Here is a 259,624-nt window from a genome sequence, read left to right as displayed (position 1 = left end):
TTGTTTGTTTGTTTGTTTGTTTGTTTTTTACCCCTCAAAATGCATTTCAGATTTCAATAGAACTGGAAAGTTTCAAAATGAATTTTTGTCCAACTCCTAATTTATTTATTTTTTTAAACATGTCTCCCATTCCAAAAATAACTAAAAATTCCACAGGAACTTAGATTAAAATTAAATGAGGCTTAGATGTGTATCTGAACTGATTTTTATTCTGTGGCTGGTTAATCTCTGGGGTTTTAGGAATTCTTGTGTCCCAGTTATTTAAGGCAATTCAAAGTCCCCAAATCTGACAGGATCCAAGACTTGAAAATACCACTGTACACTACTAATGTACTTCACTGAACATGAGCAACACAAATCAACTAAGCATTCTCAGCCTCGTGGGTACATACAGATTGAAAGTTACTGCTGCCTGGATATTTTGGCATCCCAACAGGGATAGGTTATCCCATGGACTAACAGCCAAAGCAACACAGGAAGGAATTATTCACACAAAAGTAAACGCAAACACTGCAGGTTACTGCTGGCCTTTTCTTCTCCTATTCTCCTTCTTGACCATTTGATTTGTTCTCAATAGCAACAATCAGACTTCTTTTCCTCTGTCATCTGTAGGTTTATAGGCAATGTGTATCGGACTCTTCAGTCTTGTTTATTCAACACACATAGCATGCAGCTAGGTGCATCCATTTTCTTCACCTCTCTAGCTTCTGGCCTTATGCATCTGCCTCCAGCAGATTACACAAGATCTGTAGCAACTCCAGATATACTCCTCAGGCAGGTGATATTAGATTATTATACTGGTTGATGCCAACTTCAGCTGAGCTGACCTGAGAAATGATTTCAACAGACACACAGGGAGTTTCCCTGAAACACAGCTGCATTAAAGACAGCTAAACCCCAGTTCCTCCTTGTACTGCTAAGAGAGGATTATCTGTTGAGATTCCACATGCAACAATACTCCCCGGCTCTCCACTGCACAACAGCCAACTAGTTCTGGAGGTCATCCAGGATACTCTGCCTCCTTAAGGCCTTGCTGCTCCCACAGACAACTGCAACTTTCAAGCTGTCCCCAGTGTTTAGGAAGGACTCTGGGCCATCGTCTGTGCAGATGAGTAAAGGTAGGTTACAAAGCCGCACGTAGGTGTTGTCATGCCTCATCACTGGGACACAAAACAGATATATTCTTGCTTCCAAAATACAGTCTGTTCATGTGTTTGTCCTTCAAACATCAAAGCTGAGTTGCTGCAGAGATGCTCTGGTAGCCAGATAGCAAAACAAGGAAAATTTTAAGGTCTCTTAAGAAACTCTTAAGAAACATAAGAAACTCTTATGATTTTAATGACCCTTAAGAATCCATATTGCAAGTGTGCTATTATTTGGAGAAAATGAAAGGAAATCCACAAAACATAAAATTCATTTGGCCTTGTTCTTGTGTTACTAAAGTTGACACATTAATGTTGTATTTAGAACCTGAAGCTTTGAATCTCCTAACAGCAACACTCACACCAGAGAAAATAATAAATAAAAAACAAAAATCCTGACCAGTATCCTACTTTATAAACCTCCTGGTTAAAGGATTCAGCATCTAAAGTGACAGTAACCCCAAAGCACTTCTTTTACTTTATTTTTAAATCACTGATGTTTTCCTTTGTCTTTCTTTTTCCTTATGTCAAGCTATGCCAAGCTATTAAAACTATCTTTCTAGGACAAGAGCCTACAGGAAAATAGTTTGTAACATATGAGCAATGTGGGCTGATACAAATTTTATTTCTCTTACTTAACGTCTTGGTGATTCACATTAAATCACCTTCTAAATCTATTGGCTGATAGACTAAAAACAAAAACTAACAAAACACCTGAAAAGAGTCTGCTAGTCACACACCTAAAAATGAAAATAAGAGCATGCAGGGGTTTTCAGGATGTTTAATTCCTTTTCTTTCTTTCTTTTTCTTTTTTTTTTAACTTCTATAAAAACAAACAAACAAACAAACAAACACTTTCAGAAATCAAGTTCTTCCTTCATTTGGCTTCAGCATTTCGTTTCTAATTAGAAATGATGAAGAGTCATGAATGGAAGGTTTACTACTTAGAGCTTCTGGACTCATACAAATTAGGATCCTGTATAATTCTCAAACTTATTTTGTGGTTCCAAGTGGTTCAGCAGAAGCTTTGAACTTTGGCACGTTTTTTAAGCTGAATCCCTAGACCTTTGATGAAATTTTCAGTGTATTAATTACAGAGATGTTTAAACAAAACTGCCATTTTAAGAATTGAACCTAATATTACAAGTACCTTAGAATTTGATCTTCCCAAACATCTCCCCTAATAAATCCCTCCCAAGCCTCCAAGCTGTGATTCAGAAAAAGAATAGTTCAGGGGCAGCAGTATGTTGAAGCCTTGAGTCACGCACACTTTGCGAAAAGAGTTGGTGTATCATTAAGTAATAGAGGAGGAAAGAATAATTGATATGAGCCTAGTCAGCCAAGAGAGGACAAAGCCTGCATTTTTGATGTGTGACTCAATGTGCTCTTCAGCAGCAGCATTGCAGACAAACAGCTCTCTGCGGGTCCAAAAGAAGCGAGGTTTTTTGAGAGGAGAACATGGAACTTTTCTTGGGTAACTTCCTACAGCATCTCATTGCTCACATGTAAATATGAGTTGCAGTTATAGAAGAGAATTCAAAAACAACCACAGCCTGCTTGTTACTTTTGATGTACTATATATACACTAAAAACCAGAACTATATCAATGAAAAGATTCTCATGGAAATAAAAGAAACGTATTTTAAGTGTCACTCACGAAGAAAACAGAACTTAGTAACTTCATTTGCCATCTCAACTGTTATTTTTGCTGCAGAATTTCATCTGCTTCACTACATCCCTGCTCATACAGGATTCCTTCAAACAGTGGTCACATAACACAGCAATAGAAGTGCCAGCATAATAGCTGTTCTTTTTAATTCGACAGTAACACAGATGGGAAATACTCATTGACATTCTGAGGAAGAAAATTGGTTACCATAAATGCCAGGGAGAAACAGAGCAGAGCAGGGAAAAAGCAGGTGACTCTACCAACATTTTCCATCTCCTTTCAGCTTCCTGTATATCAGGCACAAGTATGAGAGCTCAATTAAGTAGCTCCTGCACAATCAAGCAGCCTAAAATGAGAAATATACTTCTTTCAATTCATTCCCCTACCAGTATAGAATAATTTCTTACATGATTGGTGTTATTCCTTCAACAAGTCTAATTTGAAATATCCTGACAAAACCACTTCCACATCTACTTTGGGAAATTACTGGGGTTTAGCATGAAGTTTTTCATTAAATTTCCCATTATTTTTAAATTAATTAATTTATTTATTGACCCCCTTCAGATCATCCCACATTCCTCTCCTTCGTGCTCTTTCCATGTTTCAAATATTTATAATTAAATACCACAGTTCTTTGGAATGGTCACTCATTAGCCATACAACTTAGTTTTCAGATATGGACAGATGCAAGACAGTATTGTAATACATGGATTAGCAAGTGTGATTCATTATCGTTGTTCACATTTGATAGTTTACAACCTGGTATCTGAACCTACAGAGGTAGCACTTAGACCAATAAACCTCACTTTTGTACCACTTCTGCTTTCAGCTGAGGATGTTGTATAAGCTAGGGACCTATGGCAGTAGGATGTGAAAACTGGATTTTGGTGAGATACAGAACAAGAAAATATATTTGTGAAGTGTGTGATAAATAGCAGGGATAAGACTGTGTTGTATTTATGCAAGCATCTTGATGCACAGACAACGTATTAGCGTTCACTAGCCTGCCTTCTTCCTGCTTGAATACAGGCCTTATTTTCCCAAATACTGTATAAATGGTTACAATGATTAATGGAGCATGATTTCCTTGTGTATGTGTGCACACAAAATAGATGTATACCTACATATATATCTGCATCTACATAATTAATGATGTTAAAACAATGCAGCTATATAAATTTTCTGCTGAGGCGTTTGAGTATAGAATTTATCCAGACCCCTACAGTATAAGACCTTCAATGCAAGCAAATTCATAGCCTTCAGGTGTCACTTAGTGATTTTTGTATTGTCATTAATACCTCTGTAAAATGGAAGTTTGCTCTAACCTCCAGCAGAGGTGGTCCAAATTAAGAATAAATAAATAAAAGTGAGATGAAAAGTTGGCCAAAAATGTTTTCACTATTTTCTATATTTTCATTTGGAGTAAGGAAAAGTAGATTTTTCTCTGCTTCTACTTAATATCTCAGAAAGATTTGCTTGTTTTCAAATACACAAACTGTTCTATTTCCTTCAGCATTTTGAGTGAAAATGCTTTATGTTTTCCAGTAGGCATCATTCTGACAAGGTGTAACATTCTCAGTAGGAGTAAGGTAATTTCCAATAAGCTGTACATTATTTCAGTAACCTGAAGAGTAGAAAGGGACAGGATTTAGATAGGGGAAAGACAGAAGCTGAGAAGAAATACTTGAGCTTGTGGTAAGCAGCAACTGAAAGACACTACCATATGAAAGCTGATCTTTGTAATGAAGTGTTTATCTTTTCAGTCTACTACTAAAGATTTCAGCATCAATAAAGACCTTACAGTGGCAATTAGCACCATTTCAAACAAATTACATGACTTTGCAATTCATTGCTTAATTGATACTTCACTCAACAGAAGGTATTTAACACTCACATAAACCAGAATTTTATTAGAAATGTGGTGAATGTTTTATTTTATAGACAAAGTAGCATGCTAATAAAGATCAAGCTAGAAATATAATCCTATTTTGAGACTATGCTGATGCAATGACAATTTTGCCACAGAAACTATATTGTAACTATATTAATAAATGCTTTGGTTTCAGTCAGTTCTCTATATGCTTGCCACTCAAAAGATGTGACATATTTATAAGTGTTTATAAATATGTAAATCTGAAGATATTTATAATCGCTTTTCCCTGGTCATAAGTGACTGAAAACTAGGACTATAATTTAATTTAAAAGATTAAAGAGTGCAACATAAGCCACCTCTTTTGCCCTAAACTAACACTGGAAGGTGAGGAAATTTTAAGGTACTGTATTTGGTATTTCAATTTAGTTGGGAGTTTTGGTGTTCAGCATTTCTCCAAAGCCAAGCAGGTTATGAAATATGGATTTCAGCATTTAACTTTTAGCATCCATACTAGAACATCCCAGTTTAATTGACTTGCTGCTGGCCAGCAAGAAGGCAGGAACTGAACTAGGAACCAAGCCCAGAGCCCTGCCTGGTTGGCATCTTATCCTCTGGCCACTGCTGCCTGGTTAGCACCTAACTTGCTTTAAGGTTGATCAATATGCAACTTCACAGCAATTACACGGTACTCTGCAATACTGTATTCCCAATTCAGGTCTTTGAAATGTCAAGTAACCAGTTAACTGTGTAGCACAGATGAAGTACATAATTTTTCTGCTAACTCCAGCTCTGTGGAATAAACTGTACCACTTTTAGGAATGGCTTGCTTTTCTATAGGTTTTTTCTTTTACCAAGAACCACACTTCTCTTTTGATAAGAGGATGGGACTCATTATAATGTACTAGTAATATATGTGGCAGATGGATTGTTATTAATGGGAAGACACAGGCAAGTTTATATAGGCAGGGAAACCATAACTCTATTTTTAAATACAGACATAATTCAATTAAATAATGATACCTTGAGCTTTACAGAAAACAGACTGTTGAAACAGGTGATAACACTGTTATTTTTAAGCCTTGGGAAAGCTTAAATAAAGAAAATAAGATATAATTAATGAAACATGTTTTGTTCTCTGCCAAGATTATAAAAGAAAGCAATAGGATATTTTTGCAAGAACATATTAAGCCCACTCATGAACTAATCTTGAAGGAAAGGAATCTTTCCCAAAACAGCTGCTTAGGTTAAAAGGAAGGAAATTATTAAACTGAATCATATATCTGTAGGGCTCATGTTCATATCAAAAAGTAAAATAATATGACTCCGTGTCTTCTGTGGTTGCTACTGCTTTTTTTTTTTTAATTTTATTCCTTTTATTTATTTATATGTTCTTTAAGGAAACTAATCATGCAAAATTAAATTCTCCTATTAACGAGAACATGTTGATTCTTGTGAAAAAAAAAAAAGGGCAAAAAAAGGCAACTTGTCTTCATGGCTGTTCATTTCTACTAATTTTCATTTATTACATAGGCCTGAACATCCTGAAAAATCAACTGAATATCCAACAAAAACAATCTAAAAAGATTTTAAATAAGTTTAAGCTTTCGAACATTTTTAATTCTTTGGTGAGTGAAGCTTGCTAAGAAATAAACATTCCCTTTTCTAATTTATTGTTCACAAAATGCATTTTTGTGTTTAGTAAGAATCGTTGTAGCCAGCTACACACAGACAACAAATTTTATTTCATTAAACCCACCCACAGTGTTGGGCTGCACTTGAACATGAGCACCTACTAATCTGCCCCTCTGGCTGTAAACAGCACTGAATATAATAAAAGTGCACCTAGAGATGTCAGGAAAACATTTACCTTCATTTATAATTTGAGCAGAGAGAGAGAAAAAGTAGGACTTTCTCACAAGTCCCTTTCAAAACCCTGTGTTGGCTGTGACAAAGTTTTCTATTTGTTTCCCTACTGATAACTCAAACCAGGAACAACGAACAAAATATCCAGCAGAGTTTGACTCCTGTTTTGCAGCAAACTCACAGAATCAGGTGAGAACACAGAAGGAGGCTGGTGCCCCATCCCACCTGCTCACCCAGCCTTGCCTTGCAGGACAGTTTCATGCCCTCTGCTTCTACTGGTGCTGGTGATCTGCAAGCGCCAGTCATTTCTGAACAAAATGCACAACTCATCTTGTGCATTATTCGAACTCTCTGACCGCTCACTCTCCAAACACAGAAGGCAATCTGCGTCGGCCTCATGAAAGGAGCGCTTGAGAACAAATACACCTGTTTGCACAGCAACTTGAACTGCTGCAGGAGCTCAGAAGAGCGGCTCCCCCAGCAGCTGTGTCAGCAAAGGACACCCGTGGTGACAAGTGAGTGGAGAAGGCGAGAACATTTGGGTGAGCACTGCGGTTACAGAGAGCCTGCAATGCAGAAAAGAGAGGTGACAGAAACACTAAGTAAAATACCTTAAATAATTTATGAAACTATTAAGTAATATGCTCATTTCTGCATGTAGGCACACACACTTCAGAAGCTCTTGGTTGAACATCAGAAAGAATTTCCTATGTGAATTTAATTAGATTCTGAATATTTTTATACACATCCTGATTATTTGGAACATTTCCAAAATATTAGGATTATAATTAAATGCATACATAACATTTTGGCCATTTCTGTAACCAGGATTTACATCTTAGCTTTCGTGCATAGTGGGCTTTGTCATGGCCCACTGGCTGAACAGCTTCAGGTGAGGAGCCGTACCATTCATTTACTGTTGCAACTTGTGCAGCTCATTCTATTGGTAAAAACCACTGAAGATGAGCTTTCAACCATCCATAACCCTATGTATTTTTTAAGCCAGAGGCTAAATCCTTTCCAGAAATGTTGATACATCTTAGGGATCTGTACTTTGTCCCTTAGAAACAGCTTTTTAATTAACTTATTTATTTATTGATGAGAGTAGATGATAGGAAAGAAGCAAGGGTAATAAAGAAATCATACATTCCCAGCCTATTAACCTCTGCTATGCAATAACACACAAAAAATCTCTTAACTTGCTTTTTTTTTCCCCTCTCTCTAGATAGATAAGGCAACATGTTTTACATTCTGCACAGAGAAGTAAACATCCTTGCCAGCTACATTTCTGCAGAAAATGAGCCCTGGATCAATAGATTTGTGTATTTACAGACATCTGCCACAGATGATGAATCCTCCTGTAGATTAAACTCAGAAAAAATGACAAATAGTTGTTGGCATGCTGCTGGAGATTGGTTATGTTGCCATTTCCCATGAAGGAGTTCAGGATTCTAACAATCTTTAACCTCCTTGGATGAAAAACAAAACAAAACACTACACTATTTGCCAAAACTGTACTTGTCAACTTTTTTTTTCTGATTTAATTTAATATTGCTTGTGTGCTCCCCTGCTGCTCATCACTAGCTATTTAAAATAATTCTAGAGAGAAGGATAATATAAAAAAAATGTTATAGAAAGAATCACAGACATTGCAGAGAAAACAGTTAAAGACAGAACAAGAGATAGTATTTAACGACACTTTAACATGCTTTTATGTCACCTGACATAGCATTAGATAGAATATCATAGATAAAAAGCCAAGCTGTTACAGAGTTAAGTTAGTATGTTCAAGAAAAGGATAGCATGATAGACATAGTTACTTTGTCCTAAATGCAACATAGTCATTTTAACACACTGTCAGGCTAATTAATTTTGCTCAACAAGGATTAACAGTTCTGGTTTAACTATCCTGCTTTTCTTACCAGGACTAACATGTCATCTGCATAGGTTTAACTAAACTAGTTATTAAAAACAATTCATATTAAGTGATTATAGCCTGCGTTTAAGATAACTATTCAAAATGAAGGTACAGCAAGGTCCCAATTCTCTTTTGATGCAAATCCTGTGCTTCTCATGCAGCATTTAGTCATCTAACAACTCTTCATGCCTGCATACACCTTATCTAAGCATTTTGCAGAGACAAAGGAAAATTAAGTTTTTATGCTGTTACCACTTCTTGCTACAAATGGCTGGTATAGCATGAACTGGGGACGCAACCAGTCAACCACAATTCCCTTCTCCCTCTTTCCCCACTGGGCTTTGGGAAAACAGCAGTAGTGGTGGTGAATACTAATAGAGCTAATAATTATTATTAAAGGCAGCATCCAGTAGCACACCGGGTACTAGTCACACATGCTAATGCTTCTCAAGTTTTCTCACGACACTTTAAATCCTGAGAGCTTTTCGGGCTGTTGGATTTAACATTGGGTCAGACCCCATATATTTGCTAACTTCCTACCAGTGTAGCATAATCTGGGGTAAAAATGAAAACATGACTCGGGCAATTTACATTCTACCTATAATTTAATCACTGAAAGTGATAATCCTGAAGAACTCTCTTTGAAATTAGAAGACGCAATCCTCCGATGTAACCTGCCCAAGAACAGTCATATGCAGTATTTGTCTCCTTGAGAACGATAAAATTCATGAAAAAATAGTGATTCTCCACTAATAACCCTCAATCTTTATCATACCTAAGGCAACTTTAAATTACACAATCACCAATTATGTTGTATACTGATACAGGTATTCCTCAGTCTCTCAATATCGCTGAACAATCCTTGTAGACTTCAGTCTACAGTCAGTCACATTCAAACTTCCTATTGCTTTGTCACTCAGGATTGCTTTAGAGGGTCTTGGAATTTTTATTTGAAATCAGTTAAGGTAAAATATAATTAATCTTGTATTTGGTGCAAGGAAAAAAAAAGTTTATTTTATGCACATAATTTAAGGAAATACAGAATTCATATTACACTGCTTCAAAATACTCAGTAAGGTTCATTCTTCCCTCTATATCCACAGACTTTTGAACTATTAGCTAGTCAGTATGACCAGAGAGTTTAATGTGGCCTGAAAAAGAAAGACTGGGTGGCAGCTCTCTCACAAAAGGGAAATGACTGAAATTATAACTTTTTCTTTGAAACTGAAACAAACTGGATATCTCATTCTTCAACACAAAATAAGTGTGTGTGTCTTCCAACTCAACATGACAGAAAGAACAACGATCAAGATAATCTGAAGTAGTCCACATAAGGCTTTAAGATGAAGCTATGGTTTATAGTTTTCCTTATTTTAACATTCACAAAAACATTTTCCTTTAGTCTCTCATCTTCATCTTCTGTGCTTTTTGATTGGAGTCCACTAAGTTGAGGTAGCTGTGAAGATGGGGCCTTAAATTGTGTGGTAGCAAGACCTTCTGTTTTAACAGAAATTTGGCAGCTTTCATAAATGAACAAAATGTTACACTTTCCAAACACAAATTTTATTAATTTCAAATTTTCATTTTGAAAAAGTTGAGGTAGATTGGTTTAAAAAGATGCTGGAAATGACACTATGGTCATGAAAGAGCAACTAATAGCCTACAAACCTCAAAGCTCTGGCTCCCTGAACCATTCACGCTCATGTTCAGGGAAGTACCTTGTATATCTCAGGAAGTTCTGTTGGAAATGTACTGGCTCTGGCTATCAAGAATAACGAAATTCCTCATTGGAAAGACTGCATTTACAAAGTTCTACTTATAAACATTTTCTTTTATGAATTTCATTCAACTATCTGTCACCTTACAGGGATGTGAAGCAAAAGGAATGCTTTTAAGGAGCTATTTGTAAAGATAAAATTTAACAGGTTTTTACTCTTTTGAGAGTGTAAAAATTTGTGTAATTGAAGATTACCTGACTAGCTGATAAATCACGCATAAGCCTCCTTTTCTTCCCCTCCAAACCAGTGCCATAGAGTATTCTTTTGTCATGGTTGGGATTTGTAAATACTAAAGATACACAACAACTAATACTAAAACTTTGGCTCAGATTTCAGTTTGGAGAACATTTAGGAGAAGCCCTAAATATCATCTCATGTTCTCAAAGTCTGTGCATTAATTGAAAAACACAGACATGTGATCCCTGCCTATTGTCCTCACTAGACAGAAGCTAGAATTGTAGCTATACAGCTGGCAGTGGATAACAAAAAAGCCAGATAATTGTGTGAGCAAATGAAAAGCCAAGAGGATCTCAAATGGTTGAGGGGCAATAATCTATGAAGGTAGCATGCATTCAAAAAGTATTTAGGAGAATAATGGCATACCCAGATGATTTCTGTGTATTTGCTTAACTACATGATTCCATAGCAATTCCTTGTAAACTGATAATGAACAGCATCCTCCAGTAACATACATGTCAGTACCATGAAAGAATGATGGCATGCAAGCAAGGTGACAAGTACAGAACCATTCCTGTACACTCTTCCACACTTCACTACACACACACCTTCGACAGTGGCAAACAGAGGGGTGAAAGCGAAAGAGCAGAGCTGAAAATAGCTAAATACCCAGGTAAAACAGGAATCCCCAAATAATTAATCTTTTTTGTTGTTGTTGTTGTTTTTTAATCTCTATGATGATCAAACCAAATTGTTAAAAAAAATGGAAGTAAGGCTCCAAAAATGATAAGGCAATCCTTAAAAAAATGGACTACATTAAGTTATCATAGATTCATATAGAAAAGAGATGGAGTTCCAATTCAAGTGGTTTTCTCTGCAGACATGAAAGCTGGAAATCAACTTTAATGTTTCAGGAAAGCTGAGACTCTTGTGCCCATGGGAAAACTTGGAATGCTACTGATGACAGAAGTAATAAGTGCTGTCAACAGTGAATCTGATGCAGTGATTTGAACATTTTTATATGCAAAAATAAATAAGATTACTAGTTTTAATAAAATTAAAATTAGTAATAAAATTACTGGATTTCACTTATAGAAAAGAAAACCTAACCTGAACATAGGCACTTTATAGCCTTGTTATTAAATGAAGAGGAACAAAAGGAGAATGTGTGCTGAGAAGCACCTGTTATTCTGCAGGCTACAGGATGTGATTGGAAATCAGAGCAGTTAATGCGATACACTGCGTAAGAGGGAGCATGACAGCCAATTGCTCTGCTCAGTAGCCAACCTTAATGTTTTACTCCTAATACAAACAATGACTTCAAAGGAGAAATAATGAAATGATGGCAGAAGTGATTAGATCTGTATTTCCTCAACAAAGTTAAAAACTAGAAAATAAACACAAAAAAGCAACGTTTTCTTAGTATAAGAATATATTTGAACAAAGGAATCAATCCTCTTTTTTTTTCAAAAAAAAAAAAACAAACTTGATAATTTTTTTTTTTTTGCAAAGCCTACTCAAATGAAGCAGAAACCTGAAAACTAAACTAAGACCTGGATAGGCTGCATAAAATATTTGCCAACTATAACTAAGGAAGTTGCTAAACTACAAAAGAGTATTTTTCAATATGTTGCTGAATTACTGGACTATTGGGGAATGTGGTATTTATGGAGGACTTTGCTTCCATTGGGATATAATTGGATCTAATAGTCACTGTAATTAATGTCATTAATTATTTTTTTGTCACAGAAAAATGTAATCTGTTGCTGGTTCCAGGAAAGTTTCACCGAATTTTAAAAGAAAAACAAGGTAGCTTGTCCTGGGTCTTTGTTGGGGAAAAAATACATACACATAAATCACCAAATTCAAGCAGCAAACAGAAAATACCCCCACGACCAGTTGTTTTCCAAAATAACTATAGCTCTATTAATGAAGCATGAGCTAATATGTCATTGCTCTAAAAAGCAACATATTGTAACATTTTAAGGGAAGGTTCAGATTTTAATCTAGGCATCAGTCACCATGCCATATCAGCTACAGAAGTGCTTCCACCCAGTTGTGGAGGGTGCAGCCCAATACCAATGTGTTTACCTACACAAGAAAAAATGGCAGGGTCCTGGCGTGAAGGCTAGTGTGACACATCCCTAATCATCTTAATTACTTTAGTTTTAAAATTCTATTAAGTGCAGTACAGCTATAGAGCATGGTATTTGCCAAGCACATTTAATTAATCTACTGATTTATAATTTTGCATCACCTGCTAGCTTTTAATAGATGGGTTAATAGTCTGTACTGCAGTTAGTGATTGATAACTACAATATGGGCACAGTTTAGGTCTTGACCCCGCATGTTTGAAATGAGGGCAAGTTTTTTATTACCTTTAATAGGGGCAGCAGCAGTAGGGACTGAACCCCCCTTTCCTCTCAAACAATATTTCTGTCACCCCCCTGCTTTTTCCAAGATGCACAGTAAAACCTTATATACCAGCTTCAATTTCAAGGATTTTTTTTTTCTTCTTAATCTGAAACCCACTGCCACCACTACTAAGCCTTGTGAAATGCAATGTAAGATACACCAGTGGAACTGCCTCTGCATCAAAAACTTTGTTAATTCATCATTATCGTATTCAGTTATCATTGCGTTAATCCCGACAGCTAGCCCAGACTGTCCCATACTCAGTGGACCCTGTTTTGTGAGTATTAAGCCTTTTCAGCTTCCAAAGAAGCTCACCCACTAGTCTGTTGGATTCATCTCTGCACTGACATCTCTCATTGCCTAGCCCAAGATTTCAACTCTCATTCCTATGACAACTTCGAGAAACAGGACATTTAGAAATAATGTATGCTTTTAACAAAAATATTCCCATAAGTAAAGGTTCCAAGAATAGGCTCTCGGATTGTGTATGTATTAACAAGCACGTATGTGTCATTATTCTTGAAAATACTTATTTTGCACTGTATTACAAAAAAGTTTTTATGATATACTCATTTTCAGATACTTATCAGCCAGGACTGTCATTAATCCTTATTTTGGTTCTTTGTAAAGTCTATGAGAGAGATATTCTTAAGCATGAAATTACTTTTGATTAAAAGGAGAAAAATAAATAAAATGCAGGAAGGGTGTGCAGAAACAGGCATAAAATACAGTTTGAAATTAAAAAATAGCTTTTCTAGCCTGAATTGCTTGTGACTAAGTTGTTATTAAGTATTTCACACATTTTGGTATACAAGTTACAGCACTGTGCTTCAAGATATTTTTATATATATATTTATTTTATAATTAGTGACTTGTGATATATAACCTTGTTAACGTTCTTAATATAATTATAGTTAAAATATGATGATGCTGAGATCATAAACCTAGCAGTGACTTATTCTGAGCTTTACTATATGTTCAGTGAAAATATGAACAACAAACACCCTAAACCTGAAGCAGTATACATTCTCTTTGCCAGAATCACATCCACATATTCAAACTAACTTGACAAGTAAGCAAATGACAATGGGGTACAATAAAACCTAAGTTTTCACTCAGGTGTTATAGCATGTATGAATTCTAAGATGTGATTTATATAACATCATTTATTTTCATTTCACTATCTGTTGTAACCCCTAATGTTTTACTGTCTATGTAGATTTTTCCACCAACACAGAAAATGTTTCTTTCATGAATGTCAACAAAAACATGAGGTACATTTGCCACTGCTACCTCTGTAGAAATTGTATGGGCACTAAAAACATCTAGAATTTTTGTTCACGTGTTTTATTCTAATGATAATTTGAATGTTTGAGAATAATTTTTTTTTCTGCCCTTTGAATTAGGCATCTTGATTGAAGTATTTTCAGATAAGCAAATAACTCACTGTTTGACAGCCTTTATTATTTTAAAATTGCAGTTAGTGTAATTTAAAACAACTACTTACCTGTAAGAAAGAGTTATCCACATCTTTTTGTCTTGCATCTCCATGTTGACAATAAACACGCTGTTACTATAATCATTTGCAGGTGCACTCCGAAGAAAACAAAGCATAGGTATTCCCAGGACAGACAGAGGGAGCTGTATCTCCAGTTTTACTCTTTAAAGATAGCTATAAACAAAATGTCAAGTTTAAATTTGCAAACATAGTAAAAATACATTTTAAAAAATCTCCAGCTTGTTTTTGACTGAATATTACAACCAAACAAATTAGGCTTTAAAAGCATCAGCCGAAATATAATTTTCCTAAAGATTAAGGTACAATGAAAACATTTTATTTCTTATAGCTACATCTGCACAGTAAGAAATTCAGGCAGCCAAACACTTGATTTTTTTTTTTTTTTTTTTTTTTTTAGCTTAGACTTCCCCATGAACGAATATTTGCCCCTCTTCCTGTTCTAGTGATGTAGAAGTACTGGAAAACATGGTATGTCATCAGCAAAGTATGTATAAAAGTATTAAATATGATGTTTAATAAAGTTGGATGGACAAGTATTACAGTGTTCTGAAAAAAGAAAAGCCCTTCCCTCTCATTTATCCTAGGATTCACAAAACCACACAATTCTAACTGCAGAGGAGAAGAGATAACATACAGAGCTGGATTTACTAGCACATATGCCTTCCCTCTATTACTTTTGATTATGCACTAGAAACCGTGCTCTGCAACCATGTAGAGAGAATGAGCTATCTCACCATTGCTGCTTATCCTACATCACGTACAATTAGGCAGTGAACAAAAAAAGTAACAAAATACTGCATATATATGAAATTTTATCAAAAAATTGATGTTAATTTATTTAACCTTACCATAAAATGGATTTTTTTTAAGGCGTTGAACTTTGCAGCTTATTTATTACAGTTTGATTAAACACATTTGTTTCTTCTATCCTTTCATGGGGTCTGCGAAAAGGTGAAGGGCAGAACTTGTTCTACTTTCATTTAAATTATTTGTCACGTTCAATAGAGCATTGCAGTTTTAATTAATCCACAAAATCCTGCATAATTCTACTACATGTCAGGTGTAAAAAGGCCTCCACATTTGGTTATAATTCTGAAAGACTTATAAGAGCACATTATTCCAAGCTAACCATTGACATAAAAAACTGCTATATGAAAAAAATAATAATAATAAATGCATGGATATATAAAGACAGAATCCCCCAGTCCACCCAACAGCATTTGTGATCCTGGTGCAAACAGCCCTAATTCTACTGAAGAGCCTTCCCTGGAGAGATTTTGGCTGCACAAGAAAAGCAGATACGAACTCTTTATTACTTTTGCTAGAGATAAAGACGTTAGGTAGAATGGACAGCAACAAATTGGCTTATGAGTTCATTATTTCGCTGTTTATTCAAGTTCTTCTAATTTTTCACAAGTACTTTTGTACTCTACACAATCATAGCTAATATCCAAGTTATTTTTAAATGTAAATTAATCAAATAAAATCACCAATAAGCTGCATCTCAGACTGCTTGTTGCAACCATCCTATGCCTGCATGTCTCCTTTCCTCAGGGCATAAGTCCTCATGTTTCCACCCTCATGGCACTGTTATACTCTTTAGAGCATAAACACTCTAATTAATACCATGTCTCCTCCAATATAAAGAGCAATATCATAGCAATTATTGTATGAATCATTAATAATAGTAGAAATGCTACTCTAGAAAGCAGAATGCAAAGCCTTATACAACACTTGCTACTAAAGGATAGCCATTTGATAATAGTGGGTATATTGAAATAACTATTTTCTCCATTCACACTACATTAAGACCCTTCTCCTTCAAAAATCTGTCAAATACCACAAAATGTATACAAAAACTGACATTTCCAACATGCATCTTTCCCAGTCAGTTGCCAATCTCAGTAGATGCAACTATAAAAGACTACTGAGAAATTACTCAACTACAGGAGATGTAAAAAGAAAATTAATTCCTTATATTACTTGAAAACAGTATGATTAACCCTTCATATTCTTAAACAATAAAAATTATAATCATTCTTAGGAAACAATACTGAAATAATAATTGTCAGAGGGCCCTCATGCAGCTACACAGGCTTTAAATGCAGCTAATTTCTTAAACTTGATGCTTTTAAAAAGTACAGTATTTGTACTATAAAAACCTTACAGCATAACTGTGTCTGGTTTTAAAGACATTATTCTACACAAATCTCTTCTTTCAGTAGGTACTTTAGACTGCATATCAACTTTTTACATTCTCTTGAGTAACCCATTAAATCAGATTTTTAAAATAATTTCAATATAAAGTACTTTTACAACGCACAGGAATAGTCTCGTAGTTGGTTTTTGATCTTTTATTTTTTTCCCACACACCTCTGAGTCCTAACAAGAAAAGAGATATTCTAGCAATATGCTCCGCACATACATATTGCTTGGCAACACCACCATCTTTCCACAACTACTACTTGATATTCTCTACAAATATTGAACATATTGGTCATTTCTGATCTTCCCATCATGTACAATATTATGGTATTGCCACATTCTCTGTAAACATAGGCTACAGTATTTTGTTTGATTGGTTTCAGATATATGATCTTGCATTTGACTGATCTAAAATTAATATTGCTAAGGTTTAATGGCATTTCTTAGAAATGATATATAATTTGTATCTTGATGGCATGATTTAGCTTTCATTGAGACTGTAATTTTCTACCAGATACCATCTCCTTCATACAAAAAATGTTTTTGGTTATGGTAAAAAAAAAAAGTTTAGTTCTCCTAACATGTGCAACATACCACATTAGGAAAGTTTAACATATGTTGGAAAAAAAAAAAAGGCCTAATACCCTTCACATAACAGAACTTCACCTACTAAACAGAAATGAAATGCCTAAAGATACAAGAATACTTTGTCTAAAAATAAAAAGAAGTTTTTTTCCATGGGAAAAAAAAATAAAATTCTGTTTTCAGTGAAACAGAAATTAAATTCAAGGACTCTCCATATCTCAAGGCTGAAAGTGAGAAGACCCTGAGAAGAATGAAACAGAGAAGAGCTCACTGATTGATGCACTTCCATGGCTGTGCAACTCCAACCTAAAAGGATTTGCAACCTTCATCATCAAAGGTAAGGTCAGGTCTCCTACTCTTGAAGCAGAAAATGAAGAAGTGCATTTACAACAACTGGTATACAGTAGTTTATCATGAGAGTCTGTGTCTTTGAAATTAGATGTGGGAAGCATGTTTTTTAAATATAGTTTTAAGCATAAGAAATTTTAACGTCTTCACATAGTTTCTGCAGATATTTACTTCTACAACTGGATGTTCTTGTCCTCACACATGTTCCTTAACAGCACATAGCACTGCATTATAACTCTTCTAAGCCTATGGTTGAAGCACAATTTTTCCAACCTACTATTGGAGTACATTTCAATATGGAATCTTAACTAAAAATAACTTTTGATATTTATATTTAATACTTGAATGAAAAAATATCTATTAAAGGTACGGGTTGTTGTCTCTACGATGTCAGCAAATAATATTATTTGAAGTGGAATGTTGTATTTAATATTTAATAACACACATAATGAAAGTGGGGAGAATACTGAAATTTCAGAGATGCCCATCATTCAACTGGTATTTCAGATCAGTGATCTATGTTATCATGATTTAGCTTTACCAAGGAATTAAGTAACAGTCAGGTACCAATATACTGTATATTATAGATGGTGAATTTAAATTTCAATTGTTTGTGTCAATATAATCCCAAACACTCCAGTGAAATAATCAACATGAAGAGGATGCTTGATGAAAATCAAGTCTGGAATGATCCAATCAGTGTTGTTTCAAAAGCTAGTGAAGTAATCATTTAGTTCAAAGTCAGAAGTTATATTTTCTAATTCTATCAGCCAAGCTTCCAGTTAATCACAAATGAAGTCCTGCTACAGATCTGATTGTCCAAATAAGAACTTTTTTTTATTTCCTTAAGAGGTAAGTCAGAGGTCAAAGAAGATAAAACTTATGGTATTACCTGATCATCATTAACATACAAAAATAGCAAAACAATGGTCTTTTAAGACCTAAAGCTAAATCCAATTCATATTAACTTATATAACAAATACATTACAAAAGTAAATTACAAATTTTACTGGCTAGGATGGCATCCAAATAGGAAACTGGTGTTAGTAGGCTACTTATTTTATAGGTTACTACGTAGCACCTCTTAGTAAAATTTCATCAGCAAAGGAGAATACCACAGAAGTCTCACAGTATCCTGTTTGATGGGTTCATAGTAATTCCATCAACACACAGAAGTTGTACTGCATGGATGCACAGAAGCACAGGTTGCAGGAAGAAATCCAAATTATCTAGTACAAATCTTCATGGTGCTTGCTCACTGCTTATAATGTCTAAATGCAATACAGTGGCCTTTTAAGTAGCTTTTTTTCCGAAGACCAATTCATTACTTCAAATCCATAAACATTAAATTACCAGGCTATCACTCAGATGTAAATATTTACTTATTAACAAAGGTAAGAGCTCATTCATAAATTCCTGGATTAGACATTACATAATGATAGCAGTTTATTTAAGATCTAGCTCCTAGCTACAAACATTCATGCAACAAATCAACAGACACAGAAATTTAAATATCATGAATTCTTAGGCTAGTTAAAAAACTTACTGTAGACTAAACCAGTAATCTGACTTAGTTTTGTGAAACCAACCCCCATAAAAACATGTCTTTCTTGTCTTTCTCAATCAGCAATCAGAATTTAGTCTGTCAGAGTTCTGAATTTAATCTAGAAGGAATATTTTAATTACATCAAAACCATAGTTAAAAAAAATAGTTTTTATGTTCTTTTTAAAAAGATGTCTTTTTGTTATAATTCGTGACATCCACTCATCTAACTTATTTTACCATTTGATGTTCTATATTACATCCCAATTAAAAAGAAGCACAATGATAAGAAAAATGTTTTCTAACAGTCTTTTCCATTTTATTTTTTATTTTGATATTATCTGTCTAGGTAGCTTTCTGGAAAATGAAATTTTAGGAAATTATACAATTATATAATGATAAATTGTGTTTTAGAGTTTAATAGCAGCTCTTAGCTTGGCTGACCTCCCTCTTGGGTTTGTTTGAATATCTTTGGCCTGAGGGGTGATAACTTTTTTCTGTATAAAAGTCCACTTTGAGTTGGGTTTTCCATGGGGAAATTCTTGTGAGTCATCTTCTTTGGAGGAATTTTTCAGAGCTCGTCTTATCTTCTGCCGTGAGCCAAGATTGTACTTTTCCTTCATGCCTATTCCATGAAGAAAACGTTTGATGATACGATCTTCTAGAGAATGAAACGAGAGGGCTACTAGGCGACCTCCAGGTTTTAGAAACTTCTCAGCTGTCTTCAGCCCTATAAAGAGCTCATGAAGCTCATCATTTACAAATATTCGCAGGCCTTGGAAAGTTTTAGTAGCAACATGCGTAGGTCTCTGAAGCAAGTCTTTTCGTGCATACAATGCTGATGCTGGAAAAGCACCTGTAATACATTTGAAAAGGTATATGTTAGTATTTCGTTATTTCTACACTGCTAATCTGACATTAATCCACTCATGCATGATGAATTGAAAGGAAAGCATACTTACAACAGAACCCTGAGTAGTGAGCTTCCTTCTTTAAAAGATATATTTCCTGCTTTGAATCACCTTTAAAACCCTATTAAACTGAGCTGGCTTGCAGTTGAGTGTTGTTTTTTCCTATAGGAACTGCTTCCTGAAATGCTTCACAAAGTTAAAATGCAAAATGATAGCTGAAACCAAAACAGGGAAAAATGAAGATGGGCTAGATAAATCCTATACCTTACAACTCAGTATAATCAATGCCAATTAATCGTTTGAGGTGGTTTGTTTTATGCTTTTAAGGCAAGAAAAAAAAAAGGTGGACACAAAATTTTAACTTTTGCCTTCTACATTATTATGCACTTATTCACATGCAGAGATAAAATGAATGTTTTACGTTCATTTACATAGAAAATACAATGTTTATCTAGTGGTAATTATCTTTCAATTAATTACTGAAAGCTTAAAATAGACGTCTTATTTTGGAGATAATTCTTGACCATTACACCTGTGTTCCTTGAAATGATCACAGAAGCACCTTGAAAAATTTAGAAAATGCAACCGATATTGTTGATTTTTCACGTGTTTGTATAGCAGAATGTGTCAAGGTACGAGTTTTTTGAAGAAAAATCACCACCTTAAATAATTTTGACTGGTGGCGCAAAATTCCCTCCTCCTCTTTCCCCAAAGTTCCTACGAGTTATGCAAGTCTCTTTAGAGACTGAAATTTTCATGTAAACTTTAATATAGCATTATTTTATGTATTTTATGCTTGAATCTTCATTATCGGAGTACAGAGCAAAGAAGAGATTTGATGAATCAAAGGGACTAAAGTGCAAGAGCCTTACAAGATCTGTGAAACCCGAATAAACTTGTAATCTATTATGTAAGTGAATGCAGGCATTTTATAGTGGCATGGAAATAATTATTTTTTCAAAGAAGAGAACCCATTAGAGATAAGGCAATTCATCTGGTATATGTGTATTAAAATGCCTTAATACTATGCCAGTGCTAAACTACAACATAATAAGGCAATGGTTTGAAAGAAATGCAGTTCAAAATCAAGTAATTGATATTCTGCATAGTGAAGTAAAAGAAAGGAGCATGATGCCTCTGAAATAAGTTGATTAAATTCACATTTACAAAAGTGATTGAAAAAAAACAATAGAAATATCAAAGTTTTTCTATATTTTTGCCAGTATGCTGGCACAAAATATTGTATTGGTGGAATTCTTCAGAATTTTAAAGGTGAGATTCTACTTATGTCAGAAAACATATGTTCAACATCACAAACACAAGTGATCATCACTGTTAAGCAAAGGGAGAAGCCACTAATGATATATAAAATTGAATCATTATTAACAAAGTTATTATCATGTATGCGATGCATCCAAGGTGCATTTCTGCATATTCTATTTTCCCAACTGCATTCCTTCTCCTCTGACTCTAATGACAAAAATGCCTGAATTAATTGAAAAACCCCACCGTAGCTGTTCCTTCTTACTGCTGTCTGAGTCCTTCTAAACAGAAGTGGCAGCAGGATGCACTTCTCTCAATGCACATTACTGCACAGGGATGTGTGGCTTAAACTCTGCTTCACAATTAAAATAGATTTAATCTCTGGGAACTTGGCTCCTCTATCAGGTGCGGACTCTAGGAAAAGTTACATTAGCTACCTACTGTCTTTGAGACCACCGTGTTTTGTAACTTATATAAATCATAAAGGAATACTTACTGATGCCCTAGGAAACCAGCTGAAACACCAAGTTTGTGCTACCTAGCACAATATCCATTTCCATATTTTTCGTACATCTAAAAACAGGCTCTGATTTGAAAATGAAACGCTTCAAACAGCCACTGACTACCATTTATGTGTGAAGAAAATTGTCTCTTCATGCATAATATAATGGCATGCTGTGTGCTGAGCAAAATAAACAATTTTCTTTATACACTTAACCAACACCTACAAATACAAGTAATTTGCTCAGAACAGCCGTGTTTAAAATTAGTATGTAATGTATCAAAAGAATACCACAGGACATGCATATTTCCATAGCATTCACTAAGTGACTAAATCTACATAGCTTCATATTCTCCTTAAGCCCCGTCTTAGGTTTCATTTAGAATCAAATTTTTCTTCAGGAGAATTTCAAGTGGACATATCAGATACTTGGGTATCATTTGGATCCAACTACAAAAGCCATGGATTCTTGACTAAAAATGACAGTTTGTGAAAACAATACCACACGAGTCTCTTTCTTCTTCCAAGCATATGTTTTCAAAAAATGAAAACATACCTCTCTCTCCTTCCCCCCTTCCAAAACCAAGCCTATTGCCATCACGTTTACTCTACTGAAAATAGCTGTAACTGGAATGAAAAAACACTGTTTCCATACAAAATATTTCCTACTAACAAGCTAGTGGGTTAGAAAGCAGTATGGTGGTTGTTTTGTTTTTTTCCCCCTCCACTTCAACTGGTATTGTTCTACCAGCTTTATGCAGAACCTCCTTTCTCTTGCCACCTGCTGCAACATTTACAGTTGTGATGTCAAGAACACCAGTTTTACACTTTCAGTTTTGGGCTGTTACTATCGGGAGCTGGTGTTCACCTCTCAAAGCAGATCCACAGAGTTTTTAACTTATTAAAAATTCATATTTTAGCAGCCTAAGCATTTAAGCAGCCTAAGTACTTTCTAAAAAATACCGCTGGTTTTCCGTGGATAAGCTATTTCTGATATTCTAAGAGTATTCCAGCTTCCAAAAGTATCACAGATACAAATGAAGCCAACCCACAAGAGTACAGCATGAAATCTGGGTACAAAACCGACTGTGCTTATTTATTGATTGGAAACCTAGAATGAGAACCATTATTTAAATTTCCACGGCCAATCTCACTGGAACTTTAGTAAAATACTGAGTTTTATGTTGTATGTCATCAGAATATCTTTTACTAATCTGAATGGAGTTGATATAAATATCTGTTCTATTTCCAAAATGGTTTTGTAAAACTTAAATGCTAGTACTGGTCAGATTTTTAGCAGTTCTGATCACACTGATATTTTGCAATTGAAATACTGAGTAAATAAACTAAAGAAATTAGATACTCAGGCTACCAGCATGACTAGGACAGTGGCAAGTCTTAAGAAAGTTCTTTCAGGTGTCCTGCCATGGATGTTGAATGTAAAGTCTTTCTCCAATACTCTTCTATGGCAATTAACTGTGCTTTGAAATATCTATAAAGTAAATTGGAAAAGTGAGTCCTTGTAATACACATTTATGACAAACTCTGAAGAGAATTAAATAAAAACCCTAATATATTCTGCAAGTACAATAAAACCTTACACGCCTCAGGTGAATGTGAGAAAACAGCACAGGAGAACATATATAATGGTACCGAATACTGGTAAAGGATACCTTACCACTGGTAAAGGATACACCAGGAAACTGGTGTAGAAATACAGACACTGCAGTTTTATGCAACCAAAAAGACTAACTAAAACCAAAACATCTTCAAGTTCAATGGCCTATTGGCCTGTCTTTAGATACTGCTATTGACTAATAAATGTAATTTGTGATAGGGATTTCTGTCATACGAGCCTTCATCTTTTTATTAAAGTCAGTAGATACAACCTATGTGACAGGGGTGAAAAATATTTCTACCCCACTCTCAGCCCTCTGGTATAGTTAAATAGAAACCTACTTGTGCTTACTGATGAGGCACAAAATCTATCACCCAGCCCCCTCCAATTGTTGCAACAGTAAAAGAAAATCTTTACTGGTAACAGGCTGTACAATGCACAAAAACATATATATGAAAATCTGCATGGGAAGCTTGTAAAATGAATTTCATTCATAAAAACACCATGCTTCCAGCTAGATGACTGGTTTGAAATCCCAGAGAGAGAAATTATCATTTTTAGTTTTGGGATGCCCTTATGCTACTTACACTTTTAAAAATCTAATAGATTCACAAGTTAAAATGTATTGAAATTCTTAAGCTTGTGAATGAAATTAGCAACGTGCTGTGCCTGTCAATATGAACTGTTAAAGTCTCCAGAGTGTTCAAGAGTGGGAGAGTTTAAAAATTAATTCAGATCGTGCACCTGTTTGCAGGAATCCGTCTGTTGAATTAGCATTGCATTTAATAAGTTTCTGTGACGCATCTAATGTCCTTTTGTCTGGGCTCCCTCAGTACAGTGTTAATTCACACCCATCTGAATTTCAGGCAATATTACAAATTCCAAACTGATAATTAAAGTATATCGGTGTGGAACAATCTGAACAAGACTGACTTTACCCATTAAAGTTTTTTAAATTTTTCACAATTCTTTAGTATCTCACCATCAATTCCTTTCAAGTTAAGTCCAAATGACTACATAATCTCAAAATGACCTGTTAATAGATAACATATTTCAATGCCATTGAAAAAAATAAAACTGTGAAAACAAATGAATAGATAACAAGGTATATTACCCACTAAAAGGAAAAATTGAGCAGTAGTACAGAAAAAAAACATATTAAAATTACAGTCTAAAGAATTTCACTATTTCTAACCAGTTTTCCTGCACATCCAGTTAATACTATCATTTCACAACAGAACTCAAGGAGCTTCAGCAATAGCCATCAGGAAGTACTTCTTAATTGACTTCTACACATCTATTCACAGATCTTCAGTAGAGAACCACTGATCTTTAGTATTTACACAGTGTTCATCATTACAGATAGCTGTGTGAAAATTGTAAACAGTGCGTAGAGTTTGATTGAGCTACAGGAAGAGACAATATTCGCATCAGTGAATTTAAAAAAAAATTTAGAAAATCCTCCTTTCCCCCTGCGTAAATTGTAGAATTCACAGCTTACTCAGAGAGCTTCTTATTTAAATGGCTCAAAAGCATTTTAGAAAACATTTAGAAAAAAATAAGCCAAACCTTTTTTTTAAATTTAATTTTATTTTGTAGGACTTTATTCAATGGCACGGTAAATTCAGAGATGACTTTCAGGCTTTATGCCAAGAGTTAGAAGGAATTCTTTCATTGAATTGGAACAAAAGACTGTTCTGTTTAACTAAGAAATCACTTGGATACCTGAGTTAGCCCTAAGCTGTTGTAGGCAATCTTGACATACTAATCTATTTATAATTTTTTCAAGCTGTACCTTAAAACTTTTAACTCTCTCCAGTACAAACTTTAGAAATGTCTGAATGATCTGTGGCTGTTGTAGAGCCTTTTGTTTTACTTAGTTTTGTTATACTTCATTCTTATCTCCCAATCAATTAACAGCAGCAATACACCTTCTAACTCCCTTTATTGTTTGTTTGTTTCCTGGATAGCATTTCCCTTTTCCATTCCAGGCTAGTCCAAATCTAACCAGGATTCATTGGGATTCTGGTTATCAGCTGGAACTTAGCACAAAAGTTTAGAGTTCTGGAAAATCTTAAGCCATAGTAAACCATAAGATTTTAGAGAAATATGGATAATATGTGAATTTTCAGATACTCACATCAGTAAAGAAAAAGATACAGATACCCAGCCTCATTGGCTAGATTGTTTACATGTTTTCTAGCTATCTAGCCACAGGCAAAAAAAAAAAGATCCTGTTCTGGAGAAAAAATTATGATCATATAGAGTCTGTAAAGTCTAAAATGCAAGATTTTATTTTTTCTAATGAATATATATACATGTATATATATATATTTTAAGGACTTGACATTTAAGTAATAGGTCATAGAGTTTACTCTGCTTAAGTCTTGAATTAGTCAGGACTTTTTTGTGCTGTCCTATCAAGAGGATTCTGTAGCTGTGATCTCTGGCCCTGTAGCTATGACTTACCTCAATAACTTCATGGATGTAAGTTTGTAGTAGAATATATACTGATGATAAATTGAACAAAATCTATTATAGTTACCAGAAATTTTCTTAACATATTATCTGTTCAAAAACTAGCAAGGATCCACCCTTGGGCTCCTTTACAGAGAAATCAGATTAAAATTGTAAGAAGTTCCACCCAAACAGGGATAAGTATAATAGTCCTAAAATTGTTTTAACTACTTGCATACTTCAAGAAGTACACAAAATACATATTTACTGTCTTAGCAGATATATGTTGGATTCATTTTCTTTGGCATGCGTCTTATCTGATGCATTCCTGATTCACATATCAAGCTGCTCTTCTAATACATCAGAGTTTAAAGTGAGAACAAAAATCCCCTGTTGTTTTCACAGAAAGTGACCGTTAGGTGATGACTCACATGCAACCCATTAAACGTGAAGGGATCTTTGATCAATCTCTTTTATACACTAATAATTTTATTTTTTGAATTCAAGCTAGTTGGCAGAATTATTTTTGAGGTTAGCATACTGCTTGTTTACAGCATGCAACACATCTTTAGCATAGCAATATGGCTGCTTTAATCTCAATAATGGTATATTTTTAATCAATAGTTGTTTCAAAGAGCATGAGATACATCTGACAACACTAAATTATTACTTTATAAAGTTGATGATAATGATCATTTTAGAAATGCAAATTTTTAGGTTTTATTAAAGACTCATATATTCTTTAATATTATTTATTCCCCACATTCATTATCCCTACTACACATTTACAACAGGGGCTTATAATAGCTAGAAGTGTCTTCAGGTCCTGTAATCGTATCAGCTAGACTTTGGGCCTGGTTTAAAGTGGACATTTTGCTCAAGTATCCTGGTTTGTACAACTCAAAGCCTTTTAATTTCTTTGTGATCCTAAAGCCATTAAAAGTAAGTCCCTATTAAACTTCTTAAGCTCACTAAGGTAGGCAATAAGATATATTAATCACTAATTATCACAATTATTAATCACTATTCTATTAGTTATCACTAATTATATATATATATTTTAAATAAAGTTACAGTTTAAGTAGAATTGAATAGAATAGTTTAGTTGGAAGTGCCCTACAAAGATCATCTAGTCCAACTGCTTGACCAATTCAGCGCTAACCAAAAGTTAAGGCATATTGTTAAGGGCATTATCCAAATGCCTCTTGAACGCTGACAGGCACGGCACATCAACCACTTGACTAGGAAGCCTTTTCCAGTGTTTGACCACCCTCACGGTAAAGACATTTTTCCTAATGTTCAGTTTGAAGCTCCCCTGTAGCAGCTTTCGTTGTTCTTGTGCTTCCTGTCATCGATCACCAGGGAGAAGAGATCGGCACCTCCCTCTCCATTTTCTCTTCTCAGGAAGAATACACAGTTTTATGAAAACAATATATTTTTAAAGCCTTCAGGATACAGATAAAACTTGTAACACTAATCTTTACTAAATGTTAAATTTGGATAGCCATCTTAAAGGTCTATAGTTAAAGGAGTCAACAATTTAGGGTATTTCGTGACAAGACCCAGTCATTTTCATTTCTTGGTTAAATTAAAAATAAATAAACAAACAAATAAATAAATAAATAAATACAGCCTTATATTTTAGATTGTTAAGGCACAGTATAAGTATCTTATATTTTTGCTTGAAAATTTTCACTCGAGAACACAAATGTGAAGGTTCTCGATGTGAGCACAGCTCCTGTCTAACTAGATTTTGTTCAAGTTGTTTACAGTGAAGAGCAAGTAAGATGAAGTGTTTCAATAGGCGCTTCAGGCTGATCTAGTTGACATTCACAAGGTGAAGCAAGCTACGTATTGCTTTACTTTTTGCTTCCTCATTCTTTAAGCAGAGAGAATGAATCTAATTTCATTCATAACTGGAAACTGCCATAGTACTTCCCCTCAAAATATTAAAATGTAGAAATTTAAAACAAAGAGATGCATATGACGTATCTATTTGAATGCTTATCAATAGCTGGGACAAAGAATTCCCTAGGCTGCTGTCATTCTGTGTTTCAACTTCGTTGACAAAATGATAAATCACTTCATGTAAAATCTATTATTAAACTAATTGGTGAAATACAGTATAAGAAGTGGGATCTTACGGGGGAAAAAAAGGAGAGCTGACATCAGAGCAGAATAAGCAGGATTAGATCCTGCATGATTTCAAGTACAAATAGATCCCTCTGGGACTTTGGGGATTAATATTTTTTCTCTCTCAGCCACTGTGAAGAATTAATGAGGCTACCTGCAACAATGCTTGCAAGCTGCTGAGTTCTGGTGATGGGATATATGCTGCGTGCCTGAACGATGGCTGAAGCGATTTTCTTGGCGTGCCTCTCCTCCCCGTATGTTCTCAGGATGGACGCAAGTGCCTGTTGATCTAAAGCATTCACAACATCAGCAGCAGTGGGCATGTCAGGGTACCTACGCACAAGAAGAGCCAATTAGTTCACTGACGTCAGTTTTCATTGACAAGAGGTGAAGCTTCATAGCATTGAGACATAAAGTCAAACACACACACTGCATACAAGTGCCTTTGAGGTTTTCAAGTAAGAGACAGCAACCCTATGAAAACAGATCTTGTTTGTACCTTTTAAATGCTATTTTTTGCTACTTTAAATAGTTTGTTCCTTAACATCAATTAAAACAGCTGAAACTTCTAAGTACAATCATAAACTATGCCTAATGAGTTTACAGGAATAAATACATTTCAGTATCATGTTAAAATGGAAATGCTGTGTGACTGTTCCTATTTAGACATCTTTAGAATATAAACTTGTCCCTTCTGGGTTCATTTAGTCACCTTGCATTATATGTTGTTTTTTATTTGGAACTGATCTCAAAGATATTTTCTTTCACATCTCCTGCTATGAAAACAACTGCTTATGAAAACAGTTTAACTTTACTTTTCACGAAAAGGTGTAAGAATTTATATCCAAACATTGTTTTGAGAGAATTCAAATGAGATAATACTGCAAATGAAAGGAACTGTTAGAATTGAAATGGTATAAGTCGTACATATTTATTTATTTTTAAATTGTGTCACTATGCTATTGAAACAGTTCAAAGTATTTTATGAAGATCACAGAAGTGTTTACTAATGTGGAGAAAACATATAACCTACTTAATAAATTCTCTTCTAAAAAGACACTAACATGCAGAATATTTTTCAGGCATTCATTACTCTCCTGCAGTATCTTATAAAATATAACAAAACTTAGAAATCAGAGGCAAGGAGTACCATAGCAACAACTGTAGTGGAAGGTTTTTGTTACACCACAAGTAGCCTTTGTTCTTATATACTGTTATACATATGTATCCTCATGATGCAAATACAAGCCCCAAATTCAGACTTTTGAAATCAGAGGGCTAAGTCCCAGTAGGATCACGTGAGCTTTTTATACAAAACTGGAAAAAGACAGCATCATGAAATTTGCTGTGTTAAGACTTAAATGTTAATGTGTTAAGACAATTGCTTAGAAACAGAGGCTTCCATAGTCTTCACATAGGCTCTATGTGAACAATGAAAGACCAAATGACATTTTGTAAGACTACAGGTTCATCAAAACACAAGGCAAAGAAATGTTCATACTCTTAGTAATGCATTATACAATTACTGCCATCATCTATAAAACACAGGTCTTTGTCTTTTCACATGAAAACCACAATGCTATATTAGGCATATATTAGGCTGTTAGAAGATGAAAACTGCTGCATAAGTAGAAAATAACATTATGCCATTGAAATTCGTGCTCTTCAATGAACTCAACACCAATTCTGATCATTTAAATAGAGATTGTTTATTTAGCAATTGATAACTTCACAATTAAGTAAGCCTGATGTGCCTCCTACACAACGTGAAAGGAAACCTCCAAGACTACTAAGGCAAGCTTGTAATACCTAACGGATTTTAATTGGCAGCTGTCATGAATGGGATTTCTGGTTGCTTTTTAGTTTTGTTTTGATTTTTTTTAAAGTTACTTTATATTCCTTTTGCAGAGAAGTAACTGGGTCAGATGGCCATTGCAGAAAGGAGGGAAGTTGCTTCTTCCCTGACAGAGCAACCGAACATGGTCAAGCAGACATTCCACAAACAGAAAGTGTAGCAAAAAAGGAAAGTGATTGCAGTAAAGAATTGTGAGCCTGCAGATCACATAGTCAGAGAAACTGCAGAAATAGAAGGAAGACAACAGGCCTCAACTTAAAAAAAGCATGGAAGGCTTCATAGGAACCATGCAGACCATACTGGTCTTGAGGCAACCCAGCCAGACATCGAAGAGAGAAAAAATATATTTAACAGTCTGCCTTTTGCACTCACTTCCCAATTAAGGGAAACAAAATTTTAATTAATATTCTAATTTATTTTTTTTTAAGCCTCCGATCTTCCTTGTGAAATTCAATACCGAAAGAGAACTAGGAAATATACCTCAAGGCTCTAGGTAACTCGGTGTCCTGTCAACATATTTGGCAGCTTTTTTTGCTCTCCACAATGTTATCAGAAATCTATGTCTTACAGTAAAAGCGGTGCCTGTAACTGTATACCATACACACCAAAAATGTAAAATTTTAGCGATAGAGTTAAGAAAACATTATTGGTTTAATTAGTTTAATCATCACTGTAACATTCCTCTTATCTAAAGAAGAAAAAGAACATAACCAGGATTTTAAGTATTAAGACTGAAAAAAAGCTTTGTGGCATAATATATACAGTATATTTGTGCAAAATTAGATGTGGTTTTATGATGGCCATTCTCTAGCTTAAAAGGAAATGACATGCACATGTACCTGTCACCATCCATCCTCATGTCCAGAGGTCCGTCCTTCTGCAGGGAAAAACCTCTTTCAGGTGTATCAAATTGCATAGAAGAACAGCCAGCATCCAAGAGAACTCCATCTAGAGTCCCTGGCTCAACTCCAGATGAGATTAGCAAAGCCTCTGACTGGCTAAACTGTCCTAGAAGAGCTCGAATCTGTTTCCTGCAAGAAAATCACAAATAAAAAGCCTCAATTTTAACAGCGCAGTGCTCTCCTCTTGTATAGCAGGAATTAGATAGTAATGCTCACTTGTCTCTTAAGCAATGGGACTATTTCCAAAGTAATAGTTTAGGTACATTTCATATGCCAGCATGCAGAACTGATCCAACCCACTCATCAGTAGCTACTTAAGTTTGTCTTCCTTCCTGCTTAACCTCAAAGTACTCCAAATGCTCACAAAAAAATCAGAAACCTGACTTCAATTTCATTTCTCAACATGGGGGAAATCAAAGTGACGTCTTCAACATTTGATGGGAATGCCCTGACCACCAGGGAATCTCCTGCTCTGGGCATGACTCTTAGTTAAGTGCAGAAAAGAAGGTACGTTTCTTGGACCTACAGGAAACGCTGACAAGACGGAATATGACTGCCCAGCCTTGTGGTTAATACTTATTTGCTAGGAAAAAAATCCCTGGTTCTTGCTGTGGGACAAACACTTGTTTTTAGGGAATATGTTGATTCAAAAATAGTTAGGCAAAATTAGGTGCACTGGATCATAAGCAGATAAAGCATTTCAGTGTAGGCACCTGAACACTGGTTAGAGCAGAGTTTTATACATGTTTTTGTGCTTTGCATTCTTCTTTCTTAACCTTTAAGGTGTTTCTTGCTTAATATTTCTGTACTGGAGAGAGAAAGTAAAAAAAAAAAAAAAAACATCTCTGAGGCACCCATCTCTTTCTTGCAAGTGTGTCCAAGCATGTGCTTTTGATTCTGGTCTATTATAAGGTGACCTACAATTAAACCACTTATTTACTCATACTTTGTCAAAAAAACAATTTCACAAAGATTTAAGAATGTTAACCAGTATACTGCTGCACTTTTAATCAGTACCAGGAAAAAAAAAAAAAAAGGGAAAAAAAAACAAACCAACCAACCCACTGACCAAATACATTTCTGCCCCTAAAAAGAAGCCACTGACTCCGCATCAGAGTTTTGGTAATAGTTTGAGGACCTGGAGCTCCTCAGCCCCATGGACTAGTGTTCCAATTATTACAAGGCCAGCTAAGTTAACTCACATCATTGTCAGAGTTCCATGGGCAGCAGAACGGATGGAGAGCGCAATTCTTTGCTACAAAAGAACAGCTGCCTCTATCTCTTTTGAGATGTCAACATTACTGTTATTTTGGAAAACAAACAAACAAACAAACAAAAAACAACCAACACACTTTTTCAAAAAATCAGCTTCAGTCTAATCCTTCTTTCAGGTCAGTTTAAGATCCACACAACTGGCGTTATGACAACCTAGTTGACTCCAGAGACTACCGTTTTAAGAGAGTGCATGAACAGAGAATCAGAAGTACTTCTGCACACATCCAATTGGAGTAAGTAAGAATATGCTATGAAGGAAAAAAGAGAAAACATTCAATTCAAAGGAAGAAGCTATGAGCACACAACCATATGGAGGAACATTTAGGTATATAGTGGTATCCTCGTTAGAGTAGAAGGAATCAACTTAACATAGCACAGAAACTGGGAAATACCTTGAGTGAATGAATTTCATGAGGGATATCATGATCACACATGCAAATGTCTGAATTGACTACTGCCCAGTACATAATTACATGCAACTATTCAGCTTAATAAGAACTGACAGTTCCTAAAAAGCACTATTATCTACTTAACATAGTTTAATTTTAGCTAAATAGTTACAGCTTTGAGACTACATTTCCCTTCAATACAATACAAGGAATTTTCTTGGAAATCTGCACTTTGTCCAACAAGGCAGCGTTTCTAACTTTATAACTTGAATGAAGGAATGAACTTTACAATTCTGTATGTGGGAGATGAAAATGAATGAGATCTGGAAAAAAATATAAATTGCCATTGTCTAGTTCCTCTGACAGTAGTCCATATTGGTGGCTATGAAACAGTGCTGTATTGTGCTACTAATCATTCTGAAAAATTATTTTGAACTACATTCATATCTTGCTAGAAATTTGGTTATATTTCTTTAAAGAAATCATGCATATGTGGACTGCCAATCCTTTGTGATTACGAAAAGGTAATTAAACGGGCATATTTGATTTAAGTTGAAATTTACAATTTGGGAGATAGATGCTTCATCTGGAAAATGTTTTGGTGTTCACAAATAAAGACAGGAAAAAAAAAAAAAAGATTGACATTTTGATGTCAGCCTTCAGCTGCATGAAAATATACCCTCCTGTTTGTTATACACTTCATTTTGTATCAATAGTGGATACAGGTCTCTTGGTCAATTTAAATCTTTACTAAAAGCAGATGCCTTTCATGACATTATAATGACTATATTAAAACAACAGGTCAGTTCTCTGAATTCCTCTTACTTTGTGAATCCAAAGAAACAACTTTAAACACCTTGGGTATCTCAAAATATTTTAATTAATCGAACCAAGTACACGGGTATGAGCAATCATTTATTACCTTATGAAAACAAATACAGATACCAACTCTTTTTTTTCCATAGGATGGTAACAATGATGATAGTAATGATAAGGACTAATCTATTAGATGATGAGCAAGACATTTATTTAAAGAACAGTATTTCATCAAGCACTGAGAAGCATTTATTAGAACATAATAAAGCTCTTCCCTCATCTACCATGCCTCTGTTCAAATCATAACTACCTGCTATGCACAATTTTCTCCAAAACGTTTGATTTTGTCGATTCCTTCTACCTTCAGATTTTTGTTTACATACCCCGTAAGTTTTATTTCCAAAATAGCCTCAAATAAATATTCAAACAAATAAAACTGCATACACTACTCTGAAAAGTGTTTCCTACAGTCACAGGCCTTTGGCTCTCCCAAGGAATGAAGAAATTCTTTACACTTTTTTTTTTTTCCAGTGGTCCAATGTTTAGTTTGTGCATTAGTGGATTTATGTTCCATGACCACACTTACCTAGAGTGCAAATCTGTCCATTATCCCCTTTGTCTTAATATACTGCAAAAACAGTGCTTACTGGAAATAGCAGGAAAGGTAAAGTAAGGAACATCCCTAAATATTAGATAAAATAGCCAAGTTCATGGTTAAGAAGCCTGAGAAAAGTACGCATATCCAAATATTACAGACCAAGACTGAATGGAGTGGGGGAGATTGCAGGTAGTCTTGGGGATAATAAAAAAAGCTGTCAAGACAACAAGGATCACAAAGAGAACATTTTAAGCATTGTAAGTGATCTTAGAAGGTTACTGTCTAACCAAAACCAATTGTCTCTTGCTTAAGAGAAAAATATTTAAACTTGGTACTTGAACACCACTTTACATATTCCAAGTATTTTAGAAACATAAAACCACTATGAAGAGCTTGTAGCCCCAACCTACGAATGGAGAAATAAGATGTAAAAGGTTTAACACTGAGTGACTTGAATATAGTTAGAAAGCAAAGACAATTAGATTGTGGTCTGAGGATGTAAAAAGCAGACAATACTCATCATTTTATTTTTTTTTTTAACATCATTGTAAATTTTGGTAGATTTCCAACTGTTGCCATCAAGCAGTCTTCTCAAAATATTCAGCATGCTCATTCTCCAAGAATGTAAAGGAACACTGGGGACACGTGGACAACCTAAGTCAATTTTAAAAATAATAAAAAGTTATTTCGTCTGCTATGTAAGTTCTTGGGGGCCCTAATGGATTTTATTGCATAACAACCTCAAGAGCTTTCAGATTTCTTGTACTGTTTGCAGTAGTTTAAAAATAAGACACAACCTCAGGTTCAAGACCCTTTGTTCAGATCATAACACAGTATTTTATTATTATTTATACTATGACACATAGCATTGTAATTCTGACAGATGGCTGGATTCACAGTTCTCATTTCTATGAAAGAACCAAATCAGAAAGAGAGAAGAGTTCAAAGAATAACGTATTTCAGGCTCTTCCGCTTTCAGTTAATCTCTGGCATTTTACAATGCTTTATAAAAATATTTCTTATTTCACTCAACTGAGAGGGATGTATGCAGAAGAAAAAGTAAAGCATGAATATAACTTTTACAAAATAAACAGAGAAAATCTTTTCTCATATCTAGTTTCTCTGAGTTGTCACAGAGGTTGCTGTGACATCAATCATAAGTAATTTCACAGAAAACCGTGATTACGCTTTCATGGTGCTTCATTAGTTTTTTATGTGCATATAACAATACCTGCTCTTGATCTTTCACCACTGCTACCCTTACAAATTCTACATATGAATACACACAATGGCAGGAAGTGATGAACCCTTGCCAGCAGCAAAAGCTACTGTCTACTCAACCAGAGTAAATGGTTTCTTTGAGAGCACTGAAAATAAATAAATAAACAAATAAATAAACTTTTCAGCTAACTCTTGCCAATGCACAACAATTGAGGAGACCAGTCCGGTACTTCGATTTACTAACTCCACTGAGACTGCCAACAGGGGTACCAATTAGCACCAGCTGTAATGAGGACATTGGTACAGACCTGGTTTGATAGCATTGACTCACTTCACCTAGGTCACTCAACAGCTGTCAGACAACTGTGAGTGACTTCTACTCATTGCTGCTCTGAACAAGACACTTAGAAGCAAAAGACGAAGCACACCATTTGTAAATCCCTGGAACTTTCACCATCCCACCTAGGAATTGTTGAGTGTTACTCTGCTTCAGTGCAACCCCCCTCTCTGTATATGTGTCTCTATATTCTCTAAAAAAACTTTATATTACCTTTGGCAAATGGAAGTTGACACAGTGTTCATGTTTGCAAACAAAAAACAGTAATTAAAAAATTACATATAGCAACTTATAAAGGAACCTTGTCATTACATTTCCAGCTTTATTGTATATCTATTTGAGAACTAACAGTTCAGTCTAGGTTGGGTTTTGTATTACAAAATTAAAAAAACAAATCACCACCACTGATCTAACAAAGACCTGAAAATGGGAAGAAGCATGTGTGAAAAACAACTTGCATAGAACCAAGGAAGTTCATATTTTCAAATTTCAGGGAGATAATCACAATTTTGTTGTGCATGTGGTGATCACAGAAATGTCACTTTTAAGTTTTCAACAGTTGGTGAACATTTATGTACCATTTGCTCTGACTTAAGATTTGGGAAAAATTAAAGGATATATGTACATTGTAGAAGTTAAATACTTCTTTCCATATACATTGAAGACATCACACAGACAAAAGCAAACAAAAACCCCTTTTATGTTAACCTGCAGAACACTCAGTATCTTACGCTGTCAAAACTAGTACGCCAAAGATGATTACACTTGCTTTTCTCTTTCTTCATGTCAGTTGCCCTTCTTCCACCTCTCATACAGCCTCCTATTCAATCCATTATGAAACTAGTTATTTGCTGCTTTAATTGCTCTCCTATAGCTTCCAACAAACCTTCTCTCCTTCATATCTAACCAACAGATTCCATAAAATGATGTTATCTTGGCTCCTCACGTCTCATTTAATCCAGACACCAAAAATTGTGTCTAATGTCCTCTCAGACATACCCGTAAGAAATTTCAGGATGCCTGAAAACAGATTGCTCGTTATTTTAAGGTTCATTTTTACTTTTATCTAAAGTATCCATTCCACTATTGTGTCCAGCAACACATTTTTAGTCAAAAATACTGCCCAATATTGAAGGAACCATAAATACTGCTTTAAACAAAAGAAAATATAAACGTATTTAAACAAAAGTATATCAAAGATGATTTCCATACAATACATCAGAAATCTTACCATAGTAGACTTTTTTTTTTTTAAATGAAAGATGATTATATTCAAACCAGTCAAAATAAAATATAAAAAAGTAAATTACTAATGAACAATGTTAATCTCTGGCTAAATTAAAGATTAAGGAAGTAATTTCTTTCAGGGCAAATGGAAAACTAATAGAATAAGACTGGTGATTATTGAAGCAAATTTCAAAATTATAAGCCTCACCAAAATTTGAGAAAAATATTTTTATGTTTCTTAAGCAACACAAAGTTTTGCTGAGTAATAGGAGAAAATTATACTATTTTATGCAATTTGCAGCTAGCCAGAGGTAAAATCTTTGTTATAAGATATGTAACTTTTTGTTATGCATGCCACCTTTATTACATAATATACATAAAATATGTAATATGTTGTCATCTTTCAGATGTGCCAAGGAAACCAAACCATTAGAACAATTTGCCTTTCATTCATGGGACCTGACAGTTCAAAGAATAAACTACCAGCCATCAGAAGAATCATAAATCTTTCTCTGACTTTACATTGCACTACCTGGGGGATTTTATTTTGAATATACTTCAGGTTACCATTCACATCAATCAGCCTAGTTTACAAGGTTCACTGGACATAATGTAAAACCAGTTGAATACCTCTATCATCATCTCGGATCTACCAAACACTCATTGTGACCCTCAGCTTCATTAACGCTGACTTTAAAGCTAACCAGCTTTCTTTACACTTCTGCTGCATTTTGTACTAGTCTTCATTCCCCCTCCTGTTTGCCTCACATAACCTCCGTGGAACACAGTGCAGCACAAATAAAGAAAAAGACAGAACATGGACTTGAAGTTAGAAACCACTGGCTGGGCAAAACAGTGAATCAGGTGGCCAAAATACCAGATGAACTTTCAAAAATGCTCAACCACCATGGTTCTACTTCCATTCCAGCACAAGTATAAAGCATAATTCTGAAATAAGACAAGACTTACGATAATAATTTTAATAGCCAACAAAACCACACCAGCCCATCAGATCCAATAAGTATTTATTACATAAAACAGTCAAGCTGACTCTTATTTCAGATCTCCTGATAACTATAATTACTTTAATAATTACTCCAAGAAGATTTGATGGTCTTGCAGCATTTCTACTAGCAGTTTACACAATCACTTTTAAAGGGCGAATTCTCATCTCATTACTCAGTTCTATTTCTAAGAGCATTTTTCACTTAAAAAAAAAAGGTAGTAAAGTAACATTTGAATTAATAAATCTTACACATTATTTCCCCATTCACTAGAACCTTAGAAAGATATTTTTATAAAATTCTCCTGTCTAGCCCCACAAACCCACACAAAAATTCATGCTTTCATTAAAGACACAATACTACTACACTGAACCGAAACAAATTTTGCTACTGGCCTTAGAATGAAGAAAAGTTACATTTAATTCAGTTGCCAAAATCCTGTAGAACATGGAAAGAATTTCTGCAAGTATTCCAGAATATCCTGTATTCTGGATAGGGTGATAGGTACAAATCGACCTTAGAAACGTTAGAGCTGTGTAGAAACATTTTTTAGCTCATTAATATAAGAATATTTAAAACTGTAGCAAGAATAACTGTAGATACATTTTTTTCAAAATGCATGGAATGAGCAGATCGTATCAACTAGGATTCCCAGTGCTAATGCCCTATCTCAGTGGAATCTGAACCTATATTCAAGGTTTGAGACTAGGGACAAGGGACAGAAACAGTTTTATCATTCAGCGAGGTTTACTGATCAATTACTTACTGATCAGTTGGGATCAACTAAGGATAATGACCAAAATACCATATATTAAATGTTATGGCTTTAAACAACAAGAACTTCTCTATGTTAAACAAATTCTTCAGAAGTGTACTTTCCCTACTAACTGCTTTGCCTCCATGCAATATTTTGGTTTGTGCTGTCTAAATATATTTCTACCTTACCTTACAGTAACTAACTGTTCTCTGCATAAAACGGATATTAATGAACAAGGCATTTTTACACATAATAGAATATGAGATCAAGTTATTTTTTCTAGCAAAGAAAATTAAATCATTAGTGTTCAGTGCTTTCTCCTCATAATGTGCTCATAATTTCAGAAATATATAGTAATCTGTTCATAAACAAAAGATTATAGAGAAAGTGCAGAATAATTGTGTAGTCAGTTTATAAGATTAGAATATAGCTATCCAGCTTCCAAGAATATTCATTCATTAGTTGAACAAAAGGTTTTATTTTTTGACATTTATCTGCATATAAAACATGAACTTGAAGTTAACAGGATGTACACTGATGATTTAAAAAGCAACATCCAATGAACTGTCAAAAAGGCTACTCCTACCTACACCCACGCATTCAATTGTTTTAAAATGACTCCTATTACAATTCGATTTACATTTTGTGACTGTTATAAAAACAGAGACATACAGCATGTAAAAAGTATCTCTTTATCCTCCCTGCAGAACCAAATCATAAATGTAACTATTGTTAAATTTTCTTTAGCTAACAAAGCAAATTTACACAAAATCTTTCCACATCATAAATTCTGGCATTCATGGAGAGAGCTTGCTCAAGATTGTGCATAATTGTTGCTTTGACAGACCTGCTGCTACTGATACTTGGAATATATTTGCATAGCCTTTGCCTTGTTAACAAAATATGAGTCTAGACCTTGAGACTCCATGGTAATACTATGATATAATAAATGGAAAAACAATCTGAGCCACAGAAACTTTTTATTTTATTTTTCTTAATTGTTCAGCAGCTGACAGTATTGGAGCGGCCTGATAAAGCCTTACAGAATTTTTATTTCTTTTGACAAACTATTTCTTTGTTTGACATGGTAGTTTAAACCCTAGAACACTAACGGTGAATACATCTGGCATCAAGAACTGATTACAAATGAAACAAGTAACTTTTTCTTCCCACCTGTCAGTCTTATCTAAGCTATCTCATATAAAAGCATGTCTGCATTCCTAATTGACTCCCTCCTTAAGCATTAAACTGTCTGCGCATCATCCAAGCACTTGGACAGTGACTGTCACATCTCCCCACTATATATGCCTAATTGTGGCAAGGAGAAATATGAGGAGCATAACCCAAGAAGAATGCAAATAAAGACAGAAGTGAAGCAGGGGCATCATTCAACTGGGAATCACAGAAGTCACAAAGCCTTGCTCTTCCATATCTTTGCATGCACCAGACCTTAATCTTTTTGAGACAGGGGAACTACAATTGTGCTTAAGAATAAAAATACAATCATATGATTAAAATGCTGTCTTAAAATACAGCTTGGCAGCAGTTCGTTTTCCCAGAAACTCAACCTTTTCCCTCAATTTAAGAATTTCAACTGAAGAATGTGATCATAAAAATATAACTAGTTTGTTTAGGAACTTAAGACCTTATTGCTCTGAAGATAACACTTGGCTAGCATCCATGTAGAATCTTAACAACAATTCTGTGTTAAATTCTAATTCTGTTGTGTCATGTAGGAAATATCTTGTAAAAAATCTGGCAAATTCAACTAGTGCATTTCGCTAGTGACAATCTTGTCTGGCAATTGCTGTTCCGTGTATTGACATTTTCCCTTCACAAAAGTCATGAGATTCTGCATTCAAATGGACTTCCCTCCTACACAATGAAGAACCAGAAATTCTGTAAATTATCTTTTAATTGAATATAGGAAATAAGAATACCTCATGTTTTTGGTGAAATTTCATAGTTCCAACCACTTTTTATGTATAGGAACTACATGCACAGTCTAGCTACTCACGGCTTCAGATGACAACACAAAGTCTAAAGTTGTGAGTATTTGGAGAAATATGAGAATATTCAAACTGAATAATATTTAGTCCTGAAAGTATATGTGCAATTTTAAATTACTGCTCAGTTTCTCCTTAATGGGAAAATATATGCAGTTGAGTGGTTTTTTTTAATAAAAAAATTGCACCATTTGTGAAACAAAAGACATACAGAGGTAAATGAAAGCAGGGTATCACACCAAGTGTAACAAGGTAACTAAACAATTACACAATCAACAAAGATTTTTTAAGCAGCCAAAATTTATAGCTTAAGTTTAAAAAGTACTACAGAAAAGAACCTGATGTGGAATTATACAAATGTGGTGGCCAGAAGCTGTTGCATAAATCCATTTATACTATCATGAAATATGGTCCTTAAAAATGAATAACCAAAGAAGTATTTTTAGTCAAGTTTCAATTAACCTAGAAATACTATATCAACTTAATTAAATTCACTATAAGTATCCCAGTAAAGGATGACCAAGTTCATAGGGAAACAACCAAAGAGAAATGGATGAGTTGAACAGAGTAGCATGCGAAACCATGTACTGAAGTGACAGAAGAGAAAACTTGTATGAGCTGAAGCTTGTCATCTGGGCATGACCATGAGGACAAGGAATGTGAAGTTTTATTTGACCATAAAATGAACAGTAAACAGCAGTGCGAACATAACCATAAAAAGGGAAACAAGAACGTACAAGTCAAAAGTACCTTCACTAGAAATAGAAAAGTATTAGCTGTAAGACTTCATCTGGAGTACTGAATGCCATTACGGGAGCCTTACCAAAAAGAGAGCAACTCAAAGTGGAACTGGCACAGAGAAGCTCTTATAGGATGAGTAGAATGAATGAGAGCTATGATTATAAGATGAAACTTAAAAAAATAAATAAATTTTTGTATGCAAAACAAGTCTAGAAGGCCAAGAATAGACGTTAATATTTTCCATTGAGTATTTTAAGTGCCAGGGAGAGAAAAGAACTAATAGATATTAATCAACTATTAGTTAATTTTATTTAACTAAAATTAAATTAGGTAACTACTATAACCGGAAATTTAAAGAAAGTTTCATATCATGAAATATTAGACTCTGGAATAGCTGAAGCACTGCATATAGAACTCCTAATTACATTTTAGGATAGAGCACAGTGAAGGAGATTAAATTATGCAGTGGCTTGTAATACCAAGCAATTGGATTCATTGATCTAGGAGTCTCTTACAGCATGTTTATATTTGAACAGTTATTGTAATTTTCCATTGTAAAGTTCATCCCAAAAGTGTTTAAGATTATCAGAACACATACACATCACATTTTACATGTGTACAAACATACTCCAACATAACAATAAAGCACCACTTAGGCATAAACTTCTCATTTTATATTTAGAGAAATGCATAAATACGACACTGACAGTGAAAAGGCTTCTTTCTATTTATTTTTCCCAATCAAAGTGATGACCAGGGATTTTTGAACAAAGCATAAAGTAGATATTCACTGGAAACTTCTATTTTCTGATAACAAACTCAAAAATACACTGATTCCAGATAAAATGATTTTCAGTGTTTTTAAATTCAGAAAAGAAAGCAACTCCCAGAGCCCTCTGTTGCTAAAAAGGATGATTAAAACCCCAAGGTCACCCACTTCTGTTCATTACTGAAGGAAAACCTCAGTATCTATTTCTCGATAGAGAGCAATAAAATAGTTTAAAGGAATTAACTTAACAAGATATAAAAAGAAAATTCTGCAATACTCAAAACCAACAACAACAAAAATAATACCCCAAAGCAAACAAAAAGAAGCACCAAAACAAAACCACCTTACTCCAGAAGTAGTTTAATTAGATTTCTTTCCAACTAGAATTAAGGAGGATTGGCTGATCTATAAAAGAACACTTGGAGCTTCAGTTTGATGGCTTGATATTTTGTAGGCCATACTTCTCTATGTTTTTAAATACATCTCCATGTATTTCATGTAGTCGCCTGTTCTCCAATTTGACTAATTTTCTTTTGCACTACTAGCTTTATTAGAGGCTAAGATCTTAAAGGTAAAATGATTACTGGTAATTTCCATGTGAAACAGAACGCCCTTTGAGACTGCCAGAAAACAAACAGCATGATCTTGGCAGGCTTCATAAAACAAGTACAGCCTACTTTGGTATTTATTTAAACTGAAGCATTTCAAAACTGGAATTACGTAAGAATTCATTTCATACGCAGATGTTCAGACTGTTATGGAGAACTTTTTTCGAGGGTGTCATTGTTTTACCTGAGAACCACAGAATCTGAGAGTGATATGTCAGAAGAGACCTCCAGATGCCATCTAGTCCAATCCCCTGCTCAAAGCAGTCTAATCAGATAGGATTGCTTAAGGACATGTTCACTTGGGCCTTGAACACTGCCAAAGACAGAGATTCCACAACCTCTTTGGGCAACTTGCTCCACTACTGCCACCCTTATGGCATTTTTTTTCCCTAATAACTAATGGGAACTTCCTGCCTTTTAACTTGTGTCCCAGAAACTCTAAAGGACTCCAGCTACATGGTGGCCTTTCAGGCAGGTGAAAAGATTTAATGCATATTGTGCATAAAGTTGGTAAAGGGACTTAAATTATTTAAGTCTTCGAGAACACTATAGATCACTGATCCTGTTTTGTGCATATTTTTCTCAGATATTTACAGATAAACTCAGAATTAAGATAAAGCAATCTTTAGCATCTTTAGTCCAATTATAAAGTGTAGTTTGATGCATCCTCTGGAACACTAATTGTTAGCTTTGTTTTGTCACTCACACAGCTGAAAAGCTAGTCCTGAATCATTTACATGTACCTTTCAAGCAGGTCTTTTTCTGTATCTGTGTACTAACTAACAGAAGAGTTTTTGATGTGGAATTCTTGTCAGGATATTGCTCATCATTACCTGAGGACATGAAAATATTAAGAATCAAACTGTACAAGGTCTTACAACCTGTAATTTTGCATATTCTCAAAATAACTGAATTTTACTTAGATGGCTTATCTTTGGAAGTTTCAGTAAATGGAGTTTCATTGCTCTCCATGTGCTACAATACTCTTTTAGCGGAAAATCTGTTGCCAGGTAGCACATTTCCCACTGGGAAAAAAAAAATTCATTTTTGGTATTATACAAACATATTTCTGTTCCTGTTCACAAGCTGAGCTACTGACTCCAATATAACTACAAATACCTGCACTTCAAGGGAAAAAATACACACACACACCCTTTTTTTTTTTTTGAATAAATTTATCTTTGCCTTGGCAAAACCATGGGTAATCCATTCCGTTCTTTAAACGACACTAGATGGCTCCACTGGTGTTCCTACAGTGTGCTCTGGTACAGTTCCAAATACCCCTTAGGAAATGCTGAATACCTTACTATTTTGTTTCTGCAGTATAATGTATTACTTATTCTCCCCTGAGGTTACATACCATAACATTAAGTATAGCTCTATTTGAAAAACTTCCACAAAAGAAACTTAAAAGACACGGTATTTCCAATAATGAAACATCAAAGGAAACTAAACAAAATTTAACCGAATCATCAAGCAGATTTCTTGAACATTAGGACAAGCATACCTCTGATTTTACTCTACGAAAGTCATAAACTTGGCATCGTAAATTCCATCCCCACCACATATGTTCTGCAATATCAATGACTTTTGTGTTATATTTACATTATGGATATTAGATTTGTTATGAAGCTTATAGTTTCATTTGATTTATAAAAGTACCCCCCAAGCAATCTAGAAGCTATTGTTCCGTCTTACAAAAGATTACAAAAAATGTTGCCCAAAGAATTTCCTCTGCAAGGCCGCTTGCTCAGCACTCATGTATGTGGACAGACTTTCTACATAAGCGGTGCTGATGCCATGCTGCTTTTGTCCATAAAACCAATGAGTTATCTGAAAGATGGATTAATAACACATCACTATGAAAGATGCTGTCTTGTGAAATGCAGCTAGGAGGAAATTCTTCACTCAGAAAGCGGTGAGGCACTGCCCAGATACAGGCTGCCCAGAGAAGCTGTGGATGCCCCATTCCTGGAGGTGTTCAGAACCACGTCGGACAAAGCCCTGGGCAACCTGATCTAGTGGGTGGCATCCCTGGGGGTTGGAGCTAGATGATCTTGAAGGACTCTTCCAACCCAACCTGTTCTATGATTCTGTGATTCTATCAGATGGATAGGTAAAACACATGCACATTTTGTTACAATTTTTTTAACCATTCTTCTTATACAGGAGGAGCCAGGAAAGCATATTATGCCAGACAATGGCTTAAATCATGTCAAAAATGTCTTGGGGTTTTCCCAAAATAAGCTCCTTTACCATTTATCTTTATTGCCTGTTTGCCTGATACCACCTGTTTGTGGATAACTCAGAGGAATATTAAGATCTTTTCTAAAGTTAAGTGAAGAAAAGAACAGTAGAATGATACTCCGCACAGTAAGAATCTGGCACATCTTCAATATATATGTATCTTTTATATGCTATATTAACTGACTGTTTTGTTTTGTTTTGTGAAAAGATGGTCTTTTGAATGAAATGGGAAGGTTTCTGCTGATGAAGTCAGGGATCTGAACCGGATTTCTCTCATAGCTAGTGTTGTGGTTTAGCCCGGCTGGCAGTCAAACACCACACAGCCGTTCGCTCACCCTCCCCCCTCCCTCTCCGGGATGGGGGAGAGAAATGGGAAAGTGAAGCCTGTGAGTTGAGATAAAGACAGTTTATTAAGACAGGGAAAAGAATAACAACAATAATAATAATAATAATAGTATTAATAGTAATAATGTGTACGAAATAAGTGATGCACAATGCAATTGCTCACCACCCGTTGACCGATGCCCAGCCTATCCCCGAGCAGCCGGCCACACCTCCACCCCGGCTAGCCACCCCTATATATTGTTCAGCATGACATCAGATGGTATGGAATACCCCTTTGGCCAGTTTGGGTCAGCTGTCCTGGGTCTGTCCCCTCCCAGCTTCTGCTGCATCCCTAGCCTGCTCGCTAGCAGGACAGAGAGAGGCTGAAAAGTCCTTGGCTTGGTGTAAGCACTGCTCTACAACAATTAAAACATCAGCATGTTATCAGCGCTTTTCTCATCCTAATCCAAAACATAGCACCCTGCCAGCTACTAGGAGGAAAATTAACTCTGTCCTAACTGAAACCAGGACAGATATCCACCCCTTATTCCATACCATTTATGTCATGCTCAGGTTACACTCTTTCCAATACTTTCTAATTAATCACCATTTTCATCTATGATATATAGCAACCATGGTAGCGATGACATACAGTGTTATATGATAATTAACATATTATAATTCAACTCATGGGCTATTCTCACCCAGTATTAGGTCCCCTTGAGGTACACACCGGACCTCCCCATTCTCTTGCATTACCCACCAAGTGCATCCAGGTCCCCGAGCAAAAGCAATCCCACGAATGGGCTTGCCTTTTCCTGAGGCGGGAGTAGCCCAGACTGTCTTACCCAGCATGTTTCTTACGTGCACTACAGGAACTTTATCCCCTTCTACAGTGCGTAACAGGTTTGATTGGGCAGGTCCAGCTCGGTTGGCAGATCCTCTAGTATTGACTAACCAGGTGGCCTTTGCCAGATGTGTTTCCCAATTTTTGAATGTCCCAGCACCCATTGCTTTCAGTGTAGTCTTTAACAGTCCATTGTATCGTTCAACTTTCCCGGAGGCTGGTGCATGATAAGGGATGTGATACACCCACTCAATACCATGTTCTTTGGCCCAAGTGTCTATAAGGTTGTTTCGGAAATGAGTCCCATTGTCTGACTCAATTCTTTCTGGGGTGCCATGTCGCCATAGGACTTGCTTTTCAAGGCCCAGGATAGTGTTCCGGGCGGTGGCATGGGGCACAGGATATGTTTCCAGCCATCCGGTGGTTGCTTCCACCATTGTAAGTACGTGGCGCTTGCCGTTGCGGGTTTGGGGGAGTGTGATGTAATCAATCTGCCAGGCCTCTCCATATTTGTATTTCAGCCATCGTCCTCCATACCAGAGAGGCTTTGACCGTTTGGCTTGTTTAATTGCAGCACATGTTTCACAATCATGAATAACCTGTGCTATAGTGTCCATGGTCAGGTCCACCCCTCGGTCACGAGCCCATCTGTATGTTGCATCTCTACCTTGATGGCCTGAGGTGTCATGGGCCCATCGGGCTATAAATAATTCACCTTTATGTTGCCAGTCCAGGTCCACCTGAGCCACTTCAATCTTAGCAGCCTGATCCACCTGCTGGTTGTTTTGATGTTCTTCAGTAGCCCGATTCTTGGGCACATGAGCATCTACATGGCGTACCTTTACAACCAGGTTCTCTACCCGGGCAGCAATATCTTGCCACAATGCAGCAGCCCAGATGGGTTTGCCCCGGCGTTCCCAGTTGTTCTGCTTCCATTGTTGTAGCCACCCCCACAGGGCATTTGCTACCATCCATGAATCAGTATAGAGATAGAGAACTGGCCACTTTTCTCGTTCAGCAATATCTAAGGCCAGCTGAACGGCTTTCACTTCTGCAAACTGACTCGATTCACCTTCTCCCTCAGCAGCTTCTGCAACTCGTCGTGTAGGACTCCATACAGCAGCTTTCCATCTCCGATGCTTTCCCACAATACGACAGGACCCATCAGTGAACAGGGCATATTTCTTCTCATTTTCTGGTAGCTTGTTGTACAGTGGGGCTTCTTCAGCACGGACTACCTCCTCCTCTGACGATATCCCAAAGTACTTGCCTTCTGGCCAGTCCATAATCACTTCCAGGATTCCTGGGCGACTGGGGTTTCCTATTCGAGCCCGCTGAGTAATCAGTGCAACCCACTTGCTCCATGTAGCATCAGTTGCATGATGTGTAGAGGGGACCCTTCCTCTGAACATCCAACCCAGTACCGGCAGTCGGGGTGCCAGGAGGAGCTGCGCTTCAGTACCGACCACTTCCGAAGCAGATCGAACTCCCTCATATGCTGCCAATATCTCCTTTTCGGTTGGAGTATAGCGGGCCTCAGATCCTCTGTATCCCCGACTCCAAAACCCCAGGGGTCGACCTCGAGTTTCCCCAGGTTCTTTCTGCCAGAGGCTCCAGGTGGGGCCATTCTCCCCGGCTGCGGTGTAGAGCACATTCTTTACATCTGGTCCTGTTCGGACTGGCCCAAGGGCTACTACATGAACTATTTCTTGTTTAATTTGTTCAAAGGCTTGTCGTTGCTCAGGGCCCCATTCAAAAGCATTCTTCTTACGAGTTACTTGGTAGAGCGGGTTTACAATCAGACTGTAATTTGGAATATGCATTCTCCAAAACCCCACGACACCTAGGAAAGTTTGTGTTTCCTTCTTGCTAGTTGGTGGAGACATAGCTGTTATTTTGTTGATCACATCCATTGGAATTTGACGACGTCCATCTTGCCATTTTATTCCTAAAAACTGGATCTCTCATGCAGGTCCTTTAACTTTATTTTGTTTTATGGCAAAACCGGCCTTCAGAAGGATTTGGACTATTTTCTTCCCTTTCTCGAAAACTTCCTCTGCAGTGTCACCCCACACAATGATGTCATCGATGTACTGCAGGTGTTCAGGAGCCTCCCCCTGCTCCAGCGCAGACTGGATCAGACCATGGCAAATGGTAGGGCTATGTTTCCACCCCTGGGGCAGCCGATTCCAAGTATATTGGACTCCCCTCCAAGTGAAAGCAAACTGTGGCCTGCACTCTGCTGCTAGAGGGATGGAGAAAAATGCATTAGCAATATCAATTGTGGCATACCACTTGGCTGCCTTTGATTCCAGTTCGTACTGGAGTTCTAGCATGTCCGGCACTGCAGCACTCAGTGGTGGCGTGACTTCGTTCAGGCCACGATAGTCCACTGTTAGTCTCCACTCACCATTGGACTTTCGCACTGGCCATATGGGACTATTAAAAGGTGAATGGGTCTTGCTGATCACTCCTTGGCTCTCCAGTTGACGAATTAGCTTGTGGATGGGAATCAGGGAGTCTCGGTTGGTGCGATATTGCCGCCGGTGCACAGTTGTGGTAGCGATTGGCACTTGCTGTTCTTCAACCCTCAGCAACCCCACAACAGAAGGGTCCTCTGAGAGACCGGGCAAGGTAGACAACTGTTTAATGTCCTCTGTCTCTAAGGCAGCTATGCCAAAAGCCCAGCGGAACCCTTTTGGGTCCTTGAAATATCCTCTTCTAAGATAGTCTATGCCAAGGATGCACGGAGCATCCGGGCCAGTCACAATACGGTGCTTTTGCCACTCATTTCCGGTTAGACTCACTTCAGCTTCCAATACAGTTAACTGCTGGGATCCCCCTGTCACGCCATAAATACAGATGGGCTCTGGCCCTTTACAGCTGGATGGCATTAGAGTACATTGTGCACCGGTGTCTACTAGAGCCTTATACTTCTGTGCGTCAGACGTGCCAGGCCATCGAATCCACACAGTCCAATAAACTCGGTTGTCCCTTTCCTCCCCCTGGCTGGAGGCAGGGCCCCTCTAGTCCTGGTCAGAATCTTCATTTCTGTGTTTAAAAGACTGCCTGCTAGAAGTTGGAGCAGCAAACTTTTCAGAGAACCCCTTTCTCCCGATTGTTTTCTTTTGCAACTCACGTACCCGTGCCTCTAGGGTCTCAGTAGATTTTCCATCCCATTTTCTCATGTCCTCTCCATGGTCACGTAGGTAAAACCACAGGGTGGTGCGGGGTGTGTACCCACCATATTGTCTTCTTTGCACGGATGCACGTTTACCCCTAATAGCTGAGACGCTGGTTTGTACAGGTGGGGAAGAAAATACACTCTCTTTAAGTTGCTGGACCTCTTCAAAAAGTTTCTCCAAAGTATTCTCTTTTAGTTGGTGGCCACTGGTTTGTTCAGGTGGGGGGGAAGATAAATTCTCTTTAAGTTGGTGGAACTCTTCAGAGAGTTTCTCCACAGCCGAGACGCAGGCCTGTAGGGAAGAGGAGAGATTTCCTTCGTACTCCCGGAGTTGTTTAGCCATGTCACCCACTGTGGGATCTTCACCGTTTTTCCAGGTTATTATTGCCAATGTGCTGGCCCATGTTGATGGTGCATTCCGTACAAACTTCCGCCATATGGGTCGAGTACACTGGACTTCATCTGGATCTGTGGATGTTTGTGCATCGTTTAAGTCCTTATAAATTACTTCCCGTACGGCTAATTCCCTCAGGTACTGAATTCCCTTCTCCATGGTGGTCCACTTGACTGGTACACATACAAGTTCTTCCTTGTAGGGATACCTTCCCTTCACAGCTAACAGGAGACGCCTCCAGAGGCTGTGAGATCGTGCTCCATCTCCAATTGCTTTGTCAATGCTTGCATCTCTAGCAAGGGATCCCAACCGCTTGGCTTCCCTGCCCTCTAATTTCACACCATTGGCTCCAGTGTCCCAGCACCGGAGCAGCCAGGTGACAAGCTGTTCACCTATACAGCGACCAAAATCTTTTCGCACATCTCGTAGCTCACGCTGGTATAGGGTTCGGGTAGTTACTGTTGACTTACTGACATCCTCATCCTCATCTTCATCCTCCTGCACACTTGATGGCCCAGCCTCGTCTTCTCCAGACCCAGACTTAGCAGAAGACTTTCTGCGTTCTAAACGACCTGCGTCTCTATACCACTTTTTCACCTTTTCTACAGGGGCAACTTGCACTGCTACAGCTCGCCTCTCCGACCCAGCCACAGGGTCTGCCACAGGGATTGGAATACCCTCTGCAGGGTCAACTTGCACTGCTACAGTTCGTTTCTCCGACCCAGCCACAGGGTCTGCCACAGGGGTTGGAGTACCCTCTGCAGGGGCAACTTGCACTGCTACAGTTCGTTTCTCTGACCCAGCCACAGGGTCTGCTACAGGGGTTGGAGTACCCTCTGCAGGGGCAACTTGCACTGCTACAGTTCGTTTCTCTGACCCAGCCACAGGAGTGGGAATGGCTGCGGGAGCTGGAGCCGGAATGGCTGCGGGAGCTGGAGCCGGAACGGCTGCGGGAGCTGGAACGGCTGCGGGAGCTGGAGCCGGGACAGCTGCGGGAGCTGGAGCCGGAACGGCTGCGGGAGCTGGAGCCGGGACGGCTGCGGGAGCTGGAACGGCTGCGGGAGCTGGAATGGCTGCGGGAGCTGGAGCCGGGACAGCTGCGGGAGCTGGAGCCGGAACGGCTGCGGGAGCTGGAGCCGGGACGGCTGCGGGAGCTGGAATGGCTGCGGGAGCTGGAACGGCTGCGGGAGCTGGAGCCGGGACAGCTGCGGGAGCTGGAGCTGGAACGGCTGCGGGAGCTGGAGCCGGAACGGCTGCGGGAGCTGGAGCCGGAACGGCTGCGGGAGCTGGAACGGCTGCGGGAGCTGGAACGGCTGCGGGAGCTGGAGCCGGGACAGCTGCGGGAGCTGGAGCCGGAACGGCTGCGGGAGCTGGAGCCGGAACGGCTGCGGGAGCTGGAGCTGGGACGGCTGCGGGAGCTGGAGCTGGAGTGGCTGCAGGAGCCGGGACTGGAACGGCCGCAGGGTCTGTCACTAGGTTGATAGTAGCATCAATTGCAGCTCGATAGGCACAAGCCAGACCCCAGCACGCCACAGTGATTTGTGTCACTTTGGAACTGCCAGAGTCATGACACCTTTTTTTCAAGCATTCTACCAGTTTTTTAGGATTTTGCAGTTGTTCAGGGGTGAATGTCCAAAACACTGGAGGTGCCCACTGCCCTAGAAACCTGCCCATATCCTCCCACACTCCCTGCCACTCGCAAATATCCCGCCTCAAGACAGATCTCTGGATGAGATTCCTAAGTAGTTGTTTAACCTTAAACAAAACCTGAAGCGCATTCAGGAGACATAACAACAAGAACATGCTGGTCTGAGTATCCCAAGGATATTCAACATCTTGGAGAGCTACCGTAACTAGCTCGGGGGATAAGAGGGTGGTGAAGGAGGAAGGGAGAGTGAACAGGTAGGAAAAAATATCTTCCCCTGTCCCCTCCAGAGACTGACTCCCTGATGAAAAAAGGCAATAGGTGTAATTGCTAATAGTTTCTGAGATATGGTTTCCGAAGTATAGAGTCGACGACAGTGCTGAGTACAAATACCAGGTTAGAGTCATGACCAGATACTTCATCATTTCATAAGCCATCGTTACACCACACAGTACCATAACAATCTTAAACCAGGGCCCGGAAAGGGTAAACAGCACGACAGGGAGCACATACAGAAAGTAACTTGCTATAAAACTCAATTTGGGAAACAGGCACAGCAGACTTGAGATTAAGGCAATCAACATTGTGACTAGCAACTATTAAGCAGGTCGAATGCTTATACCAATTTTAGTTTAACACACTCTGGTCAAATCTGTCGATATCTCAACCCTTCGGGCCCCACGTTGGGCGCCAAATGGGCTGTTGTGGTTTAGCCCGGCTGGCAGTCAAACACCACACAGCCGTTCGCTCACCCTCCCCCCTCCCTCTCCGGGATGGGGGAGAGAAACGGGAAAGTGAAGCCTGTGAGTTGAGATAAAGACAGTTTATTAAGACAGGGAAAAGAATAACAACAATAATAATAATAATAATAGTATTAATAGTAATAATGTGTACGAAATAAGTGATGCACAATGCAATTGCTCACCACCCGTTGACCGATGCCCAGCCTATCCCCGAGCAGCCGGCCACACCTCCACCCCGGCTAGCCACCCCTATATATTGTTCAGCATGACATCAGATGGTATGGAATACCCCTTTGGCCAGTTTGGGTCAGCTGTCCTGGGTCTGTCCCCTCCCAGCTTCTGCTGCATCCCTAGCCTGCTCGCTAGCAGGACAGAGAGAGGCTGAAAAGTCCTTGGCTTGGTGTAAGCACTGCTCTACAACAATTAAAACATCAGCATGTTATCAGCGCTTTTCTCATCCTAATCCAAAACATAGCACCCTGCCAGCTACTAGGAGGAAAATTAACTCTGTCCTAACTGAAACCAGGACAGCTAGGAAGCTGTTACTCCAAGCCCCCTTATCAGGGGCATATGCATGTGGCAGTTACACACAAGTGTTTTAGACAGGAAAGAAATGATCCTTTTAGACAATCATCTGATCACCTTCACTTACTGGACTTTGGTTTGCATCACAGAATGGTTTCAGAGCACATGATTTGAATTCCTGTCCAAAGACATGAAGATGAGTGCTTGATATGCTCTGAGCACTAAGGAGCATACAGTACTAATCATAAAAGTATTTGACAGCAAAGATTGTGAAATGAACAAAGTCTGGATAACAGCTTGAAAGCGCCTCCAGTGCTGTTGTATCACAACACAGCTAACACAGACATGGCTTACCCATCTCTGAAATGTGGATCTGGGAAATCATATGAATAAAGATGTCACCATCAAAAAGATGGTGATAATCTAAGACTTGAGTTTCCAATAGTACCTGGCTCACTTTATGAAACACCTCAAGAAAAGGACATTTTGAGAGTCCATCCTTAATGCTTCCTTGAAGTATACCAATGTATAAGGACCAAAAAAATAACAAAGATATGTACATAGGAACTTTGCTAGAAAAAGTCTTATGAAGCCTGTATTTTGACTAAGAGATTTTTTTCTTTTTATTTTTGACAAAATTCATAGACTCTAAGTGTTGGATATACAGCATAATCAGTGTTAGACCTTGACTATTCTACTGAACTATATAACAAACTAGGAAATTATGGAGATAATTTCTGTAAGCTGCACAAATGGTTTAAGAAACATCAAACCAGTCTGTAGCCAAACTAGACAGTAACCCAACAGGATTTTTACAGGCACCAATCCTGGGCCTGATACAACGGAATCTCTTGTACTTATGAAACTGTAATTCTATTTTATTTTTTTTAAGTTCCAGGTGGCTCTGTTCAACAGGATACCCTACATTAGAACATGCTGCTGTTAGGAAAAAGTATTTCACAATATAATGAACAAAAGTCAGATAAGCAAAATGAAGAGCCAATTATTCACGCTATGCAGAACTAATTTGGTCTCACCTGAAGTGCTGGGCTAAGCTTCACAGTGGTTTAAAAAAAAAAAAAAAAAGTATTACACAAACTGACAAAGATCCAGAGACCAATGCAAAGGTGGTTAGAAAACATGACTCACATGGAAACACTGAACGTGGTACTTTGTTTTTTTCTTTCTATAAAAAGAAAGCTGGAGGGGATCAGGATACTTATCCCTATAAGAAGTTGTTAAAAAAGATGGCAGTATTCAGTCATTCTGCACGCCAGAGTGAGACCAAGTCAAGGAATACTTCGCAAAAACTGGCAGGAAAGCAACTCTGAACTAGATATCAGGATAAATTCTTCATGTGTAAAACACGCAAAATCACCATTACTGATTATTTATGCAATTCCTGTTACTTTAAGAAGATTTCTAAGAAAGGGAAAGGAAAACATCATTTTAGGAATTCCATCAATATATTTGATTTTGCTTTATGTCAAGAAAATCAACTAGATATTTTCTAAACATTGTTTCAAACCCATGTTTTTAACATTTATCATTTATGTGCTCCAACTTTCTTTTTGGACATCACTCAGGGTTCAAGTTGTTTCATTTCTCTGTTTGCTTAGGAAACCTGCATTTAAATTTAAAATAGGTAACATCTGTCTTCATGTCTTAGAAAAAATGACTGATCAAATTTTTGCCTATATCATTCCATTCTCTTTTCTGTCTTATTTCCTGATACTTCTGTTCAGAGTGCATCAGGGGGGTCTTTCTTTTGATTTATATTTGTACAGAGAAATCTGGGATAAGTCCCCCATCTCCTATCCCTGCAGTCAACAAGTATGATTTGTAAAAGGCAGAGATCACACTGCCCATTCTTTTCAGTCTATGTATTAATGAAGTGGTACTTTGCATTAATAAACTGGATTTTGGATATATAGAAAATCTTCTGCTCAAGTCTATAAAGTCGTCTTTGACTCTCCTTTCTTCAGTCTCATGAATGCCAAAGTATTCTTGGTTGCTCTAATAAACTACAGTTTATATAAAACATATATATAAAACCACCTCAGGAAATCACAAGGAATATTAAATAATTATTTAATCTTGGTTTTCATTTTTAAAGAGCTGTAACTTATAGAACCCATATTTCTTTTTTTGAGAGTGTTATTTCATTACTTATCACAAAACTACTTCCTGAGAAGCAGTTATCCCAAGTTACTCCAAGTCATTACCCACAGGACTAAACATCCTTGTTTCTTTTCTTGTGTGCACACAAAGCGGCACGGGACTTTTTTTCAGAAAATCTTGTCTGGTCAAATACAACCAGAAGTGTTACACAAGTTCCTGTGAATGAAAACAGTGGTATGAAAATCTTTAATGTTATCAGACATAGGCAACTATTTCTCATTTCAAATGAGAAACTAAAAACTTAATCTCAAAGCTGGACACAGATGTTACCAAAAACAAACACACACCCCTCTCTCAGATCCCCCCCCAAATAAAAGGGTGGCTCATTTGCAGGAGACTCCAGCCTGTACAGAAGAGCCAAGGCTGAAGTGAATTGCGTATGCTGAGAAGTGTTTTCAGTGATCGATTTCATGCTGAAGCGGACAAAGAGGTGTAAAGCGACAGTACTTTCCATGGCAACTGTAAGAGATGGCACATACATTTTGCTGTAGAGCAAAAAATGAAGCAAGACAGAAATGCACTATCATGGAAACAATTTTCTTTTTTTTTTTCCCTCTCTAAAAAACAAACAAACTTATCTTTCACTCAATATTTCCACCCAGAACTAGATATCCTGCAGATATATCCTGTGGGCTCTCTAAAGCATCTTCTTGGCTATCTCCTACTTCCCCACAAATTTTAGCTAGTGATGTTGAATGGTCAATCAATATTTAACTTCTGTTCTTTGCCATTTTGCCTGTCACGTTCCACATTTATATCTTTTCCATTAATTTCACCTCTGACTCATATTACTCCTCCTAAAAATGTCCTACCCCCTTCAATCATGAATTATTCAACACACTTGAGTTTCAGTATACTTATGACTTGGCATTTTTCTCAGCAAACCTTGCACACAGTTTTTGTCTTCTAGACTTCCTTTTCATTCTTTGATTGCTATATTTTTTCAATTGTCCTTATATTCATTATTTTCCTGCTCTATGTCATTTTCTTCCCCAGTTGATCCTTGTATCAATACAAGCCTATAGGTATTCTCTAGAAATCGCAACTTCTGTGTTCCCTGAACAAGGAATGGATGTTTACCACAGAAAAAAATCACTTCAAAAGCCTTTCGAATTTTCTAAGGGAAGGAAGTCTCTTTTAGGACCCACTTCTTGACTTCATTTCTCATTTACTAAGAGATATAAACCAAAGAGTTATGAACCATACTTCTTTTCCAGTACATCATTACAGATAGAGACTAAATGAAACACTGTCATGTTCAGTACACACATATTCCATTTAGGTAATATGAAATCAGCACAGTTTCACAATTCTGCACAAATGAAGATCAACAGATGAAACTAATTACCCTTAAATTACAGTTTTCTCAAACTGCAATTGAAGTTAGAGGGCTGAAATACTGAATTGTGGATATGACTCAGTTCTTCACAAAAAGCTACCACAACAATGCCTCTCCAATCAGACTTTAAATAAATAATCATTTATGTACCTTGCTTCTGTAGTCAATCAAATTCATGATGAAACTGTGAATGTTAAGAAAACAAAAACTGAAATTAATTTGTGGATCCTGAATATTCTTCTGTTACCTACTTTGTTCATTTCTGTGACAATCTGAAGACTATACTGTGACTGAATTACAGACATTCAGTTACAAAGGCTAATGTAAGTGAATATTCTCAAGCAGACTGATCTAAAATTCTAATGTACCTGATGTTTTTTGCAAATGGAATACTGAGAAAAAAGGAATTACAACTGTAGTGAAACTTTGCAGCTGTCGCCTGTATTATAACAGCACCTGAGCAAGGAACACAAATATATATATTACAGATAGGGCAATTTCTTTGTGGATTTTTTTTTTATTGAAGAACTTTATTCCATAATTAATAAAAACCTGCATATCAGGGATATCCACCTTGCAGGCATCTAAATTTAGTGGGTTGTAACAGCCTAAATATGAATTTATTTTCAAAAGTTAAACAAAGTTACATTAGTACTTTTCAAAACATTACTCTAATTTCCTTATTCACTGGAAGTTCTCAAATGGACAATCTTGTTCCTGAATCTCACACGTGAAAGTAGAAATTCTACAATCACTATTCAAAAGTGACTGTTTCAAATATCATTTAAATTGAAATATTTGTAAATTACTAGCACTCAGAAAAGAGCATTTTGTTGTAATTTTAAAGCTGGATTAACATTACAGTGTAATTCTTAAATTTGAAATTTGAAGTAGTTTTTCATCTTGTAAAAGAAGTCAACTGAAGTCAACTTGCTACATAGTGAAGATGGGATTGCAATTAGTGTATCTACTTATTCTCATGAACTTTTTTTTTTAAGCAGACTAAGGCTGCAAATCTTTCTTTTAAAGCTAAGTGCTCACATTTATAGTTATCCCTCTGAACAGAAACGACTAGCTATCAAATGGCTTCAAAATGCATATAGCCCAAAGATAGTAAGACTTAACCACCTTCATGAAGCACACAAGCATGAACAAGTGACCTGTCCACCACAAAAATTCTTAGAAGAAAAAAACCTGAAAGGATTGTAAAGGAAAACAACCGTGTTCTTTGATGGTTCTCATTCAATCTTCAAAGTGTGGATTCTGTTATTTCATGTCAGAGTGTGCACAGTTCATAGAAAACATTCAGACAGATGCAAACAACACGCACACAGGAGTAGCCAAGAAGGCTGTTCATTTTCTGGCAGACTTAATGTCTGCTTTATACAGCTGCCTGGGCAATAAAACCCTTTCTCCCTCTGTAATTGCCTGCTTGCCTTCCCCAAAGTAACTGGAAACATCTCATGTAGCTTGCTTTCTCTTCCAGCCTCTAGTGTAGCTTTTATCCTTTTTGCATTGATGGCCTCCAAATCCCTCCACCTCTTAGGCAGTCTTTTTGTCCAGCCCCTTGGGCAAACAAACCACTTCTTTGTCAGTCCTCACAACTACTTTCTTCTAGCCTGTATGTTTCAATGATTTTCTCAGTCACTACACTGAAACAAGGTTTGTCTCCATTAACTTAATAAGGTCACTAAAGTGGAGACTGATACAAGACAGCAGAGCCTCTGACATGCTGCCTGCTCTCCGGCTGCACAGCACCCAGGACACCCACCCAAGACACAGCAGACAGCAGGCAGGCCTGTCAGCAGCTCCACGCCTGGCCAGTACAACAACTGCAAGCAGAACTTGCAAAATACTCTTTTTCCCCATGGCTGCTCCTGAGATGGCAGTTCATCCACAATATTGCCCACATTGCAAGCAGAAAATGCCTGATACTTTAAGATAAAGCAACCTCAACTCACTTGGAAAACTGGGATGTAGCTGCTGAAGTTATGGAACTTGAGTTTGCAACCACAAGCACTTATCCAACATATTAAAATTGGTCTTTTAAAAATAAAAAGCTTCAGGTAAGTATTTTTACAGGGAACTTACAACAGAAGCACACAATATTTCTACTACTGATCTAAAGAATACAAGATCATTAATAAAGTGCAACAGCAATTTCTTATATAAAAGAGCATTCTCTTCAAAATTTACAAACGTACAGTGCACTAGTAAAGCAGCACATACAAACAGGTGTTTCTTAACTCTTGTGGACAGGTGACTTCAACATACAAACACCCAGTGCACATTACCAAGCCCTAGGAGATCACCACCAAATACGACACAGCAAGACAACTTGTCTGCTGTAGATGACGTTTGGACACAATGCCATTTCCTACTTCTGAACACGGACAGGGATACTAACAACCAACAAGGAATATGATGAGATCCTGTAACACCCTCTTACCCAGTTGTGCCATGACACTGTATGTAGTCCATGCAAGCACCCTGAAGTCTATTATTGCCAAACTTCGATTTTTTGGGAAAAAAGCCAGCAACAGAAGCCTCGACTGAAATTTCTCTATTACTTTTTTTTTTTTGGTGCCCTCCTCCCTCAATTTTCTTCCATTCCCCCTGCATCTCCCTAATTTTCTCTACCTTAAGTTTTCAGCCCCTTTTCACATCCTGCTGAAGCTGCCAGAAGGACCTGCAAGCATGACTCAGCTGTAATTGCATTAAATTCTAATAAAGGCTCACACATTTGACAAGGCAGCCTAGCTTAACCCCTGACTCTGAAATACACGTACAGCAAGCAGTCAATCTGAAGTGTGGCTCAATAGTATGTTTTGTGAACTCTGAATGCAGTAATTCATATTTTTATGCTGTTGTTTTTAGAAAGCTACATTTAGTAAGATATAAAAAAGATATCTTCCCTTATTTCTATATTGAGAAAGAATCCTAATTGGCCAGAACCAGTCATAAAAATTTAACCATGTTTCTGAAAACACGAGTGCCAAAGGGTAATGCATTGCTAATGGTTGCCAGTGGAATAAATAGCAGTTCTGACGTCAAAACTTTGTTACACTCCAATAACTGGCTCACTTGGGGTTTCAGGTACAGCAAGTTACATGCCAGTTTTAAATAAAGTTATAAAAATAGAATACATGGTGAACCATATTGTCACTATGCAACCCAAAACTACATGATTTATGTCTAATAAAATGTTAACAAGGGTGATAGATGGCATAAAAATAGTATTTTCTGCCTCATAATATCCTCTTACTTCGATATGAGAGGGCAAAACAAGGCAGATGTTATTTCTCTTGCGTTCTTCAAATGTATGGCCAAAACCAGAGCACGCAATTTCAAGTGAAAGTGACATTTTTTAAACATTTACAGTACCTTTACCCAAAAGACAGTCTAGTAAAACTCAAGTTGTAAAAACCCACACTACAATAGATCTTTGTATTCCTTCTCTAATAACCACACTAAGTAGCAAGTGGCTTTTCCTTGCCTTTCAACTCCTTCTATAGAGCAATTACTTAATAAAATACCTTCTCTACGTTTAATTTTGTAAAAGATACAAATCATGGGTCACACTAGTACTACTAATGGTTTACAGATTCAGTGATACAGCCACCTACATGAGGGACAAGACCACGGTGCACACGCAGAGCTTAACTGAATGAACAGAAGCTGGAGTTTGCAAACTATGGTTGCATTCACAGACTGGAATGGATAACATGCTTAAAGCGACACACAAGGCTAGAGATGGAAAGACTGACCTGAGAGCAGGTTCCCCAAACTTCTACCTGGGGTCCCACATACATAAGGCTAGCCCAGCCTGATAGGCTAGCCTTAAACATGCCTCATCTTTTCCTTTCTAAACCAAAGTCTGATCATACAACCTTGCTAAAATATAACCATAAATGACAACATTTTTCTTTTTAGCTGAAATGCTTTGAGGGACTTCCCCAAAAGACATCTATCATATCCAAAAGTAGTTTGAAGAAATATGCCATTTTACCAAAAACTTAAGGATCATCTAATGGAGCACATCCAGCAGTTGACAGTTCTGGAGCTGGAACTAGATGTGTGATGACAGTTTTGATGACTACTTGGAAGGAGGTAAAAGCTGTCCAGCAATTAAAATCTGGATACAAAACGAATGCTATCCTGAATTCTGCTAGGAGGCCTTCAGCCTCACCTAGAGGGAACCTGCAGTTTCCCTCTTGTGGACATGGTTCAGTTGTGGCTTACAGACTTAAACTGGAGGGACAGGGCTGTATGATCTTCCCCGAACATACTCTGAACTAGAAGTGGAAAGGATTTTTTCTGCCATTATTCCTCATGGGTGTTGGCGGTCGGTCCATGGTCCCATCCAAATGAACAAGGAGGCTGGTCATCAAGAACCACTGACGTGGTGCCTCCCCTGTTCCTGTCTGGCAAAACCCCGTCAGCTGTTCATCTAGTCACAAGTAATTGTTTTCACGAGAGCAGCAAGTTTTGTTCTTCCTATCTTTTAAAGGAAAAGCTACTCTATGCTACTTCTTTTTCTATGCTACTAGGTACTCTATGTACTCTGCGCTTCTTTGCTACTTCTATTTTCCCTCAGAAAATTTTGGCAACCAATCTTTTATTATAAGGTTTAGGAAACAGAGTTTTAAACTCAGGATATGCAATCATTTGAACATTAATTTAGATGATAGCAAATAAAAATTGATAACCATGTTAGCATTTAACTCCTGTTCCATGTGAAAACAAAACACATTAGGACAGTTAGTGTTAATCTGAAAAAAGAAACCTGCAAAAAACCTGCCAAAGGGAATCCTTACATATTGATTATCATGAGCACCCAAGGGGTGGCAAAAATAGCTTACTACATATACTTGAACATTTTCACTGCTCAGTTGTCTAATCCATTTTCAGTACTTGATCCCGAGTGGAAGAAAGCTACTGAGAGCAAAAATCATCTCCAAGTACCTTTTAAATAGTAAATGGTATCCTATTTATATATCTCAAACATCTTTTTTTCAACTGCAAAATAGTCCTAATTTTCCAGTAAGTTTTTCCCCTCCAGTAAGTAGAAGCAAATGATAAAGAGAAAATGAACAAAAAGCAACAACTATCAAAGTACAATGGACTACAAACACTAAATTTCTTTTGTTAAGATAGGGCAGCTGTTAATCTTTCCAATAAAGTTCATCATTTTACTTGCCTTATTTATCTAAATTGCAGCACACAGGACTTTCTAACCTTATTTTATTTTCTGACACAGCAGAATAACCATTACATTTTAAACACAGCATTGTCCAAAACCAGGGACCTAATGTTTTTTCTTTGTTTTTATAAAATCAGCTGGTGCACCTGTCTAGGCTGGCAAAACAAAATTCATCTCGGGGGAACAAGCGTGTTTCAGCCACCAGTTTTTGTGAAGAATAAACAGCCAGGCTGGTGACACAGTCATCTAAGATTTAGCTTGCCAGGGGCAATGATGAAGCAATGCACATTTGCTGCCTTGGCCAGGTCCCCATTTCTATCTGTATCTTTAATCTTGTGTTGCATTGAGATTTCTACTTTTTTTCTTCTCACTGGGGAAATACATGTTTAAATTCCTTTCTTATATGGCAGAAGTGGCAAAATATCCTGTCACTATGAATGACATGGCAAATACTTCATCTGGTTAAAAGCTACTACACAATTACCATAGAGAGAGCAGAGGAAAGGGAGCTCTGGAGAAGCACATGGGCAGGAAAGGGAAGGCGCGAGTGGCAGCCCTGCATGACACGTCCTTCCACTGCCTAGTTTTCTGCATCTTTTATGCCACAGTGTGATGCCATCATGTGATGCCCTCTTGCCATCATCTGACGCAGCCCAGCAAGCACTTCTTGCAAGCAACACGGGGCTCAAAAGTAGGAGATTGGCGGTTTCAATCAATGCTTTCAACTCCCCCCAAGTACTTTCCAAGAAGAGACAAAGAAAATGTGTAACAACTTGGGACACTCACTCCTTGATTCATTCATGTAAGACAAATACTTACAACTGAAAATAAAAGTGTATCTTAAAACTCAAAGTGACTCCACAAATTAGACCTTACACAGAAATAAGCAGTATAAAAGTTGACAGAACATCAACATGCTGAAAAAAGGAACAGTCCTCTTCCAAGCTGCTCCACTTCAGTCTGAATTCAAGTAAAGATCTTATGCAAGTAGTCCGTATCCTGTACAGTACATAAAATTCTATAAAAAAAAGAGGTTTATTTCTGATATATTAAACAAGAACATCCGACCAGTAGTGTCTGCAGAAGGTTACAAGAAGGTTACAAGATTTTGTGGACAACTTCCAGACTTTTGCAACTTTTCCACATGCTATAACCTTCTATCACAAATGTAGTTTGTTCACAACAGTGTATTGTCCCAGATTTATAATATCTTTTAACTATAATTAGCAACTACAGATTCTGTGGATGGGAAATAGTCCTCCCACAATTTCTTTCACATTCTTTGTGAACATTTTACTGACAAAAACAGAATACAAACACCACTCATGTATATATATAATTTTCATTTTATATCTTAGAGAACTTTCACAAGGTAGGAAAAAAAAAACATTAATTTTGTTAATAAGATATCAACATTTCATTATCTTAGCATGTTAGCTTTAAGTCAAACATTCTTACATTTTACAAAGCACATCCTGCATCAAGAATTCCCAAAAAGTTTCTTTTTTTTTTTTTCCTGGTAAAAAAATCCCTTAAAAAAATATTGACCAAGTTTTCAATACTTCAATACCTTGTCAATGTAAACATTTACTTATAAAGGTATTCTAAGCTAAACAGAATTTAGTTTTTTTGTATGTATGTATTCTATTTTAGAGGCCCTACTTTAGGATAAAACAGGAAAAACATTATTTGTATACTCTACTCCCAAAATCTGTTAATACATAAAAATATTAAGTGTAGCCCACATCTCTGTAATATTTGAGGACAGATGACCATGGAAGTTGATATGCTTAATTCCAGCACTTTCCTTAGATTCCCCCACACCCCCCCTCCAGTGTTATAACCCAATAAATTTCTGTACATCTTTATATAACATCTTTTAATGCTATACTAAGAGGAGAAAGATGTCTGAGCAATTAGAAGTATGATGTAGGCACGACAGTACGAAGGATAAAGGGTAATTGACTCATCTCTTGCTTCCTCACTGGGAAAATATTTAAAGAGACACAGGACATTAAAAGATAATATGAAAAGTTATAAAAGATTGCCTCTAAAATTAACAGTGACTTGAAATCCACATCCATCCAGGCAACCTATTTCATGTTTCAATGCCATTATTATTTTGAGAGGTCTTTATGTGATCCTCTGAGCAAAAATAGCATTACACAATCTTAATTAAATGGTTGTAAGATAATTATTTTTCCAAGTGTAGAATTTATGACATTTTACCACTGTGTCTGCACAAGGCCTTAAAAAGAAAAAAAAAAAAGTCTGAAATGAAAACAGACTTATTATAACATGCAAAGTGTTTTTAAAAGCAGGAAACACTAGGGAAAATGGAGAATTTTCTGCTTTACAATTCTGAATGCCAGTATAACAAGAATCATGAGCAATTCCTTAAAGTGCAAACAAGAAGATGAACCAGAACATGGTAAAGAAAAGAAGACTTAGCACTCTCTCCTGGAACTGTTTTCATGGCTCACACAGCAAGGATGGAGAACTTGAACAACAAATTAAGAGATGAAGTTTACAAAAACTGAGGATGGCTAACATCAGATTCAGATGAAGAAATTAAGTGACTGAACTCAAAAGATAAACTCAGATAAAGGCAATAAAGGAAGATCTTGATTAATAAATTTAACATAAAATTCAGTTTTCTGCATTGTGCTTTTCTTTGGTAACTACTTGTGCTGTTGGAAAACTCCGTTATGACTCTGATGTTAATATGACAAAATAATGTGTTTACTTTAAAATCCAATCAAGTAATGCAACTAATTTTCTGAGGGAGGTGAAGTCTTGCTGTTCCATTTCTAAGGGGCAAACTTAAGTGTCTTGCAGTTATTTTTCCATCAACAGTCCTCCCATACAAGTGTAGGCCCTCAAGGTCTGAAGTTATGATTTGAGTCTGCTAATATAAGTGCTGGGTTAACGAAAAGAATGGCTTCTTGGCAAGCAACAGGAAAATAGGGAAAGATTCTCTCAATTTGTTGAACCTACAAGACTCCTAAAACTCTTGAGCAAAATCCATGATTGACAACATTGTTCTTCTGCACAATAGCATAAATAACCATAATTTTGCTCATGCTGAAGAGTGAATTTTCACTCTTTTCACTCTGGTGAAAATTTCACTCTGGTGAAAATTCCAGGACCAATGAATCCACATAAATACACAGTAATAAGCCTATGTTTAATGCACCTTTCCCAATCTTTAATAAAATGTAAAATGGAACATAATGATCTATTACACCAGTTTATCTGTGATGGATAAAGATGATTCATCAATGAAAGTTACCTGAGCAAAGTGCTGAGAAGCATTCATTTTACAGTGATGAGCCATAGCATAAGTAAAGAGCAGAAGAAACCTTGCAAACAGAGCTCACAGGGTGAGCCAATCCAGCTAAGAAATGGGAACTCCTTTAACTCCTAACTGTATTCAACATTTTAGCATGACACCAGAATGAAGAATAAGAAATTACTTTGCTATGCATTCACTTGACACAAAAACAAATCATTCAACATATTGAAAATAAAAAATTTGAAATGTATTTTTTTCTGGAAAATCACACAGTGTATGATCATGATACATTTGGAAGATGATGTGAAATCATAATATATACTGCATACACAAAACCATTTGAGTACTACTCACTGCATGCAAACTTTATTAGACAGTTCCCATTTGCTTAGTATAGCATGCATCACATTAACAATGTATGCATTTTCTATTAGAGCCACAAGAGCAATTTTTGAAAAACAATGATTGCAATCAGAGGACATTTAACTGCTATACTTTCAACTTCTGTCCTTCTCCTAACTGAGAAAAAAAAAACCAAAATACCCACTGGTCTAGCATTTCAATCATCGAGACTTGCAACAAGTATAGCCTTCAGAGCACTTTAAGATCAATCAGCATGAGGATATGCCTTTCCAGTGTGACAAAATCACATCAACTTGAACCTACTTTAGGAATAATGATAGTTGTCATTTTGACCTGTAGGCTATCCAAAGTTTAGTTCAAGAATATTAAGACATTCATACTATTACATACATCTCCCAAAGCAAAAGAAATTCTGCCGCCTTGCAGCACTGTAGATTAAGGCTCACATAACATACATGAAGACTTCACCCTTGTAAGAGGCTGGTGAAAGGCTTAAAAGACACCTACACTGCATTTAAACTTCCAGCAGAAAACACTTAAGCAGTATAGGAGCCTGTAAAAGCATGGGAGAAAACTCAGCACCAACTGCAAAAATCAATATTTATAATCAAATTATATAAGTAACACTATAGGAAATCTGTGAGAAAATTTTGTAGTAAGAAAAATATTTGTCAAAGTTTTGTTCAGGAAAACAGGAATTGCCTATGTGTAGGGGCATTCTTGGGGAAGGGGGGGGAGGAGGGGTGGTGAAATGATGAAAATAATGAAAATATATCCCATCATTTCATAATCATCATCATTTTGCCTGTTTAAAAGGTTTTAGCTATTACAGTTAAAAGGTTAAAAAAATAATCTTCTTGGTAAGGATCCTGAGGTTTAAAAGGAACATAACAAGAACACAAGATATTATACTCTTCAGACAGAAACCTTCAACATGGCCACAGAAATTGTGTTGCTTTATTGCTCTTCTAGTTTTTACAGTATTTGAAGATACAGTGCCTTCCTGCTCTGATGACATCCTTCAAAGAGACTTATAACAGAAAGAAAAAAAAAATATATTAGGACTGATAACCACTTTAGTGTATGGTCTTGAGAAAAAGTCATACAGCAACATTTGATAAATTGAGTAATCACTGCATTATATAAAGAGGTAAGTTTAGGTTCTACATAAAATTGCAACAGAAAAATCATTATTCGAATTGGCTCTTTGTATTCCTTACAATAAAACAAATTTGTATAGTATCAAGTGCAACCAATAAAATAATACTTATTTTGACTTCTATAATTTATTTTTGTTCATCAACATCAATTACACTACAGGCTCCTGCTGTTTATTGTCCTGGTCGATTTTAAGCCCTTAGGTGACTTGTTAGCAAATGATTTGGAAATAAAAAGTGACGCAAAAAGCTGTGTAAATCCTTATTAATCGTTAACTCACTCTACCTTCAAGCCACCTGCAGTACCTCTTAAAGTTGATTATGGGATAGAAAGACGTCAGAAAGCCAAAACAGTGAGAACATTCTGGTTCTAGTTAAAGGGTGCACATTTTTTCATATAAAGCTCTATTGAAATTGTTGTTCAAGCTTAAAATATTCAAAGAGTTTGGCTGAAGCGCTTTAGAGATGTGTTAAATCTGTAACACACTGTGACTGAAATGAGCATTGCAACAGGGAAGAACAAGCAAAATATCTTATAAAAGATTTTGTTAAATGCAAAAATGATAAAGAAGCACTAGTCTAATAACTTTCTTCCCCTCCATCCTGAATATCATTCACTAAGGGTATGACCTAAAGCAACCAAGGTCTACTTGACTTTTTTCTTTAAATCACGTAATTCTAAAATAAAGTAAAACTTAAATATCCAGTCCTCTCTTACTCACACAGCAAACTATCCAAAACCACGTGCTACTTTAGACAGGGACTTCACTTCCCAATACAGCACTGATTACCAAGAAGCACTGAACCTTGAACCACTATTTTTTTTTTCTCTGAATCCTGCAAAAAACTTGAAGAAAAAATCTCTCAGAATTTGCTGTTTGAAAAAAAAAATTAACTTATAATAATGTCGTTTAATATTTAAGGATGAGGATTTTGTTTGTTTTGTTTTTAAACAAAGACACATTCAAAACCACTTCGAATCTGTCATAGTCATTTGAGGATTTGCTATCATTTAAGACCATAATGCAGCCAACATTTTTTAAAGAAATAGAGTAATTCCAGAGTCCAATGCCAACAAAAACAAGTATAATGCTTACTGTTGAGTTAAAGCAAAGTTGTCAAGACACAGTTGACTTTAATTAAACTTAATAGATCATTTCAGTAGCTGATATGTTATGCAGGTCACACCGTTTCTCCTCAGCAACAGCTTTTAAAGACAAAAATATAAACTACAACTCAGATTTCTCAAAGGCAATTTAAATGTTTCAGTTTTAACTATCAGAAATTACCTCAGGCTACTGGTACAATAGATCAACATGTGACTTGCACCTCAAAGTCTGGCGACTTTTTCTCCGGTTGCACTGGAGCTTCCTGTCAGAGGGAAAGCTCTGCTTGACCCACCAAAGGAATGGGCTGACAGAAGTCTGGTCAAAGATAAATACAAAGTCCTGGACCTGGGATGGGACAATGCCATGTGTTGGTACCACTCATTCCAGATTTGAGGAATGACTGTTTAGGTGGCAACTCTTCAGAAGAGGACCGAGGGCCTTGGTGGACAATAATGTAAACATGGGTAAGCAATGAATCCTGGCAACATTAAAGACTACTGGGCTGCGTTGTGAAGGCAGGCTGAAGAAGTGATTATTTCCCTCTCTTTACTCAACGCTTGTGGAAGCCACATCTGGAATATAGTGTAGAGCACTAGACTCCTAATTGCACAAGAATGAAATGGGACAAAGCCCAGCAATGGCCAAAAGATGGGTCTGTAATGACCCACGTGAGATGAACCTATGGGAATCACGTTTTGTTAGTAAACAAAAGAAAAAGCTGAGGGAGTATCTAAATGTAGTCATAAGAAGTTGCCCTTTATATTCTTGGAGCCATTATCCATGATGTTCCCCCAGTTCTCTCTAACTGAAACAAGCTTTCTTGCAGTGCAGTTTCACAAAGTGACAACACACTTTTTTTTTGGTCTTGCTAGTTGGAAAAACTTCACATACAATTCTGTTGTGACACTTTTTTTTTTTTCCCCCGCCCTCCGGAACATTAAAAGGTACTAGCATAATTTTGTACATTATTAGTTTTTGGATTAAATATTATTCAAATTACCAGAGGGTCACATTTTAATACAGAGCTCCTCAAGTGCTAACATCCACTTCTTGTGTCAGACTGCTGAACTGGGGTAAGCGTGCTCTTCTGTTCCATACTGGGAAGGTCAAACATTGCTCCCCCTTACTTAAGCTGTACTGCAAAGGGTCAAAACTCATTCTGATGCTCAGTCAAGTAAGTTAAATTTTTCTCTTGACTATAATGGCAAATTATTGTTCATCAGGAACAGCCTGCAGTCATGAATAAGTTGAAGGATGATGAGTTACCACCTCAAACAAGCAGAAAATATGGTAACATGCAGCAAATCTTAGGAAAGGGTGCGAATAGACAATGGAGAAATGGATTAGGCTTTCCCTGGTAACAGAAAAGATTTTTAATGACTACTCCCTCTGTTTCACAGGAAATAGGTTTCTAGTTTCTTATGAGGGGCGTAGGTACAGGTTTTCAGGTTCCTATGTAACCACTGGAATTTAAAAATAATAATAATAATAATTAAATAAAATAAAGCTTTCCCAGAGATAAAAAAATAATGGTTTAGGGAAAAGGAGTGCTTCTTCTCCTCTTCTTTCCTTCCCCAGCCTGCTTCAAGCCAAGCGTCGGTAGTAGTAGGTAGGCACTGACCACCTTGAAAATTAATGACTAACAGGATTGTCATTATCCGAAAGAATTTGGTTCTGTTTTCTGACTCAATTTTAAAAATTTAAGATTCAGAAGCCTCTTAACTTTCTGAGAGAAATCAATGAAATAATGTATAGTAAACAATACTAATATTATAGATAGCTTCTGCTGTCAAGACATGACATTTATAATAGTTCTTAGAAATCTGTGTGCATCAAGAATTAAAGCCATTTAGCAGTCAGTGTTGGTCTCAAACATTTGCACCGTTCGGTGGTGACAAGGCCACAGGTAAACTGCATCTTATGTTTTTTTCAACAAGATTTTTAACAGAAATTCTGAAATCTCTCTATCAAAATCTTTACTGCTTGATCAAGCTAAGTTGCTGTATTTTTCAGGCAACCAAACACAAAGCCAGCAATTAAATGTCTGATTTTACTTTCAGGCCTTTGAATATTCTGCACAACACTTGGCACAGCTGAGTCACAAAGGCCAAAATCAAATTAAGATGCAAATTATGTTTATGATTATGACAAGAAAAAAGTAGAAGTACGTAGTCAATCTCAAAAGTAATTTGTTTTAATGGTCTATGTCACTTATATGCATGATCCTAATCTAAGGTAAAAATAATAGTATTTAAAGTACTATGACTCAAACAGAAAAATAATCCCAAGTACAAATAATTTCTCCACATGTATTTCATATTTGGTTAACTGTAGACCTCAATACTTATACAAAAATGTATTTTCACTTAGTTACACATTTTCCTTTTTCTTTATTAAATTAGAAGAAAAAATCATGAATTCCAGACTATCAGTTCTGTTGTTGTTGCTGTCATTACTTAATAAATGATATGTTTAGCTTAAATATCAAGAGAAAGACAAGACTGATTACTGACAAGAATCTTTTTGTCCATACATGTCCATCTCCAGCTTTATAAGAAAGCGCTGGAATCTTCTGCTCTCAAAAATTATTATCTACCAATATAATTTTTTGTTTTGTCATCTGATACAAAAAGAAGTATGTCAATACAGTTTGTGTCCTCTAGTTTTATAGAAGTGCCTCAAGGCTTCCTATTTTAAATATCAAGAAAACCAAGATAATTATACAGCTCTTGACAATTAGCAAGCTAAAATACTGCTGCTGATAAATCTGAAGATACCATCGTCTCAATAGGATGAAAAGATCTGTAGACAACTAATTACCAAGTGCACAAAACTTCAGATCAGAATCTATGTTCTCTTCCCTTCCTATCACTCGTTAAAAAATAGAGAGAATCTGGAGTTTGCTGTTATAAAGAACAAAATAGTTAATTAAAAATTAATGGAATACTCATACTATCACTTTCCTTTTTGAGAAACTATTTTAATAAACACCAAACTGGCTTGTTACTCTAAAGAAAACATGCCTGACACAGAACTGCTCAGCTAAAATGCTTTAAATGTTTATAAAAGGTATTTCTAAATATATTTGCTTTGACGCACAGTTCAAAATGTTGAAATGAGAATTTAAGTTCAGCAAACAGAAAATGTTTTACATGTATTTTAGTAATGCACTCATTACAAAAATAATAGAAAGTTACCCTAAGCCATCTAAACATCTATCAGAAACTTTCTCATCAAAACCAAGAAGACAGAAAACTGGCTGAAAGGAAAAGTCGATGCCTACTTCATAGATCACGTAAACTCAAAATTTATTTCAGCATCATAATGATTTACTTAAAATACATATATATATGCATACATTTGTTCCTTTCAGAAAAAAAAACTACAACCCAAATAAAGCTGCACAGAACTGTCCTCAGAAACACTCTAAGCATAAGAGCTGTAACATTAAACTTTAAAGATGTCTGAGCACTTTTATATCACACTGATATAAATGAATTAAGAAGAACAATATAACGTACATCTGAAACTACTGCTGGTTAAAGTAACAACTGGCATTGTACTCTATATGAAGTTGAGCTAGCAGATAGATATAATGTCCATAAAAAATAAATATATGCATATTTGTACTGCAAAGAAATGCAATTTACTCACATCCAGCTCTGTATCCTTAACTAATACATATATACATGTGTTTTGTGTTTTTTTTTTCCTCAAAAGCTTCTTATCCCTCTTAACCTAAGAAATAAAGACCCTTTCCCTCTGTAAGAACACTTAGCATTTAATAGTATTCCTAGAAACACTGATGAAAAACTGTGATGGAAGAAAACCTACATTCAACAGAATGTCTCTTGGTTTCTTGATCACTATCTGTGGTCCAGGAACTGTTGTTCCTCTGGCCAGAAGCAGAGTCTGCTTGGCCTATACTTGCGCTGTCTAACAATGTCTAACATGATTCAGATTCATCTGCAAGCAATCATATTGACTGCCCTGAGCACAGAGTACCTAGAGCACAGAGTATGAAAACTGATAAAGGGAAGCAGGAATGAATCACCAGAACAGAATCCTTTCCAGTACATTTTGGACGAGGATCCATCATCAAGAACTTTGAGGGAGATGACAAGATGATGCATCTCTCAATTTTAATTTAAATTCTGTGAACAAAAAAATTATTTTAAATTCTGTGAACCAACATAAAACACTATTTTATGGGATGTGACATCATGAACTACCTTTGAATACTCACTACTGCCCACTACTTGGTCGGCACACAGATTTTTCGTTTACTATTACAACACCATAGAAAAATAGAATCAGAAACTGAATGTATTTCAGAATCCTACTGTGCCTTAGAAATATTCAAGACCACCCACTCACATCAGATTACAATCTACAATCTAAAAATTCTTTCTATCAACTCTGCCTGAAGCAGGAGGCAGAACTAGATGACCTTCTAAGATCCCTTACAATCGCAATGATTTTGACATTGTGCAAAAAATTGCCTGAACCAAAACTGCCATCCAAATTGGTAATTATCAATTATTCAAAAAACTCTAATTTCTGCTTAATATTGAAATGCAAAATGATTCAATAATAGTATCAGGGAAGAAAAAAAATTGAGAATAAAGGAGTTCATCATTTTAAACCTGATGCTTGGAAACTTTCTTTCAAAGCTTCAAATTAGCCAACATCTCTTATAACATTTTCCTACTAAATTAATACAAAGATTCTGCTTCTCTCAAGATTACTCAGATTAAAGTGGCATCAACTTGTTCTAAACTAGGAAGATATAAAAGGACTGTCCTGACTTATTTGACTGGAAGTCACAAAGTCTAGCACTGGCACATCAGATGTTAAAGATCAAAGACAAAAACCCAAGTTTATTAAATGACGTTGAAAATCGTATTAATAATTAATATAAACACCAGATAATTTTGCCAGGCTAAAAGAAATAAGCATATATAGTACAAAAAGGATTAATAGAATGTAGTAAATAGAATGAACATTTTCGAGTCATGCTCAACCTCTCCTATGAAGAAACGCTGAGAGAGCTGGGGATGTTCAGCCTGGAGAAGGCCCTGGGGAGACCTCATTGCAGCCTTTCAATATTTAAAGGGGGCTTATAAAAAAAATGGAGAGTGACTTTTTGCTTGGAAGGGTAGTGATAGGACAAGGGGTAATGGTTATAAACTAAAAGAGGAGAGATTTAAATTAGATGTTAGGAGGAAATTCTTCACTCAGAGGGCGGTGAGGCCTTGGAACATGTTGACCAGAGAAGACGTGGATGCCCCAGCCCTGGAGGTGTTCAAGGCCAGGTTGGATGGGGCCCTGGGCAACCTGATCTACTGGGTGGCATCCCTGCCCATGGCAGGGGGTTGGGACTGGGTGATCTTTAAGGTAGGGACCCAAGCTGTTCTATGATTCTATGGTTCTCCGAATGTTTCTATTGCTAAATATATGCTTCAGAGGAAATACCAATGTAACTACAGGCCTCAAAAGAGTGCCATTTTACATAAACATAAAGGTAGCACTTGGACATAGTTACATTCTTAAAAGACACCTTACTACTTTTAAGATTTCAACAGTGCAAATAAGGACTTCGCTTATATAACCAGTATGTGAAATTTAAACTCAACTACTAATGTTGGAAATGGCCCGTAGCCATCCCACCTCAATGTGAGACAGATCTTGCAAATTAAGTAAGAGTCAGGTCATGACAGTATTTGGTTGCAACTGAAGCAGAAAAAAAATAGAGCTCTGAAGTGATTTTGGTAAAATTTATAGTGTTTAAATCCAGCAGATAGAGAGCATTTCCTGTCATTCAGCATTAAAAATCTTGTATGATACAGTGCTAAAAGAATTCTGTTATATATAGATGTGAAATGTTGGTACATTCACCAGTTCATCAGTCCTTAACATCCTATACCTTGAGCATAAAAAGCTCTGCTACAGCCTTCCAAACATACATATTACCTGTTTCAGTCAATATGTCCTGCCCTCACTGACAGTTTAAGGAAGAGCTGTTTTCTGGCTTCCTGTGCATAAAACAGTTAACAACTCCTCCTATTGCAGCTAAATACCAGTTCTGTTACTGACCTACATGGACAATACTGGCACACAGCAAAAAAATAATTAAAAAAAAAAACAGTTTAGCACCCTGTTCTGGTATTCCCCGAATGATGCAGTGGCAACTCGCACTTTCACACGTGACCACTCTGTAAGTTTCAGCGTATGAGCTTACCTCTTCTGAGGAAAAGGATAAACATGCTGGAAACTGAATCTGGCCAAAGAGATGCATTAAAACATCACCACAGCAAAAGTATGCTTACTACAACCTGCTGGACAAGGACACGTTCTAGAAGGAAAACTATCTAAAGTTTTCTCACTTACATTTGCTTACTCTAGAAACAATTTTTCCTTACATCAGAAAACTCATGAACTTGCTTTCCCTTAGGCTTTCCATTCCCCTCATAAAAACAACACTTTTATATTTTAAAGACTATGGATAAATACACTTTTGGCTGAGTAACACAAAGACACCACTGAAATGGCAGGGAGAAGATATTAAAGCATTTAGATAAACTATTGCATCCAACTCATTCAATCTTCTCAAGCTTCAGGTTGACACCATCTTGTCTGCTAAACCAGTACAGACAAAAAGATTTGTCATCATTTTATGTTACCATCTTCATTGCCTTTTCCTAGTTATGTCTTCCTAAACTTCTAAAACTGAGCTACATGTTTTTAAAGAAACACATGAATTTCTGTGCTGTTTCTCTTCCACCTCCTTTTCTAAAGAGGTTCTCTTTGCCTACCTGGTTTCAAATCACACTACATTTTGAGGGTGCTTGGGAAGTTTGCATGTAAGTTGATGTACGACACTTTTCAAAATGAAATGTATTGTTCTGTTTAAGCCAACTATATGTATTCTGCTTATGTGAACAGACATACAGACCCAACAGGTGAAAGGTATTCTTCAGAATGCACCCTATTTTATTTTCTTAGGTGACAATCTCACTTATATTTCAGTTTTTCAAATATCCTTTATATAAAAACCATCAACAAAACACAAAAGGAAAAAAAAACCTGATTATACAACACAAAAAACCATTGTACTACTCAGTGACCAAACTTCAATCTCTACCTTTATTCCTTGAGCAAAAAAATCTGTTGTGCATGTTCCCAAGGACAGTAACTTCCTGTATCCACACAACACATCACAAAAACTTCTGCTGCCCATAGGATACTAGGAATTACATAGGACCAGGCTATGTAACTATAGCTTGTAAATAACAACACAAATTGTTTCTATCTTATTAATAGGAGTTTCTCAAATGAATTGACTTTTCCTGAGCCACTCAACAATGTGTAAACAGACTAACTGTGGCTGAGGATTCACTAACCCTGCCTCTCCTCTCCTCTCCCATATATACTCTACACTGCACTTCCTCTCTACAAAAACACATTTAACTTTTTTTTTCCCCAGAAGTAAATATACTCTACCATACTTCTGTATTGTAATGCTCATGTTTTCTGCTGTATGTTTTTACACTATAATTTGGATTTCCCATCTTTTTGCTGTTGTCTCAATTAACATATATAAGAAGAGTTGACAGTAACTGAGGGCAGTGGTATGAGCATGCCAGCACCTTCAGTTACTCAGTGTATATTTACACGCATGCGTATTGTTTTTAATATAAAATTTCAGATACACATTTTTAGAAGTTTTATAAACTATTTATATTCACAGCAAACAACAAATTATTCTGTTAAAAGACTAATTAAGAACATGGTCTTGGTGAAGAAGCATCAGCATTTGTTCCATTATCTCTTGATCTAGCCAGGAAAAAACCAACAAAGTATTAATGAACTGGTCTTATCATTGCACGGCATGTTAGTCACTCCATCTCAGCTCCCTGATCTAAGATCCCTAATGAAAACAAACTTGTATTTCACAATTCCTTGGCTGAGGTGTATTACTGTTCACTGTGAGCATGATTGCAATAACAATTCAGAGTATTACCACAGGAATGTTAAGTAAATTAAGAAAACAATCCAGTAACATCTAGTATAGCTAGTTAACACTTTCAGTTACGTAAGAACTTGATGCTGAGCATAAAATACAGAAACACACATACACACATACACACATTGTGATGAACATTTAAAATCAACACTGAACGTTGTACTCTGTGTTTCTTATGGAAATGGTTGTAAAAAAAAATCCAAAATTTACCAAATTTTATATATATATATACACCAAATACCTGTATAAATAGATACATATATATATATGGTGTGTATATATATATACATATATATATATATATATATATTTGGTATACATATACCTGTATATATATATATATATACACACCTGTATATATATATATACACCAAATACATACATAAACATATATATATATATATACACACCAAATACCTGTATACCAAAGCTGCCAGGAAAAGAGTTCCCCGCTTTTCTTTTTTTGTATTATTTACTACTGAGTATTGTATACTCTAAAAAGAAGAGATACTGTCCTTGTTAAGCTTACAAGGAACAGACTCAGATACATTAACTAACAAGTTGCTTCAATGGGAGAAAAAGAAAGATTTCCCTTCACTACAAGAAATTTACCTTAAAGTCAGGCAACCTGTTTTCCTCCTTTGCTCGATTTTAGGGAATATTTACAGGAAGAGGGAAAAGTGGCACTTCTCTTAAGAAATGGGATTCCACTATTCTGGCTCAGCTGGCTTCTTCTGTCAGCTTGGTTTTATTTTTGCCACAGTACAACCCGATGCCATTGGCCAGTTTTGGATACTGGGTTTGAGATGCATAGCATTAATTTTCTGCTGGGACCACTGAGAAGGAGTTTATCTGTGACAGCAGTACTTGCTCTTACGTAACAAAGACTTTATGAACTATCTGATCAGACCACAGTCCGTACCTGGTAAAGATTTTGGAGACCATACAATGATTTAAAGCACCATCATGTCTACAAGGCAAGAAAAATTAGGAAGTGCACACACAAAAGATTTACTTGCAGTGATGTGATGTTGGTAGTAAAGTATCTATAATTACACTACATGAGAAAAGACTTACACTCAACCTGACAAGAAAGCCCTAAAAAGCCAAGTTTTAAAAGACTGCAAAGAATAAAAAGGGGGGTGGGGGGTGGAACTGTTAAAAGAAGACTGCTCCAAGTGATTTTATATGTCAGGGTAACTTTGAATTGGGCCCAAACTTAAACCAAGAACTCAATGTATTGAAGGATCAGAACACAGGTATGAAAGCAAAGGTCATTCTGAAACCTGGGCAGCTTGAGCTTCAGCAACAAGAAAAGGAATTTTTATTCCTTGTGCTTTTGCAAGGAAATGTATGTGTTATCCAAACCAACCTTTTAGGGAACAAGCTAAATGACAAAAATGCACTATTCAAATGCAACAGGATCTAAAGGTCTTTTTAGCTCTCTCAGTGACATTTCTCCATCTCCTACTTCAGACAACTCATTTATCTCCATTGCCTGCGTTTGAGAGGCAGCCACATGTTGACATACATGAAGAAATCTTTAGAAAAAATTACAGCTATATATAGCTTTTTCTTGCTTACATACAGTTAAGGCATAGTTATAATGAATATGCCTTGATTGCACACTTAATTGTATTCCTCTGATGCACCACAAAGTAAAATAGTAACCTATAAAAATAATATGTATTATACACTCAGTTACAATTCACAAGCACTTAAATAAGTTTATTGCAACTAAAGAAAGTTCTATTTTCCCTAGAACTTAATGAAATCAATTCTATTTTTCCCAGAACAAAGATACAGTTGATGATGCTATCCCACTTTATCTGTAAACTTAGTGTAACCCTGAAAGCAAAACCCATAAGCACCAATTCAAAATTACTTTAGAACTACAGTAAAATATATTACAGTTTAATTATATAAGATTATTTTATTTTATGATTTATACCTACTTATGGGACATGATTGCTTATTCTGTGCAGAGAATTACAAAGAGCATATCATCTCCTCTGTGTAGGCTTTGCGTAGGTTTCTCATACTTAAAAGCTTGCAATGATATTGGTTAATTGCTAGATTTCAGCCACTTCTCTAACCTCTGCCTTTCAGTGGGTGTGAAAGGGTTTACTTGTAATATATATTGCTACTGACTGAATTTTATCTTGTTCTCCTGGATTCTCAGCAGCAATTCCCAAGTTAGAGGCTTCCCCAGAAAGCACGTCAAAGGATTCCCACCCACACACTGAATATCTAACAGGCCCTGACCTATTTTCTCCGTATTAAAGCAGCACTACATGCTTTAAAAAATAAAAATAATAAACAGAGAAGCTAAATGAATGCAAGAATTGCAGTGGGATCCTCTTTGGATTTTAGTTCTATCTATATCCTCTTTGGATTTTAGTTCTGACAAAATCACTACCAAGAAGCAAAGAGACATTTAAAATACAAACATCAAATATATTTTTCCAGTGTTCTCATTCAGTGATTTATTACTCCAACTGGCTTTCAGCGAAGTACAAGGGGGACTTCATTTATTAGTTACAAACATAGAAAAATCTTCTAATTTAGCTATAGTTATGTTTTCCAGCCATTTCTCTGGGCATATTTCTTGCAACTTGAGCTTTAATAATCTTGTAACTCAGTGACATAAGACATAGGATATTTAAAAAAAATTAAGCCCCAAAGAGAGTAATAGTTGAAACTATACAATTTTACTGAGATTCATGATATTGCCTAACCAGAGTAAGCAACGGCAATTATTTCTGTATATTTATAATTAAAGGTTTTTATTTTTCTTTAAGTAGGATGGACTATAGTAAATGCTACAGGACCGAAGATAGATCATGTAGTTGATATATTGGAATATATTAACATCCTCAAAAGATCAAACAAGTATGATACTGTATTTGAAGTAGTAACAAAATGACAACAGAAAATTCAATTGATGCACAACTTTCAAATTGCCCACTGCACTCACAATTTCAGTCATATTGGAAATCTGATTTTACTGGTTACAGTTGCATAACAGCCTTTTTTTTTTTTCCTCTTGTGCTGTCAGCTCCAAAGGAAGTGAAGCACTTGAGTAAGTCAAATAACCTCTCCCAAAACAGAACTGTTAAACAGAGACTAAAAACAACCCTAGATAAGACAAACAATGGAGAAGCTTATGCTTCTGTGCTGCAGGTCTTCAGTCAGTTATATCTTTGGCTGTGCTTCTTACAAAAGGGACAGCCCTACTTTTCTCTCAGCTTGCAGCTGCATGCAGCCATTACCATCTTCACGATAGCAAAACTATTTTTGTGTCTGCCTGGTAAACCAAATGAGGGAACTATTTTAACTGATAGTAAACCTGACCAGATAAAGATTTCATTTGGATGAATTACCTGACCCTTGGTGCCAACACAGACTTGAATTAATCCTCTTATCAGAATTTTATCAATTTCTAAAATAGTGCAAAAAATACACAATAAAAAAAGAAAAAGATTAACCATCATTTAATGAATACCAAAAATCAACTTATGAAAGCTCTGAATCTTGTAATATAATCACAATTGATTTGTTAGTACACCCTAACTTAAAACTCTTATTTGTTACCAGTATACTCATTCCTGCTCCTGCTCTCTTTAAACTTTTTATGCAATTGATATCTCAGGGAAAGCAAATTAATAATGAGAACATATTTCAGATAGAACCATTCTTTTATCTTAAGATGATTAATTTAACTTTCAACATTAGTTATCATAAGAAAGATATATTTACCTTTTGAAAATCAACCCACCTGTTCTTTCCAGTGGGAAAGATGCAAGATGATGGAAAACAAGAATACAGCTCTGTATCTTACAAGACACATTCAAGTAGCACTGATTCATCTTTCAGTCATTAAAATTTTTCTCTAACAACAATTTAACTCTCATTTAAGAATCCACTACCTTTTAAGGTTAACTTGCAATGTAATCTGTAAAGGCAGATAACATTTATATGTTTGTAGTCGAAATGACCATGTTTAACACGAGTGTACGAATAAAAGCAGGAACTTGAAGAACTACTTTGTTTATAACACCATAGTAAGTTATGTCAACTGTAATAATATGTCAATTAAAGCTCATTTTGCAAGTAGAGAATTTACAATGCCAGTCACTGGCAGAAAAATATCCAACGTGAAAAATCTTCATCTGTCTGGAAAATATACTTCCTTCATATCAGGTTTGCATAGGACACTTTACAAATACATATATAGAGAGACAGGGAACTGTTCAATATTGTATTATGTTGCGTGGATGTTTCTGAAAATTTTTACATACAATATTAGCTTTAATCTGGATTCTTACTTTTATTTTTCTGTGACAAAATGAAAAAGGAGGCTTATTAGAGAAGATGTTACAATTTCAATGGCATCCAGTGGAATCTATTTGCAGGCTTAGTTTAAAAAAAAAAATTGACTTTTTCTTGCGTATAATCTCCACACAAATCTGTCAAAAACAGCATTCTCCTGTAATGGGGAAAGAGGGATCCCACAAATGTATAAGTAAAAGCTATATGTCACTTCAGCCCACAAAGAATTGAAAATTTGGAGAAATATATTTAAGTGGTCTTACAAAGTCAGATGACTATAAAACTATCTATGCTTTCTTGTCACATGCTTGAATTTCTCCCACTGGGCCTCTGACAATGACACGTGAAGAAAGGAATGCACAGTTAAACCATTCTTAAGAGAAAGTAAAAAACACCTTCTACATTGCTTAAATAGTATTTCTGCCTTAGAACTCCTTTTCATGCAGGGAGACATGACTAACCATGTGTTTCTTTATCCACCTCTTTCACTTTTCTTCTTATTGGAAAGATTTCCCTCGCCTTACGAAAAATCTCTTTTGATATAAATACTCTCGTTACTACTCTCCCTAAACTTAAGTATTAATTCTTCTATATCATTTAGTTTTGTATCTACATATTTTTATTTCTTGGTGAAATTTAAGCCATAGAACTTCCTGAAAAGTATATTAATCTCTACATATAGCATAATTGTACATAAATGCACTCATGCTCCGACTGGGTTGTTTCTTGAACAAAATAAAGAAACAAGACCTTTGTATAGCTAAAAACTGGAATTTAGTCATTGTTCATTTAGCACATTCAGCACTATTTAACAAGAAGCATGAACTAAAGTCTTTATACAGAAACAGTGGCTTATTAAGTTGGTTAGTAGCTTTTGAACTCAGTAGCACAATTGACACAATATTCAGCAGACCTAAAACTGAATTGTCGTTTAAAAAAAATTAATATTCATAGTGATCTATATAGAAATTAAAACATTAACTAATTTTAAAGTATATTATTCCCTCTGTTGTGAAATATTTATTTATTGGCAAAATAATGAAGTATATGTTTTTGCACAATTTTGCCATCAGAATAATCTCAAAGGAAGCAGAACATATGAATTCTTTTTAAAATATAAATTTTATATTTAAATTGGCTACTAGAACCACAGTTAAAATTAACAGAGTATAAAATATGCATTTAACTCCAAAAAACTCAGAAAGACTTGCATACAAACATTCATAAATAAATTCAACTGGATCTCCTCTTTAATGAGGTATATACAGACATAATGTTATGATACAATAAGGGGTTACGAACTATATATTAAAGCTGTAAGAATATTGTATATATGACAACACCATAAGTGTCAAGCTTATCTCAACCATATTTAAGGCAGGAAAGACAACTTACGGGTAAGATTCTGAAAGCTGCTGAGCTATTTTATAAGCTGTGGGGTCCCTGTCTAGTGCATACACTGTAATGTTGCTGGCTTTCTCTAGAAGAGCTGTTGTATGACCTCCGGCTCCAAACGTCATATCAAGGAAACACTGTGGAATACAAAAGACAACACCATTACCTTAGAAGAGAACCATAATAAACTGATGATTTAAAGCTTCTTTTATTCATCTTTCTCATATGCTTGAGGAAAATATACCTTTCAATAGTCCCAAAATGTCTTTTTGGAAATACTTGCAATTCTGCTCAAAATATGAAATCATTTCAAAATAACCTTTCTGGTTGGTTGGGACCCCCCCTATCCAACCATAACAGAAGGACAATAATTTGGTACAACCAACTACAACTTCATGCTCTTTGCACTTCTTTCCAGTCTGAATTAAGAGGAAAGCTGCTTATTTCAATGCTTCATTGAACTTGCTCATACTGAAGCATGTAAAGCTAGGTAAGACATGGGGCTATAGGAAGCAATCAGCACCATCTGCTTTGTAAGTCTATCTGAAAAGAGGACTTATGGATTTGCGTATCAATAAAAAGAAATTACAATACCATAGTCTTATGCCACAGATTAAAGTGTGATGGCAGTACAGGCGCACATATATCCTGACTGGGACTGACGTGACCAGTGCAGAAAATATAAGTTTTGAAGGCAGGAAGATTTCAGGTTCACTGTGCAAGGACAGGGCTATGTATTTAGGTTACCAAAATACGCTGAAGCCCCAACCTGCTTTAACTTGACTACCATCATGACATGCGTTAACTAAACACAGAGTAGTACGGGAATGCTTTCCTGAACAGCAACCACATTTCAATTGTCAGATGTGAAATACTCTGAGGGCTTAAGTTACACCTTTTGATAAACAATGTCCATTACTGTATTTCTGAGGAATAACTATCCTATACCATACTCTTTTTTTTTTTTTTTGAACTTTGACTGTGCTCAGACAAAACAATGCACATGTACAGAGAGTCCCAAGTTCCCAGAGAGAAATACAAATTTCATATTCCCACCATCAAAATTTGACGAAAACCAGCAACAAGAGACTTGGTCTCATATTTGAGAAGGGTGATGCTGTCATCAAATCTCACACAGAGATAAGATGACTTCAAAGAACTGGCTGACCCTCAGCCACACTCACGGAAGAGAACATCTGGAGAAAATCATTTTGCTTGCAAGGAAGGGAGACTGCCCTACAGTTTCTGTAGACTCACTCCAGATAGGTTCTTAAAGTCAGAGTCCATTTGACCACTAGGCTGACCAGGAGGCTTTGCAAGCTGGGACACGGCTAGCCACCTTGTAGCAAGGCAGGCTGGGCTATCGGACCCTGCCGAGTGAGAAATACAAGAAAGCAAGCTAGAATTCAATGGTGTTTTAAGTTTTTTTGATCTGTAAAACAGCAGTACTGTTTTTAGCAGCTGCCCCATATGCTTTACTCCTTTAGGCTGACAACACTGCTACTTATCTACTTAGAAGTCTTTTTAGAAAAGTACTATTTTGTTGACAGAAATAGCTGGCTCTTCACTTAGCAATTCAGAGGTTATATGACTGCACTTCCATTTCAGATGTATTTATTTCCTTTCTAAATTACTAGGAAAGTATCTATAATTCTATAGTCTAGGGAAAACATACTGGAGTTTAGAAGAGAAAAAGATTTTTATCATTTTATAACGGTGTATTTTAACCCAAGTAAAAATGAGAATAAAAACATCTTCCCTGGCTTCTCCATCTCTGAATTCCCATAACTGCCTCCTCTCAGTTGATTTAACTGACCTCTGCTGAAAGGGGCAGAAATCCGACTCCATGCAACTGAACTAAACTAGAATAGATTCTCCATCTCCTCCAATACGAATTATGGATTTTTTCACCTCAAATTATTTTTGAATACAAAACAGTTTTTAAAACTACTTGTCGAGCAAAATCTTATTAAATTAAATTAAATTAAATTATTAAATTAAACAGAATTCATGTTAACTAAACTTATTTACAAAAATTACACACTCCAAAGCCTTTAAGGGAAATTTTGTATCCTCTCATAACAATATTCAACCACAAAGTCCCTTTGGATAAAAGGGGAAATTCAAAGGCAATGAAGACCAGAATGAGGAAAAGCACAAACATTTTTCCAGAAACATTTTTTAGAAAACATATATAAAAGCTTTGTTTAAGGAAATCCCTTGATCTTTTTTATGGAAATCCCATAATAATAAAATTAACTATTTATGAAATTGTATATTTATGAAACTAACGACCGATATTAAATTGCATCATTCATATGAAGAACCAAAGAACTGACACAGAATATCTTTTTTTTTTTTGTGAGCAGTATGTATAAGACAGTTCTGTTGCTCAAGCACATCATTTAATCCCTAAATTTATTGCCACAAGAACTTCAAAATCTGCCTTTAAATGTTGCTCCATTCGAAATAAGAGTAACGGGTTAAAAAATATATCTATTAAAGCACTAAAAACACACAGACAAAAAAAAAAAACAGTCAAAAAAGCCTTCAACATGATATGCACACCCAACCTCCAGTAACTTCAGGAGCAGGGTATCACCTCTGAATTTTTAATCAACTCTGACTTTGCATTACACCAAAACTATTCTATCAAAGGCAAGCACCATGGTATTAACAAAGTCCATTCCTTTCCAGAGGCACTCAAAAAATTTGTCACAAACAACTTCTTGACGTCGTTACTCTGGCACCCAGTTCAGGAATAGTCTGACCCCAATTCTCTCTCCCCTCAGCTGTGACTAAGGATTACTGCTGCCTTTGCACAGTTTCCAAAGTCTTTGCATGCAAAAAAATCCCAGTGGCGTGCAACAAATTTTTCGAGCACAAATATGTGCTATAACCCAGAGAGGTTGTGGATGCCCCGTCCCTGGAGGTGTTCAAGACCGGATTAGATGAGGCCCTGACCAACCTGATCTAGTGGGTGACATCCCTGCCTATGGCAGAAGAGGAAGAGAAAGAAGAAATACTCTTATTTGAAATCATAAGCTAGAAGTTTACCACACAAGTTTCTGAAAACCTCAGCATTGCCTTCCTGAAAGGGAATTACAGTGCTGTCAAGGAAGGCATAGGAAGCGATAAAAGCAAGTAGATATTTATGTCTTCTTTAAAAAAAAAGTCTGGAACAACAGTTTTATTCCACTCAAAGTCACAAGTAAGGTGAAGTTCGAAAACATACTCTTTCATATTCGTTTCACTGATGGGCTTACCAGTTTGCTTATTGTTTGCACATCTGTTCTTTTTCCAAATATCAAACTGTTCTTTGGTGAACTCTAGAAAGTATTATATCAGTTTGATCCTTTGTGTCTTTTCTCTCACTAGCACGTCTCAAGGTCCATTATTTTATCAAGTTTGAATAGCAGAAAGCATGACAAGTTGGAGCTGGGGGCATTTCTGGCAACTATATATCGAGACAACTTAAATATTCCCCCAAATGAATTTTTGAAGATCTTGTGGATCTTGTGCCAATTAAGAATACTTATCTTTATTTTTGCTTAACAATCTCACCTTTCCTCACCAACATCTGCCTCTGCTTTCACTAATTCTAAATTTGACTAACTTTAAGCTCAGTAAACCCCTTACACATGCTGAATATTAATGAACCATACAGAAGGTCTTATGCAGAAACAGAAAATGAATACTGGGAGTGCAAAGGATAAGAAAAGAGAGGATACGGACTGTTGTACAATGACACAGTGACAAGCTTTCAATATTGTGACAGCATCTAAAAGCTTTAGTTAAGAATTCCTGCAAGCATTCACTGCGAACAAACACATGCTCAAATTATATTGCCCTTTCTTAAAAAAAAAAAAAAAAAAAAAAAAAAAAAAAGAATATGGAAAGAAAACCAAAAACAAAGAAAAAAAGAGAAGAAAAAAGAGATGGGAGAGGCAAAGGGAGACAAAACACAAACATTTTAGAGGCAACAGCTGAAAACAGTAACAATCTTTAAACTGAGATCAGGACATTAAAAAGGAAACAGCTCTGATTCAAGTGGAAGTGACTGCAGGACTGAATACACAATGCTAGATAAAACACTGCATCACCAGCATTAATAGAATAGTCTCAAGAATTTTTGGCATCCCAGCAAACCTAGCTAAGGCTAAATTAAGTACAGCTTGGCATAACTTTTCAAGGTAAATAAAGACCTTCTATGGATAATCTTTGAACGGTGACATATATACCTACACTAGCAAGCTAGAACTCATGAAAATGCCTCAGTCTAGTTGTTCCACTCAAAAGCAACATTTTGCATCTAGAAACTAAAAAAAAAAAATCACATTAAATAATCAAATAAATTAGTTTTACTAGTAACGCAAATATTTTGGAGCATTGATCAGATTTTAAAGTAATCACTACAGTATACTGCTTGATAATTATTTTTAAATATATTTCAGCCATCTTTCATGCCTGAGACAGAAGAAAAATGCTTCATTTTTTTCTTCTCCTTTCTCACCTAGTAGTTTTTAATCAAATAAAATTAAATGACATTTTATCCTCATGGTCCTATAAATACCAGAAAAGATTATTACATGAATTCCTCCAGCGGTGACTCACCATTCCATTGTTAAGTTATGATAGCCCCATCAGAGTTCCCCTTGGGAATTTTATAATCAGTTTGTGACTGTACATTTTAGAAACCATTCGGCTCCTCCATGACACACAGATAACAACAAACAAAAACTTTATAGCCCTCATTTTACAACTAGCTAGCTCGCTCTTGGATAGTTACATAAATACAAGAAATTCATCTTTCTTATTTTTCATACAAAACTTTTCACTGACAAGCTATCTCCTAATAAATATCTTTTAAGCACTTCATTTTCCTATGACTGAAGTCATCTGCAATTGTACTTCTGATTATGTACTGATTCTAAAAAAATGTACTCCGTTACATCTGATAGCCTTTCCAACTACTTTTCCTGTGCAACAAAATGAGACTGGAAAAATATTAGGAAATGTAAACTCAAACATGACATTCATAAATTGAAACTACATGAGACTTCCCTTAAGAATATGTAAAATACTGGAACTAGTGAGAAAGCTTGTAACTTTTAGTCTGTTTTCTGTTTTTTTTAAGGGAAAGAGCTTTGTCATGTTCTAAAAGTTGTCTGATCCTTTAGATATATAATTTGTATTTACTGATAACAACCTTAATTCTTTCAGGCAGTTCATGGTGATGCTGATCTTTCAAAAAATGTTTTGTTTTGTTTTTCTTTCTCTTCCAAAACTGAAAGGATTTCAAAGGGACTTGGGCAAATTGTACAAAATATCCAAGATGAGTTGGAATATGGTACAGGAAGTACTATGTCAAGCAGTCTTCTATCCCAGGTATGAGCTCTTCATTAGCAATCTCTCTCTTTTTCACCGACATGGCAGACCAGCCATTTGCCTTTCAGCCCACGCTCTCTCAACTTGTCAGTTGACGTGTAGATACCACAGCAAAAAGCTACAATTAACTGGTACACACATTACTGTTTCCAACAGATAACACGAGTTTCTTCTAAAAACTGGAAGCCCATTATTCCCAAAAGAATGATCTTGCAATGCATAATTTTTTCTTTAACCCTCCAGCCCTGTTTATCCACTTTTTTTTAATCTAAAAAACATCTCTGTCCCCTAATGACAAGGGACCATTCTCTCTGCCATCAGCAAGTGTTATTACTTGAACATCTTAATGCCAAGATCACCAATAATAAACTTCCAATCTCAAATCTCAAATTTTTAAGTGGCAGTCATTCAGATAGAGCACGATAAGGTGCTTAGCAGAGCATTTCATAGAATCTTAGAATGCTTTGGGTTGGAAGGGACCTTAAAGACCACCCAATTCCAACCCCCATAGGCAGGGACACCTGCCACCAGACCAGGTTCCTCAAAGCCCCATCCAGCCTGGCCTTGAACACATCCAGGGATGGGGCACCCACAGCTTCTCTGGACAAACTGTTCCAGAGCCTCCCCACCTTCACAGGAAATAATTTCTTCCTTATATCTCAACTAAACCTACCTTCTTATGGTAAAGCCATTCCCCTTGTCCTGTCGCCACACTCCCTGACAGAGTTCCTGCCCAGTTTCCTGTAGGCCCCCTTGAGGTACCGGAAGGCCACTATGAGGTCTCCCTGGAGCATTTCAGAGTACATGTGTTGTAGTACCCACCTCACAAATTAAATGCTCTTAAAACTCAAACACAGCTTCAGCATATCACTTGGAAGATAGTGAAGAAAGCTATCATGTCAATAAGAAAGGTAGGCCATGCATGGAAAGACATGCTGCTATTACATGTTATTACTGTGCATGACCGCTATACAATACAGAACCCACTCAACTTTGCCATTTGCATTGCACATACCACAGATGGTACAGAGGCAGTTCTAAAGGGAAAATGCTACTCACTGGTAATCCAAAAGAAGGCAAAAGAATCCCACGTAAGTCAACTCTTTAAGCTAACAGAAGAATATACTTCCTGATTTGTAAAAAAGCAAGCCGAGACTACCTGTTTTCAGAATAGAAAACAAGATGAAAACAAGTTTTAAAATATGACCAGAAGAAGAAATAACTTGGAAGTGATACATACTTTACAGGTTCGTATCAATGCTATATATGAATATAATAGTTTAACAGTGATACAAGTCTGCCGTAGGACTTAGCACCCAAAACTGAGCTTCTCAAACAATAAACAAAAATCACAGAAGTTACCTGTGGAAGGTACAGAAGTGAAATAGATCCATAGTTCCTACTGCCGCAGCTGGGACCATAGCCCTAGCCATAACAGTCCCTCACCCATCACACTCTACATCCAGAAGAAAGAATAACAGTTACCAAATGAACATCATTTTAGTGCTTACACAACATGTTTGTTCTGAAAGTAAATGGCACTCTCTCCACTTCTTACAGTCTTGAAACAAACAGATACCACAAAAAATACCAGAGTACTGATTTATTTGAAATAAACTACGCAAAGAAAAAGAGAAGAACAACTGTCTAGCATCCAAACTATGCTACCTGACTTTTCAGACAAAAAGAAAATGCCTGGTATCTATGGGTGAAGGAAGAAAAATAAAATGAATGAAGGCTTACATGCAATTGAGACATCAAATGTCAAAATCTCAATAATTTTTCTTGACATATTGTTATACTAGCTGTTATAACAAAAGTAAGTTCACAAGAACAAATGGTTATCTGACAAGAGCAGTGACATTTGTCCGATACGAAGGGCACCATTCACTAGTATGTTCCAAACCAGTCATGACTGGGTCACAACACCTCTCTTGGCTTCCACCCATCTTCCCCCGAGGGATGACAAGCCAGCATTTGTCACAATAATACAGTTTCTATATTTGAAATGAATGCTAGTGTTTTCCTTTAAATAAGAAAAAAAGGTCAAGCTCCTAGTATGCTTGTATTTTGAACCGAGATGCTTGTTATGCCTAACAATAAATATTCAATTTATTATTGCATTGGCAGGCACTGTTAGCAGGTATCTAAGTAAGCACCTACTCTTCTTTTATTTGCATCTACCCGATCACTTTATGAAAAAAAAATCCCAAGAAAAGTAATAACATAAACAAAATAACCACCACATTGCAAGACACTTTTGCCTATTCATTCTCCTGGTATTTCTATGATGAGTCATGTTGTCTAAACTTGTAGTTTTCTGAATTTACCTGTTATTCACAATAGAAATCGTTCATTGTCACAACGCAACTTGTTTTCCACTCTGCTTTATTTTTCAAATATCAACCCTAAGTACATTAAAGTACAAATATATCTGACCTCTTGTTCAAACATCTTGAATTTGCCACAGCTTACAATTTTAATACACTGTCAGAATACAAGAACTATTTCATATACATGTAAGGAGAAAAAAGTGAGGAGCAATGAGAAGGAAAACTACAGGTATGTCTTGTTCTAGCAGGATTTTTTTTAAAGGAATAGCTGATCTATTGTATGCTTTCATTACATTTTTTAAAACTAATCACTGTAAAAGTATGATTAATTTAAATATATTAAAAATAATCTCTGGAGTAAATGCTTCTTGATATAAAGCATATAGACAACTGTTTGGGCACATGCTGTAAGGAACATGGTGCGACAAGGAAGACGCTTTTCTCAGTTCCTTAATCTTTTCCTTCCCTTCCACAAAGGTCAAAATCCACCCCAACAAATCCAGCTCAAAATTGAGAATTGCGTCTCAGATCTGATGTTTGTTAATAGCAAACTCGTTGAACCTGCAGTTGCAATAAACACAGAAAGAAAATGATTCAGAAATACAAATCTACAAAACGATGCTTAAAGGAAGGAAAAGATATATCCAAACTTTACTGTATTCTTTTCCAAGCCTCTAAAAGGAAGGATTCTGTGAAACTACAGCAGAACTTAATCATCCTGGGGAAAAGGACGGAGACACATCATAGAGATACAAGCAGGCTGGATTGAGAGGATGCAAAATCCTCAGTGGGCTTCTGGCAGGAGCCTGTGGCAAATGCTGCTTTTAGAAGGTAGCCTTCCCAAAATGACAGCTCACTCTATATCCAGCCTCTACTTATATAGAATTAGAACAAGTTGTAATGCTGGCACGGAGAATGAATGGGAACCTCTGGCTGTGAAAGTATCTGTCCTGACTACAACAGGACAGCTGGAGCACACTCACACATAAATACACATACGTATACATATCTCTAATAGCAGGAGTAAGTACCATTTAAAAATTACACTGTTTAATGAAACAACTTAAACACATTCATCTTAAAACTATTCTGCTTTGTAACTTCCTTCTTCCAAGCTAGAAGTATTAGCTGATCTGAACAAACAAATACAGCCAATCCAATACCAAATAATTTTCTGATTGTTAATTAAAGACCAATTAAAACTTCAGTGAATGGGCATACATTTTCAATTGCAAAATGCAGCTGGTCAGTATTTCAGAACATGGGAGAAAAGGCTCTCTTGCTTTCAAATCTTTAATACTTACTGAAATTATGGATCAAACACTTCACTCAGACCTTTTTTAAAAGCTATTGACACATTCTTTGAGATACAATAAAAAAAATCATCACTTGTAAATTGTTGAGGTTTTTCTTTGATTCTAGTTCATTACTGCATGATTTCTTCTATGCAACATGTAATTACTGTGCACCTTCAAAACCCAGTAATTTATGGGTATGTTCAAGTGCCTTAATTTCAAGGCAACTGTCCAACTGGATCAAGAAACAAAAATGTATTCAGAAAATATATAAAATCTATCCTAATTGAAATAAACCTCTCATGTTACAACATGCAGAAAAATACTGCACGGTAATTCCAGGAACGGAAATATATTATGACTTTCCCATCCAGCCAACACCGTTTCCTAGAAACATGTACACACAGCAATGAACTATTGAAAAGATACAGTTAAATAATTTTATGTAAAGTTATTACAGTAATGATAAAACTAGCCTTCTGAGTCAATAAAGAACAATTAATCCATTCTATCCAAATTAATTTACAATCATCTCCAAAAATTGAAGTTAACAGTCTTCTCCCATGAACATGCCCACTCTTTACTGTATACATATATATATTCTACACTGTACAAAGAGAATTAATTCATGCAGCCAAAGCAGTATCATGGAGTGCCTTAACATGGCAAGGAGTTAGTTTCATAGGCAACAGTTGAGCTGTTTCTGGGACCAACACAATTCAAAGTATTCCCACACTGTCAGAACCACGTATTTGTTACGGAATGTGATTTTTAATCAACAAAAAATATAATTACTCCGACACAGCATTATGCTCAAATTCAGATGTTTTTGTAAGAAACCCAGTGAAAGGGGAAAAAAGCTGTTCCATGCAGCAGGACATTTTAGAAGAGGATAAAAAAGTTTTATTTTCTCTCTCACAGCAGTGTCTGACCTGAATCTTAATGGCTACTGAAATGAAACTGTTCATCAACAGAACATAATCAGTACAATTCTCCTACCCTCTTTCTCCATGTCACCACCTAAGCACATACAACACAGGTCTATCATAAAGATTTCCACAAACCATTAATATTGAATGAAATTATGTCCGTAAACAACCATGCTAAAAAATTTGTTTTGATACACTGACTGCAGTAACTCAAAAGGCAAGCCAGCCATGTTTTTATATTCTCCTTTGTATTTTTTTTTTTTTTTACATTACAGAAGGAAACACCTCTCCTAAACATTTGTCACGTGTTCAACATTTGCATGTTTTACAGCACCTACCTTTAAACCACTAAATATCTGCTGATTATTTTTTTTATACTAAAGCAGACAATCATCATGTCATCTTCTTTCCCATGTGGGCTGTGACATCTCTCAAACAAATTTTAAAATTATTTTCTGTGAAGTACAACAAAAGTTTGAACATGAACCTTAAAAAATGTTATTTGAGGTATATGCAGAAAATCTTTGCTCTGCAACTCATCGATTTTGAAGCTCGATGTCAACATCTGTTTGAGTAGTTTTGATAAGATTGTGTTTACTACCAAATATAATGGAAAAGCAAAATGAAATTTAGGACTGTCCTTTCCTAATACACATTCTGAACAACAGTCTAAAAAATGGTAATAAACACCAGGAAGCTGAACTTTTGAATAATTTAAAAGGCACTATTGAGGTATAAGATTGTAGTTGACAACAAAGAAGGAATTTCAAATCTCTTCATATAGAGTTTATCGCAAGTAGTTTTTGGCATTTTAATTTATTCTTACAATTATGTCTGAAAAAGTTATGATGATCAATATGTGAAAGAAATAAGAAAATATCGCTCAAATGAACTTTGACCTACTCCCCTTAATTCACTATGAAAATGTGAATTAAAACAAAACATGTTTCTTTAAAAACTTATTAAAATTGACATGTACGAACAGGAAAAAAGAACTATTAATAGCAGTGCGATTGCACATTTACCAGTCATACATAGGTAAAGTCACTTACACCAGCTCAGTTACACAAAACAATCCAAAATGTCGGTGTTGACTTTGGAACATCTTATTATGGTAACAATCTATTTAAAAGAGACTAATGGAAGACAGATCACTTTTCAACTGAAAGACATACGGAGTCTCTTTCCTGTCAACTGAAGTTCATGGCAGGACTCAATTTACAACTCCGTTTGGAGTAACATGCTTAAAAACATGCAGCATGTAGACATCTCACAGATGATCTCCTATCATTAGATAATAGATATGTAGCTTTGTAACACTATAAATAACAAGCATTGGTAACAGTCCTTCTATTAAATTATACCATTACATCAAAGTAGCTTAATGTAAATACGTACTCAACTTGATGGTACTACAACAGTCAATATCAAAAAAACACACCATGGTATTCTCAAGGAAAAAAACGTATATTGAAAAATGAAGTATTTATTCCCTCATCTTAGGTGGAAGTGTAAATATTAGATCATGAATTGTACACAGCTACCAATTCAACTAAGAAAATGTTTTTTATTTTCATTAGTATTTCATTCAGTATTATTTCATGTACTATTCCCTACCGATTAAGTAATGGATACTTCAAAAGAAATTATACCTTTTCAAATCCATTTCAAACGCGTATTATTTTCTGTAAGAGGAATTCAAAAGGCAGTGATCTGAGCATAATCTCCCATTTGTTTTTAACATTATTCATGCAGTAAGCTCATTAACAATTTTGCCAATAACCAACTCAGAAAGTTCTCTGCTCTCCCTCTATGAACTATTGCTTAATTCCATCTGTTGTGGCTCGTATCTGAGCGTATTAAAATCAGGTTTCTGAAATTCGGTACTGAAAGCTTTATGTTACATAAGCAGAAACCCTAGTAACACAGCATTTGCAATCTCCTAAGGATGGTTAGCCCCCAACTCCATGAAACACTGTTTTCTACAATGCATATCACTAAAAGTCCATTTGATAAGAAAAGCTTAAAAACAAAACACCTGTGTTCCATATACTCCCTGTCCAGAGAAATCCACCATACTGTGGTATTAGGAAAGTATCTAAACTGCAACCATGCAAAGCACATTTAAACACTCTGAACAAACCTATCATGAAATTGAAGTCTTAGAGTATGCATTCTGGATAGACTACATTGTTTGTCCTGCCACCTTGATGCTTTCGTTTTCCCATTTCCAATGATTTCATGTGCATAAACTTCAAACTCCTTAGGGTGTTTTTAATTTTTAAAATGCACGCACACACGATGGAATTGGGGAAAAGGAAATCAATATGAGTCACAATTAATTCTGGTCCTCAGGATAGTGAAGCTCAGCTGACTTGCAAATGAAACATTATATACTCTGTGGCTATTTTTCTTCGCTTGTTAAAAAATTACACAGTTTGTCCAGCAAACTCAAACTATTCATCATACTTCTTACTCCACAGGCACCTTAACAACACCACCTGTGTCCTTCAGCTCTACCCTGTTACCTGTCCTTCATTTTTAGCAGAGCAGTGCTCTAGAACTGTGAGCACTTGCAATAAAGCGTGACACATTATCAGCTTTCTTTTTGTTGTTAGTGAGCAAAGGCACAGGGGTTCCAGCTTTAGGATCAGTATTTCCTTGAAAAGGTCACACCTGTAGACTTCTTGCTTCCTGCACAGGGTATGTACTGTTCAGTACTGCGCCACGCTGGGATACAGCACACGGAGGTGCCCAAGGTGGCCTCTAATAGTAGATGCTTCTCTACTTGGAGCTGTTTGGGTTGATGATTTGAAGGGATCATTAGATGCAGTATTTGAGCCATTGTACAACACATGCATACCCTCCCCACGCCAGCTCATGTTAACCTACCAAGCAGCATTTGCTCCCCTTCCAGACTTGTTGAAAACTGAGTTCATGCTGCCCACTTGAGATCATGCAAGTAGGTGGATGAAGTGTTATGACAAGAGATGTTCTACCAAGATACACAGACCGCTGCAGAGGCTGCATTGTCCAGGGATGGGCTCTAGCAATAACAAGCTAGTGTAGACTGGCGTGCCCTAAGAGCCAAAGCAGTGCTGGTATCTCCAGACAGTAGTTGATGCTCTGCATCTTTCCACTGGATGCTAATTATGTCTGCTAATATTGTGACTTAGTAAAAGTTTTGTTATGCCATTATGGTAAACTATTTCTGCACGTCATTTTTGTACCATGTTGGTCAACCACACCATGTTTTGGTCAACCACTCCATGTTTTGGCCATGTGAAGATCTACCAGTATCCACAAATAGATATCTGAGTAGAGAATTAAAATATCATGAGAAGTCATATTCCATCAATTCAACCATCAGCATTACTTACAATGCTTTCAGAAAGAGAGGAAACTGTGCTGCCTCAAATTACTACTTTATATCACAGCAATATTTGCAGTATGGCAGCAAGAGTGCTAATAAGGTTCATCATTTAGCTGTCACCGCTGAACAGCAGTGAGTTTTTGTACACCTAAGACGTACATCTGGCAACCTAACCCCGGTAAAAGATACTTTCTGAAAACATCTTGTAGAATTTCTACAAATTTTACAGCATTTTTAGCAGAAATAATCTGCCTGAAGAGAGAAAAGGTAAGTTGGAAGTGGCAATGGAAGAACAGAGAATGCTGGTTGATTTATGATTGAATGCTGGTTACATTAGTGATCTTTTCATGACAGCAATACAGTATTTTTTGGAACCAGAGTAGAATTCAGGTGTATTTATGAACTACAAAAATATTCTCAAGTTATTATAATGTTTGATTTTGTATTAAAACATCTCAATTCTTTGCAATGATAGGCTTTAAAAACACTTGTCATTTTATGTATATTTTATGGCAATTGCATTCCATACTTTCAAAATCCCTGTGGAGTTGCTTACAAAGCTAGAGATTGTCTTTCTGTAGCTGAACACAGCCACTCTAAAACAAGCAGCACAAACATAGTACATTTTTCAAGTAATTAGAAATGCAGTGCTACTAAACTTCATAGAGCAGAGAAGATTTAATGACCTCCAATACAACGTAACTTGAGATGCTCACATTCTCATCTACTATGCAGGTACAATACTCTAATACATAATTAAAGAACAGGCAGTTACTGATTTATATTTATGTGAGATCAGCTTTACAAAAAGGAACATACTTCAAATTCATGGGCAATTAAAACCAGATTAATTTCCTACCACAAATATGAGTTCAAATTCCTAGAGAGAATAGTATGACTTACCATTTACTTTAATGCTCTTTACTACATTAACACAGCAATCAAAACACGATACAGATGCTGAGAAAATTTCTGTCATTCTCCACTGGCAAAAATAATGAGTTTAAAAACCTTGTACAAATATACCAATTTCATACAATCCATTGATTATTCATACAATCCATTGATTACAGAAGGCACCTACTCTGCTCTTCAGAGCACATAATCGAACACCAGGAACTTCCAATGTTCTGTTGCAACTCTGCAGCTGGTTCAATACTAGTAAGAGTCTTAATCAGCAACATGTAACTACAGTAATAAAACATGCTTCAAGTGTTTGCAGCATTGACATCAGTCACTGAAAAAGAACATGTATCCATAATTCGTGTTCTGAATAACCATCACTTCCTTTTTTAATGCAAAAAGCACTCTCGATTGTATTACTGAGTTATTTTAACATAACACGCAATGCTGGAAAACACAGCATACAATGTCATAACTAAGCTAGGCAGATTTGTTTTAGTTTTTTCTTTTTTAGAAAAGACTTTCAGATGTTGATTACAAAAAGAATAAACAAGAACATTAAGTATAAACTGTATTTTACGTTAAAGTTGTTAAACTAATTGCTTGCTTTTCAACATGACAGTATAGATACTATCACAAGTTCTTGCCAAAAGCTGGAAAGAAGAGAGGCAACATACCAGACTTCACATCCTGACAGAACTGTATGAGCTAAGTACTACCTGTGCTAGCATGTTACAAGAGTAGGAGCTGATTTGTCTCACCTCTGTTGGTTCTTTTTGACTGAATCACAACACATAGAGTGACTCCATCTAATTTAATTAGCTCTAACACAGTATTAGTTCAAAACACACAAAAAAAAAGTAGTGCTACTTAACATGCCATTATCTATTTTTTTTTAAAAAAGACCTAAAACACACACAGGAAATAAAATGAATTTCATCACTAACAGAGTGTAAATACAGAAGACTTTATTGCTCCCCCCTTGTCTATGGTGGCCTGCAAACAAATAGTTTTACTCTGTTTGGGTGTAACGATGCTTGCATACCATGATCATGTATTAGAGGCCAAAGGAATAACCTTTATCAAAACTTCTTTGTTTTACAAACTTTACACACACAGAGTTCTTTTCAAAAAAAAAAAGAAAATCACACCTTATTATGAAGTTAAGACAAGATCAAACAAATGAGTGTGACAGACAAAGTAGCAAAGACCATACAGTAACAGCAATAATTTCATGTAATTACACAGATTAGTAGTCATCTCCCTCAGAGCAAAGCAATTAAACACGTTTATCTCTAGTTTCATTGACCTCCAAAAGACTACTCATGGGTTTAATGACAGAATCACAGACTGTTTAGGCTTGGAAGGGACCTCTGGAGGCCATCTGCTCCAACCCTCTTGTCTTGGCACTGGGTACCACTGAAAGGAGTCTGGCTCTGTCTTCTTGGCATCCTCCCTTCAGGAATTTATCCACAGTGATGAGATCCCCTTGAGCCTCCTCTTCTTCAGGCTGACCAGTCCCAGCTCTCTCACCACCTCATAGGAGAGGTGCTCCAGGCCATTGATCATCTTGGTAGTCCCTCTGCTGGACTCTCTGCGGTATGTCCAGGTCTCTTTTGTACTGGGGGGGGGCAGAACTGGGAACAGTATTCCAAGCACACCTTCACCAATGCTGAGTACTACTTCATTGTCCAGACTGTTAATGAAAATGTTAAACAGGACTAGACTCAGCATTGACCCAGTACTAATGTTATCAGCATGCCAGGAGTGCTCAGCTGTCTCAGAATCCACATGCACAACTAGATGGTTCTCTAAGTTTGACAGTTGTTAGTTTTACCACGCATTCCTATCAAAAAGTTAGCTGCACAAGAAAAATAGTAAAGCAATTATTTTGAATCCTCTCTTCCACAAGCACGATTTGAGCCACCAAAGCCTCTTTCTGGATCTTGCCAAAGGAAAGAACTCATTCTTTTATACAGAATATCCTGCTAGCCCTCACTTGTTTTGTTCCTTATGCAGAAAGGCACCAAACGTGTATACTCTGAACACAATACCAAAGAAAGATGGAGTCAGTTCCTATATCATGTAACACACAGGTCAGGATAACGTAGTCAAGACTGGACAGAAGCAGAAACGTCTAGAAATCCTGACTGTCACGTGAGAGACTTTTCCAGCAATAATCAAATGCTCAGCATTCAGGCTATGAATACAGCAACAATAGGTGAAGACAAAGCATGCTGCTGAAGCAACTGGATGATTTTCAAAACTCCAGTTATTTTCTCCAGTGTTTATCGGCATTGCAATTTTCTTAACATGACTGATCAATGCACTTAGCGTGGTCCAATTTGCACCAAACATTCAATCACTCAAACAGAAACAGAAGTAAAAATAAATTATGTTACTGATGCAATTTATTTTTTCCAAATACCCTCTATATGAAATCTTATGTAATTCTTCAAGCTATTAAGCTTATTTTAAACAGGGAGAATTCTTCTCGTTTAAAAATGCACTATATTTAGCCACATACCATCTTAATCCAGGCTGATACACCCCATTACTGTATTGCCATACAAACCCCAAAATACAAATGAGAGCACACTAAGCAGCATAGCAGGCCAACCTAAGTCTTCCATTTTTTTCCAAAGAATGGAATCATTGAAGAATTGTGGTAGCTCCTCTAAATACCATAGCTATGTCATCACGCTAAAAATCTTTATATGGAAGAGTTCAACACCTTAATGCAAACCTCAGCCCAGTTACTTCCTTTCTGTCCAATGCTATGACAAATCATTCACGCTACCTTGTATGCCTTATTCAGTAGCAACTAGTAAGATCACAATGCATCAGGGATATTGGTGAGGTCAATTGTACAACAGGAGATTAGAAACACCTCAGAAGTTGTACCGAAAGTTATCAAAAAAAAAAAAAAAGCAAGTGCTATTGGGAAATAGAAGGGGACTATAGCAGATTACAAGATCAAGTAAATACATTTATCCAAATGTAAAGGCAAAGGATAACTCCTACAGGTCCATTGACTATGTCGAACTCCTAATACCTCTGTGTGTGAGCTTTTCTAAAAAGCAACGCAAAAAATAAAGATGCTTTTGTCACTACAGCACAGTCATGACTGTCAGTTTACAGGAAACTTTGGCCATATAAATAATTTATATGCCCATTTTTCCTAGCAATATAACATTTATATAACATTTCTACACACTTTGAGCACGGTTTATTTAAGAAAGCTGGAGAATAACCCAGTTCTTAAACACTGAGGAGCGGTATTATGCGCACAAGTGTTTGAAGAGTATACTTCATTGAGTCCTTTTTGACACAAACTCTTACATTTCTGGGACTTCTGATGACTGCATTAATCAGTGTTTTGATACAAGCATGCATTTGGCAAAACTTTATCACTGTGCAAGATTTTATATTCCACTAATAAGTAGCACACTTCAAAAAAAAAAAAAGCGTATTTTTTTTTCCATTTACCAATCCCAGTTTGCTTCCTAAAAATCTGAAACACAAATCTAGCAACAGAAAAGTTTGAAAAAAAAATGAAAATTTTATTATGATGCCTGCATCATTGATGTTTAGACCAGAAAGCATTAAATAATATTTTAGTTAAAAGGTAGTGGACTGCAGGACCTATTTCCTGTTGCAAAGCAAAACAGCCCTCAGGTTTAAAATATGGCAATGTACAGGATATCAAGTAAGAAAACTGGATAAAGACTATCAGAATTCTGTACAGAACACAGCATGGAAGGGAAGTAGCTTGTCAATGTCACATGGATGTCATGACATTGTACACATGACTATAAAGGATTATTACTGGTAATAATTCTTCAGAAGTCATGTCACACTACCAGAAAGAATCCACATCCCGTATCACCCCAAACTCTGCAAGTGATTTTTGACAGCATCAGCCATCAGAAATTTTATTCTTAACTACCTGTTTGAAAGCAGCTCAGTGACAACAGAATGGAGACAATACAATTTCACCCTACTCTATTCAACAGATATTACACTGCTGCTACGAAAGTACTGAGTTCTGTGCCACAATGCAGGATAAGAAGCAGTAGAGACCACCTAGAAAATCCAAGCAATTTGATACAACTTCTGTTTAAGAAATCAGGGAAAATTTTAAAGCTATTAGGTAACAACAAAGACTTAAGATCTCCATACTTAAGTAATACAGAAAATGTGCCTTGCTTTGATGAAGAAATAGGATGTACAGGCACTGCAACTTTAAATATCTTCCTTGGGTGGGACAGACTGGTACACTCCCTTAACTGGTAGATAAGCACAAATACCTTCTTCAAGTCTTATGGTCAAGATGTGCAGACTTTTAAGCTAAGTATATAAATAGCAATATGCAGTCAGAAAGGAACATCTCTAAACAAACTAAGTCTGTCAAACTCCTAAAATATCACTGCATATAATATCCTTTCAAAAAAGGATAAAAAAAGAACAAAAAACCTCTGAAACAACTAGTAACAAAATTCAGGAAAGTGCAGAATGCAATGGGTAAATATTTACACCAAAACTTGTCAGCCAAAGAACTTATTCTATGTCACCGATAAAATTAAGAAACTGAAAGGCATTTACAAAGTAAATTTGTTTGAAAAGGAACATTATTTTTAGTCTTGCTACTCTTTCAACATTAAGATTTGCTCTAATTTCAACACAGACACCAAAATTTAGTCGTTTTTACACGTAAGATATAATGGTTGCTTCCAATAGCAAGGAAAACGGACAGCATGTTCTCACACGTGTCTGGTGATAGACATCTCTGGTTTTGATGTTCAGACCTGGGTGCCTCAAGTACTGTAGAGAGAGTCTGACCAAAAAACAATTGCCATTACCATCATTTATAATTATTTATATTCTTTTACCCAATTTTTTTTTGTCATCAAAAATATCCTATAAACATCTTAAGTGTAGTTTGGCATGGTAACTAGTAACTACAACCTCCAACTTCTAAAATGACATGGATATACATTTATTGTGATAATAATAATCACTGTTCTACAAAATTCTTAATACTTGCTTTGAATAACTGGATGGTTGATTTTTCTAACTTGTGCCTTGCATTCCACTACCTTGCTGTTAACACATTTTAATATACTATTCCAATCAACGGAACCTATTGCAAACCATCTGACTGAGCTAGGAAACCTCTTTACAAAACCATAAAGACCACGGGGCTGAAAGCATGTTTCCAAGTGTACTTACTGAACTGTTTGTTATATTATTTTAGCTACTATAGCCTCCAAAATTATTCTAAAATTGGTACCTTGATTGTTTGTTTCATGCCTCAGTAGGTGTTAAATTTAATCTTCTGGATTTTCTAAATGCCGGCTCTACCAGGTTCTGAGCACTTACTCTTGCCCACTCAATATAGTCAGGAGAACAAGAGAGAACTTTTGCATAACATTTGCTGAAATGATATCTTAATTCTCCAAATATACTCTACCAGCAGCCAAGAGATTAACAAATACTTCAAGACTGGTGTTTCTGATGCCATTTAATGATTTTTTATTTTTGCCTGCCTGGAAAAATTAAGTTTTCTGGAAGAACATTTTTACAACGGTTGTAAAGAATAGCCTTAACCTTAATCTATCATAGCAAGACAAAACCTTCAGCTGTAGCATGCAACATGCCAATGCATGCAGAAGAAAATGTTACATGCATGCCAATGCATGCAGAAGAAAATCCACAAATATTTCACTTCCAAGTTATGAAGGAAGCATTGTGTCCTACATTAAAAAAAGGCATGACTTTATATTAAATAGCATATGAAAATATTCCTGAATATTTTCTCTACCGAAAGCAAATCAAATCCCCGCTACTGGTACAATGTTCTGGACTTCTGCACTGAGAAGCAGAAGTCCCATTAACAGGTCACAAATCTCATGTCTTCACCTCCACTACATCAAGTTTAGAATAGAGAGATTTTGACCAGCAATATTCTAGCCCAAAGTCTGAGTAACTAAAAACCAAAAACATTAGTACATTTGTATATACAAACAGCGTGTGGGAAACAGGAAGAGAATAAATTGGAAACTATCACCACCTTTAACTCTATAGCCAAGACTGTATGAAGACCAATGCACTTGTCCAAGAACAAGCCATTAACATTTAACAGATATCACATCACACACCTTTGTCACTGAAGATGCTGCTACCGCTGTTAATATACAAAGAGTATGGTAATTCCCAAGTTAATGAGTTTAAAATCCAAGCTACGAGACTCCACAACAGAAAACTTTTCCCAAGTCTTCTGCATGGTGCACTCAACAAACAAAAGCTCAAGCAAAACCAAATCAGTAGATACTTAGGCACAGATTAAGAGTACAACTTGGGGAACAGGAAGAGCTGCTAGACAGGGAGCAGAACTGGATAAAATCAAGGTAAAGAAAGCCAAGAAATGAAGGAAGGAAGAAATCCTTAAAAAAAAAATGAAGACAGCTGAGAATGACCTGCATCAGTAAGCCTTGCACTCCGAGGAGAAAGTTGATGCAAGGGAAATTTACAACACAGAAAAAGAAGAAAATAACAGTCAAAGAACAAATTTCAGAGCTAACTGTATGATCATTTCAGAAGAGAACAGAACACCTTCAGTTGCTGTCGCTTCATAAGAAACTGGGCTTACATGAGGACAAGAAGATAGGAAATGAGCAAAAGGAGTCCCTTAGGACACATCTCTCCGGACCAATACGACATCCAAAGGCTGCAGCTATTTTCTGTGGAGGACTATTAACATTGCTTTTATACAGCTGTAGCAGATGGTGTGATTCACTTATCTCAAAATACAAGAGCTCAGGGAACCTGATGATATTATCAGGCATCAAGTTAGAACAAATAAAAAAGTGCTTTTCATGCAAATATTGGAACTATGGGTATAATGTTGAAGGGAGAGGGGTAAAATTTAACACTTTTTTTTAAAAAAAGATCTAACATGGGAAAAAGACTTTGCCAGTGATATTACATGAGTGCAACCCTCAACTTTTCTCTTCCCCCATGGAACTCCTTAAACTGCTGTCAAAAGCTAAAAGGTGCAGGGTGGGAAAAATTATTTGTTACTGTGCCTTTCTGTAAGACTTGCATTAGCACCTCCTGTTGAACACTGCATAGCTGGCAGGTCTACTTTGGAGTTGAACCAGTACTGTACTACTGACAGTCTTGTGGTTTAGCAAGACCTTCAAATCTAAAGATGTTAAGAGATAGGAAAAACTGGTCAAGATAAAAAGAACTAATATGAAATCAAAACATCTTCTACCTCCTCCTCTCGTCTCTAGAAATAAATTTCTTCACCATCCTAGCTTTTTTTAAGAACAGTTTTAAGAACAAACTCAGTTGCACTGATTGCCACAATTCATTCAAGTTTTCCCTCCACAGTTCTCAGCTGGAGAAAGCTGGAGTCGTGCAGAAAAACAGCAACATTTTATATTTTAACAGCGCAAATGATGAAAAATAATATGAAATAAAAAATAAAATCTGCTTTTCTCCCAAGACTCTGAGCTTTTTTTCCCTTAATGAAAAACAGCTTCAGGACACCACCCCTCTCCCCCCAACAAAGCTCTTTCCATGACGCTCATCAAAGAGGCAAAGCAACTGAAGGAGGGAGAAAGGCTCCAGTGATCATCTGGGGGTGATGGCAGGCACTGGGATAGAGAAGCCAATTTTTGTTACAAAGGAGGGTACAACAGAAGATCAACATTAGAAATTAAAACTATCAAAATTGAATATAAAATCTGCTAGTCAACACAAAAATAGTACCTTTTAAAAATTTTTTGCATCATGCTTACAAAAGTTTGAGAAGAGGAAAAGTGAGAAAAAATATTCATCTGTGCTAATTTGACAGTTCTTAATGATGAAAACTCAAAAAAACTCAAAGGACTCTAAACATCTGTAAATTCACAGGCATGATAAAGAGCATAATTACTGAATATGTGACCTAACAAAAGAAAAAAACCCTTAAAGTTGGTAGTATACAAACCATAAAGAGCATGGATGCTAACAGCAATGGCAGGTCTATTCAACAGAAACAAGATCTTAAAACACCCAAATTTTAACAGCAGAGAACAATTAATGTAAGTTGCCAAACACAAAATACTTTACCAGGATGTCAATCAGTAACACAGAGCTGACAACTGTGCTTTAATTAAATTTGAGACTGTTACCAATTAGTTAGTCTAGAGCACTACAGGCTTCATGCTGCCTATGACTCAGTGCACTGAGTCATCCAGTAAAACTTTTCTTACACAAGAACTATCCAGGCACCCACAAGGATGCAAGATCAAAAGCAAAGTAGTTTCATTGACCTTCTTAGAGTAAGTCTTGTTTTAAATTTAGATGACCGAAGGATATACTGACACAACTGTTCAATAAGTTTACCGATGAAAGAATTTCAGGACTAGCGTTTTAATTCCATTTTGAATGAACAGCTCAAAAATCAAACTACAATAAATGCTTTGTACAGGTTGAAGCTGAAGCAGCAGATTTTAAATTTGCTTTTTTATAAGCTCCTCTAGTAGCATTATTTATTATTCATAAAATATCTATCATTTTTCATTGAAAGATCCTGTTTTCTGCCACATGAAAGTCCTGAACAGTAGGAGGCTGAATTTTTTCCGATGTCAGAAGTAATGTCTTCAGTCAATGGGGGATGGGAGAGGGGGTCACAAGAAGTCCTCAGCCAATTCCCTGGGTAGGGAAGAAACAGGATTGTTCAGATTTTGAAACTCCTACAGGAGTTCTGCCATTGCACTAAGTAGTGCTGGTATTTTCCAGTTCTAAATGAAAAAAAAAAAAAGTAAACTAAGGGAGGATAATCCTAGGAGAAAGTCTACTCTATTGCTATTCTTGTGAACATCCAAAAAATTAAGCTAGATTTAAAAACAAGACTTCCCGATGGTTCTTTCTGAAATCTTAGCTACAATGTCCAAGCTGCTAAGCCCAGAGCCTCGGAAAAGACCAGCTCTCTTGCTCTCTCGCTCTCTCAGATCACACTCGAATAGCATTAATACAGAGGGAGCAATCAGTTTGTGCATGCTGAAGAGCAGATGAGAAGTGTCCTGAACCAATGCATGCAACTTGCTGACAAGCCCTAGAGTACATTTCTATAAACAGACTGACAAGCCTATCGCTGTTTGTGAACACAACATGCCGTTCACTATCATCTCCAGCTGTAGCTGCACGTTCCTGACACCGTCTTTGCATTGGCCCTATTGTCATAGGCTGTATCAGCTCACTTATTCACCTGAAAACCACTTACAAGTGAAATAAGTTTTGGTGTCAGCACACTCCGTGGCTGCACAATCAGCAGAGCAAGAGAGGAAGTGAGACCATACAGCCAGCAGCAAGCAATGCATGGCCATTTGAGGTCTGCCAAGCCATAAGAAAGGCAGCACCAGACAAAGGTTAGATTTTTAGGACTGGAACACAGGCTGAAAAAAGTATGGTCGGAGGGTTAGAACAATCATGATTCTTGCAATTCAGTAGAAGAGAATCTTAAAGCATGTTTTCCCCAGAACCTACACTAGGATCTAGAAGTCCTAAGACTGAACATGAATTTTTACCTACTGGAAAAGGCTCTAACTCCATGGGGAACAGGCACACTTCATCTCCTTCTCCCAGTTAAATCAGAATGACAACCTACTGAAGATCTGTATTAAGGTATGGTTTCACAGGACACTAAGCACCAGGGTCAGTGGGAAAGAGTTCTACAGTAATTTCTCATAAGTAAGTCTTTGTGCCGCTAGTGCATTTCTCCCAGAATTGGTGCTTACATCCATAAGCCAATTTAACTTAACAGCACAGCACAGAAAAATAACTCAGAAGAAATGCTGTGTTGTTTTATGCCATGTCACTGTCAAAAGCGGGACAGGAACACGCAGAGAGATGGGGATGCATGTGGAACAAGGCAAGACTTGAGTGGCAGCAAGCCATTTTGGGTGGCTTACTCCTTTGTGCAACCATGACCTAGACAGCCTGGCTCTTCCAGCAAATCCTGTAGCAATCGACTCCCTCGATTTGAAGTTTATTTTCAAAAGCTAAGTGACACTGGAAACTGCAATACTAATACCAGTATTTAAGGCCTGCACTCGGCTGACAGATGAGCACTGGAACCTCTACCACACAGTTCCTGTACAACGCTCAAGAGGTCACTGCACCAAGCAGACAGGGCACGTTACTGGCTCTCATTTTTCTTGCTGTCCAACACATACTAAATCTGCTTTCCAGACATGCTGTGGCTTAACAACTGTATGTGGATGTGACTCCAAAGCAATAAACCAAATACTGAAATTGAGAAGTTAACCTCTTTGAAAAAGCAGCAAAGGGGCACTTTTGCTTGGGCACCGAAAGATCCTTGCATAATTTTGACATTGATGCTTCAGTAACTAAGTTCTTACAGGAGAAGTAATAATACTCTTACTTTAAAGGAAGCTATAAAAATAAATCCTCAGTAATGAATTTGAATAAATATATCATCGAAGATATATGCAATGACTATCTATGAGGAACTCAAATATTGCAGGGACATAATTCACAAAGCAAAACAAAACTCTGCATTCAAAGCAGCTTTTGAAGAGTGAACAGCAAATAAAGACATGTGGCCTTGTGCAAGAACAGAACATAAATAGCTTATTCATTCAGCATCCTCTGGCCATGCCTACTTTAGCAGGCCACTAGAAGATTCTCAAATGGCAAAACAACTCTTTTGTCTGAGATGCTACACACATGCCAATGCAATTTATTTCAGATCAAATCTACTTTGGTTCTTTAGGCTGAACATTTTAATAGTTGGAGAATGAGGTGCCCCCCTGGAATACATCTTCCGGCTTCGTCTGAAAGAAACAGTTTATATACTACCATGTGAACCAAACTACTTCAAACAGAAAGAATCAATACACTCTCTCAAAAACAGATACTTTATTAAAGAACTAAAATGGTAATGCAGGTAGACCCTAGTGCTAAAAAAAAATTACCTGTAATATTACTATATATGAATTCAGACATAGCAACCCTCAGTATCAGTTGACTTCAAGTATTTTCTAAGGGGATCACACAAAATATAGAAACAACTGATGCAACCTGGAAAACCTCTCGATGCCATAATTACAACTGACAAAAATTAAAGTTAATTATCCTCTATTGCATTATTTAAACCCTACAGATGGGAAAAAACAGATTCAGAAAGAAAGACAATTTCATTCCCAGATTCAAACTTTGCTCACATTTAGAATTAAATTAAGACAAAACGTGCCTGTAATTCCCCTTAAAAAAAAAAAAAAAAGATTCATGAAACAGTGCAGAGGATTGTATATACTAATTCTTGACAAAGCACATTGCAGAGTTATCACCACTCTTAAAGGAACTATTTGTTCAGCAGATTCTCTGACAACTTTTGCAAAGTCAATCATTTGGAAAATTGTCATGGAAGTATCTGCTTTTCAGTATACCTATCCCAAGTCAACCAGACTCAATTCCTTGAAACTCCTTCACCAGTATCAAACATGTATGCTTAATCATTTAGAGAATGCTTTACATATATTTGATCCATCTCAAACGATCAGCAGCTTTTCTGTGCTATTATTACTGCTGTCAACTCACGACAGATTATTTTTTTTCAGACTACAATTTTTCTTTTTTTTTTTTCTTAATATAGGGTACTCTGATATAGATAAGTCAGAGGACATAAATAATATCTTTTGTGATAAGATAATTTTTTCATATACTTAGTTTAATATGTCTTTTGTAATACTTGTAGTACAGTCATGACAGTATGACTCTGTAACTCTGGTCAACTTTGTGTTTCTTGAAAGAGTTAAAATCAGAAATAAAATACAGGCCAATGTGTAATTCAACTTTTTTTTTCCTTTAAGTCTGCATCTGTACAAATAATACCTATTCGGCTGGAAACCAACGGTTAGACCAGCAGTTGTATAAATATAAAATATATCCCTGATTTTTTAAAAAAAGTTTTTTTTCTTTTTTTACACATTTGCTTGAAAAGATATACTTTATATCCCAGTATACCAACTACAGAAATCCCAAAATACTGAAAAAAGTCACCTTATTAAGCACTGTGCTTTTCTATAGGCCAAGAAAACTCAAAGTAGTTTATCAACCTAGTGCACTGTTTATGTTTTTATTGTACTAGATCAAATCTGTCTGCAATCCGTAACAATAACTATACTAAAGCCAAGCTCAAAACCGATGAAGAAATTCATAAAGAAAATTATTTATGAAAAATAAGGTAAACTTTTTAATATCTCTCACCAAGAAGTAATTAAAGTACAGCAGAACTTAATTATCTGACAGCGTTTGCAAAATTCCTCAAGACGCGAAATTCAACCTGATCATGTCACCACAATAAAATAATCTAGATGAGCCTGAAAAAATTTTATACTGCCTTAAAACACTACAATGAATCACATCTTGGACATCACCCCTAAACGATCTGTGCAACATGAAGGAATCCCACTAGTGTTATTAAAAATGTGTTTATTAGAAAGCTCTCTAAAAAGGACTATAATATTCAGAAAGAATAAAAACTAATTAAGTGGGAGTTCTGACCAAGTAGGAGTTTAGTACTTCAGAAAAAAGTGGTTTACATTCTACTAATAAGAGCTTTTCAATAAGATACAATTTCCCACTTAAAAGAGTTCACTTCGTCATCTGCATACCTTCCCTTGAAAACTGCCTGCTTACAAATTCAAGGCCAGTAAAGAGGTCTGCATTCAGTCCTGTTGAACAGTTACTCATCTGCAAAATTCTTTATTGAAAATAAACATTCTCTACTCAAACAAAATATACACCATCTCCCCCCATTTCATAACTTTCCTGATTTCAGAGAATGATATCTTAAAATTAAAAAAGTGTTTAATCAGATCATATTTCTAGAACTACCAGAAATTTAGAGCTATTTTTGGTTAAAAAATCAATAAAAAGGATTTATCAATTTGAGATCATTTTTTTCTCAATGACATTAGCAGTTCAGTCACCAAAATACTAGCAGGTAGCAATTACCCATGAGAAAACAGAAGACTTGTATGAATCTTTCCCCTCTTCTCCTGTCAGTGGGTACACCTGCTGCTAGAAAGAGTGACATCTGTTATAAGAACATACCTCATATAAGCAGAAAGATATACAGCATCTCAAAGCAAGAACTTCAGATGAAACTTCAAATGTGAAGTACCAAAGTCTAGTTGCCTACCCGTGACTAATCCCAAAGCAAATATCTATAAACTTTATGTGTTTTTTTCAGTTCTGTTGAAAAAACTACTCTTCAGTTGATTCAAGTTTTAGCTTAAGATGGATAAGGCTCTTCCATCTTCCTAATTTACCCTAAATTTGTTTACTTCACCTACCACTAACACACACATAGCAAGGATTATCTGGTTTTACACAATGACCTAAGAACTTACGTCTTCAATTCCTGTTAAATATACAAAAATTAAAGAGGCATACTTGTTTTATATGACTGCCAAAAGGCAGGGCTTTTAACATTATTTTAAATAAAATGGATTGTTAAAAAAATGTTGGCACAGTGAGACATGCTATAAAAGTTGGTTACTCATGGGATCATAAAGATTTGTTAGTAGAGAAATTTACTTTTAAAGAAATGCTAGAAGGGTTTTAGTATTTCTCTAAACAAATTAAGAGAATGCACATGCTTAAAATCACAGCTGAAAAAAAATTATTAAAACATACATTTCCCTGTTATCCACATGCAAATAAGAAAAATTACCCTAGAACTAAGGAAATGAGAGGTCAAAGATACTCCTGCATTTTTATCAGGATCTTTTTATACCACTGCAATTTACTGGGAAGTATTATTTAATCTTTAGCATATTAATAATCTTTCCTTCATCTTTTGAGAATATAAAACATTTCACAAAGATATTCTGTTTCATAAGGTAAATCAGCTGTTTTTAACCTAGACAGCATATATTTTGATTCTTAATTTTTGTTTCAAAACCTGCATTGCCATACATAAGGGAAAACACTATTACAAAGGTAGAGAACCACACAAAACATAGACACCTAGATAATCTGAAGGCCTTAGCCCCAGTCTTGAAAAAGCTGCACTTTGCATTTGCATTCTGTTACTCCTATGGGGAACTCTAAGAATGAAACATGACTTAGTACTTGAGTTCTAATATCATCTCATCTTCAATAAGAAAAAAAAAAAGCTGTCGTCTTTATATAAAGTTATTCAACAAAAAGTGAGAAAAAAGAGCTTCTGAAAAATAAAAATACGTGGCAAAAAGTGGTCAAGGTCACCCTCTAGAGTAAAGCAGTCAATTCCAATTTTCCCTGCAGCTGCAGTTCAAAATGTTGAAAACGTGCAATATAAACCAAGTTCTCCAAACCTTTGCATGCACTACCATGAAAGTGATGTTGATGACACTGATATGAAATGTATGTGCAGCTACCTTCTATACACTACACTAAGCCACAGATCAGCAGAGGCGCAATTTCCACTTCAGCCAAATCTTGCTCAAGTACAGAAGAGCTGAACTTGACAGTGAAAGTAATATAGAGGGTATAAAAGGTTTTATGCCTTATAGCATCACCCGTTGAAAAATAAAGATGACCAAAAAAATCTTAGTGTTCTATAATCTTGCAAATGGCAATATACTGTACCATACACACTATTTTTTCAGTATCTACTGGGGAGAGGAGAAAGAAGCAAATAAAGTACACAGCAAACACCAATTTTAGTTGCTAGCAAGAAACAACTATCATTTCTACCTAGCACAAGTCTTTCATCTACGTACAACGTTACAAGTAACTTCAAAAGCGTAAGAACTGATACAACTGGACTGCAATTTTCTTTTTTCCAAAACCACATTCTATGACGGCACCTATGAGAAAACGTAGGAAATTATAAAAAGTGGTTTATACTGCAGATCTAGCAATTTACACTACAAAAAGAAATCCAAATAAATACTTGGCATGTTGTAGGAAAACAACGTTCTCACATAATACATCTTATTAACTGCAATATAAAATGATTTTCCAGTACCGGTCTATTCAACAACTCAACACAATGCTGCCATTACTAGCCATTTTTTAAATTAATCTGTTTGGTACATTAACTACTAAGCTGTACTAGTATACAATTGAAACACCTGCAAGAACACAGACTAGGTCTACATATTCAAGCACAACAGTAACTTGCACTTTCTATCAACAACATTCCAACTACATCATTCCACACGGAAAGGAAAAAACAGTATTACAAGTACGGTATTTTGAAGCACTCAATCAATCAATCATTCAATATCCTCAAAAATAATTTCAAATATATTTTCTTTGTAAGGGTCCAATCGTAAGGGATTGCTAAATAGGAAACAGCAATTTCATAGGCAAGACAATCCCTTCTTCACTTATGAACATGTTATGTATTAAAACAAGAAAAGGCAGTTTACCTCCTCTTGGTTATTGTTTAACCTTCTTTACTAATTTTTAAGACTCCATACCTTTACTTCTGATCTCGATTCTACAGAACATACCAGAATATTCCACTCGCAAATATCAGCAATTTATCTTACAATACGTTATGGCTTTCACAGTCAGCAGCCACAAGTCCTTTGTAGAAGACCAACAAGTGTCCGTTAATTGGTAAACCATGCTGATCCTCGGAGGTCGAGAAGCAAAGAGAGCTGTGCTGCAGACCCTCTGTTGCACACCAAGTGGCATTCCTTGCACAGTGCGAAACCTGACAGCCAAATGCTATGTTTCATGTAACTGAGTCAAACATCCAGCAAGCCACCAGATCTAGTGGAAGGTGTCCTTGGCTTTGGTTGGAACTAGACAGTCTTGAAGGTCCCTTCCAACCCAAGCCATTCTGTGATTCTGTTACTGGCAGGATTTTTTTTTCCCCCAATGTTGGAAAAAAAAAAAAAAAGAGCCCTTCCCCCTTAAATTGGAGGTAAACCAAGCAAACACAAACCACCACCACCTGCCTTTGTCACCTGCTTTTAGAGAGCTCAACTAGGCCTCACTTCAGTATGCATTATTTACTTTACTCGTTTTCCTAAGAGTAATGCTGTCTGGAATGAGATTTAATGACATTATGACTCAAGCACACCATTATTAACATTTCCATATGAAATTAAAATTTGAATCTCTGAATGACTTCAGCTAATCACTAGACTTAGCAAGGCAGAGTTGATTTCCTCAGCTATTTTGGAAAAAAACTTCTTTCCTCAATTATAACAAAGGAGATATTTAAGATGCAATGAAAATTTTACAACTGCTCAACTGCAAATCTAATCTGTTCTTTAATATTTATGGTCAGTGAATCCAAAAAAGTCATGTAGATGTTTTGGATACATCTTGGCTCCAAGGTGCCCATGGCAATTCTACCATAGATAATATTAGATAACACAACTTGTTATAAAGAGGGACCCTGGAGCAATATTAGTTGATTTCAGTGTTTTTAAGTATACACTTTTAAAAATACTTTTTAAAGTATTCTTCCAAGGTGCTGAGTACCAGCAAACACCACTTGAATAAATAGAGATGTGCTCAAACTCTGGGAAGAAAAAAATAGTAAGAAACAAACCACACATTCAGATGATTTCAGATACCCATTAATTTTACACATCAAATTTGGTAGTTTAACCTTTGAATTATTTCTTTATGCCGAACAAGCCCGCACAAACCTAATCAAAACAGAATTATCTTAAATAGAAATACAAGAGAAAAAAACTGCAGATCTTTCCCATACTACAATTATGATCTTAAACCCCTAGTAATATTTTATGGTAGAAAGTCTGTATTCCTGTTTGCAAACCAGAATTCAAATGTTTAATAAGAAAGCTTAGCCAAAAGGCTGACTAAATAAGGCACACAGTACTAGATGGGGAGGAAATGAGTAGCTACATATATTAATTATCACCCTTTCTGGGATCACAGGCTCACTCAAGTTAAAATTTAAAGGGCTTAGATTACTTTCTGGTGAATTTTATTAGTTTTCCCCAAGAGGTGCAAAGACTAATGCTGTCACAACAGAAAAGGAGAGCACACCCAGCGTCATTACAAGCTGAGTCACCCCAAAGCATTGAATCTTGCTTTATTATAACACAGACTCTTAAATAGTCTCCTGAAACACTATCATTCATTATGCGATAGAGTGATAACAGCAAGCTAACTCAGTATTACAATAAAATGAAATCTGGCGCATCTGTGGAGTTGATCTCAGTAGGCAGACCAAGTTCCCTTGCTGGTCTCTTTGGAGACAGCAGCTGCAGGCTTCCCTTCCCCTCCTGCAATAGAGAAAGATGCACAACAAAGTTGGTGAGAACTGTCTTTTTGTTGTTGCTGATGATAACATTTAGATTTGCCTGCTGAGAGCCATGCTGCAGGTGGGAAGAAGAGGTGGTTGGGCAGACATCCAAGAATTATAACCAAAAGACTCTTCCCTGTGCAGCTGTAGCCATCAACCTACTCTTCCCACCCTACCTCCCTCAAGTTTTTGAATTAGTTTCTCTCTGCAGTGCAAAATCTTCAAGTCCTATAGAAACTAAACTCTGAGGGGACTTCTTGATTGTGCCTTGTTCACACCTTGCCATTTTTCAGCCCCAGTACAGGAGTACTTTTCACTTCCTGATATTAAGGGTCTAAGCACACAGCAGTACCAGCTTCAAAATAGAACAGATGTGCAGCCCTCTCAAATAAATCATGTGTTTTAATTTGCCTGTCATTAGGCAAGTTATGATCCCTGTATTTTTTCAGGATCCACTACAGAAGACAGCAAAGCAAGGAACTCCAGATAATTAAGGGTATGACTGGATTTTCTCCACCTCCTCAACTAACAAGTTGCTCATAAATACCATCTCCCAACTTGTTTTCTTCCCTGTCCCCATTTTTCCTCTCAGGATGGAACTCACTCAGATCCAGATACTGCAAAACTTGTATGATATCAGCTGCCACTAGATTTTTAATATTCCTTCCATTGTCTTACTGCCTTCTTTAAACTGCTCTTCACAGCAGTGTGAAGCACACTTGCATCAGTTAAACTTATGCAAATGAGGTCTGTTATTTCAAATCCTTCTGTAAACACTAGCTCTATAAGAACAGGCATTATTATTACACAATAACAGGTATTTGGAGAGACTACCTTGTGCATATCTTAGTAGAAATTCTTGGAAACTATTTTCCATTTTCATACACTACCTTCAAAAGTGGTGTTTTTTTTGGTGAAAGGAATGTTTTTGGTGAAAAGAATATTTTCAAGTATTTTTTTACTTCTTGAAGTATAATTTTAGTCAAATATTTTCAACAGTACTCTCAACCCGATATAGAGATTCATTTAGCAAGTTTCCTATTACACATCGCAGAAAATGTTTCACAAACATACGCGCTCTACACACTTTTTATCACACATTTCCTTACACAGCTCTGATCCAAAACCTGGCTAGTCTTTTTCATAAATTCACAATAAACACAACCAGGAAATCAGGCAAGATAAGAGTGACTGAAATGGTAGATGGTACACAGAACTACACGATCTGCTGAAGTAAATCTCAATACCCACAGTAACACTGAAGGACCACAGAAAAAGCAGTCTGTAATTTTAAGAATATTTTCAGAATATCTCAACATTACATTCCTTGTCTTTTGCAAATTTCAGTGCCTTTTTTCCTGTTTTACAGAAACTTGTCTATATAATCACTATATACATCATCGTGCTGTTGCCACAGAAAAATTAACCATACAATTTGCATGTGGCAAGATATTTTCAGCATGCTTCCCATGAAAAAGATAAAGTAGGTCTACTGCTTTTTGTCAGTAGACCTACGTTCATTTCACAATTCAAGGGAAAAATGGGTTTAAATGATAGAAACAGTTACTTAGTACATGGAATGTTGTGCTTTTCCAAAACAAGCATTTCAGCATCTATCTCATGATGTAATGAATACTTTATGCCAAGCTTGGTATTTTGGCTGCACCCTACAAAATGCCTCATACAGCTTGAGAACTCGGAATTCATTTTTCCAGGTCCCTTTTCAAAGTCCTATTTATCTTGGAGGCACTGTGAAACACTTGAATTTTGGGAGCCTTTACTGTAAATGCATTGTTCCAGCCAAATCATTTGCAGATGGCTTTGGAAGTACTACGATAAGTACGCTGGCCACCAACATAGCCACAGAACTATTTATACACCGTGACACTTGGAAACCCTCCGAACAAAACAGAAGGCCACACTGCAGGGTGCTGTACAGAGGAAGGTTCTTTTTTGTCCTTAAGAGCTTATATTCAGTATAAGGCAAAAAAAGAAAAGGAATTTTGTCATACGGACATGGATATAAAGAAACTAAGACGACAACTTCAGAAGAATAGATTCTGCTTTTGCACACCAGCAGTCCATCTCACCTTCATCTGATTGACTGTCACCCATTATTTGGCTAACTAGCTCCACGCATTAGGAAGGAAACAACGATGCTCTGGGTCAGCAACATCCAACAGTGGCAACAGAACTTCAGAAAGTGATAGACTACTGTCTTCAAACCAATTACAGAGCTCAAACAACACTTCAGAGATAAAAGATCAATATGAGACTGTCAGCAGTATTTGATATTTCCTTCTTTACTTTAGAAGGCCATGCTCACACACGTTCTCAGTTGAAAAAATATTTTGACATTTGGATGCATGAAAATAGTAGCTGTCACAAGAACAATGAAATATAGACCTGAAAGACTGAAAGGAAAGCTCATGGCAAAGCTGGATGTTTAAGAAATATCTGTCGTTTTCTAGAAGCTAGATGTTCCTAATACATTATTTCAACAACAACAAAAAGATAGCTCTTCCACGCAAGCTGGGTAGTAAAAACGTAAAAGTCAAAGAGGGTACCTTAAGAAGATGCAAGCCAAGATCTGTTTGAGGAATAACAACTTTTTTTTTTTTTTTTTTAAGGTAAAAACAGCATAATATGCTAAAAAGATCATCTAATATTAACTGTTTCTGGTGAGTCACTGAAAGACTGGAGAAAAGGGAACAGGCTCATTCGTTTTTTCTCACCACCAGTTTGATCACCTACCATTTCATTTACAGACATAAAAAGGAAACACTTCCAGAATTGTCATAACTTAAATGATACTCCTAGAGCTTACCATATCTCCGTTCTAGACTATTCTATACAATTATATTTAATGTAACACCATAGATGTCACCAGATTACAAGTTCTGCCATTAAATCTAAGTAGGGTACAATATTTAGTTTTGTTCTAGCTGAAGTTTAAATATTATACATAGTGGGGTGTTTGTGCTGGACTACCAAAATAGTTTCCTAGAGTTTTGCAGTTCGTAAGAACCCTTGTTAGAAGACACTCATAAGGATGATTAAAATTTTGAAGTTTCATACTAAAACTCACTACTGTTGAAATCGTCTTACCGCTACAGCTTTATGACGTTAAAGACAGTAGCTAGCGACTGTTGCAAAAGAAAAAATAGGAAAAAGTAAGGTGAAAATGAGAAAAACATACTTGCAGATGTCCTAAGATGTTCATTTTGAAAAGGTACGTTCAGTTCTTTGCTACTTTTAAAGCTCAAGAGAACAGGGAAAACTCAATCTGCCCCAAGAACTGCAAGACCTGTGGTCAAGTACGTGTAAAGAATGCTAACAGACTGAGAAGGCTAAAATGTAGTTTAGTCAATAAAGTAAGCTTAAGAGGGAAATTACTGGTGTCTGGATTTAGTGCAACAGACTTTTCATTGAGAAGTAAGGTAGATCAGTAAAAACTAATTTGTATAATGTGTTTCCAAGAAAGGACTACCAAACGGACTTTGTAGAAACAAGATCTAAAGCAGTAAAAGGAGACACAAAGCTAAGTGGAACTACTATTGCTTAAATCCCTGACAAACAGATTCCACAAAGATGTCAGTCAACAGGAATATTCAGTAGGAGGGTACTATCTTGATCTCACTTGTGACTCACTCTTAAAGTAACATTTACTTTCTTAGCAATCCCGTAACTAAAATGAAAAACCCATTCACTGATCAAAAGCATAGGGAGAATGTTATCTTTCTAACTGGACTTTTTATCTATTGGCAACTCCTTGCCTTAGGACATTACAAGAAATAAAGGCCCAAATCAACTTCTTCTCATAACAAAGAATATAACTGTCTTAAAACTGAGTAAAGGAAACCTTTGTGTACGTAGGAGAGAAGGTAGAAAAGTAAAATCCAGGATATGAACATTATGTTCCCTGCTCAAAACAGCAAAAACACATTCATGGCCTTCCTAGTCATGACTTCAACTGTAAAACATAAATTGATGCAACAGTCACAGTTCTACACCCATGTTAACGTAAATTGTACCACCATTCGTGCAATGAAAAGCAGTCTCCATCTTTGTTTAGAATTGCTCCAATGATGCTTGCTTTAGCAAAACTCAGTTGACACACTGTGCCCTTTTGCACACTACTTATTTTCAAGATTTCACTCTTCATAAAGTGCTACAAATACATCATTTAGTGTCTTTTTTTAGAAAGAGAAAAATTGAAGTTAGGTGTTCATTTTCAATTATGCTAAAAAGGTTAGTCATATTATAAATATATCTGTTCAAGATAACACACTGGTGTTCTCATGTCTGGCATTAGTGGTTAACCACTAGCACAGGAATCTCTGCAAAGCAACATATATACACGTGAAAAAATCCCACCCCAATAATAAGGTATTTTACATTCATAAATATTTAAACACTCAAAAAGCCTTCAGAGACCAGTGCTCTCTAGAGTTTATAAACAGGAATAGTTTCTATTGTAAGTTCAACTAAAAAAAAAAAAACCTGTTTCTGTATCAACAACCAAAGTTGAATAAATAGTCCCTCCATTAGCCTTAATTCTTATTTTAGTACAAACTTACACAATTGAGAAACCTTTACATGTAACGTCACAATTTATACGTTCCTTGTGTGAAAATTTCATCATCGTTCCAAAGTTTAGTGATGGGGCGTGATTAGTCAGTTTGGTTCTTGGATTCAATGATCTTGATGGTCTCTATTCCAACCTAAATGATTCTATCATGATTTTTTTTAATATCTACATACTTTCTATATCTCTTATACAAAAAGAAGAGAGCTCTTCACAAAGTGATGATATAAGAATTCCCTGCTACTGTTAGTAATTAACGCAACCCTCGAAATGCACAAAAACAATTTAGAAAGATTGCTTATTTGGCCCTATTGGTTAAATTCAGGCATACAGATTTCTATTATTTTAAACAGAAAAACATCATTCAAATTGCAAAACAATTTAGACACTTCAAAAGGTGGAACGGAGTCTTAAAGAGCACCCCTTTATTTCTCTAAACAAGTTATCACTATACTGCACAGATCTTTCTGCTGGATAACTACTGAATCATGGATGCTAATCAATTATTTAACTCACCTGGCCTGACTGGGGGGATAAACAATTAACAACCTCCTCCAGCATCACTGGTATGTGTAATCTTCCAAAATTTTTGCTTTCTGTACTTTGAGACAATCCTTCAGTTTCATTTTTTTGTACGGCTTGGTCCTTTAACTCACAGTCTGAAAAACGTTCTGCTGAAGAATGGATCCTTCTGGTCAAAGTAGCTACCTTTACTGAATTCGCTTTTACATTGCACAGAAACAAACATCTGTAAACTTGGCACAGACGCTGGGATAACATTTTGGAGTTGATCAACCTAGAAAAACAGTAGACGTTGGGAGTTACTTTCAAACAAATATTTAAAACAGGAGGTTTGTTTTTATTAAAAAAAAAAAAAAAAAAAAAAAGGAATGCTACAATTAAGGCATTACACATCCCAAAATAGGTGGCTTTGCAGAAGTATCATGCCAGCAAAGAGTCTTGAGAATCCCTCACTTCAACTTTTATCAGAATTTTGAAGCTCATCTGCCAATCCATCATATCTGAGCAACAATGGTTTTCTTTCCATAAGGAGCCCCTCCTTTTCCCTGACATTGCTAGGACTCTAACGGTGTTCAAATGCCTCAGAGACGCTCGCATTAAACGACTAACCACATCTGAGCGCAACCAAAACTGTGACTTAGCTGTCATATTGTTCCCAGCTCTAGCAGGCACAGTGAGACACCTGCTCTGCAGGAGCACTCTGGTTGCTAAGTTCAATGCATTTGTAGTTAGAACAGGCACAAAGGAATCAAAGAGCAGTATTTCAAGTAGTGTTTTAGTTACTGCTACAATCCACGCACGCAGTAAATAATAAACTATGAATTGAAACACATTAAGAATCAGTTGAAAGTGGAACATAGGTAACAATAAAGCTTTATTTACAAAACATCACCTTTGCTAACACTGCCTGCAGTAACATATTTCATGCCCTCACTTGCTGGGCAGAACAACTCCAAACTTTGACGTGAGAAACTTAAAAAAAAAAAAAAAAAAACACACCTGCGGCCCTGTATTTATACCATTAATATTGTAACCAGAGACACGCCACAGTGTAACCTTGAAGAGACGACTTAGGAGCCCTTGGGTTTTACAGCCGCTCTAGAGAACCGACTGCATGGACGGCGAGAAGCCCAGCAAGGATCCCCTCACGCCACCTAGGGCTGCTAAGGCCCACAGAAGCGTTACCCACACGGAGGGTACACTCGGCTCCCACCCGCTGCTCTACGCAGCCAGGGGAGTCCCCGGAACTCCCCTTCCCCCCTGCCTGCGGGCACGGCCCGCATCAGCGGCCCACAGCGCGCGGCCGCGGGGAGGAGCCGGAGCCGGAGCCAGCCCCGCGCACCGTGCGCGCACCCGCCACGCACTTACCGTTAGCGCTGTCGCCCCGCTGGCGTCACGGCGGCGGCGGCCAATGAGCAGGCGGGGGGTGGCGGGCCGCTCGGGTTTGAATTCGGCGGCCGGGCCGGGCGGCCGTTGGCGCGGGCTGGAGGTGAGGGGCGGCTGGTGGGGACGGGCTGGGCTGGGCTGGGCTGGGCTGGTGGCGGCGGCGGCCGCCGCCAGCGGGCCTCAGGGCAACGCTGCCCGCGCAGGGGGCAGGCTGGAAGCCGGGGTGCCGGTCCCTCGGCTGGCTCCGGGTACTTCCGCGGTCTCGCCTCGTTCCCGTGTGTATATTTCAACTACCAGACCTTTACTAGATTTGTCAATTACAGGAAAGATTCAGCTGCTTGGTCTGAGGGAGTCCTGGAAGCAAAGTGGGAGAAAGAAAGGACCGTTGTTATGTCTGCTGCGAAGGAGGAAGATGTCTGTAATCACGTGAAAGTGGTAGTTCGCGTCCGCCCGGAGTCGCAAAAGGAAAAAGATGGCAACTTCAGCAAAGTTGTTCATGTCGTTGACCGACATATGCTGGTCTTTGATCCCAAGGAAGAAGAAGTTGGCTTTTTTCACAGGAAGAAACTGGTCCATAGGGACATTAACAAAAGAGCAAAGAAAGATCTTAAATTTGTGTTTGATGCTGTTTTTGCTGAAAGCTCATCCCAGCTGGAAGTCTTTGAGCATACTACTAAAAGTGTCCTTGATGGCTTCCTAAATGGCTATAACTGTACAGGTAACTTTGCTATTTATCTCTTTCAATTCAAAAATTCACTGTGTTCTTTGAAGTTTCTACTGTTGTATCCATCTGCTGCAGAGGCCTTAAAAAGACTGACATTTAAATAAAGTATTTTGTTTTAATTAGTAGATAGGAGAGGTTGACCCTGCTTATGGAAGTTAAGATAGCTATGCTCTCTTTTGAGAAAGTGTTCTTGTTAGGGTTATAACAGACTTCAGAACTAAATCTGAAATAAGCGTGCTTACGAGAGGACTCTTCAGGAAAGAGTTATTTAACCAGAAACTGTTTAATTGTTTTACTGAAGGTGTTCACCTGTTTTATGAACTTTTCTTTTCAAGAGCTTGTCTTCTTAATTAGCAATAAAACATTGTAAGGGAAACGCAATAGGTACCTGCAGTAAGTTCATGGTTTAGTGTTAAGAGAGTAAAAAATTAATATTTGTCATCTAAGTTGCCTGTGATTGAACTTTGAACTGAAAATGAAAAAAGAAATGACATTGGAATAGTTTTCTGACTATAGAATCATTAAGGTTGGAAAAGACCTCCAAGATCATTTGGCCCAACCATTCTCCTACCACCAGTACAATAGCTGTAAAAGGCAAAGCCTAAGTGAGAGATTTGATTGGCTTATGAAAACAGCTGTACAATATGATAGATATGTGAATGTTCATTTGAAGTTTGTGTTCCTGATTGGCTTGACTTACTGGTACAAAGTATGTGTTTTTCTCTTAAAATTCAGTGCTTGCGTATGGTGCAACAGGAGCTGGAAAGACTCACACGATGCTAGGTTCTCCTGAAGATCCTGGAGTCATGTATTTAACCATGATGGCACTTTATAATTGCATGGACCAAATAAAAGAAGATAAAATATGCAATGTTGCTGTGTCTTATTTAGAGGTAAGCCAGCTCCTGGATTTGGTATGTTGCATTTAATAAGGTGTATTTTTGTAAATAAGACTTTTTTTTCTTCCCTTACTCCCTTCACCCTTCTTATAAACTGTATTGGAACTTCACAAAATCTGTCCCTGATAGGCCAGGTAATAAACTGCGCTCTGCACATTAGATGTCATTTGTAGGTACCTGTTACTGTCTTACAGGAGCCTTCCCAAAAAGGCTAGTCTCTTCTAGCATACTAATTAAACCGTAATGATTCCTGTCTTGCTGATAAGTTGAGTTTCTTTGAGCCTCTGTTAATGTGTACAAAGAAAATTTTGTCAGGGCTATATTTCAGGACTTAAAGATAAAATCCTGTAGACGCTGAAATTGTGCAAGTAAATAATATCTAATACTTTTTCAATAACGTTAATTTCTATAAAGATTTCAGTTTTGCTGTATCCCATATGAATGAAATTTTTCAATTAGATCTGCTATGCTACTGTTTAGCTTTCTACAAATATTCCTGTTGTTATTTGCTGTTGGCTTTTCCTTTCCTGTCTCAATCTTTTTTGCATCGCAGTTCTGTTCTTACAAGCAGCTGTCTTGGCAGTGCTATAAAGCAGCAGTAGCAAAATTATTCCTATATTCTAGCCCCCACAAAGTCGTAGTGGAGGAGTAGTTAGTAATGGGGGGGAGGGAGGGTGGGAAAAAATGTGCTATTTCAAGTGCTTCCACAGACTAAGAATTAAAGCAATTAAGTACTTTAACAGAACTATTTTTGGATTAAGTCTCACTGAAGTATATAATGAAGTGTAGTAGGTGATAATCAATGCTTCATATTCACACTTGGTGCAAAAGCATTTTTTGTAAGAAAAAACTTTTTTTGCGAATAAAAACTAAAGATTATTTACTAAGAAAGACTCCAACTTCAATGGCCAAAAAAAATTCATGGGAATTAAATAAACAGAATATTCCAAGCTCAACGCAGGAAAGGTGTTTAGCGATAATTCTACAGAACTGATGTTACTTGATCTTAAAGATGTATTAAAAAATATGATTTCTGTTCCAACTTAATCCTGGCAATTAGAGCAGGGTAGTTTTTAAAATATTTTAAATTCCTTTCTAAAGGTCTACAATGAACAGATCCGCGATCTCCTGGTGAACTCAGGACCTCTAGCTGTTCGTGAAGATACCCAGAAAGGGGTGGTAGTTCAAGGGCTAACGTTACATCAGGTATGTAAATAGATACTGAAACTCTGGAAGCCTCGTAATATGTGAAGTGAAATAATGAAGTTGTTGTGGAATGAAAGCTGTATGAAACTTAGCAACTTTCTTGTTTTGTTTTGTTTTTTTTAATTTTCTGTGGCGGTAATCACTAGTAACTAGTAACTTCACCTGCAAACGTAATAAATGAATTATTCAAAATCATGTTGTTAAAAAGCTACTTGGATCAATTTCTTGGATAGAAAATATTTTTCAAAATCATGGCTTTATCAAACAGGCACTGTTGATTTGATGTTTATCTTCAGGTTTTGGAGCGCATGTTGTTTGATTAATACATCTTAGTATTTCTTAAAGGATGTCACCATCTTCAGTGCTGTCTGAGTACTCAACGCCTCAGAAAACCTTGTGCCTCTCAGGATTTTTCTGTTTTTTAAATAATGTACATAATTCATTTCCTTTTTTTTCCAGGCAAGCACAGCGTTTTATTTTTTTTGGCAAAGTTAGTGACACAACTTAGTTGATCGATCTGTTAACTAACTCGTGCGGGCTTTTCCTCTTGCGGGTGTTTGGTGCCCGTTACATGTGCTGTAGCTTTCTAGCTTTCGCGTGTGTAGATTAATGATTTGAGAAGCAAGCAGTCATATTAGTTTGGCTCATTCTTGGAAAGCTTTCTTTTGAAAAGCTTGGGTCTTTGGAAAAAGAATACTATGTTGCTGTTTGATGCAAGTACAAGAAAGATTAAAGCCTTCTTAAGACTTTTTTTTGCTAACTGCAGAGAACACTTGCTGGTTTGTTTAAATCATTGTGTTTTTTGGGGGGGAAAAAAGTTATTTAAATTTCTAAAGCCATTAGGTAGTTGCTTTTCATGACTTACTGTTTTTAGCGGAGTGTTTGAAGAGCTTCAATTCTAAAACAAGAATTTCCAAGTAACTATACCTTTGAGTACCTCTGGTTTTGGTTGTCGTTTTTAGTGTTGGTTTTTAAGGTACATGTTGATATATCTTAAAATTGCTACGAAATCTTGTATAGTTAAGATAAATATACTTTTCTCTTTTTCACTGTGCTCTACCCTTAAAGCCTAAATCAGCAGAGGAAATCCTTCAAATGTTGGATTATGGAAATAAAAATAGAACACAGCATCCCACAGATGTAAATGCCTCCTCTTCTCGGTCCCATGCTGTATTTCAGGTAAGATGATATAGCAGATGTACACAGGTATTACTATAAGCTTTACTTATTGTCAAAACTTGAATAAAGCAGAAGCTTTTTTTCTGAAACTGTATCAAACCTTAATTTTGACACACAGAGCTAAGTGTCCCAGTTAACTGTTCTTGTTGAATTCTTATCCCATGTAAATGTTCCAGAGTAATTAAATTTTGAAAAAGTAAATTCAATGAAAAACTCTCTAATTGCAATAGTTCAAACTGCAGACCTTGAAAAAATACCTTTTCTCGAAAACTGTTGTTTTGAGCCTTGAATATACTTCCCTATTATAGTTTTATACATCAAAAAGCCATCTCTATCCTTCTTTGCTCAGTATTTTTACACAGAGAATATTTTACAGAATATCACTATACATCTGACTATAAACTGAGTGTCTCAAGCAGTACTTAGCAATCTTGCTTATTTTGGTTAATGGTGATTTTTTCATACTACAAGATTTCTTAATGTTTTGGTCTGCATCAAGTTTTAGAACAAAGTCATTTTTATACACAAAATACTTGAGTGACATATTCTTGGACCATCAAAATCAAATGCATGTTTTGTTGAATTCTGTAGATGAGGGTTTTGCAGGTGTTCTACGGATGTGCTAGAATTGAAGATTTCTCCAAATATTGCTGTTTGCAGACCATCACCTTGTCATTTTGACTTGTCTTAAATGCAAGCCATTGTATAATAATGCTTTAGAAATGGGTCCTGTTAGCTAAAAGTTCTTGATCCTTTGATCCTTTTGATTACTGCAAAATACGCTATCATCTATCATTTATATGTTGCTCTTCTGGGTTGCATAATATTATAAGCAAATTTGAGATCTGGTACTTGCATTACAGCTCAAATATAATTTAACTGTTAGGCAGGTCCTAACCATACCTGGAGAATGAGGCAATGTGTAGTAACTATAGTCAAAAGTTTATCTTTTGATGTAGAAGACAGTAATGCAAATATCTGTAAAATAAGTACTCCAGAGCTTTTGTGTCAATACTAATGGGGGAAAAAAAAAAGAAGTTAGTAAGAGCCAGTAAATGTTCTACGTAGTTTGGAATTAATGCAGCAAAAGTAATTACCACTCTAAAAGCTTCTGTTTTCCTATATATGTTAGATTTCTGTTTGAAATTGTCCTTTCTGTTTTTAATTTCCTCAGAGGTCTTGCCCGTGGTCATAAATTTAAGGCAATGACTTCTCACCAAGTTTAGGTCAATAGCTGCGTTGCCACCTGCGTGTGCCGTCTTTAATAAGGCACAAAGTGCAGTGCCACAGAAAGAGATCAGAGCATGAACTGCTGATTTTGTTTCTTCGCTTTAGGCTGAAGTGTCTTGCCTCTCTCACCTTTGCTTGGCAGCAGACAGTTGATTGTTGTATCTGGCAGGATTTGGATTCTTCTCAGTTTGTTTCTAAAAATGGCAGGCAATTAAGTAAAGTAGATGTTGGACCTTAGCTGTATTTTAACAAGAAGGCAAGCAATTAAGTGAATAGGGATTGTTGAAGAATTCATCTTCTCCAGCCTACATTCTGTTTACCCTGGCAAATAAATCTCAGCGTAGATATATTTACTTGCTAGCAAAAATTGCTTATTCACCAAATAAAACAAACTATATCGACAGAATTAGTATATTTGTATTTTACCACAAGTTTGTTTGAAAGTATGACAAAAAAAATGCATTGGTATGCTTAAGCAGACTTTTTTTTAATTTCATTCTTACAAACTAATTCTGGCTTAGAGAGCAGATATAAAGAAGAAATAAAGGCTTGCAGATGAATGGATTGTTTACTGGTTGGCAATAAAAGTCAAAACATAATCAAAACAAAGATCCTGTCATATCTAGATATTGTAGGAACAGCAAATATTTATGTGTATGTATACATAAAAAAATATTTAGCAAGTAGCTTCTTTGTAATGCATTGAACAAAAGTGGCGTGTTCATTGAATTTTTTGTAATACCATTCAGAAGCTCTGAAGTAACTTCAATTTTTTGTGTGTAATAAATACACTATAAGCTGATGTGGTACACCAGAGAACAAATAATTCTTTGAATGTTTACAAAATACTGTTAGAGTAAGTATCTGAGTAGTGGTAGTGGCTAGAAGAGTAGGCTTGATTGCATGAGCTGTACTGATTGTCTCTTAATCAGCCTCCATATGCAACTGCAGTCACTTAGATGGCGTGAACTTGATATTCATGGATCGATACCTGGATATTCAAATTCTGTCATGAAGTAAAAGATGTTTCATCATAAAAAATTTGTATTGCCATGGCTTTGAGGAGCATATTCTCCCATGTACTCAGCATTCATCACTGAAGCACAGTTCATTCACAAAAACATTCGTACTGATTTTGTTCAAGGCTGGCATCAACAGATTAGTGTAGCTAGCAGAAACTTTCTTTGGTGTTCACAGCTGTATTTCTTATCCAATTAATTATTGTAATGAGATAATCCTGAATGCTTGTTTTGTTTATTCTGCCATTTGAGATGGTCTAGCTGTCAACAAAGGTATTTAATTGTTTTCACTTAAATGTTCCTTTCTGTCAAGTGATTAAGTTATTGCTAGAAGTCATGATTTCTTTTGTTAGGTAATTATATCCTAAATGTATGATTTATGTAAATATCTACTAATAATGTGAGTCTTCAAAGTAAAAAAATAAGCTGGTGCAACCTTTGAGTAACAGCTAACTTAACAATGAATGGGCTTTAAGCCTTTTTCACAGAAGTGACTTTGTGCTTGGGGTGAAGGGAGAGGCAGTATGTCACTTATAGGAATTCCTGTGTAAAAATGCTTAATATAAATACTTGGAAGTGCTTCATGTAGATATAGTAATAACTTCTGGAAACTATATTGGTCCGATGAATGTGACTGGAAGTCTCACGTTTTAATTTGTGTACTGATTTAAGCTATGCAAATTCACAACCATACGCTCTTTTTTTCAAAGTGGGATCTCAGATAGGCTATCTACTTGAGGCACTTACTAAGTGTTGACATCTCTAAGAAATGATAAACTAGTCCACTAGTACTACAAGTAATTGCTTATGTTAGTTTGTTGCATCTATCTCCATCGTTTACATAAATCCATTATATTCTGAAAAGGTCTTAGCTGCTTATTCCTTACTTCCTCTTTGGTTCAACAGATGTAAATGAAGATAAATCCTTATTGCTGTCTTGGTTCCTCTTCATTTTTAAAATTTACCTTACTTTTAAGGGTTGCTTTTGTTTGTAGAAATCAGATTGTCTTTTACAATGGCTTTGTTTTTTGTTGTTAACTTTAGTGGTGCAGGATGTTTTCTGGAACTGAATGAAAAAGTAGTGAAGTCTTGGCCCAGGACATTCTAAGCTGATTTTAGAGATGCAAGTTTTATCTTATTGTACTGTCTGTCTCATGTTTGAAATCTTCATCTAGGTCAGGCAGTTACCACATCTAGAAGTAAAATCGCAATTGCCACACTGGTCTATTGAAAGTGTTCTGCAGATGGACAAAGAAATAAAAAAGGTTATGCTTTGGGGCGTTTCCTGTATACCTTGAGTTTTTATAAAAGCTTGAATCATACAACATATGTCACTCCACCTTTTTGTATGTCACTTGACTTTTCCCTTCACATTACTGGATTTTGGTCAAGTGCTACTTGGCTAAGAGTTCCTTGATCAAGATAAATAAAGGGAAGTGGTTTTCCTCTTTTTTCCCTCTTTTGTTTTGTACGTTTGCCCCACTAGAAATAGTACAACAGGGCTTTCTTTTATTGTTTGATGTAGGAACATAGCTATTTGGTATAGACATAACTTGTGTATATGTCTTAAGAATTTTATTCTCATTAATTGGCTTCAGTCCCAATACTTGTCATTTTTTTCTATTAGAAATTGATGTGATGACTTTGTTTTGCATGAGCAAAGCTTAAAGGTACTGAACTGTTGAGATATTGTCTTTATTAGGCAATTACCTTATGTATGGCAACACTTTGCCAATTCAGTCTGAAAGTGCATTTATGGAAGTGTCAGAAACTGTCAGCCTTACGAATGGCAAGGTACTCAATGTGAAAGAGCAAGTACAGAGAGAACTGTGGAAAAGTAAAAGCTATAGCTATCAAAGGACAACTAATTCTTAGCAACTGCATAATCATCCTCTGCCTATATGATCAGAAAACTGAACAAGAACACCTTCACTAGCACAAGGAGGCAAAAGTATTTGGTTTCTTGTGTATTTCTTGTATGTTTTCCTTGAAAATTTCTATCAAGAAAGAATGAGGGGGAGCACAAGACTGCGGGGGTCATAGCTCTCCAGAAGACCCTGGAGTGGTATAAATTTCCACAGTAGTGGATGAGTATTACGCTCCTATTAATGATAGCTTAAAATAAATTCAGTCTAAATTTCTGAAAATCCAGCCTTTTTCCTGTATAACTTATCCCTATATGCATCTTTTCGACCTATTCTTAAAGGTGCCTTTAAAAAATGAACACCTTTCAGAGTTGAAAGCGTAATAGTGTGGTACATCTGAAGTGCCAAAGAAACAGGCTGTTTTAGTTACCAAATTAATTTGAAGCTCACCAATCTGCCACTGTTGTAAGGCTACAGCCAGTCATTTGCTTATTCCCCCACAGTGGAATATGGGAGGTAATCAGAAGGGCAAAGGTGTGTGGGGCAGGTCACCTTGTGGTTTGAAATAAAGTCATTTAGGTAACAGAGATGCAAAAAGCAAAGTAAAAGCAGTCAGGTTCCACCAACAGACCGATGTCCAGGTACTCTTCAAGCAATTACTATTTTGGAGAAACACACTGTTTAATCACTGGAGTGATGTTGTATGGCACGGAATATCTTGCTGGTCAGTTCAGGTTGGCTGTCCTGGCTACGTTCCCTTCCAGGTTCTTGAACACCCCAAACCAACTTGCAGGGCTGTGCAGACAGAGAAGGCCTTGCTGTTGCTGAACAAAACATGGGTGCCTTAGCAACACTGTTACAGTTGATCAGCTTTCCCAGATTTGAAAGAAAGTAATGCATGGTCTGCTGTGAAGAAAATTAAGTATGTCCCAGCCAAACCCAGTGCAACCACACTCAGCTTCTTCTTTTCCTACTAGTACCTGAAGCAGATGAACGTGAGGTAAGTCTTAAAAATAGTTTTGCTATGTTTTGTTAGGCCAAACTGCCAGTTGCTGAGTACAGAAAGGTTTAACTTACATTCTTAAAAGTATTTCAGGGACTATTTCTGAAGACGGTTGTTAGACTGTAAAATTAACTTACTGTTTAGAGTACTAAGAGACTGGTTAGTGGTTACTTCTTAATTTGATCTTTTTTTCCCCCTTGTAGATTTATCTAAGGCAGCAAGACAAAACAGCTAGTATTAGTCAAAATGTTCGCATTGCCAAAATGTCCCTCATTGACCTCGCAGGATCTGAACGTGCCAGTGCTACAAATGCCAAGGGGGCTCGTTTTAGAGAAGGAGCAAATATTAACCGCTCCCTCCTAGCTCTCGGAAATGTCATTAATGCCTTGGCTGATCCAAAGGTATGTACCGATTATCCTGTGCAGTCTTTACCTCCTAGTGTTGTGAAAACCCTTAATGCTTACTATGTTTAAAAATGTGACATTCTTTGTGGTATCTTTTTTGACTCTTACTGTATCTTTAGAATTTCTGTAGTAGGATATCCTCATGAAATATATCAGGAAATGTACGTGTAAGGTATATATTAAGGTCTTTCTAGTTGTAAGAATCTGTAGAGTTGGGGGGTGGGGAGGTTACATACAATACACACAGAAGTGCCTTTAAATGCATAGTTGCTGAATCACATGATTCAACTTAACTTTTGTTCCAGTAGTTCCAATGCCAACAGTAACTTTCACTTGAAAGAGAAGCAATGTGTTCTAAGTATCCTTATGTATTTTCCTTCTGCTGATATTGATGGTTGGAACAAGCATACCCTTAATTAATGGATAATTGATAAGTCAGAGGCTTATTTAGTTAAATTACAGGGAGATTTTTCTTTTTCATGGATAAGAATACGGGAAAATGTCTTGGTTTTTGTTGCTTACACTCAGAACAGAAATACTAAGGCTTTACATAAACTTAACTGTTGTGGATTCTGCCTATTGGGGGCTAGTCATTCTGGTGAATAAGGTTTTTTGTTTCTGTTCTATAGTCAGTAAGCCTAGAATTTGTATGGCTATAATTAGAAAGGTACATGACCTCCAGTTATCTTAATGCTACTCCTGCAGATTAACAAAAACATTTTATGCAGTTAATGAAGGTTTTTCTTTTAGTCATTTAATAAAATGTACTTTTCTCACTTCCTGCAACAACTAAAACTATATTTCCTGCAACTATAATACTAGAGCTAACGTACAGTATTGAAAATGATGATCTTTATATGATTTTCCTTTCAAACTCTCCTTGTTGTCAACAAAGTGTCAGGGCATTTTGTCTGCAACTGACAGGGTGAATTGACATCCTACCACCAATTGAGGTTGTACTGCTGTAAATAGTTACTTCAGTATCTTATAATCTAGTCTAGCAAAATTCTTCAGTTTATCAATTTGTTTCAAGAATATTTAACATCTTAAGATAACTCCAGAATATGCATTGCTCATTTATGAAATAGAACCCTTCTAAAGACTGAAATCCAGGGAAGCTCTCCTTGAATATCAGGGATTACGTGGTTGACAGTTCTCACTTCATCATTTTCCTTTAAGGTTTCCTTGTGGATTTTCAACATCATCTTCTGGATAGCTGAATGAAAGAAAGCCCTGGTGGGAAAGGGTTCTCAAAAATAGTTTTCTTAAGATAGTTGAACGCACCTGCTTTCCTTACCCACGTTTTCCAAAATCTAGTATGTGTAGAGAAGCTTGCGTAAGTAAATCCTGGAAAACAGATTTTCCACAGGCTTATGCGCTTAGTTTTAGGGCAATCTGCTGTGTCGGTGAAATTTAGCGTTATGTTGTGATCACCAAAATTTGTTTCATGCAGTGTTTTTGCTCGCTTACTGGCAATTTGAACAAAAGATCTCTTTGGTTTCTTGTTTAACTTCTCTTACCTCTTAATTCTTTCTGTTATGTAAAACACAATTTACATGATAATATGAATTAATGGTTAGCTTCCGAAGCAATTTTTTAACATACTGCTGATTCATTTGAGGATTGACTTTGTAAACTTGGCAGAAGGGAGGTATGTTTTGTGTATGGGTGTCAACGTATTAACTTCCAACTTTTAACATAAAATAATCAAAAGTATCCTTGGGATAAAGTATCCTTTTGGGAAAACTTCCTTCTTTTTCCTCACTTCTATTTATAATTAAAGACTTTCTCTGACTTAATGTGCATTTTACTGTCAACAGCATGAGAAATGAAAAACTGAAATGTTGAGAGGTAGTTGTCAAATGTTTCTATTGAGATGCACAAATGCCAGGAAGAGGCTTCATGGACATACTTGCTTTCCTGTTGCTCCAGTAGTTACTCACTTTTGTCGTTCTGTATACTTGGATTACTGTAAGCAGTTTCTCCTATTTGTCTTAGGATTGGTTCCCTACAGTATATTTTAATACTGCTGCTAACGTTCTTACTTGTCAAAGTATGCCTTTCTTTCCAGTGTTCTCATCTTATCCTCATATACTTCTGTACTTTTTTGTACCTTGTGTACTCTTTCCTCTGTTATTAGGGAAAGCCTTGAGTTTTCTTTACTTGTTCTGTAGAATATGCTATGTTCTTTTCATCTTCATTTGCCTTTTTAGTTGCTTCTGGTTGTGAACTGACCTGCAAGGAGTCCACGCTGAATCTTTATATTTCCTTTTGTCTTCCTAAAGAATTTTCTGTCTTCAAAAAGCAACTTTTTAAGTGTCCTTATTGTAATATCCTTTTGGGCAGGATCTGGGAAGTACAAGTCATTATTTTAAGCTGAAGAAAAGCAACATGCAAACAAAAAATATACAGAATGTTACTTGTTCAGTACAAAAAATTATAGGCATTCAATAAAATATTTAAAGATAGTGATAAGGGTATCTTAGCGGAATTAAAACGAAAATGGTTAAGATGGATGCTAAAATAAGTTATTTAACTGGTTCCGGTTGCTTTCCTTTTTTGTCATTCAGGCCAAGAAAACAAGAAATGGAGGGTGTGTATTACTGTTGGGGCTAGGGAACAAATCTGCTGTCTAGCCAACTGGACAGGAATCTTCCAGATAAACTGCCTTCATTTCTTCCCTAAAATGCATTCCTTTATCAAAATTTTGTTGTATGTACAGGAAAGCTTTCTTTGCTATTGTGGAATGGTTTCCAAAGGTATGGGTCATACTGTACACCAAGCTGTAAGTTAATAGAGGGGTTTCAAGAGAACTTCCTTGTTCTATTGTCTGTTGGATTAGTTAAATGTGAGAACTGTTAGCAGAGGTATGAAGAGCAGAGTAGGATGTCCCTTTAGGTGATAGTGAGCTGTTAAATCAACTCACTTTCAAAACCTCCTCAACAGTGCAGTCCAGTCAAAGGGGTAGTCCTATCAGGTCTTCCTGCCTTCAGATAGTTCTTAGCACTTCCTTGCTGGCGTTAGCAGTCATGAAGCCATGCAATTAAATTAGGAAATGACGTCTTTGTTTTCAGTTCAGTTTGTTGGTGTTTATTTCGAAGGGGTAGAGGAGGTATTCACTATAGATTTGATTTTTGTGTTCTTCTACCTGCTTTGTCTGTGGTAGTGAATTAGACTCCTGATCTGGCTCGCCAGCTCAAGGGAAAGAGTGGGAATAATTGTGTGGGAGGATGACGAAACATCCTGAACTTTTACCAAACTCAAGTTCAGTGTTCACAGCTTACACCCCTTGGTCAGCTAGCAATTTCTGCTTTCAAATATGCCAGGGAAAATGATCAAAGCTTTTATTTCCCTTACTGCTGCCAGGAAAAGCTGAAGATTCTCCTCACTGCCCTGTTGGAGTGGGAGGCAGAATTTAGAGCCTGTACCACTGGCGTAAAGATGGCATGTTGACTTAGTTGGTGTAAGTGGCTGGTCCTTACCAGCCTTTGCACTGTGAGATGGTTATTCTGTAAATGTGACTTCAAAAAAAAGTTTTATAAGGCAAACTTTGGGTTGCCTGGAGAGGTTGTAGATTATCTACAAGGATAGAGAATCAAAACCTAACTGGGCATAGACCTTGGCAGCTTGCTCTAGCTGATCCTACTTTGAGCAGTGGGATCTTGAAAGGTCCTTCCAACCTCAATCATTGTGAAATGAAATTACGTGAACTGAAAATAGTTTATCATAGCCTTTTAGCGTAGCCCACCTTTTCTGTTGGTTTCTCACATCACAGAAACTGTTGTTATGTATCCAGATATCAGAAAGTAACCTGGCTAATACTTGTGTTATAAAGGTATTAAACAGGAGATAACGCTCAAACAATCCACTTTAAAGGTAATTTTGAGGAAGATGACTTATGTAAAAGAAAAGTTCCAAGGTTGTTTGTCGTATTTAATGGTGTTGATGAAATTCTAAACAAACATTTGAACAGATTGATGTGTAACATACAATTGCTTAATCCATAAAAAATCGTTTCTTTCTAGAGCAAAAACCAGCATATTCCTTATCGAAACAGCAAGCTCACACGTTTATTGAAAGATTCCCTTGGAGGAAATTGCCGAACAATAATGATAGCTGCTGTTAGTCCATCTTCTATGTTCTATGATGATACTTATAATACTCTTAAGTATGCAAACCGAGCAAAAGATATTAAGTCTTCTGTGAGTATATTGATATTCATTGATCTTATTTCAAAGTATTATATATTCTTGAGGGAGGGAGAGTTATTTCTTTCAAAAAGTGATTTTAATTGACTTCATTTGTCTCAATTTTGTTGTTAGCTCGTTGCTGCAGTCTACTCTTCATTATCTGGGTGCTCGTTACTGAGGCAGCTGCTAGTTTGCGAGATCTTGTCTTGTGAGCCTCAAACCTAAAAATAATATTCATATGGTAAAGTTCACAGCCAATTTCAGTATCTTACTATTATGTTCTTGGAGAACTGTAAAGCACATGCAAGATGTGCTAGCAGTTGTACAAGAGCCAGTCCAGTTTTTACCACAACTAGAATTCAGCTGGAGCTAAGAAGCTCAATGAGATAGTATTGATAAATGAAAAACTGCTGCAGCATCCTGTCTTCTCAGTATAGTACTCAGACTATTTTGACTTTTTTCATAATTCCTTGTATTGTAACACCTGAATTTCCTTTACATAATATAGTCTTGATTGCAGTTTCCATTTATTTCATCTCTTCTACATTTTGTTGCATGATAATGTAAAGATAACTTGTATAATAAAATCCACAAGGCATTTATCAAATAGTAAAACTAGTCTAAATAAATGCAAAATACACTTGCATCTGTAAATGTAATTATTACTGCTGTTCTGAGGAAAATTGCTGCCATGGGTATGCAGCCAATTACTGCAAAAGCTAAGAGGCTCATAGTTGTCTTGAGCAAGTCAGGAATGTTTTCATCCCTTTTCTCATAGTATAGTACAAATATAATTATGTAGTATTTAAACATAGTGTATTTATTTTACAGGGAAGCATGAAGGCACCTTCATAAATTCTAATTTTTTCCTTTCTTTCCCAGTTGAAGAGCAACGTTGTTAGTTTTGACAGCCACATAAGCCAATATGTTAAAATTTGCAATGAACAGAAGAAAGAGGTATGTCAAAATTTATTCTTAAAAGGTTGAAATACTAATTATTATGAATTGGAATTAAAAATAAAAAAAAGAATTGTCGTGGTTTTAAACATATAAGGTAAGTATTGTCCTAATGTTCCTGTTTAGGCTTTTGAAGTAAAGGATGTTCTGTTTTTCAAAAAGAATAAAACTTAATGCTATTTATGAAGTATTTCAAGACAAATGTGTAGAAAGATGGTTTAAAAAAAATCAAAAGAAATTCTAACTAAAAGGTACCTTTTTTGTTTAAGATCATAATGTTGAAAGAGAAACTGAGAGCATATGAAGAGAAGAAAGCAAGTGTTCTTGAAAATTATGATGGTGCAGTACTTTCAAACCATCAGCAAGAGGAAATAAAAAGGTAAGCTGATCACATTAAGATCACTTTAAAACTGGAGTTGGCATGATTTATAAAACTATTTGTAGAATAAATGTTTAAGTCTTACCCTATTTCGAGTCAATACTTATCAATATTACTATGAAATGATTTTAAGTTATCTTGAGCTCAGATCTAATTTCTGCTGTTTTTCTTGCATTTTTGGAAGGACCCTCATCTGGAAGTACTATCTTTCTAAAAGAGAACTAATTAAAACTGAATTGTGTATGTGTGCACATATGTTTGCGCATGCACATGATTGTGTCCTACTAGAGAAAATTTAGTGTTTGGGAAAGTTTTGGTAGCAAAAATATTAAGGGTGAATCTTGTCTGTATCTGTGGGCGATTTGCATATCCTTAAATTCAGAGTAGTTGAAAAATTTTATTAAAGCATAGTAAGCAGTAAAACTGTATGATGAGGATTTTATTGTTAAGCCAAACGAAATTCTAAAATAATTAAGATAGCGTTTTGTCAAGTATTGATATCGTATCAATTTGGGGCAGGGCAGGAAGAGACTGAAGTCAGTTTTCTTCTGTGTGTCAGGAGACTTGGTTTCCCAGCAGTTCCCTTCTGGGCAAAAGGCTTTCTAACTGAGGTTAGTACTACACGCACTCCAAGGTGTCAAATGTCTCATTCAGGTTCTGTAAACTGCATTCTCAAAAGAACTAAGTTTCAAAGTCAGGTTGATACTTCTGACAGGTTTTCTGCATATTTTTGTATAGTGTAAGTCTTTAAGGTTAATTTAATTTCTGGTGATTTGTCCTTTATTTCATCCTATGTGAGATGAGAAATAGTTACGGGCAAGGTCTCAACAATGTTTCTTGAATGTTCTGGATATATTCCATGCCAAGATATGTTGCTAAGTGGATATTCCAAAAATTACAAAAATCAGAGACACATGCAAGAAATTGCAATGAAGTGGATTGTATGCTTTTTTCCTCATAAGGATCTTTTCACGCTTATCCTACTCAGAGTGTGAATGATCAATTGATTACCCCACATTGATTTACAGGTTTTGATAGTATTCTACTTTCTCCCTTCTGTTTGGCACAGAGTAGAAAGACTTACTGCAGCTTAGTGTTTTGGTACGTCTTTCTATGACTTCTGCTTCCAGTGTGATCTGGACAAGGTTCGCTGATTAGTTGCTTCTCCAAACCCAGATGTCTTTCCCGCTCCCCCTGAGGAAAGCTTGGAGATTTGTTGTCTGCCAGACCTCCAAGTCTTGAGTCTGTTGAGGTAGGCAATGCACACTGGCTTTGGAGCTGCCACCTACAGGCCCGTGATCTCTCTGAAACTAGGTAGTCTAGAGATGTACTCATACCCTGGATGTTCTTACAGGATCATTCTGTCACTTTTAGGTGAAGAAGGGGAAAGGTGACTTCATGAAAATTATGATTATTGAGAAAGTGAATCCAGCTCAAGGCAGGAGTTTTGCAAAGGCTTCTGTACTTGGTACTTTATGTGGGACACAAGGAGTTTATTTACTGGTAACAGTTCTTAACAATGACAGAGTATGGATTGAGAGCCTATTCTGCGGCCTCTCTTAAATTATGCCTAGGGTTTTACTGTGATGGAAATAGAGGATTTACCATCACTTCTCAATTACTGTGTTTCCCAAGCAGATGGGAGCAACCATGTTTCTATGGATACTATAGAGGGAAAAAATTCTCCAGCCACTTGTGCAAGGATTCACTCACAGGGTGAATGCTTGTATAGATAGTAAAATTGTAGGGTAAGAACTCTGTAATTCTCTGCACCAAGAATATTTTAGTCCTTAAAGAAATTAAAATTCACTGCATGTATGTGTAAGTGTGTGTTGGTACAGATCTTTTTTTATGCCAATACAATAGCATTCTCTGGACACTTTAGGGCAAAACTATTAGTTTTCTGAAACGATAGAGAATAATGATTTTTTTAAAATGCAAGCAATAAAATACCAGAATAAAACACCTGGGGTTATTCAGACATTTTATTAGGAAATAAATTGCTACTTCAGAAACACATTGGCAAGAAGTTAAGTATATGGTAAGAATGTATCTTCAACTTGCTTTCTACTTGAGTCTGTGCTGTTTTATGGTATTTGTACAGTATTTTATGGTATTTCATACTAAATGCTGCGTAACAATCTTGAAGTTTGCACATCTTGAGAACATATGTATGTTAAGTGGTGCCTTCTTATGTAAGAATTCTTAGTGTCATTTCTGAGGCATACGGTATCTTTTTGGACTATTCTGGACTGCACTTTCAGTATTCAGGAGTAAAGCAAAAAAGTACCACTGCTGAAACTAACATTACAATATGGTAATGATTTCTTAAACATCAGTCTCCTTGGAATATCTAACTACCATCTTTAACTTTTCCCCCTATTAGCCTAGTAAATGTTAAAATATGATGCGTGTTCTGAATTTTGTTGTCCTTTTGTGATTAAAATTGTACAATGGAACTTGGGAAAAACTGAGCAAATGAAGATCCTGTGTGGTTTTTTTTGAGAGTAGGGTGGTTTTTTTGAAGGAGATCTTAGGTGTCTATGGCAACCGTAGTCTAATCTGTTTAATAAATCACTATACAAAGTAGAGAACGCAGCTTTTTTTGTATCCTTTGGAGGTAGAGCTAATACTTGTGTGAAGAGGTTGGAGAAGTCTTTGTTTTGAATCCCAGTGTTGTCTTCATAAATAAGGTTTATTTTTTAGTGACCCCCTTATACGTTTCACAGCACGGTTCTAGCTTGAGTATATGAAACGCTTACTGAAGCACTGAAACTCTTTAGTGCTATAACAAACTTTGATTTGTGTTCTTTATTTTCTTTATATTTTATTAGCTAGGACTTGCAACTTTACATCCAATGTAGAGGATGGTCTTTAAAAAAAAAAAAAAAGTCTAAGCAGCTAATTGGATATTCTTCATTGTGATATTTATTTATCTAACAGATACCAAGAAATCCTTAAAAATGTGTTTGCAAACCGTGAAGAAATCAGAAAAGAATACCTAAAGCTGGAAATGCAACTGAAAGTAAACACACTGAAAACACATTACCAGAAACAATGTCATGAACAAATCCAACTAATGTGCTCTGAAGAAAGAGTAGAAAAGGTGAGTTGTTTGCATCTTTGGTTTTGCTATACTAATATATGAATTTTGCTGAAGTATTTATATAACTTAGTGCTTCTCTATACTATTGAAATGGGACACATGGGTAATCACTTGGAAAACATTTTGAACATTAATACAGAAAGTGTATTCGTGTCAGGTATACTTTTTTCCCCTCCATACCACGCAAAAAATGTTGATGTGCTTTTCACTGTTAATTGTGAAAACTCTTTTCAACTTAGCCTTATTTAGATTTGTCATAGCTACTTGGTACCTGACTTGGGAGACTCATCATGCTTGTGTCGAAAACCAGTGTGTTAATGTGTGGATGGCATAGCCACAGAAGCTGTTATCAAGTTAAGAAATAGATTTTGTCGTGACTGATCCTTTCCATAAGGAAAAACATAAACCTCGTGCTAAACAAGGCAGGTCCTTATCGTTGGTGTTTTCAGTAGTCACCATGAAGTTTTTTGGCTGTCTGCTTGAGGGCATGTGAACCAAAATCATGTTTCATTGCCTTGAAAAGAATTTGGAACTAAGTATTAACTATTGCTGTTGTAAAGCATTGAATGCTCATGTATTTCTCGAAGATGAAGGTATATATAGTATCTTAATTTTTCTGCTGCAATGTGGAACGTATGTTTTATGTAGGTATGAATTTGAGGGTGGGGCTGATTTTGCTTAGTCATAGTAACAGTCTGCATTTGGCTGAAAATGATGGTTTGCCGTATGATTATTTTTTTCCTTGGTGATTCACATGGAATTTGGTCCTTAGATAAAATGTCAAAGTGAAAATATGTCACATTTTTCGCTTGTCATTAATGAAGATATTTCAAGTGACTAATGTGTTCTAGAACTCTACTTTCAGAGTTTCTGTGGCATAAAATGTTTTTTGTCTGTGCTGCATTAAGTGCTGCTTACAATGCAGCACAGTTATATATTCGTTAGGAGGGTTATGCCTTCACACTTAAATACAAATGTTTCTTATGAGCTGATTAAACTAGTGCTGAATGCTAGCGTGCTACACTGAAATGTTGTTGGTTTTGCCATGGGTTAGCTTATAGATGTGATTTACTAAGAGTCAAGTGTCACTGTACAATGCATAAATTATTAACAAGAGTAAGTCGCTGTAATGGTAAAACTTGATGTCCTTTTGAGACTACTTTGGTTGGAACAAATTGGATTTTAATTTGGAATTCAGTCATTTGATTATCAGAGTGACTGCTCATGTTTCCCTTGTGCACTATAATGCTTCTGTTCTTCCATGCATTTTTACACATTTGCTGTTTTCCTAAATGTCTCTGGGCTTTCTTTCTAAAATACACTGAGGCTACAGGGGTATTTCTCAAATACTAATTTGTAAAGGACAAATTTTACTTCTAAAGCATTCTGAAGTTTACACTGAATGGTTTGTGCTCAGTAACTAGATATAATAATGATAGGCAAATCTATAATAATGATAAGCAAGTCAACACAAAGCAAATGTTTTCTTTCTTATACTTGAAAACATCAATTTGAATATTTTAAATGATAATTTTAGAAAGAAGGAAAAAATAATGTATGAGTTCAGGTTACCTTCGTCTCTGTTCTTCCAAATGCTTTTTGATACAAAAAGTTGGTTACAACTTGCATTGTGAAGTTCAATCCTGCACCAATAATGGATGACTGTTCCATTTCGCGCATAACTGCACCTAGTTACAGCTTTTTTGGAACTTGGGCACTGAGTATTCAAAACACTGTTTACGTATTCCTGTCTAATTCCTGTTCCTCCACTCTGTTGCCTTTTCCTGTGTCTGTTGTCTTTCTGTTCCCTGCTAGGTGTATGGTAGTGTTGTCCAGAAAACCTTTGTACCAGTAGCAGAATATGCAATCCCTCTTAGTACGTAAACATATAAAGCTGTGCCTCTGTGTTTTAACTACTTGACTGAGTTTAAGCAGCTTTTTACTTAGTTTTGACTTAGTTTATCTTGATACTTTCTGCATTGGTCTTGCAATCTGGTTTTTTTCTAGTCTTTCTTTATAAAGGCATGGCAAAAACTGCTACTGTGAGAGGCTTTAAAAAAGAATAGATTTAAAATCACTTCTGACGCTATCATGATTTTAACTGTCATGAACAGGAACGTATTCCTGGAAAGCAGTCAGTCTGTCCTGATTTCCATTTTTCTGCTCGCTGCAGTTGTGCATGCTGAACCTAAAACTACTTGTTGAATATGTCCCAATTCTTCAGTCTGGGAGAGAAAATTTCTTCTCTCGTGTGACTTAGGCAATTGTAAAACTGAGTAAGAGCCAAGTGTCTGGGCCAGGAGAATGTGTTTTAGAGGCTGTGCTCTGGCTCAGATACAGCTAATATGCTTAACCATTTTTTTCTATTTCAGCAGAGTAATATAACGTCCTTTATTGACGAGAACCTATTGGAAGGGTTCATCAAATGGTGGGATATTGTCAATACCACCTTCAGTCATAATACCTCTCCTGCACCACGTAAAAGCTGAAGACAAGTATGCAAAACAATGCATTTGGATTTCTCTTTTTGACTGGTCCTGAAAGCTTTCTGCTGGCCTTGCTGGACAGAGGGAACTGTCCAGTGGTCATTGGCAACTTTAGCCTGGCACTTAACTCTTCTTCCTGGTACCTTCCCTAAAGGAGCTGACCCCTTACTAAGTGACTTCATCTTGTTTGGGTCCTCTGTTGTCTTTGTTTTTTTTCTTTAGACTGTCTTGTCTTCTAAATGAAATTCTGGCCAGAGTCTAGTCTTGGTCCTGGTGTTCACACATAGTTCAGGTATCTTTGCCATGCTGGTTCTGTTGTTGGCACACCAGCTGTTGAAGTAAGCATTTTGAAAAGTTAGCTTGGGAAATGCATTCTGCATCTCCCCATGGATTTTTGCTGTTTTCTACAGTATGTTCAGAAGGACATCAGATTAATTGATGTTTTGTGCAACATTAGGAAGTTATGTTCATACTTTTCTGACACCTACGATGGAACCAGTTTGACCTGCTATTGTAAATAAGTAGATTTATTCTGGTCAATGAAGTTAGCGCTTACAGACTTAATTTTGGAAACGTATGGTTGCAGATACATAGCTTATATAGCTTTTTAAAAAAAACTAATTGGCTTTTGTATATTCATTTTCATTCAGTGTAGCAAATTTACTTTAAAAGCGTTTTTAACTGAAGTTTAGTTACAGTTGAACTCTGAACGCTACCTGAGGTGGTTGTTCTCTATGACTAGCTGAGTTAAAGTGACCTAATTTAGAAAGTATACCAGAAATTAAAGCTGTCCTCAGAAATTAGAATGATTCTTCTGTCGTGTTTAGGAGTTAATTCATATCCAGACTGCTTTTCCTGTTCCTGTACCTTTCTGTTGGCAGGTTTCAGAGAAGCATCAGAACAATTCAGATGCTCAAAGATAGAGGGTTTTCCATTTGCCAAGTATTTTATCTTTTGGTGGGCTTCTTTTAGATCATATTGCATTAGGAAAACAAAGCAGATAAAATTCCTTCATCATATTGATGCTTGAGTTACTAAAAATTATTAGATTATCTTGTTTCTAGAATTGTGTTTATGTGCATGTGCAGTTTTTCCAGTCTCCCCGGTTTGAGATAAATATGGCCTAGAACAGATATTGATGAAAAACCATGTATTACTCTTGAAAGGAATAATCAAATAACTGTACTCTATATTCTCAGGGTTTTCAGGGAGGAAAAAAGTGTGGAAACTTTTAAACATAATTAATTAAAGCCCATAAGGAGAATGTGCTATTTCACTTGTACTAAACAGGCCAAATATGTAACATGTTTATGGACCGTTAAGTATGAATGTATGGAAATGGTTTTTATGTATAGAGATGTTACAGAAGATCATTTGAAAGCTGCTGCCATAAACATCGTTTTTATTCATTTTTAGGCCACTTGTAAGCGGGATCATAGGCTTGCAAGGCTTAGAACCTACTGCGCACACATGCAGAAGAAGAAACAGGAGGAGATTGAACGCTTTGAGGAAAATTCCAATTGGCTGCATCGAGTTGAAAACGAAATGCGCTTCCTGGGTCAAGATGGGAGCATTCCGAAGGTAAAATGCCTTCACTTTAAGAGCAGATCACATGCGTTGTAGTGAACATCTGACTTGAGCTAATAATTTTTTGAACTTTTTTTCTTCTCTCTCCATCACATTTATGACTTTGACTTCAGTGCCAAGGAAGCTCATGGAGCAGATTATCTTGAATGTCATCACACAGCACTTGCAGGGCAACCAGGCGCTCAGGCCCAGTCAGCATGGGTTTATGAAAGGCAGGTCCTGCTTAACGAACCTGATCTTTTTCCGTGACAAAGTGATGCGCTTAGTGGATGAGGGAAAGGCTGTGGATGCAGTCTGCCTTGACTTCAGTAAGGCTTTTGACACCGTTTCCCACAGCATTCTCCTCAAGAAACTGGCTGCTCATGGATTGGACTGGCATACGCTTCGTTGGGTTAAAAACTGGTTGGTTAGCCGGGCCCAAAGAGTCGTGGTGAATGGAGTTAAATCCAGTTGGAGGCCGGTCACTAGTGGAGTCCCCCAGGGCTCAGTACTAGGGCCAGTTCTCTTTAATATCTTTATCGATGACCTGGATGAGGGCATTGAGTGCACCCTCAGTAAGTTTGCAGATGATACCAAGTTAGGTGCGTATGTTGATCTGCTCGAGGGTAGAAAGGCTTTGCAGGAGGATCTGGATAGGCTGGACCGATGGGCTGAGGCCAACTGTATGAGGTTCAACAAGGCCAAGTGCCGGGTCCTGCACCTGGGGCACAACAACCCCAAGCAGCGCTACTGGATGGGAGATGAGTGGTTGGAAAGCTGCCTGGCTGAGAAGGACCTGGGAGTATTGGTTGGTAGTCGGCTGAATATGAGCCAGCAGTGTGCTCAGGTGGCCAAGAAGGCCAACAGCATCCTGGCTTGCATAAGAAGCAGTGTGGCCAGCAGGACTAGGGAAGTGATTGTCCCCCTGTACTCGGCTCTGGTGAGGCCTCACGTCGAGTACTGTGTTCAGTTTTGGGCCCCTCGCTACAAGAGGTGCACATCGAGGTGCTCGAGAGAGTCCAGAGAAGGGCAACGAAGCTGGTGAGGGGTCTGGAGAACAAGTTGTACGAGGAGCAGCTGAGGGAGCTGGGGTTGTTCAGCCTGGAGAAGAGGAGGCTCAGGGGAGACCTCATCACTCTCTATAGGTACCTTAAAGAAGGCTGTAGCGAGGTGGGGGTTGGTCTGTTCTCCCACGTGCCTGGTGACAGGACGAGGGGGAATGGGCTAAAGTTGCGCCAGGGGAGGTTTAGGTTGGATATTAGGAAGAACTTCTTTACCGAAAGGGTTGTTAGGCATTGGAATGGGCTGCCCAGGGAAGTGGTTGAGTCACCATCCCTGGAGGTCTTTAAAAGACATTTAGATGTAGTCCTTAGTGATATGGTTTAGTGAAGGACTTGTTAGTGTTAGGTAAGAGGTTGGACTAGATGATCTTGGAGGTATCTTCCAACCTAGATGGTGCTGTAATTCTGTGACTAATTCTGTGACTTTAATTCTTACACGGTGGTTTCAAGTTCTAGTGTTAACTGGTTTAGTTCTTTACTAAAAGTACTTTGTTGTTCATACAAACGTTCCTTGTTCATCAAAGTGTACGATTACCTACGAAAATGCATGTTAAAGGTAAATAGGTATGATATGGCAGAGTGTTTCAGACAGCTGCTACAAAGTTGATTCTGCTTCTGGCCCTGCAGTTCTATTCTTAGCTCCTGATGCTGTGTAAGCATGTGACAACCTAATTTTTAGCCTGGCCAGAAAAGGTTGTGGTTGTTTTTTTTTGTTTTTGTTTAGGGTGCTAGGTGGGAAGGGAGAAAAGTGCGAAGCCGTGTTACGTTCTGCCAGGTTTTAGTAAGTAGAGAGTCAGTTTGGTGCAGCCTCACATGAGCACCAGAGCTGGTAGAAGGGAAGGGTTGTAAGCATGTGCAGGAAGAAAGAGAAGAGGCAAAGAAAGGCGGGGGTTGTTCCTCCCTACATTTTGGTTTCAGTTGTCAAGTACATTGGCTCAAATGGTGGTGTGCAATGAACACTTTGAGTCATATAATGGAGCATATATATATATATATATATATACACATTAATGCCTGTAATTAATTTGGAAACACTAAAATATGTCGGTACCTTAAAAGAAGTGAACTTGTAAGGTATTTCAAACAAGATACTGGCATCTCAGAAAGCTAACTGAATACAGTAAAGACTTGTTCCAGGCAACATCACTGAAATATCTATATGCAGCAAGTACACAGGAAAAGAGGCAAGCCTGTCTTTGTCAACGCACACATAAATAAACATATATGCCTGTTGGATTCTTAAAGGTAATTACAGTACGCCCATTGATTTGTCAAAGGAAACCTTCAAAGCAATACTAATGTATGTAAATAAAAATCAAACAATTTGTACTTGATACCATAAAAATAAATAATAATATTGATCTATCATTACTTTTCAATATAGGAACTTCAATGTGATTATTTGTAGGTAAAATTTGAGTTTCTCACTTTCAATTTGATATCTAGTTGTTTATTGTTTATTTCTTGCTAATTTCCTAAGGAACTATGTAAAGATCTTCAGTGTTGCCATTTAAACCTAGAAGCTAAGGACTTGAAAGCACAAATTGAGCACATGATATCACTAGTGTCCCTTCAAGATCAGCATTATAAGCAGACAGAAAAGTAAGTATGGTTTCACAGCAGTCCTGGTAAAACTTGTAGTTTGACATTTGTAACCTTTGAATATGTATCTCACGAACTTAGTTTTAGTTAGAAGCAGACTTTTTCTCAAACTTTTCTCTCTGGGTTAGCGTAGTATTTTTTTATAGAAAGATACAGAAAACAATGACTTGATAAATCTTGGGTTCTGTCCACTCTTGTTTAACAGAAGCTATAGCTCTTCTTCTTCACTTAGTATTTCTACTTCATTTCTTTCTCTGCGTAGTTTTTACAAATTGTTAATAGGCCAGGTGTCTTATTTTCCACTTCTGTGTTGAAAAGTATTCCTTTTTTGTGTTTTTATTCATTTTAATTCTCTGCATTATAGACATTAATTACTTTTACTTATATTGTTTACTATGTTTACTATTAAACTGGTGTATAGGTAGTAAGACTGAAAAAAACAAATTGGCAGGTAAACATCAGCTCTGTTTCTATCAGTCTCTTCAAACTACCTGAGCCTGCCTTCCAGGGTGCAAGTTAAGGAATGGGAAACAATCACATATGTTGAGTAAATACATATATTAAATTTATAACAATCATTACAAAATGAAACAACCAGCTTTTAGTCATAGTTGGGACAAAAGGCTGTTACCATAAACATTACAAAAACAAATACACAAACCTGCAAAATTGAAAACAAAACTTTGATAACCCCATGTTGTTTGTAATCACTAAGTTGCTTTGTTTTTTTTGTACATAGACATCCCCTTGGCTAGAGTTTGAACCTACAGTTTAGTCTTGTAACGGAGTCCACAGTTAACAAATTCCCGTGCTCAGATTAGAATTCCTAAACTTTTGCCAGTTTAGGTCTGCAGTTGTGCATGGATCTTAATGCATTGTGTTCTTTAAATAAAGATCCAAGTGTCTAAATTTATTTTGACTGGACTTGCAATAAGGTTTTTTGCACACTCAGTTAAGATACTCTTGGTTTAAACTCTGTTATTCGGTTGATATTCTTCATTTATCTGATACTGAATTTGTGAAGTCAGAACTAGAACTCCATGAAGATGTACTGACTGTGTTTTTGTATTGTTTGAGGTATCTTAAACACTATGAGGAAGAAACTGAAGATCTTGGACACTGATGGAAAACTATACTTAGTAAATGCTTAGAGTGAAATACAGGATTTTGCTGAAGAGAAAAATTGGTCTACCTAGTCAGGAATATCTCCTCTTAGTGTTACAGTATGCCCCAAAAGTAAACTACACAGCAGAACCTGGGGGCAGGGGAGCACAGTAAAAACATTTGTATTACTAATAGTGGAAGCAGTGCTAGTAAAGATCAGATGAGTTGGATTTATTCACATTTGTCTTGCCTCTTGTTGTTTTATAGAGTACTAAATACTTTGCTTCCAGTTCTTCGCAAGCAATATCTGATTTTGAAAGAAGCTGGGTTGTCAAATGTTTTAATTGAGACAGAATATGAGGAGGTTGAGCAACTGATTCAAAGGCAAAAATCAGTAGTTTGGGCTGACCAGACTGGGGAAGAGGAACACAATCAAAACCATGAGCTAGAAGTGTCAACTATTTTTGCATTCCCACAACTTGTGAACAAACCAAACACCCCATGCTGTAAGTATATAATTTGTTCTCTTTTGGAAATATTTTTAAGTATGTTCTGAAAAAGCTGCATGCCATTCTTAGACAAGGTGGATGCAAATTTTTGCAAATATTCAAGACAAATGTAAAATTGAAATTCAGGCATGCTTTTATATAAAATATATACCATTCTTCATTGGGTGTGGGGAACAAGTTTACTTTTTCAAAGGCTGGATATTTTTCAATACCTAGACTCTAACAGAAAACTCCTTTATTCTCTTTTTGTAACCTGCCGCATACATCAATGTTCCTAGATCCTGTAAGTGTTATTAATTATTTTTGAATCTTTCACGTGACTCAGATGGAAAAGGAATCATAGTGTCAACAGCATTACAATTCTGTCAAAGTGATTCGAAAAGTTGAGCACCTACCACAGTTTCTCAGTTCAAAGTAATAGCTTTGAGGGGAGTGAGTTTTCCTGAAAACTATGAGTTGACCTAGAATCAACTCAGTACAGTATTTGTTAAGTTTATTTTTCAAAGAAATAAAGGATTGAGTGTTTTGATCATGGAGTTGACTCTGCTGTATCACGATGACCCCATGACTTTTCTATAACTCTATGTAGCTGTCTTACCTTGTTTAGATTTTCCTACTAGCACTCAACATGCTGGTGCTTTCTGATTACTGGTAATAATCCATAACAATGAAAGAGTACCATAGGTAACAAATGAAAAGCATACTAATATTTCAGTTCCTCAAAAGCTGGTTGTAATGGAAGAGCAGTGACCCTGGAGCACTGTGCAACTAGCTTCCTGTTTTCTTTAGCGTTCTTCCTATACACATCTTGCTCAGGGGTTGGGAATTACTCTGCCAAAACTTTTTTTTTACTTTGAGTTCTCATTAAACGTCTACATGATTTTGCCAAGTATTTGTACCACTGATCATACCCAGGGAATTGGCCTGGCATATTTAACTGTCTACAATGTGAAGTCAGATAGTGTTGTGTGGGCTGTCTTTCTCAGGTGTGGAGTATTGTTTGTTTCCTCACTTTGTGAGAAAGAAAGGAAAGAGTTGGCATATTTACATGCTATACTTCCTGTTTGTATGCTATACTTCCCACTCTGCCAATGCTAGTCAGAGGTTCATCAGGGTATTATCGTAGATTGTTGGCAAATTTCTGGAAAACAATGGTGTAGTGATGAATGGTAGTATCTGCATTTTTGTGGTATTGTGTTTGTTAGGAGTCACAACGCATCTATGATGCCATACTAATGGAAAAATATTCTGCAAAGCTTTATGAAAGGCTTTAAAATAAAGAGTACTGATTTTCTTCCTTGTATCTGTTTATAAACAAAAAATTCTTAAGGTTAGTTTTCTAGCCTGTTTATTCTGCCAGGGCAAAGCAGATTATATTAGCGAAGGGTATAGAGGTGTTTTGTTGGTTTTTCATTGTCATAACTCCTCTGAAAATTGAACTACTGTAAAATCTTGTTTTCGGTGCTAGAACACTGGAATTTCAAGTGCTAGCAGTTCTGCTTACAAAAAAACACCCTACTTCAAATCATCCTTTTGTGTGCATTTATATATTTTTCTATAGACAGAGCAAGAGATATTTTCATCTATAATTTTGATTGTGATTATCTGCCTGAAACTTGCAGGTTTTATAGGACATCAAAACAAACAAAGAGCATTTAAGATGTTAATAGTGGGTTTATAGAACTGTAAGTCGGCAGAAGGAAAGAAATACAGTTTTCTTTAAACCACTTGTAAAATAAGAACTCAAGACTTGCATGCAGTGAGTTTTCTTTTGGATATCTCTCTTGTAAGTGTGCAAGACAAACGTGAAATGGTGATCTTAGCTGGCATTTACATCGTAGGCATATTTTTGATATACTAAGGTCCAAGACTGACAAATGTGTGGCTCTTCTGTTGGGGGTTGGGGTGTGATTTGTGGCAAAATATAGGGGTATCTAAATATGGATCGGGTGAACTTGATAATACAATATGCAACTAAATACTGACTGTAGAGATGGTATATTGTCCTATGTGGGATATGGTTGTCATAAATTTTAATTCTGCAGCTTGCTGACCCTAGTAAGATTTGTTAGTTTTTACTTGATCTACTTCTGTACCACCTTTCTTCAAATGCTGTACTATAAGAGGCCAGATCTGTTCTTACTAGGAAATGCTAAAATGATAAAATCACTGCATCAATTTTACAGGAACTTTTAAGGCATTAGCATTTCACCGTGTTAAAATTAGTGGATTTTAAATTGAAGGGTGTCTTGTAGATCTCAAGTAGAGAGTTTTCTAGTTCTAAATATTATTGAACTGTATATTTACCTAAGTAAAGGGATGCTGTATTTTACAGTTAAGACTGATTTTTCTTCTCAGCTGCAGATGGTGTCTTTGCCTAAAGATGTTCATAGAAATCTTGGGTTGTATTTTTATTTTTGTTATCCTGTGAGAAAGGACATGCGAAATTTTCCTTCCCTTCCTGCTCTTATTGGAAGCAGGAGAAAATAGAAATAACTGTCCTTCAAATGGAAGTTCTGTAAGCTTTACAGGAAAAGTTATGGTAACTTATGAAAAGATACATCTCAATTTCGTTTGTTCCCTTCATCTGCTTGTGTGCTCTTTCCATTTGCTTTTGACTAGCTGTATAAATGTATTATGGTGCTACTTAAGATTTTTTCCCTACTGAAACTCCCACTGAAGTTTTTGAATTATCATGAAGAATCAATCTTGCTCTCCTTTTCTCATTGGCAGCTTAAGGTGCTGAGCTAACTTGAAATAAGTTTTAACAGCTTTTTTCCCTCAACGCTGCTAATTAGTGTAAGACTTTCTGATCAGCAAGTATCTGTTCTACAAAAATATCTAGACATAAGTAATAGTAAAGAATAAGACACGTTCCAACCAACTACTAGTGTTCTGAGAACGTGTTTGAAGTTGAGGTGGGATTGAATTGACAGTTGACTTTGCATACTGGAAGAATTTCAAAAAATGAAGTTCTAAAAAGGATTAATTGGGATTGGGCATTCAATTATTTAATTCTAAGGGTGATATAGCAATTAAATAAAAACAGTAATAGCTCTGCTAGGAAAAAAAGAAATGCTGTTTAAACAATATTTTTACATCATCATTTTAAGCTTGATGCATTCTTTCCTAAAATATTACTGATGTTGGCACAATAATTCCTACGTGTTGGGACGTGGGGGTGGAAAAAAGTAATCCATTTACCTGCGGGAAAGAAAGGATTTTATTTTTTTTCAATAGAGCACAAAAGATATGTAATGAAATAGCTGTTGAATTTTGTTTGAATTCACTTTTAAAATATTTTGAGCTATTAGTTGATATGCTATGAAGAAATATTTCTCTTGTGCAGAATGTAACAAAACTAGGAAAAAAACACCATTAAGTAGGAAAAAAATACATTAGCATGGGGAAAATGTGAAGTAGTAGAAGGGCAACATCCCAATCAGAAGTAGGAAGGATGTAGTAATTTCTTTTTTCTTTTAAAGATGAAATAAATTATTCAGGAATCCAATTCCTTCTCCCTAAAGTCATCTCAGAAGTATGCTTGGCAAATGTTAGCGAGAGCTGACCTAAGATCTTAGTGAACAAATAAAAAGGAAGACTTATACGGATCCTCTCACACCTTTAGCATGTTGACATTTTATTTTCTATAATTTGTTCAAGATGTTGGGAAGTAATGTTTTGCACCAAGACCAAACAAAATAGTGCTACACAGTGGTCACTTTTCTCTTGTATAAAAACTAGTATTTCACATACAGCGATTGCATTGGACTTCAGGTTGTCAGCAGGAAAGAGCAAAACTTTCCTGTTATTTCTTGTGATTTTATTCTTTTCACATAAGTTGAGAGCAGTGATTTTTTTTGTCTTCTGTTCTGTGTAATTGTGTTACCCTGTGACAAAAGTTTGTTTTCCATATAATTTTGGGGAGAAGGGGTGAAAAGTTACTAGGCGTCAATGAAATTATTCATTCTTACGAGTCACGAGTCTAGAGGGTTTAACAGGAAGTGCTGTGTACTAGGTCAGATAGTAACAAAACTGATGAATTGCTCTCGAACTTATGTTGAGACATTGGCTATTTGCTAGAATATATCTAGAGATTTTTTTTTCCTGTATGAATGAGATGCTACTCACAGAAATAAGTACATTCTACAGAATGAGATATATGGGGACAATATCAATTCTTCAGTGTAAACTTAGTCCATTATATAACTCTTTTTCAAGTATCTAAGGATGTATGTAAGATCCATTCAAATAGATTTGCAAAATACAAATATGCACAAACATCAGCACTTGAAGGAAACTATTAAATGGTGCATGTCACGAAAGGTGAGGCACTAATTGCAGGAACTCATGCTTTTAGTGATACAGTAACTTTTTGCTGGCAATTTTTAGATTAAATCATGACATTGTTCAAATGCAAGTTAACTGTTACTGAGTGTTTTTGCATAAAAATCAGAATGCTTTAGGTCAAATAACTAACTTTTCCACTTGTAAGCGCTGTGTCCAGAAGTCCAAAGGAGTTGAATCATTTTGGTAGATGAAGAAAAGCTATGAAAGCAGAACCTGAACTTTTTATGGGTTACCTCATTAACTACATTCTGTTAATTGATCCTGAAGAAGGCACTCAAGCAAGTAAGTGACTTAAAAAGACTCTAAAAAGAATAAAGGTCACAGTAGGGATTTTTATTCCAGATCTTGTTGAAAATCTCTCACGGAAATGAGTCTTGAAAAATAAATTCAAAATTTGGTTACTTAATGAATAATTTTAATGTTTAATTAACACTTTAACCTGTTTTTGAGATTATCTTATAAGACCCTTTTCTCTATCAGGAGTTTGAAATTACTGTAGAATTTGAGCTGAATTTGAGTGATGCAAGAATGTTTTTCTAAAAGACTTTCTTACGTGGAAAAGCTCTCGGGTGTATTAAATACTATAAAGTAGTAGTGGGAGAGAAAAAGATTGAGACTGTCTGACCATTCATTCAAAACTGTTTCTGTGGTCAGATTAGCAAGATGGTCAATTTTTGTGCTTTAAAAAAAAAAAAAAGATCTTTTAGAGAATACTAGTTAAAGCTTGTAAGTTTTGCCCAGGTCTACGGAGCTTTTCATTCCAACATACTGTATATCTTTAAGGAATGTTTTGTAAAACATGCAAGAAACAACCTGAATCCTAAATATCTGATTACCCTTATCTGTTTTTTTCTTCCTCCACCCCAGGATTTTAGGAAATAAAACAAGATGAAATACCCTCAAATTTGATCTCATGTGAAACATTTGAATTATCTTAAATTTCAGTTTGTTCAATTTTAATAATTTAATAATACTGAAAAATATTTATCCCACTGAATTTACTTGTGTTATATATTGCTTTGTAGTTATGCATCCTTGGTAGTTTAACTTCTTTCTTATGTAAAAAAAAAAAAACCTCATTCTTACACCATGACTGAAAACTTGGCAATTTCAGAATGTCTCCTCTTGCTTAGTTTCATTATGAAGCCTTAATGTGAAGTTTCAGTAATATTTAAACAACACTTTGTACTCTAATAGATATTTTTCTGAACAGTTTTGTGAATATATATTCCTATTTATGTTTACCCATACTATCTTTATAACCTTAATTATATGTTAGAAATGTTGTTTTGCACCTAAAAAGTGCAACCTTGTGAACAACTCAACCATCAAATGAAGCACAAGTTATGAAAACAACATAAGTTAATTTAAAACCAGGTTTAGGCCCATTTTTGGGGTGTTGCTCAATTGAGAGCCGTACAGGATTCAGAAAGCATGGACTGTTAGGTGGAAAGATATGACTGCTCTTTGTGAGTATTTCTGTGAATGGGAGAGTTCTTGGCATTGTTTCAGGCATCCCATTTCCGGAAGCCTTACTGTGCATTAGCATTGAGAGAATGGAATTGATTTACAGGAAGAAAGGGGGGGGGAGGCATCCATCACTTTCTGTAGTGACAAACATCTGAAAGTAAAGTCAATTTATTTTGAATGGCAGGAAAAATTGGGGTGTAGTTCTATGTAGCAGATGACTTGATTAATAATAGGAAAAGTGTGCTCCTTGTATATAGGAAAGATTCGTCACATGTTGAACTGCTTTTTCACACTGTACTGTATAACTGAGTGTTTTTTCTCATGCTGTATAAAATAGTACTGACCACTGGGACCCACTGGAATGCAGACTATATTTTAACCTTTTTCAGTTGACAGTTCCTTTTTGCAAAACTGTTGTTAAACGCACCTTCACGGGGTGTGAAGGTTCATATTCACCTTCATAGTGAATATGAAATAAATGAAAAGGATTCACTAGGCCTCATTTGTAATGTGGAATTCCATGAGTCAGATGTTAGAATAAAAATATGCGATTAGTAATGGGATTAATCGCTGGTCACCCAAAAATGTTGATTGAAACGAGCATGGACCATTTAGCGCTGTTTCTAGAAATAATCCCCTTATACATGTATTAACATCAGTTCTAGAAGACAAGTCTTAGCTGTTATCAGTTGTCTCGTCATGAACTCTTCTCTGTGGCTCATGCCAATGCTGCTTTTCCTGTTAACTCTCATTGCTGTAAATATCTGATATTGCAGTTTCTCTTATGATAAATCTTCTGAGTACTCCTTTGGAACAGGTAATAAAACAAACCTCATACTGTTTGGGTGGTTGTTGCTCAGTAGAGGATGACTTCAGTTTTTGAATTGAGTGGATCTGGTAAGAAAAAATGATAGCTAAGAAAATCTCTGTCAATTATCTATTATAATAATCATCCTGAAATTAAAGATCATTAAATATGTATGTGATCTGTTCTCTAAAATATATTGGGAATTGTCCTTACTTTTTGTAGTTGTAACTGAAAGTGCTAGCTAAGGAAATACAACTTCTAAATTTATCTTTTACGCTAATTCATGAGGTTAACTACAGGTTTTTCTGCAAAGTACATAGTAATTTGCTTTTGGATAAGAAGTGAGTGAACTTAGTATCAGTGAATCATGAGGATCATCTGATGGAAAATATTGAACTGGCCATAAAATTTGAAGCAAATACAAACCATGAACATAACCACCCTGTGTTATTATGAAGTAGGTTTGGAGATTTTCTTTGGAGGTCAAAAGTGTTGTTTTAAGACAGGTTATTTTTGTCCGCTTGCAGTACTAAATTTTCTTAATAAGAATTTTTATGTCCATAAATCTTAACATATGCCTCAGAATATCACTCTTTAATAATATTGAATGAACTTTGAAGGTATTAGAAAGTGGAATCTCACAAAATGCTGAAAGTGTTTTTTTTAAAGGCGAAACGTCTGTTGAAATGACTATTTGAAGTAGTCTAAAATCTATAGGATTGTTGTGTTTGTAGCATCTATTGTTGTCAGATGCCATTTCATTTAAACTTCTCAATGGCAGGTATTTAAGTATCCCCCTAAAATTAGTCCCTAGCTTCAGTATTGCCTTTACTTATTAAGGCAGAAATTGAAACACTGCTGTTTCTTTATTCTGTGGGTTTTAACATTTATTTATTTTTTTCTTGCTATAATCATATTTACTTTAGATAGCAATTGCTTGAATCTATGCACTGTAAAACAGTGAGCTAGGAAAGGAGCTTTTTTTTAAACACTAATGACACACTTATGGGTTTAAGTGGAACTAAGTTAAATATGATGTTGCTGGTGATGTCTTCGTTTACTTGTTTACTGTGTTAGGAACAACCTAATGCTTTCACAGAAAGCTTTGAGAAGGGACATTTCTTGAATATTTTATATGCTTTCCACTACTTAACTGGAAGGAAAAGCTAGCAGGTTTTTTTTTTTTTGAACTTGTTCTTAAGAGTTTCATTCCAGAAATAAGATTTTTGAAATAGGTCTGGGTTTTTACTAACAGCTTATGTTTGCCCTACATAGAACTGTTGCAATTGTCTTTTTATAAATGCTATGTGTATTACAGTATGAAATGCAGCTCATTATGATGAAATTCAACAAATTATTAATGTTGGCAATACTTTTATGTTCTTTACCTATCTCATTCATGGTTTAAATGCTTGCATTTACAGTTAATTTAAAAATGCTTCCAGTATTTGGTCCTGGAGAAGCTTCTAAAACTTGGCACTCTCACCAAAATGTTTCTCCATCAGACTTCCTTCTTAGTAACTTCAGGACATTAGCAAAACCTCAGTGTCTTACAGTAAGCAAACTCTGAAACTGGAAGCTCCTTGTCATAATGCAACAACAAATAGAATTCTAACTGTTATTTTTCCCGAAACACACACTTTCAAATGCATATAAGCAGAAGGAAAACGGAATAAATTAATATTTTAAAGTGTCTTAAAATGTTTAATGGATAGTTATTTCATTGACTAGATTAGAATCATTAGATAAAGCTTTTTATTTTATTTAAGAATATAAAGTGTTATACAAGAAAGCTGTGGTCTCGATTGTTGCTGGTGATGACAATTTTTTTTAAAGAAATGTATGTTCACCTTTTACATAGGAGAAGAATATTGTACTCTCTCAGAAAACCAAAATTAAAGAGTGAGCAAAATAATGAAGCTTAGCATTGTTGATAGTGTAACAGGAGTACGTATTGAAAATAGTTCATAAATGAGTTTCTTGCTTGTTTCCAACAAATCCTGCTGAGTCTTGGAGGGAAAACAGAGTTATCAGCATAAATTTATAGCATTCCAGGTAGTTGCTAGTTATTTGAGGAATGTGTAGGTTCTGTCCATGTAAGAGCGACATTCTGTAGCTGTGGAATGAAACGTAACTGCATTCTACTCTAGCAATTCACTACGACCCTTTTTTTTTTTTTACTGCTCGTGAATATTCTGAAATAGGTTAATGCACATAATACGAGAAGCTAATGTCTCAACGTTTTGCTGCACTTCATCTGGTGAAGGTTGACTGTGAATTTGACTGAGATGAGTTAGAATTTAGGAAAAAAAAGTGTTTTGTGTCTTAACAAAAAAATCCCTTAAATAGTTTGTATATAACAAAATGAAATGTATGTGGATGCACACGTGCATATACGCACGCATGGTTTGGTTGTTTCTTGTCAGTGTCAGGAAGTCTTCTGAGGCTTGAATTTTCCTTGCTTGTTTCGCAAAGCTGAAAGCAATTTAACAGAACCATAACTGTTTGTGTAACTGTCTATGCATATTTTCCCATAAGGACTTAAGCTTAACTTAACCTGCTTTTGTTGTTTGTTCATTGTTGGATAAGATAGTGTTGTGTATTTGTTGATCTGTAGTAGTATAAATGCTTTATCTGAGACTGACCCCTTGCGTGTGGGATGTTTATTTTTCCATGATTGCACTACAGAATAAAGCTAAGGTGATATACAGTACATTTATGCCCTATACGCAAGTATCTAACTTACTTGCTGCTTTTACACACTTTGATACTATCCATTCTATCTTCCCGGAACAGATCTAAGTTTCATGGTAGTACTTAGATCCTTCTGTATCTCCTCACAACTCTAATTTATATCTTCTATTGGGTATCATCTCCTTTGCCTGGTCACAAGGAGTCCATCATATGGTATGTGTAGTGATTTGGCCAGGAGAAGATGTAAGGTGGGGAGGGGGGCGGGGGTGTCTTCCTTCCTTTGAATGCTTTTCTTCAGTGAGCCTCTTATTTGGTTTTTTGCTACAGCATATGATGTGGCACCAGTTAGAAAATTGTCATTCTTAAGTCTTCTTGTCTATAGCAAATGATGTTGTAACTAGGCAATGAGGTCAAAAATAAACCAGTAACCAGTGCTGAGAAGTTGTAACGGGTCAGAGAAAGCATAAAATCATTTGAGCATTTACTTTTGTAAGAAATCGAGCTCAAGCAAGGGGGGTGCAATACTTTTAAGGATACTCTTAATACTTCTAATACTTGGGGGGGGGGGGAGAGTGCAATACTTCCAAGGTTTTTTCTTCTTTAAAGAATTCTTACGGATCTGGTAAAATACCACATTAGGTGAATGACAGAACTAAAGTTGAGCATTCTGAGGAGTTAATTTTAACTTTTTCCTTCTGGAGCAAAAGTAGTATGGAATTAAAGAAGAAATAATTACTTATTGACACTGTTATATGAATTACCATAGTTAATTCCTGAGTAACTTTCAGCATAGTAAAAGCATGAGTTCTTTTTACAATGTAGTTGCTCTTAAGAATGTAAGCAGTAGGCAATGCAGAAAGTGGAACTATGATACTGTGGCTATAGGCTGAAAGGGGGCCAGTCCATAGAAATGTTTAAGGATACTAGCCTTTTTCTTATTCTCTTCGTTTGCAAAGCAAGTTGAATATAGAAGCGCTATGGATTTTGACAGACTTCAACCTTGATTTGTTTGTGATAACTCCATCTCCCTCCCTCCCTTAATTTTTTTGCATTAAACTACTGGTGGTTGACTTAAGTCACCACTAGCCTACCCATTTGAACAGTGGTCTGTGATTTCAAGATTACTCTCTTGAAATCTGAAAGCCTGAATGTAAAGGACCTTTTCTCTCTCACTTTGCAGATTGCTTTTTATTGCCACCTACTTAAAAATAAAAATGACGCATCAAGATAAAACATAAATCAGGATGAATTGTGGCAATGGCCAATTGCTGCTGTATTGCATGGCTTATTTTTAGAATGTTTTGGGTTTTTTTAAGCATATAGTTTTGTTTTCCATAGTTGATGTATCAAGATTAACATGATCCAGGCAACTGCTGCCTTCCCATTTTGTAAGACAGTGTCTCCTTTGCACTGTCAAAGGATTTTTATTTTTCTCTTCTGAACTTATTCAGTCTTCTGTAACAGTCTCTCTTTCTCCTGTGTGTTACTTGCTAGGAAAAAAAATGGACATGATGAGGAGACAGCTGTAGATTACTGTGGTGGTACCATCTTAATTTAAGAGTTGTCATGATAATGTGATCATTTTCAATATTCTTACTCTTCCATTCCCTGTTGTAATATCTCATATCTTAGTTGTGATGACTTATAATATCTCTGGGATTAACTATATCAGTCTATGCATATTTATAATATTCTGAGTGCCACAGAACAAATACTGCCATCTGGACAATGCTGCAAAAGAAATAATATAAGTTATATGATCAAATTAATGTGTAAATGAACAGAATCATAGAATCATTCAGGTTGGAAAAGACCTGTAAGATCATCTAGTTAGTCCAACCTTTAATAAACAGTATTTTCAATAACATGTTCATATCTAATAAATGTATTTCAGAAGCGAACAGGAGGGAAAAAGCAGGATTTAGGTAGTAAACATAGGTAAATGTGCTAACCACTGTTGACTGTGTTGCACAGGTACAACTTCTGGTACACCATCACAAGAAATAAAGGAAAATACACAACTGGTGGAACTTGAAGTACTGCAACAGAAGAGAACTAGGCGGAAGCTAATGGACTCTCCGGTCACAACTCCAAGTCCTGCCGCATCCAAGCGCTACAGCCTCCCTCATCTGGAGGATTCTCTAAGCAAGGAGGTTCGCCCCATCATCTATACACCAGAATCTTGCAGAAGACCAGTACAAAGCTGCAGTATGCAGACTGTGGTAAAACAAGATTTACACCTTTCAAGCCAGCAGGAAGCAAATGAATGCGATACAAATATGCAGCTGAAAAAGGCCAGTGTTACGGACTTGACATGTGATGTTATCCCAGAGTGTGATGAAGCTGACGTGGACTCAACAGTAATTCTCTATGAAAGGACAGGTGAAACAAACGAAGCTTCTGTTGACTCATCTGTAAAGCAGTTACAGCCATGCAGCAGTAGCATTCTGCAAAGGTATTTTCCATTGATGTGGGAAAGGACTGTTACCCAGTCTTGTCCCATTTTTATTTTCCGAACACTTTAATTCTGTTTATTTTCAAAGAGGTAGTTTTTGTCATTGATGTTAATTGAACCTGTAACACCTACTAATATCTTGAAAATCAAACCTTGAACTATAACAGGTATCAGATTCAGTTCTGCCATTACTTGAAATCAATGTTATTGATGACAGTTTTTTTCTTTAAAAAAAAAAAAAAAAAGAGGCAATTTTATCTGACTTAGGTCCATAACAGATTTTACTAAATATAATCATTTGATTTCAGATTTGGTCTCTCTTCCTTGAAAAGCAAAAATCCTACCTCAGTACTTGAGAAGCCCTCATATATGGCAATGACTTCTGCTGCTGAGAGAAAGCGAAAGGTATTAAGGTAAGGGTAAACTAACTGTGCCAATCCCATGTAATTCAGTTTGTATTCATTTCTCATGTTCTTACTTCAGTTTTATGTTTCAAATCTGAAAATTTGTTACACAAGTCACCTGAACCGACATACAAGATATTTTGACTCATATGTTCAGCAATTCAGATGCTTCTTTTCTTCTTGGCAAGCTGAGTAGAATGTCGTATGCTTTGTTTTGGTTTAGGGGCTCTGTTATTGTAATTGGACAAGTACAAACGAACATTGTCTTCCATATTTACTGCCTATTCGGCATGGGAAGATGTCATACAATTCTGAAAAAGAAATTCCGTTATCAACTAAAGATGTAACTTGAAAATGTTAGGCTTTTGATGGAAGGCATTTGACTACCAAAACATAAAGAACAGAAAATGTTTGACAACATTTGTGTAGCCAGTGCCTTTATTTTTCTGATAATTCATTAGCAGTCCCAGTTATTATGACTTCTCTTTTGTGATGTGCTCTTAGAAAAATTCCCATTTTGTCACTTCTCTATTTAGATCCTGAAAGACCTGAACGGCATTTGTAAGGAGCAGTAGAAAAGCTAGAACTGAGTAGACATTAAATGGAGTTGTACTACTTTTTGGTTGTTTGTTGTTGTGTTTTTAATTAGTTTTGACTTTGTTAGTGTATTCGAGGGTAAGCTATCAGGTCAGTACTGATGAAAGAGGTCCTTTTTTGGTTTCAAAATCAAAAATAGATACCTCTTTTTTAAATAAATCATAGTACAACTCACATGTTGTTGCTTAGTGAGTGGAGCTGCCCCATAATAGGTCTTGTAAAAAATGTTTTAAGACTATTAGAAACAAGTAGCATAGGTATGTCACAGGCCATGGAAGAAACGTCAATTCTTGGTGGCTTTGTATCACTGTTTATGAGGAAGTAAGAGGGAATGAAAGTTCCTTACTTGTGAAGGAGAAAAAGATGCTTGTGACTTTACAGAGGATGCCTTCTTTCACTTCCTGTTCTTTACTTTTCTTACCCCGTGGGTCTTTGGTGCTTTCCTTGTTTTAAAGTAGTTCACTCCAGGCATTCATCTCCTACTAATGTTAAAATAAAAATATAAATATCGGACACTTTGTATACTGTAAATATAATTGGATATGGTCCTACTGTTAGGAGAGAGGAGACAGTCTGTCATCATACAGAGTCTGCTTTTACCAAATAGCATTATATTCTTATAAGCATAAGTTCTCTTCAAAAAAGCATCGAAGACTGTATTTTAGGATTCATACAAGACAGGCATGTCTTTGCTGCTTGCTATGTATTTTTGGTTAGGTGGAAAACTAGAAGAAGTTAAAGGACTGCAAAGTGAGATAATAGAATATATTAGGGGGATGGGAAAAGCATAGAAACTTGGACATAAATAGAATTAGCTTGTTTATGAGGCTTACTCCCAGAGTGAAACGAGGGAAGTAAGCAAGGGAGGTGCATAAGGCTGAGATGACTGATGGGTTCATATTTTTCAGTGCAGATCATCAGTGCGTCACATGAAAGGATATAAAATACAAAGATGTTTTTCTTAGTGATTTTGAAGCTATAACAACTTTTTGCAACTTAGCTGAAAAGTATCGTCTGCTGTGAAGCCACCCAGTCCAACTCTGTTGGAACCTGTAGAAAAATACTGTAGTGATTTAAAAAAAAAAAAAAGACTTTTTTGATGAAACCAACTTGGTCATTTCAAGGATTACATATATACGTAAGTTAGTGTGCAATGACCATCAAACTGTCTTCTGCAGTCTTCCAAAAAAGAAGGGGTGGGATGGAGAATAGCATCCATATATATATACATCATAGAGAAATGAGTTTATTCATTGCTTTCTGTTGAGAATGACTAATACTGGCTAATATAATTTGATGTATTTTGCATATTGCAACATCTACATTTCTGTGGTATTGCTGATCACTTGACTGATGTCAAACTTTTTTTTCTGGCTATTTTTCAAGTTCTACGTCAAACACTGGGTTAGGTAGCCTGAAAGAAGAAGTTCCTGCAAAAAGTGTTCGACAGGAAATTGTGTTAAGCAGTCGAGTTTTGCGAGTACCCAAAATGGCAGGTAAGTGTCAAAATTTGAATATGTGACCCTGTGTTGGCAATTATGTTTGTACAGGAGGTCCAAAATTCGGGTTAATGCTAATGGTTTGGGCAATTTAACAGCATTGTTCCTCTGATCAGGATCAGTACACTAAACCATTGGTTTGAATAGTATATCCGTTCACTTAAAATAAAATTCTGAATATGATCTAATCAATTATCTGGATAGCACCTAATCAAAATTCAGTATTATTACAAGCTTGGTGAGGAACACCTTGTCCCAGGAATTGAGGACTTGGAGCAAAATTGTGTGCTTGTTGAGATATTTATCTGGTACCAATTTTCTTTGCCAATTGTAATTTATCAAGAAACAAAACCCTTTAAATGTTTTCATACCTGTTTTCAACTGTTTGCTTCTTTTTATAACACAGCATGGATTTGGTTTTAAAGAGACTTGTGGGTCTTTTTCAGAGATTTACTCAGTATACTTTAACACTACTTTGGGTCAACACAGTATTTGAAGAAAAAAATAAAGCAATATTTCAGAATTACTTCTGAACTTGTTTGGAAGTATCAGATGATATTCTGTGGAAATTTATAACAATTGTGTGACTATAAGTACATGACTCGTGCTTGAGGTATATAAATGTACTGTAACAATTTTTTAAAAAACACCAACTTTTCAGCTAAGGGGTGCAAAGCTTTTCAAAACTTGAAAAAGTTTGTGCCTTTCAGAGTTCTTGATGCTATCTTGATGCTAAGTTGCTTGGCACCTGCAGTAGACCAATCACGTGACTTTTCTCACTGATAGTACACCAGTTTTACAGTACATATGTGCTTTTGTGTAAGAACCAATGTGAGAGGAAAAAGTATAGATGAATATGTACTAGTGTTGATTCATGAAAAATTGTCACCGTATTAGAGTAACGTTTGTAAAAAGTGTAAATCTGATGCTAAGCTTTGCCTAACCAATAGTTACTTATTTGGCAAAGTATATTCACGGTTATATTAGTATCAATTTCTTCTACTAAAGATTGGGTTATAAGCTTAGCAAAATTGCTCTCTACACTGGTACTATTAAAAAAAACATGTAGTGACATACCAAATTCTAAAATAGAGAATAGATCTTTAATTTTTGAAGTTTAACTGATCATAAAATACATCTTATTTTCAAAAGTATACATTATAGGAGAAGAGTGAAACATAAAATCCCGAAGAGGAAGAGTGACATTCAAATTGAATTAAAAAAGTTTCTTCAATGATGTAATGTTCATTTTTTGGTAGTGCTCTGTACATAATCAGGATTAATAAAACTTTAATATATCTCTACATTTTTAGATAGACTGCTGTGCCATTTTTATAACATCTCGTGTCAGTTGAGTCCTATTGTTGGACTTCATAGGTAATTAGCACACTGCATTACTGAGCTGAGAGTGATTACACTTCTCATATCAAAAATAGGCTTTAAATAAGGGCAAGAAATGTGTGCAAAAGTTTAGGCATGCTCTGAAGAAGAGATCAAGGTATGAGACATTCATCCAATGAACATGAGCACAATTTGACCTATTTGTAATAACATTTTCTTCACTAGGAATTGGAAGGAGGAGTTGGAAGGAAGAACGGGATGTGTCAAAAAACCTTGCTAGAAGCCTTTCTGAAGGAAATGTAGCACTTGGTGCTAAATCAAGGACATCAAAAAATCTTCTACTTCATGTTTGCAAGAAAAAAAATAGGATTTAGGTTCATCCGTAATTCATGCAGGATCAATGTAAGGCAAGTGAGAACAGAGTGACTTTGCTTTCCCTCTTGTGAATTATTTTGTGTTAAAGATGTCTCAGTAATAAAGAACTTTAAAAAAATCCAGTTATTGGAAATAGGAGGATTTTGTTGGATTCTAAAACACAATAAATTAATTTGTCTCCTGTTTGAAAGCTTACAAATATTCTCAGTATATTAACAAATGAATATGAAATTTTATTTCAAGTTGTGAATGGAGAAGTGCATGGGATATCTTACACCGTAGCCTTTGAGCTTTTCCCTGTGTGTATGACTAATAGAATAATACTTCATACAGTGCAAGTCTTAAAGGCAATCAGAGGTACTGTAACTTTTTGAAACGACTCTACATTGCTCACCTATACTCAGTCTTAATTTTGCAATAATTTTGTCATACAAAACTAGAAAAATTCTTTGGACCCGCTAAATTTTCATTGCAGTTTCATAGTGTTACCATGGTTTTTCATTTGGAAGCATGTGAAAGACATCAATATTGAAGTGTATTCATGTTGAGCATTAGGATGCTATTTTACTCTTAGGTAACATTTTTATTGTGGATAGGTAATACCAGTGTAGTGCCAGGAGACAGAAAAATCTTTACAAAAAGGGTTTTAATGATGTATTATGTCTTAAAGTTTAGCCTGTGTTTCTAACGTTTTACTTGGTTGTAAATGTTCCTGTTTTGTATTTCAGTTTTGAATTCATTTGTAAATAGGATAATTATGTTAATAACTTGGAATAAATTGAGTTATAACTAAAAGCATTACATGAATTGAAAAATGTACTACTTCGTGAGTCAGAATTAATTTTGACAAATATTACTTCATGCTGTATGTTTTGATAAATGATTACTCTTCAAAGACAAGTAGGTTTATAGTTACATTGTAACCCTGACAGCCTGCCCACCCTTAGCAACATCTTTCTGGTGTATTTGGTCTATATAAGTGTAGGTGTATACGTAAACTTCCCCAAGCTGATTGGAACTAGAGGAAGAAGTCCAGTTACAGTGGAGTTAAACATCTGTCTGAATTCAGCAAGCATCTTGCAATCCAGTACGTTAAGCAGCATGAAGTATGCTGCGGAAGAAGGTTCTGGCTTTCAGCAATAGTAATGGGCTTAAAAGAGCTTCACAGGTGGTGGTTGTTGCTGTTTAATCACAAGTTTTCCTTTGATAGCAGAGAACTGGGTTATGGGATCTAAAAGCTTTTATCAAATTCGTTCCTAAAAATATTTCAGTATTACCACAAGTTTATGGTTTTATACATGTATTTTTGCTCTCTGTAGTCTTTGATATTTAGGCAAACTAATACAAACCTTCTTCTCAGTTAGATCTCTCCTTAGCTGTTATGTGTTGACATGGTTATTGTTGGAGCATTTTCAGAAGACTTGAGAAGAAGGAAATGGTAACTGCGTGTATAAACTTTCAGGACCACTTGTGGGAGGAGCAGACAACATTGCAGAGGCTTTCTTCATCAGGAAAGCTCAAAGAAAGAGTAATTCCTTGAAACAGCATTGCTAGTTAAAAACAGAGGTGAGAAATTAAATCCTCTTATATTTGCATTCTGAAAGGATATATAGGTAAGATCATTGTGGTGAGCACAGGTTCATACTGATTGCATAATGAGAACTGAGGAAATATTGGCTGTTTAAAAGGTTGTTAGGACATTGTTCATAAACATAAGATAAGCAGTAAAACAAAGAGTTTGGGACTTGACCACATCCCAGCCAGATGATGTAATAAATTTCAGTAGAATGAAGGGGGTGGTGAGGAAGTCATTTTAATACTTCTCTACCATGATGAACAACAAGATTTTGGGATTAATTTAAACTTATGGTTCTGGCACCAGGCACAGCTAGAATTGTGGAAACTGATATGTTTTTGATTTGAGTTTTTTTTCCCAAGTTGTGTTTAATACAAAATGTGCATGGGAGCTCTTATTCACACTGCTTCACATCTGCAACAGGCATGTTGGGCTTTGCTTATAAATACAGTTGTAATGCATGTTGCTTTTATGACATGTAAGGCTCAAAATAGACATTTTGAAAGGTTTTTAGACAAGCTTGTTCATGCAACATCTTGATGCTCACTCAAAACATACAACTGATGAGATCTTGCTTGTTGGTTGTGTGGTTGGTGGTTTTTTGCATACTCCTGAGTGGAATTGATTTGATCAACTTGCAATGCTTTCAGAGACCTTTTTAAAAAATAAATAAATAAATAAGGTGTTGAGAAAATTAGCACACAGATGTGAGTTGACTCCTGTTCCTGCTCAGGAGTAAGTAGTCAACATATCAACTAGATATGTTGACTACAAGTTCATTAGCTGGGTATGCATTTATAGTTTATAACTAACAAAATGGTTTCCAGCAATTAGAAGATTGAAGCAGGATTTTTATTGTTCAGATGGCTGTTGATTACACATCTGCATTATTAGTCATACAATTATGTCGTTACATACTGTAAACACATCCAGACTTCGTGAGCAGAAGGTGCTTAAGAGTACATTCCACATAAATTGCTGGTACAGGACTTCTCAGTGCTTAAGTTTTTTTTGTAAGACTGCCAACTTTTTCTTAAGTACAAAGCAAAGAGTATTTGGGGAGCAGAGAAGCTAGCACATAACTCATTTTATTTCCTTGCCTATCCACATTGCTTGTTACCTCTTAGCTTGCCTTTACAAACTAAATAGAGTAATAGTTCTTTAGGTGACATTTATTTGAAGTATACATTTAATTGATTTCGTTCTGTACCATGCATTGTTAAATCATGCCAGATGGGACATAAAGGAATATTGTGCAACATAGCATGACCCAGGCTGAATCAAAATTCAAATTACTTAAGTCAATTTAATCTTGTTTAGTGTTAAATAAATAAATAAATAAAAGTAGTTTAACATAAGTTCACTGGAAAATGTGCTCCTGACATCTTAGATACCTAATGCACCACAGGTAACGAGTGAATCACCTTACTTGCTGTGAGATAAATGAGAACTTCTGTATGTTTGGACACACATACACAGCAATACTAGCGCTGATCTTGGATAATCTTGTTTTCTTATTTAACACCAATACTTAGTATACTTCAAGATGTTTTTACTCAGGCTAATGTAAAATCTAAAATTCATGGTTCTGTCTTATTTAATGGATCCTTCATGAGTTCAGTGTAGCAAATCATTGTGTATGAAGGACCACTTTCTACAAATGTCTTGTTCTAGTGGTTTCTAGAAGTTCATGTGATGAATGAAAGATAAGACTTAGAAAATCTGTAGATATACTATATTCCACATCATTGCAATTTATTTTGGGGAAGGGCAAGAACAAAAATATTATACCACTAGTTATTTGTAGAAGGTTTTCTCTTAAATATTTGAGGTTACAATCCACACCTCAAGTGTATTTTGAAAATAAGTACATACGTCATTACCATCACACCCTCTGTGTGTGTAATTGGTGGTGAATAGTATAGACTCTAATATGGTAGTCTTCACACTAGTTCTATAAATGCTCTTGCATAGCTCCAAAATGAGTACCAAAATAGTGTGCTTATAAAATATTCAGTATTAAAATAATCATTGGTCTTCCCATCAAACTAAAGCACTAATGAAGCATTCAAAATGCCTGAGAAGATTACTATGCACCCAAAAGTATATTGCTGAGGCTTTCTTAACAGAAAAAGTTTCCTTCTGTGGTCTACACTGGGAATATGTGATCCTACAGGGTTTATTTTTTTTCCTTCCTGAATATGATTGCAATCAACAGGAAACAATGTTTTACATCTAGCCACTGCTTGTTGTTAGTTTAGTCCCTGCTAGTACAAGCTGGGAGCCCTAGTGACTCATTTTGGGGCACTGTCCAGGCTTTTAGGACATCTTGCTATTGCTGGTTTTGCAATGAGGTTATTTTTGAAAACTATTTTATCAAGAGGTGAAGACGTCCCATGGCAACAGGGCTGAGACGTTTATGGAAATCAATTTGTTGCAAATGTGAAAAGGAAGTTTAAGATCTGGTCCCATCACAAAATTCTTAGAAAAAAATACAAAGGCTGTAGTGTATAGTTTGTATTGTGACTCATTTACTTATTTATTGTTGTTGCAGGAAAGTAAACTTAGAGGAGGTATCTGAAGCATAGCAAGATGCTTGCTAACCAGGCTATGAATATTTGTTACTGGATGGAGTTGGTTACAGGCGAAAGAAATGCACAGAAGAATGAGAACAATATGGTTAGTGGGGCTATAGAGACTGCTGAGCCATTTATAATGGACTCGTTACATCTTTATACACACTTTGCAAAACAGTTTCCATAACATTCAAACTGTTTTCATAACATTCTACACAGGTAGTAAATTTAGTGTAAATTTAGTCTTTCTTTTCTAGTAACTACCTTTAATCTTCACAATGCTGCAGTGTATTTGTGCCAAGTGCCCAGGCATTTTGAAAGGTAATCATGTCCATTGATTTTGTAGAACTTTAACAAGGTTTGTTACCCTTTATAGTAAACCAAGAGTTATGTAAACTTATATCCAGACACACCTGTAGATTTTTAAAGGTTATTTGAAGAAGACTATCTCCCTCTTACACCAAAACCAAAACAAAATCTGCTGTCCTGTCAATTTGGCAAAGCTCAAAAACATGCTTGGGTTATTAGGAAAAGTCACTTTTGCAGGAGTGGTGGAAGTTTCTGCATGAGCCTGAAGCTGGGTGAAGAGATGTACTCACTGGAACAAATATTTAGTGAGTTAGTCCTACATTTAAAGACTGGTTATCCTCTGCTGAAGAAAGGCTCTTTCACCTGCAAGTTTCAGTACTCTGACTGCAGAAGATAACAGGTAGAACAGGTAGTACTGGGGAGCCCGACAGCGTAATGTAAAAATCAAGATTTAAGTTAGCAGAGTGGTCCATCTTGAAAATCATTTGGACTTGAACGTAGTTGTATTTCACTTGGATTAGCTTTTTTAAAATGTCTGTAAATAGACATGAGAAAAATAATTTTAACAACTTCGACAAAATAAACGTTCCTAGAAAATTTATCTGCTGGAACTGTAAAATGTGTTCTCTTCAGGAATTTGTAAAAGCCTTCTTAATAGAGAGCGGATGTGTAATGGTAAATGGCCCATTTTATTTCTCTGCTGTGTAGTGCTCTTGGGAAAATTATTCCTGATTTCCCTATTGCATTAAGTTTAATTGTGCTATACATATTAGGTATTAAGGTTTTATGTAGCATGACTATAGTACATAGAAGTACTATAAGGGAGCAAATTAAATATACATATAATTCAATATTAGAAGCTACAGTAGGGCAAATCAAGTTTTAAAAACCCACAGACAATAGAGTGGTTTGGGTTGGAAGGCACCTTAAAGATCATGTAATTCCAACCCCCTGCCCTGGCTAAGGACACCTCCCACTACATGTGCAAAGACCCATCAAGACTGGTCTTAAATCTCTCCAGGGACAGGGCATCCACAGCTTCCCAGAAGTAAAGAATTTCTACTTAATACCTAAACTAAATCACCCCTCTTGTTGAAACCATTCCCCCTTGTTTTATCACCCTCACAAAGAGTCCCTCCCCAACTTTCCTGTAGGCCCCATTTAGGTACTGGAAGGCTGTTGTATAAGGCCTTTCTGGAGCCTTCTCTATGCTGAACAATCCCAACTCCGTAGCAGAGGTGCTCCAGCCCCATGATCATCCTTCTGGCTTCCTCTGGACTCTCTAAATAGGTCCATGTCCTTTTTGTTCTGGGGCCCCCAGAGCTGAATGCAGTGTTCCAGGTGGGGTCTCAGCAGAGCAAAGGAAGGACAATCACCTCCCTCACCCTCCTGGACTCTGCTTTTGATGCAGCCCAGGCTGTGGTTGGCTTCCTAGGCTACCAGTGCACATTGCTGGCTAATATTGAGCTTCGCAACAACCACCATCCCCAGGTTATTCATTATTCACCTCAGGGCTGCTCTCAATTCATTCTCCACCTAGCTTGCGTTTGGGATTCCCCCATCCCAGATTCAGGACTTTGCCCTTGGCCTTGTTGAGCTTCACGAGGTTTGCGTGGGCCCACCTCCCCAACCTCTCACAGTCCCTGTGGATGCCATCCCTTCCCTCCAGTGTGTTGACTGCGCCACACAGCTTTATTTCATCAGCAAACTTGTGGAGGGTGCACTCAATCCCACTGTCCATGTTGCTGACAGAGATGTTATTAAATAGTACCAGTCCTACTACCAACCCCTGAGGAACACCACTTGTCACTGGTCTCTTCCTGGACACTGGACCTTTGACTGTCTGTAGCCCTTTGAGTGTGACTATCCAGCCTCTTCCTTATCCCCTGTGTGGTCCATCTGTCAAATCCATGTTGTGCAGGACAGCGTCAAACACGTGAAATTGCAGGCTGCAGCTGTCTGCCTTCCTCAATTGATTCATTCTACCTCACTAGTAATCTATAGTGAAATATAGTGAAAATCTGATACCCTTAAAATAGAAGACAAATTTTTTTCTGAATTTCAGTTTTCTGAAATCTGTGACACCTATGCATTGTTTTCTGATGGTGAAGGAGTCACAATAAATATGGAAATAGTAACCTTTGTATCTTTTGTCAGAATACTAGGAATCTTTTCTGTTCTCCCTTCTGTCCAAATGGGAATGATTACAACTAGAATGTTTCCACTTTGTGCCTTTTCCAGATGTGGATGTCAGAGGATGAAAGTCTGACTAAATCAATTTTCACTTTGTGGTTGAAATTTTGGAATGCCAGCAATGGTGGCATTGTTTAAAACTGAATACCTGCAGTTAAATTTTACAGAGTATTATAATAAATTAGATGATGAAAACACTATTTTCACAGCTATCTAGCAAATGCATTTACAGGCTACCCTACTGTGGGTTTTGTTGAGGCAGTTGGCTCATTTGCTTAAAGATATGTTAAAAAAAAGAAAAGACATTCAGATAGACTAACTGGTGTTCTAGCTGTTTCTGTGTAGAGTCATTATCCAGAGCTGGGTGCTGAAAGAATTGAAAACTCCTAGTGAATGAGTTAAGCGTATGATTAACATGGAATATATTTACATTGAAATTCCATAGCTAACTTCCTATTGTTCATCCAATCTTTATTATGACATTGACGTAAGAGAGAACAGCCTGTAAGGAGCAGAGAATGCGATGGGCATTAGACTTGATGCTCTCTTACCTACCTGTGGTTAAGAGGGACCGTGGTGCAGATTACACTTTAAGATGCTAAAAACAACACTTACCCAAGGACTCAGCAGCTGTGCTGAGGTGTTACCTCATAGGTGTTACCTCAAAGTTTATCTATCACTCTGTAATATGCTCACATGGAGCATCCTTAGTAAGAGAAAAAATCCCAGAATAGTCACTATGCTATTTAACTAGGTAAGGGAACGCTAGAGCTGAAGTACATCTGTTAGAAATAAACTGTAAAAGATGCAGGTAAATGGTGAAGCTGTTCATCTCAGGCAACTGTCAAAGCAGCTTTGGAGAGGCGGGAGAGAAAAAGCAGAAATACTTAAAAGACCAAATAAAGGAGGCAATTAAAAATGAAAATACATGCATTTCACTTCTGGAAGTAAAAGTATGGAAGCTATGTTTAGATGAGGAAAAAGAAACTGAATTTTAAAAACAGAAGTTTTAGAATAACTTGCTGAAGGTTGGTATTTAATACTTTTCATATCTCTTCCCCAGTTTTTCAGTAAAAAGAGCAGACAAATAAGAAAAGGCCACAGTGGAGTTGTTAAAGGAGCTCCTGAGGTAGGTTCTGTGACACTTGTTTGTTGGAGTTTTTTTTTGATATGGTGAATTGTCATTTGAGGTGGAAGAGATTCAAGGCACCTGTTAAGTTTGCACAGGCCACGAAGCTGTGGGAGGTGCAGTTGATAGGCTTGAGGGCAGGGCTGCCTTTCAGACCAACAGGAACCTTTGGGGCCAGTGTGGCGGGGCTGGAGTGCAAGAGTACAGGCCGAAGCAGTAGAGCTTGCTTTTAGCTCGACAAAGAGAAGGCCCGATGGCAGCCTTGCAGTGTGTCAGAGGAAGTTACTGAGAAGACAGGGCAAGGCACTCCAATGAGGTGCATGGTAGAAGGACAAGAAACAGCAGTCATAAATTAAAGGTGTTTCTAAGGGTAAGGATAGCTAAGTGCTGGTATAGGTTGTCCTGTTGGCTGTGCAGTCTCCGTCCTTAGAGGTTTTAAAAACTGATGGACAAAGTCCTGACCAACTTAGTCTGAAATCAGTGTTGACCCTGTTATGAACAAGTGGCTGGAGAAGATGACCTTCCAAGCTCCTTTCCAAGCTGAATGATCCTACATGGGAATAAGTACGTGGGAATAAGATGAATTGTCTCAAACTGAAGAGCCAATAGAAGATATGTTATAAGCAAGTATTTAAAAGAGTACTAGATCTATATTGCTAGCTGGAAACACTGAGGGTCAAATATGGAGCAGCTGAATGCGTGACGTGAGATCTATCACTTCAGTTGTCTTTACTATCAATGACTTGGAAAGATACGAATGTAACTTTTTTTTTTAGCTCAGGGGATCTACCCAAAAGTTTAATGAATGTAAAAAGCAATTTGTCATACCATAATACAGTCAAAATGTGGAATAGCTAGACCTATGGGCGGATATAATGCCAATATCTTTCTGTAGAGGAAAGTCATGTCTCATAGATCCATTAGATTACTTTACGAACTCCGAGCTTATGATGAAGATAGCATTGTTTGGTGTAGTCCACTTCCAAAAGGCTGTTAGCAGCTACCTCCTGGAAAGCTATTAAAGTAACAAAGTTTACTTTGGACAAAGGACTTCTTCTGGGGGGTTGATAAGTGTTTAAATGTCACAAAACAAAGGGCAGGAATAAATGGTCAGTTTTCAGAATAGAAGATTACTGGTATAATTGCACTAGTTCCATACGGTTTAATAAATTCACGAATAATTTAAACAAGAGCACAGTAAACTGACAAAATTATTGATACTAAATTATTCAGAAAGTTAAAACAAAGCCTAGGTATAAAGACTTGCAGGAGCATCTCAGTTACTGAGAGTTAGGGCAATAAAATAACAGATGAAATTGAATGTCAATGAATGCAAAATAATGCACAAGAAGGAAAACAACCCAAACTGTACATACATGGCAATGGGTTCTCGTAATAGATACTATGACTCAGGGAAGGGACCTTGGAGTTAGGGTAAAAATACCATGAAGACATCAGCTTTCTGGTGAAAATAGCAAGAAAAGGAATAGTGAACAAATCATTGTGTAAATCCTTGGCATGCCTGTATATTATGAACTGTTGTCCCATAAGTTTCAAATAAACATAGAACTACAAAAAGTATGAAAAGGATGAGAGGAGTGATTAAAGTGCTGAACAACCTGAATGCAAGGAATGATTAAATACTTTGGGATACTTCAGCCAAAAAGATAGCTGATTGAGGAGTTATGATAAAGACGTATGAAATTGAGTCATGGAAAAAAGTACTGGGCAACAACTATTCACTCTTTTTTTTTATTGTACAAGAATTTAAGTGCAGGTTTAAGACATTAAAGTTCTTAACTACATAGCATATTTTATGATAGCACATCCTGTAATTTAAAACTGGTGGATGCCAAAAGTTTTGAGTTCAAAGCAGTTGGGCAATCCAATGAAAGAAAGGGTTACCAGGACCTATTGAACACAGACTGTTTCAGCAGATAGAAAGGTAGGAGGGCAAGTATAGTGTCCTTAGCGTGTTTGGTTCTGGTATTTCCATTAGTGTCTGCTAAAGGCACTACCAGAAAGAAGAAATTGGGCTCACTGGACTTGTAACTTTAATGAGACTGTTCTGAGTTATTTTTCCTATCATAGGTGTTCTTCAATGCAAAGAGGCTAGGTTTTCCCTATGTAGTCAACAGAGGCCTAAAGAGGGAGGAAGAGACATCCAGAATGGGAACGAAATTTCAAGTCCTTTGGCAACACATTCGCCTGGTAGGCAAGTCTTGTTCCCTAAGGACCTTCAAGTTTGTCACTAAGTATCTCTCTTCTTCCAAGTTTATATTTACTCTACAGACACTGCATAAATTAAGATTGCACACCAATGAAGAAAAGAGATAATGAGGTTTTCAATCTTTTGCCTCAGTTTTCAATAGTCTCTTGAAAAGTTGAAGTCTTTTGTGAGAGTCTACCCTGGCAAAGACAGAGGTCTAGGAACTATATTGGCCACCAATTGACCTAATATGTAACCTCAGCACTGCAATGACTTAATATAAATCAGGATTTCCCAATGGGGGGTGGGAAGAGAGAAGGAGCGTGGGTTTGGGGGGATGGGAATGCAGACTGCAGTGAAGAATCCACATATCCGCATGCCAAAAAATGCAACAAAGCTCGGAAATAGTCATTTTCACACAACCATATTGCATACTCTGGCTTTTTTTTTTTTTTTGGGGGGGGGGGTCTGGTTCTGAGTTCTTCCTCCTGTTGACCTTAAATCTATGCATTTCTTATTCTTAGTATTTTGTGACAATTTGACTCTTGTTCACATATTAGGGAAAACTGAGATGTAAAAGTGTATGTTGGACATTGTGAAAGATACAGAGAGATTGACTTTGTAATTGGTTTATGATATTTAATCTGAGACTCAGTGAGATGTTTAAGATTTAAGAATGAATTATGTAGCAAGTACTTTGAAACACTGAAAATTCCACTGGGAAGTAAAAAGATTTTTTTTTGCCTCCTCGCAGTTTTTACATCCAGAGATGGGGGGGGTACTATGGAAGTTACGTATTGCATATGATGAAATGGTAAAATATTTTATTGATAAAAACAACTCCAATGTACAATGTACTGTTTTGCTCCTAGATGGGAAAAGTATTGTCTCTTTAAATAAGTCTTAAACACATGGAGGATTGTTTTATTGGAATATTTCCCACAGCTTCATACTTTTTCTATCTTCTTGAAAAGGATCATTTCTACAGGGTCTTACATTTGCTTGACAATCTGTTTAAAGACATTTCAGTCACCTTGGCTATGTTTAAATTCATGATCTGTTTTCTTCTGTTAGTTATTTCCTGAATCTTTTTTTCTCTTCACCCCACTTATCCTTCTGCTAATAACAGCTCCGCACCACCATGTTTGTTCAATTCTTCATTAGGAATTGCAGAAGCTTAAGGAATCAACACTGGAAGCAAGATGTCATCATTTCAAATCAATACAGTACTCCCTACTAAATCTTAAAATGAGCAAAAATGCTTTGTCAGGATCAATAGAAGCTTGACAAGCTGAGTTTGTCAGAATAACATGATATTGTTAAAAGCTTTTTAACTGTCTCCTACTTTGCTGTATGCAGTAAATTTAGCTTAAAATACAGAATAGTCCATTTAGTTCTTCTTTCTCGTGTATTAACCTGTCTTGCAGTGTGTGTATGACACCTTTCCAGTGGGTGGGTTTATGTTTAAAAACCAAAGTGACATGTGTCAGTATGTTCTAAAAATCTTGTAACTTAGCATTGTTACTTTGTACTCTGGATATGGTCATCTTAGGACTGTATACAAAGCAGAAAATAAACTTGGTTGGGTAAATAAACCTAAGTGAAAGAAACAGTCATTTTCAAAGTTATCCTCTAAATCTTTGGTTGAAATCTTTGGTTGAACAGCACTGGTAGTCAGATTCCTTAGTTCCTCTTGTGTTCTGGTAGTAGGAATTGGGCTACTTTAAAACCCTGTTGAATTGCTATGTAAAGAAGAATTTTATAAAAATAGAAACTATGCAAGAATTAAAGTATTAATTTGATTTCTCTTGCACAGCATTACTCTTCTGTGTAAACTCCCTGAATGCATGCATGTTGCGTTGCTTAGAGATGGTTCTTACAGGTTCCTTTTGCACAGTCACGATGCACCTGTGAAGAATGTAAATTAGCTCTCCCCTCTGCTGCCTAATCAGATTTGCTTTTCTCCCCTGGTCAAGTTCAGCTCTTCATTTTACATTTGCTAGTGAAACAGGGTGGGGTCATGGCAGCCAATATGAGTCCTTTTGATAATGTAGCTTGCTACTACGATGAAGGTACAGTCTTTCTTGTTCGGTTGGTTTTGGTTGTTTTGTAGCAATTTATTGGAAAATAAACATTGGGTCTGTTTGAGATGACTAAGCTTGGGCTTGGATTTAAGATTGTGTCCTGGTTTTAGCTAGGATAGAGTTAATTTTCCTCCTAGTAGCTGGTAGGGTGCTATGTTTTGGATTAGGATGAGAAGAGCACTGATAACATGCTGATGTTTTAATTGTTGTAGAGCAGTGCTTACACCAAGCCAAGGACTTTTCAGCTTCTTGCTCTGTCCTGCCAGCGGGCAGGCTAGGGATGCAGCAGGAGCTGGGAGGGGGCAGACCCAGGACAGCTGACCCAAACTGGCCAAAGGGGTATTCCATACCATCTGATGTCATGCTGAACAATATATAGGGGTGGCTAGCCGGGGGGGGGGGGGGGGAGGGCGGCTGCTCGGGCATAGGCTGGGCATCGGTCAGCAGGTGGTGAGCAATTGCATTGTGCATCACTTGTTTTGTACTTATTATTTTTTTTTTCTGTCCTAATAAACTCTCTCTATCTCAACCCACAGGCTTCAGTTTTCTTGTTTCTCTCCCCCACCCCAGAGAGGGAGGGGGGAGGGTGAGTGAACAGCTGTGTGGTGTTCAGCTTCCGGCCAGGTTAAAACCACAACAGATTGATAGCAGTTATAGCTAAAAGACAAAGTAAAACTTGCAAATCTGAACTAAACATAAAACTGTACACTTTGATAGAGGAGGGAGAGACTGAATGTGAAGTATTTCTTGTTATATCTCAAAAAAAAGAAATTGATAAAGACCAAATTGTCCAGTTTAATGGTTTTTGGTGTTTGTTTTTTTTTGGGGGGGTGGGTTGGGGAGGAAGAAGCAGAAGAAAACACTTGTCTTAGCTTGAATAAAATAAATGCTCTTCAACTTAGTTTAGCCAATGAATGAAAAGTTGTTTGAAATTCCTTTGATTTCTGCATATTACTAAATTCATATCCTGGACTAATACAGAACTCAATATTTTGTAGGGATGAATACCAACATCTTTCCACTTATAGATAGGAAAAATCATGCCGAGACAAGTGAGGTAACGTGTGAAGCAAATCATCATTTTGGTGACAGGCCAAAGTTTAGAACTAAACTTTCCAGGCTCTCCCCTTTGTGTTTTTATCTGCTAGGCATCTTAGAGCAGTATATGCCTGACTGAGTTGTGAATAGAAAAATCTATTGTGACATTTCTTGAGGAATCCAGCTGTTCAGGACAGTGAATCTGATGCTCCATTGTCTCATAGTCGGAGGGAAATAGCTTGTGAACTGCTTGCTATACCTCATGTTAAAAGAAAAAAAAAAGTTACTTTAGATTGAAAACATCAGTTTTAGGTTCTTTATATCAAGGTTATTAAACAAATATTTTTAAATATTTAACAATTTCCCAGCCATAGAATTTTCTCTTGGTACCTTATCCAGAAGGCTTACTCTCTGAGTAAGGTATTTATAAGGGAAGATGTAATAGTTCAGCAGATTTGAAAACAGGATTTCAGGGAAACTTTCAACAAGGAGAATTCGGGCAGCTTGCCTCCAGGAAGCTGACAGGGAAAGCTGAGGAGTGGTTGGTATGACCCGCTTTGGATGCTGTTTCCATCACTGCCATAGGGCAGAAGAGATTTACGTGTGGAGGATGAGCTGGAAGCTGCACTGGAGGAGAAAAATCAGCAAATACAGAAACTTCACTGTCTTTATTCTCATTTGTTACTGCACATATAATGTGAATTCAAGTGGAAATCCAGGACCTACAGGCAGGCAATAGAAAAACCCTCGTGTATTTCACGGGGATCGAAGGTTTTTTAGTCTGTGTTTTCAGGTGACAGCTTTTTCCTTTAGGAGCATCATTCTGGTTTCATGCTTTAGTAAACAAGTCTATTAGCCATTGCTGATTATTATGATCTGCCATAGAGAACTATGCCAGAAGTTCCTTTTTACTTGGTCCTGGCAGATGTGTTTTACTTTTTTTGTGCATTGTACGTGCCTCTCCAGGAGCTGCATGAGCGTGGTATAACATTTTACTTCCTCTTTGGTTTCTTCTTCGCATCATAGCCCAGTTTCCTTCAGTGAGACCTGTGAAGGCATTAGTGACAAAACACCAAAATGACAACTGAAACGAGACCTAGAAAGTTAACTTGCAGAAAGATCAATGAACTTCCCTTTAAATATTTTTAAATAAAAGTTCTTTAGGAATTGCATTGCAAGACTGTCTGAAAATGTAGCCTGATTTTCTGAAGTTCCCTGTAATTTCTTCCCTCTGCATCTGAGAACGTATGAGATGCGTACGGTTCTCATACAATATACAGAAAGGCAATAGCAATATTGTTGCTGTGTATAATGATTTTGATGCTTGTATTCATGTAGGTAACAGCACGTACATATCTAAGTGGATAAAGCTCCTTTGTTCAATCTTGTACGCATAAGAACTTGCCAGATGAGAATCGAATTACTAAGTTTGAAATTTAGGCATTGGGGAAGTCTCATGCAATGGAATAGCTTTCCAAATTTAGTTATAATGAAATAATTTCGGGGGAAGAAGATCAGTATATTTGCAATTAAACTGTAATTCTGTCTCGTGGCTTCTCTCTGATGCTGACATGTCTGTATGTTTTCCTCAGTCCTTGCTCTAAGACTTTTTAGTGATAAACACATGTTAACACGTGTTAATTCGTGCCACTACAGCTCTTAAGACTTGCACACAATCATCTCATGTAGTTTTCAGTTGAAACAAATCATATATATTTTTTTCTTCAACTTCTAGCTCTTTTGGACTTGATTTAGTCATGAGTCACTCATGGAAGACAGTAGAGCTCTACAGGAAATTCATTTCTTATGTAAGGTGGAAGTGATATTGTGAATGACACAAAGGAATATAAAGAATACTTTTGTGATTTTGGCATAAGAGAAATATGGACTTTAAGCCACAGGGTTACTTTAAGGCAATAGGCAACTCATTCAAAACAAACTTTTCCAAGTCGCTTCATTTTCTGAGTTCTCCATTTGAGACAACTGATGTTTGATCTTAAAGTGTTGAACATGTCCAACATTTTGTGTTCATAGCACTAACTGATGTAACCAGGGTCTTCACTCTGAACATATAAAAAGGCTTTAAAAAAATCTTAGCTATTGGAAAACTCAGGTCCTAGGCTTTCAAAATCAGCAAGCAAAACTAGCTGAAACTTCTGAATGTTTTGGCTTTTATCTTAAATATCCCATTCCCCTTGTGTAAAATGATGATAAAAATATCCTCGTACTTCAAAAGGGTGTTGAGAGGACCAGTTCATTAATGTTTTCAAAGAACTCAGATACCGTAGTGAAAGCACCATACAAAATCCCATAAGGAAATTAATAATTTTGTACTCATTGTAGGCTTTGGGTGATAAGTCAGTGAGACATGAGATTATATACTTTAGTAGAAGTACAAGAAGTATAAGAAGCAAGAATGGTAGTAGTCGTCCATTCAGTGAATGCTGTCTGCTCAAGACAGTGTGCTAGGAACTGTGCTAAGTGTTGAACCTGTGGAGGAAAAGAGTCCATGTCATAGGGAACGGGCGATGAATTTATGGAGATGAATTTATGGTGCGCAGGCAGCCATAGGAATGCAAGTTCTTACCTTTTGAGAGTTGACCTTCAAGTGTTCCCTTAGTATAAAATTTAGTTAATGCTGGTAATGTGAATTGTCAAGCAATTGAAATAGAGCTGTTTAATGATGCAGTGAGAGGATCAATAGGATTCTCTCAGGGACTCTAGATCCCTCTATGGTCTTAAGAGCAGTGCTATGTTTTTTGAACTGAACACATTGCATTTCCGATACCTGCCAGAGAGAGCTTTACACAGTGCGCAACAATTGGAAAAAAAAAAAAAAAATGGAAGCTGGAAAACAATGAGAGGTTCAGGTATTGCTGTGTGTTTGTGAACACTGGGAGGCATCAGAAAAAAGAAGAGATGATCTTGGGTGGATGATGCCATGTCATGGGCAGAACAAATGGATTTTTCATCTGTAAGGAGCTGAGGATTGTGAAGTGATATTTGCACCTGTAAAATTTCAATAATTGAGAAGTCCAAAAAAAGAAAAGGAACTTGAAACTAAGGGAAGCTTTTTGATGTTGCAATATTTATTTTTTAATAGTTAGGCAGCTTCTAATAAACACTGTTTACCTATAAACTGTACGTTCAGCAAGAAAAATAGATACATAATGCATCCTTGCCAAAAAACACCATTGGGTATAGGTTTGAATGAGTAAATTTTTTTTAATTTAAATTCCTTGTTGGGGGCTTCAATTTTTATTTTAATAAGTTAATTTTTACCAAACTGTCTTAGAAAATGCCTAGAAAAAAAAAAAAAGCTCTCCATGTTTGTTTGTTTGTTCTTTTATTACAAAAGGGAATCCAGGGACAAAAAAAGGAACGCTTTCACTCACTGTAACAAAGAGAATTAAATCATGTAAGACTCTGCTCCTACAGACTTACTTATTCCTGAGTTATCTCTTTGCTATCATCGTCGTCATTTAAAAACTTTTTTGTACACTAGATGATTTCTTAGTTACTCAGACTATTTTTAAGATAGCCTTTACATCAAGTAATTCACATAAAGACACATTAAATAACAAATAAGCACCCACTATAACACCCAATAAATTCACTTTTAAAAGTTCATGAAATTGGTAGTAAAATATGATCATAGTAAAAAAAGTTTAAAATTATGTGCAAGAAGTTAGTGGATATCCATAGCTAAGCACTACTGAAAATGTTTAGGTATAACCTTAAGAGTAGACTTGGAATGATGAAAATCTGCTACTGAAATTCATAGAGGAAAAAAAATATATATATGTATCATTACTTGATACAATTATATCCATGAGGTAATGAAGCAAGACATTAAAAAGACTACCAGGCTGTCACTATTTTTTTTCAACGCATAATTTACGAAAAGGATGGGTGGTAAAACAAAGAAATAATGCAAGCAGTTGGATGGGGCTGCTGGGAAGAGTTGTGGTGATAAACTGCACAACTGTTCCTACAGCCCACAGCTACACTGAAAGGAACAATGCTACTGCTGTTGACGGATACCATTCAAAGATGGTTTTAATACTTTCAGACATAAGCTAAGCTATTAATCCATGCTTCTTCCTTTTTTTTTTTTTTCCTTTAGAAATTCACAGGAAACTCTCTGGCATGTTATGGCAGCAGAATCTACTTTCTTATTTAATTAAACTCATTGTTTGTTTGAAAACAAACTAATTGTTACTGGGGGAACACATCTTAGATTCCTGTTCTTGCTAATAAATCAAAGACATACTGTCAAACTTAGTTTTGGTCTCTGGGAGGAAATTTCTTCATGCAAGCAATTAGGAATCCTTGGCTTCTCTGCAGTTCGGTTGATTTTTCTCTGTAAATACAAGTTAACAAAGGTTAGTTAAGGCCACTGTGGCTTTTTGCTTGCTGCTGTCGCAGCATGTGTTGGACCATGAGCAATGCTGTATTCTGATCTCTCTTACGTCTAGACAGATATTCATAATGAAATAGATGTCTGGATAATGAAGTAGAGTTTCACAGTCCTAATGGGATTGAAGCCTACAAAGGATGGAAAAAGAGCAACTTGCATTGCACACTCCAGGGCCACTGAATTTCACAGGTAAGATGAGCATGGGCAGTCAGACTGGTTTTGCCTTTAGCCTCGCATTCTCCCCACGTGCTCAGCCCCACTTGACCTGACTTGTACTCTCAAGGCTCAGCTTTTGTAGGGCTGCACAAGCACATTGACTGAGACAATAAAAAGAAGCTTTTACAATGCTTAGTCTAGTTCCAAATTCTCTGAAGTATAGGGCTTTTTCAAAATCTAATTTCAGGCTTTAGATATTGTGCACAGCCGTGATCTTCCAGTGAATGATGAAGCATGTTTTACTGGTATATTTTTATGCTTCTTAGCACGTGGAAATCATTTCCAACCAAAATAAGTGACTGTAACTCCCAAGGCTTGTTCTTTTACATATCAAGAGTTTCTTGAAATAGTAAATCAGATTGGAAGATGCTCATGTGATTGCTAGTAGAGGTAAGAAGTGGTGGGAGACACAGACAATTGTTTTATGTTCTTAATAAAGTTTTACAGCTAAAGAAAACATTACACTGATGTCATAAACAAGCTACTAGGCATCTGTTGTCTTTGAGCTTCAGAGTATGGCAAAGTTGCTACAGAACCAAATTCCAGTGAGAGAGCAGAAGTCATGGGCTTTGACCTTCTTTCTCATTTATGTGTAAAATTTTTATTTTGTTCCTTGCATTTGAAGAGATCCTTAAAGCTTTAGGAGGTAGAAAAATATTAAAAGAATTACAGAAAACTTTAAGCATTTCCTTAGTGGTCTCACAAAGAGGTAGCTTTGAGGTACCTGGGTTTTATTTTCACTGAATCATCCTGAGCAGAGCGCAGACACAGACTGTGCGTAACTCCGCAAGTGCCAAATGCGACCTCCAAGTAACTCCACAAAGTCAAATAATGTTCGTAGGTCTCTCATTCAAAGTTTCATGGCTCAGTGTTGCCCAACTAGCTACTCTGTATGAGCGTAGTAAACTTGCATATGTATTCAGCAACCATCCATTATGCACTTTCCTTTGTTACTGATGACCTTTCATAACATACCTGTGTGTTGGGCATTCATCAGTTGTAATGTGATCTATAACTCATGTAAATGTATCTCTACAAAGCCCATTAAATAATATATGGACCTATTCAAAAAAGTACAACAAAAGGAGGGGGTACAGATTAATGGTCTCTTCCTTCATTTTGATAAAGGTAAAAATCTAATTTGTCAACATTTCAAACATTCATTTCTAAAATTATTTTTGAAAGGAAAAGTTGATAGTATTAATTTGCTAAAAAGTACACTTCTAATGTGTTTTCATTAAAAGTATTTTTAACATTTACAAATATGGCTTTAGCTTTAAAAAAAAATGGAGGCAACAACAGAATAGAATGCAGACATCTCAGATGCCTTGAATTTAAATGATAATAATAATAATTCAAAAATTAATCAGCATCCACATGTAAAGAAATATGCATTGCCCACAGCATTTACCATAAGCATGTGCGTAAAGACAGGAACCTTTTGAAATCTTCAGCTTTACTAATAGCATTTCAGTCAATAGAACTGTTTACACTAGCTGAAATATACTCTGTGATTAATAGGGCATACAGTGACATGAATTTTCTGATAAGATATATCACTAAAAATCATATGAAATAATATTTACATTTTAGGATACTTTTAGAGGCAAGAAAATATGTCATCTTGGACAGGTAGGCATGAATTACATACATTTGGCTTTAGAAAAGAATGCAGAAGTGAAACTTAGGAATTTGTATTAACTGTGATTTAGTCCTTTACTCTGAGTTGCTCCTTGGTATGCAGATAGAATAACTGTTCTGAGCTTTTACAGTCTGCTTTTTCTGAAATTGTGTAGGTGTTGTTACAGTATACTTGTATAATAAACTGAATGATATGTATTTAGGCTTTAGTAACATGTAATTTGTTCCAAGATATAATGCTCATGTAAAATTTTTGAATGAGCATTCTGCCAAGAATGTTATCATAGAAGTTATTAAAAGCAGGAATGCATTTAGTTCATTTTGGGAGAATAAAAGGAACCTTAAGGAAGTCTAGAAATTCAAACTTCTATTTCTTTTTAAATTCAGAAACATGCTTTGTAATGCATGAGAGAAGGACATGGCTAGGCTAAGCAGGAAGCATAACCTATAGAACAACACCATATATTAAGTAATGTTTAGGGGGCAAATATGTACAGATGGAAACTGGCTGAATGAAGTGCTGATTTATGTTCATCTCTAACCAGACTGAAGTTTGCAGCTGCCATTATGGCAAGAGTAGTTGTTTGTGTTAACGGTATTTATGCATCTGCAATGAGGTCTACAGGCCTACTTTTCTGTAAACTAACAGTATTTAATACTAATAATTTAATTGTGGCTCAATGGTCTATCCTACTCCATTGAAATTTCTAAGGCCTTATTCGTCTCATTAATTTAACTAGAGCAAATTGGATCCATACCCAACTATGCCAGTTACTTTAGTTTTGTGGGAATCTTACAGTGCTTTGGTATGCATATAAATGACTGATAGGGTGTAAGTACACTGCTTCTGGTCTAATAGCATTTATCACCTATTTTAATCAGAATGTTTGATAATCATCAATAAATTCTTGATAACGTGTCAGTAAAATAAACACCTTACTGTATCTGTATCCTAACATTCTTATGGATAAACAACTTTTAACAGTGTTACTGGGTCATCCTTGGGTATTTTTAACTTTGAGGGGAGTTGAAGAACGAATTCAAGCTGAAAAAGGGATTTTACAGTAGCTGTTGTTTACAGATGGGAGATGGGCAATTTATGCAGTTGCTCCAAAGTCCTATGCAATAAAACCCTTTCTTCCCGTTGGAAGGATACAGCTCATACACTTTTTACTGTGTAACTTTGTTGAAATTAGTGCATAACAGCTATACGCTACAAACTGTAATGGTTATGCAAAAGCCGCTGTGATGTTAAAGGATGTTTCTGTTTCCTTCTTATGAGGAACAAGTTTCAAAATATTGAATTTTTAAATAACTGAAAGATTGAATCTCTTTTCTCAGTGGACAGAGCAGCAGCTGTGAACTCGCCTGATGGGATTTCTCCTCCTGGTGGTTCTTCCAGACTATGTGATTCTGGGGCAAAAATCACAAGCTTCCTTAATGACCCCCCTGTTTTGGGTTATTTTGTTGATGTGTTTGATTTTGGTTTTGAGAGGAAGAAAACATGTAACTTAGGCTGATATATTCTACCTGAATCACAATGTATATTAAGTTCTACAAGCCTCTTAAAAAAATAAAATAAGTTTGTTTCCCTTATGTGGATTCCATGTTAATGTAAGTAAAACAAGATATGAATGCTGTTATTTTTGGAGGTGAAACATGCCATAGAAAAGCTACAGAAATTATGTAAGAAACAGAACATGTAATGTATCACCTATGCATTTTTGGAGTTTATTTAGAGGGGAAAAAATGAGAATTATTATTCTGATCCTTTTAGCTGTAATTACAGATCTATCATCTATTTGACAAACGCTGAACAGTTGCTGTGCACTTACTGGTATTTTCTTGTGGTTAGTTAGTTATGTTATGGCCTATGCAAGAAACCTACATAAGTGCCTACCAGCAGCAGGAACAGCACCATAGGAAAGAAGCACTGTAGCATTTGTTTACAAATGGCCAAATACAGGTAGGGTTTCTGTTGCCTTTTGTAAGGCCAAGGTAGGAATATGGGATATGCTAGGGGAAAAGAGATACTTGATAGAAATTGAAGTGTGCAACAAAGATACCTGCTGTTACCAAAGTTATTAGGAATTCCCCTAGGAGGAAAAGACTTTCTCTACAATGCATTTATTGTTCCTTTTACTGTTGTAATTTCTTGTACTGTATTAAACAAGAAATTACAATTATTATTTCTTGTAATTTACTTGTATTAAACCTTAGGATACATTTCAGAATAGCAAATGTATAAATTCTCTTTTTAAACAATCTGTTATTTGTAAACAGTGCCAACTGTAGTGGACAGATACCCGACTTAGCTTTCAGTAAACCGTACTGGGCATCTTCACAGTTTGGTGTTCATCATAATTCAACTTAGTATTCTGTAGGCTTCTAGGTATTCTAGGCTTCTGTTTAAAAAAAAAAAAAAAAAGCCTAGGAAAAAAATCATATCTGATGTTCTTACTAGGCAAATATTTTACATAAGTAGTAACAGCATGTATTGCTTTTGAGAATAAAAATAAAAATCAGTGTGTTCCTAAATTGATAAGGACTTTAAAAAAAAAAAAAAAAAAAGGAGAGAAATGTCTGAGCGGAAGAAAACTTGCTCTTTTCTCCTACAATGTCTTTTTAATGCTGGGAAAGGTATACTTAGCTTTGGTTTTGGACATGAAATATAATTTCAGTCTTTCTAACCTGTGTAAGAGAGGTCAGATAGGCCTTATCCTGAAATTTATCATGCATCTTACAGAGCTGTTTAAAACCCTGATCTTTGTCTCAAGCAGTATGCGTAGAAGCATGATGCAGGAGAATCTCATTTCTAGTATCCCAATTAATAATTAAATAACTTGCTGAATGGCTAATCCAGTATATTATGTGTTTACTGTTAAGTTAGATTCAGTGGCTAAAAAAAGACTCGTTCCCACTTGAAGGAAGATGTCTCAGCTCCCTCATTTGGAGGCCAAGTTTCCCGAATGCTGGAGCATTTTACCTGTTACCATTAAAGGGCAAAAGAAGGACAATTGCAGCATTTGAAGCTTTTTGCTCACTGGCAGAGTGGCCTTAGGAAATTAAAAGTCACTAAAAAAAAAAAAAAAAAAAACTAAGATGCATTTTAAAGGAATTTTATTGGAATTTTATTCCTTTTTTTTTTCCGAGAGAGTCTAGTAAGCATAAGTTTCAATTAAACCTCAAATAATAATCACAGTTTAATGTGCAACTCATATACCAATTGAAGCCATGCACAAGTAATCAACTTAATCTATCAGAGAAAAGCAAAGGCATAATGATTAGTAAAATAAATCCTTTGTGGCTTTCAATTACTATATGCATTCCTGCTAAAGTTTAATCAATGCAAACCATTCCAGTTAGCATTTCTATCAATAAGTGTCATCTTTTGATAAGCCATTTACTTAGCTGCTTTCTCTGTGTAAGATGTCACTCCGTAATAAGTAGACACAACTGAGGACTTGTTATTTTTATTTTTATTTTATTTTGCAATTGAAATTCCTGGACTGGCCATGTGCTATTGCAGAAAAAGAGAAAAAAAAACTTTTTTTTTTTTTTTAATTTGACTTTTCATAAGGCCTGATCTCCACTTGAGGACCTGCTTTTCTCATTGCCTCAGGATTGCATGTGGTCATTTCTTCTCTGGGTCATGCCAGTTATATTTAATTATTCAAACTGTCACAAGTTGAGATTTTTAATATTGCATGAAAGCTGCAATAGGTCACTATTTATACCTGAATGTCTGTCCTTAACTATTTGAACAGACATTAACAATGTCGGTCTTTTCAGTGTACAGTTATGTTTTAAGGTAGAAATCTGTTCTTTCTACAACTCTCTTGATATTTTTAATGACATACTATTATGCCTAAATGATGGCAGTGGCATGCCATGTGCAAAATCTTTGTGGTCTTTATCTAACGTAGTTCAGTGATTCAGTGGCCACCAGACTTGCCTCTTCATCTCCTGCCAGGATACTTAGTGCTGTCTAATTTTCCTGTTACTCAGAGAAGGAGGAAGAGAGTAAAGAAAAAAGCTGTGACTGCTGAGTTGGCAGAGGTCTGCATACTCTGAACTTAAACCTGAGCTACAATCTATCTGCTTTTTTATGGTGATTGCAAATGAATTGGGTAGCACTTGATCCGTGAGCAGGAATTCTGGTTTATATGGCAGTTCTTTTCTGGTTCAGAAAGCTATGAAGGTGGGAGAGGGACAAATGATTTTCAGCCCAGGGCAGAGCAGGCCGAGGGGAGGCCTCATGGTGGCCTGCAGCTCTCTCACAGGGGAGGCCTCATGGCAGCCTGCAGCTCCCTCACAAGGGGAGCGGAGGGGCAGGCGCTGCGCTCTGCTCTCTGGGGACAGTGACAGGACCCAAGGGAACAGCATGGAGCTGGGACAGGGGAGGGTCAGGCAGGGGGTTAGGGAAAGGTTCTGCACCCAGAGGGTGGTTGGGCACTGGGACAGGCTGCCCAGGGCAGTGGGCACGGCACTGAGCCTACCACATTTCTAGAGGTGTTTGGACAGCAGTGTCAGACACAGGATTTCATTTTTGGGTGGTCCTGTGCAGGGCCAGGAGTTGGACTCAGTGGTGCTTGTGGGTCCCTTCCAACACAGGATATTCTAACATTTCCAGCAAGGACCTAACAGCTAAACTTGTGGAGTCAGCTTTAGGACATCTGAGATAGTGTTAGTGGTTTTTGTTCTGCATTGGAAGCCTCCCTCTTGCTTTTATTTTTGTCTTTTTGGAGAGGTAGGCAGGGGAGGGACAGCCTATCTGCAGATTTTACAGGGGTTTCTTCCCTACTTCTGTTGAAAAAGATTTTTTGCGTCTCAGAGGTCATTGCACCTCAGAGCTTTTCCCCCAAAGAATGAGAAACTTTCCTGCTTTAATACAGTGCTTTATTATTTCTTTTAAAGATGAGGAAACTGATGCACAGTGAAAAGCTGAAGTATTATCTGACTTGTCTAAAATCTCCAAGTCAATCTGGCAGCATGCAAAATATTACACGTTGAAAACATAAAACCTTGTTTCTAATGCTACATCATCTTCCTCAGTTTTCTAATGTTCTGGTATGGATTATGAAAGCATGCTCCTTGAAGGTGAGGGCGGGTTGTACAGTCTTGCTAGAGTGTATACGTATCTATGGGATATGTATCTATCTCTCTCTGAAATCACCCAAGCTTTTGCCTTAATCTGCAAATATTTATTTTACAAAGCCATTATGCTGAGAGCAGTGGCTGATGTCTCTTGCTTTTTGTTAATTCATATTGAAAAATAATTGATCAGATTCAGGTTAGTGGATTTAGTTTCACTCTCATCAAATGACAGGTATTGGTTGCTAGTTACAACACCTTAGCATCTGATACTCTCGAGGTGGTTAAAGAGGCACTATCTCATTTCTTTTCGGATTAGCATTCAACAACAAATCTATTTCTGTTTCAATACAGAAGATGGTACATTAACCTCCTAGCAATATTTAATAAGATACTGGAGCCAAGGCTGAATCTCTAGAAAGTGGTGGGAGAAATAAAACTTTTGTGTTACCATAATGGAAGTATTATGCTCTAAACCTCAGATAAACACTTGGTGATTGCCCTTCCCTAGCCTTATTCTAGCCTGTGAAGACCAGTTTTGCAGTGCCAACAGACTGGCTCTCTGCTGGTGTCAGACCAGCATCTTGATGCCACTGCACAATTGACTGGCCTCAAGAAAGATGGCCTTCTTTGTGACCTAACAGAGGACCCTTATTCTCAATTTTCCAGTACATGAAGTGCAAGTGTGTCCGTCCTGGTTATCCTTATTCTCTTGAAGGAAAACCAAGAACAGCACTGGGATAGTCCTGATTAGGGGGTGTGCTTGTGGGGAAGCACAGACTTTGGTGCAGCTTTGACTTTTGGATGGGGTTCTGCCCACTGTGGACTGGCAGAGCCCTTGCACCACCTTGCACGCCCTTGCACAGATGAGAGGAGAGTTTGTCATTGACACTAAATAACTCCTGTGCAAGGCTGTTCTTTAAAAATGTCTTCTTTTTTTTTTTTTTTATCATGACACCTGATCCCTATGTCAAAGATTTGGCTTTCAGCACTGATATGTAATAGCAGAACATCACTGTGTAGGAGTCTGTAAAGCAATTCTTTGAAATAAAAAACAAACAGAGGACCAGTATTTCTCAATGCTAGACTCTTGTCTATATGAGACATTGAGTTCATGAAATACTTTCAAGTGACCTGTAACCTGTACATCTGCTTCACGCTCTGAAAATCCCCGTTCTCCCCCCTGCCTCCCATTTCTGAGCTCAAATGTGTCTGTAATTGGAGCAGACACCAAGACAGAAGTGTTTCCAGGCTATCTGTGTTGACCTTGGTGGTGCATGGAACCTGCATGTTTGGTTGTGTGATAGCTTTGCTTACCAGCTTTCAGATGTCACCCTCATCCAGTAAGGGGAAATTGAGCCAAGATCTCCATTATTGGGAAGAGGCTCTGATTATCTATACAATGGCAGGCATGGCTACTTCTTGGTGTACTGTTTCAAAACAGCAAATGCTTTTTTGTTGCTCTCAAGCACAGTTCATTTCAGTGATATGTGTGCTCCAAATGCTCCCGTGATCCTTTTTCTTTGCACTGTATTCTGAAACAATAAATCTGTCAGACAGGAGGGATGTGTTTATACTACACCTGCTGTTATACTTGCAGGACTGATAGCATGACAACATAACACTGTATTAAGGTAGCTGTATGTTACCCTTTCCTGTGCTACCAAGAAAAGTCCTGCCTAGACTGTAATAAGCTACAGTTCTGCTGCGATTGTACCATTTGTCATGGCTCCATAATTACAGGATATCAAAGGAATAATGAAACATGATCCATTTTCTGCTAGCACCTTTCTGGCACTCTCCTCGAGTCCTTTGTGGATGAGTCTGAAGGGACATTATAATGAGGTGGGCCTCAGATTAGGTGCTACTAATATCTTCATTCAGCTTCAGGCCCTGGATTCCTCAAGCAGATTTTATGTTTGTTTGTTTGTTTTTTTTTCCCTGCAGGTTGAACCTTTGTAAATAATGAAAGTGAGAGAAACCTAATCTGGTAAACTAATAATTTAATAAGTTAGTTAATTTAACATGAAAGAAGCAATAAGAGACAAAGATTCCTTGTACAGCTCAATTGTTAGGTGGTCTTCTACAGCAAATTGTGCATCCAGAAATGTTTCAAGGTAGGCTTATGATCTCAAAAGTACTGCAAAGGGCTGTTTGGATGGTCTGCACCATGATTTGATGTGCGCCCAATGAGGTGAGGCACTGAATAAATTTCTTGCAAGGTATTTTATCCTCTAAGTGATCCCTAAAACCGTGATAGGGAAAGTGAGGGACTACGATGACACGAACATTTATTCTCAGAAAGTATGGAGAGCCTCTGCAAGTCTTGTGTGTGCAGAGAAAAAGGTCTCTGGCTAAGCAGAACTATGGAGGAAACTATATATGACAAAAGAGAAAAACAGTTATGGCTGTATCCCTTCAACAGTGCAAATACAATCTCTCTGGAAATTCAGATGAAAAGACTTGGTTTGATTAAAACAGCTTCCTCTTCTCATTTAAAAATGCAACTCTATAGGCTAGATGGAAATTGGAGCATAATTGCATATAAATGTAAGGGCTGAGTATCTGCATATGTGCGCATATGTCTGCACATGGGGAAAGAGAGGAATGTAAATAAAACACATGAGGAATTATAATGATTGCTACAATTCTGATCTTTATTTCCATTTCTGATAAGTCACTTAATGCTCTGTATCTGCACAGAATATTCATTTAAAGACCCATTTGCAGTTAATGACCATTATAGACATGAGTTGTGAATTTCAGTCAAGATACTGAGAATCAGTTATGATATGTACGGTTATGTGTCTGTTGTTCCAGCATTTCTGAGTTTGACGTTCTTAGAAACTTCTGTGGCTTATTTCCAGGTGTGGGATTAATTTTGGTTCCTCAGCTGTAGGAGAGTATGGCTACATGCTGGCTACCTTTGTCAGAAATGTGATTGTCTCTTGTTTATCAGGAGTTGTGGTCTTATGCTGGCTTTCTCTCTAACATGCCTGATGGAGCTGGAAGGTACTGGTCAGGATTGCGTTTTGTTTGCTGCATAACAGGCAGGCACTGGAGTGTTCCTCATTTGTGTATGAGTGTAACTCATTTGTAGGGTTTCCCCACTCAGATGCTGAGTGCGCTTGTGATGCCTCCATCCTCTCCTTACAGTCTTCTCAAGCAGCCAGGATTTCCCCAAGCCCACGTACTCCAGGTTTCTGTCACATTGCACGGCGGATGCAGCCTCCTAGCACTCCCAATTTATATCCACAAAGATTCCTAAAATCTGCTCTCACATTAATGAGTAGGAGGAATTGGTTTCATACAGGCAAGTATGCGTAGTTGACACTTCTGCTCCATGAAATGAGTAAAGGCTATAGTTTTCTTACCTTAGCTCCAACACACAGCATGGCATTTTACCTGAGTATGTGGAGGAGGTAATGGCACATCCATAAAGACCAACCAAAGATTAGCAAACACACACTTTTAACAGGTGCTTCATTTAACTGTTCAGTGCCTCAAGCAGATTACTTGACTTAACATTCAAGTACAGCTCTCTCCTTACAAGTTGCATTTTCCCTAGCTGGATTTGAATAAAGCATCATCTCAATATCAGCATCATAGCATTGTTCGAGTTCCCATTTGGCAAGGCAGAGGAAGGCAGCTCCACAAAAATCCCATCCTAAAGGAAATTACAATCCCATGTAAATATATTTCAAATGGAAATCGTTTTCAGCTTAATACTCTGCAGAATCTTAGCTCAAACTATAATCCCTGAGTTCAAATATCTGAGATATAATGGTGAATGTTTGAAACCCTAAATGGAAGCCAAGAAGCTGAAGATGAGCTTGACTGCTCTGAGTCTTAAGAACTTTGTAGCTTCAGCCTCTGCTTTTTGTAGCTTTGTGTGCTTCTAATTGATCTTTTTATAATGAACCTTTGAAACAAGAGTCAATTTTATGAGCTTCCTACTTCCCTAGTAGGACGAGTGCATTTAAGTCTGAAGGATTTTGCTGCAATTTAGATAGTTAAAGTTTTGGTGCCTGTTACTTCTGTTCCAATCACACGCACACACAAAAAATTCACTTCTCTACCAATGTGACTTTATTTTTTAATTATTTATTTATTTTACTTTTACAAATACTGTTTAAGAAAAAGATTTGTGAGGAAAAACTTATCAGACACAACAGGTATATTGCAAGCATTAGAGCTTATGTGATAAATAGTTAAAATCATTTAACATCAAACCTCTCAAAAGATTTGTAGCAGCCATTATAATTTTTAAAATACTATGTTTATTCCTTTTGGCAAATTAGTATGTGGTGAACAGAAACTACAGCTATGCAGACTTTGGCTACATTTCAGATGCATGCATTTCTCTGGGAGAAGGCTGCTCAGTATATTCTGATCTGGCATCCTAAACTGGTTGGGTATTTCTAGACATAAAGGCACAGAATTAGTGATTGTCATCTGGTGTTTGTTTTTAATAAGCACCAAATTTTGTGCTTTACAGAATGCCTCTCTACAGGGATTTTAGGAGATTTACAAGCATTACTGCATAAAACTACTTATACTCAATCTACATTAGAGCGTTAGTATCAGAATCACTTTCTGTGCGAGTCTACAGTAAATGATAGAGCGTTACCTATTATCACATTACTGCATCAGTTTGTATTCTGGAAGTCTCCAGTTACTTAACAGTAGACTCCCTTAAATTATTTATTGTTATTACATGTATTTTCTATGATAGAAGCTCCTAGGATCTTTAAACATGGATGTAGACCTAAAACATTTGTGTGTGTGCGTGTGTATGCACACACAACAGAGGAAGCCCCTGCCCCCAAATACTTGCAAATTAAGATGGTATGATACGTATACAAAGAAATGAGACAGTATTGGGCAGTGTAGCCTGCAGAGGTTATGCACGTCAGCTGCCTACCTTCTGTTTTTGTATGCACAGTGAAAAAGAATATACCTCATGGTAAATGGCAGCAGATATGTCTTAAGTAAATGAAAGCTGATAAGTGAATAGAGGGGTCTTTAGAGCTGAAAGTGAGTAGTTTAGGTTTGATGCAATGGGTGGAGGTAAGAGGAGCAGCTAGCACGACTCATGCAAAGGTGAAGTGACATAGGCAGTCAGGTCAGGAAAATTATCTTGGTAGAGCATTCAGGGTAGAGATGAGTGGGGCACAGCTGCACTTGTGAAGGTGCAAGAGTAGGATGTTGCCGTATTCAAGACGGTAACATTTTGGATAAGAGCTTTGGCTGTGTGAACATGTAGTAAAACTCCAATTTCAGAGATCTTATACAAAAATGATAGATATTAGGTCATAATCCAGACATGAGAATTTAGAATGAGTCTGCCTTTACGTTTGGGAAGGAGGGGGAGGGACCATTAACCTTATTTGATTTTTTTTTTTTTTTTTCCTTTTCCAGCCCCAGCTTGGGAAAGCATGAATCTAGAGTGTTAAGGTACTCCGATTGGAATGACAAGAGTCAGCTTTGTGGCACATCTCAGAATTCCGTTGTTTCAAGTTCCAAATGAGGTGCCAGTTCAAGGAATTTCAAAAGACTATCAGTTATACTTTAAATTTAAAAAAAAAAAAAAAAAAAAAAAAGACAAAACTTTGGGCAGCCAGGCTTTCAGTGAGTTGAAAAACCTTACTGAAATGTACAGAAAATTAGAAGTGAATTAGAAGGAACTGTGTATTCTTATTTGATAAAACTCTTAAACTTTTAGGTGACTTCTTTCATTTCTTTTGCTGTCTAGATATTTCTGAATACTCAAGACTGACACTGTTCACATTGAACATGTTTTTGTGGCCCTGATAGCTGCAGTTGCTTTTTTGTTGATAATGTGTCTTGTCACAAGGCCATAGTTTTGAGTTTTATATTGCTCAGCATACTAGTATCAGTGTTTTGTAGCTAATCATTTTATCACAACTTGATGCTACTCCTAGCTACAGATTCCCAAATGAATGTTTGGCATCTTCATGGCTGTGCCAGATGGCTACAAGTGGTAGTAGGAGCATCTTCTACTTCTCTCTATACTTAACAAATGTAGTCTGTTTCACAATAGACAGCATTTTTGCTGCTTTAAATCTGAATAAATGCTTTAACTGGAAGTTATGGCACCTTAATCTGTAATGAAAAATCAAGCTGTAAATGACATGGTCTCACACTGAACTGATAACAGAACTGAAAATAAAGCATATGTTTTTCCAGATCCAGCTTCATGCAAAACTCATTTACTTGTATGGGCACTTGAAGCTGATTAAGAATATCTGCCTCATTCTCCAGAGTTTAAATAAGAAGAAGCTTAATACTTGTACACATTCCTGCAGGGAAAAGCTGTGGTTTTTTTGTTTGTTTTTTTTTGGTTTTTTAATTTCAGCTAGACAATGTACTGACAGTGAAGCACGTTGTAATTTTTGTGTGATTTACCAGGTCAAGTCAAAACCTCACTGCAAAGGAAATTTCACTTCAGTCTAGTGATTCAGCAGGAAAACTACGGTCTCCCTTGTCTTTGCTACGATATTTACTCAACCAACTCCAGTTAAGAGTTCACCTTTTTTTGGTCAGTCTAGACATGGCTTGAGATCTGTAAACCAACTTCTCGACCTCTGGAGTCTGCTTGCAATTGTTTCATGCCTTCAAATATTGTAGGTTTACTTTATAAAACATTAACCACTTTTATACACTTCACATCTAACTTCTCTCCAAGCAGACATGATACAGTCTTAACCTAGTATCATTTCTGTCTTCTGTACTGGGTTACTATCTGACTCTTGCTTTAGCATTTGCTTCCTAACCTCTTGTAAAGTGTATCAAAATTGCAGTCCAGATGCTTTCCATTAACTATATTTTATTTATATATGTTACCTAATTCCCACAGTAATCTTCAATTCAGAGCAGAGAGCTACTTTCAATGAGAACTTGCGCTCACCTAATAGTAAGTACAGAGCCACTCTTGGGCAGCAAGGAGGAAGAAAGAAAATAAAATTTAGTCATGTAAGTGATGGTTTTGTTCAAAAACATATCTTTGGTGAAATTTCTCAGGCTGGAACTTCTGGTCAAAGCAATAAGAAAGAAACCTGTTCCCAAAGATCTAACAAGCCATAGTCATAGCACCCTCCTGTGAAGTCAAAGATGTATATATTATTCTATCTCGAAATTGAGCGTGGATGAAATTTGTATTTATTATCCCAGATTTAGGTCCCCAGGTAACTGAGTTTTTCAGGCAAGGAAAGAGGCTCTTTTCCTCTGGAGGCAAAGGAAGAGGCACGAAGAGGAAATCCTTATTTTGGTCAATTTCTGCTGCTGTATTTGTTCCTTCCACTATATTTTCGTGTTTGCTTTTTCCACGTCTCAGAGGATCTGGACTGTTATTCCCAAATCTCTATTGGAAAATATCCATATATTTTACAGAAAATATCAGACACGTTTTTTGGAAGGACATTGTGGAAACTCTGAAGAAGTTCTAAGTCACCCAACCCTTTGCTGTTCATAGTGGTTCTTCTGCCAAGGAAAGCTTGTCCCTTGACCTCCGTTGACTGTGTGGCTAAACCAGAAAGGCAGAACTAGACAAGGAGAAGCAGGTAGGGATGTATCATCTGGCTTGGAGACAGATTCTTGACAAAGGTAAGTACTAGCAGGTTGACTCAGGAAATTACCATGTGCAGACAGGAATTACTGAGAGCCTGGATAAAAAGAATAGAGGGATATCAGAAACAACATCTGAAAGCAGCAAACATTTCTGTTTGTGGAGCAGGATCCTGCAGAAGTGAAGGGAGATCAGTCATTCCCTTATCCCTTTCTGTTGGTTAGAAGCACTGGGAGGTGGGAAGGGAAGGCAGACTACCACGTTCTCTGTAGTATTCCTTCTGGCTGCCTCCTCAGTCCTGTAACCACATAATTTGAGTATGAGCATGGACTCTGCCATAATTTGCCTCTGTAGTGAGGCTTCACATTTTTGCTTTGATAACATTTTACTTGGAAGATGCGGTAATGTTAACCAAATGCAGAAAAATGTTTAATCTTTTGGGTTAGTTTTGTATTAAGACAGGTGTCTACTTACAATATAAACATACATTCTCCCTTTAACAAGAAAGATCCTCTTGCCTATAAAATGAAGGTTTCCTCTTGGGAGGTTCTTAAAAGTTGCTTTGTTTTTATAAAAATAATTAAGTTTTGCTCTGTGCCATGCTCTGGGACGTAGCAAAAAGATGACAGAAAATGGGCACAAAGTTCTGAAAAGCAAGGGAAAAAAAATAATATATTATCTTTACTTCTAATTGTTGCTTTTGAACTTCCTGAATCTTAATCTAAGGAGTCTATTCATGTTATTTGGGCTGTAAATTATTTATGTGTGTTTCCCCATCTTCTCTGGTACTGTTTCACAGCTTCCTGTGAGATCTCGTCAGCTTCCAGCAACGTGCTGAGGCACTGCTAGAATCCATCAAAAAGGAGGGGAGAGAGGGCTAACAAAGTGGCACTCTGGGATTTGTACTAGAATGAATTGCCAAAAATGAATATCTTGAGAGTATTTTCTCTCATTTCTGAAAAGCTCTAGTAGTTTTATGAGAAGAATTATTTAACCACCATTTTTATCCTTCATTATTAAAGGTAAATCTGACATCTTTATTTTGTTTTGATCAATCTTAGCAAAGATCTATGCCATCTATACATCTTCGTGTTAGAAGAAGGAAGTTTCCCAGAGCATCATTTCTGGTATTTTGTTCCATTCAATTTAGAATATCTCAAATAAGGAAGGTAACTCTGAAGGGATGCGAAAGCCAGGCTACAGCCCAGGCCATGTCACTGTCAGGTATTTTTTTCCTGTGGAATTAGCCAAGATAGTCCCCTTTTCTTTGCATTCTATTATTGGTAGTGCTGCGTATCTCTTAATTCTTCTCCCTGCACTGTATTCACCTTTCAGGCAACTAGAGACTGTTTTTGACACCTGCAATTTTGCCAAACTGTGGCCAAAATCAGATTGTGCAACATGTATGTCAAAGAGCAAAGGCTGAGCAAACCTTCACAGGAACTGTAACATGCCCAAATGCTGTGTGGAGTCCGTGGTCTCCTGTGGTATGCTTTGGCAGTGGTGAGTACAAGCAAGGTTCTTCCATTCGCCTAGCTGGCTACCGTTGTCAACTCCTGTTTCATTAGCTCTCCATGTTTCTCTTAGTTCTGTTTGTTACTGTTTTTCACTTTTCCTCAGCCACACTGAAAATAATGTCAGTACTTTACTGTTATAAATCCATTTATAGTTGCAAAAAGTCTGCTTAGGTTCTCCTGCAGTTTCTGGAGAAGATCTTCATTTTTATATTGAGATAACTAAGGCAGAACACTGTCTTATGACTAAGAGGATATAAAATGTCACTGATGGGGCTGGAAAGTCTTTTGCAGTTCTTAGAACAGTTGGGATTTAGTTCCTCCTCTGCAAGACATATATCTAGAGACAGAAAGAGATGAGCAACCATATGGAAGTGCTTGGGAATGGCTATCTGTTAAATGGAAATTGTTCTTCTTGTGGACTTCTTCAAGCCTACATCTGCATTCTTTACTGCTGTGGAAGATCCTAAGCTTAGTCCCAAATTTTCTGTGGCTGACTTGTGGTCAGATTTATTGACTAGGGTAAGCTGACTTTCAGAAAGTGTAAAAGACAAAATAGCAACTATGGGAATAAAAAGAATATTTTTTCATTGTTGGCAATTTCCTTGGTATGACTTTTTGACCTCATCCCAAGGTCAATTAAATACCTCAGAGGAACTGGAGTGATTACCAATCAACTTGGTCATCATCCATTAGGTGGATGGAGAACATGTCATAAAAATGAAAAAGGGTTTCCAGGGAGACCTTCTCGGTGAGTGACTTGTGCATGAATTGAAGATCAGACCTTTACACGGGGCAATTTACTGGTTTGCTCAAGTGTTCTCACACAGACGTGGTGCTCCTGGATGTTCCTCTTCTGGTACGCTAGTGTCAAGTCAACCATCAACACACTCAGCAGGAGTCCTTCTCCTTCCTTGGTTTCTCATCCTCTGGTCCAGTGCATCATCTGTTAAGTACTTTGCTGACTCCAGACTGGAGAGAGAAGTCATTATTGGGGAAAAGTACTTTTTGACTGTGGCTGATAAGGAAAGGAAAAAGCAACAACAACAACAAAAAAAGAGCACTAAATGAAGATGATCCTGTTGACTACAAGAACTATCTTTGAAGATTTCTAAACAATCAGAAACTTCAGTTTGTTTTCAGCATATGCTCCCAGGGGAAGGTCATCTGATTCATATCCGTCAAATGTTGAAGGGATGAGTCACAGTCAAACAAATCACACTTTTCTAACTTGTCTTTACACATACGGGAAGGAATAATCTCTCTTCATTTAAAAGGAATTTTTTTTTTTTTTGTAGACAACACACAATAACTTAGCCCCATGTTATCTGTTTTCCTTGAATTATGAATATTTATTCCTCTCCATATCCATAAATAATACATAATGTACAGTTGCCTCATTCTTCTCTTATGACCTTTATACACATCCTGTACATTAAATCAAACTCCCTCATAGTTACAAAAAGCTCTAATTTCCAACTGAAACTTAATGCAACACCCACAAAAAATCTTGTCTTTAAATAATAACTAATATCAGATGTTACATTCTTTACTGCCAGTCAGCTAACATTGGACATGAGCAGAAAACATGCTATTGGAGAAATAATCAGTTTATGCCACAGAGTTTAAGATGCGATAAAATGTGTATGCTCCTGCACATTATGTTACTAATCCTATGGCTGCAATGTTGGTGTAGAGGTGTGGAAAGTTCCCACTGTGTTCAGTACTCCCGACAGGATGCTGTGCAGATGCAGCACCTGCTTTTTTTTTCCTCTAGAAAAATCTCTGAAGAAGATGTGATTGCCCTTTTACTCCTCCTCAGGGGGCCTTCTCCTTGCATGCAGCCTGCTCTGGGGTGCATCACCCTCCAGATGAGGTTTCACTTATCATTTACGCTTCCTTTGCTTTATAAATTCTAGCTGTTAAACATGTTTCAAGAATGGCATATGTTATAGGTACCTGTTCTGTGGTTGTATTATGTATTTCAGCACACAAAGGTGCTTACTGCTGCTCCATGCTACCTTCCAAAACACTTTGACACAAGAGGGAAAGTGGCTTCCCATTGCACTGGACCAGGAAGCTGTAAGAAAGGTAACCCAGAAAAACAGATGCTACTGTTCAGCCAAATCCCCTCCTGTCTGGGGGTTTAGTTTGCAGCCACCTTTGGGAGGGGGTAGCTCACTCTGGGGTAAGTGTGTAAGGGTACAGGAGTGACTATTAGGCAGTGATGGCTTAAGCCCGATGAAAAGCTATTTATACATATATTTAAAAAAAAATAAATAAAAGGCAGGTATGCTCTGAACTGAACTGTGACCTGAATGTAAAATAGATGTGTTTGCAGAACGTGTTCAGGAAATGAAATTAACATCTCTGTTTGCAGGGAACTGAAAACTTAGTTTTTGCTCTCCTAATGTATACTAAACTGCCTAAAAAGTAAATCTGAATGAGACAGCCGTTTTAACAACAGTCATCTCTCACTGTTTAAAATACTTTTATTTAGATTTATCCCTATGCATGGGAAACAATGCTCAGTGAACCTCTACAGGTATTGTCTCAGCTACTATACAGTAGGAATCTGAATTGCTGTCCAAAACCTAAACTCTTCTGAGTTTGATAAATATCCCTATTTTGGTGAAAAAGAACCCTGATACACACAGAATGTATCCAGGACAATTAATCATAGGACATATCTGGGGCCAGAGCCAGATCTTCTGACTCACAGTGCTTCCTTGCAGTTGAGAGAAAAAACAACAACAACAAAAAATATTTTTCATAATTATGTCATACTATTATTTTTAAAAATAGTGCAAAAGAACAGTTAAAAAGTTGATATGAACTTTCTCAGTATTTACTAATTTTATTGACAAGCATTTTTTAAAATATTGTATATTTATGTAGTAAACAAATGTACACCTTTTTCTTTTTGTTTTGATGTATGAAATATTTTTAATTACCTTAATATCTTTGAAATATAGCCTATAGGAAATACTAGCTTTTTATGTGTTCTCATGAATTCTAAAATTCCATGTTGCTAGAAGATTGGACCTGTCTGTGAAAGAATGCTAAACTCTTTCCAGCTCGTCTGATTTTGAATGGCCATTTTCCAAGACAAAAATTAGTTGAAAAGAGATTTAAGATTGAAATGTAACTTATAGTGATATTAAAATATGAAGGAAAAATAAAAGGAAAACCCTCAAATGTAGATCTGATCATGGGGCTAACCTACCGAAATGCAAGAGATTTTTGGCCTTTTTAATGCAAATAGGCAAGCTGCTTTGTTCCAAGGTAATTACAGAGCAGTTTTCCTAACTACTCCCATTTGGATCCTTCGGTCAATTCACGTGAAATAAAACATTACGCCATTTAGACCCATCAATGGTTTTGAAATGTCATCTTTTTCTTAAAAAAAAAAAAAATAGAATTTAAAATAGAATTGTTCTTTGCATATTTTTAATCATTCTGTCCTATCTCTTATGCTTCTTCACTCTCCAAACAACTATAATTTTGTGAACTATAAAAATGCCTGTGCTTATAGTTCTCAGACTTCATTCTATTTCTTGCACTATTTTTTTTTAATTTTCTAGCCCAGTCTTAAAATGTACATCATTTCCTGCTTCTAAATGATTAGCTAAATAGAGGTTTCTTCACCTCAGCTGTTGCCTCAACACTTTTTTTTTTTCACAGTACTCAGGTCCAAAAGTATTTGTTACTGGGCATTATGCTGTTGAATATAGCCCAAATATATACCAAAATCCAGTAACATGGTTGAGGATTTTAAAACAACACCCAAAAGGTGAACTGAGTTCTATTGATTAACTGTACATGCTGTGCTTTTGACAAAGTAATGCTCTTAGATGGTATAAAATATCTTAGTTATCATAAAGCCATATTCTTTGGTTATGATATACCTTATAAATGTAAATTTCTTAGAAGCAGTTGTATTTTAGAAAGACTTAAATAACACTTTAACCAAAAAGATAATAAAACTAGAATTGTTGTAAAAATGTACCAGAGTATAATATCATGCAAATGATATACAAAGGACAAATCATGCAAATTTGTCAGAGAATCATAGAATGGTTTGGGTTGGAAGCGACTATCAGTCTTCCTTTGTTGACTGATGCAGATACTCCATCATAGAAGGCCAGCAGATTGGTCAGGCACAGTTTGTCCTTGGAAATTTATGTATAATTTCAGTATAATGAGCAGACAAAGCTGAGAGAACTGGGGCTATTCAGCCTGGAGAAGAGGGAGACCTCATAGCAGCCTTTTAGTACCTCAAGGGGGCCAAGAGAAAAGCTGGGGAGGAACTCTTTGTCAGGGGATGTAGTGAGAGGACAACGGGGATTGGCTTTAAACTACAAAAGGGTAGATTTAGCTTATATATAAGGAGAAAATTCTTTACTATGAAGGTGGTGAGGTGCTGGAACAGGTTGCCCAGAGAAGTTGTGGATGCTCCATACCCAAAATTGTTTAAGGCCAGGTTAGACGGGGCTTTGAGCAACCTGGTCTAGTGGGAGGTGTCCCTGCCCATGGCAGGGGGGTTGGAATTAATTGATCCTGAAGTATCCTTCCCATCCCAAGCCATTCTATGACATACACAGAACCTTGGTGATATAAGACCTACAGTCCAAATTGCTGGAGTGGCATCTATTCAAGGAAAAGTATTTTGCCCCATGTTTTCAATCTGACTGCATAAGTGATCTTGATACAGTGAATCAATATTTCATTATGTGATCAATATTTCATTATGTTATTCCAACATAAATTCCATTCATTCCATTCATTATGTTATTCCAACATAAATTCTAAAGCACAGAGAAATTAGTGTTAAAAATAACATTTCTTCCTTTTTCTTTCTTTCTTTCTTTCCTTTTTTTTTTTTTTTTTTTCATTTAGAGGCATGCATTGAAATAGAACAAGGTGATGTAATAAACAGACCAAATATCATGTCACATTGCTTTAAAACAATGGATGACTTCTTCTAATGTCTTCACACTGCTATATTTGCAAGAAACCCTCCTGGAGCCCTGCTTGAGAATTGCTATAATATCAGGTGAATTCACATTGATGGCTAGTGCCTATTATTCATTACTTCCAAAAGGAATGACAGCAACTGGATACTTGAAAAGAAATACTGCAGTTGATTTGCATCATGAAAAATGCCAACACCAGATCTGTTTTGGTGTCCTTGAAAATCTGAGCTTTGAGAAAATTAAATATGGAGTCCAGCACTGTGTCCACTTGCTCCTTGGACAAGGCAGCCCAGGATCTATTTGAGGGTCCCAACAACCCATCTCTATTTCATAGTGGACAATCCTTGACTGACAAAACTCTGGGGGGAAAATAAAGACCATGAACTCTTCCATCCAACATGGCTGGAATTATGAGACCAAGTAAGTTGTTGCTCCATGCTCCTCCTGCACAGTCAGTTTCCCAGGTAATCTTCATTTTTATTTAAGAGAAAGCTTTAGAGAAATGGCTGGAGGATGCCTCTCTGCTGGTTTCATGAAGAGGATTTAGGCTAATGCATGGTGCCTAGAGGGTGGGATTCATAGGTTGAAATCTCGTCTACATATGCTTTACCATCCAGTGATTTCTCTGAGCACCAGGCTCTGTAAGAAAAGAGGGCAGGGCCACCACCCACCTCCTCCTCAGCTGGTGTTGCTCAGAAGAACATACTTCTGGGGAAAGGTAAAAGCAGAGCAGAGCTGTGGGTCACTAACAAGTCAAAAGGACAAAAGCTTAGTGGGCAAAGACTGACATTCATATGATATAAAATGAGACTTGTGAGAATTGTCTCTTTAAGTTTAGCAACCATAGCAATTCTCAAGTAAGATTAAGATGTCCGAGTCAAGATCTCTTCTTTATAATTTTAATGATCACTGGCATTATTATAGAATTTACTATTTGTGTAGGGGTTAAGCACAGGGCAATGAACTATTCTAAGCAACAATTTTTGCTTGCTTACCAAAGCTTACTAAGAAGAGTAGATGACCTCTCCTTGTAGTCATATACACATGTAAATATTTTTAAATGGCAAATATCTAGCAAAACCTTTATTATTCATGTTAAAATATTAATTTCTTTCATACTCTGGTCTTCAGATGAGTATTTTGCTTGAATTTATTGAAACCTTTTCATATAGTTTATTAGAAGTAGTATATTCAATTAATCTGTTTAATAATTATTTACTATCATAGCAGTTGAATAAATTTTGTAGTAGAATGAGGTGTGAAGATGATTTACTGCTCCTGCATGTGAGTGCCATTTGATTAGATGACACTTCACATGAGTAGCTGTGTAGAGAGATGTCAAGAAATATACAAGGGTTAAGCTAACAAGGTCCCCTGGAGCTGGATAGAGAAGAAGGGAAAAAAAAAAAAAAGGTTTAGGTATAGAATTTAAGTAGCTAAAAACTTAAAAGGTTCTCTTTGTAGACTCAACAATTTGCTAAATTTAAAATAGTTTGAACTCTCATATTCATGGTGTGTTTCCACTAAAAGCTGAGAAGATCAATAAGGGAGGAAAGTATGTTTCAGGAGATCAGTGCACTTGGAATTTTGGGCATTAAAGGCTCTGTAGGTTTCAAAGTTATCCCTTAAAAATGTTACAGAAGCAAATGAGTCGTCCTCCTCTCTCAGGGGAATGGTTGCTTACACTGTTTGCATGGGAGGGTTAAGAGATGGAAAAAAGTTTATAGCAAGAGGATTGTAATAACCTTGGAAAATAGTGAACAGAAATCTACCCCTGTTCTCCCATCATCCTTCCTCCTCCCCTCTCACCCACTCCCCTTTAGCACACAACTTCTATAGAAATGTCATTTCAATATGCAAAATTCATTTTGATTAGACAAATGAAAATGTTTTAGAACCTGATTTCAATATTCATACTTAGATATGCAGTTGGACATTCAGAAGTCAGCAAAGCATCACATTATTTTAAGCGTGGTACTTTCAGGTGAATAAGTTGAGCTAATCATGCAAGACATTGAGTGTTGCTGAGAAGGTCCTGGGCAAATTTTCTTCCTCCTTTACTCCCCACAAACATGCAAAATGTTGTCTGTCTGTTCCACATGCACACTATGGATGTCCATTGATAAGGAAGTCTATAAGCCACTGTAACATAAACAGTGAGAGAGGACTAAATCTCTTTTGGGTTTCACACTGATAAGTTGTAGATACTTCTTTGTCACTATTGTTCTTTTTGTAATGCTGTCTGGGATCTCCCTTAGAGAATTTACCCCAAGAGAAAAAAAAAAAAAAAAAAAAAAAAAAAAACAGTGTTTTGCTTCTACCCTCCGCACATCAGTTGTCAAATTCAAGGATGCCTGCCAACGCAGCTCAGCCTTTTGTAGTCAGAAATTCATTTTCAAACAATGCTTTCCAATTTCTAGCTAATCTGGAGTGTGTTATTCAAACCTCTGATGTATGTAATTTCACAAGGAACAACGTAGCCAAGTACACAGAAGCCTTGAGCTGGCATGTCAAACAAAATGTTCTGCGTTGGAATTGAACATGATTTCATAGTGATTGAATAATTAGTGTTTTGAGTGTTAGTGTCTGAAGTTTTGCAGTGTATTTCAAAGCCTAATTTTAAAAGTACATACTAACACTTCCTGGTTATGACTAGAACAGCTGTTTTGTGTAAATTAATGGCAAGTGTAAAAAATCTAGCTCTGTTTAAGTCAGCTGCATACATCTCTGGAGTTTTTTTGGCTTGGGCCTTTCCACCTTCTCCTTTAGGATACAACCTTCTCCATCAGGGTGGGACCTTTGTCCCCACTGATTCCAATAACAAGTTATGTTTTAAATTTGCAGTGAGGTCTGTAGCTAAAAAGGACCTCTTGACACTTTCTTGGCGAAATGTGGGCCAAGGTCATATGGACATCATGCGGTCTGCCACTTGTGACTTCAGTAGAATTCAGTAGAATTCAGCAATCTTCCAAAAAAATCTCCTTAAAAATCTCATGACAGAACTGTCTGGGGAACTGGTAGTCTTTTACAGGAGCTGTTGGGACAAAAGAAGGTCACAGAAGCTAAAGCTTTGTTTGTTACTTGGCCTAGGAGCTCAAGTTCACAACTGCCTGCTCTTCGGTTGGACATTTTGTTTCAGGAGGCGCAGCTGCTCCCGCTGCAAGGCCGACAAGACTACCCCCCTTACATGCTGGACACTTCTGTGTGTGCAAAGTCTCACTCAAAGAAATGATCAAACTTAGAGTAGCCTGTTGCCCCGCACTCTGCTTGATTTACTCTGTAAAGTATTACTATGCTACATGATATAAGACCCATTTTCTATGTACATTTTTCCCAGGCCTGCCACCCAACCTCCCCTTTTTGAAACAGCAAAGAGAGGGTAGAGATCTACCTTTCTGTACTGGGGAACGGCAGGTAAATGGAGAGTGAGAGAGGTACAAAAAGGGACAAGACTCTTCTGATTAGCTACACTACCAGTATTTTATTCTCTGCCCTTTTCAGCCACTAACCTGCAAAAGCATCATTCCCTCATCAAGCTAAGCTGGTGTGCGTGGTGCCAAAGTAGGTCTTAATTCAGACAGTGGGGCTTGTCAGATGATACAGGGAAGCAGGATTTGGAGTTGAGTCTGTGATCATTATAGATGGATTATGCACCTTGGGCTAGTCTGAAAATTCATAAGAAGGATTTAGAAGCTCCTGTTACACAAAGCACTTCCTTTCCATTTTTAAAGAAATAAATATTTTGTTATTATGTGTACTGATAAGGGCTAGTGTTAAAAGTAAGGTTTTCTCCGTTGGGAATAAGATACATTGCTAGGGAAACAAGTGCAATAGCTTGTGCAGTGAAAAGGCTGGTCCTAAACTGCCTGAGAGAAACTTTCCAGTCCTTCCTTCAGCTGTATGACATTTTAATAAATACTTATTAAACACTGCAATTCATCCAATCAAGTTTCAAGGCCATGGGAACTTGTGCAATACACTGAAGTTGAAAATACCAGGAGTTTCATTTCACAGGGTGAAAAACTTACACATCACTCCCTGCTGGAGGGCACCGAGGTGCTGACCCCAGTGCCGTGTGCCAAGAGCTGGCCGGAGGCCAGCCCTGCTATGCCCTGAGGGGACATGAAGCCAGACTGTGCCCCCGAGGGCCCCTGCACCTCCCCAGACCAGGTCCTCATGGTGTTAGAGCATAGAGCATCACTGTGAATTTCTTTTGCTGTTAAAATTGTCCTCTCCTTGATTATCTGTGTTACAGTAGCACCTAGAGGAATCCGGTGTAGAGGGGCCCCATTGTCTTCTCTTGCATGTCGTATGGCTGAGCTATAAGGCAACACAATCTCTTGGGCATGAAAACCATTTTTTAATTAAGCAGTTAGAATACTGCATTATTTGAGGATCATTCAGCTTCTTCTAATCCTTATTTGATTTAGCTTTATTTCACTAATGTACATTTCACTGCTTGTTGTTATCTTTCTCTTTGAATCTGCTTAGGAATCCATTTACTCTGGATAATTGCTCCTTCACAAGGCACTTTTCAGTAGTGTTCAGCACAATGATCTCATGTCAAAAGATGATGTTAAAATAAAGTGACTGCCATGATAAAGTCTTTTTTAAAAAAGAATTAAAACCCACCATTTGTTCCTGTTTCCGATTATCTTCCATTACAGGTAATGAAATAATGTGAACAAAAGTTATAAGGATCATACTAAAGGGAACTCAGACACCCATCAATCATATCAGAAACTACAACCATAATCTTATTTAGTTATATATATTGCTGCAGTCAGTTGTCTGATTACAAGAAAGAAAGCATCAATATTGTTACTGAAGTCTAAAAGTCATTTTATTCCCAAATTAACATTGATGATGTACCCTCATATAGAGTGTACACTTCCTCTATCAAAATAATTCCTGTGCAGTAAACAGAAGGAATTTGAAACTACTGTCTCAATTTTTTACTTTTTGTATCTAAATGCCTCTTGCATAGGGTGAAAAAAATCCTGTCAGAGTGATGGTTGTACAATTTCTCATTCGAGTCCAAAAATGGAGTCTCGCTTTGTAGACTTCGATGATAATGACCAGTAAAAGCAATGACTTATACGCAGGATGGTTTCCATTCTTGGCAAATGAATTGGCTACTCCTAACTCAGCTGAACTCTCAGATTCAGGGTTGAGAATACCAACCTGCATTATATTTTCATCAACAAGTTAATCTCTAACTTCAGAGGTGAGCCAGTGGCCTTGAACAAGGATGCACAGAAAAGGAGATATGTCGTGTTTTATACTGTTTGTTTTGACTAGTAATCATTTTGTCATGTGTTTCTGCACAGGTGTATAGAAGTATATGTTGAAAAATATTTAAAAGTTGTTATTAATACGGCTAGTTTTGCAAGATTTTGCTAGCTGGTAGCTTAAACTAGAGTTATCAAAGCATCTTAGTCAAAGTTTACAAAATAATGTCTTTAATCTCAGCCACAGACTACGGTATCTGTGATTAAAATAGGAAAGTCTTACCTTCAACTAAAGTATAAACTACAATTAAAGGAATCTAGGTTGCAGACTGAGACTGGCAGACTAATTCATTTTGTCATTTGTTGAAGATCCTTAATTTGAAAATGTCTGATTTTTTTTTCTAGCAGGCGTGACAATTAAATATGTAATGGGAAACCCCCAACAGAGACAATGAGGATGAATAGGTAGAAATTGGTGCATGTTTCGGAAGGTGGCAGCTTGTTGAGTTCAACTCATATCAGTTGCATCTGTGATACCGTATGTATTTGCTGCTTTTAAAAATCTGTTAGCTGCCACTGTGGGCCAATAAAGATTCACAGTATTTCAGGTTGGCCATGAAAACCTGCTAGAGATGATATTATAGGGAGAGCACAGGAGGGAAATAACAGCACATCCCATGACCAGCACACTGTAAGTGTTCCTGGAGAACTCCTTTCCTTGTTACTGCACTCAAAACGTACCTCTGTCCTTGCTCTGGTATGAGAATAGTAAATAAGGGTAAAATATGGTCTTCAGAAACATTTTTTTTCTTTCTTTGTGTATTTTTTTCTTTCTTTGTTTTTTTTTTTCTTTTTTTTTCTTTTTTTGTTTGTTTGTTTGTTTGCTGTGGTATTACTCATGCCTCACTCTGGGAGAAGCAGCAGCCAACTACCCTTAAATAAGAGAAACTTGTTAATATAACCATCATCTGATGCTAACAATTCTGACGGGAAACTGTTTTTTGTAAGTGGTCCTAGCTAGGAAAAATGATTGCAAAAGTGTTATGATTAGACTTCAGCCGAATTTCTTAGGTCATTATCAGCTTAGTTTCAGGACATTTTACAATACAGAGCAAGGTAGATATTAATGTCTGTGGTCAATGATATGCTTGTAATAGCCAAAGTGCTACATGATAGTTTCATGGGAAGATTGATGCTGCTGTCTCTGAGATGTTGCTGACTCATCCATGGCATCTAATGGATGCACTTCCCTGAATTAATTCCTGCTTCCAGTTCCATAAATATGGCTAAACTAAAAGATACCTCTTAGGAAACATCCTGTCTTCATCTTAATGTCACTTACTCCAATGGTTAATTACTCTTACTGTTAAACATTTGCATCTTATTTCTAGCCTAAATGTGTCTAGCATCAGATTCCAGTTATAGCTTATCATCCCTTTGATATTTTTGTGAAAAGCTGTTTTCACTTTAGAGGCTTTGAAATTAACCAATCGTTTTCAGTAAGATTTCAATGATAATATATCAATCTTTTCAACAGAATAGCTTTTCCCCATTCAGCAAAAGTTTATTTTTACAGTAAGGAAACATTTTGAAATTGTTAATAGATTTTTGTAATTATTTTATTTTTTTGAAAAGTGGTAATGTTTTAACTTTGATGCTTCAAAGATGTAAGGGAGACAAGGTTTGCAGTGCATGGTCACATGTTTTACAAGACCAATTGTGTCAAAAAAATTGACACACAAACATTCCCTGAGATGATGAAAATCTTTTATGACCAACAGCTTATCTATTTATCAGTCAGTTTAATAAGAGATATTACTTCTCCTTTCAAGTCTTCCGTCTTGGCAATACTTAACAAAAAAGACAGGAATGTTTATATACAGAAGAACATTTAAACTTCTATCCCCAAAATATCTTTTTGAGAAAATTGATCCACACAGAAGTTATTAACTATATAGTTCAGCTCAGAGATAAATCAAAAAATTGATAGATTTTCTGACAGGATAAAACTGTTGAACTATACAGAAACTTCTGTTACAGTTCTCTCTCTTGTCTTTCATCACCACAAAGTTTATTAAAGGAAATAAATACCTCTGCATGTATCCAGCAATAAGGTGTTATAAAAAGGTATACAAAAATTCAAATACAGGGAAAAATTTAATAGTCGATCTTTATAATTTCGAACAGTTTTGGAAAATACTTTGTCACCAGCAATGCTATTGTTGGAGGAGGCAGGAAATTGCATTGGGTGATCAAATAACGTAATTATTCAAAAAAAATAGTGTTTAAAATACAGCAAAGAGGTGTGGATTCTTTCTCATTCACAACATTTACTACATATTTGACATTTGAGCTGCTATAACTGGGAAGAGATGAATCCATCCTGAGGGGAAGGATGTTATTTCTACAGCTAATTGGCTGGCTGATACCTTAATTCATAAAGCTGTGTGCCTGCTCTCATTTACCATAGCTAAAGATCGCAGCCATTTATAGCAGGCGATGAGGACAAGAATACTTATTTTTCCTGCTTTCTTTGAAAAGTGGTTCTTAAAAACCACTGAGATGTAAAATTCCTTTTCAAATGATTCTTTCAAAACTCAAGCACCATTAAAAATATATATAATATCAAACCTTCCCTAATAATCTGTCACACAGTGACTGAGAACAACTTCAATTAAATCTTCTTATTAAGTGAAGAAGTAATTTACACTCAGATTTCACCAGATGAGGTTAATGTAATTATACTAGGGATGTTCCAACAATTGACAGCTCCCTGTAGCCTTATAATCACCTGCAAATTAGAAGAGGAAGAGCTCTGAGTTCCCATTTCTTCCATGCACAATGCATATGGAAAGCTAAATAGGGACATTTCCAAAGGAGGCTACAGCTTCTTTCTGGATTTCTTTTTTTTTACTTTTTTTTTTTTAATGGTAATAGTTGTCCCCACTTTTATTTTGTAAATGCACTCTCTATGCTCTCATTTCCACTTGAGTCCCTTTGCCAGAATCACAGAATTGAGATTTTGAGCAGAGAAAGAGCACAGACAGCTTCTCCTGCTGCTGGGGGGTTGAGCTACTCCCTCCCCTGTCCTGGTGCCTGAGCATCCTGTACCTTTCCCTCTTCTTTGATGCTGTTAGTTAAAGGGAGAAGCATAGAAGCATAGAATATCCGGCGTTGGAAGGGACCCATAAGGATCATCGAGTCCAACTCCTGGCACCACACAGGTCTATCCAAAATTTTAGGCCATTTGACTAAGTGCACAGTCCAAACACTTCTTAAATTCAGACAGGCTTGGTGACACTGGGGAGCCTGTTCCAGTGTGCGACCACCGAGAAAGACTGCACCTCAGCCACATTTCCAGAGGTGACATTTCCCACCCCCAAAGACTACTCTCCATTTTCATACACTTTTTTTTTTTAATGCAAAGCACTGACGGTTATCATAACTCAAGTGCACTCATGTTCTACTTGTTCTTCCACGTGGACCTCTTTGCCCCATTGTAGTGTTCAACTTTATTTTACTCTGATGTTATTGATTATTACTATGTAATGTTAAGATCCAAAAGGGGATTTAAAAAAAAAAAAAGAAAAAAGAAAAATCAAAATGTCAAGCCCTGATATATGATAATAGATGGCTATTATCTATGCACTGTAAGATTTAATTTGTAGTGTTTGTTTCTTCTAGTTAAAAATCCTTTAATTTCTATTAATTTGAAGATCCTTTCAGTATTTTGTCCTACACATCTGATAAAGTAACTTTGTTTCAAGCTTGCACAAAGATTTTCTAAACTGAGATCTACGTGTAAGTCAAATTATACTTCAAAAAATGATTGGCTTATGATTTTTGAAAAAAACTGTGGGGAAAAAATATGAACAATTCACAAAATGAGCAAATTGATGTACACTTTAGTGGTTAAAGCAAAGGTGCCAAGACTGTCTCAAAGAATAAACTGTATGGTAAATTTAAGTCTGGTCCATTCAAGAAATTGCTTTTACACAGTGTGGTGAAGAATTCTAAAATGTTCAGGGACATATATGCACTATAAATGCTTATAAAGACCAGAGATATTTGTGTGCTAAAATAGGTAAGTGTACAACTTTACAATCTCATGAATGCCTATTGTCTTCTCTTTGTGAAGGTGGAAGATGGAGAGAAAACATGACAGAGGGTTTTGAAATATTCAGGTATGAATGTTGGGATAACTAAATATTATTTTAAAATTTACATTTTATACTAAAAGTCATTTACTTGTGCATCCATTAATCCATAGATTAGTTATGCAGCATAAGGAAAAATCTGGGCTGAAAGAGAGGTCTTTGAGGTACTGACTTTCTCCTTGATTTCCCTGATGCACCACAGCAGGACTTTTCTTAGTAATATTTTATTCATTTTTCTCCTCTTCTAATTATCTTTGATTTTTCTTTTCCCGTCCTTCCTTCCATGCTATACCACAGAAAGTGCCTTTGTGGTGAGCAGAGGGGAATTCCTTCAATATATTTCAGGGAGCATGAAATTCAACCTGGGATTTTGCTGTGAAGGCTAGAGATGAAAAGTGCTAACTAATAAAATCTGCTGGAGGGGAAAGCGTTTTCTCACTTTTATAATGAAATATTCATAGTGTAGCACTTTTTTCCCCCATGACAGTCACAGGTGAATCCCAGACTGAACTTTTATGATCTCTAGAAATGGGACCTTGGCCGTATCCCTTCTGTCAAGCTTATTCATTTCATAGCGCTGGATGCAAAACATACTCAACCAGCTGCATGGTTACTAACTCCTACATGTACACTCTGTATTTTGTGACTCAGAGTGACATGCAAAGATCCCTCTGCCACAGGCCTAATTGTCTGGTAACATCCCAGGAAGATACCCGAACCTGAGCTACTCAGCCCGTGCGTGCCTTTGTACCACTGAGAACAGGGGCTGTGCTTACACCCAGCAGCGTGGGAGCCAAGTGCTGAGCGCTGGTTGCTGCATGTTGGGAATCACCCAGTGAGGTCTGCTCATTTAGGGGACGTCTCTCTGCAAAGATAGATGACTAGAAGATCTAAGTGGCTTTTTGTATATTTTTTACTTGTTCATTTGCTTTGGGTTTGCCTTTGTAAAGGCAATCGGGAAGAAAACAAAACAAAACAAAACAAAACACCACCTTTGTTTTGAACTAATGCCAGCACATAACAAAATATCAAAAATAAATCTCACCTCTTCGTATTACTATGCCATGATAAAAAACTTAAAGAAAATAATTGGTTATAGGTTTTTGAGTTTTGTTTTGATTGTGGTTTAAGCCTGTTTGTTGTTTTTTTGTTGTTGTTTTTCTCATCTATTTCATTAATTTTGTATAATCCATGTGGAATGTATGGACTTCCCCCACGGCACATCTTCTAGCTGCTGCAGCCCAGCAGAACAGAAGGTAAGCCCGCATTATTCTTAGGCCTGCCTTAATCTAATTTTCTTAAACTAAGAGATACTGAAGTAAAGCTACAGGGATGAAGAACAGACACCTTAGCAAAAAAAGATGAATGATATTCTGATGTTAGAAAATGATTTATTAGTCTCATTAGTATTAGACTAGTTTATTGGACAGTTGTGCAGTGTACAACGTGTGACACAGTTACATTGCATGCAATTAACAAATGGTTGGAATTTCAAAGCTATCCCAAAGGGGCAACATGAATATATTCATTAGTAACCATCAAATACATAATAAATATATTCATCGTCAAAAATAAGTTGTTCCTTTCATAAGCTATGTTTTGTATATATTTGTTAATACATGTGGAATAAGGGTGAACACAGAAAATGTTTTCAGTTTCCTAGGTGATATAAGATAATCCACAACTTCTAACTGGAAAATCTGCCTGTCCTACGTGGGCAATCTCAGGGTTTGTACAAGGAATGGGAATATATACAACTAAATGCTTAGTCAGATCTATGGCTTACTGAACTCCATTCAAGCAAAGAAAATGAAATGTTCCATGCTGTACTTTGAAAGACTCTTTCTATCTGACCTCAAGGAAACAAGTTGACTAATTTTTTGTGGCTTAATTTAAGTGAGTGAAATTCCACTTCTATTGAAATCAATGACAGAGCCTCTGTGCTCTCAGTGAGGCTGTAATTTCACATCCATGTGTACACTGTGACTGATGGCCTCTGCCACATGTAGCTCCAGGTAGTGTCATTTATATATATTTGTCTAGTGCCCAAATAGTAAAGGCTTGGAGTGGCTAAAGTGAGCCAACAAGCAGGTAACATAATATAAAAAATAAATGATACCTGATAAACAACTTTGTATAGGAGGTTGTTTGCAATTGTGTGACAATGAGATTTATACAATATGAAAAAAAATATTGTTTAATGACTTTCCTGTTTATATGGTTTTAGTCTGCTGGCAGATTAAATTGTTAGTTCAAAAACAGCATTACTAATTTTCTTGATTCCTCAAGGAATTTAGGAGAGCTAAACAAAAATTATTTTGGCATGGATGTTATCAATTTAACTGAACAAAACAAAAGTGACTTACACATTCCAGCTTGGTTTGTGGTTTGGTTTTGTTTCTTTTCTTCCTGGTAAAGGTTGCTGTTGTCTTTGTCTGGGTTTTCCTCTTGTTCCTGTATATATGTTGTTATTCATCATTCCCAGAAGTGGCAGATAAAATAAGCTGTCTTCATAATGACCCAGCTGAACAGAGCATGAAATGTCTTTGTCTTATCTTTCAAGCCCCTGACCTGTCAATGGACGAGAATCCCAACCAGTTTCTTCATAGGAAACCCTTCTCTTTGGATGACCATCACACCTGCACAGCCTGGTGAGAAAGAGACCCCCGGTCTCAGCTTTGCTCTTTGAATCAAACTGCCAAACTCAAAAGCGAATTGTGGAAATAAGGGAAACAATTCTAAAGTAAACAAAGAACAACAAAACCATCCAAAACTAAAACAGAGAAACAAAAGCACCTAGGGCTATCTGTTTATCCAAATCAGACAGACTATATTCAAGGACAATTATCCAGTGTGTTCAATTCTAGACCACTTTACATTTTCTTCAGTTCAGATTTAAATACTCAGCAGTAAGGCAGCAGAAAATGAAGGATGACAAAAATAAATAAATAAATAGGCCCACACACACACTGCAATGTAGAAAATCACCATTCAGATTTCAAGTAGCTAAAACACGAGGAGGCATCGCAGAGAATGCGTTCTTGTTGGTCAGTTATAAAGTGAGATAACATTTGGGCATGCTTTCTTTGTTTTATAAGGAAATTAATTTATCTGCAGAAATGTTATCCCTTAAGTGTTTATTTTTATTATTAAGCTAGGACAGTTTTGTGTAAGCTTGCAGAAATAGACACAGAAGCTGAGTGAGAACTGCCTGTGCCCTGTAAAGAAACAAAATGTTTGCTACCACTTGCTGCTTTTGATTAACATAGGAAAAAGTATATTTTGAGCAGACCTGGATGCTTAGCGTTGTGATTAGAGAGGGTACACATTGCTGTTGCTTTCCTACAGTAACTAGCTACTTGCCACATCGAGTGTCTTATCATACATACCAGCTACATGTGAGATAGAAACTTCTCTTGGCACAGTAATTTCAGTTACAGGATAAGAATCTTGGAATTTTTTTTTTGTACAGACAAGAGACTGCATATGCCAAACCCACTTAATGATGGTGACTGTAATGAATGCTATAAAAATGCTATTTTAAATCTTAAGTGCTCTTGCCTTCAAGCCCAGTATTGCCTTGGGGATTTGTATAAACTATAGTGAAAAAAATGGTATTATAAGCTGTATATATACCTGGATATTTGGTTCTGTAGGTCCTGTAAATTAACTTTTTCTGCAATGGGTGAAGTCCACACTTCAGTGATACCAACCAAATGAATTGCATTGCCTTCAAACTCCCAAGTAGAAATAGAAAACTAGTATGTGTGCAGGTAAAAAGAGTTCCAGTGCATTTCTTCTCTGCAGACAGAAGATCTGACATTGACATTTGCAAAAGGATACTAAGGCCTGAGGAGTATGACTTGGAAATTAGATGAGAACATAAGGAGCTGGGGGGGAGAACTTCGGAAACTTGAAAAAAAGTTACAAGTGGTATATTAATGTCCTTCCTCAAGGTACAATGTTGTTTTACCAGCACACCGATTAGCTGTTTCCAGCCTCTTGTTGTCATTTGTGGCAGCTTTAACCTTATTCTCTACAATGATAATGCACTAAAATCAAACAGCCTATTAATGCTGCTAAAAACCTACGTTGTGTTTTTTTTCTATCCAATTTAGTTATGTTTAAAGATTTGTCAGTTAAAACAACATTTCAAAAAGACAGTATTTGGGTCTTGAAATTTAATATTGTGAGTGTGTGGAGAGCCATTAGTGGCTGAATCGTGGCACCCTTCATCTTTCATTCCCGTCAGAATTGCGTCTTACGTCTGCACTTTGCCTCAGTATCTGCCTGGGAATATGACTATTACTAAAACAGCAGATTGCAGCCGCTATTTTCCCCCACTCGAGAGCATCCTCCAGACCATCCTAACCAGACAATAATGAAGAATAAATGCCTGATGCCCCAATCTGGTAAAGTGGATTAAGCAATTGAGCATATCCAAAGAAATTAAATGTAGCCAAATAACTCTGAATGGCTTGGGAAACTGTAGTGGTGGAAAAACTATAGGATCCTAGTTTAAAATTTTGATGTATTAATTCATGAAATAATATTACCTTAATCCACTGCCTTTAAGAGAAATTCTAAGAAATATGAATGTTGGCACTGGACTAGTATCGCATTTACTACACCTGCATCTCGGTGAGCTCTGTCTGTGCTGATGTTGGCCACCTCCAGCTGTTCCCCAGGTATTTATCCCCTGCCCTGCACTGTTTGTGGGAGGTTTCTGACTACCCATAGCAGACAGAGCCCACTGCGAGGAAGAAGAGGACTTGGGCATAGGGACTGTCAGCAAGCCACCACGACTTCTTGTCTCGGTGTGTCCAAGCCTCATAGCTGTATTCCCGCACCTGAGCTGTTAGGCTGTGTTCTTTGCTTCGGCCGTGCAGAGCCCGGGCCCTGCTGGGAGAGGATGTCCCGCTCTGCACAGACCTTTCTGAGTGAGGTGAGCAGGGCTGGGCAGCCCAGCTTCAGCCCTGGGCTCAGCTCACCCTGCCACATCCCCCTGCAGGAGAGGTTTCTCCGTGTCCCGACTGCTCGAGCATTGCAGACAAGGCACGGCATGCCAATTCAGCAGAACTCCTGTTGGGATTCCCAGTGCTTTGCTGAGAAAGGGAAGGAAAAGGGATAGCACGGTGTGTGTGTGTGTGTGGTGGCTCTGCTCTGGTTCAGAATTGCTAAGCATCTCTGTGCCTGGGCTTACAAGAAGATATTTGGAGCTGAAAAGTGCTCTGTTTCTTAACTTCCTTCTTTCCATGCTCACTGGAGGCTTTTGGATGCTGTCTGCGTATCTTTCATCCCTTCTGCTCCTAAGGGGTTATTTAGTCCTAACTGCTTGACATTTACTTGGCTTTGGGTCTTTGAATGAACACGAAGCCAGGCAGGGAAAATCTTCTGGCATAATTTCATCATAGACGTGGTGATGTTATAGATTATCCTATTTATTTTCTTTTTCATATGAGTAATAGAGCAGCAAGAGTTTAGAAAAATAGTCCTGGCAAACAAACTCTCTTTATGTTAAATAATTTTTAAAAAACTACTTGAGGAGCAGGATTGAAAACATCGTTCACTTAGCAGCTGTTGTGTCTTCCAGGTCAGCTGCTAAGCAGTTAGGTAGGAAGTAGAAATAGCCTGTCCTTAGAATGGAAGCAGCTAGCAAACCAAAAGGTTCTTTCACCATTTTGAGAATGAGATGAAATAATATTTTAATTTCTGTAAAGTCACTGGTTTTCTTTTTCTTCCTCTCAGCCGTGCATTGCGTTTTTCCTTTCATAGCTAATCTACATGGGTTTTAACCGTGTCCTGCAGAGATACTATGTAGAGCTATTTCGTGACCTGCTACGTGACAAGGGTCACATACGGGTCTACGATGAAGACACTGTTTTCTGAGCTGTTTCAGTGGTAAGTTTTCCTCAGACATAACTGCATATGCACATTGCAGATGTTTGAAATGCTCGAGTCCAGGCTCTCCCAGGGAAGGTCTATTTGGCCCACTACAGCTTAGTGTAAAGTTGCCCAAATTAGCTCCAAGTGAGCATTAAGTCTCATTCATATCCTGGACACTAAGTGCATAGGGTATTAGGTACTTTGTTCAGACCAATTCTCATTCCAGTGTTAGCTTATGGATGTGTAGTGAGATCTCCCTTGGTTGATGCAGACACGCATTTGATTTCTGCCCAGAAGTAGAATGTACTGGAGGTTTCAGAATAGTCTAATTTTCTTGGGGGTGGGGTGTGGGGATGAAGCCTATATTTGTGATGTAAATACTTTCATTTGCTCTTCCAGGTGATGCTAATCTTGCCAATGTTTTGAATGTTTAAGTCACTAGTCTAATGTCTTTATATTTCAAAGTTTGTCCATTTGACTGGACTGGGAAGAGGTTGGAAGATGCACAAACAATTTTTATAAATGCATTTTACTGCTAGAAATGTGGCATTTGCATTTTTACCTGGGAACAGATATCACAGGCCTTTCTCACTAGCACATTTAGCTCTGTTTCTTTTCTGAAATCTAATACCTACCTATGAGCTTCAGTAAGTTTCTTTGACATAGCACTAACAAAATGAAGAATGTTCTGACAGTAATTACTTTTTGGGAAACAAATCACAAATGCTTATGTATCTGATTTGATTAAGCATTGATTTTTCCTTTAAAAAAATGAAATCCTTTATCTCTTGGCTGACCAAAGAAGGTAAAAGTCTGGAGATTCACTGTACTGATATGCTGTCTAAAAGAGGTATCCCTTTTAAAATGTACTGCTCAAAGGTAAAATCAGCATTTCAAAGTTCAGAGTACTTTCATGAATGTAACTTCCTTTTTATTTGCGTTTTCAATGTATTATTTTAGGTATAAAGCCAAAAGTAGAATTCTGTAAGTTTACCTTCTTCAGAAACATTTGGAATCTATTTCTTCAAGAAATCAGCTGGTCATCTGATTGTCCCATTTTAGAGTAGTTCTCTTTAGTTAACACCTCACAGTTTCCAGGCTTTGTTCACCTCTGGAAGTACAAAAGAGTGTTGTTTGGGAGCACACAGTAAGAGAACAGGGTCCTCAGAGCCCAGAGTGAACTAAATCCTCCAATAGGTCAGAAGCATTTATGGCTTATTATATAAACAGTGACAAGGATCAAATAATTTGCACTGTGGGCTTTCACACGCTCTAGGGAAATTGCTGAAATTATTAAAAAATATGGGAAATCCTAGCAAGTAATCCATCACCTTCACAAATATTTTCCTCTTTGCAGCTAATTCCATGCAGATGTGCAAGAGATAAGGCAAAGATGCTTGTGTTTGAATTTCTGGTAAAAGGTGAGTTCATTTTTTTTTCTTTTTTTAATATTCTGCCATCTATTGGTAGCTGTAGGTGCTCTAGGAGCTGTGCACAGCACTATGAGGTACACAGCTTGGCAACACAATTAAGTGTCCCTGTCTCTCTTAATTAGCACAATCATTTACTCTTCTTCCTATGTAATTAACTCTGCAGAAGTTCCTACAGCTCATGTTATGTTAGGGGAAGATGTCAAAGCATTAAAACAATTCCACTGGTTTGGGGTTGGCCTGATGCCAAAACAAACTTTCAGATTTTGGATTGTCTACCACTCTAGCGATACATCTTAAATTCTGGGGCCTCTCCTACCAGGTCTAATACAAACACTTTCTGTAATGCTGTGTGGTAAAAACATTTAGAAAGCCAACAACATTTCTGTCTATCTGAAACTTGAGGCATTAATTATTTTTGTTTATGATGTACATTGAAAAGAATTGGATATTCGTTATGCCTGGAACATATTTGGAGAACCCCCTAGTTCTTCAGATATAATATCAATCTTGGTTAGCTCTTTATGTTCAGAAGCAGAGAAAGTTTTTCATTACCTTGAGGGAACCCTGGGTGAGCTTGGTATTTGCTCATGTTTTTTGAAGATGAATGGGAAAACCTCAGTTATTTTGATTTTAATAGAACATACCACATATAGACATACTGTTTGTTCAGCAATACATTCAACCAACCCATACACAACAAACTTCTTTCTCATTTTTATTTCTCCATGTAAGTTTAGCGTCACTTTAAAGATTTCATTATGGCAAAGGAGGGAGGGATCAAAGACTAGGACCAGCTGGTTCCTTAGTGTTTGTTATTTGGGGTTAATCTCCCTTTGAAGATTTTTATCTCTGGGTGTGAAACTTGAATCTCTGAAACAGCAGATGTGGGAAGGGTTTGGACTATTGGGTTGTTGTTGGATGTTGAATATCTTTAGAAAACATGAAGGGAAGAATCAGTGTGAAAAGAAACAGAGCGTTGGGGCAGGTAAAAACAGGTCAAATTTTCTAATTTGGCCATTAGCCAGGAATTCCAGTCTAGGTATAAGCTGAAGATGTCAGAAACAAAGACACAAAGAATGGTAAAGATGTGAAATAACCAGAAAAGGTGGAAGACTAACACAGAGTGAACAACACAAACGTTTACCCACTGATTGATTCTCACGGGTATTTGTGCATTTTAAAAATTAAAAAAAAAAGTCCAAAGTGTGACTGATAAGGGCAAACATGGAAACTAGGAGGTCCCAAAGCATGCAAACAAAAAAACAAAAACTCTTTAAGCATATTGGAGGTAAAAATAAAGGTTACAATGTGACAAGTTGTTTACTAGAAAATAAAGGTGGGACGTAATTATGGACTGCTGCTGAGGAGCTCATGGATGTACTTCTGTCAGTCTTCTCTAGGGAAGCTGTTGGGAGGTACCGATTTTCCTCAGGCAATAAAGATGATGCTGTCCTGGACTGCAGTGTGGCATTAATACATTCTGCAACAAATAGTTCAGCTGAGGGATAACAAGACACCAACAAGTTAGGCAACAGAAAAGGTGTGGGACTGTTTTTTTTTACTCTAAAGTTGTACAAAGTTTTAACACATTTCCATGAGAGTAGCTAATATGCATTAGATACAGTGGTTGTGGTAGATATATTTAGAATGAAAACAAAATAAAGCTGTATTTTCCAGTATCCTCTAAAAGGAAGGATGACCCCTATGAATTACAAGTTAGTGATCATTACTTCTAGGAAAACCTGTAAAAATAATCATTATAAGTAGAAGTCTAAAACCCTTGGCAGTGGAATGAACTGAAAGAAGAAAAGAGCTTCTTACTGGAGGAAAGCTGTACCTCTTTAATCTCTTGATTTTTTTTTTTTTAATTCACAAATGATTGGTAAGGAAGTAGACAAACCATGAAATGGGAGGTAAAGTGCTATTATGTTTAAACTAGTTAGCAGATGGAAAATAGAAGCAGCTCTAAATTTAAGCATGGCAAAGCATTAGCTGTGGAATGACACTTGAAGAGATCGACAGGGAGATTTTGGGGGCTCCTGGCTGTGTAGAGCCTTGCCGAGTAAGCCATTCAGCCAGCACAGGCACAGCTTCCAGCAGAGGGGAAGGTCCATGTGTCTTCAGGTCATGGACTAAAATTCAAGCATTCCCCACTACCCTTGGGCCTTCCAGCTAGCTACACTCATGAGAAGGGCTTTATTTCCATGCAAGGCTTTTATTTCCATGGAAAGGCTTTATTTCCACATCATGCAAGGGCCTTTGGTTCAAGTAGACAAGCGAGGCTTCACACAGAAGCAACAAATTCCAGTGTAAGTGCCCAATAAGCTTTGTTTTCTGTTGTCGGCATGACTCAAACCTCTCCCACTGCTCAGTTGCGCTCAGATTTATTGCACTAATCTCTGTTCAAGGCCTGTAGTTACCTGTAAGTGCCAGGATTTGGTGTTTAACACTTAGGATTTCTGTGTTAACTCAGGTGCCTTTTCCCAGGCGGCTGCCATCAGCTTGTTGTTCATGGAGCATTGTCTTATGGGACTGTGGAAAAAGAGAGGCAAACAGCTTGCTCGGAAGCACCCAGGGGAGCTCTGCACTCCCATCAGACCCACAGCTCCCTAGCAGGTAAGACTAGAAAGGGTGAAGTGGACATGCAAAGCCTCAAAAGGGGAAACGAACAGGTTAGGGAATGGTGCCTGGAAGCTGTTGTTGGTATATGCATGTCACTGAGCATGGGAACTGGCCTTTTAATTAATGAGTTGCAACTGCTCTGCAGGAAGGCTAGTGTCAGTGTAGTATCAAGCCACATGTCAATGCAAGTCTCAGTTCAGTGAAACTCTGTTCAGTATTGAAAAGCCACCAAAAGGGATGAGAAAAATAGTAAGTACATACATCATGTGGGAAAAAGTATAAAAATATGATTCTATTTTAGAAATTAGTCATTCCTTTTTTTTGAAAGTGCCATTTTTATTCCTTGTCACCAAAAGTGAAAGGAGACTGCCAGGGTAGAAGTGATTTAGGGATGAAGGAGGAAAATGATGGACTTTCACATCGAAATGTATTCATCTAGAGCAGACATAGCAACAGCTATGGATACTTTATAAAGCATTTGGAAAGCCAATTGGTGCAGTACTGGGATAACTTGTAAAGTAATTCTTAAATTGGACGAGAAGAAGAGATGGCTACCAACCAGCCAAACAAACAAACAAAAAACACACATACACAGAGGAAACAAACAAAAAGTTGTGACAAAATTCTTACCAAATTTCCATGAATTAGAAGCTAAAAAAAAAAAAAAAAGAGGAAAAAAATGGCATGAGGGAAACACACCATTTTCCACAGCACACATATTGACAGATAAACAAAGTACAGACAAACAAAATAGGCTCTGTCTGCACAACTCCATTTATACATGTACTAGGTGTGAAAAAGAAGGGTATACTTTTTAATATTTATTCCTAGTCAGCACATACGGGTTTATATATTTGTAATAAAGTGAGCAATGTCATCAGCTGGCATTTCTTTGATCAGCTGCCACTGTGCTCTTTGGTCACTTTGTTACCTCCTTTAAGCAGCTAGTAGGCAAGTTCCAGACAAACACGTCAGCCTGTGAGTAAGCAATCTGCGATACTTTGGAAAATCACTGAAGACCTGGTCTTGGCTTCATACACAGATGACACTTGAGAAGCTATCAGGATCTACAAACTCTCAATCTGCTGGTTATTGACAGCTGAAAATATAACAGCAATGATGGATTTGACATGAGTATTAAGTCTGTTGTGACAGAAGTTCATTGCTGCTAGTGTTGGTACTCTTTAAGTGTGATGGTTTGTGAATCCACTTAAAATGTAGATTCACACCCACATGCAGTAAATGTAAACTCATGTCCCGTTTCATGCAGAATGTCCACAGCAGAAAGTGCCTCTGCTGACCCATCTGCCAAACAGACCACACAGCAACTCATTTATTTCACTAGGGAGGAAGAGGGAGATTGTGGAAACTGAAGTCTGCAGCACATATTTTCCTTCTCAGTGCTTTTCTTTTATCCATTTTCTCCTGCAATTCAAAAGAGTTTGTCGTGGGAGTAATTGATGTAGCCTCTGACACAGATTAACGAGGCCAGTACAGTGTTCATTTAGTGATGGTGGTGGGGCTGATGCTAAACTTATGTATTACCATTTTGGTGGCGAGGCTGTGAGTAATGCTGAAAAGAAACGTATTTTACTTACAGAAAAAGTTTCCTAAGAGCTGATGCTCTTAATGGCAAGCGAGATTAGCGGGGCAGACCCCGCTGGGGCCAACCAGGGGCCGTGCTGCAGCTGTAGCTCACTAGCCTGGGGCTCTCTGGAGGAGTGTCGAGAAAGCCCAGTGCGGCTCCTGTGCCAGCCGCTCCTAGCCACGGGGCAGAGGTGGAGGGCTGGGAGAGTAAAAGCATGTGTGGGAGCAAACACCCTCCAGGACTGTGCTCAGCAGATGTAGAGCAGACTCTAAACATCTCTGAGTGCAGGAGGGGCCAGGGAAGCTGAGGAAAAGGATTGGGTAAATCTCTCCTTACAGACGCCCTAATCCTTCCGTGAAAGGGAGAAGATCAGATAGTCTCTCTATAGAATTTCAAAGCCAGCCTATGCAGTTCAGTTGCTCAGAGCGACTAAATGCCCACTCTCAAGTGAAATGGATGCGTGTGTGAAAGCCTGCAGCCATGTCCCTCACTGCACTGGCAGGTTTTGCAGCACTGCAGCCTCCTGCAAGTGGCCATGGGCTGTGGGACCGTCGCCCTGGGGGACAAGCCATAGAGCTCTCGATCCCACCTCTGCTGGCACCCTGCTGGTGCCTGCCCCAGCCAGGCCACACCACGGCTTGAGGCCGCCTCTGGCAGGAGCAGGAGCTCTCTCCTTGATGGATTAGAGCAGGTCTCACCTGGCCATTTTCTCTCGGTGTCACCGATCGGCATCTTTTGCCGCTGCTTATGGTGTGGGTGCTGCTCTGGTGGCTGAGCAGCAAGCACCCTGCTGTTGGCTGCAGGCGCGAGCCTGTGGCGAAGGCAAAAGTCTTCTCACGTGCAGCCCGGGCAGCTGGGGGAAAAATGAGCCTCTGCCGTTCAACTGCAGGGAAATTTCACTTGTTTTGGGTTTTCTATTAAGTTTGTTTTTATGAGCAAGCTCCTTGCTGTTGTGCTTTGCTGTGACATATATACTGAAGCTGAATATGTCATCAAAGGCCACTGACTGCTATTGCTCCCAGACCCAGCATTTACAGTTCGTGGATAGGACTTCTGAAATTGTAAGTCAGTTATATGATAACCCACCAGGACTTAACTTTGCGACTCTCTTCCTACAAATTAGCTGAAATTACTGTAGATAGCAATTCAACATGTCTTGATTGACTGTGTAAACAGTTTACGTACGAAGCAGTCACCTATTTTCAGCTTACATCAGCAGATGTAGGTGGCAGCACGGGCACAGTAGCCACTTACAAATGTCTGTACCACAAAAGACTCTGAGTGGTGCTTTAAACTTTGTTCATTCCAGTGAAGTTAACTCATAAGAAGAAGCATATGTGGATTACAAAAAAAGAGAAGAAAGGTATGATTATATCAAATATCATTCACCCCACACCTTACTTTTCAGAGCCAGAACTTTTACAATCCTTTCTTGTTCAAATCTGACCCCAAGGCTTGTCTCAGGTAAATTTCAGCTGCTAGTCGTCCCTCTTACACTGCTTAAATGTATAAATATTTCTGGGTCCACTTGGAGAAACACCGTGAAAGTGTCATGGCATGGCCCAGTAAAGACTGTTTTTATCTGGCCTTTAGCTTTTTCTGGGTGTAGTTACCAGGGATGACATTTTCCATGCTGAAGACTGCGTCAAGCTGGTTTGTGAATGCATGTGAAAGAAACACGGTGTAACCTGGGGAACAAAACTAGTGGGAAATAGATTGTTTTGCCATTTGTTTTTGCCTGGGAAAAACTTGTTTCATTTAGAGTGGTTGAAAACAGGAATTCAAAAATTGGCTAAGCATTATTTGGATGAAGTAAGCAGGTCTGTCAGCCTGATGTTGGTGATGTGCTTTTAGCCATCTTCACAAAAATCTGCTGAAACGTGGCCAACTTGTAAATCCCAGCCAAATCTGTTTGCCTGAGCTCAGTACTGTGCGTGAGCAGCGGCTGAGCTCCACAGAGCCTGTCAGTGCCGAGCAGGGGGCCAGGGCGGCTTCCCTCTGGTTTTCCCTCTGACGGCTGGGGAACAGACCACTGCCGAGCTCTGCTCCTCGTGGTGCTTCTCCCATTGTAGGTCCAGAATGAAAGAGTTGTGGTTGCCTTTTATGTTTCCTGTACTGCACTTCCCACAGTGGTGTCTGAACCTGATGAAAGGTTGTGGGCTGCTGTGTAATAATAATAGGAGTAATAAGTTTGAGCTACGCTTTTACGATATGGTAGTTAAAACATTGTCAGGAGGCAGAAATGCTACTGTAACCCAGCGGTGAATGTGCGATACCTGTCCTTGTCTGAGCCAGTTTGACTTGCTACAGGCTGCATGAGCAGCGAGATGAGTTCTGGATTTTGAGCTCTCATCCGTTAATTGTCCATAAGAAAATATCCTAAACTTGTGTTTCTTTCTGGCTGCCTTACAGGCTTGTAGGTTTTTTAAGGTAGTTTACTATGCCAGTGGATTTTTTTTTCACAATTGAGATTTTTTTGCCTTCAGTATAATTTTTGAATGGGATTAATTCTTTAAATAGTCATATGAAATTAAACTCAGAGGACATCACTGATAACTATATATTGCAGTGATACTTATATTAGCTGTCAATGTGAAAAGTTAACTCTGCGATGGGTTTAGATGCAAAACTCACTCATTTCAACAAGAGCCCCAATGTTGCTGAACAGAACAGAGCACGTTCTTCTGTTTTTCCTCCCCAACAGCTATCGCTGTTTGCAGGAGTCTGTGGTTGCAGAGACTTGCAGGTGTGTACAGTTCTCAAGAGAGCTGAATATTACCAGGCTTCTAACTGGTTTGAAAAGTGTCACCACAAATGTTCTCTACACTGTGCTTTACATAAGAATCGTGTCTATCAGCATGCCATTCCAGGAGAGGAAAGTGAGTACCAGAAACAGACCAGAATAATAGCAGTCATCCTGTACCACAGTGCAATAATCCACACAGTACTAGATCTAAACGTACATGAAATATAAACAGTCTGGCTAGATTTTTAATCTGCAGAATAAGAGATGGAGAGCCAAGACCGAGCTCTGGACCTCAGATCCAGTCTCCCAAGCAGGCCCAAGCTAGTGGGCTGCTGGCCCCAACCTGCCAGGCACCGTTGAGCAGCACTTCTCTTATGCAGACATCACGCAGCACGCTGAAGGGGCTCAGAGAGCGTGACCATGAGTTGAGCTGGACAGGTTGTTTTTTGGGGGGAGCTGCTGCTGGTGTAGTCGTGATGCCTCTCAGATGCAGAGGCTGCAGGTGCAGCTTTGTGTCCTGTCGCTGTCACTGGTATTTCCACTGGTACCAGTTGCAACTGGTGCTTGGGTCCCAGCACAGTCACAGACTTCCTGAGGGTCTTGAGCAGTTGTATGTAATCTCCCCACGCTTCAATTATCCCTTGTACAATAGGGATGAGAATAATACTTGCCTGCTGTGACCTCCGTGTCTTTATGTGCACTGGCCCTCGCTGTAGGACCCAAGCCTGGCTGAGCTTCTAAACAATTTGGTAATACAAATGAAAATAGATGCAGCCATTATTTACAAAAGATGGTAGGTGCACAGCCACAGACGTTTTAAATCCTCTTAATATTTGCATGTGTTTATTTTTAATCCTCGGCCCCACAGAGTTCATGAAACAGATGCAGAACATAGAAGAACGGGAGTCTTGTTCCCGTGCACTGAACAAGAGAAATCCAGAAAACTGGGCCTGCTGCTTGGGTCAGTAAACACTTCTACACTGCTTTACAGCTCCAAAGCACGTACGTTCCCTCTTAAATCAAGTCTGCCGTTTGTCTATTTGCTTGGCAGTGTCCAATAACATGTCAATATGGAGAAATCTAGGGAGGTCTTCTACTGCTCGTATATCTTCTTGCCATCGTTTGAATTTGAGGAATGTCTGAAGGGAGCTGATGGTTGATTCAGCAGAATAAAATAGAATTTTGCGGTCTGGCCCCTTACTTACTCAATTGCAGTTGCTGTCAGCATTGTGAGTTTTCTATTTGTTTCAGCTGACGGTGGAAGCTTTGGGGTCCTTCCTGAATGATTTACTTTCAGGCATCTCTGCTGAAAAGCAACAGTTTCTTTTTATTTTTAGCTTCGCAAATATTTACAGACAGTCCTGTCAAAAGGAGATATTACCTTTTTTGATGTGAAATACAGAATATGAAACAAATCTGACCTGATACCTTGAATGAACAGATAGCTGTGCAGTACCTGTAAGTGTGAAGATTCCCATGCCCCAAGGAATTCTTGCTATTATGCTGTTTCTTATATAAGGCTACATCCTGCCTTCCTCATTAATTGAACACAACTGCTAAAACATCCTTTACAATAAGCACTTCTTCATACCAGACATATTTCCTGGATCTATAAAACAGCTTTTAGAAAGGGAGAACTGTATTTAAGGAAGACATTAATATAGTTCCACAAAATGATGCTTGCTGACATATGGAGCACTTTTTGAATAATTCACTTTGAAATTAACACTATAATACCATTTACCTTCTAAGTCCTATTTACGGGAGCTGCAAAGAATTGTTCTCTAGAGATGAGGATAACGGCAAATGCCAGTCTTTCAGACTTTCTTTGGTTTAATAAGAATGGTCAGATGATTTCATGCAAAGAAAACCGGCAAGCAGTGAAAACCGTAAAAACTGCAGATGCATGCCAACCCCTACTTCGCCAGTGAGCCATGCCCATCCAGTTTGCTGGCTTCAGCAGCAGAGGAGATGTGTGGAGGTCCTGCCCTTGGACGTGCACTCCTGTGCCTCATTTTGCTCCCCCCATGGCTGCGGTGACACCACAGGGCGGGGCTCAGAGCTGTAAACCAGCTCACGGCAGCAATCTGGGTTAAATTTAATCCTTAGGAAAACAGGGATTATTTCAAACACCGATAAATTCCATGCTGCAGTTTGCAGGGCTGCCCCATAGACACCCTGGGGGCTTGGAGGCAGCAACTGAGTGCCATGAGTCTGGTGCGACTCAAAAGCTCCAGCCACCAGTACTGCAGCAAGCAGCATCCCGGACCTCCTCGATGGAGCAAACGTAGTCATTTTAAGTCTGAATTTATCTTTCTTTTCTTTCTTTCCCTTCCACCTTTCTGCTATGGCTGGAGTTCATGAAGTAGTCTACACAGGCAATGAAAAAAAAAAAAGAAAAAAAAAAGAAGGGGCTGCTGGAACTTCTGCCCATTAAAACCAGTTGCAAATTTCTTAGCCAAATACACAGAGCAATGTGTACTCATAATATCATAGCTGCAACCTGATTTTCTTACAGTTCTTTTATTACTTGTTCTTTATTCAATTTTAAGTGTAAATAGTGAGGCTTGGTTATTAGGAAAAAGATGGAGTCTTGGTGAAGTGCTTTTCTACTGATTTCAAAATGACCTTTAATATGAGTTTCTCTCATTGACAACAGTTACTAAGGATGTTGACTTTTGGAGGAAGAGTACTCAATTTTTTATTCACTCAATGCCTGTTTAGCACTACCAGCAAAGATGTTTCTGATATGGTCATTTGATGTTGTTCTCAGTCAACTGAGATGATTCTGTCAATGAATATAGCTCAAGCTGCAGCTGATTTTTTGCTGAGGCAACAGTTCAGAGCAGAAATGTACACCCATTTCCCATTGTGGTTCATGCTGACGTTTTTATCTCTTGTTTTGGTTAGCTTTAGTATTGCCAACCTCAAACATTAAAAAAAAAAAAAAATGTGAGTCAGCTTGCAAAAATATTGAGATTGCTTTCATTTTATGTACCTGTGGGTTTATGGTTTATTTTCTTTAGTTGAGCATAGGATATAAAAGCGTAGGATGTAAAAGTTACTTAGAAATGTGTTGGCTGAGCTACTTGGGTAGTCAGAAGAGTGCAGGAATTGGGACTTTACCACTCCCTGCTACCACCGCTGCCACCCAAGACTGGGAAAGTTGGCACCACTGCCACGGTCAGCCCAAAATGACCTGTACAGGGTACCTCGTGTTTTCATTGAGCTGAAATGTAAACACACTTACCTACCCTTCCTTTCATGTATGCTAGTCAAAACGTACCTAGGCAAGAGTAAGAAATGGTCTGGTTCAGCCCACTAATGGGCTTTCTATTAGAAATTCTGTCTTCAGTGGAAATCACAAACTCTGGATCCCTGTATGTGTAAAGAAATGAATAATAACATCTAGATTTGTCTGAATTCTATATATCCCAGAGGGATCGAGTTTGATTCCCTCACTTATTTACACTGATACAAGGAAAGCATTTCAATTCTCCAAATGCTCCCTCATGTGGCTTCTTAGTACTAATACTGAAACATTTATGTGTTCTCGGAGATTACAACTCTATGCCAGGAAATAGGCTGAGACAACATAAGAGGTATTTCATGTGACCTTTGACATTAGAAAATGATGGCTCCGGATCCTACATGTAAAATGTTTTGCTTTTATGTTGTTAAATTAGCTGGAATGCAGGTATATGTGCTTGTGCCCCCATGCTGGGGGAAGGGAGAGGTCTGTGCTTTGGTCAGATCTGCACACTAGCTTGTCTGGTCAGATGTCGGGGTGATAGGTAAGGGATAAACATCTGAAAATAATGGAACTTCTTTTGCCTAGAGTCTGGAGAAGTGGAAGTCTGATGTGTACGGCATCCAAGAGCAGTGTATTTGCTTAATGCACAGCCTCATTTCCACGGCATTCATGAGGAAACAAATACAGATGGTAAAGAGAGAAAAGGAGATGGAAGGAGACAAATACACTGTTGCTTTGCAACTGCAGTGGAGAGGAGGATGTCCTCCTCCACCACACTTTGGGAAATGCTCCTTTGAGCTCCGACCTTTCCTGTTTGGTTACAAACATGGGAAGCCACTGCTGAACCTCAGTAAGCAGGTGGTGATGCAATCTGTATATGAAATAGTCTCCTTTCCATTCATCTTCATGGCCTAGTCATCTAATGACCTGGCACAGCGTGGCAGCCCTCCCCAAAGGGCGGCTCTGCCTTTGCCTGGGCTGGCACTGCGTGCCGAGATGGGGCGCTGCTCCCGGCTGCATTCTGTGGGCAGGCAGCAGCCACGTGGGCACCGGGCTCCGCATGGGCTGGGGGTTCTCCACTGCGCTGCTATTGCCACACTAAACAGCAGCTTTAATGAGCAGGGAGTGACCAAGGCTTGGCAGCCTTCGTTGTATGAACATCTCCAGGATGAGGAGCTCTTCATTCCACTTATACCCAAGTGCTGGAGGGACATAACCATATATCTCCTAAATTCAATCAGGGCACGGGTTGCCTAGGAGGACTGCTGGTTCAGCAGGGACCTCTCGCAGTCATGTAAATGAATACAGGTGGGAGAGCAGGAAGGTACAGAAAATCCCAACAGAAATCACATTAAGGAAAATGTTTTGTCCTTCAGAGCCCGCACCTGATGCCAAAGCATTTGTATGGTATGCAAACAAAGGCATATATGCAGGTGTTTTTGTGTGTACTTTTTTTGATGGAGGTAAAGAAAAACAGTATTACTTTCAGGTCACTTGGACAATCTGTTAACCTGCAGAGGAGGTTGGTTCTGGAATCTCTCGCTCCTTACACAAAAAAAAAAAAAAAAAAAAAAAAAAAAAAAAAAGAAGAAGAATTGAAGGACCTTAGTATGTTTCATATGGGACAAAATACTCTCCACATATGACTTATTATTTTGATTTCGAGCTTTTTAAACCCCATACAATTAATAGTCTCTGACTCTGAGAATGTTTTCTTTTGAATCTGGATGAAAAATCTGGGCAAAAGTGAGAGCCGTCTGTGAGCATTTTGGGAACATTGCTCTGAAGTTTTCTCTGATAGAAGTTTTAACCAGAAATGTCACCCAGCGTTTCTCAGGAGGGTGTGGTAGGTGGCTCTGTGGTCCATAATCAGATGCTGTCATTGAAAATGCTGCAGAAACGTACAGTATTGAAACCTCCACAGTAAAGCCCCTTGGAGGATGTTTTGCGGGTAGACATTCAGAAAAATGTGCTCAACACATACGTGCACATCAGTTGGTATCAATTCTAGCTCTTTGGCAAAGTGAGCCAATGCCAAAAGAAATACAACTGTTTGGGGGATAATAAGTTTTGCTTCATGGGAAAGAAAGTTTCCATACTATTTAAAATGTGGTCCTGCATTTCGTTTTGATGAAAACAAGAAAATATCACAGGATATTTTCTTCAACAAATAGATATCTCTTTGTTTTCATCCACATTTCTGACCTGCTCTTTGTGTAGTTGAAGTTTTGCACTCCTTGTTGGGAAGATATCCAGCACGTTTTCTGGAATCTGTGAACTAGGGAAGACTCTTCCCTAGTTCAGGAGTTATCGCTGAACCTAGAGAATGGGGCCTATGTATGCAGTTATTTTATCTTTGTTTGCAGATACGTGCTGTTCATTGTTAAAAAAATGTCTGTAATATATTGAAGCCGCTAAAAAGTATGGATTGGGTCCTGCTGTATGGTAAACTACAGGCAAAGACCAGGCAGAGTGTCTGAAAGCACAGGGCAAAGGGTTTCAGGTCCCACCTTGCCTCACCTAACACTTCTTAGATTTGGACTGTAAAATATAAACAGCTCCATGATTAATAATTGGGACTGACCCGTTCCCAGAGATAGTGCCAGATTGGTTTATTATGGCAACTACTGGTATTTTTTAGCAAGTAGTCAGTAATGTATGAGGGGTCCCAGATGAAAGACAGAATTAGTGTGTCTGATAGAAACCTCAGACAACCTCCAGACAAAATGTTAAGGGAATGAAAGTTAGGCACAAAAAAATGAGTAAAACTCTTACACTTGCTTTAATTAGCAATGACATCTAATCTGGAATTGGTGTTAAGCATAGCTGGATGTGTAATATTCTATAAAAAATTCCTTTGCTCCTCCACCTTTCTTACCTATTCAGACATCCAATTTTTAGCAACGTTATGAGGTTTTGTTGTTATAACAATTTGAAATCCAGAAATTATATTAAACGTAGTGTCGTTACCTCTGAGCCACAAACATCAGGACTCTTTTCTAGGTCATCATTCAGTCGCAAGAGAATGGGGAGCGGTACTGCACCGCAGCCTTGCTTTCAGCTTGCATGGACAGCCTGGTGCACAGTCAAGTTAGCAAGGTGCCTCAGAGTAAGAGGGTGTAAGAAACATTTATCAAGTACACTGGTATTTACATTCCCCACCCCTTCATTTAGTCATTTCACTTCTGACCTCCTCCAGCCTTCAGCAGTCGAGAGTAACTGCTTGCAGGTACTGCTTCGCAGTGGCGCAGGTGTCGGGGTCAGCCTGCTGCCATCTCCTCCCTCTCTGGCAATGCCACATTTTCCCCTTTTAAAAACGAACGCCTCCTCCAGCTGCTTTTCCCAGCCACAGCAATATGGCAGTGCTAACATGCAAATGGCAGGGACTAGCTCATGAGGACGCGCCTCTGAGTGAAACTAGCTGGGAGCTGCTGGTGAACAAAATGCAAACGAAATATGCAAACTCAAGGTTCTTTTGCAAAACAGCTAAAGAAATCTCCTTCATTTTTTGTTTAATTGGTCTTAGAAGCCTGTATAGCGTCCTCATAAATTCACTGTGCTCCATGACCTGAATTCGTACAACTTGCGTGTGAAGTATCCAGAAATTATATGATTCACTGTTTTGTGTTTATTTGGGTATTATTCACACAAGGTCCTTAAAGCGTTGTGAAAAATGTATTTACATTGCAAGAATATTAAAAATAGGCAACAGGGATTCTAACATGGGGAATTAAGAGGGCTCAGGGACTCCTAATAAAGACACCAAATACAATAGAAATTTTAATTACTAAAAAGGCGTATGTAATTCTCCATTTCTATAATCTCACATCCAGTGATGCCAGCATGTGTATACATGATTTAGACTACTTAGGCTGCAATCCAAGGCAGCAATACCTCCAAATCTACCATTATTCACTGACCTACTCATGTTTTGCATACCACTTCCCCACTCACAGCAGAAAACAATGTGATTTAAAAAAGAAGGGGGAAGAGGGGGCTACTTTTAAACGATATCTATTCTCAAATATCCCAAAGACTGTGCCTTTGAAAAGCTTTCAGCAGTGCTTATTCAGAGTAAACCTCATTTCACCTCTTTAGCAAAGCAAGTCGGCCTTACACCAGCCATAATTTGTATTTATAGCTATCTGAAGACCTCTGCATATGGCTTGGGTGTGTAGAAATATGTTAGTTTAAATGACAACTAAGACCCAAAGGGCTGTGACTGTTAAGCTGGGATGACTTAGGCTGTGATAAGCAGTGATTTGTCATGCAGAGGGCTATGCTGCCCTTCTTCCCACCTTTGCCAGGGTGGCGTCTCATCTGTCCGTGCAGCAGCTACTGCCAGCCTTCAGCTTACCTTGAGGGAAACCATCAGTGAGTGTAGGTTTCCTTGGTACACTGAATTAATTGCAAGCTGGCCATTCAGCAGCTACTCTGTAAGCAGCTGAGACAGCTCTGCAGAGAGGTGCTTGAAGGACAACTGGAGGCAGCAACCACAAAAGACATCACAGGAGAAATTGTTTCTTCTTGTTATTCAGACCCCTAAGCGTATTTTAGGGAATGTTTGTTGCGTGGACAAACCGTGCCACAAATACATTGCAGTGCTTTAAGTACTAGCCCGAACACGTGAAAAGTAGTTTGGTTACGTAAGGCCATTAAAATGAGTAGAAGTTATGTGGCTGAAATCCTGCATAGAGAAAAACTTTAAAAGCAGCGACTGCAGTCTGTTGCCTTGTGATTTTCCTTTCTTTTACCAGCTAGCTGAATGGTCTTCACAAAAAAGCCAGTCCAGAGCTGCAAAATTTACCATAATACCATCAGAACGCAGCAAAAATGTTTCAAATTAAACATCCATCAAAAGAACCATGCTAATGAAATTACAGAGCATTCAAATATCATCGTGGCTCTTACACCGTTGGGACTGATCTGATGAAATTGTGAGTCAGCTGAAGAGCGTATACCAGGCTCCTAGCTTTTGTCAAGTGTTGGGAGCGAAGTGAGCAGCAGCAAAGCAGCCCACGCTTCCATTCCAGTTGGGCTCCTTATCCCCAGCCAGCTCCAAGGGCCTGTGCAGAGGTCCTGCCACACAGCAGGGCACCCTGCGGGATGTCGCACCCGTTCCCCATGCCGCCCGCACCTGCTCCACAAACTCAGACGGGGCCCTCGCGCCCACGGCAGCCCGCAGCCGCGGTCTCTCGGGAGAGCGGGCGGCCGGTAACTTCACTCCAAGCAGTGTGTTTAAGTCAAGGAGCACAAACAGAGATTCCTCTTGCTCATAAAGCAAATAAAACAGGGCTTTTGAAACAGCAGAAGTGGTGTCTTGGCCAGAGCGCTAACATCTATAAATCACGCCACGCTCCTGGAGTCGTGGCGTACCCTGCTGGAAATCTCTCCAAACTTTTTTTTTTTTTTTTTGAGGAATTTCAAGCATAACCAGGACTGCAACCTAAGGATCCCAGCTCATCGTTCCTTGCTCTAATCATTAGACAAGTCCTTTTAAAAGTGAGGTGCTGCAGTGGGGTCAACCCTATACGTGGTGCGTATGCTGTATGACTAGATGATCTTAGAGGTCTTTTCCAACCTGAATGATTCTATGAGATGTGTATTGAGCTGAGTATTTCACACACTGTTGGTTTCCTAGATACTTTGTGTTTAATTTCAAAATAAAAAGTGTGAACATGTTCTGAGTTCCCTTCTGAGAGCTGGAGGGTCCCGCCTCTCGCTGTGCCACCAATCTCCCTCAAAAAAGAGATCAAAAAAAGGGTCCTTGCGGGTCTCTTCCAACTCAGGACATTCTATGGTTCTATGAAAAGCGAAACATTCAGGAACTGCCTGGTCTAAAGTGCTCCAGTTCAGTTCACTTTTATGTCAGCCCTGGCCCTTATTTTCTCCTTATGTGCATTTTTTTATGGGTCTGTGGAATAAGAAGCTAACTCCGAGGTTAGAGGCCATTTTGTAAACCAGAGACATGTGCTTTTTATCAGAGACACTATAGTACATGCAAATAACAATAAAATCAGTGGCACAGACATCACGGTCTCATAAAACCACTCACTGGGGCTTTGAGTATGGATTTTTCTCTATTACCGTGAGGTAAATCTGGAATAATTGGGAATTACTTGGTACCTTTGAATATTTGATCTTACACTGAACTTCAGGACAGAATAACATTAAACATGTGAGAAATTGAGTCCCCATAACACATAAAAGTGAAAAGGTGGTGAAACTGTAGTTTAAAGGCAGCATTTAAAAAAAAAACGGGAATAGGAAATCTAGATTCTTTATCTGACTTGGACAGAAATGCTGAATGAGTTTGAAAAAATTGCTTATCTTTAATGGTGGAGTGAGTCTGCTGATTGGATGGCGGGGAGAAAGGGGAGGGGAGAAGATAAAAGCAGAAAGAAGTATTTTGAAGGTAACCTATTGTTGCAGGCTGAGCTGGGCTTCTCAAAAGAAACACACTATGGGAGAGAAAAGAGTTGTTACATGGATGATGCAGAGAGAGGAAGGATGCTGGAGCCTTTCCATTGGCTTCAAAAACAGAGGACAGATGACTCAGCTCTGTTCAAGAGAGGATTTGAATCAAGAGGGAAACTAATACGCTCTTAAGGAAACAACGAACCAACCAACCAACAACAAAAACACCAAGTAATAGAAGGATGGAAAACAGTGGTGAGATAGTTAAGGATGTCTCCTTTTGGCAAAGGTGAACTTGTGCTGCAAAAATCAGTCCTGGGTATGGGTCTTCAAGAAAGTGGTGTTGACTGAAGTTCACTATCACATTGACAGCTTCTCATTATTACTACCTGGAACTGCAGTTGAAAGGGTAACACAGAGATGAAAGTGTTCATATCTTATGATCAGTTTGCTGAACTGCCTGCAGTATGTATTTGTAAGAGTTAATGGAAAAATAGCCAATCTGGAAGAGATTTTTTTCTTTCAGGCTCCTCTGAAGTTCATTCCTGAAGCCTGTTAGTCACGAGAAGAAAAGAAAGCGGGAGTGAGAGAGTGGCCGAGACAAGTCTGAGGAAGGAGAAATTGTGACTAAAAAGGAAAAAAGGAAGAGAATATTTTCAGCATGGTAAAGTTAACAGCTTTCAGTAAGAGATTTTTTTTTTCTTTTAAGGTTCTATTTGATTTCCAATTACAAAAATATGAAATGTTAGTATAAGTCAGCATGTGCGTATGTGGGTGTGTACAGTGATGATAACAACATGCGCTTCAACATTCTGTATTATTTGTGGTTCCCACTTGCTCCAGTCATGGATCTGGATCCCTACAGTTCCTGCCCCTGTCTTTAATCAGTGACTTGTTTTCTAGACAGAAGACAGATAACGTATAACTTCACAAGATTTATAGTATACGCACTTTATATTAACTGACTAGTCAGGCATGTTTTGCTTGGTTTTGACCTGTAAGTGCCATACCTAACACAGCTTGTCGTCGTATCAGCAACCAGCTTCCACCGAGCTCAACTATCGATTGTTCCCAATAACAGCTACAGAGATTAATATTATTTTTCACCATCCTTCTCTTATAAAGTCATTTAGAAGGAATGTTCTCATATATAGCAGTATTCTGGAAAGCATCGTTCCAAGGTTTCCCTCCAGTTTATACCACACTTCATATATCTGCCGTGACCAGGGAAGGAGATTAAAGTGGTCTTTCATGTGCCTGTCAGTCTCTTCTGTCTGGAGATGTTTGTTTTTCAGAAGGATAAATAGAAACATATTAAAACTTGTACATGGGTCTGTATATGAATGGTTGGATGCTTCACTGGAAAACTTTACCTGGAAAAGTTCTTAGAGATAAAATTTCTGACGTTTGTTACGAAACATAATTCTGATTAATAGCATTTAAGTATATAAATATATATCTAAAAAAATCTGTCCTATTACACAAAATACAAACCACACGAGACAGCTAGGAAATATTATTATAAATTTCTTTTTTCTGATTTTTAATATGTTATAGTAGCTTACTTTATCTTGTCCATAATGAAGCAAGATTAGAGAGACAAACAAGCCAGTAACCCAAACAAGAAAACAAATCTGTATTTACTGCACCTGGAAATATAAGTAGTTTGTTGTTGTTATGTTTTATTGTTGTTATGTTTGGGATTTGTTTGTTTTTGCTCTGCTTTCATTTGGCTTTAATTTGGAATCTGTGTTTTTATTTATTAACTTCCCATTCTAAACCAAAACAGACCAGCCGTTACATTTCATATCAGAGAAAGTGTGATGGGACTAAATTCTGACATGTACACAGGCGAATTGAGGCATAATAAACTCTGTTACCCTCTGTGTTAGATCATCAAAAGTCTGGAATAATTCACCAGTATAGTGATTTTAGTTCAAATCCTTTTATATAGAAAGGTGACATACACTTCTGAAGTTATGCTTGAAACTGTATTAGATATTATCCTTTAAAAATATAACTATTTCAATATGACAAGCTTATTTATTTTGCTAAAAGGGTTATTATTATGGTTACCTAGTACGTTGGCTCATTTGACACCATCCAGAGATTCGCTCCACCCACATTGCAGAGTTCAAGCCTGGACGTGTGAAGGGTACAGCGTTGATTCATTTTTATTTTCTTGCAACAGTAAAGGATAAAGTTATTTGATTACTGGCTGTTATTTTGAAGAACTATTTTGTTTTGTTCATATCTTGTTTTATAGGTATGTAGTTTGACATATGGGTTTGGCATCTATTAAGCAGGGTTTCATAAACTTTTATTTAAAAAGAAGTTGAATTTTTAAGCTGTTCTTTCCATTCAAATTAGTAGGCCCTTGCTGTGTATCTTACTATAACCACAGCAAAATCATTACATTCTACCTTCAAAGAAACAAAGCTTCTAATCAGGATTAGGATTTTACTTTTTTTTTTTTTTAAGTAAAATTTATTATATTTAATTTCTCCAGCAGCGGCTTTCCACAAGTCATGTCCTCTGAAGCTTCAGCCCCTCTCCTATACATACTAAAAGTGCCAGGCAGAACACTCAGAGCACTACATCTCTCCTCAGCCAGTGACAGTAGCCGGATATCCAGAAGAGCAGCAAAGCAAATATTTGCCCCTTTTTCTTCATACAGAATCGGATAAAAATCCCGAAGGCAGAAGGGACTGAGAATGTTGCTTGGCCACAAATGCCAGATCAGGCCATAAAAATATTATTGAGCAAAAGCTTTTTAAATAAAAGCAAATTACACCTACTTCACCTCTGGCGAGACTCGTATGTGTTAATAGCAGCCATAGCAGGACTGCTATCATCCATCAGCACCATGATTAATTAGAAAATCCTTGGAAAAAAACATGAGATGGAAACCAAAAATGCTGTACTAAGAATGCTTCCCTAGCAAAGAAATGTGCTGCTGAACACCACAATCTGTTTCAGTTTTGACAGAAAGATGTTTCTTGAGATTTTGCATCTGTAGAATGGATTTTAAAAAAAGTGTTTTACTGCTATTTTTATAAGTCTTTTTATGCATTTCCTCTGCAGTTTAATAATATATTAGTAGGACTCCATACATTGAAACTGTTGTGCACAGATTTCTGGTGATATGCAGGGTGGGTGGGTGTGCGGGGGGAAATTCCTGGTTGGATTTTTGGTTTCCCTTGATTCTTAAAAGAGAAGGGAGGCCTGAAAACTCTTCCGAAAGGATATTTTTAAGTGTGTGTTCAACATTTGGCATTCAGGTTGTCTAGCCATTTTTTTTTTTCCTGGAAGACTCTATGGATCACTGGGGAGCTATTAGGCTTATGACATCAAAGGTGCCATGGAAACAAAACCCGATTAAGAGTGATTTTGGTTAGACTGTTTTAAGCTCTTTTTTTTTTTTTTTTTTTTTTTTATGCTAACACCGTTTAACTCAAATGTTTGAATGAACATCTGGAAGAAAAAACCCTACAAGGATTTCCTCCTCTTGTTATGGATTCAATTCTATTTGTCACCCTAGTTAAAGGCTGCAATTTTCATCCCTCTACAGCTTACGAGGAATGCCTCCAGAAATCAGATGACATCGAGCTTCCCCACTATGTCTCAAGTAAGCAAACAAAACAGTACCATTGATGTGGCCCAAAACTCACTTTTTTTTGTTTGTTTGTTTTTTGTAATTCAACAGGGAGGGGAACCTATTTATTCTCCCTGATTCCCTAGAACAAATGGGCTAAATAAACCCTAGGAAGAGACCCTAGTTCATCCCTCGGTAACACAAATTGTGGGTCCCACTTCTTATCTGGAGCTTCAGATTAACATAAATAGCCTGAGCACCTTCACCACAGAAATCAGTGGGTGCTCTGCAAGTACCTTGGGAGAAATGCAGACATACCTTGTAATGAAATCTTCTTTCTTCCTCACATAACTTTTTATTTCCTAAACATTTTTTTCTAATATTCATGAATACTCAGTTGAAGTATTTGTTATCATTTCTGGTCTGAAAACCAACATCATGATAAATGATGTCTGATTGTGGCTTGGTATTTAACAGCCATTCTTCTTTCCTCATGCCTTAGTTTCAGTCATTCTCTAGCTTTTGCCAAATCCTTCTGATGGCATCATTATAATGCATTTAACCGCATTTATAACCACATTTGTTCTCAGGTGACTACCATGTACCTGAAACTGATTTTTCTCTGAACTTCAGGTGGTTCACAGATTCCTCTTTCCATTGTCAAAGTTCTTTCCTTTGGAATTTTGTACATTACTCTGATGCCAGCTTCAACTATCCCTCATTTTCATCCTTTTGAATAAAACACTGAGTTGGTGAAATTCCAGTTTGTTATTCACTTGAAGTATTTAATTTATTTTAGGCTTGCACTCACCAAGTACATTGCACTTCTCCCTGTGCTCTGCTACTGTCTTATACCTTCTCAGTAATGTTTTTCCAGGTTGTTTAAGTCAGTGATAGAGTATTTACACTTGTGCATGCGTTTCTGAATTGGATATCATGATACACACGCATTAAAAGGGCTCTGCTGCACGTCCCTGTTCTGTTAGAACCAGACAATGATGGTTACAGCCTATCCCAGAGCCAGGAACCCACACTGAAGATCCAGTCCCAGTTCAGGTTTCACCGTGTAGGTGAGCAGTGTAAGTCAGGAGTATTTACACAGAGATGAGAAGAGTTACACCTGTACAAATTAGTCTATGATCAAAACAGAGTATCTTAGAACAAGCTGTATTAATCTGTACAGCAAAATGGCTCTACGTCTTTATATGGAAAGCTACTATATTAAAAGGCATTCATTTAAAAAAAAAAAATCATAACAATAAAACCACCCTTCTCTAGAAATTCTCATTTGCAAAATCTTCTGATCATTGTTGTCACAGAAAACCTGTACAGACCCTTTCAGAAGAGTACACTGCATCCTTTCAGCTCCTGACAGCCTGTCCCATATTTATCCATCCTCCTGCTGCAGACAGGTCTCACTCAATCAGCCAGGACTGGCTCTGAAAACACGCTGTCCAAAACACCACCGGAGATCTGGATGGAGAAACACATGCAGAATGAAGACTGAAAATTTGAGCAAATTTTTTCTCCTATGAAAATGCCCCAAAGCGTTGTCTGATCCTACCATTACAGTAGCTATATTTTAGCAGCTTTTGTCCCAAGTGTGTAAGAAACGTTGGCTTCATTAGCTTTGTCAACTTGTCCATGCTTATCCCCGAGCTTCATGCTCACCTACCCATGCATCTCTGTAACATTTAGCAATGAGCAGGCAGGTTTATTTGGCCTTGTAGTTACAAACAATTTTCTTCTTTCTCAGCTGAAAACACTGCTTTGTTTTGTTCTTTTCATGGAAGGGGTTGTGTGACTTCAGTGCTGTTAACAACCATGGGGCTGCAGGCTGGATGGGGTGGCTGACTTTTGAGAGATGGAAATGAGAATGAGGAGATGGTTTTGATGTGCTACCCCTTTCCTTCCTCCAGTGTTATAAGGGCACTGGTTAGTGGGAGCGATGTCCGGAGCAGAACAGGTGGGGTACCCAGCACACAAGGACTATTAGCAGGTATTGTTCATGAGGGGCCAGCTGATCTCTAGCCTACTTGACAGCATGAGAAGCCTGCAAGCACTGTCACCACCCTTACAGGAAACAGGTGTAAGTGCTTGCAGGAAAAGGCTCAAGTATACTCTGTTAACAAAAGTAAACGAGTTTTGGTAGTGGGGACATTCATACATATCAGCAGACAGAGCAGCCGTCCCTCAGGAATGCTCTTTTCTACAAGAGGTGACCCTTCAATGCTTTTAGCATTGCCACCAGCAGGTATGTTGAGCATTCCCTGCCTCCTCATTTCTGTTTGTGTTAGGCTTTCTTTCTTAAACGCTGACTTAAGCAGTGAGCCAAAGCTGCAGCCTTCTTTTCATTGCTAGGAGCATTTTGTCTTGACTCCGCTCTTCTATTACCTTAGGGCTCTTTTTTGTTCTTTTAAAAATATCTTAGTCTGCTTTGTTTCTCTGTTCAGCTGTAGCTTGCGTGTGTTTCCCTCAGCTCAGCATTGCAAACCAGTCCTGGCTCTCCTGAAAGCTGTCACTTCTGAAATGGCAGCAGCAGTGAGAGCTTGAGCGGCTGCGGTAGCTGGCACGGAGGAGGGACCAGAGGATGTCTTTCTCTCTAGACTTTGTTCAGGCTAATCTTTTATCTGTCCACGTTGACCAGTCTGACAAAGTCTGACTGTTCTCTTTTCTACTGCTTTGTTTTACCAAAGTTTTAGCTGTTAAGTAGTGCCTTGACTGGAAGTGAACAAATAACCCCACGTTTTTCCTGTGTCTAGCACCTTTTCATTGAACACAACAAGAAATTAGATGTTATTTGTCTTCCACATAATTCCTCATGAATGGGCCTACAGTATGTGTTGGCTATGACCCTAGTCTGCAGTACATGATTGTGAAAGAAAGGAAGACAAGAAAAGGAAACCCATGAAGCTTACTGTGTTGCTTTAATTCTTCTGGTCCCTGAAGAAAATGAACATAGGGGAAGGTGCCACATGGCCAAGGTAGAGCTGCTAAATCTGTGGCTTAGCTGTGTCCATTGAAGAGTTTAGAGACATGACATCTATAACGATGACTTCTCTTTGTGTGATTGTTTATTTGTGAAATTATCCTCACCTTTTGCAGTGGTCTTCAGAATTCAGAAGAACCACTGGAGCCATCCTGTTATGTGTTCCTAAAGAGGTCTCCCTGAGGGTGGGGTATCAAAAGATGTGAGCAGAAAAAGAAAGAAGCAGTAGTGGAGAACTAAGCTTCATTCCTAATCACAGGCAGCTCGAAGTCAGTGACACTGCATGAGGTTCAAGGATGTAGGGGTTGTTTTCCTCAACTCCATTGGCTTTGCTTTCATGTGATGTTAGGCTTCGTGTGATGTTAGAGATGTGTGGCCAGAGCCTTTCTTGTTTACACTGCTCGGGTAGTCCACATGTAAAGCTTGTGTGAGGCTTTCTTGGGTACAGCAGGAATTGCTTTGAATGGCACTTAAACCCGTCTGCTTCACTAGAAGGGCCTTTCTTTTAAAGGGTGTAGGATATGTAAGTACATCTGTTTCTACTACCTTGAGCTAATTTGTTTCCCTCTCAGAAGAAGGAATAGGAAACTTCTGCACTCTGGTGCCCTGATGCTCACGTCTTCCTGCTCCCTGCACAGGACTACTCACACATCCCCAGAGGGCTTGGCTGTGGGCACATAGTCCCAGTGCTTGGAGTGCTCTGGGTTGCTCTTGTGAAGCCAGGCAGGCTACAAGTGGCAGCAGGTCTTAGTGCATGTGTGCATGTTGAACATGCACAGGGGCTTGCCTTAATTTTGTCCACAGGCATGCAAGCGTGCGGGTGAGCTGCGTGCCAACAGAGCCCTTCCCACACTACCCAGCACTGGAGGAGGAGCTCCTGCAGACATGCAGTGCAGCTGAGATATTTGGCTTCGTGATTTGTGGTGGGAGAAAGAGCCTCAGCACAGTCGCCTACTCATTTGGAGGCTCTAAAAACTGCCAGTACTGATGCCCAAAAAGCGTCTGCCCCCACACCCTCTGCTGCTGGTGTGACTCTTTATTTTCTGCTGGGGGGACAAACAGCCCACTCCAGGGAGTCACTTAGCAAGAGGTATGGAAAAAAAAAAAAAAAAAAACAACCTTCTTGGTGACCATAAAGTGGTCATCAGTAAAATGGGGGGACTGGCTCTTCTGTTGGGGTCTTGTCCTGGGTTTCCAAGCACGAAGGCACAACTCTTCCTCCAGCCTCAGGTTTTCGCCTTGAACCCAGCCGTGATGCAGTCCTGAGACGTTAGCTCACCTGGATAAACCCCCACTTGTCAAACACATCTAAAACAGGAGGGCCATAGCTTTAAGCCCCCTATATAATCTAGGGAGTTGCGTAGGTATATCTCCAGGGCATTTAATCCGACTTGGTTTGGGTCACCCTTGGAGCTGTCTATCTTTCCCTATTGACTGAAGAGAGCCAGAGGCAACTGAATAAAACAAATCAGGATCTTAATCTCCACGCTTATTGAAGACACTAATATTTTCTTTGTCTAACTTGTGTCTCCAGGCTCTGAGGGTTTCAGGATTGTTGCTGTCCCTCACCACATGGCTGTTGGGGTCTGATGCAGAGCAGCCCCAGCAAGCCAGCATCTTGGTGCTGTGGCCACTCAGCTTCAGCCTCTGGAGAAATTCCTGCAGGGCTGAAATTAATCAACATAGCAGTTTCTGGCTTAGGCAAATGTAAAAGGAACAGTGTAAATAGGAAAAAGAAAAAAGGAAAATAGGTTTTGTTTTTGTAGATTTGGGGGAGCACCTTCCCCTGTCCAGAGTTGCCGAAGCCGGGGGAAGTGAGGGGACGCAGGCTGGTCCCAGACAGAGCTCAGTGGTATGGGAACCACGAGATGCTGCTGACCATGCGGGCTCAGGACTTGTGGCTGTTCACACGTCCATTTGCTTGCATTGGTTTGACCAAGGACTTGTAAAGCCTCCCTGGCTCCCTCTGCTTTTCACTGTGTATATGCCCCAAACAGGAGAGGAAAAAACACACATATTTTAATTGGGACACAATTTTGCATGAGCTGCTGGGCAGGAAGCTAGCAACTCTTCTGCTTACTCTGATGCTTTTTTCCACCAGGCTCTGGGCTGAAATCTTTCCTGGCAAAAATGCCCGATAAGCCCCTGGGACCTGTCTGTCACTGCATCCCCAGCCCATGAAGGTGCCAGCCACATGTGGGTGCTATCTTCCCGGGCTGGGCTCCTTCCTCGAACCCTGATACAATGCAGTGAGTTTTAGCTTTTCCCACCCCCAAAAGCTGGAGGAGATTGATTATTTTTTTATATATATATTTTTTTCTTCCATGACTCTTCAAAGCTTTTCCTGAAGCGTGTTCCTCAAAGCCCTGGAGAAAGGGGCAGGGTTAAGGGGAATTAAAAGGAATATATATATTTCACTGGGTTTTCTTGACATCGATCATATATTTTCTGAATGAGAACTGCTGTATAGTGACATTTATGGCATCAGCATTATGTGTCTGACATCCTACAGAGTAGCAATTCCCTTAGAAAAGGCTTGTGTGTCTGGAAAGCATTTCCTCCCCTTAAACTTCTTAATAGACAGTGTTTGCTTGATGCTTGGGCGTACACATTGAATCCTTCATGTTGTCAGTCACTGGGGAGCTTCCAGAGGCACCAAATAACTCCGGGCACTGCCTCCCAAGCTTCTGGCAGAACAGGCCCCATGTGCTTTCCTGCTAAACAGGGAGATTAGCAGAGCCTAGGCAGCTCTGGCTCTTTCTCCCTGAAAGAGGGTTGTTTTGCACTGGGAAACCAAGTCTTCATGAATCCGTGAGTTTCGGAGGCTTGAAGAGGAAGCTGTGACTCTGAGCTGTCTCCGCTCCCAGCAGAAACCTGATCTTGCGCAGCACACCTCCTTCCATTGCATAATGCTGGTAGACTAGTCTAGATGTGACTCCTCGCTGGCAGAATTCATCTTTGCTCCTGGTACAGGAGGTGAAGGGATAATTGTAGACTCATCTCTAATTAGAAAAGCCTTCATTTTACTCCCTCTAAATAGACTTCAGGAGAAATCTGGCATTTTCAAAGAGGGGGGAGAAAGAGTCAGAATTTGCAGAAGACTGTCAAGCATAATTAGAACTTGGCATATATTTACAGACGTCAGAGGGATGTTGAGACAGCTTGCAAGCAGCATCCTGGGCCTGGCTGCTGTGAGGCCAAAGACTGGGAGGAGCTGAGCAGCAGAAAGCTGCGGCAGAAGCTGGTGCTTGCCAGCTCCCAGGGTCCGCTCGGGGGTACGTGAGCAGTGGGCATTGCAGCCGGGGAGACCTTCAGTGGGACAGGCTTCTAATGGAAAAGTGCCAGTCTGGGTGAAATCAAGACATCTGATAAATTCTTAGAGATTTGGCTGCCTAGGTCAGTCTATGGGGTTGTGAAGTGGGGAAAAAAATGTTTCATTCTGACAATTCAAAATATATGTCAGGTTTCCTTTAAAATAAATGTTGTTTTTCTTAATTTTTAAATATAGACTTCTTAGCCAGCTGAGGTTTTTATTACTGATCTTAAACATGTACTATAATTCCATTTTAAAAATGATTACATGGGGTTAACCTGATCTGCAACCCGTATCTTGGGTAACTCCTTGATAAAGCAAGAATTTGTCCCATGCGCCACTGCAGCCGGTTGTGTATTTTTGTTGGTTTCTGATTAAGCAAATGTGTGAAATTCAAAACAGGAGTGCTGACAGCTATTGTACCGATCAGGGAATAGTGAAACACACGGGCTCTGAAAATAACAATATAACATCTTTCTGCACTTGTTGAAGTGGAGGCTGCCAATTGACAGCCTGTGGCCCAGACGCAGCCTGTTCCTGAATGCTTTTCTTCTATTACATTGTAATAGAAAGTTTCTTGTCCATTACGCTAGTCAATAAACTGGGCATGCTGGTTTAGCTGGTTGGAGGTAAATCCCAACTTCCTTATGTTATTTGGTATGTAACTTTTGCAAGTGAGATGGGAAAATACAGGGATGTAATGGCATTAAAGAAGTGTAGAGGAGAGGCCCGTCATGTCTCCAGTTCTGGGCGGTAGGAGCTGCCCCAGCCAGCGGGGCTGGTCACCTGCACCTCTGGAATCAGCCGTCCTGATCATGGGTGACGTGCTTAAGTCCCACAGATGCAATATCAGCCCCATTCTCGTGCTGCCGCCCACCTGCCAGCATTTCTGACCCTTTCTTAACTCTTCTCAAGAAACAAACAGCAGGTAGGAAAGGCCAAGTGTGAAACTGCCCACAGCCTCTCCTCTTTGCAAGGGTGCAGGGTCTTTCCCCAACGTTGTCCTGGCTGGTCTGGGTGGCAGATGGGGTGGTCACAGCTGCCTTTTTGTTGACTGGTGTCTTCCCTGGGTGTTGGTAGCACTTGGTGGTCACAGATGAGATGTTTTCTAGGCTTTTTCATGGGGTAGGAGCCCAGAATGGCTGCTGTGTTGGCTGCCCGGTTATCGTGGTGTGATGCACCTGGAGCGTAAAGCTACTGCTGGGAGGCTGTTGGTGCCCTGCTGTACCTGGGAAGGAAGACTTACTGAATATGACCTGTTGTAATGCTGTTTTGGAAGGGATCCCTCGATTTCACAGGTGCCCCAGCCTGTATGCCCTGCCAGGCTGCTCCTTTACCATTCATGTGGTGTGCACATCACACAGCACGCTGCTTTGTGGCACAAACTGCAGCTACACCAGTAAACATCAATAAAAATTAATCCCTAGGGAGTGAGATTGTCAGTACCATAGGGCTTCTGCCACATCCTGCCCTGCTGGGGTCCCAGGACACCTAAGGCTGTTCCCAGCACCTGGCCCCAGCCAAGCATCTCTGCCGAGGAAGCAGTGTGGCCCTCACCCCCTGGAGCTGCACTGGCCAGGCTCAAACCTGCTTCTGCGTAAGCAAAAGCACACTTTAAGGAAGACAGAAAAAATCTGTGTAAATTCACTAAGATTTTCTGACTGTTTAAAATGAGCTAAAACCATTTCTCCTTTCAAGGTGTTTCACGTGTTAATGCCCGTACAGAGGTGGGAGGGACTTGCTGCCTCAGCGCCTCAGCCAGTGTGTAGGCCGAGCCGCGCGGCTGTGCCACCAGCTCAGCGACAGGCACTAGCCAGGGGTCTGGGCACATTGTGTGGAGCGGGATGGCCTCTCCCAGAGCACCTGCAGCAGCACAGCCCCTCAGGTGGCAGCAGTGGAAGCAGGTACGTGAACAGAGCCCAGCCACCATGGTGATGGCCGCCGGTGCCACCAGCTGTGCCGGGCAGCTGGCCCACATCCTGCACCATGAGCAGCCAGAGCGCACACTACAGAGTTGTGGGGAGCAAACTTTGTAAATGTGCATTGTCATGGAGACAGTATAGATCAGCTGAAGGAGCATATGGTTCTTTACTCCTTCGAGCTATCACTGGAAGGAGTAGACTGGGGAATATATTTAGTGTTTTCTTTTCAGCAGATGACTAAAGATAAGGAAATAAAATTAGTTTGAGAAAATCCTCCTCCTTTTCTATGGGAAGTTGGCTGCTCTTCACTCTGCATTAGAAAAATATTACTGAGATCTCTTGTTTTATAGTTGATCGCTGGCAGGCATTTTGGAAAGGTCATATCTGAGAGCTGCTCTTCATAACTGCCTGAAAAAAAAAAAAAAAAACACGAGTACTTTTTTCTTTAAAATTATATGAATTTGCTCTTAAAAGAAGGGTCTGCGTGTGATCTTCAGAGAGAGAAGACAGCTCCTCCTTAAAATAGGACTTCTGGTCACAACTGTACGTTCTTGTCCACTGTAGGATCACTTCATAGCCTGGCTTTGAGTCTGTCAGCAGCCATGGAGGACCTGATGCTGGCACAGTACATTGAGCACCAGTCCCACTGCCTTCCCTATTCCCTGGGGGAAGCCCTGGGCTGCCCCACAGCCCTGCCTGGGAGAGCAGTGGGGGTTTTCCGGGAGGGGGCTGGTAATGTGCTTTGGTGGGGCCGCAGTGGAAGTAAGGAGGCCCTTTGTCCCACAGGGTTTGACAGAGATGCGCTTGGCTAAAAAAAGATAGTGAAATCGTGGATGATATCACCATTTCTCAAGAAAAGCTTTGTTTTAGGGGGAAAAAGACATTCTTTTAAGAAACATACAAAAGCATCGTGCAAAAATATTTGACCAGCTTTATGCACACATTCATGAGCAACTGGGCCACTGTAGATCATACAAGTTGGACAACAGAGATGAATATCTAATTACACTTCTTTAGCAGCCAGCCGTCAGACGGGAACAGCATGAGTATAATTCACTCACTAATTAACATTTCAAGTGAACAGTGGATTATTCTATGCCTTTATTTGTGCTCAGAAAGGATGGCCTGACTGCAGCATCCTAGCTGGACTTACTTGAGGCAAAACCCTTCCCCTTACCAGGCTGAGCCCCATGGCTCAGGTGGAAGAAGAAGAGGAAATTCCTTCCACCTGGTTGTGGTCCGCTTGTGAATAGTTATAATCTTCCCCATCGTGTACCGGTTAGCATAGTATCTTAGGAATTTCAGGGCTGATGCAAAACCCTCTCTGTCAGGAGAAAATGAAGCGCAGATAGAAGGGATCGGCCGGAGCAGCAGCACACTGCGAGGACTGCAGGGTGGCCCAGCCTGGCCCCGGCTTCCCTGGCTCTTGGGTGACAGACCTGCCTTGGAAATTTTTCCCTGGTGCTCATGTTCAGAGAGGCAGCAAGCAGCCTCCCGAAGGGAGCGGTGCCTGTCATGGGGCAGGAGGAAGCTGTGCGAACACTTGGGAATTTAATCAGGAGCTGTGCCAGGAAGGGAGGGGGGTTGTACAAGTAGGAAGGGGCTGTCTCCAGATTTTTAGCCATTGGGGGGCTGCTCCTGGTTTTAGGTTGCTGTCAGAGGCAGGTAGAGGAGCTGGAGCTCTGGAAGGGGACGAGGGCAATGTCATGCAGACCTGATGGATGTGGGGTCCTGACCAAGCTGCTTCTCTGGGTGAGACCTCGTCTGCCTGGCTGGAGGGAGGAGGGAAAAACACAGCAGCAACAACAAAACAAGAATAGCTTTGGCCATGATTCAGCACATGCAAATCTGACTTTACAGGGACTAAGTGTTTTGGTGGATTGTGACATCTGTGCAACTTCCACCTCAAAACCGTTTTACACTCAGTCTTATTTTGGTTGCAAAACTCTCTAGTTCGGTGTAAATTGTGCTACAGCCTACTAAACCAGAATGCTAAATAAGACATTGATAAGGCTGAGAAGTCAAGCAACCAAAAGAGGGGAGATGCTTGAAATAACACGGCCAAACATTTGAAGTTTGGCCATATTTCCCCACATGTAAAAACCCATATTTTTAATGGAACTTATTGCTTTGTAATGGGTGATGCTATACACCAAACACCATGCATGTATTCCACAATACGTAATGTAATTTGACAGTTTTAACCACATGTGTAATTAGTGATATTGACTTGGTAATGGTAACACTGAGAACTACTTTTTGCCAGCGATTCGTTACATTAAATTGAATCTTTCCCAAGGAGGAAAATCTAGGAGGCACTAGTCAGTCACTGACTCACTCTCAGCTGCCTCTTTGCTAAACCCTGAATGTATGCCATAGTAAGTTATTTGTCACAGTGACTCAGCATTGTAGGCTCCTTTTTTTAATTTCTCTCTCTCACCACAGAGCCAAGAAAATCTCCCACCTCCCCATGCCGTATGCTACTGAGATTGCAGTTTGTATCATCGGCCAGAGGATAACAAATTTAAGTTTGTGCTGGGAGCCTTATAAGGGCACTAACACTTGCGTGCGGGTTGCACGTCACGACGGCGAGCCAAGAAGAGGTGCCAATAATAGATCCCGGTGTTTGTGCATCGCACAGTGACTATTTGTGCCGTTGGTGGGGAACGGAGCGATATGCCAGACGGCCAAGTGTTTCATTTCGCCCAAGTCACAGGGCTGGTCCCCAGCGAGCCCTGGCGCGGGCGTGCGGCCCCGCTCCCACAGAGCCCAGCTGGTGGCTGCCATGGGGAGAGGAGCCCACTCAGGTCAGCCCCGTGCCCTGCCCCGCCAGGATACGCAGCAGTGGCTGGGCAAGGATGGTGGTGGGGAGGAAAACAGCCAGTGGTGCCCGCGCTGATGGAGGCACGGGAAGGCAATGCAGCACGGCTGTCTCCCTCTGCCAAATGCTTCCTTGTGGCAACAGTGTGTTTGCTCAGTTAATGACCTGTTTTCCTGCTGCTCTCTCCCTCAGGCCTTATTGGCCACAGGTGTGACCTGTGGAGAATTTGCAGCGTGGGCAAGGCAGCCACACACTGCCATGGTGACTGAGGTACAGGGGTTTGCTTGGCACAGCTTGGTCTGTGCCTCGCCAGAGTGAGCAGCATGGGGACCAGTGTGAACAGCCAGCAAAGTTACCCCATCAGGGGCTAAAGGTGGGGAGGGGGCTCCTGTCAGCAAAGCTGCACAAACTCTGAGTGGGGAATGCTTTTGGAAGATGGGTTTTTGCAGTCACAGCCAGTACATACTACTCAAAGCTCAGTCAGAGGATGTTTGAGTAAAGTTTGAATCAAATCCATCCATCTCCTTGGTGTAACTGTGGCTCTAAATTAAAAATTAATGCAGCCAGTGAAGGAAGACTAAAAACATTCCCACTTTTTGCCCTATGTGATGGGCAACGTAGAAAGGGGAGAAAAGATTAATCAGGTTACAGTAGTATTTGCATGTCTACAAATGGAAGCCTAAAGGACACTGCCCTCTTCCCAAGCTGCTTTATGACTGAGTTGTGCTCGCAGGTCAGAAAACCAAGAAATCCCACCGCAGGCAGCAGCAGCTCTCTCTGCCTGGTCGGGAGAGCTGCGTGCTGGGCGGCTGGGAGCCCTTGAGCTCAGATGTGCTTCCAGCACAGCTGGGAGTGCCGCGCAGCACGCCAGGCACTGGCTGCTGTTTCCTAGCCAGAGTTGTGCGCAAACAAAATGGTTGCACCTTATGTTCAGCATTGGGGCTCCCACACTGGCCAAGTGGATGGGAGGATGGCTGTGCTCCTCTCCCTGGTGGATGGCAGGGCTTCAGCTGTTGGAGGTTTAAGGACCGCTTTCTGTGTTGGTGAGGATGGAGCGAGCTCTCGCAGGTGACATGCAATCCATCATGAAGCCTCCCAGACCACCTTCGTACCAGGTTGTAGTAACCAGGCAGCCCAGTGGAGGTGCGCAGGTGCTGCTTTTCCGCCTAATCCTCCCCTCTCCTTCCTTCCTCATTACTAGCATGTTTATTTAGGAGGACGCTAGCAGTGGGTGCGAAAGTCAAGTGTAATGGCCTGTGGATGCAAAGGTGATGTTTGCTTTGTGCCAGCTGGGAAGCTAGGTGAGCTGTAGGCTGTTGGACGTGCCTTGTGGTCAGTGAATTCCCCACCTGAGCCTTGTCACAGGGCCGTGGGTTGCTGGGCTCTGCTGAAATGCTGCTTGTAGAGTTCTGAGGGAAATGTTCTGAGGCCAGGAGAAGAGTAAATAACCTGCCAGCCTTGAAAACCTCAGCTGCACATGCCCAGCTGAATGTCAATACATGTGTGTGTATATATAGATATGTATTTGTCACCACTGCACTTTTTCCATTGTACATGCAGCACTCTCCCGGTGTCTGTGATGTTGCATATTGCAAGCATCTGGCTATGCAGCATTGGGTCTAAAGCTAAGAGGCAAAGCAAAACATCTGAGACGTGTTACTGAAATAGTGACCAAAACCAAAAAGTCGGAAACCCAGGTTGCTAAAATGTTAGAAATAGTCGTGTGTCAGGTATTGGAACAGGCTGTTTTCCAAGGATGCTTATTCACGGCCTTCCTAGTGGGGAAACACGTGAAAATTTGGAGTTTCTCCAGCACTGAAACGGTATGCTGGCAGGGGTCTGTGGTGTCCCCACCCGCAGAGCCGCTGGCTTCCTCGTGTGCCTGCAAACTCCTGTCTGCCCCACCAAGTCACCCGGCAATGCCGTGGCAACGTCAAATGTTCCTGTCTTTCTTTGCAATTCTCAGGCATCTTATTCTGGGAACTACTGATGTTACGGAGTCTTCTGTGATCAGAAGTCCCAACTGTAGTGAAACTTTCTCATTTGTCCATTTCATCTGATCTTTCAGCTGGAAGTGTATAGAGTTCAGGAACTAGCTGCGTAACCAGTCACCTTGAATACAGAGGCAGCACCACAGGAATTCTCTTTCTGAAGAAAAACAAGACAACGGACCTCACGTTGCTGTTGGGACTTCAAAGGTACCATTGGCTTGTTATTTTTACTATTTTGTAATTTCTAAGCATTTGTTGGAAACTGTTTTATGTTTTATAAGTGGCAAAATATTTTTAGGATTTTTTTTTCTCCGATTACTGACTAGAGACACAGCAATGTTTTGGAAGATAGGGCTCATCTCTTCCATCAGTGAGTGAAAAATTGCATCTCTCTGATGACGTCCTCAGAAGTAAGATTCTGCTTTGTGTATGTGATGGGTGGAAGTGACCTCTTGGAGAAGTGAAAGTCAAAGTAGGAAAACGTTGCACCAAATCCCTGAGCTCCAGCAGTGCTGATGTCTGGGGCTTGTATCTATGAGCACATTTCCATTTGGAAATTTTGATGTTTCTTTCTGTTTACTGATGCTGCCTCAACAGTTGAGGCAGAGCTCAACAAAAACCCATAAGATTTCCTAATGAAATGGTAAAACTGTTCGTGACAAGGACACAACAGAATCTCAAGTCAGTGACCATTCCCTCAGTTTCCTTGTTTTGTCCTCTTTGCTTCCCCCAGGTGATGAACTTCCCATGGCGCTGGGAAGACAATATCAGGAGGCTGTCACTGGGAGCTGCCCTGAGACTCCCAGCCGCTTACCCTGGCCAGGCTTTGGTTCACCTCCTGCCGGTTACCACCAGCAACGTCATAAGGAAAGGGCACGAAGTTGTGCCAAGGGTCAAACAGGACGTGAGGCAAAGTGCCTTTACCACGAGGGCGGCCACACACTGCAGCAGGCTTCCTGGCGAGGGTGCTCCTCAGCAGAGGTGGTGGTGGAGGCTGGGTGGGCTGCTGCCGCCTGGCTTCATGTCCTCTCCTGCACAGGCAAAGTGTCTTGGCTGTGCCTTTGCAGCATGAGGTGGCACTTGTCCTGTATTGACGTTCAGCTCTGTGGACAAGATCTCTAAATTAGATGTGCTGTCAGTGTGTTTTGCGATGACAAAACAGGCATCGGCTTGTAAACGCAACCTTGCGTTTGACTTTGCTCTCTGCAAAGAACTGCAGGGCATGCAGTCAGAAAGCAAGGTTTCAAGCTCTTTGTTTTTCTCCATTTGATTACCTGTGCTGTTTTTACAGTGACTGAAAACTGAAATCAAATGGACAAATCACCTGGCCTTAAACTGTGCTGACATGACACCGCAATGGCCACCTCAGCCACCCTGTGGCCAGGTCCTCGTAGCAGGCCTGGGCTGACACGCCACGGTTAATGCGTGCTTGTGGGCTGGGAAGGCTGGCTGGGGTGTTCCTCCTGAGTTCTTTCCCATTATTTCTAGGCATAGCCAGGCCGCAGCTGCTGCCAACAGCAGCACTTCGTGCCCAGCTGAAGGCCTCAAATCAATTTTTGAGAATAAACAGCCTGGAGAGGCAGCTTTTCCACTTCAAAGATTTAGAAACTGAGGCAAACAGATAAGGAAACTCCTCACCTGTGCACATAAGGGATTACAGAGCCCAGGTCTCTTAATTTCCAGTTATGCTCTCTGGCCACAAGCTCTTGAGAAAAGTCCATTTTGGCCTGACTTGCAAGGATGGGATGCAGCTGTCCTGCAGCTGCTGGTCTGTCACATACAACATCCTGTGGATGCTGAGCTGTTCTCAAACAGCAAAGTGGGAGGAAGGGGAACGTGGCAAGGTCCGGGAAGGTGGAGCGGTGAGATGCAGCAGGCACCCTTGGATGCTGGCTGGGCAGGGGGACGCTCCCTGGCTACAGCACGCAGGCCACAGGAGCTGCACTTCTTAATACCTGTGATAAAATGGACAACCCAACGCTCAAGAGGTGAGATTACCTCAGCTAGAGTTGAGCTTATGGATGCAGCCCCCAGTCATTGGGCAGCTTTCATGTCGGATTGAATTTTCTGTGCGTGAGGCAGGGTTGCTTCCTCACGTGGCAGTTTTGTTTGGCGGGCCGTGGGTTGCTCGACCCTTCACCGCTAACGCTGTCACCCTCTAATAAAGGCATTGATTTGTAGCTTTGGGCTGGGATACCTGGGACAGCTGTCACTCTGCCCTGAAGTCATAAATCCTCATGGCCTTCCTCATCTGCCAGTCCTCCGTGATTAAAGCGAGAGCTCCTCTGAGCGATGAATCACCAAGGCTCATAGGCGTTTGCGAGCCACGTTACTGCTGCAACCCACTCTGTGTGTTGTCCAGGCACCGTTTGCCTGACACAAACAATAGATGAGATGTCAAACATGCGGAATTGCTCTGGAAGGAAACAGCAATGATCTCCTCAGCTCCGGGTTTCTTATTTCCTTTTAAGCTTGGAAATTAAACGTGGGGGTTCTCCAAAACTAACACAAACACTCGGGTGGTTGGTAGTTTCCTTTATTTGTGCATATAAAGCACGTTTCGGTGCAGCAGGGGGAAAGATGCCATTAATACCTAATACTAAGCATGCAAATTACTACTGGATTTTGTGTAAGCAATTTAGAGCCCGTTGTTTTTTTTCCGCAGTGCTCCCTTCTATTTATCAATTTCTTCCCTGTACCTCTCTGCTCGCCTGCGTCTTCATTCATCATTCATTTACACAGCCATTCAGAGCATCAGAAACCAATTTCCTCCCTGAATCTTGTCCTGTACCAAAACAAGGCTGCCCCGCATGCAAGTGATGTTATGAAGGTATGTGCTGTTTTGAGCAGAGGAGTGTGTAGCAGGAGGTGGATTAAGACTAAAAAGAAGCCAGAACTCTGTGTTTCTTGGAATAGGTCTTGTTTTGAGCTCAGCATCCCTCCACAACAGAAAAATAGATGCTTTCCACTTTGTTCTCCCACATAGCGTTACAAACTGTCGTCGAGTCACGCGTCAAGGGAACGGACACTGAAGTTGGACTTGTGCTTTTGTTCTCCTCTGGCTCCCGAGTCCCTGGTGTCTCTCTGCTCAGACAAGTCACCTGGCCCCAGCCCACCCAACAAGCAGCTGGCGAGCAGCTCCTGATGCCACGCGCTACTCTGCCGCTGAATCACCGCCTTGACTGAGATCCAAGGGCCCCACTTCACGCTCCCTCCGGGGCGTGCGTGCGTGTGCGTGCAAGCATGCCGCAGGCAACCTGGGCATCAGCCCTGTCTGCAGATAGCAAACATAAATCACTAGCTGTGTTGCACAACAGCTGCATTATACCAGTGCAAATCAGTCGGTCAGCTCACACGCGTGAGTGTTTGCTCCTCTGCCCCGCAGATCACGACGCAGCCAGACCCGGGCACCTTGCCAGCATTAATGGTTGCAGCCACCCAGCACCTCCACAAGGTAAGGAGCTCGTGCATTTCCTCGTGTCTTCTTGGAGGTGGCTTGTTGGGGAACTGGCATGGGTTAGGTTTGGAGTGGAGTTTTCCTGGGACGTCCAGGCTTGTGTTGCCTGTCCCTGCCTCTCACTGACACCCACGTCCTCCCGAGGGCTGTGCATGTGTAGAAGCTCTGGGAGGTGAGGGGCTTTCAGGTTTGCACAGGCGTGGTGGCTCTTACATCCTGCACTGCTCTAGGTTTACAGAAAGAAGCACTGTAACTGCTTAGTACTAAACCACTGTCATGGACAATGCACATTGCAATGGCTACGTGAGAAGACCTTTCCAAATCTAGCCATAAATGACTTGTGGGAAATAATAATCATGTCTTAAAATTATTGCTATCAACTTCATTTTTTTTCGATGTTGCTTTGTTTCTGCTAGGATTGAGCTAAAATACTGTCAAGGTATTTGTCTCAGGCCCTTCTCTCACGGTCTTTCTTGCTCCTGTAAGCCAGTGAGAGCCATGCACGTGACGGGATCAGATCCATAGGAGAGCGTGTCGGAGACGTGAAATTCTCCTGACTTTTTTCAGCCTATCTCATACCAAATGATCTTCCCAGCCACATTCTCACTGTATCACCCCTGTTAGCACTTCTCCAGCATGTGGGTTTCAGATATCCTTCTTTAGCTTATGGGAAATGGGGAGCTGAGCAAGAACACCTGCTGTTGCCCTCAGCCATTCTGTAATCTGTAGTTCTTATTCCCAATATCATCAAACTTCTATTCTGTTTTGTAGCCAGTTTTAGCATGCATGTAAATGCATATGGGTGCATGTAAATGTGTTATTCACGTACGTTTTGTGCGTACTGGGGGGTTGGAAGCAGCAGGCCAGCACGATGTCTGGCCTTTCACTCTGGGACGCAATCCTCCCGTTTTGTGTTGCCACAGTCCTCCAAGCCAGAGCTGCCCTGACATCCCCGCAGGCGCTAACCCGTCTTCTCCTCTACCCCTGCAGCAGCACGGCCTGGCATCCCTGGCGCCGGTGGGGACGCGGGGTGGTGACGGGAGCCATGGCCTGCCTGCCACCCTCCTGTGAGCGCATGGCAGGGCTCGCTGGAGCACGGCCGCCTTTCCGTAAAGTAAGCCTGGGAAGTCTCATCTCAACAGCAGTCTCGACCGCTGTGGGAGGAGAAGCAGGTTGCGAGGGCTGGGATCCAAGCAAGAGGCTCTGATTTCAATCTCTTCCCAAGAATTTCGTTCTGTGCCACAGGCAGCACCTGGAGACGCCTGCTCTCAGCTGCGGTCCAGATGCACCCGAGGTGCCTGAGCTCCAGTGCACTGGTGGCCCCCGCCTCTCCCCAGGAGCTGCTGCAGCAAGTGTCACAGCACTCACTGCTGTCCCCTGCCCTGACCCCCTGCTGCTGGGGCCAGCCAGCCCCCGCAGGGCAAGGGCCAGTGCGCTGCTTGCTCCTGGGGGCATGCAGGTGGCTGCCGAGGAACAGCAATGGGGTGCAATGGTGTCTGGAAGGGCAGGGAGGGCCAGCCCCAGATCCTCACCCCTCGTGTTTATCTGCTGCACATGGCTGTACGTAGGCATGGACCTCAGTGCTGCTGGATTTCAGAGCTGGTTATCCATCGGCACTTTGGGGCTGTTTGTACTGGTAAATGTACATGGCAGGGAATAAGACCTACTAGTGATTCCACACGGTAGAAACCCTTTGCCATAATAAAGGATGAGGTGCGACTAGTAGTATTCAATTAGCTTCATCTAGTTATCAGTGCAGACAAGTAATGGCTGGAGTGGCTTGAGCAGTTTTAGTTGTTTCCTTCTCCACTGTGCCTGTGAGAGGAGCAAGGCAGGGCAGACAGATCCCAGCCCGGTGCCACGTGGCTCAGCCCCATGAAACTATGCAGCTGTGTCAATCCAGAGCAGCTCAGAACTCAGCCGGCACTTCTCAAATCGCATTCAAGGCTTTTTCGGTAGCTTTATGTAGTTAATTAACTGTGTAACAGTTGTTTGAATCATTTCGTCTTACCCTTGTTGTTGTGTTTCTCTACTCTTTGAGAAGATACTTTCGGCCAGTACCCAAAATATATTTTTGAAAGAGGCTGAGTGGTGAAGGAAGGTGTCACATTAGGATCAGGTGATTTATACGCTGCTGATTAAGTTTAAATAATTGAAAAGTACTGGTATTCTATGACTTTCTTCTTACCTACTTACTTGAGATTAATCATTTGTTTTTCAGCCTACAGTTTTCCTTCTAGATTTTGCTCCCAGATTTTTCCTCCAGGGTTCTGCCACGTACTTTAGATTTACTAGGGATTACTCTTAAGCATGGCATGTCGAAAGATTTGTGAGAAACCTGAGAATAAGATAAATGTGAGATTATGAGAGACAGCATCTTCACAGCAACTGTATCTTTCAGACAGCAATCAGACCCACTGAAAGGCAGAGAAACCTTAGGCCAAGTTTCAGCTCAGTCTCACGTAACTGAGCAAACCTCAGAGACTGAAATTACTAATAATGATAGTCATCTGGAGTTTTCCTGAGAAATAATTTGGAGTGATCTTTGTTGTACTTATCTGAATCTTCACACCTCCCTTCCGTGGTACTGTCTGGGTTACCTTCTCCTCACACTGGAAAACAGGCTCCATGAAAAAATGAGTCACCAATAAGAGATGGGAAAACATTGACATATATCATCAGCTCTCCAAGCCTGCTCTGTCCCAAGTGCTGACGGATTAAAAGCCTGATGGCCGAGGGAAGGCTGGCGGGGCGTGCAGGTGAGGCACCGTGGGGGGTGAAGGATGCGTCCACAGCATGGCTGGGCTCGGGCGCTGCAGGCGATGCCTCAAAGGGCACGGGCTGTGGGCAGAGAGCAGGCACAGGGCAAGGAGCACGAGCACCCCTGCTGTGAGCACAAAAAGTGCGCTGTAACCTGTGGGTAAACCCCTAGGGTGGGTGGTGCGAGTCCAAGAGGACTTAAAGCAAGCTGGAATATCTGGTCACTGCTCTCTGCCAAAGCTCTGCATCCTCTTCTGATTTGTGTATGAGTTGAACAATGAACATTGTTTTACCCCCAGATTAATAGCTGCTCATTGCCAGTGTTTTGCAGCTAGACAGTAGGAATGACTACGTATCCCTGATATTATGATACAAATACTTTTCCATGGATCTCTTCCCAGTGTCAAGTGATATACCCAGTGGGTACAGGGGAAGAGTCATTATATACTTCTTAGAAAAAAGTGTCGGGACTGCCAAATCTTGACCGGCATTATTATTATGGGCAAACTGCTCAGGGAGTGAGCTGCAATATCAGAGCCATTTACTGGCAGTTTAAATGCTCCCTGCCTCAGTTTTTCTTTTTGCAAAATGGACACAAAAATGTCCTTCAAAGCTGTAACGATCAGTTTGCGTTTATGAAAGATCTGAGATCTTTGCATGAAATACAATAAGTAGATGTGATATTCTTAACTGATGAGGAGTGTACGCTGTACAGACACAGGGATAAGTTATTTGCATAGTTTTATGGAAATAGGCTTAGTAGTGTGACTGCCCACCAGTAATCAGATCGATAAACTACCATAGGATGTGATCTAGCCCATACCAAGAGAAACAGACTCATTATATTTAGCAGATATGTGGTTTTCCCATTTTCCCATATCTCTGTAGTTATGCAATTTTCACTGAAAAATCACAATTTGCAGTTGTGCTTCGAAGTATTTATTCTTAACTATAGGAGCTGTGTTGTTCTGCATTTTATCTTCATTTCTTTGAGAAGGCTAGTATATGGTAGTTTGTGACATTTCCATTATGAAAGATCCTTAACATTAAGCAGTTATTTAGAACCAAAAGCCCTTGCCCTAAGATACATATGGTTGCACTTAAGCTGAAATCACCACTTTATGTTAGAAAATATTGTTTTCATCATAAAAGGTAAGTGTTCCCAGAAGTGTATTAAAATGCTCAGAGATACAAAAGAAAAATATTGGAATTCAATCTTGGGTACCAATGTAAAAATATTTAAATATGCTATAAATTGCGCAGATCCAGCACTGTTCACTGAAGAGTCTTTCAGGTTATTAAAATACTTTCTATTCAATGAGAGACACTAAGAGTAATCATGCAGTTTGTGTGCTGTTCAATGTTAGAAACACTTCTGGATATACCTATTCAGTAGAGTTCCCTGGGTCACAAACAAAAGTTACTGCTGCTCCTATGAGGAGTAATTAGAATAGGAGAGTGCATCATAAATGAAAGTTGGAGGGAAAAGGTGTAGATTGTATTTAATTCAACTCCAGTAGAGGTGATGAAAGGCAGAAAGGACTTACGTGGCTGAAGTGGATTGATTCACAGTGACACCCGCACACCCAAAGGCTTGCTATGTGCGCTGCCTGTGTGGTGTGGAAGGCATTGACTCATAGAGCCCATGCAGAAGAGCATCTTTAAGGCAAGCAGGCCACCCTCACAGGGGACACTCGGTGGAAATAATGGCACTTTTTTTTTTTTGCCAGTCTAGCTCTTAATGTTGGAAAAGCAGAAGCCAGTTGTGTCATGCCTGCTGGAACAGACGAGGTACTAACTGCCACCCAGCGCAGGCTTTGTTGGCAGCCCACCTTCCTAACAGGTGAACAGGTAGAGCAAAAGGAAGGATGCTGCAGCAGGACGTGGGCTGCAGATGGAACAAAACCAACTTAAATGTGCGATGCAAATAGAAGGTAGGAGTAGCAACAGCATTTTTTACCAGCAACCTGTAACACTGCTGGCTTCGATGCCTTTACAATAAAATCCTAAGTAAGCCTGCACAAAATCTTCTCTTAGGCTTGCCTCTGTCTTTGGGCAGTTTGCTTTTGGAACGAGAGCTTAGACCTCAGCTCTACCGCTTCATGTTGATAAAGAACAACAGATGTAATTCACCTCAATAAATAGTGCATATAAGAGATGTACTGTGTTTAGTGTGTACCTGCTGTCCTTTACAGTAATGAACAACCCTAGGAAGAAGTTAGGCAGGCGTGAACAGCGCCATGTGAGGCAGAAAGCGTCGTGCAAATCCTCAAAAGACAACACACGTCCTCGAAGCTGCATGTGTGCCAACACCTTGTAGCTCAAACCCAGGCATGCAGCTCTGCAAAATAATTTTTTTTTTCTGTGAAAATTCACCCATGCTCTGGCTGCAAGGTCTACCAGCAGGATCTGGGAGCTGCTGATTTGGTCTCGGGAGTCTCACCCAAATACGCCTGCTTCTTCAGCAGCGTATTGCTGAAGTTCTCAGCCCCACCTGCCAAAGGCAGACAGAGAGACCATGGTGTCTAGCAGGGGGTTTGCCCCCCAGGGTTGTGTGCATTTTACAGTAAATGTACCTTGTGTTAAAGGATCCTTGCAGGAATTCTTATGTAGGAGAAGCTTTATTTATTTAGGTCAGCATTAACACTATTTCCTGACTGTCGTGAATACCATCTCATGGGAGAATTTGTTTGTCATTTTAGTCAGAAAATGGCAGGATAAAGATATACGGGTCAGTTGCAGACATAGTCGGTGTGGGGATGGTTTTTCGGTTAACTCAGTGCAAGAGCCTGGATGAAGGTTATTATCTTACTAATTACCCTTAGTCCAGTGGTAGCCTCATAACAGCTTCTCTGTATTTCTACCGTCCTTTAGAGTGCTTTTCTCCTACATTACTGTTTCCTCGTTCCCCTCGTCCTCTGTCGTCATCTCATTTCTCCCCTTTTTACGCAGGGGAGTTAAAGGGAACAGAGCTATATTTGAAAGAGTTCATCATATAAATGCAGAGACAAAGTCAAGGGTCGCCCTTATGCAGAACTCTCCAGCATTCCTCAATCATTCTTGCATGATATGCACCTAATTCCTGGTGCTGCCTGCTAACTCCATGTATAATTTCTTCAGCAGATATTTTGCTCTTAACAATAACACGTTTCCATCATGCTCAAGGCGGTTCAAATACACAGCTGTGGCTGAGAATTCCCATTGAAGTCGATGGGGTATTTGGCTCTAAAGAAGTAGATTAATATGGTTTGGAGATAGTTTCCTTTTAAACATTAACTTAGAAAGGAACTAAAGTATGTGTTTACTTTTTACTCATGAGTACAATTAAGACTAATCCCTCTCGGTTCGGTAAGGGCATTTCTGTACTGGAAGTGCTGGAATTCTCTCCTGACTCAGGGCTGCACCGAACAGCATTTCAGAATGTGACAAGGTGATGGTGTAGCTTTTTTTTTTCCCCACATTTATCATATATGTTTACTCTTTTTAAAGGAAGCTGAATAAAGAGTCAGTTTAAATGTTAAGTTGCCCACAGATGCTTCCCCTGTGGTTACAAGAAGCGAGACGTATTCTTTATTGCTGCAGGAAAGGGTCCCCCACTATGTCAAAGCACCCAGTAATCAGGTTGCAATAGTAACAGATTACA

General features: G+C 38.0%; 2 protein-coding genes and 1 long non-coding RNA gene across 8 annotated transcripts; 2 read left to right on the top strand and 1 right to left on the bottom strand.

Moving 5' to 3' along the window:
- Positions 1-18,304: 18,304 nt before the first annotated feature.
- Positions 18,305-118,853, bottom strand: METTL15 (methyltransferase like 15). Of its 5 annotated transcripts, none has more exons than XM_040558690.1 (6): positions 118,738-118,853; positions 117,364-117,643; positions 80,734-80,870; positions 30,614-30,805; positions 28,074-28,252; positions 18,305-19,891 (listed from the first exon to the last, which is right to left on the bottom strand). In XM_040558690.1, the coding sequence occupies exons 2-6, from the start codon at positions 117,625-117,627 to the stop codon at positions 19,446-19,448; spliced, it is 1,218 nt and encodes a 405-aa protein (XP_040414624.1). In that variant the 5' UTR covers positions 117,628-117,643; positions 118,738-118,853; the 3' UTR covers positions 18,305-19,445. The 5 variants fall into 5 exon arrangements, with proteins under 5 accessions (XP_040414624.1, XP_040414623.1, XP_040414625.1 ...); XM_040558689.1 differs by lacking the exon at positions 118,738-118,853 and adding an exon at positions 118,369-118,716; XM_040558691.1 differs by lacking the exon at positions 118,738-118,853 and adding an exon at positions 118,389-118,716.
- A 45-nt stretch (positions 118,854-118,898) lies between these two features.
- KIF18A (kinesin family member 18A) lies at positions 118,899-162,593 on the top strand. Its single transcript, XM_040558688.1, has 16 exons — positions 118,899-119,473; positions 120,215-120,372; positions 121,480-121,584; positions 122,653-122,763; positions 128,084-128,281; positions 132,310-132,486; positions 133,357-133,431; positions 133,701-133,810; positions 136,754-136,916; positions 140,819-140,983; positions 143,510-143,631; positions 145,003-145,241; positions 156,541-157,021; positions 157,330-157,434; positions 159,409-159,518; positions 161,088-162,593. The coding sequence occupies exons 1-16, from the start codon at positions 119,146-119,148 to the stop codon at positions 161,234-161,236; spliced, it is 2,796 nt and encodes a 931-aa protein (XP_040414622.1). The 5' UTR covers positions 118,899-119,145; the 3' UTR covers positions 161,237-162,593.
- Positions 162,594-248,904: 86,311 nt separating this feature from the next.
- Positions 248,905-258,071, top strand: LOC121070951. 2 transcript variants are annotated; one of them, XR_005820311.1, is made up of 6 exons: positions 248,905-249,274; positions 249,842-249,971; positions 253,150-253,218; positions 254,212-254,335; positions 254,467-255,980; positions 257,712-258,071. It is a non-coding gene; the product is annotated as an uncharacterized LOC121070951 (long non-coding RNA). The 2 variants fall into 2 exon arrangements; XR_005820310.1 differs by lacking the exon at positions 257,712-258,071 and having other exon boundaries at positions 254,467-256,351.
- The last annotated feature ends 1,553 nt before the right edge of the window (positions 258,072-259,624 follow it).

Source organism: Cygnus olor, chromosome 5 (genome assembly GCF_009769625.2).
Source record: "Cygnus olor isolate bCygOlo1 chromosome 5, bCygOlo1.pri.v2, whole genome shotgun sequence".
Lineage (NCBI taxonomy): Eukaryota > Metazoa > Chordata > Aves > Anseriformes > Anatidae > Cygnus > Cygnus olor.
Note: the sequence above shows the minus strand (reverse complement) of the source record. Positions and strands in the feature narration are given on the sequence as shown.

Coding starts and splice junctions, on each gene's coding strand:
- METTL15 (XM_040558690.1), bottom strand. CDS start 117,627: ATGTTATCCCAGCGTCTGTGCCAAGTTTACAGATGTTTGTTTCTGTGC. Junction 30,806..80,733: donor CAGCTTTCAGAATCTTACCC/GTAAGTTGTCTT, acceptor ATTTTCTTGCAG/GAAACAGATTCGAGCTCTTC. Junction 19,892..28,073: donor GCTTGCAAGCATTGTTGCAG/GTAGCCTCATTA, acceptor AATGTATTACAG/GTGCTTTTCCAGCATCAGCA.
- KIF18A (XM_040558688.1), top strand. CDS start 119,146: ATGTCTGCTGCGAAGGAGGAAGATGTCTGTAATCACGTGAAAGTGGTA. Junction 120,373..121,479: donor TTGCTGTGTCTTATTTAGAG/GTAAGCCAGCTC, acceptor TCCTTTCTAAAG/GTCTACAATGAACAGATCCG. Junction 133,432..133,700: donor GCAATGAACAGAAGAAAGAG/GTATGTCAAAAT, acceptor TTTTTGTTTAAG/ATCATAATGTTGAAAGAGAA.